The sequence below is a fragment of the Eschscholzia californica genome, unplaced genomic scaffold (assembly GCF_041429995.1).
Source record: "Eschscholzia californica isolate CP2 unplaced genomic scaffold, dmEscCali1.0.p SCAF_5, whole genome shotgun sequence".
Taxonomy (NCBI): domain Eukaryota; kingdom Viridiplantae; phylum Streptophyta; class Magnoliopsida; order Ranunculales; family Papaveraceae; genus Eschscholzia; species Eschscholzia californica.
Window position 1 is genome coordinate 7,444,505 of NW_028238472.1, and position 288,358 is coordinate 7,732,862.

The 288,358-nt window shown below is 36.9% G+C and overlaps 17 protein-coding genes, 5 long non-coding RNA genes, 2 other non-coding genes and 2 pseudogenes across 56 annotated transcripts; 9 read left to right on the forward strand and 17 right to left on the reverse strand.

Moving 5' to 3' along the window:
- Positions 1-9,547: 9,547 nt before the first annotated feature.
- Positions 9,548-23,606, reverse strand: LOC147536708 (uncharacterized). The gene is made up of 13 exons (XM_086642693.1): positions 23,272-23,606; positions 21,766-21,906; positions 21,388-21,660; positions 21,027-21,157; positions 20,801-20,944; positions 19,573-20,202; positions 18,598-18,608; positions 14,758-14,984; positions 13,162-13,302; positions 12,782-13,054; positions 11,701-11,831; positions 11,352-11,495; positions 9,548-10,120 (listed from the first exon to the last, which is right to left on the reverse strand). The coding sequence occupies exons 1-13, from the start codon at positions 23,549-23,551 to the stop codon at positions 9,548-9,550; spliced, it is 3,099 nt and encodes a 1,032-aa protein (XP_086498819.1). The 5' UTR covers positions 23,552-23,606.
- A 13,669-nt stretch (positions 23,607-37,275) lies between these two features.
- On the reverse strand, positions 37,276-39,905 carry LOC147536709 (uncharacterized). The gene is made up of 3 exons (XM_086644464.1): positions 39,197-39,905; positions 37,819-38,735; positions 37,276-37,719 (listed from the first exon to the last, which is right to left on the reverse strand). Exons 1-3 carry the CDS (start codon positions 39,705-39,707, stop codon positions 37,564-37,566), a joined length of 1,584 nt encoding a protein of 527 aa, XP_086500590.1. The 5' UTR covers positions 39,708-39,905; the 3' UTR covers positions 37,276-37,563.
- A 2,937-nt stretch (positions 39,906-42,842) lies between these two features.
- LOC147536710 (uncharacterized) lies at positions 42,843-44,377 on the forward strand. The gene is made up of 4 exons (XR_015226118.1): positions 42,843-43,153; positions 43,595-43,733; positions 43,890-43,972; positions 44,191-44,377. It is a non-coding gene; the product is annotated as an uncharacterized LOC147536710 (long non-coding RNA).
- A 10,285-nt stretch (positions 44,378-54,662) lies between these two features.
- On the reverse strand, positions 54,663-56,246 carry LOC147536711 (E3 ubiquitin-protein ligase PUB23-like). Its single transcript, XM_086642069.1, has one exon. It carries the CDS (start codon positions 56,183-56,185, stop codon positions 54,911-54,913), a length of 1,275 nt encoding a protein of 424 aa, XP_086498195.1. The 5' UTR covers positions 56,186-56,246; the 3' UTR covers positions 54,663-54,910.
- Positions 56,247-58,535: 2,289 nt separating this feature from the next.
- LOC147536712 (uncharacterized) lies at positions 58,536-60,235 on the forward strand. The gene is made up of 2 exons (XM_086644437.1): positions 58,536-58,671; positions 59,699-60,235. Exons 1-2 carry the CDS (start codon positions 58,594-58,596, stop codon positions 60,053-60,055), a joined length of 435 nt encoding a protein of 144 aa, XP_086500563.1. The 5' UTR covers positions 58,536-58,593; the 3' UTR covers positions 60,056-60,235.
- Positions 60,236-63,923: 3,688 nt separating this feature from the next.
- Positions 63,924-65,870, reverse strand: LOC147536713 (uncharacterized). Its single transcript, XR_015225714.1, has 2 exons — positions 64,689-65,870; positions 63,924-64,139 (listed from the first exon to the last, which is right to left on the reverse strand). It is a non-coding gene; the product is annotated as an uncharacterized LOC147536713 (long non-coding RNA).
- A 6,184-nt stretch (positions 65,871-72,054) lies between these two features.
- Positions 72,055-73,007, forward strand: ATLEA4-1 (Late embryogenesis abundant protein, group 1 protein). The gene is made up of 2 exons (XM_086643414.1): positions 72,055-72,165; positions 72,480-73,007. Exons 1-2 carry the CDS (start codon positions 72,079-72,081, stop codon positions 72,849-72,851), a joined length of 459 nt encoding a protein of 152 aa, XP_086499540.1. The 5' UTR covers positions 72,055-72,078; the 3' UTR covers positions 72,852-73,007.
- Positions 73,008-86,516: 13,509 nt separating this feature from the next.
- Positions 86,517-90,409, forward strand: LOC147536715 (protein neprosin-like). 2 transcript variants are annotated; one of them, XM_086644519.1, is made up of 7 exons: positions 86,517-86,814; positions 86,901-86,987; positions 88,755-88,955; positions 89,045-89,212; positions 89,335-89,388; positions 89,470-89,616; positions 89,844-90,409. In XM_086644519.1, the coding sequence occupies exons 1-7, from the start codon at positions 86,536-86,538 to the stop codon at positions 90,240-90,242; spliced, it is 1,335 nt and encodes a 444-aa protein (XP_086500645.1). In that variant the 5' UTR covers positions 86,517-86,535; the 3' UTR covers positions 90,243-90,409. The 2 variants fall into 2 exon arrangements, with proteins under 2 accessions (XP_086500645.1, XP_086500647.1); XM_086644521.1 differs by having other exon boundaries at positions 86,555-86,814; positions 89,054-89,212.
- Positions 90,410-92,923: 2,514 nt separating this feature from the next.
- Positions 92,924-102,689, reverse strand: LOC147536716 (ASI1-immunoprecipitated protein 2-like). Of its 21 annotated transcripts, none has more exons than XM_086644386.1 (12): positions 101,868-102,689; positions 101,335-101,412; positions 99,427-100,333; positions 99,158-99,282; positions 98,084-98,169; positions 97,497-97,996; positions 96,867-97,355; positions 96,131-96,740; positions 95,792-96,016; positions 95,574-95,698; positions 94,916-95,397; positions 92,924-94,144 (listed from the first exon to the last, which is right to left on the reverse strand). In XM_086644386.1, the coding sequence occupies exons 1-12, from the start codon at positions 101,934-101,936 to the stop codon at positions 93,239-93,241; spliced, it is 4,602 nt and encodes a 1,533-aa protein (XP_086500512.1). In that variant the 5' UTR covers positions 101,937-102,689; the 3' UTR covers positions 92,924-93,238. The 21 variants fall into 21 exon arrangements, with proteins under 21 accessions (XP_086500512.1, XP_086500507.1, XP_086500520.1 ...); XM_086644381.1 differs by having other exon boundaries at positions 92,924-94,246; positions 101,868-102,493; XM_086644394.1 differs by having other exon boundaries at positions 101,335-101,402; positions 101,868-102,419.
- A 6,338-nt stretch (positions 102,690-109,027) lies between these two features.
- LOC147536717 (uncharacterized) lies at positions 109,028-113,130 on the forward strand. The gene is made up of 9 exons (XM_086639514.1): positions 109,028-110,293; positions 110,840-110,991; positions 111,364-111,459; positions 111,535-111,597; positions 111,762-111,830; positions 111,915-112,017; positions 112,115-112,186; positions 112,557-112,645; positions 112,739-113,130. The coding sequence occupies exons 1-9, from the start codon at positions 109,957-109,959 to the stop codon at positions 112,889-112,891; spliced, it is 1,134 nt and encodes a 377-aa protein (XP_086495640.1). The 5' UTR covers positions 109,028-109,956; the 3' UTR covers positions 112,892-113,130.
- A 716-nt stretch (positions 113,131-113,846) lies between these two features.
- LOC147536718 (Peptidase M20/M25/M40 family protein) lies at positions 113,847-118,001 on the reverse strand. The gene is made up of 10 exons (XM_086639515.1): positions 117,585-118,001; positions 116,432-116,676; positions 116,217-116,325; positions 115,859-115,997; positions 115,672-115,729; positions 115,566-115,583; positions 115,228-115,350; positions 114,845-115,001; positions 114,708-114,741; positions 113,847-114,244 (listed from the first exon to the last, which is right to left on the reverse strand). Exons 1-10 carry the CDS (start codon positions 117,906-117,908, stop codon positions 114,135-114,137), a joined length of 1,317 nt encoding a protein of 438 aa, XP_086495641.1. The 5' UTR covers positions 117,909-118,001; the 3' UTR covers positions 113,847-114,134.
- A 7,956-nt stretch (positions 118,002-125,957) lies between these two features.
- LOC147536719 (DNA-directed RNA polymerases IV and V subunit 2-like) lies at positions 125,958-130,847 on the reverse strand (annotated as a pseudogene). The gene is made up of 7 exons (XR_015225299.1): positions 130,500-130,847; positions 129,883-130,095; positions 128,580-129,475; positions 128,229-128,512; positions 127,199-128,142; positions 126,842-127,113; positions 125,958-126,620 (listed from the first exon to the last, which is right to left on the reverse strand). The product of XR_015225299.1 is annotated as a DNA-directed RNA polymerases IV and V subunit 2-like (transcript).
- A 2,684-nt stretch (positions 130,848-133,531) lies between these two features.
- Positions 133,532-137,702, reverse strand: LOC147536720 (uncharacterized). Of its 11 annotated transcripts, XM_086640750.1 has the most exons (5): positions 137,487-137,666; positions 136,911-137,239; positions 135,545-136,842; positions 135,134-135,463; positions 133,532-133,936 (listed from the first exon to the last, which is right to left on the reverse strand). In XM_086640750.1, exons 2-4 carry the CDS (start codon positions 136,916-136,918, stop codon positions 135,198-135,200), a joined length of 1,572 nt encoding a protein of 523 aa, XP_086496876.1. In that variant the 5' UTR covers positions 136,919-137,239; positions 137,487-137,666; the 3' UTR covers positions 133,532-133,936; positions 135,134-135,197. The 11 variants fall into 11 exon arrangements, with proteins under 11 accessions (XP_086496876.1, XP_086496871.1, XP_086496874.1 ...); XM_086640745.1 differs by having other exon boundaries at positions 135,545-137,239; positions 137,501-137,692; XM_086640748.1 differs by having other exon boundaries at positions 135,134-136,842; positions 137,487-137,685.
- Positions 137,703-143,786: 6,084 nt separating this feature from the next.
- CSLD1 (cellulose synthase-like D1) lies at positions 143,787-149,273 on the forward strand. Its single transcript, XM_086641923.1, has 4 exons — positions 143,787-144,832; positions 145,561-146,371; positions 146,837-147,612; positions 148,142-149,273. The coding sequence occupies exons 1-4, from the start codon at positions 144,189-144,191 to the stop codon at positions 149,091-149,093; spliced, it is 3,183 nt and encodes a 1,060-aa protein (XP_086498049.1). The 5' UTR covers positions 143,787-144,188; the 3' UTR covers positions 149,094-149,273.
- Positions 149,274-160,074: 10,801 nt separating this feature from the next.
- Positions 160,075-163,756, forward strand: LOC147536722 (putative ADP-ribosylation factor GTPase-activating protein AGD8). Its single transcript, XM_086641149.1, has 7 exons — positions 160,075-160,314; positions 160,449-160,567; positions 161,027-161,465; positions 161,591-161,857; positions 162,776-162,898; positions 163,178-163,279; positions 163,421-163,756. The coding sequence occupies exons 1-7, from the start codon at positions 160,246-160,248 to the stop codon at positions 163,526-163,528; spliced, it is 1,227 nt and encodes a 408-aa protein (XP_086497275.1). The 5' UTR covers positions 160,075-160,245; the 3' UTR covers positions 163,529-163,756.
- Positions 163,757-164,187: 431 nt separating this feature from the next.
- Positions 164,188-168,832, reverse strand: LOC147536723 (ent-kaurenoic acid oxidase 1-like). The gene is made up of 8 exons (XM_086641148.1): positions 168,503-168,832; positions 166,601-167,078; positions 166,122-166,382; positions 165,658-165,747; positions 165,447-165,525; positions 165,250-165,356; positions 164,923-165,044; positions 164,188-164,429 (listed from the first exon to the last, which is right to left on the reverse strand). Exons 1-8 carry the CDS (start codon positions 168,736-168,738, stop codon positions 164,324-164,326), a joined length of 1,479 nt encoding a protein of 492 aa, XP_086497274.1. The 5' UTR covers positions 168,739-168,832; the 3' UTR covers positions 164,188-164,323.
- An 814-nt stretch (positions 168,833-169,646) lies between these two features.
- On the reverse strand, positions 169,647-174,740 carry LOC147536724 (ent-kaurenoic acid oxidase 2-like). Its single transcript, XM_086644099.1, has 8 exons — positions 174,505-174,740; positions 172,004-172,463; positions 171,667-171,927; positions 171,472-171,561; positions 171,308-171,386; positions 171,112-171,218; positions 170,112-170,233; positions 169,647-169,752 (listed from the first exon to the last, which is right to left on the reverse strand). Exons 1-8 carry the CDS (start codon positions 174,738-174,740, stop codon positions 169,647-169,649), a joined length of 1,461 nt encoding a protein of 486 aa, XP_086500225.1.
- Positions 174,741-185,869: 11,129 nt separating this feature from the next.
- On the reverse strand, positions 185,870-187,789 carry LOC147536725 (putative histone acetyltransferase HAC-like 1). Its single transcript, XM_086642695.1, has 5 exons — positions 187,706-187,789; positions 186,992-187,600; positions 186,527-186,878; positions 186,266-186,326; positions 185,870-186,095 (listed from the first exon to the last, which is right to left on the reverse strand). Exons 1-5 carry the CDS (start codon positions 187,787-187,789, stop codon positions 185,870-185,872), a joined length of 1,332 nt encoding a protein of 443 aa, XP_086498821.1.
- A 1,596-nt stretch (positions 187,790-189,385) lies between these two features.
- On the reverse strand, positions 189,386-191,305 carry LOC147536726 (uncharacterized). Its single transcript, XR_015225816.1, has 4 exons — positions 191,215-191,305; positions 190,902-190,946; positions 190,779-190,823; positions 189,386-189,975 (listed from the first exon to the last, which is right to left on the reverse strand). It is a non-coding gene; the product is annotated as an uncharacterized LOC147536726 (long non-coding RNA).
- A 3,266-nt stretch (positions 191,306-194,571) lies between these two features.
- LOC147536727 (uncharacterized) lies at positions 194,572-197,075 on the reverse strand. The gene is made up of 4 exons (XR_015225766.1): positions 196,891-197,075; positions 196,741-196,805; positions 195,226-195,286; positions 194,572-195,081 (listed from the first exon to the last, which is right to left on the reverse strand). It is a non-coding gene; the product is annotated as an uncharacterized LOC147536727 (long non-coding RNA).
- Positions 197,076-201,527: 4,452 nt separating this feature from the next.
- Positions 201,528-206,342, reverse strand: LOC147536728 (BRI1 kinase inhibitor 1-like; annotated as a pseudogene).
- A 35,969-nt stretch (positions 206,343-242,311) lies between these two features.
- LOC147536729 (uncharacterized) lies at positions 242,312-279,083 on the forward strand. The gene is made up of 3 exons (XM_086640775.1): positions 242,312-242,508; positions 248,892-250,232; positions 276,106-279,083. The coding sequence occupies exon 3, from the start codon at positions 276,427-276,429 to the stop codon at positions 277,975-277,977; it is 1,551 nt and encodes a 516-aa protein (XP_086496901.1). The 5' UTR covers positions 242,312-242,508; positions 248,892-250,232; positions 276,106-276,426; the 3' UTR covers positions 277,978-279,083.
- Positions 242,738-279,083, forward strand: LOC147536730 (uncharacterized). Its single transcript, XM_086640774.1, has 2 exons — positions 242,738-246,489; positions 278,369-279,083. The coding sequence occupies exon 1, from the start codon at positions 244,191-244,193 to the stop codon at positions 246,114-246,116; it is 1,926 nt and encodes a 641-aa protein (XP_086496900.1). The 5' UTR covers positions 242,738-244,190; the 3' UTR covers positions 246,117-246,489; positions 278,369-279,083.
- LOC147536731 (small nucleolar RNA R71) lies at positions 244,602-244,708 on the reverse strand. The gene has a single exon (XR_015226811.1). It is a non-coding gene; the product is annotated as a small nucleolar RNA R71 (small nucleolar RNA).
- Positions 251,005-251,111, reverse strand: LOC147536732 (small nucleolar RNA R71). The gene has a single exon (XR_015226812.1). It is a non-coding gene; the product is annotated as a small nucleolar RNA R71 (small nucleolar RNA).
- Positions 257,460-259,517, reverse strand: LOC147536733 (uncharacterized). The gene is made up of 3 exons (XR_015225772.1): positions 259,158-259,517; positions 258,970-259,082; positions 257,460-257,890 (listed from the first exon to the last, which is right to left on the reverse strand). It is a non-coding gene; the product is annotated as an uncharacterized LOC147536733 (long non-coding RNA).
- Positions 279,084-288,358: the final 9,275 nt, after the last annotated feature.

Consider the following 288,358-nt stretch of genomic DNA (forward strand, 5'->3'; position numbering starts at 1 on the left):
TTCAGTGAAGGAAAGAAGGGAAGGACATCTCATCTTTGGGGCAACAAAACAGGGAGCTCTTCTTCTCCTCTCCGGGCTTCAAGTATACATTTTAGAGAGAGAGAGAGAGAGAGAGAGAGAGAGAGAGAGAGAGAGATAGAGAAGCAGATTATTGTAGAGAGAGTGAGGAGAAAATAGAGAGGAGTTTAGAAAGAATTTTATATATGTTCTCTGATTTTGTTTTTTTTCTTCTTCATCTTCCATTGGATTTCAAAGATTGATTTTGGGATTTTGAGAGAAATTATTGTTTAAGGAGAAATAGAGTTTTGCTTCTGTTATTCAAATTTCATGTTCTTATTATTATATAAAGAGATAAAAAGATTGTTGAGAGAAAAAAGAAGAAGAGATTTACTAGAAAACTTTTAGTGACAGAAAGTTTGATAGAGTGTTTTTTTTTCTTCTTCTATTTTTCTAGTCAAAAGAAATTATTGTAGAGAGAGAGAGAGAAGGACAGGATCTATTAATCTTTTTGTGAGAGAGAGATTAAAGAGAATGCTCATGTGTTGAATTTTCTTTGTCTTTGTGAGAGGGACCTTGATAAAAATTCATCACATTCCTCCATGGTCATCTGTCATCACCATCAACCAGGAGTCTAATATTTGGTGACCTCTTATCTCTTGATCTTAATTTTTGTAATGAAATCCTCTTTAAAATCCTCACTGAACATGTGACTAAGTCTTTGATGAAGTTCATTTACTTTCTAGCAGTGATTCAATGCGAGTCAATTAGTCCTTTGGTCGTTCATGTCTAACTTGCGTTATTCTTGTTATTAATTAGTTCTTTCATTATTCATCTTTCTTAAGTTGATATTCCATGCTTAGAATAGAATGCTTTGATGGGTTATACTTCTTAGTTGATGCATAATAATGGAGTAATTAGTATTTAGGGAATGATACATGTATCTTTAATTTTTATCGTTTTAATGAGGATATCTTCCGGACTTTAGAAATTTCATGTTTTGAGGTCCGAGTAATAAAAGGAATTGGTTGACTATTGAGTAAGATCATCTTTAGAATTGTTCCATGTATCTTTAATTTTTATCGTTTTAATGAGGATATCTTCCGGACTTTAGAAATTTCATGTTTTGAGGTCCGAGTAATAAAAGGAATTGGTTGACTATTGAGTAAGATCATCTTTAGAATTGTTCCATGGATGGATTCTAAAATCCCAGATCATCTCCCCCCATTTGAGTTCACCTTTTTAATCGTTTTAATATTTTATTTATTTTATTTTAAAACCAAAACCAATTTCAAACCCGAGTTACTTCCAAGTCTTAGAATAGGTTTCACTTAGTCTCTGAGGAACGAACCGGTCTTACCGGAATTATTACTTGACGCCCGTATACTTGCGGGTGGTGACCTATTTAGGAAACTTTCTAGGCCCATCAAGTTTTTGGCGCCGCTGCCGGGGACTATGTTTTAAATTTATTCTAATTTTGGAAAGTTTTTATTTTTGGTAAGTTTTGAATTTTGGATACTTTGACTTGCTTCTCTGTTTTTGGTGTGCAGAACACTAAGGAGCTGAAGAGGAGGCGCAACAAGGAGGAGGACCTCAAAAGAAGAAATTTACTGTTTTTATTTTTTTTTTGTATTTATTTTGGTGAGGAGAGACTTAGACTTTTTAGTACTTTCTTTTGTTTTGACCCTAAATTGGAGGGCTTTTATAAATTGTAACCGAAAATCCAACGAAGCCTCGGGTTCGAACACTCGCGGGGAGAGTGGCCCGAGTCGTCTGCAAAGGTCGTCGCCCGTCTCGAACGGGAGGTAACTTTCTCTAATCACCCACGAATCCCCTGTTAGTGGGTACTTTTTATAAGATCTTAGTAGTGCTTCCTCGGTTTTCGTGTTAAAAAAAAAAAAAAGGACCAATAAAAAGGAATCGAGTGTAGTTTTTGCAAGTGTCAATTCCCATCTTGTGATCGTGCCTGATCATCATGGCGCATTTTTCTAATGGTTGGACGTACCCTGTTGATGATGATGACCTTGATATAACCTTAAGAGAATACCAACAGTTGCGTAAAGACTGGCTTAACCAACGTGGTACAACTCTAAGAGATTGTCAACGACTTAACGAGGGGAATAGGCTAGTTGAGCCTAACCGAACTGGTATGACCCTAGGAGAGTACCAACAGATGTGTAGAGACGAGCCCAACCGACCGGGTATGACATTTCAAGATTATAAACGAATGTCTAGAAACAGTCCGATTAGTGAGTGGAGTAGACCATATGAGCCTGATCAATCTCATATGACATTAGGAGATTATCAACAAATGTGTAGAGATGGTCCGATTAGCGATGGATATGGTCCGACGCCAAATATATATGAGAGACCTTATTGTCCACACTATTCTGAGACCAATGACTTTAGAGACAGGTATGATCCTAATATGTACGGAGGAAGTTATTATCAAGAGTCTACGTTTAATTACACTAGCGAACCTTATTACAAGGAGACTCTTGAAGATAGATCTCGATCAGAGTCCGAGAGTCGTCTTATTGAGATTATGTCACAATTTACGACTCAAATGCAGCAGGATACTGAGGCCTTGGCTCAACAGATGAAAATGTTTAAGTCACAGTTATTCGCCGACGAGGAAGGGGGTTCACCACCCCAAACTCAGGAAGGTACTAGGTACGATGACGAGGTTAATACGTCTAACCCTAGTACTAAGTTAAATGTCGATGAATTTACTGATAATAACCTAGAGCCTGAAGGGTCTGATGACCTTGTTGTCTTGCTTCCTCCACCTATGTCGCCTCACCATGATAGGACTACACTAGACATTGATATTCAAGATGATGGCTCTATGAGCAAGTTTGGGGATGACACTATTCTGAACTTTCCGACATTTGAGATTTGTAAGGAGTCAGCCTTAGATGAAATTCTAGGAAGGCATGATATTATGAATGACTGCGAGACTCCAGATGTCTTTGAGGACGTTGATGACGTTAGAGACATGTTAGATAGTTTGTCAGACTGTTTACTTAAGGAAACCATGGACCTTGACGTGGTCCCCGAGCATATTGCCTTACCCTTAGAGTCTAGTTTGACCTTTCACATGGTCTCAGACTCGGTTGTTGATCCCTTTTGGGACACTTCAGATGTCTCCTCTAGAACGTCTATGGAAATAGTGGATATTCTATCCACTAAGCTTGCAGATGACTTTCTGCCTTCGACGGATATATTGGCCCTTCATTGTTATGTCGATCCTTTTGATGACTTTCTAGTCATTGGTCCGAGTATTTATAGTTACTTAGTGGACTGTGCATCCACTAAGTTTGGGGATTGTCCCTCTTCTTTGATAGTCTCACATGCACTCTCTGCAATTCAAAAAAATGTGAGACTATCGTTCACCGAAAACTTTGTGTTTTGGGTGGACCCACAGATGTATCGATTATTGGTTTACAGTTAATCACATATCTGTAATCCAGTAGGTATAATTCTTCTATTTTTTCGAGTCATCTGTTTCGTCTGGCTGAAGACGTTAAACTTAGCGCTTTCTGGGAGGCAACCCACGCTTAGGACTTCCGAATCAGGTAATATCTCTCCCTTCATCCTGTTATTTTTGCATAGTCTTCAGAACATTGAGGATAATGTTCGGTTTAAGTTTGGGGATAGGGGATTGAAATTTTTGCTAAGTCCTTATTTCAAAAATTCAAAAGGGTTCAAAATTTTTTCAAAATTTTTGGATTAAAAATGTGAGTCTAGTTGTTTTTGCTTGTTAATGGTCATAGAGTCTAGTTGGTTGTACTACACTTTTGCTAAAGGTTTTTCCACGAATATCGAGTCTTGAGGTTGTTTGTGCACTAGCCATGTGAGTGTTAGATAGGTGAAGAGTAGACTTTTCTGAGAGAACTTAATCGATCATTAGTGGAGACTTAACCTATGTGAGATTCTGAGCCTTTCTTGTTGTTTTGAGTGATCTCTTCTGAGCTAATTCCGAGTAGAGTGAAGAGCTACTCAACCTCGCAATATTGAAAGAAGAACTCATTTGATCTCTTGAGTTCAAATTTTACAACCACTAGGGATGTCATCAGGAAGCAAACCTTTCTCTTGTAGTCTGAGAAACTTGAAAACAGTGTTAACTAGAGGAAGATAGGAACCTCACCCATCATTTAGAACCCTGAGAATAAGGCATGAAGCAAAATGAAGAGAATATTACCAAGGAAAGAATAATGTGAAGAAAGTAGTATTTGTATTATGAGTTGTATAAAAAAAAAAAAAAAAAAAAAAAAAAAAAAAAAAAAAAAAAGAAAAGAAATAGAAAAATCAAAGAAAAAAATGTTTGTTTAGTTTAAGTGTTTATCCTTCGAATAAATTCTTGAAGATTTGAAGACGTCAAGTTCTCAGGAGTTCTGGTTCACATTATCACTAGTTTCTATTGACCTTTAGGAAACACTGTTAGATAGTAGATCAGGTGAGAAGAGTAGGTTAGCTTCCCCATTCCATATTAGTGGTTGTTTCCTTTCTATGAGATCAGTCGTTTACGAAAAATTTAGTCCGTCTGTTGTAATGTGTCGAGTTTTCTTTCATACTCATACTCGCACATTGAGTGAGCCATTTCTGAGTGACTTTAATTTTTGAGTGTATGACTGTGAGGCAGTAGTCGAGGCGAAATGTATCGAGATGGTAATCGAGGTCTTGTCTTTTCAGAACCGAAATGATACTCATATTGGCTGGTCACGTGCACTTCGAGTCTTGATTACTAGTGAAGAGATTTTTAGCTTTTGTATGGTTTGATTGACTTGGATTTAATTTCTATTAACTTTCGAAAATTTACCGGATAAACATTTTTAGTCCATATCATATTTAGACCCTTCTGCATTTTTGAGATTTTTGAATTTTGTGGGTATATTCACTGCAAACCCTCACGAGACAAAACTCGTCCTCTATGGTAACCTAGAGGTTTAACGGCTTGTTGCACGTGCTAAGTGCAATCGTGATTCCCTACGAAAGTGGTGAACCGGGCTTAGTTTTATTTTTCTGTTTTGCTCGAGGACTAGCAAAATCTAAGTTTGGGGATGTTTGATGAGACATGAAAAAGTCCCATCTGAATCTCTTAACTCGGGTTAGTTAGTCCATTTTGAGCAGTTACTCTCATGAATTATTTGTTTCTCTTGACCAGGTATCTTCTATGGAATTGAGCGCGAAAAACGGTTAAAATCGGGAGGTTGACACAGTAGGGGCATTTCGGTAATTTGGTGCTAATGGTGCTCTGGTAGTTTGGTCTATTTTGACATTCCGATGAAATGTAGAGTCCAAGACGAACCCAACGACGAAAATGGAAGTAAAATCGGAGTCCGAATGAGGAAGTTAGACAAAGTTAAAGTTGGGTCAAAATCATCGTATCAAAGTCAATGAGGTTGACCAAATCGACCAGGGACAAGTGGTGCACGTTCGGGACCTCCCAAGGGCCAAAGATTCGGTGGATCACATGACTGATCCTCAGTGTACCCGCGGAAATATAACGGACAGAGATTACAGCATGCACAGATCGGACGATTGAGCAGCCTCCACGTATATTCTTGATATACAGTCATTATAGCAAAGTGGTTCCCCTCTCCAGTAACCACACGGGATTGGGTGGTTTCCCAAAATCATGGGATAACCCATTCCTAATTAGCTGCTTTCTCTCATATCTCACGGCTACTACTTTCCTTCTTTTTCTTATTTGATGACTTCTAAACCAAGAAGGAAGAACGACTAAGAGAGAGAGAAAGGTGATCTTATTGAATCAAAGAAAGGAAATGAAGCCATTGATGGAAGATTTAAAGAGGGATGATTTCTTCAAGTACAGAGAAGGAAACTATAGAGAGAGAAAGATGAGAGATTTCTTTCTCTTTTAGAAATGAGAGAGAATTGAGGGAAGATTTTGAAGATCTTCACAACATTCAAACAGAGAAGGAGAGATTCTTCATGATTTCTCTTCTCTCTTAAAACTAGAAACACTATAGAAACCGAGAGGGATGGAGATTCGATTAAGATTGGCAAGAGAGGTTGAAGGGATGATTTTTGTGATATTTTCAGAGATAGAATGTTGGAAATATTGAGAAAGAATTCGAAGATGATGTCACAATTTGCGACTCAAACAAAGCAGGATTGGGATGGCTGAAGTTATCTTGTTACTGGTTATAGAAAAGATTGAAATATAGAGGATGATTGATGGAGATTCGGCTGAAGTTAGAAAGAGTATTTGAAGGAATAATTTTCTAGAGAGAGAGTACATAAAATAACAGAGAAGAAGGAAAGAATTGAGAGAAGTGAGCTGTAACAGGGGATTCGACTAGTTTTGATTTTTCTTCTCCTCTTATAAATTCAGTGAAGGAAAGAAGGGAAGGACATCTCATCTTTGGGGCAACAAAACAGGGAGCTCTTCTTCTCCTCTCCGGGCTTCAAGTATACATTTTAGAGAGAGAGAGAGAGAGAGAGAGAGAGAGAGAGAGAGAGAGATAGAGAAGCAGATTATTGTAGAGAGAGTGAGGAGAAAATAGAGAGGAGTTTAGAAAGAATTTTATATATGTTCTCTGATTTTGTTTTTTTTCTTCTTCATCTTCCATTGGATTTCAAAGATTGATTTTGGGATTTTGAGAGAAATTATTGTTTAAGGAGAAATAGAGTTTTGCTTCTGTTATTCAAATTTCATGTTCTTATTATTATATAAAGAGATAAAAAGATTGTTGAGAGAAAAAAGAAGAAGAGATTTACTAGAAAACTTTTAGTGACAGAAAGTTTGATAGAGTGTTTTTTTTTCTTCTTCTATTTTTCTAGTCAAAAGAAATTATTGTAGAGAGAGAGAGAGAAGGACAGGATCTATTAATCTTTTTGTGAGAGAGAGATTAAAGAGAATGCTCATGTGTTGAATTTTCTTTGTCTTTGTGAGAGGGACCTTGATAAAAATTCATCACATTCCTCCATGGTCATCTGTCATCACCATCAACCAGGAGTCTAATATTTGGTGACCTCTTATCTCTTGATCTTAATTTTTGTAATGAAATCCTCTTTAAAATCCTCACTGAACATGTGACTAAGTCTTTGATGAAGTTCATTTACTTTCTAGCAGTGATTCAATGCGAGTCAATTAGTCCTTTGGTCGTTCATGTCTAACTTGCGTTATTCTTGTTATTAATTAGTTCTTTCATTATTCATCTTTCTTAAGTTGATATTCCATGCTTAGAATAGAATGCTTTGATGGGTTATACTTCTTAGTTGATGCATAATAATGGAGTAATTAGTATTTAGGGAATGATACATGTATCTTTAATTTTTATCGTTTTAATGAGGATATCTTCCGGACTTTAGAAATTTCATGTTTTGAGGTCCGAGTAATAAAAGGAATTGGTTGACTATTGAGTAAGATCATCTTTAGAATTGTTCCATGTATCTTTAATTTTTATCGTTTTAATGAGGATATCTTCCGGACTTTAGAAATTTCATGTTTTGAGGTCCGAGTAATAAAAGGAATTGGTTGACTATTGAGTAAGATCATCTTTAGAATTGTTCCATGGATGGATTCTAAAATCCCAGATCATCTCCCCCCATTTGAGTTCACCTTTTTAATCGTTTTAATATTTTATTTATTTTATTTTAAAACCAAAACCAATTTCAAACCCGAGTTACTTCCAAGTCTTAGAATAGGTTTCACTTAGTCTCTGAGGAACGAACCGGTCTTACCGGAATTATTACTTGACGCCCGTATACTTGCGGGTGGTGACCTATTTAGGAAACTTTCTAGGCCCATCAAGTTAGGAGAGATACTGTAAAGAGAGAGAGAGAGATTTCTTATTAATAAAAATCAATTTTTACATCTCTTTATCTTCTTCTCCCTTTGCTTGTTCGATTATAGAGAGAAAGAGAGAGTTTATTATTGTTAAAGAAAGAGAAAGAGAAAGTATAGGGGAAGAAAGAAGGAGAAAACAGTAGAGAGAGAGAAAAACCAGGTGAGGAAAATAATTTTCTCACCAGGAAATCGTTTCCAGGAAGACGAGAAAATTATTTTCCTTAAGGGTCTGTTTGGCAGAATTCAACTAAACCAGAAGGAAAATCCCTTCCCTAAGGGTCTGTTTGGCTGCGCAGAGGGAAAATTGCGAGAAAAAGGTTGTTTCTTTGCCGATTCCTTATCTCTCCTTTATTTTATTAATTTTTTATCTCTCCCATCATGATTATGATAAGTAGCTAAACACCTAGTTTAGGGTTTTGATGACATTTTTGTGTTATGCATGATTATTATGATTATTTCGACAACTTAGGTGCTTAGATATATTTCAATTTCTTTTTAAGTCTTTCATTATTTATACTTCGTTAGTCTTGATCCATTATATTTAGATTAGGTTCTTTAATATTGGATACTTGATAGTTGATAAATAATAGTTAGAATCCTTAAGAATTGATTATTAGTTTAGTCACCAAAAAGGTAATAGATTTAAATCGATGTTTATGCATGATTAAAATAGATTCAAAACCCTAGACTTTTCTCCATTCATCCGTTCTCCGTTATTACTTATTTACGTTATTTTAATACTTTGCTATTTAATCGTAAAAAAATCAAAAATCGAATTTTTAAATCTCTATAGTTTTAAGGTTAGAATTTAGTTTAACTTAGTCTCTGAGGAACGAACCGGTCTTACCGGAAACTACAACTTGACACCCGTGCACTTGCGGGTGTAGACCTATTTAGGTAACTTTCTAGGCCCATCAGTGGTAGGGTGGTGGAAGAAGAAGGCTAGAAAAGAGTTTAAATAAATTATTTCAAGGTCGTTGGCAACGGGCCGACCAACGACCTTCAAGTTAAAGAAGGACAAGAAGGTGAGGTGGAGGAGAGAAAGAGAGAGATGAAATGGACGAATGAGTTGCTGAAGTGGGTGAGAAAAAAATATGCAAGGAAGACAAATAAAAAAATTAAAATTATAAAAATGCCACAAGAATAGATATGGAAAGTTTGACAAAAATTTGAGCCAAAATTAAATTGCCGAACACAAGTTGAGGTCAAATCAAGTAGTCAGACACTTATAGGACCAAAAAAAACTAGTTGGTCACAAACTGAGGGCCAAAACAAAAGTAAACATACCCAACTTTACTTTATCCTCAATTTGAAATTAAGGCAACATTTATAAATTTGAAGTGTTTATTTAAGTTGGGTGAGAGAAAGAATGGGATAGTGCAACTCCAAATCGAGAAATGGTCCAAATTTTTTGGGAAGAACAAGAAAGGTCAAGCGTTTCTGGCACTCGAAGGAAGCAATGATCGTGGATTGTAGTTAATTTTCTGTTTTTTTTTCTCTTTTTCCTTTCCTTGTTTTTTCGTTTTTAGTCAACAAAAAAAAAAACTCCAATCTCTATCTAGTAGAGGTCATATGTTAAATAATGGCTTAATCAGCTGATATAGAATATAATAGAATCATATTATTCATTGGTACAAAATTTGGGGTGCCTTATACTGCACTAATTTCTTGAAAAATTTAACAAACCACCAGCCTCCGGAAGGGTATACAAATTAAACCCAAATTGATACATTATTCTGCTTCATTAGAACCCATATTTGTATGCAAGTCTGTATTACTCACTTTTCTTTTACCTTCATTTCTCACTACAATTTCAACCTCACCATTATATTCCTTGAACTTTGCAGATCCACCCAATTCTTCAACTTGTTCTATAACCATATCAAGCCTCGCCACCATCTCTACTAACAAAGAAGCAAATGCTGCAAAAGGAAGGGCTTCTGAAAATTCAAGACTAGTAATATCCAACTTACTTAAGGTTCGTCTTAGAACTTTTGGGTCTGATAAGGCAAGGTGTGAGTTACTTTTTTCGAACTTTGATTGGTTTCCGGTGGCGGTGGCAGTGGCAGCAGCAAGGGCACGAAGATTAGCATGGTTATGATTTGAACTAAGAAAGAGCGTAGGTTGAGATTTTATTGTATGGTTCAAGTCTTGTAAGGCTTCTTGAAGATGATCCGTGAGTAATATGGGAGCACAATGTCGCCGATTCCGAACACTATCGGCTAGTTCTCTTAATATGTTTGTAATTTCTCCAGAGACTCGAAGACATGGGTCTCTAAATAGAGATCGAACTGATTTTGGTGTCTGAAAAAAATTGTAATAAGTTTAAGATTTATAATGAAGTTTAACAATTGAAAAGAGATTAATTTGTTTTATCGGATTAGCCATGTTTAGTTTGATTGAAAAGATACTACCATGGCAAATGGCCCGTTTAGTTTCATGGTGCACCCTACCATATGCAAGACAGAGCTTATATAATTATACTGGTAGCACAGGTTTTACTAAACCAAGGCACTATTGAACGTGATCTTTTTCTAATATGAGCTAAAGAGTCATTACATCATTACACGACATAAATACATCATGAACATATTACATTATGACTTGGATAAACTCAATTATTACCAACTCAAAGACAACTTGGATTATAAGGCAAATATAAAGACTCTTTCAGCCATCTTATGAGACATGAGAGCCCATTTATTCCTACTTCTATCTTACTTATACTCAAGTTTAATAACTAGCGGAGTTCCACTTCCACAAGAATCGAACTTGGGACCTCCGGTATGCGGAGTGGATATCAGACACGAATTCTAACCCAACATACTAGCTACTAGTACACATATGATTTTATGTGAACGACCAACCAACAAGCTCTCTCTCCTCTCCCTCGATCTATGTTTCTCTCTTTCTTTCATTTCATCTCACCCTCGACATCAACTTGGCCGAACCAATCCTCCTCCAGTTTCCAGGACAGGCAAGGCCAAGTAGTGAATTAAATAGGTTGATCCATCTAGGACCGAGATCAAGCCTATTTGATGACGAGCCAGGTTGAGCCGGGTTGTCATTTTTTTACAACCGTCTACTATGTGTCACAAAACGATGTATGGATCGCGGTCAATTGTGGTCGACGTAACATCTCTAACAAGGTCAAATATGGTAAAAAAAAATGTATTTAAAAGGCAATTTAAATGGTCAACTATGGTCTAAAAATGTTTTAAATGATTAAATCAATGTTTCAAATGGTGTACTTTCTTAATGTATATTCTCTTAATTTGCCCAATTTTGAGCAAATTAAATTTGACCCATTGTCTTAAGGGTCATGTCTAGGATAGCAGAGGGTTCCTCCATCTTGGAAGGTCATGGTCCATTATAAATGTGTCATGCCAAAGAGTGTTGCCATTTAAACAGGACCTTTTGTGAACCAGGGTACAAGGATCGATGTGAAAAAAGAAAACATGAAGTTGGAGTAGGCATTTAGAAAGTACACCAATGAACAACAAGCTGAAATACCCATTTTAAGTTAACTAATTACCTGGATTTCAGACTGAAGACATCCGTGAAGAGCAACAGTTGTGTAACCAAAATGGCGAAGAACACCTCCCAATTTCACATATTGTTGCCATGGATATCTATAGCAATATCTTGAAAACCTTGGCTCCCATCTTGCATATAAAGCCTGTTCATTATATATCGATCGAATTGGTTATTCATTAAGATATATTAATTCATGTAAATTAACTACTTAGTTTTATGAAAATATGTGAATCATTTGTCCACGATTGATACTGATCACAAGTATGCTAACGAAAAAGTTGTTAATTTTTACTAGTTTGCATGTTTCTATGAGTAATTAAGAATTGATCAATAAGAGTTATAATTACAAGTGTCTCGTCGATAGATTTGGAGTCTAAGACTCTCTTGTATCCTTCGTAGATAGGATCTTCATCCGAAGTCGGTTTAGTTTTCATATCATTTACTTCTGTTGAATCTTTGAAATATTCACTAACACAAGCTGCATAAAGTTTAAAGAAATTAGTGAGGAGTTAAGCTATCGTTCCGATTAGGTTCTACCAACCTAAATTCATAGAAATATATATAGTACCTATAGTGATAACAAATATTTATACTTATCTAATATTGTGTTTCACATGTCTAAATTTTATGAGATTAGCTACTCAATTTACAAAAATGAAAACTTAGTTTTAATTACAGTATATATCAACAACAATAGACAGTAAAGACAAAATCTTGAATAGATCAAACTTGGGATATGCCCTAGATTATCCTAGTAAGTAGAAATAGTTCATCTTATTTAGAAGGGCCTAATGGGAAAATAATTCCAAATCCACATACTTAGTCCTAAACTAACTATATTATGTGGAAATATTTATGTTGTCCTAAACAAACAAGACCACCTTAACCTAGCTAGCTAGTACAAGCAAGTAAGCAACTATGTTGCTTAATGTATTGATATATACAATATATATTGCGAGAATAATCTACATAGCGAAAGGTGGTCTAACAACTAAGAATATAATGTATAAGTCATCTATACTTACTGTCTATTGGTTTTAAGTTGGATGACCAGAAATTTAACATGATATCGGAGATGGGTTCATAAGTGATAGATTTAATGTTACATGTGCATCACATCACCTGAAACACATATATGCGTCAATCTCCAAGAACCCTGCTCGTGAAGAGCATGGGAGAATAGTCCCACATAGTAGAAGGGTGATCTAGTAACAAAAATAATAATGTCTAGGTCCTCTACACGTGCTCCACATCACCCAAAAAAAGTGTCAGTCTCAAATTACCTCACATGTGAGGGGACGTGTGAGATGAGTCTGCACATGAGATAAGGTGATCTAATAACCACGAATATAATGTCTACTTCCTCACAATTGATTTTGAGTTGGAACCACAAATTTAACATATATGATCACCTGAAGAAAAACATACCTTCAATTGATTCAGCTAAGCCTTCCATCTTAGAAACGGTAGAATTGTGAAGTTCTTCACCCGACCAATTTGGGAAAATCAATAAACTCATAAGAAGGCAAACGCCACAACCAATTGCAATCGTGTATACTCGTTCATGAGCGATTTTAAACACATCATCAACTCGATAACTCGATACTGTTATCAAATTAAATGTTAATAAGAAGATAACAACACTATAATCGAAATTCTTCTTTATGTATGGGAAAAACCTCATATATGTAGCTGCTGATCCTGTAATTAATGATCCAGTATATAATTAGCATAATAATAATGTAAGTAAAATGAACTAAAAATTATTCAAGATTTCAGTTGATGAGTTTAATGAAGATTAGTAATACCTATAAAGAAAATAGCAGCACCAATAAAAACTGCTCTAAAAGTTTTCCCTGATTTATCGGCTACATATTCAATAAGAAATACTAGTGATCCAGCGACAACGGTTCCTAATCCTCTATTCAATCCTTTGCGTAGAGTTGCACCTATATATAAAAAAACATTTCTTGTAAACAACAATAAATAAATTATGATCCCCATATACCTCGAATTAGGGCAAAAAGGTATCGCTGAGGCATATGTCAATCTATGACATATATACATCTAATGAGTAAGAAAAACATAGTCGTAATTACCATAAACAACATGTAGTTTTTTTTTTGTTGAAACATAAACAACATGTAGTTATTCATAGAAAAAAAAGACATGTAGTTGGGACTTTATTTATCTATTGGGACCTACTAAGTAGTACCTACTTTTTTTTGGTGAATAGAAGTACTACCTACTTATAAAAGTACTCTTGCAACAAAAAAAAAACTACTTAAACATATACACACACACACGAGGGTATAGTCCTTGCTCGTGGAGTACAGACAGTTCTATCAAATACGTCATCTCAATCTTGGTGATAAGTTTGAGAAATGCAATCTTAGTCATTGAAGCAGTTTTCAAGATGAGTTTGTATGAGAGTATAACCTCAATCCTTCAGAAATCAGAATAGTTAGGGAGGTGTAATCTTAGCCATTAAAAAGGTTTGAAGATAAGTTTGAAAAATGTAAGCTCAACCCTGACAGATAATTTCAGAAGGTGCAATCTCAGCCACTGAAAAAAACATATATTCTAAAAGTGTTACGAATATACTCATTCGTAACAATGGAACCTGAAACCCTCCCTGAAAACTGAAAAGAGTGAAGGGAAATTTTAAAAGGCCCCCCGTTTTTGTTAAAAGGCCTCCCCGCTAAAAGCGCCCCTCATTATAACCCATTTGGTTATAGGGCCCCCTCTACAAAAGAGCACCTCCTTCATCAATATTTGACCTAACGGCAAAGTTAACGCCGTTAGGTCAAACTTAACCCAAGACCAGAGATGTTGACCACGCCACATCATCATCTTCTCCGGTAGGTCGCCGGCCGGCCAAACTTCCGGCCGGCGACCTTCAAATTTTTTTTTTTTTTTTATTCTCTCTCTTCTCTCTCTCTCCAAAAAAATTTTTTTTTTTAACTCTCTCTCTCTCTAGAGATCTAGAGAGAGAGAGAGATCATGGATCTGTTCGCAGACCCCATTAGAGGTAATAATCTGAAATAGCTAACTAGTACTAAAAACATTTTTCCTTAACAAAAAAAACTAAAAACATTTGGATGGACAAGGGTAATAATATATTTCATTTGGTACACTCCCTCTGTAAGACGAGATATTTTCATCTTTTTCACGGTGTAAAAAGACTAAATTACCCTTTGCCTTATTAGCCAACTAAACAAGGGAGTGTACGAGGGAGTACAGAACGGAGTCATATATCATTACATTGACCCGTTCCGAAATTTGACTGTGAGGATGACAGACACAAGTAAATGTGGTGTAAACATTTATAACTCTTGTCGCGTATATATAATAAGTACTTCTAGTACTAGTTAGCTATTTCAGATTATTTTCAAACATTTTACCTGCAGTAAATTCAAGAACAACGACCACAGTCATGACAGCCCAAATTGCAGATTGTCCAATTCCTTCAAATAATGGCTCCACCAAGTACAACAAAGAAACTAAGGTTAAAGATAGTCCAACTTTCAAAGCATGAATTACCCTTCTTGGATCATCTCTACCAACCTTCCATATATTCTTACACGTCTTCGCAACCCATTGATTCATTTTCTTCACCAATATTTTCTTCCTGATAAGTACCATTAAGAAAAACATAATGTCATGTTCACAAATAAAAATATAATGCAATGGGTTCTTACATATCTTCATCTAAAGTTAAGAGAGAGAGAGAGGTGACCTTGTCAGAAAGTTTTGTTGAGTAAAGATGGTTAGAAGGGAAGATCAATGTGGTGGTAATTTGACTTTGGTCTTTCTTCACTTGTCTTTCCTTTATTCCACTCAAATAAGCTTTGATGGGTTCTTCCATTTTAAGGAGATGGAATTGGATGCACTAGCCATTGACAGCCACTAATTTATTTTTTTTCAAAAAATGATAGGGAGACCGACATCTTACCCAGCTGGAAAGGGTTTGAATAGTAAAGTTTCTGACTTTAGTCCTTGTGTTTGGATAGCTTCGGCTTTGCCCCCTCCTTACGAATTAATTTGGGAGCGATTGTAAAGCCTAGCTAATTCTTTGTCGCTTTCTTTTGTCTTCCTTTCGACTTCGACAAACAGTTCTTCCTTTGAGCTTCGACGAGTATTTTCTTTGTTGTTCCGAAAATCTAGGTTTCATTTCTTCTCTATAACTAAAAAGAAATCTAAAGAGAGCAGTCGAAGTTTTCATCTAAACTCAAGATTGATTATCAAAACAAGTCTTAGTGAGCAACCGAGGTAACCACACCACTTTAGGATTTATTTCAATTTGTGTTTTAAAGTTAAAAATTCTTTGATGGTAATGTTTTAGAGTTCAAAATTATATTTAGAGGTAACCAAAATCGGGCAATCGAGGCATTTAGCTTCACGTTAGGGTTTATTTCAATTTGTGATATAGATTTCTCTTTGATTACATGTTTCATATACACCTTATGGTTTTCTCTTTTATGTTAAGTAAGGACTAAATAATTTCCAATCAGGCTAAAGAGGTTCTATTACTGAAATTTGAATCAATTGGCATTTTGATGGATTAATTTGTTTGTTGGAGTTGGATCTCATTGTTGTTTTTGTTAGTTGATAGTTGCTTTTTTTCAGTAGAAGGATTTGTTGGAAATTAAAAGTACTAATCTCCAAATAATAAAGGAAATAGAATGCACAAACAAAGAAGTACGAAGAAGAAAAAAATTAATTGAATTATTTCACTTGACTTGTTGAAATAAACTACAAAGACAGGTCTATTTATAAACCAAAATTTTAGCCATTAATTATAATCACGCTTGTGCAGGCCCCATCAATTCTTTTGAGTTTCATTCTCCCGAACGTATTCCCAGGCGGGATAGTTAACGCGTTAGCTACAACACTGCACGAGCCGTTACTCTACTAACATGATCCTCACTAACTTACCCATTTAATCCATCAAATTATCACTAAATTGACTCACTCATTACTTATTATTAAAAGGGTTCATTTCCTTTTGGCCACTAATTTGTGACTAACTGGGTGATTTGTCCTTAGAAGTGTCCGAACTTTTTGTTGGGCTCCCAAATGTGTCCGGGAGTTTGATTTGGCTCCCACAATTTGTCTAGTCCATTTTTACTTTTATGACATTTCTGTAATTAACTTTTTTTTAGTTATCTAACTCATACTAATTTTCTCTCCACGAACCCATCTATAAAGCCTCGACACTTGCTAAACTCGAGCGTTTACCTATAACCCAAACACCAGACACTCTTGTGAGCGATGTGGCGATATGACATATCCTCTATGTCTCTTCTCTCACTTCCGTCCGAGGGGAGAACCCTCTTCATCAACACAAAAAAGGTTGGAGAGAGGTAGAGAGATAGAGATGGAGGAAAGAGAGAAAATAGGTGTTAGTGGTGAAGGTGGTGATGGTGGAAACGAAGGAGGGAAAAGAATTATTTAAAGATCGTTGGCAATGGGTTGGACAACGACCTTCTTAGGTTGAAGAAGGAAAATGTGAGGTGGAGGAGAGGGTAGGTTGAAGATGGAAAATGTGAGGTGAAGGAGGATAGATGAAGGAGAGGAGTGATAAAGTGAAATTGGGAGAGAAAAAGATATAATGTGGACAAATAAATAAAGTTATAATTATAAAAGTGCTATAAAAGTAGAAATGAAAAGTTTGAAAAAAGTTGGTGGCCAAATCGAACGGTTGTAAACAATTAGAGATGAAATCGAACATTCAGACACTTATAGGGGCCAAAAAATTAGTTTGTCATAAATTAAGGGCCAAAATGAAATCAACTTCCTCTCTCATGCTGGATGCACAGTTATCTCTACTTTAGTAGCGACCATTTCCGATACCAGATGCAATGCTTTGGCATCCCCAAAGACATATTCACATTGCGACTTTACAAAAGTCCTTCTGGTGTGGAAAATCTAAAAGTATATGTACCAAAGCTTGGTTATATATTTTCCTCCTTCACAGGCAACTGGGTGGTCTTGACATTCATACCCTTTACTTAGACACCCGGGCTTTCCTCTGCAACCTCGCTTGGCGACTTAAAGCGGGACACAATGCGATATGGGTGAAATTTCTTAAAGCTAAATATTAAAACCACTCTACAAACCTAGTCTTGACAAAGAGAAGCCATTCCTGGATATGGAAGGTTGTTCGTAAGCGTTATGATCTTATCGACCTCTTGACTATTTGGCAAATGCAAAATGGTTCTCAAATTAACATCTGGAATGATCATTGGATCCCAAACTCCCTCCCCCCTTATAAATACTCAGAATTCCACTTTCACCAAGGTGTCTCAGCTTATCGATAATAATAGGTGGAACGATCAAACTCTTCAACATACTTTTGACAACCACACCTGTAACCTTATCAAATCCATAGATATTAAGGTAGACGGGCAAGACACAATTAGGTGGACCCTCACCCAATCCGGAAAATTTATGCTAGGCTCGATGTATCATCATTTAATTTCGAGTAATCACTCTCAACCTCAACATGATAATAATTGGATATTTATTTGGTTAATTAACATTATGCCTCGTATTCCGCTCTTTCTTTGGAAATGTTGCTCGAGATCTCACAGTACGCCAAAGAATTGGTAAATGTATAGGTGATCGCTTTGACTGCCCTAATTGCGCCTTTACTGAAACCCCTAACCATGCTTTACTTCACTGTCAATTTGTCAAGGATATATGGTTCTATTTTAATATCATACCTACAAATATTAACTCAGTTACTGATTGGATTTTCTTTTGAAAGGACCTTTACAAAGCTCGATGTGACCAATATTTTGACAATATCATTAGTAAACACTCTCAAGTTATTAATCAGATTCTATCCTTTCCTAGAGTACTTGGTACTATAAAAAACTACTAAACAAGTTCGATCTCATAATTGGATTCCACCGGCTTATCCTTACTATAAAATTAACACTGATGCTTCATTTAAATAATACTAACAACTGTATTGGTATTAGTTTTATTGTTCACGATTCTCAGACCAAATTCATTGAAGCAAAAGTAGAAACTCTCAGAGCTCACACTAGTGAGGAAAGCAAAGGCAAGAATATTGTCTCAGGCATACTTCGGGCGATCGATCATCAATATATGCACGTCATAATAGAAAGCGACAACCAAAGTCTAATCCATCATCTCTAGGACCCACAAAAATGATTTAGTAATCAGTAAATCACATCCAGGAGGTTAAAGATCTCATACCGTTCCTCACCAACACTTCATTCTCCTACATCACCAAAACTCAGAACAAACCAGTTGATAAACTTGCGAAATGGGCTCGGACATCTCAAAGCAATAAATTTTGAAAATATATTCTCAGATTTATTTCTAATATATAACGTAACCGTACTCTTATTTATTAATTCTATCAGTAGACTTTCAACAAAAATAAAATAAAATAAAATAAATAAACAAATAAATATCTGCCCATATTTATATTTCATTTACCCGCCAAGTGTTTATTTAAGGTGTGTGTGAGTGAGAGGAAGAAGAAGGTAATTTATTAACTAATAGCCTAATTAGCTCGGGGCCGTGGCTGACAATTTTGGGGCCCAGTGCAAGATTTCAATCGGGCCCTTTTATACAAATTCGAAGTAATTACAAAAATGAGAAGCAAAGTAGTAATAAACGAAAATTTGAAATAATTACGTATCAAACGTTATAACAAGTCATTGATAAACCCTAATGCATGGTGTTTCTCCATCATTCTCCTAACCAAATAAAAGTCCCCTAATTAGTATCAGCTTTTACAAAAATTAGAGTTTCGCTTTTTTTTCACATAATTTGAAATTAAGGTTTGAAAGAGAAAAATGTTGAGAAAGAGAAAAAATGTTGAGAACGAAAGTTTATATAGATATTTGAAAGTGGGAGAAGTCTAGAGAGTGAGTGAGGCAGTTGGTATTACAATTAAAATTTTTTTTTTTATAAAAATGCTCTTGTTATAAAGACGTTAGCTACATAGTATACAGAACAAATGGGCCCTAGTGGTTGGGGGGCCCAGTGCGAGCGCCCTGCCCGCACTGGCCCATCCACGGCCCTGAATTAGCTGATATAGACTATAATAGAATCATATTATTCATTGATACAAGATTTGGGGTTTGTTATTTTGCACTAATTTCTGGAAAAATTTAATAAACCACCAGCCTCTAAAAGGGAATACAAATTAAACCCAAACTAATACATTAATCTACATCAATAGAACCCATGTTTGTATGCAAGTCTGTATTACTCATATTTCTTTTACCTTCATTTCTCACTACAATTTCAACCTCACCATTATATTCCTTGAACTTTGCAGATCCACCCAATTCTTCAACTTGTTCTATAACCATATCAAGCCTTGCCACCATCTCTACTAACAAAGAAGCAAATGCTGCAAAAGGAAGGGCTTCTGAAAATTCAAGACTAGTAATATCCAACTTACTTAAGGTTGGTCTTAGGACTTTTCGGTCTGCTTCCTTGTCGGCTGCTCGTTTTTTTCTCCATTCAAACAATGCTGAACTATCAGTTTTCACAGATGATAACGCAACCGATGAGTTATTTTTTTCGAACTTTGATTGGTTTACGGTAGCGGTGGCAGTGGCAGCAGCAAGGGCAAGAAGGTTAGCATGGCTATGGTTTGAACTAAGAAAGAGTCTAGGTTGAGATTTTATGGCATGGTTTAAGTCTTGTAAGGCTTCTTGAAGATGATCTGAGAGTAATATGGGAGCACAATGTCGCCTATTCCGAATGCTATCTGCTAGTTCTCTTAATATAATTGTAATTTCTCCAGAGACTCGAAGACATGGGTCTCTAAATAGAGATCGAACTGATTTTGGTGTCTGAAAAAAATTGTAATAAGTTTAAGGTTTAATGAAAAAAAACATTGTCCAATTTTAGTTTGATCAAACAGATCCTACCCTGTTAAATGGTGCCTATATTCCATGGTCCACCCGACCATAGGCATGATAGAGCTTATATTGGCACTGTGACGGTCCAAATATTGTCTCCGCATTTGACATCTCAGGCCCAAGTCCGTGGTTACGTGGTTTTGTTCTCTGTGAAGGCTCCACGAGCCCACCGAAAAGGCCTTGACATTTACTAAGCTTGAACGTTCACCCATAACTCAGGTCTGGATACTCTTGCGAGCAATGTGGGACTATTACAGGGACCACAGGTTTAACTGAACCAACGCTCCCGCCAAAGGCTAACCACATAAAATCAAAGAATCCTAACCAACACACTACTGGTACACATAACAATTTGCCGAAAAGAAAAATGACGAAGGGGGACGACCAGCCAGCCAACCGAACAAAAACATGAAGGGGCTAGAGGAGCACTTTGAGTAGGCATGTGGAAAGTACAACAATGAACACCAAGCTGAAAACCCCATTTTAACTAAGTTAACTAAGTGAGATGATTAATTGGATTAATATATACCTGAATTTCAGACTGAAGACATCCATGAAGAGCAACAGCAGTGTAACCAAAATGGCGAAGAACACCTCCCAATTTGACATATTGTTGCCATGGATATCTATAACAATATCTTGAAAACCTTGGCTCCCAACTCGCATGTAAAGCCTGATCATTATCCCCCGAATTAGTTATTCATCAATAATAATGTAACAATGAATTCATACGAGTTATAATTATATGTGCTTACAAGTGTCTCGTCGATAGATTTGGAGTCTAAGACTCTCTTATATCCTTTATAGATAGGATCTTCATCCGAAGTCGGTTTAACTTTTATATCGTGTACTTCTGTTGAATCTTTGAAGTATTCACTAACACAAGCTGCATAAATGTTAAAGAAATTAATAAGGAGTTTACTATCATTCCGAATAGGTTCTCCTAGTCTAAATTCATATAAATATATATAGTATGTAAATATTGTGATGACAAATATTTATACTTGTGTACTAATGTGATCACATGTTATATCAACATGAACCGACAGTACAGCCCAAATCATAAATAGATCAACTAACGATCGATATATCCTAGATTATCCAAGTTCAGATTACCTTCAATTGATTCAGCTAAGCCTTCAAGTTTTGAAACAGTAGAATTATGAAGTTCTTCACCAGACCAATTTGGAAAAAACAATAAACTCATAAGAAGGCAAACACCACAACCGATTGCAATCGTGTATAGTCGTTCATGAGCGATTTTAAACACATTATGAACTCGATAACTCGATACTGTTATCAAATTAAATGTTAATAAAAAGATAACAACACCGTAATCGAAATTCTTCTTTATGTATGGAAAAAATCTCATATATGTAGCTGCTGATCCTGTTATTAATAACATATAAAATAATTAGCACAATAGTAATAATGTAAGTGAAATACTAATTAAGATTTAATGTAAAGGAGTTTAAAAAAAATTAGTAGTAATACCAATTAAAAAAACAGCAGCACCAATAAAAACAGCTCTAAAAGTTCTCCCTGATTCATCAGCTACATATTCAATGAGAAATACAAGTGATCCAGCAATTAATGTTCCTAATCCTCTATTCAATCCTTTGCATAGAGTTGCACCTACAAAAAAGAACAAACATTTGTTGTCATTTTGTGTTCCCCATTAATTTAATATATGACATATAAATTGGCTTCAAAGAGACGAAGAAACATCAAACCATTTGCTTTTGCATTGCTCTTTTGCCTCTGAAGTTTGGAAAGGATGACTTTCACAATAACGGAATGGTTTAAGTCAATTGAATATCATCCAACTAATCAAAGAATGGAAACAAAGAAAAACAAAGAAAGGAACAGATAGAAAAAGTTTCTTCAGGTTATGCATTCCATCTCCAATTATATGGAATATATCGCTTGAAAGAAATAAGAGGATGATGGATGATTCGTATATCACAGAAGCTACCGTGAAGAAAACAATTGTCCAAGCAAAAGCTTCCTTTTTCTACTAGAACAACAACCAACCGAGGAGAAAACACTTGAATTTCTTGAACCTAATTACAAATTGGGATGCTTCAATTAGCCTTTGAGCCATTTGTAGTCCTTCCTAATCATTTTGTCGTTTTGTTTTATGAAGTTAGTCTTCTCATCTAACCTCTGTAAACATTTTTAATCTATGAAACTATTATATTTCTTCCAAAAAAAAAATATGACATATACACATCAATTAATGAGTACTACAAACATAGACTAAATTTTAAATTATCATAAATTTTAAATTACAATAAATTTGGAGTGTCACATAGGATTTTCTAAAGTTCTCTTAAAAAATCATCTCTAATACAGAACTCAACTAAAATCTCACAGAAGATGTGTCGAGGATGGAATAGAGATATCTCAAGAGGACACTATTGCTAGAGTGTCCTTTAGAGATATCTCTAATTGTCTAATTCATCAATATTTAAATTTCAACCAATAGAAATCAAATGTTAACCATGCCACATAAGTAAAATAAAAAAAGTTAGAATTTTGCATTGAAGACATACAAGAATTGAGAATCTCTATTTTCGTCACATAGGAGTGAGAATCTCATTAGCACTCGACAAATAGGACGAATAGAGATTTTTTTGAGTTTTGCATTAGAGATGCTGTGACTACTTATATATATATATATATAATATAAATACTCTTTCCTCGAAGAAAATATTTTAATTCCTAACAATGGGACCTAAAACCCACCCTAAAAAGTGAATCCTAAAGCAACTTAAAACACTTCGATGATAATTGATAAGTGTAACGTTTGCAGTTAATGATTAAATAAGACATTATACATAAAATTGTGGAAGTAGAGTCGAGATCCAATAGTGAGGGGCAACTAATTACATTAACCAATTAAAAGAAATTTATGAACTGACTTTTTCTGAAGATGATATATATAATAAGTGCTTCTAGTACTAGTTAGCTATTTCAGCTTATTTTGAAACATTTTACCTGCAGTAAATTCAAGAACAACAACCACAGTCATGACAGCCCAAATTGCAGACTGTCCAATTCCTTCAAACAATGGCTCCAGCAAATACAATAAAGAAACTAGGGTTAAAGATAGTCCAACTTTCAGAGCATGAATTACCCTTCTTGGGTCATCTCTACCCACCTTCCATATCTTATCACACGTCTTCGGCACCCATTGTTTCATCTTTTTCACCAATGTTTTCTTCTTTTCTCTGTCAACAAGGTCGGTACTTTCGCCGGAAACTCGGTTCCCGGCCATCTCCACTCGTGTGTGTGTATATATAGAACTCTACAAGAAGACACTAATGATTAAATGTCTAGTGTAGGAAGGTTTTATAACATAATATTGAAGAAGGTGGTGGGGAGGTGAGCTTGGCTTTATTAGATGTATTTTTTTCTTCCTAAACGGTTACCCGCGGGTGTCTACTTTTACATCTAGTGAAAGTGACCAATATTGCTCTTCACATGTTCACATTTAATTTAAAGTTAATGTTTTGATTTTTAAATGATGTTGATTCCCTTGTATTATTAGTCCAAGGGCATGATTGATTGCAACTACAGTTTTTTTTTTGTTGAACTGATTGCAACTACGGTTGCAAATACATATATGTATATAGATTATATATATATATATATGAATATGATTGCAACTTGGGTATACATGTATATCTACATATATATGTATAAAAATATATAACGGTCTTAAAATTTATTCTGCGTCACAAAATGAGTTATTAGTCTTGGCTAAGCCAAAATAGGTGGTTATTTCAAATTTTTTGAAAGACGGCTGATTTGGAGAAACAAGAATATTATCCAGGGTGAAAATTTTGAAAGAGAAAATGTGAAATTTATAAGATTACGGAGAAACAAATTTGAAGGGGAAACAAGATATTTCTTCTTCTTCAACTCCGACCTCCTCCTCCGACCGCCACCACCAATACCATTTTTTCTTCCTTCTCTTTCTATCTCTCTCTCTCTCGATAGACCAACCCATCACCAGTATACTCACAAAAGAAAGAACCAGTCGTAATTAAATCCAAAGGCCCAACTCCTCAACCCGTTTCTCTAGACCCGAATACTTCTAACCGGGGCTTCAACCCATATTGGCTTACACGATTACGATAAGTTGGAGGGCAACTACGAGGTGTACCACATTCAAATATCAATTACTTCCCTCTCAAGAGGAATCTAGTTTGATCGTAAGCGATTTCCCCTCCATTTTTATAAAGTTTTTGCACCCCGGATAATTTTTTTTATTTCCCCAAATCAACATCATTCGTAAACCAATAGTAGATTTAGGCAAAATGACAGGAATTTTAATTTTATAAATTGTCGGCAGGTCCAAAACTGTTTTTCTTTTTCTGACCAAAGTACCATTGTGTTATGAAATCCTTGTGAACTCCATAATACATTATGATTGTTCATCATATTTTATGAACGATCTTAATGCAGTATGACAAAGTCCTATTTTGTTTTTCAACTAAAACACAAAATCGTTTTTCGATCATAAACCGATTTTTACTTTTCGTCATAATGAGTTATAAACATAAATGATACGTTATGAAGAGACACACCAATATATAGTTGTTCACAATATGCTATGAGCAAGAAATAGGACTAGTGTATCAAAATAAGTTTTTGTTCTTCTATTTCTGTTTGACAAGCTTTCAAAGCTTCACTTATCTATTAAAGGTAAGATTTATCATTGGTTCATCAATAGAGCCCTTTCCACCAACGAATCGAGAAAAAATTGAGCAAACTAGCCCTCATAAGATTAAGCTCCAGGAGTAGTTTATCGTCTCATAAGCTTCATTTGTAGTTTCTTTCTATAACAATGCTTGTTATAGCTATATATTTCGTATGATGACGGAGTTCAATATGAAAAAGAAACTTTAATTGTGAAGAAGGTGATGTCACTTTAGCTATATATTTTGTTATAGCTACATATTTCTATAACAATACTTGTTATAGCTATATTTTTTTTTTTTTTGCCAACAACCACTGATTAGAGTGGTCAGAGGTAAACTCTTCCAGCTTAGAGGTAAAGGGTTCGAGGCACATGAACCAATTCAAAAAAATGTCACTATTTTGTGAGGTTTGAAAACAAAAGATGCAAAAATGTTCATTTATATTTTTAGCAAATGATTTTATAGTCCGTCTTATTCCTCCTTGTGAGCTTAGTCTCCTCACGAGAATCAATACGATTTGAGGGCGGTCATGTCTTTAGGCGTATGAAAAACGAGAATGCCATATGTACAAGTGAGTTAGCAAGTCATAAATCAAGTCAACACTTTTTCTACACATTGTACACATTGGCCTGTCTGTGTGAGCTATAAGCAATCAACATGATAACAAATGGTCCATCTCTAAACTAATTACCACATAATTATGTGCAAGTATGTAGTAGACGATAACCCATGTTTCCATTTAAACTTATGTCTCTTGTTGATAAAGAAAGATTAGGAGTTTATACTTGTAAATTTGTTTTCTTGAATTTTTAATTAAAAGAAGAAGAAAAAACTGATTAGAGAAAGATACAATACTAGCTGTATATAGGTGGTTGAATAGTTACTTGGATCCACAGTCACGAGAGTAGGAAGTCCAAACAGTTTTGACTTGGGAGAAATTCAAGAAAAAGTTAAAGAGAAGCTTCATTTTGGTTCAACTAGCTACTACCAAAGACTTCACATGTATTCAAATGAAAGCTCACACTTAACAACAACAACAATAAAGTCCTCAAATGCCAACTAGGAGGAATCATATGCTATAATATCAATGTACCTGAATTTTAAGACTTGGGTTTGCCAAGTGGCATATTTTGCAAGTGACACATGGAAGGTTTTGTGATAGTATGTCAGTAGTCCTGAGCAGGTCGGTACGTATGTTCCAACTGATATTCACCACAAATTAAACGGAGAAGAACAAAAAATATTATGAGTTAATTCTTATTTGACCCCCTACTTTGTGACCAGCTTCCTTTATAACCCTCTGTTTATTGTTTTTTTTTTATTTCAAAAAAATTCAAATATGACCCTCTTTTTTAATGTGAATGTCAGAATTACCTTTCTTATAAATATTTTTACATGATAAAATTAAATAAAAAAACATGAATTTCCACCTCACCTCTCTCTCCACCTCACATCTCTCTCTACCTCACCCCTCTCTCTCTCTCCACCTTACATCTCTCTACAACTCACCCTCTCTCTCTCCAAGTCACATATATCTTCTCCGACGAAGGTCGCCGGCCGAATTTTCCGGTCAGCGACATCAAACAAAAAATAAAATATAAAAAAATCTCTCATCTTTCTATCTAAACACTCCGGTGAGGGGGCTTCCCTTCGTCGGAGGTAGGTCAGTTGAAGAACATACCGATCTGGTCTGTCTTCAGAACAGACCAGATCGACTTGTTCCTTAACGAACCTACCTCTGGCGAAGGAAAATCCTTTCGCCGGAGTGTTTAGAGAGAGATGAGAGATTTTTTTATGTTTAAAGGTGCCCTTACGGAAAAAATTTCTGCCGGCGACCTTCGTCGGAGAAGAGATAGGTGACTTGGAGAGAGAGAAAGGTGAGTTGTAGATAGATTTAAGGTAGAGAGAGAGGTGAGGTAGAAATTCATGTTTTTTTATTTAACTTTATTTTGAAAAAATATTTATACGAAGGGTAGTTCTGACATTTACATTAAAAAGAGGGTCATATATGAATTTACAGAAAACAGGAGGCCATAAAGGAAGTTAGTCACAAAGTAGGGGGCCAAATAGGAATTAACTCAAAAATTATTTGGTCTAAAATAGTTTGGTTCACTGAAACAAAAATCCACTATAATATTAATTGGAAAATGGGAGAATGCCCTGCCACAATGCCGACCCAATCCTTGCCGGGGTATGTGGTCGGCTAAGGTATTGTGATAATACAATCTCTTTCTCGTTTTCGGTTTCCTCAACATTCGATTACTCTAGTCTCTCTTCTCGTTTTTTTTAATGCTTGACTCTCTTTTTCCAGACTTGTGTTTGAACTGGGTAATGGCTTCTATTAAGATATATGGATCAAGATATATGAAGACACTAGAAAATATTGAGATATGAGACAGATCGACATGAAGAGATCCGACAATCAAGATGAGCCCAATATATTGGAAGATATGGGCGATATATTTCCCTATGTTTAGGATATCTCTTGTAACTATTTAACAGTAATATTAAGCCGAGATTATATTGTTTCATAGTTTAGTTAGGAGAAACTAGGAAATTAACCTTAAACCCTATAAATAAGAGATGATGTCTATGAGTTTAATCATTCGATTACTATTCAGTTACTGTAACGAATCACCGCAATTGTAGATAATAAAGTATGTAGCCATTCTGGCTTTCTCCGTGGATGTAGGTCGTGATCCTCCAACTGAACCACGTGAACTATTGTGTTCTTTATTTTAGTTTGTATCTTATATTCTACCAACTTACATGAACTTTCACATGGTATCATGACCGGTTCATCAATCTTGTTTCATCGATTTTTAAAGCTTCCGTTATTATTGACGATATTTTTGTTGTGATTAAGTAATCGACAAATCACTTTTTCGATATTTTTTGTCCAAGTTATTCTTGTGATTCTCATGAGTGGGTTTACAATTTTATTTCATCGACCTTTTGCTTTCGCTATTTCCGACGATTTTCTTGCGTCGTGATTCTACATTTCAGTCACTTCGTTGATTTGTTCGACTCTTCTTACTTTTTTTTCGTTGTGATATTCATATTTCACTCTGTTCTTATATCATCATCTATATCGATTGATATTTTTCTTTGTGGTCTCACTTTTACAAGCCACGAGTATGTCTGCATTCTCCTTCTTTTCTAACTCACTTCCCCGCTTTCTTCCCTAGCCGTCTTACCGGTTTGAGGAAGAGTTAAGTGGCGGAGAAGGAGATACCACAGATTGAAAATTCTACTACTCATCTGAGGTTTTCTGCTTCAATACCTTGCTGTTGTTCACCCAACGAATCATGGACATGAAATTTAACGAGCCGGCAGTTTCGATGGAGATCAAAAAGGCTTACTTACTCCCTTTTTTTACTACCTTCATCAAATTCAAACTCTTAATGTTTGGGAGACTAGAAATTCTTGCATTTTTTAAAATACCACTCTGAATGTCTGCAATTCGTCAACTTACTTTTGAGTCTAGGAGACGTTGGTTAGCGACTCTATGCAAAATTAAGTGAGAAAAATTACCATTCTTCGTTATTTTAAAGTGACAGGTCGCCCAAAAAAAGCTTATGAAGTTATACAAGTTGTCTAACACATGCCTCTGGCCAGTTGGATAAAAGTCAATATAGATGGTTCGTCTAGAGGTTTCCGGTTGTGGCGGGGGTTGTTCAGGAATAAAAGAGGCTTTGCATTAGGTTGTTTTGCAATACCTTTGGATATTCAAAATTCGGTCTACTCGGAATTGATGGCAGTAGTACATGGGGTAAATATGGCGTGGACTAGGGGTTGGAAGAAGATCTTGTTCCAATGTAATTTTATGTTAGTTTTGCAAGCATTTCGCAACACCTCCGTTGTTCCTTGGCGTCTGCAGAACCATTGGCGAAACATAATAGTTCAGATTAGAGAGATGGAGTTTCAAATCTCACATATTTATAGAGAAAGAAATGTTGTTGTTGATCGACTGGCAAATGAAGGATGCTCATTGACAAATGCTAATTGGTGGAACGTCGCACCTAACTTTATTTTACATTATGTCCATAAAGATGTAAATGAAATTTCTTCATATAGGTTTAGATGACTTTGATTTTTAGGTTCGTTAAGAAATATGTTGATGTTAGGGTCAGATTTTAAGCCCCCCTTTTTTATTTGTAATTATTTTACATTTGTTGATAATATCAGGAGATGATATCTAATGATAGATGCTTCGTGAGGTGGCAACCTAGTTGAGATGTCATGTAAAGCAAAGTGAAGATATCACATCTTTCATTTAAAAAAAAAACTTATTGAAAGAAATCATCATCTAACACAACTTTCTTTATTAAGTCTAAAAAAAATTAATCTATTATTACTGATAAGTAATGCTATTTATGGATTGAAAGATAGAAAGAGAAACAAGCTCAACAACTAATAACAAACAATTTAACTTGTAACTATTTTGTAACAAATTTCTTAACAAAATTTCCAATCATCGATCTTGGGTTTAGTTAGACTTATGATGACCCCTTTTTACTTACGACACCACCTTTGTTTCTGACATTTAACTCCTAGCATTCTCTCCTATTTATAAAGAAATTAAGGTTTAGAGTTTCCTAGTTTCTACTTTTTTTTTGTTGAAAGCAAATGCATTAAACTTAAGAGTCTATTACAAGATCTAAATTTAAAAAACAAACATAACTGTAAACAAAGTAAAACCACAAAATTACATAATTGAGGAATTGCACAATATCATTGCGATTGGTGGAGCTTCCTTCATTCTGTAGCTTATAAGCCTGCCAACTCTGCAAGATGATGATATGTAATTTGGTCTTGAGAGTCCTTCCAGTTGATTGACAGATGAAACTAGTACCAGACTTCCTGTAACGTTGAAGATGGGTTAAACAGACACCCAAAGTTTCAGAACGAAAGGAGGATGTCTGTAAGGTGGAACCAAATGAAGATTCCGAGTTATCCCGCCAGTATTCTCCATATACAGAGACCATATCCGCTCGAGTTTCACATAGTAGAATCTGATGAGACACCTGGAAAATGGGATCGTCGTTATACCCCGAGTATAAATACCCTGCTAATTCGACAAATGTTCGCAAATGAATTGCGAAAAGGGGTGGAAGTGAACATGTTAAGGAATTTGGATAAGTAGTTAAATCTATTCGTAAACCAAACACAAAAGTAATCGACAGAGATTGAGCTGATAGATGAAAAACAAAAGGTGGGCTATGAAGATGGACATAACTATGTGAATGGTAGTGTCTACCTGGGTCGAAAGGTAAGTTAATACTAATATTAAACCTCTTATAAGACAATCTGTACGAACTCATGAGCCACAAGGTTAATCAATGGATCCAAATAAACATAATTTGATCCCTAGCGATCAAAACATTCTTGGTGCAGTAATGAAAGAAGGTAGATGGAGATCCAAGGTCTGTTGTGTTCAATAGTGATAGAAGAGATGTTTGAACCTATGGTTTGGTCATCGATTAACAGGACAGGGATGAAAAAAACCACCATTTGGCGAGCTCTAAGCTCGATCTATAAAGATGCAAGGCTAATAACCAAGTGAAGTAGTAAAATAACCATGCATGATTGATTACTGACTATCTATGAGAAGAGAAAGAAGTGCTAAAAGATATGAAAGAGAGAGAGTAACAGTAGAGTAATGATAAGAGCTAGGATAAACTTCCCTGAGATGGATTAGGGTGATGTTTATGATAAAAGTGAGCTTCCCAAATCAGATTTAAGAGATTAAGGCCAGATATAGATGATTCATTACAAGCATGGAATTAATAACTGAACCAGGATCATGTAAGCAGTAGATAAAATTAAAAACCAAAAGCCCTAGAATACTACAAGCTAAGGTACAAGAACTTCCTAGGAATCAGTTGAACCTTGTTCATGACAGCTTGTTCATACGCACACATGCAAATAGTTTTGGTAGCTTATTGAATTCGATCCTTCGACTTCTAGTGGAGATTTTCCTTTTTTATTCGAAAGAAACCTGTTCGGCTTAAGAGTAGTCACCACTGCATGATGAAAAACTAGATCTAGGGTTGAGAGGTTGGAAGAGAGAAGAGGGTTTACGATGAAATTTGGGAGTGAGATGATCTGGGAAGAGAGAAGAGGGTTTAAAGGTTACAACCCTCTGCTATATTTCTCGGGATTTCATCTCAGAGACGAAGATCTCAAGCTGCGGATTGGGGAAATTTCAAATCATAATACAAGTAGTAGAAACAGGTTAAGGTGGTGGATTAAGCTAATAGGTAGTTGGATCTGTGAAGGTGTTTGAAGGTATAAAGGAGGAATTCCAAAATCGCCTTTGCTGACGTCACTTTGGAACTCTCTCCTAAAAAAACCTTTTGTTTTGCGTTTCCTAGTTTCTCCTTACTAAAATAGTTTGTATGGTTGTATGTTTTGGGTTCCTGTGTGTGCATGTTTTATCTTTTCATATGTATCAATGTCATGAGTTTTAAACATACATTTTAAATCAACCATGATAATGTGAATTTGAGGACCAGATAAGTGTTTATTCATATAAGAATAATATAAAATAGGGGTATTTTCCTAATAACTTTGTGACCAGCTTCCTACCTCGCCCCTAACTTTATCAAAAATTCTCATATGGTCACTTTTTTCAGTTATCGTTAGAACACCGTTAACTAGTCATCAACTCTCTCTCTGCCACCTCATCTTCTCGTCACCTCATCATCTTCTCCGGCGAATATCGCTGGCGACAAATTTCTCGGCCGACGATCTTCAAACAGGTTCGTGAGAACAGACCAGACCTCCGGCGAAGGTTTTCCTTCGCCGGAGTGTTAGAGAGAGAGAGAGAGGAAGAGTGAAAAAAAAATTTAATGTTTGAAGGTCGCCGGAGAAGACGATGAGGTGGCGAGAGGATGAGGTGGCAGAAAGAGGAAGAAAAGTAGGAGAGAGTTGATGACTGGTTAACGACGTTCTAACGGTAACTGAAAAAATGGGCCATCTGGGAATGTTGATAAAGTTAGGAGCTAGGCAGGAAGCTGATCACAAAGTTAGGAGCTATTAAGAAAATAACCCTATAAAATATGTCTACACGTAATGAAGTAATTTTGGGTGTGTCTATAAGATAAGGCACCTCCCACGCTAGATGAAAGGTTGAAGGAAGAATTCCTTCCTTCAATCATTCATTGGTTCATTTGAAGGGCACCAGAGGTATATATCTATAGCCTATAGGTACCTCCAAGTTTATTTCATTAATATGAGTTTAAAGTAGGGGGATTGGGCTCACAACCCAAAATGGTCGTGAAATATGAGCCCAGTCCTTGGGTGTCAGAAAATTAACGGCAGGTCCAGGACGCTAGAGTGGGAAATAAAATTTCGGAAACAACTTTCAGGTTTTTTAAAATTTACAGCAGATCCACCCCCCGTCAGAATCTTGTACTTTCCACTAATTCACGGAATCGTCATTGCAAAATTTATCGACTTGCCATTTACAAATTTTTTCTCTCTACTTTATTGCTTTCTCTCTTTCTAGATTTTTCTCTTTCCAGATTTATACTTTTCTCATTTTTTGGAGTTTCCCACTGATTTCTCTCTACATTTTTTTTTTCTTTTTAAACATATTTTCTTTCTCCAATCTTAACTACTCATTAAATATATTTTCTCTATCCAATCTTAACATATATTTTTTTCCAGATTTTTCTGTTTTAATTTTTTTTTCTCTTTAGTTAAACTGGGTTACTCATTCCTTATAAATGCATAATGCTTTCCTCTTCCATCTACCCAATAAAAATTAAACAGAGTAAGAAGTTGGAATGTTTCATTGTTCTCAAAGTTGAAATGCTTCATTATTCTCAAAAAATCAAAATCTTTCACTACAACTTGTAAAGAGACAATGAAAGAATAAATCAGTGTAACTTAAACTATTTTGTATTCATCTACATCCGATTAATTGAGAAAAGTGAACTACACATAAAAAGAGAACTTAAATAATCACTTCATAAAATCTTCAACTACGCATAATAAAAGTGGGGATTAATACGACAAGCGAGACAACTGCTTCAACCGAGTACTCTCACATGACAATGAGCCTAAATACATCTGAATAATACAGACTAGAGAAAGTGTTAAAAAGCTGAGGCTAATAGACATCCTGCGACAGACATACACATAACAACCCTTCCAAGTTTCTAACCCTTATCATTTCTTCGTCATCTTGTCCCCCCTTCAAATGGTTGATACGAAGAACCATTAATTACGCGAATACAGTAAAAAAATATGAATAAACGGAAGCAATGATTTTGTATAACACTAACTTCCGAAAAACATCTAAGTCAGACATTGCAGACATCATCATTTTCCAAGTTGTGTTGCCCAGGTGTAGCTAGCCCTAAGCAAACAAAACCCGCTATCACAAAAACATTATTTACTGAAATTAAGGAACTTTATGCGTCCATATGGATCTTCATTGTTGTAATCCTAGTGATGGTCATTTAAAAAAGATAAAAATAATGATCTCAAACTGTTTTATTCAAGGGATAGTTAATACAATAAGCGAAGTAACCACTTTATTTTGGTTGCTCAAGTTATGATACTTTGTATTAAACTTAGAAATGGCGAAGAAGTGAAAGAAATAGTCTGATCTCGCATCAACTATCAAGTTGTAAGATACAGAATGTGGGGTTTAATATGTGACATATGATGTGTTATGTGCTATGTGTTATGTGTTATGTTTTAATTTCATTTTGTCTTTAATTAAACTAGTTTACTCATTCCTTATAAATCCATTATGCTAACCGCTTCCATCTAACCAACAAAAATAAAACGGAGTAAGAAGTTGGAATGCTTCATTGTTCTCAAAGTTGGAATGCTTCTTTGTTCTCAAAAAAATGAAATCTTTCACTACAACTTGATATAAAGAGAGTGAGACAGAGAGAGAACAAATCAGTCTAAATTAACCATTTTGTATTCACCTACACCTGATGAATTGAGAAACCGAAATACACATAAAAATAGAGTTTAACCAATCATTACATAAAGTTTTCTACAAGAGTCATAAAGTAACACACAATAAAAGTGGGGATCAATACGACAAGCGAGACAACTGCTAAAAATTAACGAATTTAATGCGTTTATATGGAATTTCATTGTTGCAATCCTAGTGGTGGCCATTTAAAACTAAAGATTTCAAACTGGTTTATTCAAGTGATAATTAATACAATAAGCGAAGTAACTACTTTATTTTGGTTGCTCAAGTTACGATAAAACTTAAAAATGATGAAGAAGTGAAAGAAATAGTCTGATCTCGCATCTACTATCAAGTTGTAAGATATGGGATGTGGGGTTTAATATGTCACATGTGATGTGTTATGTGTTATGTTTTAATTTCTTTTTGTATTTAGTTAAACTGGTTTACCAATTCCTTATAAATGCATTATGCTTACCTCTTCCATCTAACCAACAAATATTAAACAGAGTAAGAAGCTGGAATGTTTTTTTTTTTCAACTTTATTTACACCCTAATAACCCTAATTCAAATAACCAAAGATTCCACCTTCTATGGGATTCAAACCTGGGACCTCCAGGGATTTCTGGAGTTTATGTCAACACCTTGGAACCACTTGGGTTACCAACTGTTGACTGAAGCTGGAATGTTTCATTGTTCTCAAAGTAGGAATGCTTCATTGTTCTCAAGAAATGAAATCTTTCACTACAACTTGATATAAAGAGAGACAAAGAGATAATAAATCAGTCTAAATTAAACTATTTAATATTCAGCTACATTTTATGAATTGACAAAACTGAATTACACATAAAAAAGAGAATTCATATAAGCACTTCATAAAGTCTTCTACAAGAGTCACAAAGTAATACGCAATAGAAGTGGGGATCAATACGACAAGCGAGAGCACCGCTTCAACCGAGGAATAAACATTCTTACATGACAGTGAGCCTAAATACATTTGAATAATATAAACTAGAGAAAGTGTTGAAAAGTTGAGTTTAGTAGCCATCTCATGGCAGACATACACATAACAACCCTTACAAATTTGTAACCCTTTGAAGGATATAGTCCTTCGGTCTGAAGGAGATGTCCTTCGGTCTGAAGGAGATGTCCTTCCGAAGGAGTGTCCTTTGACCAAGATGGCGATGCGTACAATTTGTCAGTTAGGATAACGATGACTTTATCCGGAAGATCATCTAGTCTGGTTCAATTAGGGGTCGTAATGCTTAGCTAGAAGCCGCTTACGATCATCGGATTACTTCGGTAATCCGCGGCTATCATAGACCAGATCCTACAACAGGTTACACCAAAGAGTGGTAGCTTGATCGGAGAGAGTTGACTCATGGAAGCTTGTCTATAGATGGATATGATCCAATCTTATAGTGCCAAAAAGATAGAAAGAATCGGGCTCGAAAGAGAAGCCCGAAAAGTGGTAAAACCCACTTATAGGGTGTCCTGACCAAGCCCGGTAAGGCAATGGTCAGGACCGACCATATAAGATGGGTGGGCCGACTATGGTAAGCCCATAATGGGCTTAAGTGGCCGGCCACACCATGAAATAAGGGGAAACCTTAATTTCCCTTAAAAGGGTTTTTAGGGAAATTCGAGTGTTTACTTTTTTCTGGGACTCTTATTGAAATCTTATGGGAATAGGATTCCTGTTAGGATTTCTCTATATAAGAGCCATTAGAGAACATAAAAAGTTGTTGGATTTTTCTCAGGAGAAAACTTCATCTCTCTCAAAATATACAGCTAATTGGAGAAAGAGGATTTTAGAGAAAAAGCTCCCAATCTATCTATGGAGTCAAAAGAAGAATAGTTCTTCTCCTCAACCTTCAATGGAGTTTTAGCGGACAACAAAGAAGGGAGATCAAGTTATTAACTCGGGTGTCTCAAGTAGAGGAGCTACATATGAAGCTCTCATCTTCTTCGGGATAAAGTTAATGGAATCTAGTTCGTAGGAAAGCGAATCCAGGTTTCTTCTTTCAGTTTCTAGTTCATTATTAGTTCATGCATATGATCCTGATTAATTAGTGTTAAACATATGATGTTTGAGATTCCGCTTACAACACTAGTTAGATGATTAGTATGTATTAGATACGTACAAAACCCTACAGTGGCATCACGAGTCGTTTGCATATAATGTTTATCTATTATAATTATAAGAGATCCTAAATACATGAAAGTATGAAACTAATATATCTAGATCTTCATATACCTTGGACTCATCTTGATCGTCGGATCTCTTCATCTCAATCCGTCTCTTATCTTCCAATATTTTGGACTCCTCTTGGTTGTCGGATCTTCGCCTACACGATCCATCACGTATATCATATATCCTATTACACAGAGTCCCTGTTTCTCCTTGTTAATCAACATATGACAGAGAAGTACGTGGGCCAAACTTCATTGGGCTTGAAGCCTTAAACAAGCCATTGGATCTAAATTTGCTTGTGAAGATGTTCATGCAAAGTATATTACAAATGGAAGTTCTACTTCTATAGGTACTATTGGATTTGCTAAGGACAACACTAACTCATACTAGCCTCCAAACCAGAAGGTCAAGTGAAGTGATATTTAGGGTTGGACTAAGCAGCAACAATATTTATTAGAACCCCCTTGATGGAAATTAGAAATCGCAATCTCATTCAGTAGTAAATGAAGTATTATAAGTATTTATAGTAGTTAATTAGAAAGAGAAAGAGAAAAGGAAGTAACAAACTTTAACCAACTCTCTAACAACTTTTTGATTTCCGTTATGAATTCTGTAGGCACTCTTTAGCTGATTCTTTACAAAACTATACAGGCACTCATTGCTTTTATGTTTCCTGTTAACACCTGAGTTACACCATCAGCATTATACTCTAACAACCATCAATACACTTTGTAAATTGCCACTGGTAAGTATACTTGTCTTCAGTAATGGTTTGATTTTTTAGATTAATCAAATAAATTAGGAAAGTCTTTATCTTGACTTTTCTAAATTTCCTACTTCTTAATAGATAAGGAATGACATCAAATTAGGATTACAACGAGAATCTTCCATAAGAGTTAAGATAAAGTTCAAACAAGTCAATCAGAACAATTTCATCCATCATTCGGTAATCAAAGCGAATATGACAATTCAATACTAGTTATAATAACACAATCATTATCCACTAAAAAAACCTCATTTAGGAGAATGTGACAGATTTCTTCGTTCATAACGACAGTGATGGTTTCATCTGGTCAAATCGTCTGTCATTTATAAAAATTGTTAAAGAGTTTCGTAAACATATGAAGTATGCAAATATATTCGTGACGTAGAAGAGATTACAAAAATACAAAGATTTTATATAGCATGAACAAGAAATAGTGACCTAATACATAGTTTTCCGAAAGTATGTACAGATAAGAACAAACGAAAATGAACTTGTTAATTCTGGACATACCCACAATGAAGCTGAAAAGATCATTCATATTTTACAAACTTACATAATAAAGGGAATAGTATTTGATGATTTGTAGATGTTACCCGGATACTTTTAGATATTGTCGAAACAAACGGGTGCTTTGACTTTTTCCATGTTGAGTCGATCATGCACTATCAAACTTCTGCTATCAAACTGGAACGGACTCGGTGACTTTGGTTTGGTTTCTTCTTCCAGGCCAAAACCATGAAAGAAACCAAAAGCAGAAGCCTCTTGATTGAGTATCAGGCGCTTCATATTTGACGTCATTCTTTGCTACTAGATCAGTCATATATTGAACTACTGCCTGAAATGATAAATAGAAGAGGTTAGTGAATCGATTTTTGTGTCTGAAAGAGAAACTAGGTTTGATCTAAAAATGGTGAAGAGACAGAAATTAAATTACCTGAGCACCCATTTTAGTAACTTGTCTTGGTGGTATTTCTAATGGCGTTTCATCCGCATAAAGAACCTTCAACTTTGACAAGAACCTGAAAGACTGAGGCAAGATTCTTATTTGGTTGCTACTTATATCCAATTCCTCAAGCATTTCGAGATTTCCAATTGATTTTGGTAGATGAGTTAGATCAGCAAAGTTTCTTCCAACATTCAACTTCACAAGACTAGTAACAAAACAGAGGTTATCTGGTATAGATTCGAGTTCATTGAAACTAACATCCAATTCCTTTAACTTTGAAAGATTACCCATTGTCGATGGCAACTTTTTAATTCTGTTATAATGCAAAGTTAGAATCTCTAACCATTCTAACTTCCCTATTGCCTCAGGTAATGCTTTTAGATTGTTGAAATCTAATCTCACCTCCACAAGTGAAGTACACGAACCGATTGTGTGAGGCAGTTCTTGGAGCTCATTTGTATCTACATTCAACCGCCTCAAATTTTTCAGACTCCCTAATGAATCGGGAAGAACATCGAGCTGATTGGAGCTCAGATTCAGATCGGTGAGATTAGTCAAATTCCCAAAAGCATCTGGCAAACATTTTAATCGGTTCGAATGGAGATCAAGTTCAGTAATATTCACAAGATCACAAAATGAAGCAGGAAGGTTTATCAGTTGGTTAGAGTGGATATCGACCTTCGTTAAGGCTAAGAGACTACCAATGTTGGAAGGAAGAGCGAGAATTCTGTTTTCAGATATATCTAAATCGATCACATCTGATAATTTTTCAATTGATAATGGAAGCCATTCAATCTTGTCCATCAATTTGCCTTTAAGATCAAGAACAACTGCTCCAGTTTTAGCCAAAGTCTCAATTACCCCAGCTACCATCAATAAACTCAATTTGTCTGTATCAGCTTCACCTATAGATAATATACCAAAAACTACGATTACACTTCATACGGGTCTTAAATACTTCAAACCCATATTCATAATCACAAATTATTACAAAATCGTCAAGAACAAACCGTACAAGTTTCAAAAGATTGAGTTTTTCATAATTTGGTCTTCATAGTTCATACCGATATCAAAATAAACAAATACGGAAATACCCCATGGACATCAAACAATACTAATTGATATTAGGCTAGCACATTTAAATCATCATGTAAATCATAAACGTGGAATTCGTCGATTTCGGTGTCCTATAACATATTATGGAATTATAGTTGATAACTAACATCATCAAAACTATACTTGTGTATTTCTTCAACTTTCTTGTGAATTGCTTAAAACTTTTAACCTTATAGAATCATATTAGCAAAGAACAAAAGCAAAACCACTTTCCAATATTAATGAACTCTAAATGAAAATTCAAGGTTACCTGAAAACAGACCAGCTTTTGTAGAAGAACTATTAATCAAAGATTTTGAAACAAATGAAGAAGGTCCAACTTCACCAGTCTCTCTCTTGATTATACTTTCAATTTTAGAATCATGGGTAGTCAAATCAAATAGTTTTTTGTTTTGGGTATCTCCAGAAACTAAATTAGAAGCTCTTTGAATCAATTCATCGAACATGTTAAAGACGTTATCAATCTCAACCAATTGAAGAGCTTCTCTTCTCTGTTCATGATTTTGAAAATATACCATGTTTTTCTTAATCTGTTGTAAAATTGAGAAGAGTTCTTCAGGAACATCTGAGGGTTTTTGTTGATTGGAAATTTCATCAAGTTTCATTTGTTCTTCATTGTTAACAGTTTTGATAATAACCAAAGCTGCTTCAACTTCATCAATGGTGGGTCTTGGTGGTAATGATCTGTAGGTTCTCATAATCTCCTCTATAATTTCTATATAAGGCGGTGGTGGTGGGTTTTGATTGGGTGGCACAGCCATGGTTGTACTTACTGGTGGTGGTGGTTATCGGCCTGTGAAGAGATTGACTTTAAAAGGAAATGAAAATCATTTTAAACAGGATTAGGTTTAAATATCATGCATGAAAAGATTGTAAAAAAAAAACGATAAAAATAATAATTTATTTATTAGAAAGAAAATGAGCCGTAGCCCGTAGCGTTATAGTGACAATATTATATCGGGAAATTTTGACATTGACCCCTACTTTTATACCAATATTAGGACTATACTCCTGTTCTTAAAAGACTTTTGATTTACACCTCCACGTGGACGGAAAACGTTAACTTCTAGTTAAATGTCAGTTGTGCGAATCACACAAGTGAATCGATACAAAAATGCCCTTATGCATGATTTTGACATTGACTCCCTCTTTTATATTGATATTAGGACTACACTCCCGTTTTTTTTAAAACTTTTGATTTATACCCACGTGGTCTGAAAACGTTAGTTTCTAGTTTAGTTTCAGTTATGTGAATCACACATGTGACTCAAGACAAAAATGCCCTTATTTACATTTTAATTTCCTTCTCAATACATTCTTCTTCTTTATTCTATTAATCGACTTCATCAACCACGGACAACCACTCCCTTTCATCGACTCCCACCAATCCACACAACCATCATCAACCTTACGAGTTTTAGTCCGTGACCAAAGTTGTATGCCTTCTTTGGTTGATTAGAGTTAATTGAGTTACAAGTCAGCTGATAGAAGAAATCAAATTCGAGAGTTGATTAAGAATATGATGATGATGATGAGTGGTGGTGGTGACAATAGCCAAAGATCGCCATGATTTCAAAACAAACTCATTCTGGTCCATGTTTTTTAAAAGATCAGATGACTCCATTTTGGAATGTATAAGTTGTTGATACGTCGGTCCGTGTTTTTGAAATGAGATTACTGCATTTTAGGATGTATAAGTTGTTGATACCTCCTTTCACAAAATTTCGCAAAATTACTGTCTGGGTAGTGCTGATAATGATTGACTTGGAGATGATGAAGATTGTAAGATTCATTATCAAGAAAATTAGTTCAAGAAGTTTGTGAAGATTCAGATTATGGCAATGGTTGTGTAGGTCGGATAAGATGATGATGATGATTGTGGCAGTCGATGAACGGAATAGTTGTCTGTGGTTGATGAAGTTGATTAATGGAAGAAAAAAGAAGAAGGTATTGTGGAGGTCGAAATCGCGTGTCAAAAAGTCAATAAGACTGGATCGTTGACCGGAAATCGAGCCTTCACCTGTTAATATTTTTTGCAGACACCGACAACGTCGTTGGGCTTATACCTGTGGCAAGAGACAAAACACACGTGACTGTAAGATCTCTGGGGCAATGGGATGGTGCCGGCCTAAGGGGGCTCCGACGATCAAGTCAGTAAGCTTGCAAAGAAATAATGAATGCGTGGATATTATCCTTGAAATGTTACCGTTGGTTGGATAATAGTCAGAGTTTAGGCACGGCTCCTATAGTGGTCGAAGCTCGATCTCTACAGGTAGACTGACTTGTGTGGAGAAAGATTATGACAATACTCGTGAGGTCTGCCTTGTGGATGAAACAACCCCGGAGAGGTTTGCCTTGTTCAGACGTGAGTGATGTGTAAAACGTCTGACCTTTAGTGAGATAAAGTAAGCGGACCCTTGCTTAATAAAGTGACGAATCCTTCATAAAGTAGGCAAACCCTTGACCGCACGTGATTGTCAGGAGAGAGGAAATAGCTTGCCTCCTCAAGGTCCTGAACTTCATAAGGTAACCCTATACTTGGTAAGGTCTTGTACCTGGTAAGACCCCGTACCTTTGTGAATGGTATAAAGTCCCATATCCCTCAGGCTAGTATCAGGTGTATTAGTTGAAGATAAGATGATTGGGTGTTTTAGTCGGAAGCAGGATGATGGTGTTAAGTCTGTACTCGATGTGTCTGCCAATTACCAGATGATCCATATCATTCTTGGTTCAGTCAAATTATAGTGTCTTGGGTTAATCGTTACCAGTGATGAGATGTCTCTTTAAGGCGGTAACGCATAAGTTGACATCATAAATGTGAAGATCGTAACTCCCGTAACGGGTATACCGGGATATTGTCATCTTAAATGGATGTAACGTCTCCCCAACGGATACATGGTGGCAGGTCCTCTGAGAAGGTGAGGAGTTGAGGACTGACATCTTTATCCAGGGATGGATGCGCTCGCGTGTATCTTCGAGGTACCCGAAGATAAATGGGTCGGACCCACTAGTCATTAATTCATGGGCTTGGTCACCGTGTAAGCCCGTTAATCATGGATTTCTAGGGGCACTCCTGGTGACGTATTTTGGCTCATACAGGTATTGAGATGGAAATTAAAATGTAAATAAGGGCATTTTTATCCTGATTCACATGTGTCATTCACACGGCTGGCATTTACCTAGAAATTAACGTTTTCCTTCTACGTGGGGAATGAATCAAAAGTTTCAAAAAACGGGGGTGTGGTCCTAATATCGATATAAAAATGGGGGTTAATTCAAAATCATTCATAAGGGCATTTTTTTCCTGATTAACATGTGTGATTCGCACAACTGAAATTTAACTAGAAGTTAACGTTTTCCGTCCACGTGGGGGTGTAAATCAAAATTTTGTAAAAAAACGAGGGTGTAGTCCTAATATCGATATAAAAGTGGGGGTGAATGTCAAAATATCCCTATGATATTCATCTTAATTTTTAGAGTAATCGAGAAAACCATTCTACAAAGTTATTATATAGAAAAAAAATGTGGTTTTTCTACTGTAATAGCCACTTCGATATTGTGACAAACACAATGGCCCAATTATAAATGAAATTAAACTCCTATTGTTGTTGTTACTTATTTATTTTTTAAAAAAAATCGATAAACGGTCTAAAATATCAAAACTTACATAACAATAAAAATAGAAATATATATATATATATATATATATATATATATATATATCTATATAACAAAACACAATGTTTTGTGCTGACTGGGACAAATCGAAAGACAAATCCGATCGTTGGTTGCGATTTTGAGAAGATCCACACCCTTTGATCTATTACCCACCCTAAAAATAAGAAATTTAATCACCCACAAAGTGGAACCGTGTAACCATACCCTATCTCACCTCCCCCTTTAATTATTTCTTTAATTCGGTCATTATCAGGTCAACCGTTTCACCTCTCCACCATCGCCATCTTCATTGCTCTTTCTGCTTTCTCATCAATGTAGCCCCTCATTAAATCTGTAAAACCAAAAGATTGAAACCATCACTACCGTTTCTTTTTCTTCCTTCCCACTGTTTCACTTCTCCACCATCGTTATCTTCATTGCTCTCTCTCTTTCTTTCTCATCAATTGGACCCCCTTCAGAGAACCCCAATCGCGTTTTAAGAACCCTAATCGGGGTTTTCATAGAATTATTGACCACTCCCATCTTTCAGGTATGACTTTTTTTATTTCATGGATTTTCATAGACTTTTGGAATTGAAGTTTCTTCTAAATTTTTATTTCATGAGGTCATAGTTTGATCCTAAAGGGGGCGTCCAATTGATTTATCTAATATGATGTGGTTTATGAAACTGAAATTTGTACAGATTTTATGTTTATAATATCATGTGGTTTCTAATGTGATGTGATTTCTCTAATACGATGTGGTTTATAATATGATGTGGTTTCTAATGTGATTTCTCTAATACTATTTTCAGAATTTATTTGTTGATGTTGAGTCTTATTGTGGTAGACTCTATTTTTTTTATTTGTTTGGAGGAAGTAGCCTTTGGTTTTTTAGCTTGCTTGAGTTTTGATAGTTTAAATGCCTTCTTATTTGTAAACAAAATAGTTTTTTTTGGGTTATTTTCTAATTGGGGAGAAAATGTTGGCAGGTCCATTGGAGTTTAGAAGGAAAATCGTAGTCATCTTCACTTGGGTCTTAATCGGAGGGAAGGAGGCCATTGAATATGACCGAGAAGAGAAAAGGATTTGAACTTGAGGGTTGATCATCTTTTCAAAAACTACTCACCTGTAAGTTCTACCAGATCTGCTTCAATTCAATTTTTCTTTTTGTCCCTATGATTGGGTTGCAAAATGGCCGCAGTGAAGAAAACGGTAAGCTACAGACATAAATTTGGGTTTTTAGGGTTTTCATTAATACTTTTCTCCCTCTCTTGATTTTTGCAGAACAAGACCCATGAGAAGACTTTACAAACCCTTCCTCTTCAGTTAGAAACAACCGAAGAAGAATTCTTTCTTCCATTTTCCCGGTACAGATACAGGGTTTTACAATTTCTTTTTCGTATTTTGATCATTTCGATTCATATATTTTCAATTTGATATGTTTTCTTCTAATATGTTTTCTTTTAATTAATTGTATTCTCCATTTACATGATTTCTTTTCTCTGTTTGTTGATTATGTATGAATTATATACTCCATTTACATGAATTTGAAGGTGAGAGATCTAATTTTTTTTCTTTGTTTCAGGTTCCCTGATGTTCGTATAAGACATCAATCTATTTGGTGAGATTATATGAATGAAGCACTCACACCCAAGGATGTCGCTTCTTGGAATGTATGTAATGTTGATTTTACAACTAAACTGCATAAAAAGGGTATAACTTCGTCTCCGACTTTATCCATCATATGGTACATAGGTCTTTTTTTCCCTTTTGGTAGTGGATCTGAACTTCGTTCTGGTTAATTTATCCATCATATTGGTTTGTTTGTGTTGATAAAATTGTCAAGAAGTTAATGACATATTGAGCTGTTTGGTAGTGCTTAATGTATTTTGTGGTAGGGTTCTGTATCCAAATGGGATATTTAGCGTTTGGGTCAAGGATAAGTACCGGCTTTAGTGTTTAGGTCACAAGTTTGTCCGTTATAGGGTCTGGACTAACCATTGACCACGTTGACTAATGACGTAGTTAACTAGCGCCATTAGTCAACGGGTCAATGGTTAGTCCGTGACCCAGACCCTAAAACCGGTACTTATCCTTGACCCAAACACTGAATCGCGTGTTGTGAGCCGTTCCAAAGAGGGAAATAAATTTGAATGCATTAAAATCACAAAAAGGAAAACAACTTTGAACATCAATTCTTCCAGGAACTAAAATTGATGGATCAATTTGGTCTTTGTTGTTCATAGTAATCACCATGATTCTTTCTTCAGCCAAGTAGAGAAAATTTCGTCCATGAAATTCAAAATCCCTGATAAACTTATAGATGTTGATTTCTCATTCAAATATCGATCTAAATCTTTAAAAAAAAAATAACTAATCGATTTGTTGTTTGAACAGAAAGCATTATTAGGTCAGAATCATCAGTAACATTTGACAGATCTATATCGTAGATATTGTAGTTGAGGAATTTAGCCATGGTGGAAACGAATGATGATTTTCCAGTTCCTGGAAGACCGTGAAGAAGATAACTTCGTTTCCAAACACGACCTAATCGATGATAAGATTGTTTTAATTTAATAAAATATTGTAGATCTGATTTTACCTTGTTTTTTAGATCTGAATCCATGGCGATTGTATCGAAAGTTGTTGGATGAGTAAATGAACAGATCTCCACCTTTTATTATGAAAAAGGGAGAAAAGCTAGGATTTTCTGAAGTTGGGGGGGTTTTAGGGTTCTTGAGAGTTAGGGTTTAAGAGAGCTTGAAAAGAGGGAAAGAGAGAGAGATGACCGGCAAAAGCTTGGCCGACCGGCCAATGCTTACGGTGAAACGGGAAGGAGTTGAGCTCGGTTCATGGAAGGTGGCAGTAGCTTGGACGTTCATGGAAGCACCCTCGAGTTTGGAATTTCGAGGGACTAACTCGGTTTTCATGGCAGCAACACAGGGGACTTGGAACAACTCAAATCAACTCGTGTTTAGTGTTTGGGTCAAGGATAAGTACCGGCTATAGGGTCTGGATCACGGACTAACCATTGACCATGTTGACTAATGACGGTAGTTAGCTATCGTCATTAGTCAACAGGTCAACTGTTAGTCCGTGACCCAGACCCTATAACGGACAAACTTGTGACCTAAACACTAAAGCCGGTACTTATCCTTGACCCAAACACTAAATATCCCTATCCAAATTAACATTCTACTTTCAGAAATTATTTGTTGGTGTTGAGACTTATTGTGGTAGACTCTATTTCTTGATTTGTTTGGAGGAAGTAGCTTTGTTTTTTTATCTTGCTTGAGTTTTGATAGTTTAAATGCCTTATTATATGTAAACAAAATAGTTTTTTTGGGTCATCTTCACGGGTCTTAATCGGACGAAGGTTCACACATTACAGTACCAAATACCAACGACATTGGGGCTATAATCAGTAATGGTGATTACAAGTTGGCCTATAATTAAGTTAATGACGGAGGTTGTTAAACATGATTTAATACATAAATAATTTGAGGCAGTTTTTCGTTTACTTAATTTATGTGCTTCCGAAGTTAATATTGACATATGAGTTTCTGACTTGATGCTTATGTTCGAGAACCCCTCTTATATCACAATAATTTATCTTCATGGTTTGGTTCTCGAATACAGTTAATTAAGGTGATGTTCTTGTTTGTCAAAGAAGTAATTTGGTATGACTTAACCATTTTAATGAAGCAACTACCAAAAATTAGAGTCATAATATATTAAGATCTGATTCTTTTTGATGACTTGTGATAATGATTTCTAACATTGAAACTTTGAAGCAGTTTTGTGTTATTCGTACTTGAAGTTTAGTTATTTAACTGTTTTATATTTATATTATTATTTTTGACAGAATGTTGCTTTTTGGATTTTTTTTGTATGGCTGGACAACATTTTATTTTTCGGCAAGTGTCAATTACTTTTTGTTGATTTACTATGTCCAATTAGATAAACGACCTAATGAGATGTATAAATTTCTAAAAAAATTTGTGACTTATAACAAATCCAAACAGCCCGTGCCCTACGGGCACGGGTTATATCTAGTATTATATAAAGCACAATGGTGTTTTTTGGGGATGACCGTAGATTTATCTTTGAGATATTCGTATTCGTTGGATATTCATCAAGTACTTTACGATTTAATGGACCATTATATCACCACGTATACAGTTTTTCATATTTCAGTAATTAAATACTATCCCTAAGGTTATTTATGTCTTTTATAAACAACCTCTTTTTACCTCCAAAACCAACCCCACGTACATTACCACGAATTTCTCTCATCCAGCCAAAACTACCAAATTTTTCTCTCACCTAAAACTACTAAATCTTTTCTCTCACCTAAAACCACGAATAAATCCAGCCTCATTAACTTCTCCCACTAATTAAGTAAGTAACTTTTTGAAATAACTACTCAAAAATCTTATATAAATCTCTCCCTCAATATTTTGAGTTACAAATAACTTCTGCTCCACGGTTGCAATATATTCTTTAGTTATCTTTTTTAGTTTTAAACCTGACATTTTCCATTAATCTCTCTGCTGTTTTTCTTAGTTTTGACAATTGATTTATGATTTTCATTTGCAGGTTTAAATAACATTGCTTCCATTGCTCCACAGGTGTAGGTTTGAATCAATCATTTCATCCATATTTTTAGAGAAAAAGGTGCTCAAAACTATATTTTTTCCTACTGCACCCACTTTCTCTCTTTTGAACTATTATCTTTGGTTGTTTAATCTTCTTACTTAAAACCTATTCAAGTTTTATTAGATTTACTGTTTTACAGGACTAATTTTGTTTCTTACTAATTTCATTAAGATATATCGCTTCAATGTAGTCTTGCTGTCGAAGTATTCGAAGAAATGTATAATTATCAAATTTCATATCTAAACCTCAATAAGAAATGGACAGTGTGGGATACGAATTCTTATTACTCTTTTTTTTTGTATGGTTTCGTAACGGATACTGTAAAGATACCGTTAGAGGAATGTATTTGAAAAGAAACATGTGTTTCCATATTATTTTTGTGTTGTTTACTACTTTTTTACTTCTCTTAACAGAAAACAATTCATGCTATTTATATACACCTCAATGTTTATTTTTGTGTAGTTTATTACTTTTTTACTTCTCTTAAAAGAAAACAATCCATGTTATTTATTTTTGGTTTTGTAATCCTTATCATAACTTCCTATTTATGTTAGTACCCTCATATGTCAAGAATTACGGGTTACAATGACTATTGTATAATTAACTAAAAGGCCATTATAGACATTTACACAGAGTACCCTGAAATATGGGAGAAGATCGTGCTGTTAAGAAATTAATGGGGAGGGGATCTTTTGTAACCTCTTTCATTTTTACGACTATATACGTGATTTACTACTATACATATTTCTTTTTATCCCAACAAAGTTTTGTTATTTTCAAATAATATCATCTTTCTTTTGTTTAATCCTTTCTTTATTCAACTGATTAATATCATCTTCTCTATCTCTTATTCTCTTATATGTAGAAAAGTTTTCTCGAATAATCTTCAATATTTATAATTTTGTTTTAGTTGCCATCTATGTGTTTAGAGAAGCATATTTTGTTTTAGTTTACATTTGGTTATCATCTACTTCTTTTTATATTAAGTAGATTGTATTCTTTTGATTTTTTTTAATTTGGTCCGTAGGGAAGTGTATTTTTGTTTTGGTTCAGTTCAAGGTTATGGACATTTGAATGTGGGAGAAGATTGTGGTGTGACAGAAATTCGTTTTTGTTTTGTCTTGCCTACTAATTATGTAGGTTAAATTGGATCATTTTGAATTGTTCTAATTGTGAAAACACAACATGGATTTTGTCTGATTCCCCCAGATTATCTCCACTCCTCTCTCATGTCTTTATACCATTAAATCAAATTTTTCACTAACCAGTAACTTCGCATGTTTATCTTTCTATTTCGGTTGATTTTTACCAAAATAACTACTCTCTCTTATTCTTTTTTTTTTGCATTGATAAGCTGGGAAGGCTTACTCTCTCTTATTCTCTCTCCATAATTCCTTGAACTTCTTCTAAAAATTTTGTAACTGTGTTTCATGTCAAATACTTGAGCCTGTATTTTATCACTACTACATTAATACTGCTTTAGTTGTGTGAATTGGTGAAGTCTTTTTTTTTTTGTATGTTGCCTTTCTTATTATCTCTCTTTCTCCACATTTTATATCTGCTTTCTCTGATTTTCAACATTTAAAATAGACTTCTCTCTATGTTCTTTGAAATAGACTTATAGTTTTTCTATCAGATCTTTCGGGTTTATAGAAGAGTTTAATTTCTTTATATTTATGTGTTCTACAGGAGAATGACACAATCAGTTGAATACCAAATCAGAAGATAAAGAAGATGAAGAAAGAGAATTGAGAAGATCCATTATCGTTTTCTTTATTTTCGTTTTACAAATTAGTGTTCATGATTTGTTCTTCTGGACTTTCTAATGACTTTATTTCTCCAATACATGTTTGTAATGTCCTTATTTCGTCAATACATGTTTGAACTTCTCTTTATAGGTAAAAGCTTCTTTTCATTATCTCTAACAAATTTTGGACTTCAATTAATATCATTTATTGTGTTATCTTTTATCTTTTCCACATCTAATATTTTGACTAAATTAATATTTGGTAGACTTCTTATGTGGTGATGAGGATATTGTGACTGAATTGATATCTATTAGACAAGTAGTTTGTTGTACTTATTTTGACTAAATTATATATAACATGTGAATAGTGAACTTAGAATATTTTTCTATTATAAAAGATTTACCGATATCTATACTAATTTCTGTAAATTCAACTAAGTGTCCACGACCCTATCTCTTTGTTCAATTATTCATTCGGTTTGCAACATTTTTTGTACTTATTTGATCATGTGTGATCATTTCTCTAAACCACACTCAAATATACTTATTCCAATCTAATAATTTTTATTTCAGTGAATAGTAAACTTAGAATATTTTTTTCAATTAAAAAAGATTTACAGATATTGATACTATTTTTTTAAAATTAAACCGAATGAATGTATGTTTTTATTTCAGTGAATAGTGAACTTAGAATAGTGAACTTAGAATAATTTTTATTTCAGTGAATAGTGAACTTAGAATAATTTTTTCAACAAATCACTATTGAGAAATTATGAAGTTGTTTCATACTATATAGTACTCCGTATGAGTTTTCTCTCTTCAACTAGGTTCCCACCGCGCCCTACGGGCGCGGTAGATCCCTTTTGGCTAATGCCGTCAAGATAGAATGTAGCGAGACAATTTATTTATCGCGGTCGACTACATCTAAGCGGTGCACATATATCGGGTCAATGCATATAACAAGATGTCCATACATCTTAAAATTCATTTTAAGGACATCTATGATTACAAAGAGACCTGTAATTTGCATAGAATATGCGAATTAAAGGTCTCTATAAAATGACAGATGGCGTGAAAATAAATTTTGAGATGTATTGACATCTTGGTATATGCATTGACCCGATATATGTGCACCGCTTAGATGTAGTCGACCGCGATAAATAAATTGTCTCGCTACATTCTATCTTGACGGCATTAGCCAAAAGGGATCTACCGCGCCCTACGGGCGCGGTGGGAACCTATATATATATATATATTAATTATTGTTTTGTTTTCAAAAAACATATCAATTAGTTAGTAGAAAAAAATAAAATAAAGATCACACAGTGGTAACTCTTACCGCAACAATATGCATCATGCATGACAAATAACAACAGTTCTGCAAACGAGGAAAACCCAGAATTACTGGGGTATTCCAGGAAAATCTCCGGAGAATAAAGACCTAATTATTTAACTTAACAACTTACTTTATTGTTTTTGCCCCCTAATACTCCATACTCTACCACCACAACTTCCGACCATTGACCACCTCACTCTATATCTTTCACACATACAGACACACACACACACACACACTCTCTCATTCTAGGTCTCTCTGTCTCATTCTAGAGTAAAGATGACACAAAAGAAGGTACATAATTCCGTTCTTTCCTTTCTCCATTTCTTCTTCCCCATTTCGCTATCGCATCAGCTGGAGCATTGCAATCCCTAGACACATAGGTGAACATGATTCCTTCGAAATTGTTTATAAGGAATTGAATTTGTTGTATCATTTTTAACGATTGCGAGTGTAGACTAATATTAACGACATGCATTAATTCAAAATGTGACTCACATTGTAGATAGATTTTAAATGGCTATGAGGTCTGTACTTTAATTCAAAATCTTATCTGGAAACTAATTGGGTCAACCATACGAACTTGAAAGTCTAATAAAAACACAACAATTAATTAATATAGTGTTTTTCATTCTTTCTTTATTATTTTGGAAAATTCAAAGCAAAGAACAAGAAAGCTATTCTTGGATGTCCACAATCAATTTTAGATGTGACTTTTGTTTGCCTCACTTATTTATAATTGAGGGTAAACGCGTCCACCCCCTTTGGTGTAGTGGTAGGAGATCCCTCTTAAGCCCATTAGATTTTGAGATTGAATCTCGGTGGAAGCAGTTTATCACCAAGATTTATTCTATGTAATTTAGACACAAAATAAAGTAGATGTTGTCGGACTTTAAGCTCTTTGTTGTCGGGCTTTAGACAGTTATCGTGGTTATCACATCTTAATGACGTATCAATGCCTTGTAATGACTAACGTAGATCGTAGTCAATTTCTCAAAAAAAAATTGAGGATATACGTGTAAAAATGTCTGATATGATTTTTTTTTTCCAATTTTGAAAAAGATAACTGAATTTGTTTTACAAATTCAATTTTTGTGTTAGTATGTCATGAGAAAATATAAGGGAAACATCTAAAAGCACTGAACGATACTATTGCAAACACCTTATTTTTGCACATAAGGGGTGCCAACTGCAATAAGACAAAATACCTTTAAGAATTCTCTAATTAACTCTCCCTATTAAAATCGAGCAGACCAACAACTTCTCCTCCTTCTTACATTTAAGGTTAAGTAGGCAACAACAACAACCAAAGATGAGATGAGATTTAGAACCTAGGAAGGAAGGTTCTTCTAGCAGATGTAATGCGCAAACATAAATTCGGTTAGAAAGAATCTAGCTTCTATTTTAATTCACCATGCATGGATATGGCGACTGAGAGAGGAGGAGAAAGAAAAGAGAAAATGTCATAAAGAGATTGGGAGAGATGGAGAGAGAGAGAGAGAGAGAGAGAGAGAGAGAGAGAGAGAGAGAGAGAGAGAGAGAGAAAGAACGCTTGAGTTCTTCCGAGATTGAGAAAATACGAGATCGAGAGAGAATCCGAGAACAATGGGAGTCTAGACTCGAGAGAGTTTTTTTTTTTGTTCAAGTGTGGGGAAGTCGTTTTCCCATGTTTTTAGTGGAAAAATATGTTTGACCTTTTCCTCACCTTGTTTTCCTACAAGAAATCATGGTTCATTTTTAGTTTCTCTTTCCAAAACCTAAAATATGTTTTTCTCATTGTTATTATTGTTGTTTGATTTCCTTACGAATGGTTTGAAAATCCTTTGCAAACAATTGTAACATGTGAGTTTACAATGAATTTGATGTAAGTTTGTAATAGATCATGATATTGCCACTGTAGGAAGTGAAAATGATTTTTTATGTTATCAAATTGCTAGTTACTACAACGATGTGAAACTACTTGCAAAGATTTGAACACTGTTTGCAAAATCTTGCAACTGTTTGCAAATGAGTTTGCAAATAGGTTAGAAAAGCGTGCACATTGTTTGCAAAGGCTTGCAAGAGTTTGCAATGGTTTGTAAAAAGTTTGCAGCAACTTGCAAACAAGTTATAAGAAGTTATGCAATCTATCTGGACAAGGATTTGAAGTATTTGCAAACAAGTTGAAAAAGGTTTGTAAAAGATTGTAAAGAGTTTTAAAGGTTTGCAAATGCTTGCAATAGTTTGCATTTACAGGAGTTTGCAAAGGTTTGCAGCATGTTTCCAATAGCAGCAACTTTCTAATTGATTGAAACTTAAAGCAATCATATATTTTCCTTGCATTGTTAATGGCCAACAAAACTCACCAATAATTTGTGAAGAAATTACATGAAATCCTAAAAAACTCATTTGGCAAAAATCTCAAATTAAGCTTCTCTCTCTAGAATCGTTTAACATTCTTTTTAAGCCTTATAAATCTTGATTTCAATGAGAAACTCAGATAATCAAACATTTTCAACAAATAATTGCTTAACAAATCAATCGAAATTTCAATGTCGTCTTCATCATATCTTGTTTCTCTCCACTACGGTTAGGAGAAATTGTTGGAATAAGATTAGACAAAATTTCTTAATTAAGGCGAGGATAGTCTTGTTTGAATATTCTACCAAATTCAAATTTAGTGAATTTAGTGGTTGAAGTCTATTGTATAAAATTTTGTGGTACCTAAAGAAAAAAAATATCTTATTTTTTGGCTAAGAAAATCAGCAAATTGGGCCATCGACCTAGTTTCCTAATTTAACTTCCATCATTAAGGGGAATCAGATGATGCATGGAGATTTTTAGTAGATATTTCGAAAATCTTACATATCTCAAAATTTAGTATTTTTAATAGTTTAATATTTTAGGTTGTTCACTACCTTTTGGTGCAGTGGTTAGAGACTCCGTCTTAAGCCCATGAGATCTTGGGATCAAGTCTTGGCTGAAGCAGTTTATCATCAAGATTTATCTCATGTAATTTAGGCAATAAATAAAGTAGAGATTGGGAGTAGATGGCCCCCTCCAAATTCATTATGTATTGCATATCATGTTCATGATGTATCAATGTCATCCAAATGTAATGGTTCTTGGAGTCTAATCTCAAAAATAAAATAAAATAACTTTTAGGTTAGTAGAACATTTTTATATTAAAAGTTTCTATTTTTTTAAGAAACTTTCTAGGTTTTAGATCCTAGTATTTTACTGATTCAAAGTTCAAATTAGAGTTTGATTAGAATTAAGAAACTCTAATTAGTGTTATATAAATGGGTTCCGGTAATTGTTTAAGGAATTTAGTATTATCAATAAAATTTCAGTATTTTCTATACTCTTTGTAGTTTCAAATTTTCTAAATTTTGAATATAGATCTAAGCTTTTCAGAACTCTCTCGTTTTTGGAACCAAACTGTTGAATTACCTTGTATATTTGTAAGGTCATTGCCTGCATCTGCCTAAAAACCGTAGCACAAATCACTTTCCTAGCTAGTATTACGGAATTGGTATTTTGTGAATCAGGAAATTCGGCTAAAGGCCCAATTTTTAACCCTTTTAAGTTAAAAAGACAAATTATTTTATTATTAAAAATCCAAATATTATATTTTTTATTAAAAATATATAAATATTTATATTTTTTGGTTAAAAATCTAATATTTTTTGCAAAGCTGTTGCAAAGTATTACAAAATGTTGTAAGATATTGGAAAGTTGTTGCAAAGTATTACAAAATGTTGTAAGATATTGGAAAGTTGTCGCAAGATGTTACAAGTTTATAGACTTATTTGACCAAATTTTTCTTTACGATTGCCTTCACACAAAGTTGTGGGAGAGTTGGAGTCTCCTAAAAATATTCACCTAATCTCTTCCCTGTAGTTGCTAATACCAATTGGCATGGCAAGCTCTTAGTGTTTTACCACTGCTACAGGCCTATGGCTAAGTTCTTGTAGAACAAAAATCAGAAAAATGAAGTACTTTTATAAGGCATGAAAGCCATTTAAGCTATTGGCTGATCGAGTTGGCCAAAGGCAAAGGTTTTCGATCGTGACATGACCGAGACACATCTTACAAATTTTAAATCAACTCGACCGCGAAACAAAATAATTGAGAAAAATATCTGTAATTGAAATCGCATAAATGGTCAGCCATTCTTTTTCGGTGTGTGATCCACAAAATGTCAACTTAAACAAAAGCCTCTCATATTGACTCATAAAATTTTTAAGCCTTCAAACAAGGATTAGGTTATAATTATTAAACCTGTCACAGCCACATGACGATCGGATCCGATTAAATAGGGTTATGACCAGGATTTTGCTGTAATGATCATATTCTTTTACTATAATTGACCAAAATTATTTTAATTTCTTCACACCCAAAAAATCATAAATTAACATACCCAAAATCATACCTATACATATCTTTCACACGACTTGTTATACAAAAAATCAATATAAAATTACACACAAATTGCAGTAAAATATTGCAAAAATTTTTCTTAATTAAAAATATATTAAGGAAATTATACATTAATTAGGATGATAATTTTTCTTAATTAATTCAATTAGAATTATTTACTAATCTCAAATAATCCTTTAGTTCATTAGGAAAACAAGGATATTTCTTCCATGAATTTCCATGCGACTTGATAATTTTCACAGCTTTTTCCTTAGTAGACGATCGACCATCGATATGTAATAACCCTAACAGCTTTTTCACTGATCCAAACATTAACATATCTTCAATAACCTTCTCAGTTGGATGAAAACTACTAATCAACCATAAAATCTTAACCCCAAATTTTGTTGCTACATTTGAAACCCTTAATAATTTTTTAGATAATGCTGCAAACCCTAATTTATGATCAACAAATGCTAATCTTCCTTCTGCAGTTTCACATAGTAATTTGATAATCAATAACATTCTTTCACATCTTGATCGATTTGATTCGGGGAGAAGTTCAATTAGAACACATATAGCTCCCGCTTCTATCGCTTTTAACCTAGTCTTTTTCGATGAACCTAATATCTCAATTAACACATCTAAAGCACAAGAACTTGCTTTAGTACAAATTTCATCTGAAACTAGTTCTAATAAAGATTTAAATAAATCCATTCCTTGATCTTGAACTACCCAATTCCAATTATATTCGATCTTCGACATATTTCTAAAGATAGTTACAGTATGTAACCTAGCTTCCGCATTTCCTCGTTGAAGCATTATTGCCATGGCTTTCATACATTCAGGTTTCGATAGAAACTCCATTGATGAAGCTTCATATGATATAGGCAGTTGATGTAGAACACCTAAAGCTTCTTCACAAGCTCTAAACGTAACGAAATCTGAAGCTTCAACTAAAATCTGAATGATTATTCGACAAAGTATTTCGATCCCACCTAAGTTTACTAGATCTAATCTAATATCGTCTCCTAATTCAATACAAGTTCGAAGTTTCTTTAAAGAACTTACCTTAAATGGTGTCGACTCTATTGCAGTCAATAACGATTTCAACTCTTCGTGCTTTATCGATGGAGAAGGCAATTGATCAGATTGACGATCGGGTAATTTAGACAATTCTTGTGCTTGCCAAGCCACGATGAGACGTTCGAGGGTGTGATTGGGTGTGAGATCAAAGTTTTCTAGGGTTTGCATGGTGGCAGGACATGTACTTTTTTTGTAAGTAGAGAACCAATGTTCAATGTTTTTTCTTTCGTATGTAACACCGGTCGATATGGTTACCGGATTTTTCATTACTTCCATTGAAATAGGACATCGAAAATATAGAGGAATTTCTATAGATGGGTCTGGTTTTTTCTCATTGATATTGATCTCCATTGTTAATTTTGTGAAAATGGAAAACCTAGAGATAGAATAAGAAAGAAGCAATATACATATAAATATAAATTTATATACGTATACAAATGTATATTATATATATATATCTAGATATAGAAACAAGAAGATTGAGTGTAAATGTTAAACAGAGAGAGAGAGAGAGAGAAAGAAATGTATAGAAATGAAAGTCAAAACTGAAAGATGCTTATTGAAGCAGTTTTTAATTGCATAATAAATGAAACCCTAGTAAGCAAAAGCTGTGGGGTTTTTTTTTTTTTTTTTGTGAATTTATATATTTATTTAAAAGTACTTGGTCTTAATTTTCTGCATAATATTTAAATAATACTCCAATATTGTTGACAATTATGAAAATGACAGGTATTTGTTCACAGTTAATAGTCGTTGAATGTCATAAAAGTCAATGTTCTCTTTCCTCGAGTTCAGTGTTTGAAATATCTAATGGTTGAAATTTATGATGAAGTGTGGATGGAGATATTGTTTCAAAATCTATATTTATGTTTTGGAAGAATAGATTGGCTTCGTATTCAAACATACATTAACACTAGCGTGAGTTTCCACGATATAAGAGTTTGTATAGTTGAACGGCCAAGTTGACTTTGTGTTTCTTGAAAAATACTAATGGGAATTTTAGCAGCCCGGTGACCTAGGAAAAGTGTTCTCAGTGGGCGGGAGGTTGGTTTGAATGGGGGGTTTGTTTGATCTAGGTCAATGAATATGGACACTAACACTATGGAGACAAATAGCTTTTGACCTCCTATATAACCCTCACATAAGCAGGGCCGGTCCTGAGATTTTGGAGGCCAAAGTAAGATTAAAAATTGTTCCCCCACGTATCTCGAAAAAAAAAAAACGTATGTCGCCTTCTAGATTAGTTGCGCGCCTATTGTGGGGTTTAACCTAAGGGCGAGAAGATATTAACCTACCTGGTTGAACCAAGATCGGATTGATTAACCCAACCGAAACAAACCACACTTCATTGATTTCGTTTGACTTCAGCTTCAACGAACTGAAACTACTGATTACATGTCACAAACAATTATAAAAGATGATATTTTGACTAGTTTGTGACGCTTTTATGTTCTGAAATATTTGAATTTCGGCGTCGTGAGATCTGTTGAACTTTTTTTGTCGTTATCAATTGAGTCTTTTGGTATTCTAGTTCTTGATGTTTGTTTTATTGTTCCAACTTGAACTATCAAACAGTCTGTTCAGAGAGAAAAAAATTGAACGGAGTCAGGTCCTTTAGGTGTTAAGGAGTTTTTAAGTCGGGTGCTTACAGATTAGTTGGTGCCTATAGAGAAAGTAGTTGTTGCGCTGCCTGTTTATAGAGCCGCCCGCTTACAGTCATTTAGCCCGGTGCCTTTAGAAGCACCCATATGCCTTTATCCACGTATAGGCCAAGCAAAAATCTGGTGGGCTATTTAAGACTTGGCTTTTTTGTGTTTCTTGTTTACGTGAAACTTACCTATTCAAATACATCAAATGTAGGGTGCAATCCAGTCGAACATATAACGATCTGTTCGAGTCTAGCTTGACTATTGTTTGTGCTTGACTCGAAGATTGACGAGTACGAGCTTAACACAACCCAAAATCATATTCGTTTATAAAACGAGTCGATCTTGATCATTCTTTAGTGTGTCCGGAACTACTCGTGAACCGCTCGTTTAACACACTATCTATAATTAATAAAGTAGTACATAACTATGTTTACATATTGAAACTTGCACATGGAATATCAACCATCAAAAGATTGTTGGAATATGAATCATCAAGAATACCAACCATTATCAGTAATGAATAGTTTTCTTATCATTGAAGTATTTTGATAATTTGGGAAACGTTTTAATTTGAAGTATTATGATAAACGAGCTTAAAAGGATGTGAGTTCGAACTATTTGAAACATATACGAGTCGAGTTCGAGAAAGTTGACGGTTACTCGACCGAGCTCGAGTTCGAACTTAAACAAACAGTCAAAGACACTAGTAGAGATTAAACATCTTACTACTCGGCTCGGTTTGGCTCGAGTACACCCATAATCAAATGCATAACCAACGAAAATCTTGTTTAGACAGGGATGGGAAGCTGAAAAGATTGAGGTAGACTATTTGTTTTTCTATCCTAGTACAACAAAATTCACACTTCCTCTAGACTCGGACCAAAATAACTCTTAATTTTAGGCCTAAAAAAATTCAACCCCTCACTTAAGGGGTTCATGTCTTATCCTTGACCACAAGTATGAAAACCTAAAATTAGGAAAAACTAAATAATTAAGTCAATATGACCATCTATTGATGTATATATAAATGGACATTCTATCGTATGAAAATCATACTGTAATAAAGTAATCCATTATTTGTTATAGAGAAAGCAAAGAGAGAAAGGGAAAATGCAGGCTGTCAAGGATAAGTTGAGTGACATGTCGGCCATGCGTAAAGCTAAGGCAGAAGCCAAGGCTGAAGAAAAGGTACAAACATCACTTAGTTTTACGTATTAAAAACGTTATGACTTTGAGATCGGGTTGTGCCGACGGTAAAAATCTTTCCAAGTCTCGTAGATAACATTATTGTAGTAATTAGTATATTCGATTGTTGGTAGAACAAAAACTTAGGACAACTCATATGGGATTATAGTGACTGCTCTCTCACATGGAACATGTTATTTCATTTGGAAAGCGATATGGGACGTAATAGCATATGAGCCTTCGCCTAAGAGGATCATATCCTCATCTAAAATTGGACAAGTAGTTAATTTGATTCTTGGAGACGGCCATTTGCCCTCATGAATTATCACTTGTAATTTAGAAAAACTGTTTAGTGGAAGGGAAATATTAAAGGGTTAGTCCGCAGCTCCATAAAAAGATCTTAAGAAGGGGCCGTTTGGCTTCATGATTATGATATTCAATTTTATTAACGGGCCATGAGTTTTTAGTCCAAATAGGAGGGAAGAATAGGGTTACCGCTTCATCAAAAAGTTTTTCATCTAAAAATATTATTAATATACTACAGTTTTAAAGTAATTGTGGCATACCTATTTTTATGTTATTTTCGTTTTTGTCTGACAACAACAGTTGAAATAAATTTAGTACACTTATTTTGGATCGTTGTCTAATTACAACTAAACGCGGTAGAAAAAAGGGTTAATTCCCAATGAAAATTGTCATTGCATTGTAATAAAAATGATTGTGTATTATATGGAAAATAACAACTACAAAATGGTAGAAGATGTGATTTTTACACATTTGCTTGGTTTCGCTACACAAAAGAGAAATATAGAAATTAAATATTTTACATTATGTTGTAACAATAACTACTTATGGAGAAGACGGTTTAATAAAGAACAGAACACTTAAATGAAGTTGTTAATGTTACATATTATAATTGGCCTTAATTAGAGGGTTTGTGAATTTTGTGGATTTTGTAATATTGGCCTTGATTTTGTGTAAAAGGGTTAACTCAAGCAATTCTAATTAAATTTTATGGGATGGGTGGCAGGAGGAGAAGGAAATAGCAAAAACAAGAGTAGAAGTAGCAAAGGAAATAAGGAAAGCAAGAGAAGCTGGAGCAGCAGCAGATCTTCACTTGGCCAAAGCAGGTGAAAGGGTTGACAGAGAGATAGCAAAACACACTGATCATCATGACCTCATCGATCTCACCGACATGGACGACAATCACCACCACCACCACCACTCCAACCAACATATGGATCAGAGTCTGACCTCCACTACTGGTGGAGCTCATGGTGGAGTGGGTGGAGCTCATGGTGGAGTGGGTGGTGCTCCTATAATGGAAGGAGAAATGGGTGAACCAAGACTTACAAGGGAAAATGCAACATGTGACAAGTACCTTTAGCCTTTAGGTTGAGTTCTTTTTATATTTCTTGTTTGAGATTTGATGTCAAGTCTTTAACCAATAAGAGCAGAACTATTACTCCTTTTGTATAGGTAATTACTACTACTTTTCAAGTTTGCAATCTCAAAACAGCAAATTTGATTTCTTTTAACCACAATGAATATTTAATAAGGGTTATGATCAAGTACTGAATGGTCACCATACTAGTAGCCCAGTTGGTTAGTGCATTACTCTACAACGCGGAAGTCTCCTGTTTGATCCACTGGAAGTCTAAATCCAGGAATATCGAACTTGGATTATTAAAATTATAAACAATGTAATTAATTTGTCGGGTTTTATAGGCCTTTTTCATCTTATTGGGCTTTTGACCTCTTTCATTTCTAGGTTTAATTTAGGCGGTTATCGTGCTTATCACATCTTCGTGTATCAATGCTTGTAACGACTAATGTAGAACGTAGTCGATTTCTTTTGAAAAAAAGAAGAAGAAGTACTGAATGGATGTTTTAGCCTTAAAAATCAAGATAAGAATCTAAGTAAAATTTTGTGAGAGATATCTTGTTTTCGGTTTGCCCATTAGAGGATCAATACTTTCTTTATAAATTGGCAAACAAAAACTAAGGGTGTGTTTGATATCTCTTATTTCCATGAAAATAAAAGAATTTTCATGAAATTAGGTCTTTCCATCATTTGATACGACATATAATTCAATGCCTAGGGAATCTATTTCCATGAAATAGTCCACTTTTAATTCCTTGCTCCACTCTAGGAATAAGTTCCGTAGAAAGTCAAAAATCGAAATAAAAATATTTTATTCGGATACTTGAACCCTAATATTTATTTTCATATATGTTCTAAATGACATTTTCACCCATAAAAATTTAGCAAAATAAACTCTTACTTATACATTGGGCAAATGACATTTTTGCCCTTCTCACTTAATGACATGTTTACAAAGTTGTGAAAATGACATTTTGGCTTTATATAGCCAAAATTACATTTTGGCTTTATATAGCCAAAATTACATTTTTACCCATTTATATCAAATTGACATTTTACTCTTACGTTTACCCTCATATAATATCGGACTGACATTTTTACCCTTATGTGGTCTGAATGACATTCTTACCTTTATCTTGTACAAAAGGCATGTCTACACTTTTATATTGAAATGACAGTTTTACGCTTTTATATTAGTAAAATATCTTTTTTATCCATATGTTGTCAAATTTACATTTTTATCTTTTATTTACAACTTGATATTTTTACTCTTAAATTAGCAAAGTAACACAAAGTTAAATAATTTTACAACATAGAGGTAAAAATATAGTTTTGAAAACATAAGGGTAAAAATGTAATTTAGACAACATAAAAATGAAAATGTAATTTTGGTAACATAAAAGTAAAAATATCATTTTGACTACATAGTAAATAAAAACTCTTAATTGAATATTATCTTCGTAGAAGTTAGGGAGATTTGTTGTTTGGACCCCCTTTCGCATAATTGACTTGCTGTTTGGACTCCCTTTTTCCAGAGTTGCATTTTGGACTCCTTTTCTAAAAAAAAAGGTTAAATATAACAGTTTAAGAGGAGAAAAGACTATATTTCTTTTTTTGGACTCTACTTAACTTAACCCACCCTTAGTAGTCTTAAGCCCACAAGTAACCCACGAGCCAACCCGTCATTTCATTTCTTTTTTTTGGAAATTTTCATTTAACTTTGTTGAAAACAAAATAGAGAGAATGAAATAGAAGGTAGAGAGAGAAAGTAAAAAACAACTAATAGATCACAGAGTAAGAGAAAAATAAAAGGTCAGATGGATCAACTATTATTGTGATCGATGATCAAGAAGACGGCGACGATGATGATGAAATTATGATGGTGGAGAAAAAGGAAAAGAAGATTAATATAGGGTTGATTTGAGAATTCAGGGAGTTCATTTAGGGTTTAATTTAGAAGATGATGATAAATTTAGAGTTTGGGTTTGTGTAATTTAGGTTCAGATTTACTTGTGAAATCAAAAAGTTTTGAATTATAAAGTGAAATTCTGATTTCAAAAATCCTTCCTTGCTTATCTTTCATTACCATGTTTCAATTACATTACCAGGTTAAGAGGAGTTTTTGTTGGTTCTAATATTAGGATTATCTTTCATTACTTGTCATTCTAATGGTTATTGTTTCAATTACAAAAAGCTAGTGCCACAGACACCCTCAATTCGCCTGAAATTGCCACTGTTTCGTTCTTCTTCTACTACTACTACTTTTTTTTCAAATGGTTTGTATTGTTATTAGGGTTTTTGTTGGTTCTGATAGTAGTGTTCTCTTTCATTACTTCTTATTCTGATGATGCAATTAGTTTGTGATGGAGGAAGAAGATGAATTTAGGTTATTGTTTCTATGGTGTGTATTGTTAATAAAAGAACAAGATGAATTTGAGTTTCTATAATGCAATTTGGTTGTGATGGAGGAAGAAGATGAATTTAGGTTAGTATGGATGAATTTGGGTAATTGTTTCCATGGTGTGTACTGTTAACTGGAAGAAGAAGATGTGAGTCAATAGAAGGAGAAGATGGGTCCAAACTAGATTGGGTTAAATAAATTAGGGGGTTTAAACGGCAATATTGATTATATAAGGGTAAAGTGAGAATTTTTATAATTATAACTTTAGAGACCCTAGAAGTTAGTTGTCAACTAAATAACAGAGCTCGTAATTCCACAGAATAATAAATGACTACCAAACGAAAGAACTCTTATTTCCAAAGAATAAATTATGCGGAAGGCTTTCCATTGAAATCTTTTGTTTCCACGGAATTATTTTCCTGATATCAAACACAACCTAAGGAAAAGAGTATCTCCATATCTTTTTTATTTCTAACTACACAACACATCTTTGCAACAAGAAAAAACTATACGTACTACATCTATTTCTAGAATAGATCGATGCATAGTTCATCTGAACCAGAAGGGTCCGAAGGGAGTAGTTCTCTTCTTGGTCGGAAGTTTCTTGACGAATGGGACGAGACATGAGACGGGGGAAAGAGAGTATGCAGCAAGGAAAGGGAAAGAAGTAGAGAAATGATTTTAGCATTTGATTTCTCATAAAAAAAAGAAGTAATATTTTTTCCGGCGACTTTGTGGAGATGTTGAAAAGTAAGATATTTATGGTTTAGTTTTTTATTTTCAAAATTACCTTTTGTTCCCAGTATAATTTATCTTTAGGTCTACATATTATCTCCAAGAGGTAATTTCTAGAAAGGTTAAAATAATATTGAGAATGAGTAGAAAAGCACAAAACATTTGAAAATTATTATTCAGGTCAAAAAGTGTGCAACTACTAAAATACCCCTTTTTGTCATTTTGTGCAACTAAATTCTTTTATTTTTCTTTAAACTTTAAATCGATATAACTTTTGTTCGAGATGTCGGACTTTTATAAAAAATATATATTTAGAAATGATTTTTCATTAGCTTTCTAACAAGATCCACTTTCAATACTTTTTTTCAAAAAAAACCCAGAAAAAAACGACGTTTTTTTCCTTTACGTTTTTCTGCAAACGTGTTTGCAACAACCTGTTACGCAAACTTGTTTGCAACAATATGTTCTGCAAACGTGTTTGCAACAATCTGTTCTGCAAACGTGTTTGCAAAAATCTGTTCTGCAAACGTGTTTGCAAAAATCTGTTCTGCAAACGTGTTTGCAACAATCTGATCTGCAAACATGTGTTTGCATAATTCAAAGTGCAAACATGTGTTTGCATAATGTAAAGTGCAAATTGTGTTTGCAAACATAATTTGCAAGCATTGCATATGAGATTTCGGGTTGGAGATCTTGCAAACTCGATTTCGTGAAGAAAATTCAAACTCCAAGCTATCAAAAATTTTCTTTTGCATGGCATCAAACACATAACAAACATCTAAACTTAAATTCATACAACAACAACCCTACATCGAAATCTTTCTTTTTTATCAGCAACCTCTTTTTCTTCACAATAAACAGTGGATGACTGCAGTGGCCATAGTGAGTATAAAGTCGTAGTTCTTTGAAACGGATATCTCGAATGACTCCAACTTCAGTATTCACATCAACCTATAACAAAGTTTTATTTTAGTTCTCAAAAAATAAACTAAGAAGAAATTAGGGAAAAGACATTAAATAGACACACATTAAACTGTTCTGAAAACTCATTTACGTATCGAATCAAGTTGTTTTCATAAAAAAGTAATTACATCTGTAACTAGTAAGCAATATATCTAGTGCGTGATTTTTCAATGTATTGCAATGAATACAACACACTGTGCCTTGGGATAAGGGTGCACTACGCATGGAATAAACATCTAGGTGTTGTAGTGTGTTGGGGGTAATACGAGGAGATGTAGAGACTAAATTGCACATACTATTAAGCCATGTTGTCATTCTTAAGCATACAATAAAAGGCAATCTAGTGGTGACACAATAGGAACAAACTAGAGTACGTCTCAAAATATTGAGAGCAACTTATAAACTTAAACATCTTCACTAAGTAAAAGTTGCTAGTATGTCAAAAATCAAAATGAAGAGGAATACTAATTATTGGAAGTAAGGATTTAAATATGAGAATAAAAATACATTGAAGATAAAGATGAAAGAGATGAATACCTGTCTCCTGAGTTGTCTCAGAGTCTTCACTAAAAGTTCATGATTACTATGAATGGCAACCCAACAACCATTTACAAAAATGCTGAGTTTTAAAAAACAACTTAAAGATCACCCCATTAATAATCAGATATCAGAAGCCATAGTGATATAATCAACAATTTGTTACAATGGGTCTATTGGGTCCATAATCAATGCACAATTGTAGTTCTACACCATTACAATCATCTCCAGCACCATACCCACTAACCCCACCTGAAACTAAAAAAAATAGACAGACTAAGGTAATGCTCCATATCCAGACAACAATTTTATTCTTTCTTCCTCAATCAGAGTAGTGGTACTCCACCACCACCATTGCCACCACCTCCACTGAATGAGTTTGATCCTTCAAACTTACTATTTTCACGATTCGATACAAAATAAAACTGGTACAGAATAAATATGTTTTCATTTTAATTTTCTAAAACAAGAAATCCTATTAAGGAGTTTTGTCGAACACCTTGTGGTAATTCATTCTCTCTCCTAAATAATATTTTGTGTTCAAGCTGAAACATCTTTCTGGAGAACAATTGCTTTTGGTGGAGAAATAGAGCAATCGTCCAACAAATTAAGAAGAACTAAAACTTGAAATTTGAGCTGATGATGTTTTTTAGACGAGTTTTGTGAGATATAGAGAAACTACAGGAGGGAAGTGAAGTTATTGAATCATGAATCAACATTGAAAGCTTCATAATTGCTTTATGAACCAATTCCCTCAACTTTGAATCACTATTAATTCTTCCTGAAAACTCCATCACCACATGACTTAAAATTCCAATTGCTAGTCTACAAAACAAACTCGAATCAGGAGCAGGACAAAGAGAAGATCACCTTAACCTAATACCATACCACATCTTTATATCCAGGTGGAAAAATCGTCTGAGCTTTAGCACAATTCAGATATTTTTGAAACGAAATCAAATGAGGAATCCATAAGCTGTTCAATGCTTCTATACATCATGAAGGAAGTTAGGGTTTAGAGGTCGTTCATTGATGTTGACTAGGAATTTCAATAAAGCACATTAGACATGGATAAGTTTTAATGGCAGAAGAACAAACTCAATTGTCTGGAAGAGGAAGAGAACTCATACGGAATGGTAGATCGATAGTGTGTACTCAAGAACTTTTAGGTTATTGACTATTGATTTAGTATTGAGGGTGATTTGGGAACTAAAATATAAGAAAACGACCTGAATAATAATTAGACATATTATTTTGAACTTCATCTATTACTTGGATATGTTGAGGAAAAAGGGCTGAGAGTGCCTCTGTATTCCATGTGTTATTTGGAAGAATGAGCTGGGAAACCTTATCAAAACCATGCGTCTGAGATGGGAGGCCCAGAGAGTGTATACCTGGGATCCATTGATCTGTCCAAATGTTGACCTGTGAACCATCACCAATATCCCAAGCCATGAGATCATCTGTTTTTTGCTGATTTCTTTTAATGTTATTCCAGAGCCATGAAGACTTAGAGGACTTCTGTCTTGGATTATTCAAATATTTAGCTTCTATGATTTGAACCCAGGGAGTGTTCTTTTTGGTTTTCAGGGTCCAATTTAGTTTGCTTCTAAGAGCCAAGTTGTCCATATTGATATTTCTGAAACCAAGTCCACCTTGAGTTTTTGGTTTACATATTGAATTCCAATTTTTGAAATATATTTTCTTCTTGTTAGGAGTTTTTCCCCACCAAAAGTCCCTCTGAAGGGAAGTAATGGTATTCTTGATCTTACAAGGTAAATCAAAAATAGCCATTTGGTATCTAGGGGCAGCAGATAAAGATGACCTGATGAGTTCACCTCTTCCTGCCTGAGAGAGAAGGTTTCTTTTCCAATTACTAAGCTTCTGTTGGAGTTTATCTAGGATGGGAAGGAAAGGTTTTACTTTTGATTTGGAAATGAAGATATTTGTTCCCAGATATGGGTCTTCCTTGTTGATAGCTCTAACTTTGAGAATTCGAGAAACAATCCTACAATGCTTTGGGTGTGCATTTGCACTGAAGAAGATACCACTTTTCTGAAAGTTTATAACTTGGCCTGAAGCTTCACCAAACTTCTTTAATAATTGAAGGAGGTTATGAACAGAGGGAATATCCATTTTAGTGAAGAGAAGGCAGTCATCTGCAAATAGGAGGTGAGTGATAATTGGTGCACTGTTTGAGAACTTAAAGCCTTGGATTTGACCCTCATTTTGAGCTTTCCCTAACAACCTGCTCAAAGCTTCCATACATATGATAAATAAGTAGGGAGAAAGAGGATCTCCCTGTCTTAATCCTCTAGAAAGGGTGAAGGCATCTCCAGGAACTCCATTGAGCAGGACAGATGATGAAGTGGTAGAAATACATTGAGTTATAAGGGTGCAGAAGGAATCTGAAAATCCAAGCTGTAACATGATGTCTAATAAGAATCTTCATTCTATTCTATCAAAAGCTTTCGACATATCTAGTTTTAAGCCCAGGTATTTCTGATTTCCTTTCTGAATTCTCATCGAGTGGGTGATTTCAGAAGCTATAATAATGTTATCAGTCCCTTGTCTACCAGGAACAAAAGCTGTTTGATGAGGACTGATGATATCTTCCAGAAGTGGTTTGATCCTATTAGCCAGGATTTTAGAAATGATTTTGTATGTGGCGTTGCATAGGCTTATAGGTCTGAAATCAGTGGGAGATGAAGGGGATTTTGTTTTTGGTATGAGAGCTATGTGGGTTTGGTTTAATGGAGATGGAAGGTGGTGAGTTCTGAAGAAAGCTTGAACCATATTGATTGTGTCCTCTGCTACTAGATCCCAGTTTTGTTGGAGGAATGATGGGGAGAACCCATCAGGTCCTGGAGATTTGTCTGCTGTAAAATGGTGGACCACTTGAGATATTTCATCAACTGAAGGAATAGTAGTGAGAAGATTGTTTGCTTCCTTAGAAATAACAGGTTGAAAAATATCTTGAATGAAATCAGCATGTGGAGGAAGAGTTGTAGAGAGGAGTTGAAGAAAGTGTGAGTTGAGAAGGTTGCTAATAGCTGGTGGATCTACTTCCCATTTGCCATCAGGGTTTTGGAGACCTATGATTTGTTGTTTCTTTTCCTAGCTGAAGCCAGAGCATGAAAGAATCTAGTATTTCTGTCACCTAGAGTGATAATGTTGTCTCTTGATTGAAGTTTCCAAAATTTTTCTTGTTCATCCAGAAGGTTATTAAGAGAGTTTTGTAAACATTGACTTTGGTGTTCATCCGTGCAATGTTGAAGTTTCATTGTCACCCTATTGATGTTGTCAAGAAGCTGATTGAAGTGATTATGGTGCCAGTCTGCTAACAGTGGTTGAAGTGATATGAGTTTATTGTGAGTAAGGATTTCAGGAGGATCTGACCTGGGAATCACCCAATGATTTTCTATAATATCCAAACATTTTTTGTCTTTTGACCAAGTTGGGTTAAATCTGAAAGGTCTCGAGCCTTGTATATGGGAATGGTGTGTGCTAAGGAGAATTGGGTTATGATCTGAACCTAATTTTTGTAGGTGACTAACTTTAGTGTTGGGAAAACTTTCAAACCATGAATTCGAGACTAATGCCCTGTCAAGTAGTTGTTGAACCAGAAGGGGTCCTTTTTGCTTATTCGACCAGGTATAGGAGGAGCCTTGGTGTGGGACTTCAAGCAGAGCTAAAAGGTTAAAAATATATTTCCAATGTTGGATATGAGTTTGGTTTGGTGGTAAACCTCCCATTTTTTCGTTCTCATTAAGTATAATGTTTAAGTCTCCTATAATCAAGTATGGGTGTTCTTTATCTATAAGGTTTACACTATCAAGGTAGAACTTATTCCAGAACTCAAGTCTTTTTGCTCTGTCAGGTTCTCCATAAATGAGGATGAGAGTTAATTGGATCGTATTTTGGAGAGAAGAGACAGTAATGTGGATCCAAGACTGATTTTGGTTAATAATCTCAATTTGAAGATGATTCTTGGAAGCTAATACCAATCCCCCACTTAAACCCAAAGGAGGTTGGATAATGATTTGTTCGAACCCAATTTGGTTGATCACATTGGAAACCACTTCATTTGGTTGCTTTGTTTCAGATAAAAAACATATATCTGGTTTATGCTTGTTGATAAGTTGTCTGAGGTGGTGTTTGGTGGTTTTTGATCCAAGACCTTGGCAATTCCAACTTAAAATAGATATGGGATAATTGAGAATCATATTTGGTGAGTGAGGAAAGATGAAAAGAGTACTAGGAGAGATGAATATATAATTATATGAGTAACTAAAGAGAATATGTACCTTATGATTGGCAGAAGGTGGGTTGCTAGCTTGTTCATTGGTGGTCGGATTCTGCTGGATTACAGTCTGAGTAAGTATTTGATTTCCCGAACCTTCAATTTGATGACTTGTTGTTTCTATTCCTTGCTGAACTTGTTGGGAGGAGTTTTGACTGCTCTGATTTGTAGACCTTTTTTCTCGAGTTGGCTGCTTTGTTTTATAATTCCTGAGTTTCCTTGGTTGTTTATTGTTATCCCCTGCTTCATTTGTATTGCTCATCGTACCAAATATCTGGTCGAAATTTATGTCTTCTGTAAAAGTTGTTGGGATGTCCGGCAGTGAGTCTACATCAGTGATTTTGTTTGAACCAAAATTCTGAAACCCTCTTTTGTTCCAGGAAGGAGTATCTTGATCTATGTTTTTGTCTTCTTTATATCTTTTCCAAAAGTGCTCCAAACCTTCCACAAAAGAATCTGTGTCATCAAAGATAGTGGCTCTAACAAGTCCCTCATCCAGAATATGCTTTCGTTTATCCTTTTGACCACTCAAAGAAGTTTCTGAAGTCTGGGGATTTTGTTTGGTGATCTGCATGTTGATCAAGGGAGAAGTTGTTGGTTCTGGGGTGGTAATAGAATGAATAGAAACTCATAGGAAGAATCTGCAGCCATCATTTTATCCCCCTATACAAAGTTCAGAACCAGTTAAAAAGGAAATGGGAAGTTTCATTTCCTTACATTGTTGAGCCAATACCAGACAGGCAAAACTATTTTATATTTGAGTTTCAGGTTGAAGAAGATAGAAATCGTGTCTTGATGAACAAACCATATGTCATTCTTGACTTTCTCCTTATCCTGCATGCTATAGATGTTGATACTGATCCTCAAAGAATATCCCTCAATCATGACATCTTCACCATTGTTATGTCTTCTATACCTCCATGTCTCCATTTTGAGTCTGATCTTCGAATCATAGCTAGCCCCTTAGGACATGTCCTTAGATTCAACCCTTCTCAGTGGACTACTCTTCCAGACAACAAAGTAAAAGTGGATGTTGTTTGGAATGTTACTAAGCCTTGTCCTACCGGAACCACAGTTCAGATGGAAGGAGATTCTGTGCGTATTGAATATCGTTTCTTCCCATTTCCTAAATCAACATGCTTGCATTGCAGAATTATAGATCACTCTCCATATCCCTGCCAAATTTCAGGTAACAACAGAAATATCCCTAACCCTCTCATGCAAGTTACAAAACCTACACCATTACCCATCACCCTTGAGTCTATTCTAAGTACCTCTTAACTCTGAATCAGATCACCTCAAATGGATTTTATCAAACTCAGGCGATTATTCTGTATCCTCCTATTACAAACATCTCATACATAGCCAAAACCAATCTATAAACTCTTTTAATCAATGGAAAGAACTATGGAAACTCAGAGTCCACCCTAGAATCCACCTCTTCTTATGGAAATGCTCACAATATTCTCCCTTTAAACAAAAAACTATCAGCTTTACAAGAAACCATCTCTCCTATGTGTACTCTGTGTGGAATAGAAGAAGAATCTCCAATGCATTTCATCCAGCATTGCACAATAGTCAAAACAATCTTAGCAGACCTTAACCAAAACTATTCAGAGTCTAACCACACGAGCTTTGCAGAATGGTTCAATCATTTTCACAGAATAGATGAAGATAGTAACTTAGAAGCAACTCTCAGCCAACTCGAAACATTGGCTACAGCTCTCTGGTTGATTTGGAAATGCAGATGTGACATAGTTTTCAGGAATATAACTATGAATATCCCTCTTCTAACCAGGAGTATTCAAAGTTATATCCAATCTCATACCAACATATTAAGAGCTTATCCTCTTCTGAGACAGTCAAACACAAATCAGTGGAACAGGCCCCCTCAAGGAGTTCTAAAGATAAATTATGATGTCTCTTTTATCAAAAACACTTTAACCTCAGCTTTAGCTTTTGTTGTCCATGATTGCACAGGAAACCAAATCGCAGGAGAATCCTTCCTCACCAAAGCAAGGTCAGTAGACGAGGGTGAAGGGAAGGCAGCACTTTTTGGAGTCCATTGGGCTGTTAACAATGGAGTCAAGAAGATAATTTTGGAAGGAGACTCCATAAATATAAATAACTTTTTGAATGGAGTTTCAAGTAACATGCACTGGACAGCAAAGCATGTTCTTCGACAAGTTAAGGAGGCTAGAAGTAATTTTGAACAGATTTCTTTTGTTTATGTTAATAGGAAGTTTAACTCAAAAGCTAACTTACTTGCTATTAACACTAGGAAGGAGGCTTCTTCTACCTCCAATACTATTCCTACTTGCAACTTTTCTCATCATAACTCTAATGTAACTGTTTCGTTTGATCAATAGAAGTTATGCTTGATAAAAAAAAAAACTTCATCTATTATAACCCATACTATTTAAACAACTTTTAGTTAATTTAAAAAGTTGTTTGTGTTTTTAGTTATTATATATAATTTTTAGACCTAAACAGTCATTTTATACCAAATTATCTTTCGAAGAGAAAAACTGAAAAGCAAATTTTGGGAACTCTCTAAAGGTCTCATTTACTCTTTGTAAATATTAAATGCATAAAATTTTGTGTACCCTTTTTTTTTTTTTTTTTAATTTAACTAAAATTTTTATTGATAGGTAGGAATTTGGTCCAACATACTTTAATGGTTTTGAGCCTCCTTAAAGGATGGAAACAGTACAATAACAAAATAACAAAAGATTACAAAATTATACTAATATGCAAGTAAATGTGTGCATGAGTGTGTGCATGAGTGTGTGCATATACAAGTGTGTGTGGGCCTCTGGGGTCAATACAACCAGAACCACTGCCGTAAGCCAAATCAAATCACCAAGTTTTATAAATCCTTAGCCCCATCCCCCAAATGACAAGGTGGCGACAAAGAAACTAACACGTCATTATATGGTAAGTCGTGTCGATCCTACACATTTATTTAGCTTGCATGAATGACAAGTGGCTCATTATGTGACTTTTAATACAAAGACTTGCTTACCTCTTTGATATCTCAAACTTGATTGTCTTGTAAAATTGTGTCACAAAGTTCATCTAGAGAAAATGCAAGGTGCAAAAGAGAAGTTGAGCGACATAGCTAGTGTTGCTAAAGAGAAAGCTAAAAGCTACAAAGCCAAGGTCGATGAAAAGGTAAATATATAAATATATCTATTATATAAAATACATATATCTCTGAGATATTGGCGTCCGTCTAATTATTATGGGGAGATTTTATAGGCCCCCTCATTTTTGTTAAAAGGTCTCCCTTCAGTGATAATTTAGCAAGTAAAATGGTTCATGGGAGGCTTTTTAACAAAATTGGGGAGGCCTTATAAAACTTCCCATTATTATGTGGGTATGTATATATATATAAATGTATAATTTCTCTCTTTACTCCTCCTAGATCTCTTTCTAGCTAGTTTTCTGCAGATTTCTAATGTTTGACTTGACAAAAAAATGTTTAGATGGAGAAGACAACAGCAATGACACCTGAGGAGAAAGAAATAGCACATGAGAGAAGGAAAGCTAAAGAAGCTGAAGCTAAGATGGAACTACATGCTGCCAAGGCTGAACATAGAGCTGAAACCCTAGATGCTAAATACAACCATCACCATAATAATAATCCCATCATCGGCACCCACCATACCCCAGTGGTTGGAGATACTTATGGCCACCACCACCACGAACCGTCGCTGATCCATGGTGATCACCACCACTTGACCAACGCAACCGGATCCGTTCCTACTACTACTACTACTACTAATGCTACTAATACTACACCTGCTTTTCCGGTAGTGGGTCATCACCAGCGCCCTGATGCTGGTAAATATCTCTAGAGCTAGGGCTTGCTTCAAGTGATAGTTGAGTAGTTTAATTAGGTAGGTAGTTTTATTTATGGGGTTTAAGGGTGGGCTCTTTAGAGGTTTTCTTTGGGAGTAGTACTATATCTACTTTTGATGTTTACTTTAAATAAGATATCATTGATTATGTAAGTTTTAATTAGCTAGAGCCTAGAGAGTAAATGGATTATAGTTTGTGTTTCTATTAAGAAGTACATGTTTTATTTATCTCGAGACCACATTTCTTGTTTGTTTTTCCTGAGAGAACAGGAAACAAATAGAAATATCATTTCATTTTTTTTTTTTTTAACAAAATAACATCTATTGATTGAAGTTTAAGAACAAGTTTGAGATGTTACATTGTGATGTCCTACATGAAGGAAAACAAACAGAAGTACAAGTTTTAGTTTTCCTAGAGTTCACCGCAAGGTCATGAGCTTTGCCGTTGAACTTTCTATTTACATAAGTAAAAGTGAGTTTATCAAAATAAGAACTCAGTTGTCTAGTGGATAGAAGAGTGTGCTTTGCCGTCCAGTGTAAAGAGTTCTTTCTTCCATTCAAAAAGTTGCACACATTAACTGAGTCCCCCTCCAAAATGATGCTTCTGAAACCATGATCTCTGGCCCATTTAATCCCTTGCAAGCAGGCCTTTCCCTCCCCTTCATCTACTGATCTGCTGCTGCTGGATCTTGATTGCTCTGCAATTTTAGAACCTGTTGAGTCAGTTATAACAATAGCAGTATAAGAAGAGAGAGATTCTTTATCCCAAGCCACATCATAATTGATTTTCAAAGTTCCAGAGGGTGGTGAAGTCCAGTTGTTGTTCTCTGAGTTTAGAGAAATGTGATAGGAAGGCAGTATAGTTGTTTGGGTGTTGATCGAGATAGTAGTCAAAGCTATAATATTGTTTAAATTTAACTGTTTACCCTGGAAAACAATCTCACACCTTTGCTTCCATAATTCCCAAATGAGTATTGACACTTTTTCTATGAGAGAGAGTGTGTTAGAAAGCTCCTGATGTTGATCAATAAGTTTTAAGCTAAAAAACCAATCTTCAAAGGTAGAGGGTGAAAGTGTCTGCTGTGAGTGTGGAAAGAGAAGATTTATCAGCTCTTTGGTTACCTTGCATTCATGTATCAAATGGATGACAGATTCACCTGTTTCATGACACAAAGGGCAAACATTTTGAATGTTGGTTATGTATCTTTGAAGCAAGTTATTGAGGGGGAGAACATTTTGAGCCATCTTCCATAAAAAAAAGAAGAATTCTTGGATGAACTCTTAATTTCCAAATTGCTTTCCAAATATCATTTCATTTGAGATCAGATTAGATAAATGTTATATACACTTACTATTTCTACCCACCACACTCATATAAGTACTTTAAATGTGAGTGTATATAACAAAAATGGTGAGTGCATTTAAAATTTCCCATCAGATTATTTTTGGATAAGCTGTTTGAGTCCCTCTCTTAACCCAGAGAGAGAAGATTCTAAGACTCGGACAGGGGCTCTCGGCTTATCCTATGCTCCTTCTAAGGCCGTGCACTGGGCTTACCATTGGATGGGGCTTCGGATTTCCCTCGGCCGGGTTAAGGACAGGTCCAACCCATGGAGTCGAAGTCTAACGTCCAACCCATTATATCTGGCCATTTGGGCAGTCCAACAACGAATTTAAGCACTGCCGAAGAGAAGCTAACGAGGCGGCCCACTCGAAAGCCCTTATGTATGATTGATTTTCGGCACTTCTGGTTGGATCGTAATCTTTGTTTTTTAACTTCTTGAGTATGTAATTCACCTGTTGTCTCATCAGCCTCATCAATGAAGTTAATTTTCCAAAAAAAAAAAAAAAAACACTCCAAACATATGATGATTAGATCTGGCCGTTTGACCAAAGTTGGATTTCAAACAAAGATTTCTTTTTTTAGATTATGAACAATAAAGAATTAAAATTTCAAAACAAAAATATTTGTATTCCCAAAAAAAAGTTAAAAAACAGCTTACGCGTTTCGCACATAATCATAAGTTCTTTACACACTCATAAAAAATCCATACACATCCTCAACAATTTTTATGCCTAAGCTCTTTCGAAGTTGGGAGTTGATTTTGGAGGTTTTTAGAAGTTGAGTTCCTCAATGTAACTATAATAAATGACATAAATTGGATGTTTAAATGGTCTATTAAAACGATCCCATTATTTCTATATTTATTTGAAATGTTGATCCAGAATTTTCCTAGTGTGCAAAGGATTGGTAAATATGTTGGCCATCAATCTGACCACCCATACTGTGGCACTATTGAAACCCTTGACTTCCCTATCCTTCATTGTCAATTTGTTAACTGTGGCATTATAGAAACCCTTGAGTTCCCTCTCCTTCATTGTCAATTTGTTGAGAATGCCAGGTTCTAGTTCAATATTATACAGTATCTATTAATGTTAACTCTGTTTCCAATTGTATTCTCTCATGGCACGATTGGGACAATATCTCATACAAATCACATTCATTTCTCTACTATCATATGGTACATTTGAAAAGAGAGATGTGATCAATATCTTGAAAATGTCATAAATATACCTCAAGTTATTAATTAGATTTTATTCTTCCATAGTGTATCTGGTATAGTTAAAGCTATAAACAAGCGTGCTCACAACATTGGATTTCGCCAGTTTACTTTGCTATAAAATCAATATTGTTGTCTCATTCACGAATATTAACAACTGTATTGGTATTCAGCTTATTGTTCATGATTTCGAGGACAAATTCATTAAAGCAAAAGTAGACTCTTAGAGCTCGCTGACTGTACGAATGAGGAAAGCGAAGCCAAAACTATTTTATCAGGAATTCGATGGGTGATCGATCATAACTACATGCACATCATAATTGAAAGCGACAACCAAAGTCTAGTCCATTGTCTGCACGATCTCAGGAAAACAACACATTGACAATCTGTAACCCACGTATAACAAGTAAATATTCTCATTCCGAAGTTCAACAGCATCAAATTCTCCTACATTACCAGAACACACATAACCCAGCTGACAAAGTAGCTATAGGTTAGAAAAACGCAAGACAATAGATTCTGGAAATACATTCCAAAACTTATTTCCAGTATATACTAACAACAATTTTTGACATAAAATGAGAAAAGAATTAGGCTAAGGGGGATTGGGTGAAGGGTCCAAAAGGAGGCCCTTAATAGGATTCCCATCCTAGGTAGGCAAAAAATAAAAAGCAGGTCCAAAGTGTCAGGTTGGGAAAAAAATGACGAAATGACCCTTGGAAAACAAAGTATTTACGGTTCATGCCATCGAAAATTACAAAATTGCCATCGAAAAGTTACAAAATTGCAATCGAAATTTCTCGGGAAACGATTTTTTTCTGAAAAAGAATCTGACAACCCGTCCATCAGAATCTGTACTGTTCAAATATTTACGGAACTGCCACCGAAAAATTCCCGGGAAACGAATTTTTTTTCGGGAAATTATTTTATTTACTAGAAATTTTTTTCTATACTAGACACTTTTGCTGGGCAGGAATTTGAAAATTCGTAAAAAAATTTGAAAATTTGGGCGGGAATTTGAAATTTCGTTTGAAAATTTCAAAATTTCGAAAAAAAAAATTTTGTGACCGGGAAATTATTTTATTTACTAGAAATTTGGGCGGGAATTTGAAATTTCGTCCAAAAAAATTTGAAATTTTAGACGGAAAATTGAAATTTCAAAAAAATTTGAAATTTTTGTGTACGGGAAATTATTTTATTTACCGGGAAGAGATGGTTTGCTGGGCGGGAATTTGAATTTTTCGTGTACTGGTAAATTATTTTATTTACCAGTCAGTTTTTTTTTTCAGGAAAACGTCAGCATGTCCCGTCCAAGGTAGGGGTGGGAAAAAGATCCGGAAGACCGCTATCCGACCCGTTCGACCGAGATAAAAGTGTCCATGAACACCCGATGGTCATAACGGTCAGTGTCCGACCGGCCCGAAAGAATTGGCGGACGGTCACGGTCAAAATTCTATGTCGAATGACCGACCGCTGACCGACCGGTACGAGTGACCGAATAGGTTGACCGACTAAACTGTCCTCATTTTTAGAAGTTGACCGTTGAATTTTATAGACATATGAATATATGATGATCGTTGGCTATAGTCATATAGTCCTCTGGAAGACCAAACACTAGTGCATGGCTTAATTATATCTTGTCAAATGATGATCAACTGTGTTTTTTCTTTTTTATATTTACTTTTGATTTCTTGGGCTAAACATCTTCATTTGTAAGTAATTTTGTTTGTGGTAATAAAAATAAAGTTCTGAATTAAGTAAATTTGTTGGAAAGTCCGGACCGAGACCGTCCGGTGTCCGAAAATAAACGGTCTTGGACGTTCAATGGACAAAGAATTCTTGAGAGTGACCGTCCGAGTCCGCCCGAGTAAATAGGTGGTCGCCAACAGTTTATGTCCGAGTCGACCGGTTCGATGAAGTTAGAGTCCGATACCGACCGGTCCGAACCGATTCCCACCCCTAGTCCAAGGGCAAGAAGGGAATAAAAATAAAAAAACTGACATTTGGACCTGCAACTAATTTTTGGACAAGAGTGGATTTTTTTTGGGTTTACTCACCAGATTTTGGACCTCTGACTCAAAAATCCTTAGGCTAAACTAATTGAAGTGGGCGAGAGAGGATTGAGACGGTGAGTCGGTGAAAAAGGTGTTCAGGCCCGGCAATTTGTGATGATGATCTTACGACTACGTACAGTCTAATTGAACAAATAGATACTAATCTAAGCTTGAATTATCAATTTGATGTTTCTAAGCGCTAAGAATATCCGAAAATCATACATAGTCAAACAAACATTCTAAACCAATAACGCCGAGTTCTAAAGTGATGCCTAGTCATCTAACTATGTGAAGTGCGGGACAAAAAACAGTAAGGTGGATCTTGACTACAAATCGAAATCAATACATGAAAAGGGGTTGAAATGATTATTGTAATAACATGGGCAATCGGTTTTATATCAATTCACTCAAACATACCTAATTGTAACATCATCAAGATAGTCATCCTTTAACCTCAGCACTGTAGTGGTCAAAAATCGTGTTGGGCCCACTTCGTCTAAAGGTCGCCTAGACCGAGCCTACTTCGAACAAATATCACTTGGGCCCGACCCACTTGCCTACTAGTTGGACACTCTCCAACGTGGAATTCGGCCAACTAAAGGTCCAAACGGCTCTAAGCCCTTGTGAACGTCCATCTAGACGAACAATAACCTATTAAAAGCAACAATACTCCAAGCACCCCTTGGTCGCCCTCAACCGAGTCTGCCGGTTACCGAGTCAACCTCAACTCCAGAGACCTCGCCACGTATTCATTTGACGAAGTCCCTCTAAAACCCCACGTCGCCTTAAGTACCGTTAGGCGATCTCAGACTACGAAGAGCCTAAAGTCGAGGCGGCGTAATCGTACGATCGAGTTACTCCAGGTGACAGATCGACGGCCAAGAACGAGTCTCCCTTAGGGTTTGGGGTCACCCTCGACCCCAATTATCTCGGATCTAACGGACTCCACGAGTCCATCAGTCGCCTATAAATAGAAGGAGACTCAGACTCCAAAGGCATCGAATACCAGCTAGAAAACGACTGAACACTCTTCTCTCTCGTTCTCTCACATTTAGTATCTTCTGATCAGTGTTCTAGACGACGATAATCGACCTTCGAATTCTAGAAGACTTGAAGGGTAATCTTCTAGGGGATCACTCTAGACGACGATATTACATCTTCAAGCTCCATCACCCTCGAAGTCCTACTGAAGTCCTTTCGAGACGACCTCTCGACCTGCTCCAGGAGATCAATCCGACCAACTATCCCGTAGAGTCGAAGCTCCGGCCACTCTACGAGTCTAGCCACCCTCCGACGATACAACACGGTGACACCCTCGGCATTCAATCGTTTAAATACTTATTTTTATAGTTTGCTGACTTGACCGTCGGAGTGCCCTTGGCAAGACACCATCCCGGTGTCCCCAAGACTTCACGGTTTTACTTGTTTTTGTCTGTCTACAGGTCCAACCGGAACTTCGTCCATCTCGAGGTCTAAAGCCCAAGTTGTCGGTGGCCCATCAATCGACGATCTACTAATTGTGTGATTTTCTACCGTCCACATTTTGGCGCCCACCGTGGGGCCCCTTCAACTAACACCTCAGACGACCTCATCAATGGAAGAAGGAATGGTAGCCTCACCAAACGATGTCTCGACCCAGATCGCCGAACTCACTGCTCAGATGAAAGAAAACGCCCAAAAATTTAAGGCCTTGGAGGAGGAGAATGCTCTGGTTCGAGCAGAAAATCAACTACTTCAAGAAAAAGTTACTGAACTCGCCATGGTGTATCCAACAGGACCCAGGTTTCGAACTCCAGTCAACCCGATGCAATCCTTGGTGACCCCTGAAGCAGGAAACTCCTCCAGTCAACCAACCGTCCAGTCTGGCACCATTGGCGTCTCGATTTCGAATCCAGTGACTAATACTACGACTCCGACAACGACGTTATTACCATCTTTCCAAAGCTCAGCTCAAATCAATCAACAATCGCAGTCGATGACTGCCCCCCTTTTCTCATCCTCCCTTACTCTTCCTACTTTAGTACCTACTAATGTACCCTTTAGTCTGTTGACTAACGGTCTGAACTCTGGCTTTGCAGGAACCCCCTTGGAGCAGGCAATGGCTAAAAAATTGGCAGAGATGGAGGCTCTGATCACTCGCATTCCAGGAGTCCCAACCCCCCTTAGAAAGAGTCTACCACAGAGTTATGCAGACTCCCCTTTCGTCGACGCCATCGCCTTAGTGGAGATGCCGAAGAAATTTTCATTCCCAAGTATGAGAATGTATGATGGCACCTCAGATCCAGACGACCATATTGCATCCTACAAGCAAAGGATGTTCACTGCAGCCATACCCAGGGACCTTAGAGAGGCTTGCATGTGCAAAAGCTTCGGGTCGAGCCTCATTGGTCCAGCTCTCCAGTGGTACACCAACCTGCCGAACAACTCCATCGCCTCATTTGCCCAGCTGACAGACACGTTCGTTGAACAGTTCGCTAGTAGTAAGAAGTTAGAGAAGCTCTCTGGAGACCTTTACCGACTTAGCCAGAGGCGAGGTGAACCACTTAGAGATTATGTAGGGAGGTTCAACAGAGAGAAAGTTTCGATCCCCTATTGCAACCAAGAGACGGCAGTGGATGCGTTTCGAAAAGGGTTACTTCCAGACAGTGAACTCTACAAAGAACTCACCAAGTTCAACTGCACAACCATGGAGGATGTCTTAGCTCGAGTTTGGGTAGCAATCCGTTGGGAAGAAGACAAGTACCATCAAAATAGACACTACCCTAGCGACGAGCGGTCTCGAGAACGTCGTTTGAGACGAACAGATCGTAGGTCAGATGGCAGACACTTAGAGCCCTACACTACCTCAAGGCGACCTCAAGCCCGAGACGACAGAAAACCACTTGATCCACTAGGTCTAACTGCCGAACTGACCAGTTCGCATCAGAGTTCCAGACTACAACATGAACATCGAACCATCTGAGTAGTAGGGCAAGGTGGACAAACTACAAGTCGAAGATGGACTCAACATTAATAAGAGTTGGAATGCAGCACATCTAAAGTTGTACCATTTCTAAACTCTAAACTGTTTTTATTACATTTCATCTTGAATAAACTTACTGACTTAAGCATCGGAGAGTCGGTGGCTACGCCACCGACCAACCCTCTAGCTCGATTTTTTGCAGGTTAGAGCATCTTACCCAGACAACAAACGTCTCGCCAGAGGTGTATCTCTAACCTTCTAAATTCTACCTCAAAAGTCTACACTGTCTTAAAAACTCTACTGAGTAACTTTTGTACTGGAGGGTCGATGGTTCCACCATCAACCTCCCCTCTTACCCAATCGCAGAGCGACTAAACACGACCGGGGGACAAACATGGCTGGAAAACAACACCTCCATCATCCACCAACTTTAGTCGACTCTAGAGACAACAGTCTGGAAAAGTTGATTCAACTTCTAGGCTAAAGGGCACGAAACATTCTACACCTACAATCTGGGGCAAAAAACATCAAATAACCCCTTGGGAGCACGACCTAGCTGGAACCAGACCTGAATCTTGCACTATCCTGGACTCCACACAAGGTTAATCGATATTCATCTCGACTCCCATACTGATAACAGGAAGTATTGAATGTCTTCACCCATTATTTCTATCATTCTTTGTTGATAGAAATTACTAATTTGTGCGCCGGAGGGCTGGTGGTGTTGCCGTCGACCTTCGCTTTTGTGTGTGCAGCTCGGTCAAAGCTCGTGGACAAACAGGAGAAACATAACCTTCACCCATCCACCGAAGCTAGCCAGCAAATAATCAACCTAAGTCCAGAAAATAATGTTCTGCACTTAAGCTGGGGGGACAAATGGTGCCTAAAATGCGAGCTCGAATTCCCTCAAAGCTAAATGGAGACTAGAGCTATCAACCTTAAAACTTCAGACGAAGAACATAAGACTTCAACGAAAAACAAAAATTTCTAGAAGCTTACTGTCGCTTCGACGAAGCAGCAAGGTTCACGCTCGAGCTCCAACTGGCCGAATAATACCATGAAATGCAAGCTTAAACTTCCAACATAGCCACACAGAAGACTAGAGCTATCGACCTCATACTTCAGATGAAGAACATAAGACTTCGACGAAAAAACAAAAATTCTAAGAAGCTTACAGTCGCTTCAAACGAAGCAACGAGGTTCACGCTCGAACTTCAACCGGCTTTAAAGGGAGCACTACAATATTACATACCTTTTTGTACCCCCCACATGATCCACACAAGGCGCGATTAATCTCCCTTCCTCTAATTCTCTTTCTACACATTGTAGCGGGTCGAGACGTCTCCGAGACTCCACCCGGCCTAAGGAAGGTTCGAGATAGATACATCCTGGGGAATATAAATACCTCGGGTGTTACCGAAAGAGAAGGAAAGCTCGAGACCTCAAAGTCATCAAAATAACACAACGGCTTCGAGATCTCACTCTCTTCTTGAAAGAATTCACCCTCGAGCTCTACATGGCAGAATGACGCCTTAAGGCTCTCGACTCTAACTCCAACTACAAAGTCTCAAAAGTCTACCATTCTAGATGAACGCATTCAAAAATGCTAGCCCCTGGGCCAACTCAGTAGATGATAGAACAACCCCGAAGGTCAAGCTCGAGAAGAGCACTGGAGAAATTCTCGCCACTAAGCTCGAGATGACAAACCTCGAGTCTGAATTACTTTGTAATACTTCTTACTCAACTCATTCTTACTTGTTTGCAATGTTCCTTATACGTACTTTTTTTTATTGTGTAACTTAACTCATGAAATTCACTGAAGAAATCATCGCCCTTGCAAATATTCTGATGTTCAATACTACAGTCCCGCTAAAGGGATTGAGCCAACACTTAGTCCAGCTAGACTATATTTGGTCTCTCTATGGCAACTAAAGTCCCGCTAAATGGATTGAGCCAACACTTAATCCAGCTAGACTATATTTGGTCTCTCTAGGGAACTAAAGTCCCGCTAAATGGATTGAGCCAACACTTAGTCCAGCTAGACTATATTTGGTCTCTCTAGGGCAACTAAAGTCCCGCTAAATGGATTGAGCCAACACTTAGTCCAACTGGACTATATTTGGTCTCTCTAGGATAACTAAAGTCCCGCTAAACTTGAAATGTCTAGGCATCTAATACTATCATAACACCTAAGGAACGAGCCGACACTTAGTCCATCTAGACTACTTCAAGCAAATTCAAGGCCAATATTCCATAAATAGCAAAACACGGATTTCGACAAGTGTACTACCCAGAAAAAATGTATGTTTTTCACACATTGGTCGAGACCTTTGAAAATAAATGTGTCATATAGTTGTTGAGACCCCCCACAAAAATCATTTGTTGTCTATTTAATTATATGTCACTTGAGCACATTTGTTTACACACATGTATATAAATGTTCACACACACTTGTATGTAAATGTTTACACACACACGTATATATATATACACACACACACATATATATACACAAATTTTTCAAAAAATAATCAATTTTGATTTAAAAGGAAAAAAAAAAAGTTAATACCGACCTCCAGACTGCTTAACGACAGTCTGGAGGAATGCCTCCAAGCTACCCACGGTAGTTCGGAGGAAAAACCTCCAAACTGCCGAAAGGCAGCCTGGAGGAATTCCTCCAAACTACCGAAAGGTAGCCTGGAGGAAGCCTCCAAACTACCTCACGGTAGCTTGGAGGGAATCTTCCCCCAAACTACTGTTAGGTAGTTTGGAGGAATTAATTCCCCCAAACTACCACCAGGTAGTTTGGAGGGAATTCCTCCAAACTAACTTATGATAGTTTGGGGAAACCTCCAAACCACCTTGTGGTAGTTTGGAGGAAACCCTCCCCAAACTACCTAGGGGTGGCTGTGGGCAATTTGGAGGTCCTCCCGAACTGCTTTTCGGTTGTGTGGACCGCATCTGTCCGACCAATTTTGCTATATATTCGTGGTGACAACCCGATGTTTTTTTTTTTTTTTTTTAGATCCGTAAATATTTGCGTATTTTTAAAATCATTATAAGATCGAAGACCAATTTCGACATTAAGTCGTATCTCACTCGAAGTGGTCAGACAATCAATATGTTCGACGAGAGAACATATTTCGGACACGTCATACAATTTTCAAGAATACCGGAACTTCCCCGATCAAATGCTAAACACACCGACACCTCCTCGGAAATACGAAATCTACTCTCTAAGCGAGCAAATCACTAACTTAGAGAGTGGGGGACAAACTGTAGTGGTCAAAAATCGTGTTGGGCCCACTTCGTCTAAAGGTCGCCTAGACCGAGCCTACTTCGAACAAATATCACTTGGGCCCGACCCACTTGCCTACTAGTTGGACACTCTCCAACGTGGAATTCGGCCAACTAAAGGTCCAAACGGCTCTAAGCCCTTGTGAACGTCCATCTAGACGAACAATAACCTATTAAAAGCAACAATACTCCAAGCACCCCTTGGTCGCCCTCAACCGAGTCTGCCGGTTACCGAGTCAACCTCAACTCCGGAGACCTCGCCACGTATTCATTTGACGAAGTCCCTCTAAAACCCCACGTCGCCTTAAGTACCGTTAGGCGATCTCAGACTACGAAGAGCCTAAAGTCGAGGCGGCGTAATCGTACGATCGAGTTACTCCAGGTGACAGATCGACGGCCAAGAACGAGTCTCCCTTAGGGTTTGGGGTCACCCTCGACCCCAATTATCTCGGATCTAACGGACTCCACGAGTCCATCAGTCGCCTATAAATAGAAGGAGACTCAGACTCCAAAGGCATCGAATACCAGCTAGAAAACGACTGAACACTCTTCTCTCTCTCATCTTTAGTATCTTCAGTGCTCTAGACGACGTTAATCGACCTTCGAATTCCAGAAGACTTGAAGGATAATCTTCTAGAGGATCACTCTAGACGGCGATATTACATCTTCAAGCTCCATCACTCTCGAAGTCCTTCTCAAGTCCCTGTTACATCCCACTTCTTCCTTATCCAGAATCTCCGATCGAGACGACCTCTCGACCTGCTCCAGGAGATCAATCCGACCAACTATCCCGTAGAGTCGAAGCTCCGGCCACTCTACGAGTCTAGCCACCCTCCGACGATACAACACGGTGACACCCTCGGCATTCAATCGTTTAAATACTTATTTTTATAGTTTGCTGACTTGACCGTCGGAGTGCCCTTGGCAAGACACCATCCCGGTGTCCCCAAGACTTCACGGTTTTACTTGTTTTTGTCTGTCTACAGGTCCAACCGGAACTTCGTCCATCTCGAGGTCTAAAGCCCAAGTTGTCGGTGGCCCATCAATCGACGATCTACTAATTGTGTGATTTTCTACCGTCCACAAGCACTAAGCAATTTAAACATCATGACATACAATAAATGAAGAAGAAAAATTACTTAAGAAAGTTGACAAACCCCCTTTTGATTCATAACACTACAGTGAGCTTCTTTAGTGGGTTGGCTACATTGGGCTCAGCTGACACCCATAATTGAATTACTCGGGAGCCAAACTAAAGCAAGCAGCAGTTGGAGTCGATCGAAATTTGAATCAAACGAAGGGCCTTACCAACTGAGCCAGAACAATAAGTAGTTTGTCATATAGAAATAATTCAGTGTGAGTATATTAGTGATGCATCTTGATCATTGTCGCCTGTGGAAGGGGAAACTATAGAAATAAGTAGTTTGTGATATATTCCCCAATGGAAATCTCTATCGGGCTGCATAAGTATTGCACTCGATTCTTCATCAAAAAAAAAAAAAAAGTATTGTACTCGATGAGCTCACGTTAAAAACTTTGGGCGAGCTCACCTTTGAAGCAGAATTCCATGCCACCAGCTAATCGCGGACACTATTGACACATTATGCTACTGGTATTAATGTCTAAGATACTAATTGAGCAGTTAAATTGTGAAGTAGAAAAAATTACAAATGCTCAAGTGCTAAGTGAGTAAACAAATTGAGTGGCATATCAAAACAACCCCCTGTGAAGTACAAAACAACAAAATGACAGATTAATAAAGTCAGTTAAAGTCTCCAAACTAAAAACAGAGATGGTTATAGTTGCGTAGTCTATCTCATTCAGTCATGAGAGATGGTAGAATCACGAAAGATTTTGACAAAAAAAAGTTCTCAGCTAATGTGGCGATTGTGATTTTCATATCTCAACGGTCTAGATTTGGTCAAAGTTTGAAACCACACCCGCCACATCAGCTGGGAACCTTTTTTTGTCAAATCTTTTGTAACTTTATCATTTCCCTTCAGTCATTCTCTACATTCTCACGGTATGAGCGTGTCTCCATCTGAAAGGGTCACATTCATAAACAAATTTCATAACCCCCTCAAGTTTTACCATCTAGCTAGCTCGTAATAAATGCAATGATTTAGAACAAGTCCAGTGTATAGGGGTTGGGGTTCCAAATTTGCGGGTGGAGCTCCCAAATAGGAGCCAGGGCTGGGGGCTACCAGCCCCAACAGATTGGGGACTCCTAATGGTAGTATTCGGGTGGATCCACCCCAATACTCCTGCCATCTCTCTACCTCAACCTCTCTTTCTCAATATTTTCAATCTCTCTTTTTTCTCAATATTTTTCAATCCCTCACTTTCTATCAATTATCTCTCTATTTTTTTCTATTTCTCTCTTCAATGGATAGTCCAAACTCCGAATTTAATAATGTTGGAAGCTATGTAGACATGTTATATAATTATGATGATGTTCGTTTATTGAGTGATGGGGTCGAAGAAACTTTTGATTGTAATGAAACATCGAACTCGTCGGTTTCCGCTAAGCTTTATTGATCAAAGAGCGGGTACTCATTAACATAAAATTGCCGAACATTTCAACGAGCGTACAAATTAAACCTTTTTCAAAAATGAACCACGGCAATCAATGAGAAAAACTAAACCTTTTTCAAAAGTGAAAAAGATTTATGATCTGAAGCACAGTGTAAAAGGATCCCTTTCCAGAGGTCAAACCCCCTCAAATTTTTACGATATGGCTGGTAACTCGTAATAAATGCAAGATTTATTAGAATCAAAATGTGGTCTCAAGGATTTTCCTAACATACATGTGCTTCTTTGAGACATTAATCTTTTCTAATTTTCAAAAAGGCATTCAACCCAAGAATCTCTCTCCCACTATAGACTTGTTTCTGGTTTCAGCTGGTAGCCTGGTACTGGGGGATATGGGTTTTAAGGGAATATGTATGACATTTTTGCTGGTTTTACTTGTGTTTATTTTGACCAACTCTAAAGCCAAAGGAGAGAAAAGTATATCAAAAGAAGAAGATATGGAATTAGAAAGACAACTAAAAATTCTCAACAAGCCTCCTATCAAGACTATTCAGGTTAGTAAGATTACTAGTTTTAGATAGATAACTCATATTTTTTTTTTAATGTCAAGATTTTCACCGGATGTTCCTTTTGTTCGAAGACTGAATGGGGAGATATCATCGACTGTATCGACATCTACAAGCAACCTGCATTTGATCATCCCCTGCTCAAAAATCATAAAATTCAGGTTTATTTACCTTACTCTATCATCACTTATGTTTTGGTATGGTATACTAGTTCAAAACTCTATTTCAAATTTATGTACTAATGTTGTTAAGTTTGTGGCCATCCAACTCAAAACCAATTGGCAATGAGTGGAGAGGACCTAATCTTTATATTTTTGGTTGCTAGTTACCCATTCTCCCATGTGGGACTATTCTCACACGCCCCCTCACGTGTGGCGTTCTTTGAGCCTAACACGTGTGTTTTTTTCTTTACGGGTGACGTGGAGCACGTGTGACTTTTAAGCCTATCACGTGTGGGCCTAGCTCTGATGGAGGCATCATTGTGAGGTTGCTATGTTGTTGTTTGTTGTTGATTTTGCTTTTCTTCACTTGAAGAAAAGTTGGCACCATTGCCAGGTTTTGTTGATGTTGATATTGTTGTTGATTTTGCTTTTCTCCACTTGAAGAAAAGTTGGCACCATTGCCAGGTTTTGATGTTGATGTTGTTGATTTTGCTTTTCTCCATATGAAGAAAAGTTGGCACCATTGCCAGGTATTGACAATTACTAACCATTGTCCGGTTGACAATTACTAACCATTGCCCGGTTGACAATTACTAACCATTGTCCGGTTTTGGAGATCTTCCTACCTTGGTTTTTAATAGCCCTCACACATGATTATTACTCCAACATCATCAATGCAATTCAAGTTTTTGATCTACTTGATTTTATGTGTTGTTGAACATAAACACTAGCAATCATTCGATCTTGACCTTCCCACTTCTATTCTTCATTTATACTCTTTCTCATGTCACCTCTTCTTTTGATCTTATAAGAAAATATAATGGAGCCAAGTAGCATACTAAAGTAACAAACATTTGAGAGTTCTCATCTTGGATATAAGAAGTATGAGCAAATCAATTGAAGAGAATTAACTCTTTTGCCATAAAGGAACCCACAAACATGTTTTCAAAAACATCAAAAGAAAACCATCTTTGAGAATAAGCATAATTTCTTTGATACATTCTATCAAACACTTCATGTGCATCATATTGTAAATCAAGATTTTGGAGAATTATAAGTATAGTTTCAAGATAAACATGGGGTATATAACCATTCTAACAAAGAAATCCATGAATTCTTTTCCCCCTCTCTAATAATTTTCCAATTTCTCTCAAAATATAACTTCATGGACCATGGATACACATAGATTTGATGTTGGGGAGGACTTGACATTTGAAATGCTTGAGATCATTGAAGAGTATATCATGTGATTTCTTCAACAAATCACTCTTCTTTGGATCTTTCATCTTCTTGTTAATCTTCATCATCTTCAAATACTATTGAGAAAAGTATTGAAGAATGATTAGATCTCAACACTAGAAGAGAACTACTCTTATTTGAAAGAAACAAAGGAAAAAAAAAACACTAAACTTGAACTAAAAACCGATAAAAGTCCGGCGGACGGTAGTCATTAATGGGACTACCGCCGCCGGCAAGCGGAAGACTCTATTGACTAACCCAAGAAAAAAACCTAGAAGCTCTTATACCATGTTAAGTTTGTGGCCATCCAACTCAAAACCAATTAGCAATGAGTGGAGAGGACCTAATCTTTATATTTTTGGTTGCTAGTTACCCATTCTCCCATGTGGGACTATTCTCACAAATGTGCAATTCTTTTTTTTTTTTGTATTTTATTATTCGAATAAGTCAAATTTAGATGAGTCAGATTACAGACCTTGAAGTAAATATCTATGTACTAATATTAAAGAAAAAATTCTTTCTTTACAGATGAGACCTAGTTCTTTACCAAAAGGACTGGAAAGATCAAGAACTCCATCAACTAATGAACCTAAAATGTCAAACATTATGCTAAAAAGTGTTGAATGTCCAAAAGGAACAGTACCCATCAAAAGAACTCAAAAGAAAGACCTAATAAGAGCCAAATCATTTCTAAAGCAAGCAAATTCTACTAATTACAATGATGAGCATGTAAGTAATTACCTCGTAGCGTTAAGAATTACTTCTCTATTTACTAGCTTCAACTATTTGTCGATTTAATAAGTTTTTATTGTGTGAAGATTTATCAGGCAGTGTATGTGAAGCTGTATAATCAGTATCAGATATTCTATGGAGCCAGGGCTGACATCAGTGTATATCATCCATATGTATACGAAGACGAGTATAGTACAGCACAAATCTGGGTTTTAGATGGCACAGTTGATACCGTCATTGAAGCTGGATGGACGGTAATCGACAATCTCTCTAATTCATCAATTACCCTTTTCTCTTGCAATACCACCAAAAATATACATCATTTTCTAACCTAGTTAAACTAAATGTATTACTCTTACAACACTAAACATTTCAGGTATCGCCACCGTTATACAATGATTATCAGACCCGCTTGTTTACAGCTTGGACTGTAAGTTCGAATCACAAATGATGAGATTTTGCTGCTCTTAACATATATATACACACATAAATTACTTAGTTTTTTTTACAGCGTGACGGTTACAAGAAAACAGGTTGCTATAATACTGCTTGTCCGGGTTTTGTTCAAGTTGATAGATCGCTATACCCAAGTTCCCCAATAACAAATACTTCTACTTACGACGGGAATCAATATACAATTCCAGTCATAATTTATATGGTAAGGAACTCTGATTATTTCGTAATGTCTTCTCTTTTTCTAAAAATATGAGTTAATCATATTAAATTTGGAGACATTAAACTCAACAACAATTGGCAGTGCTAGTTAAGAGATCCTAGATGTTATTAACTTAGTCATGAGAGTTTTTTGTCCGTGTAGGACTATTCTTAGTCACCCCATTAAGCGTGGAGTTCTTTATACCTAACACATGTAATATATAAATGTAGGATCGGCAAACGGATCACTGGTGGTTAATGGTGTCAGGGACAAGAATTGGTTACTGGCCAAATTCCATACTTGGTCTTTTAGGAGGAGAAGGTGCAGACTCAGTTTATTGGGGAGGGGTGACAAAGGCTGGACGAGGTAGAATTAGTCCACCATTGGGTAGTTCAACTATCCCCGATGGTAACTATAAGCATTCGAGCTTCTTCAAGCGTATTCAGTTCATAAATGAACTCAAGATGTTAGAAGATCCCAAGGATATGAAGATGGAGATTCATGTTGATTGTCCCTTTTATAATATCACAAACGAAGGGTATAAAGACGATACATGGGGGAATATGTTATTTTTCGGAGGACCTGGTGGACCTACTAGCCGATGTTCAAAGCCTTCCTTCTTCAGATAACCTACCGTATCCCGTAATCTATATGATCCAAGCTACTAGTAGTATATGGTTTAGATAATTATGTGATGTTTATATATACTCCTTAGTATTCGATTTATCTGATTATCTAGACTTCAATGAATCTAATATTATCAATACAGTAATGCTTGCTTAAAGTAGTTTTACAATTATGCATTTGTGTATGTATATTACAAGTAGTAAAAGTTACCCGTACCGGAACACATTATGAAATGCAATGACCATGTGTGTCAGTAAGCGTCTGAGAAATTAGATGGTTTGACCAAGAAATATGTAAGTTCTTTATTTATTTCGTATTGTTTCCACAGATGGTGTGCAATTTTAGAATCTACTTGTTTTATTCTATTTTTTAGCGTCTATGTACTTAGGTCATTTGGTACCCGTACTGGCCATTACTTTCAGATGATAATGTTGTACCACCTGAGCACTCGTTCCACAATGGATGCATCATAGTGAACAAGATTGTCGAGGCATATAACTTATATAGTGCATATTGGCAGCTTGGGCTGATTTCAAATCATTCCTAATGAGACATTTATGTCAAAGGCGGTGTTTGAATGGTGATGTGAAGAACTTTGGCGCATCTGCTTGTTATTAGAGAAGGTGGGAGGATCACCTTGTCCATGTAAAGGATCGGTCAAACCGAAATGAAAATGACTTGGTGGGAAGCTATATCAAAATACATGGAGTGGTTCAAAAGAGTCTGTCACTCACTAGTATAAAATCGAGACTGATATAAAGCGAACCGATCAGACCAATACTTGGGTTCAATAGCTTACTGCAGATGGAGGAAACCCCCAGACTGTCTAGTTAGAGACGATTGAAGATGGTTTTGTGGCCTTCTTTACCCCCGGTGTTCTCTTCTTTACCCCAGGCATATCTAAAACTACATTTGCATATAGATATATAACGACGACACAATGGTAGGCCTTCTTTACCCTCGGTATTCTCTTCTGATTTGAAGATGCAGTTGAGATCGCCCATAACAGTCGAGGGAATTGTGTGACTTAGGTTTTTCAAATTGCTTCCAAGGACGGAGCTGGTGCCTGTTGTAGAGACAACCATAGAACCCAGTGAACATTATCTGTTGATTATTGTTTTTTGAAAGTACAACTAGCATGAATCATGTTAGTGTCCGGGTATAATATATCAATCTTAAAGTGACGGGACCAGTATATAGCCAGACCACCCGCTTTGTTGATGGGGTCAACAGAATGTAAAGAGTAGTCTTTATTCAAGGTCAGAAGATTTGATGCTCTTAGTTTCATAAAGAAAGATTAGGTCTGGTTTTGGCCCAAAAAAGAAAAACAGGAGGAACTGGAAGGGTTATTTTATTCGGGAGTGCTACATGTACACGATCCTTGACAAAATTTTTGACTTAATGACTCTTTTTCACTAAAAGACAAAAATTGATAAAAGCTTTTCAAAAATTAACTTTGATCGGGACCGTTCAAATGACATTTTGTCAAGAATCTTGTCAAAGATTCTTTGTACATTTAGCATTTCCCTATTTTATGAGCCACTGAAAAGGAATCAGTCCTTGAATGTGACACTGAAGTAATGGGACAAGCTCCTAAAGAAAAGAGGAACTGCAAACCAGAAGAACAAAGAACGAGCAAAATGTATGGGCTCTATTATAACATTGATGCTAAGGAACTGTGGTTCACGTAATCAGATAGAAACTATTGACCATGCTCTACTCCATCGCTCCTTCACGCAAAATGTATGGTTCTATTGTAACATTAATACTCTTGTATCGACTCAATGATATTGTCTTAGCAACACACATCGTCTCCTACTGACAAAGAACTAGAATATGCAACCATCCTTTAGCTTATTTGGAAAGCTCAATGTCATCGTTCTAGTATACCATTGACCGTCCTCGACAGAGTATCAATCAGATACAGGCACTTCCTAAACATACAAATCAAATAACAGCTTAGTCGTCTAACGAAACAACAACCGTACCAGAGAGGTTCCTGCTTATCCTTGCGTAAAATAAATATTGGTAGTTCTTTTGAGACTGACTAAAGAAATAGGCATTAGGCTATTTTAAATGATTAATCTAACTTCTAAAAACGATTTCTTCAAGAGTTCTTTCAAGTGAAGAAAGTAAAACTAAAGCTATTCTGAAAAGAGTGCCACTATTAATCAATATATCCAGTTTCTAATCATCGAAGGAGACAATCAAAAGCTCGTGCTCCACCTGAAAGCTCACAAGAAAATGATTCCATATCCCCTTTCCCATATGATGTTTGTAGTCTCACCTTATGATTTGCTTATTTTTCATTTCAACAAAAAAAGACCTAAAAGTAGTTGACCCCTTGAGAGCACCAATTTTGATTTGAAATTTTGAATGTTACTGACTATACGGAGTTGGATTGATCATTTGCCAATACAGGACCATCAATTCTGATTCGAATGTTACTGATTTATTAGGTTTATTTAGAAAGCTAGACCTAATAAAAAAAACTAGCAAGAATTCATGGTACAGACTCTTTCAGCTTTGAAACTTATGGTTGAACAATCTAATCAGTTGAAAAATTAAACCTCAGATAGCAAAATCAATCTGGGTGTAAGTACTCTAGGTAAAAACAGATTTGAACAGTTTGTGTGCCACTGCCCGGCCACAGCGCCAATCCTCCACGGGTGGTGAAGAGACAGAAAACAAAAAAACGCTAGGAATTATCTGCAAACTAAATGTATCTCTCTGTTGGGAGTCATACAAAGAGTTCATAAGCTCTGCTGTTTACGGTTCTCTTTATATACATATAAACAACCGTTTAACTATGCAAACTGAAACATAAAAAAGAGAAGAAAGAAAATTATGAGGTGTTCATTCTCTATGGTTATGGACAGATGGGGTAGATGGATCCTCTGATAACAAACTACTATAGAAGATCGCCGTCCTAGATGATACCTGGTGTAAAACTACGATGAGGCATAACTTACAGCATACCTGTGTTTACAGCCCCAGATCAAGTACCAGAGTAGCCACCAAAGAGGAAGAGTGAAGTATCAACCTTCGGGTGGTTCTCAGATAAGAGTTTCTCTGCTTCTGAAACTGAGGGTTTTATGGTTCTTTCGCCGTCAGACAAGGGGAAGGCTAGAGAGAGGGACAAAGATGCCAAGGCCTCGTCATCTTTGTTATCTGATTTGACGTCACTGGGGAGCTTACTTTGCTCTTTTTTCTTCTCTGGTCCAACAAGGAAAGGGAGCAGTCCTTGTCTAGATGATTTCTTGTCAGCCCCCAAAGCAAGATCGAGATTCGGGACGTTAGATTTCGGTTGATCGTCATCGCATGAAATGATATTCAACGGCTTAAGATCCCCTCCTGTTGTCCAGTTCTTCGAATGATCTAAACCGCCAGGGAAGAAGAAGCTTTCATCTGTTCTCAATTCTTCAGAGACCAATCCAGCAGAACCCCTCGCAAGATTTTGTTCCGTGATGCGAAATCTCTCACTCGTAGAACTCTCACCTGTAAAACTACTACTCCCGCCGATAATTTTTGTTTTCTTCTGTTCTCTTCCCTCGTCCACTGGTAAAAGATCTACCTTCCCCACATTCCATGGCATGGTTTGGCTAGAGCTAGTCAAAGTATCTGAATGTAGGCGTTTTCCGCTGGACCTCCACTCCAAGATATCATCTCTCTTCAATATGTTACCTGCCAAAGCAATTCTTGCTACTACCTCCTCATCCTTAATATCCCCGCTACTTCTGTTCTGAACTTTCTCTTCAACTCTTTCGCCAATAGAAGCTGACAGTAGAGAAGGACGAGACAAACCAAGTGGGAGTACCTTAAATGGATCAATCGACATTTCCAACCTATCAGATGAAGCTGATGGAAGACTTGTTTGATCGCAGATTAGATTGTCCTCGTTTACCTGCAATGCATTACCATTAATAGGGCCACCATTGATCATTCTAGTTACACGAGAGCATGAATCAAACTCCACTCCTCTTTTCTCTAAATATTTATTTTCTTCCTGCAGCAATATAAGCATCATGCATGACCATAAAAAAAATGCAGTAATGAACTTGGAGAATAGATGTGTCGTCCTAATCGCTGAACCAAGTGATAAATACTTTAAAATATTGCCGTCGCTATCTTGCAACAAACATACTAGAAACAATTGAACTCATAACCAGCTCAAGTGCCAATACCAGTTTAAAAAAATGAGTTACGGATTTTCATAGTTTATAATCCAAGTGGAGTGTGAAAAGGCCAAGATGGAGCACAGCACCAGTCAACGCAAAAAAAACAGGAACACAAGATATTTCATGCAGGGAAAACAGTTCATGTCACACAGATCAAGTGGAGAAAAGACCAAAAAAATGTAGGAGCAACCAAGGAAATATGTCATGTTCCATCTCCTAAACTATATGCTTGCACAGAGATAAAGTAATACCACTGGGTTGTCATTCAGTTTCATTGGGCTGTCATTCAGTTTCATTGGGTTGTCATTCAAGTGCGAAAAGGCCAAGATGGGGCACTGAACCAGTCAACGCAAAAAAGAACAAAAGATATTTCATGCAGGGAAAACAGTTGACTTAACACAGATCAAGTGGAGTAAAGACCCAAAAAATGTAGGAGCAACCAAGGAAATATGTCATGTTCCATCTCCTATACTATATGCACAGAGATAAAGTAATACCATTGGGTTGTCATTCAGATTCATTTCTTCGTGCACAAGTTTCCCGCTCTCCAAAATTCCAGCCAAGTTGGTGCCAGGTTCACCCCCGACAGGGTTAATAGGGTTCATATCTACACCCTCATGATCAAGAGATGCTTCTTCTTCATAAGAGTTCAAATCTATTAACATTCGAGATGGCATGGACTTCTTTGGGAGATCCATTGAGCAACTAGACATAGCTTCTTCTTGTGAATCCAGAGGTCCACTACATGCTGATATATCTTTCACATTTGTTGGAATAGAAGGCAACTCTGCATTTGTTGTGGTCGAAGGAATAGGCAACTCCCTGTTGTTTGTAAAAGAAGGAAAAGCCGACTCTCTATCCAACTGTTCTGTTTCCACATTGGATCCACCTAACTTTTCCTGAGAACCAGATATGGTTTCACAACAATAGGCCCTCCTTCCTTTAAATACACCCCATAAATAAAATAAAGTGTTCCATCCTGCCAATAACAAATCATATAGTTCAGCGACGATCTGAAATTTTGATGAGAATTAAATACGCATGCCACTTTAGGAAAAATCATATTTCAAATCATACACTATAAGATAACAAAATATGTAAATTAGTTGATATGAATGAAATTTTGATGAGAATTAAATTTTGATAAGATCTTACGCTGCATATCCTCAGGTAGCTGGTTTGAAGGGAATATCAGAAGTTCTATCCCATCAAAGTTAGCTTTCAGAGCTAAATCATTCTCAATCATGTTTTCCAACAAGCTTTTGTAGTTAGTTATATAGCTGTTTCATGCGAAAACCAAGCAAATTTCATGCAAATGAGTTGATATGAATGAGAAAAGATAACTCAAGTGAATTTAATACGCAAACCCTTACCTCACGGTATCTTTTGCGAAGAAATAGAGAGCAATGTTCGCTTCTGTGGCATGATTCTGAAACTGCGAAGGCCATGTGGTCAATCGAGGTACTTCCTCCAATAGAATTTTTTGAGGGAATTTGTTCACCATATTAGGAACTTTGGGTGATGCACAAGTCGATAAATGAGCTTGGATTCCATCAACAAGGTCTAGATTTTCACCTCTTTGCACATCAAAACCACCTCTGCTTGTAAGCAGCAAATTAATATATTAAAACTATGAAAAATGTCAAACTAAAGTAAGAAATGCACAAATTCTATATGAAATATAAAATCTGAGAGAGGAGATCAGATCGTACTGCCATATATAGTCAATTTGCGGTACAACAAATGAAGATGTGACACTGTCTTGTCCATCATGAACCACTTCCATGGAAGTCAAACTCCTCAAGAAACTTGTAGTTGACGGTTGATTGAGAGACGCTACTTCAGAACTTGTATCATTATACGACATGGGTGATAACCCATTAGATTGATCAGGAACCTTACTTATTTTTTGCATTCCTAACCCAAAACTGGCAGTTCCAACTGATGCTTTCGGTTCACCAGTTTTATGCGTCAACTCCTTTGAACTTGTTGAAGCAGAAACTTCAGCAACAGAAACGCGAGGACAAACAATCGAGCAAAATTGAGAAGTATGACCAATTTCTTTACATATTTGACAACGAGCAATACTATCTCCAGCTGCTATAGTTTGCCTTGCATGAGTGACTGGTTGCTGGGATTGAAGAACTGCATCAGGGTTGGCACGAGTTTTATCAGCGGTGCGAGAGTTGCTTGTTGACAGTTCCTCCTTGGGACTAATTTGACTAAGCTTTCGTCCAGGAGATTTTAATATTCCATTTGAAGATGGAGACACAATGCCACGAGATAAAGATGAGGACTGCCTCTTCAGATCACCATATCCAGCTAAATATCATAAATTAATAAATTCTGTGAGAAATGAACAGTAAAAACAAATAGATAGATGATTGAATGTTAAAAAAAATATAGATGCTGAAAATTTACTAGATCCAAACAGAACGACGGATGTACCAAGAGATTTAGGACTGTGCAATCCTCTGTTGGATAAGATCTGGACAGGTTTTGACGATTTGCCATCCACTTGACCACCCTTGTGATTACGGTTATTGGTTGCTTGGCCAGATAAAATACTTTCACCACGAGAAACAATTTTCTCAGCTTTTGGAGTAGCTAAACAAGAACCAGCTTTTGGGGAAGTAGTCATAAAATGGCCTGTTTTGAAAGAATTTTTCCTCTCAAAGAAACCTCGTTCTTTTGATAGTTTCGATCCCTGCTCGTCTTTATTGCCGAAGAGATTTGGAGTGTCAATTTTCAGCTTCGATAAAGTAGAAGATTTGAATGAATGAGATTTTCCAACTGTTTTGACATTTCTCTCCTTTTTTCTCTCCCCAACAGCAATGTCCCTAGTCAACCTGGATTTATGACGAAAATCTTCTGGTACTAGTTTAACTTTCGGTTTTAAATTTGAGGCAGTGAAAGAATTCGACTTCAGAAGGGTTCCTGCATCCAAGTACATATTTTTAGGGGACAAGAAAGAAACATTTCAACATCAGTGACAAGTCACACTACTGGCATTCAGATAAGCGACACAAACTTCTGCATGCATAATTATAACAAAGAAAAGAGATTATGCAGTGTTACCCCGCGAAAACTGTCGTGGTTGGACTCCCGATGCATTCAGGCTTGAAGTAGGAGAATGCAAATTCTCTCGAGAACTACTAGATAAGAGACCTAAGCTCTTTACTTTCCCCTTATCCGAGCTCTTAAAGGAAGTATCTCGTGCCAGTGAAGCTTTTTTGCTGGGACTGATTGGCTTTGGTGATCCTGAACTTGTTTCAAGAGCCTGTCGTTTGGATGCAGAAACTTCAACATTCTCCAAAGGTCTCTTTGAAGAGATTTGAACATTTGAACCAACCCTGGGAGATACTTTTGACTCGTAACCTGACACTTTTATATCCGACTTAGTAAAAGGTTTAGAATCTGTGGCACTTCCAGAGTTAAGATTTTTTTCATCCACAGATGAAACTTTTGAAGTTTCTAATTCAGACTTCTTTTGGCTTTCGGTGTCCTCCTTGAACTTGCATTCTTCACAAAGCCAGTCACCTTCTGGAACTTTATCCACCATTATTCGCATGCAATAACTGACAAAACCAAAGAATGAGGAATACTTTATGAGATAAGAAAATAAATACACTTGACTACTGACTAAACCACACTACAGTGCTTACGTGTGCTCTGCCCCATCGCCACATCTACTACAAATAGCAAGCAATTCCTCCCGACCCGCATCTCCACAGATATCACAAACTTTAACCTGTTTTCAGATGAAAGCAAAAATCAGCACGCGGAGAGAGCCTTGTTTAATTGAAACCAAATCATACACGAGACAGAAAATTAGCTAAGGATACATTCACTAGGAAATGTTTGCCTACTGCAACTCAAGTCTAAAATGCTGCATTCTTTCCTTTCTAGAGATGCAGCAAGAAAGGCTATTTTTCATCACATTCTACCTGTATCAAGAAAGAAAGTCACAGAACAGAGCTCAATGTGCTTTTTGTGATCAAAGAAATTCAGGCTGTTATCTTTTTTGTTCGTCTACCCAATTTTAGTTTCTGAAATCCAGGTTTATGAAAAATTAGACTCTTCGTTACAAATGAACTTACTTTCTCCCAGAAACACATATGGGAGCAGAGTTCAGATTCTCAAATGTGTACATGTATCATCTAACTAAACATATCGTGAAACTTAACAATTATACTAGGACTTAGTTAAATTGCATGAACATTAAAAGAAATGAATAGAGTTTCTCTTGAACTGTCTTCTTCCTACCATTTGATATATTTGTTAGAAAACATTCAAGACAATTTTTAGAGCTTTGACATCATCAAATTACAGTAATAAAAATTGGAACAACTAAACTGCAAGTATCAAGATAGCATGAGGAAGTCAGAAAACTACAAAGAATAGTCAATGCAGGTTAAATCTCTTCCCCCAGTTCAAATGCCTTCAGTCTAGGGGGGCATAAGTTATGTCTCTTGTTACCAGACTTTAGTACGTGCACCTACATACTCAGCAACTATCCTCTATAAATAGAGATTGGTACTCGAGAAGAATGAAACATGGCCTTTCTAATTATGCAAAATAAACGGACCAAAGAGAAACTTTCAGCCAGGTACCAATAATATGAACTAATGAAGTACAAAAAGATATGCATCTCATGACCTATGAATCAGAGGAGAACATGTAAAACCAGATCTTACACATTGTTGACACATTAGCAAAAAAAAAGAAAGAATACTCACATCCACGACAATATCCTCTGAGTTATCACTTTCACCAACATGCTTAGACTGTGGTTGCAAAGGAAGTTCCTGCACAGCTGGTGCTTTGGACAATGCAATGGGCTTCTTGACTTCCTCTTTGAGGTCTACACATTTCACGGATTCAGATGGTGAGGCCTTGGAGTCGTTATAAATCCTTGTTTCCTCGGATGGACACATTTTTACTGAACCCCCAGATGAACTGTTTCCTGTGTGACTATCTTTATTGAATTGAGATTTCAGAATTGTACCTTCTCTTTGTTCAGTTGGAGTATAGGATGTTGAAAATTTAGGTGATGTTGATTCCACCTTCGCATTCGAACATTTAGAAAGCTCCGGAATCTGTGCTTCTACTAAACTATCATCCCCAGCATATAAATCTTTTGAGGCAGGAGCCTCTTGTTGGACTGAAGCGGTGAGACAGCCAACTACGGAGGCCTCCTTGTTGGACATATTTGGCCTTCTAATCTTGTTGGAACTTTCTTCTACTTCACATTTAATTTCAGCTGGACAACCAGGATCTGCTTTTTCAACTCTTTCCTGATTTAGACTACTAACAGAAGCTGAACTAGATGATACATTCTTCCTTCCCACACCCACATTGGGGACTGCAACTGGCAATTTTGCATCATTAGCGCCACTGACACATGAAATGTTATCACCATGACATTCTAAGCCTCTCTGCTCCTCAAACCGATTTGAGAAAGCTCTTTGCTCTGATACTACATGATTACTTACTCTCCGTTGTCGCATAGAAGGACAACGATCTTCAGATGTATCAGATGCATCAGAAGCATCGGCGGTCCTCAAAGTTACCTTGCTTTCAGCGTTTTCAGAGAATGAATCGTGACTTGAGCTGACACTGCGTAAGTTACTTGTTTCACCACCCACACACTGCCGATCTGGCAATGCTTTATTCTTCACACGAGGCATCACATCAGCAACATTGAACGAACAAACACTAGCTGTTATTCCTATTGAGGTTTCATCTGAAAACTCATCCTCACTATTTATGTCCTCGCGTGATAAAGCACGATTAAGATGCATGCAAGATGAGCAAGGTGCAGCACAGACGTTGCATGTCCCAGATTCTGCTCTATTACAAATGTTTTCGTTCACTGAGTGTGTAACGTATCTTTTTTCACCTCGATGAGATCCCTATAGATTAAAAAGTGCAAAGGTGAGACTAAAATTGAATGAAGAATAGGGAACCTGACCAATATAACCAGAGAAAGACCAATCTATTTGCTATATTTAAACGGATGTAGATGTGTCATAAGGCAAGTGAGGACTTCCACTTAAAGTGAAAAATATACCAGAACTAAGCCCATCCTTCTGTGATATGCCAACCTGTACGGAGTAGTATGTCCCATTTTATGAAAAGCAAATCAAGATGGACGCCTAATATTTAAGGTAACACAACATTATTCATACTCGATCTTTGCTAAGTCAGTAAGCCTACACCCAGTTTATTCTAAATCACATTTTCTAGGTCTATCGGAATAGTTTTATATGGTAGTTGAAATGACAATATATATCTTAGATGTATCAGTTTTTGTCACACAGTCTAATCAACAAATAAAATTTCAAACATTTAGATTATTTTTAAACTAACTTCAAACATTTAGATTCCTCTTGGAAACTCCTAAATGGTTGTGATATTCGTAGTTCAAGTTGCTGTTTGGTGTTTTACTTTTAAGTGCAAACATATAAACTAGTTTGCAGTCAGTCGACTTAGGTTTGGCAAACTTCTCTGTGAATATTTATAGCCTTGTTTAGGAACTACATTCACACATTGTTGTGCACACCTCATGTAGGCAAACAATAAATTGGTTCATTTGACAATAGTGAACACCACGAAGGCATAAATGGGGACATGAATAACTGCAAAGTTTAAGGAATACCAAGCAGGGACTTAGTGCTATTTACTTATACATATCTAACTTCAAGGAAACCCACTAGTACAACGTTTAAACTTTCTAAACACTCAAATTGTACGAATCGAAAATTGAGGTCTAAAACTCTTCCAGTATACCATATATTTAACTAGCATGTTCAGTTCAAAACTCTCTTTCAATGTAATAACAAAACCTTAAAGGAAATTAATCCATAAAGTATAGATGCAGCTAAAACATAAATTTACCCCGCTAGTGTCTCACCATATTCTTGTCAGTATCATGATCTGATTCATCGACAGGTCCTTGAATGCGACAACTCCCTCTTAAGACTGGTGTGATCTAAAATGCATAATTTCATAAATTAGTAACATCAATATTATAGCAAATTAGAAACATAATCCCCAATAGAATAAGAAGATTAAAAGACTTTAAGTAGGGATATTATCAAAGCCAATGCCTAAAGAGGGTAGAAGACCTCAAATGTTCGATCAAAATAACCCTAATTGGCCCAATTGTAGCTTAAAGGAGTAAACTTTATGCACCATAGAAAAACCCTAATCTGAAAATCAAATTAAAACTTGCCAAGTAATAACAAGAAAACAATATCAAAATCACAACCCAAACCCTAACCATTACATCTGATATCTTTCAAAATAGATGTAAAAACCTAAGCATACAGTAAAAACAATAACTTTCAACAAAGAAAACAAACAAGATAAAGAATTAATCAAAACCCATATATAATTTCAGTAATCCCAATTGAATTCCGATCAGAATGTAATATAATTACATGCCTGCGGTTCCATGATCTTCTCTGTTACAGCATACAAGTCTGTGAGGAGTCGTACCTTTCGCTTCCTCATACCCCAATATACTAACAACGACACAAGAATACCTTACGAACACGATCAAGCTAGGGTTTTTTTACTGTTATCTGTGTATAATCCAAATTTAGAGCCATATGTATAGATGGAGAAAGAAACAGATTAGAAAAATAGGGCAGAAAGGGACGAAAACGACGATTGATTGATGAAAAATGTTATCGAATTGGTGGGGCAATTAGGGTTAAAAGAAGTGAGACTAGTAATTGAGAAATTGAGAAAATTTTGCAGATTTAATTAAAATGGATCTGATTGAAATCCTTTTAGGTTTTTTGAGAAGAAGAAGAAGAATACAAGGCCAAAAGAGATCACTATAAACCAAGCGTGTTCTTTGCTCTCTCTCTATTCTTTCTCTCTCTATATATATAAATTTCAGAGAAAATGAATTTGCTATTTCAGTCCGATTTAGTAATTTTTGGAGAACCGATTCCGATTTTTGTTTCTTAGGAAGAGAGGTTTTAACTTGTGGAGAGACAGAAGAGAGAAGGACTTTATACTGTCAGATGAGCTGCCCCATTTTTATCTGACGTGTCAAGGTTAAATATTTTTGTCAGATGACTCAGATGTAAATTCTTTCTCTTAATTCGTACCAATAGACCGACATCCAACGGAAAGTGAAAATTCTGTGGATTAAGAGGATTTCCAATGTATCAGAAAAAGAAATCATTCAAGTCAAAGGAAATCTCTAAGATCACCAAGATTTGGTAGTGGTTAATCTTAAAGATCTCAAAAAAATATTTTGTTTTTCTTAATGAATATATTTGGCCTTATTTATTGAGCTGTTGGTTACAATATAATGTATCTCACAAAGTAACGTATTTGAAAAAGGGGAACAAATTTTCATTTTCCTTTCAATGACATTGGAACTCTTAAACTTCGAGCATCAAATAAAAATGTGATAGCGGACTTGATGACTGATAAATCTAAGGCAAAATGTAACATAAGTTCGAAAAAGACACTCTAACTATGAAGAGTATTCACAAGTTTTCATAAGATTGGTCCAAAAGTTAGGACTACCAGCAAAAAGTCATGTGTTGGGAGATTAAATTTAGGTTTGGATGGCGAAAAACAAATTCTCAGGCCAAACCTAAAAAAGGAAGAAAAACATCAGCTGATGTTTGTGTGATGTCAAATGAACTTTAGAAATGTAATATACAAATTGCACTTTAGTCTCTATACAAATGACAATTGCATACCTACGAGGATTCACTAATTGTGTTATACAAAATGTAATATACAATGCAATTTGTACAAAATAGAGAAGGATGTGTCAACCAAAAGTTACACCGATGAGGCGATGACGTAGCTTTAGTTTTTGCCGTCTCTCATTTGAATTTTAGACGTACCACTCATTTTTTCGTTTGCAGAGGCTATTAGTATACAGTATTATTTTATTTTTGTTAAAAGTATATAGTATTATTTACTATTATGAATATAAATTCTTTTCATACACATAGACCCAGAGTCATTACAATTAATATGGTATAAATAAATAAATACATGAATTGAGTGGGTCTGATAACTATCACAATTAAAGACATATGGATTCTAAAAGCCACATGAAAGACCCTTAAGACCATCGTAGAGGCATGAAAGTTTATTTCTACTTCTGCTTTATTTATATCTTTTAGCAGAATAAATACTGTACTCTATCTTTGTCGTGAATCTAACTGTAACTTTTGAATTTTTTTAGCAGATGCACAACCAACTGGTGAGGATAAATGCGGTTACATTGGCGATTGGGGTCCGAGATTAATAGGGTTGTACATTGGTTTGGTATCCGACTTTTGGACCCTACCCACAAACCTAACCAAAGGGTTTGATTTTTGGGGAAACTCAATGCAAGTCAATCCATCATGGTTTGGTTTGGTTGTCGGACCAAACTATACCTGAATGGTTAGGTTCGGCTGGGAAACCGAACCAGATGGTTAAACTTCAACAAGAACAAAATTTCGACTTCACCTGTTATAATTATACTTAAAACATGTTGAAAATTAATTTTTTGAAAGGGGGAGGAAAAAATTGGAAAAAGATTAGATGAAGTACCAGGAGCTATTGATTTGCTGACTTAGAGATGAAACATTATTCGGTCGTGACTCATGGGAGACTGGAGAAGAAAGAGAGGGAGAGACGAACTGATGTTGGAAAAGAAGATTAGAAGAACATTATATGAAGAAGAGGGTCAACCATGAGGAAGAAGAACGATTGAGAGGGGGAGTGAAAAAATGAGGGTTTATTTAAATCTCCACAGTCCATCATACCCATCATATACTTTTTCATGTTATCCATCAAACTAATTCATGCACCAAACCAAACCTCTCGGTGATGACTGATGACCTTAGTATTCAAACCAATTCAGGTAACCTTCGGTTTGGTTCCCGACCACCCAAATCCGTTTGGGTTAAGTTGATTTAGTTAGTTGATTGTGAATGTGCACCCCTCTGTAGTAGCATTACCTTGTACTTGCGAAATATCCTTGGGAACATAGTTGAGTTTCAGTTTTACTAATACACTATCAAAATTATAAATGGACAAAATATAATAATAAAATAAGGCCAGCGCTTTGGGGAAAGCATAATAGTTTCCGGGGTGTGAAGACTTGGTAAAAAATTGGTCAATTTTGTTTGACAATTTTATTTAGGGGGAAAGCAAAATAGCTTCTCCACCTCAGCTCTCTCTCTCTCCACCTCAGCTCTCTCTCTCTCCACCTCACTTCTCTCTCTCCACCTCATCTTCTCTCTCCCCACCACTCTCTCTCTTCTCCGACAAGGTCGCCGGCCGAAAAAAATTTCGGTCGGCGACCATTAAAAAAAAAAGGCCAGCGCTTTGGGGAAAGCTAAATAGTTTCCGGGGTGTGAAGACTTGGTCAAAAATTGGTCAATATTGTTTGACAATTTTATTTAGGGGAAAGCAAAATACTTCTCCACCTCACCTCTCTCTCTCTCCACCTCACCTCACTCTCTCCACCTCACCTCACCTCTATCTTCTCCGACTAGGTCGCCGGCCGGCGACCATAAAAAAAAAATTTATATTTTCACTCTCTCTCTCTCTCTAGAAACTCCGGCGAAGGGGTTTCCCTTCGCCGGAGTTTCTAGAGAGAGAGAGTGAAATATTTTTTTTTTTTTAATGGTCGCCGGCCGGAAAATTTTTCCGGCCGGCGACCTAATCGGAGAAGATAAAGAGGTGAGGTGGAGTGTTTTTTTTATTTCTCCTTAAAATTTATTTTCCCGAAAAATTTCTAAATTTCTACATATTCCCTTTAAAATTTCACACCCCGGAAACTATTTAGCTTTCCCCAAAGCGCTCGCCAAAAAAAATCACACTCTCTCCCTCCTCTCTCTCTCTAAAAAACGTTTTTTTTTTTCTTCTCTCTCTAGAACAAATCTAGAGAGAGAGAAGCTGTTGAAGGTCCCGAAAAACCTTGATTACCTTGTCTAGATATATCTCGGAAAACCTCTTTTTTGCGGCCTCAGTATTAAATCCCTTCATTCCTTTTAAACCAGCAACTCCTCCTAGAAAGTTAGCTTCCCCTGATAACCCATTTGATCAAAAAACAAATTAAAAACATTTAACCTAAAACACATATATAGATAGAGAGAGAAGTGTATGCAGGGGCGTGGGTGAGGGGGTGCGAGCGGTGCGATCGCACCGGGCCCCCCTCCCCTTAGGACCCCTTTTTCTGAATTTGTTTTATATAAAAGTATATATACAGTGAGAAAGTGTATATAGAGTGAGAAAGCAACTTCAAAACAACAATCAAGTTAGGCTGGCTGGTTTGGTCCTTGACTACTTACATGAAGGTCGCGGGTTCGATTCCCCTGTAGGACGTTCAGTTTCGTTTTTTGGTTTATGGGGCCATAAAGACTGACTTGGGCTCTATTGTTTAAAGACTCAAATATATTATTTTGTAGCCCCCACAAATGACTTCTAAGTATTTACTAGGTCAGTTATTTCACTTCTTTAACTTTGGATCACTTGTTTTTCTTATCTCATAAATACCACTTAAGAGGTTTATCTAGACGTGTTAGATGCCAATACGAACCCAAACGAAAATATCAAAACTAAATATTTGATGTTTCAATTTTTCTTTTTCTCTATAGGGTTTAGGTATTTTTCTCTATCAAATTGAAAAAAAAAATCATTTTATTTTTGTATTGATATTTAAGCAAAAATAGTGAACTTAGTTTGTTGTATGAATACTATTATTTTCCGATCATTACAACAATTTTAATGAAATTGTAAGCTCTTGAGATTTAATACTTAAAAAAATTTCCAACAAATTTATTTTGAATACTTACAATAATTACAACAAATTTAGTTTCGATAATTATTTAGGGTGTATGATTTTATTTTATTTTCATATCGCGATATAAAGGGCCCCGATCACAATTTCGCACCGGGCCCCCGAAATCTCAGCCACGCCACTGAGTGTATGTACCAGTTCCAGTGAAGGGTGCAAATTCATCAGTTGTAACTTGGACACCCATTTCAGCAAACAAGTGGACGGCAGCCATTCTAGAGGGCTCTTCATTGTTGCAAAGAACACCGTCCATGTCGAATAGAACAGCTGAGACCTTAATACCCCACTGATTGCCAAATGCATTTTTCTCTTCTGAATTCAAGCAAGATACCACCGTCGTCATTATTCCTCTTCTATGCCGGTGAGAAATTACTTGATGATTTGGTCTTCGGAACGATGAAGATGGAGGAAATCGGTAAAACTGTTGTGAGATCTTTGGAAAGCTTTGAGAAATTACTTGATGATTTCGTGTTGAACGGAGATGCTACTAAGAATGCCATCTCTTTTTTTTTCATGGTCGCCGGCCGGCGACCTAATCGGAGAAGACAAAGATGTGAGGTGGAGAGAGAGTGAGGTGAGGTGGAAAGAGAGTGAGGTGAGGTGGAGTGTTTTTTTTATTTCCCCTTAAAATTTATTTCTCCGGAAAATTTCTAAAATTCTACATATTCCCTTTAAAATTTCACACCCCGAAAACTATTTAGCTTTCCCCAAAGCGCTGGCCTAAAATAAATATAACGTCACCACGTGTATTAACGGACCAGCCTAACATGTTTTTTTGTGCAAAAAGAAAAGTTAATTTTTTTTTTTTTGTCTTTGAAAGAAATTATTTACTCACCATGCTGTATAGATTCACAGAGAGTGAAGACACAGACCGTTTAAAAGGTGGTAGAAAACCTTATTTATTTAATTAAATAATTATTATAATAAAATTAATTTAATGTTAATGCCAACTAAGTCCATTTCGTCAACTAAGTCAATTTATGCAAGTCTCCCTAACTTAATAACAAAACCTAACCTAGAAGACATGAACAGGTGTTAAGGAGTATCAAAAATCCATTATAGTTGTAGTTGTACAATGTCACAAGGACTTACTTTAGTATTAAGACTCTGCTTGATTCATGTGAAATATATTTGAACACAAAATGAATTTCTTTGATGAGAAAGAAAATCAATTTTTTTACATGTGAAATTGTGTTTAAATTGTTTGACAACGAGTAAGAAATATGAGTGCCTTTAGAAAGTAATGTACAAATTGGAGTCTTGAGGGGTGGTGGCTTCAGAATTTCGTCGTGCTATCTTCTTCTCCTTTCTTCTCTTCACCAAATCTCATCTTTCCGATCCCGAAATCAAATTCGGGGTTGGTGTTTTAGGGTGATGAGAAAGAAAAACAAACTCCCTATCCTGAAATCAAATTCGGGATTAGTGTTTTAAGGTGATGAGAAAGAAAAACAAACTTTTCACATGTGAAATTATGTTTGGAGTGTTTGACAACGAGTAGGAAATAAGGAGTGCCTTTAGAAGTAATGTATAAATTGGACTTTTGAGGGGTGGCTTCAGAATGTCGTCTTGCTATCGTCTTCTCTTCGCCAAATCTCATCTTCTCCGTCCCAAAATCAAATTTGGAGTTGGTGTTTAAAATGATGGAGGTTTGTGAGCAAGAAGGAGATACACAAACTTAGAGAAAATCATGGGGAAAGTTTAGGGTTTCATTAGGGAAGATAGACATGTGCTAGATGAGAGAGAAAATGATGAGATTCATTAATAAAGTCATGGAAAAGGCATATGCAATATCTGGCATGGTTGTTTTCCATCCCTTCACTTCTATATATCCTCTCTTGCCACCTCTTAGCTTCTTTTAACTTTCCCTCTAAACTTGATTTCATGTTGGTTATTTCTTAACAAAATTTGATTATCTAGATATGGGAAAGACGTTGGTCATTAGGCCATAGCAAAAGAGGAGCGTCGGAAATCATGTCATATCATTTTGGAATTTTTTTTGTTGAAAATATCATTTTGGAATGATTTTCTGAAATTTAACATTTGTAAGGCACTCTATTATTTTGGTATGACTTCGTTCTGATAGGACCAAATTCTTTAACGTATTTCGGTACGGGACCAGATTAAAGTTGTGTTCGTGTTCAAAAATTTTATTCATCAAAAAAATCAACTATTAGCTTTCATGCATTTACTAATTTGTTAGGTGTTGTTTATTGTTTATATGTTTCGTTAGGAACCGAATCAAACAGAATTCGGTTTGGTAGGCCCCTTTACTGTTTCTCCAATATTTTTAGAAATTTCTTCATTCACGGTGCATGGTTTGTTAAATAAAAAGACACCTCTTGAACTTATAAATGGAATACGTCAACACAATAAGGCGGATAAAAAACCTCAGTAGTACTAGGTTGTCGGCGTCAGTGTGAAGGAGATTCCAGTGAGGTGTTGTGTGCTTGGAGGTGAGTTTTTAGATGATCTAAGATTTGGACGAACGAGGATAAAAATAAGTGAGATTTTGACATTTTTTTTTTGAAACCATTGAAACCATATTTCATTCACAAGTGATTAAATCACTAATTACATGGATAATTCTTATTTCTCTCGGTTCAGCAACATGAGAGTTACATAAGTAAATTCTTACAATTTCGAATGCAAAGTGCCTCATGAAGTGAGATTTTGACATTGACCCCCGAGATTAATATCTTAATTATCCAAATTATCTCTACCATCTTGTTATCCACAAGATTCAAATTTTCATAATCTTGTTTCCAAATGGCAGGCACTGATTGGCTAACAGGATATTCAAAGATTTGTTCCTCAGACATCATAAAAGGGATAGTGAAATTTGTACTTTCTACCTCTTTCATTTTCTTGGCTATAGTACTCTGAGGAATCAAATTATGCCACATATATCCCTCAAAACAGAATTTTCTTGGGTATCAAATTTGTCCAACAAAACAACTTAACAATCAAACTTTGTTTTGATTATGAGTTTATAACTATTTACACCTCTTACACACCATTAACACAAAGTTTAAACCACATACCCAAACCACATACCAAAACCACAATTTTGTTTACGATTACATTATTTTTAAATTTATTGGTTTCTCAATCCATCTCATTTATTTTGAAGGTGTTAAATAAGAAGTATTACATAATATAATACATCATTATATAACTAGTTTACAGATATGTTGAAAGTTACAGTTGTGCTAATTAATATTCATTGGTACAAGTAAACTTTCTCTAATTAAATTTGCGTTGGTAATTTGATATTCGAGTCCGGTGGTCTGTATGCTTACGAAAACATCGCCAAGAGAAACAAGTTATTATGTAGTAGGTTTCTATTAAAATGTACAAATTTACGTTGATAACTTGTTTTTCGAGTATGATGGTATGTATGCTCACGAAAACATCACCAAGAGAAACAAGTTATTATGTCATCGGTTTCTAGTAAAATGTACGTTTTGTATTAGTCTATTTCTCTGTCTGTCTATCTGACTGTCTGTCTCTTTCAACTTGGGCGGAAATATACAATCTTGAGGGTGTATATAAAGTTTTAAGAGATTTCACATTCTCAAATATAATATAGTAGAAAACAGAGTCGCTGCACTTAAGAGAGAGAAAAAAGAGATAACCATAGTTGATAATTAACAACTCAAACACTTTTCTTTATTGATTTTTTCAATTGAATTTCAGATTCAGATGGAGTTTTCATTAATCTCTCGAATTCGAAACCCATCTCTTCTTGAACTTCCATCATCATCTACTACTACTTCTTCATCTTCTTCTTCTTCTACTAGTTTTCTTGTTCAAAGCTTATCTGATTTAAATAAACAAAGAAGGACTCTTAGCTTAAATGGGATTAGGGTTTCAGTTCCATGTATTAGAGTTACATCAAAAGAAAGTAGTAATGAAGTAGGAGCTGGAGGATTTTCAAGTTCAAAAATGGAAGTTACAACTTTTAATGATAGTTTTAGTGATTCAGATTTTCCTGGTTGGGAAAAATTAGGAGCTGTTGTTCGACTCAGCTATGGAATCGGTAAGTTTCAACCCATTTGATCTAAAAAAAACTCTGTTTTTTTATTTTTATTTTAGCAATATTTTTTTTTTATTTGATGGAAAATGAGATATTGTTAATTAAGATTAACAATTAAGATAAGTTAATCTTTGATTAACTCCGAAAGAACAATGAACTTGTTCAAAGGATGGTTGATTTTGGTGTGGTTAGTTTTAATGTTACAAAATTAGTAATTAAGTGCACTCAAAGAATTAATTCATATTAGGAAACTAGATAAAGAAAAACAAAAGAAAGATGATTTAGGTAGGAAACTTTGAAAGAGCAAATTTATGTGATAGGTTAACAAAATTTGTAAAATGTGGTTCTAATGTCATTGTCAATCGAAAATTTTAAATGACAACGACAACTGCAATAGCTAGAAAAAGCCCATCGCCCTTTGGTGTGAGCAGAGACGAAACCAGGATTTCATTTCACGCTAATTAGCTAAACTAGAAAAAAAATATTTAAGCTATTATAACTTTGAAGCATGTTAATTGTTATATGGGTTTCTTTTGTCATGGAAATTAGGGATATATGGAGCAATGGCTCTAGCTGGGAGGTTCATATGCTCAATTTCAGGAATTGATTCCATGGGAGGATTTGATCCATCATTAGATGCTATTTTAGAAGGACTTGGATATGCAACTCCTCCTATTATGGCTCTTCTCTTCATACTAGATGTATGTATAATTTCATCTCTCCCGTCGACTTATATTGTTAGTTATTTATTTTTTACTTTTGTTCAATGTTCAATGTTTTCCTAGCTATAATTTGGACAGAGGCTAAATCAGGAATTTCCATAGAAAGAAGCTCGTTTACGTAGGCTGATTGAACAACCATTTGGTCATGTAACTGCACGCCACATTTAAGGGTCGTACCTCGCGGTCTGTGGTGTGGCTGACCCACCACACCACAGTAACGAGCCACACCTCCACAATTCGACTAGTTTTGAACCACTAAGAGTAGGCTAGCCTACGAGTGGCTTCACTCGTGTTTGGGTGTCATGAAGTTCCACCTGAATTCCGAATCATGTTTGCTTGGAACGGTTACAGGATGAAGTTGTGAAGTTATCACCTTATGCCCGTGCTATTAGAGATGTCGAAGACGAGGAGCTCCGGAGCTTCTTCTATGGAATGTCACCATGGCAGGTAATTATCTCAAAATTTGAGATTTTGTTAGTAAAGCAACAAAAATTAAGTTTTTGACACGACGCTCTGTTGCAGTTCATACTCGTCGTTCTTGCTAGCTCCATAGGAGAAGAGCTTTTCTATCGAGCTGCTGTTCAGGTAAGTTCTTGGGAAGTTATGTTTTTGGTTACTACTAGCAGTGACAGAATTTGAGCCTCATTTCCACAATTTTTCCCCTTACTTCACAATTGGAAAACGAACGAAACTTTGTTTTTCGATCATGAAAACCAAAAAACCTGACTAATATGATTTCAACTTATTAGGGAGCGCTGGCTGATATATTCCTAAGCAGCACCGAATTGATGAAGGACACCCGAGGAATCGCATCTCTGGTAATACTCAACTCCTATAGTGCTTTCGTTCAGCGGTGGAACCGCAAGTGGCTAACCATTGTTATTATTTTCGAAATTGCGAAGACCGGATTGCTACCTCCGTTTGTTCCGTTTGCTCAAGCATTTGCAGCAGTAATTACAGCTGCTCTAACAGGATCACTGTATTATGTAGCTGCTTCACCCAAAGGTGATTATTTTTGTTACAACAATCTGTTTAGAATAGAATTTTGCTTGGACTTTGTCCTTTTATTCTAACAGGAGATGTTTCTTGGTTTTTGTTTCAGATCCTATCTATGTTGTAGCACCTATCTTACCATCTCGCTCTAGCCGAAACGATCTCAAAAAGCTATTTGCAGGTAGGTTGCAATTCTGAAACACGTAGACTCAAAATCTGCTCGAGAACTCTAAGAGACTCAAGCCCAACTGCTTGCATAGACTGATACAAAACTCATCTCAATACCTTCCAACCTTCCATATTGTCCTTACTTTATGCACGCCACCTAATCCTACTCGCCTAGTTCTACATGATATAAAGCTTTACCGTGACATGGTCCTGCCCTAAATCATTCGATGTTCTCCGCACAATCCATCTACAAGGTTTAAGTCCTCCAAACCAATGCGGGACTAAATGTCTCTTACATGGAACTTCTGTTTCACACGAACAGTCTCACAATTTTTGTACATTGGTATAATAACCAAAAAATTCTTTGCTTTTTCTGCTTACAGCTTGGTATGAGAGAAGGCAAATGAAAAAGATTTATTCACCTCTACTGGAAGGAATTTTAGCTCTTTACCTTGGTTTTGAGTGGATTCAAGTAAATATAGCTTCACTCACAATATTATTCTATATCAACCGGATCTAAGAAAATGAGGGTTCATTATCTTATTTCTTCTTCATCTTGTTGCAGACAAATAACATCCTAAGCCCTATAATAACGCACGGGATATACTCGACAGTTATATTAGGACATGGTCTCTATAAGATTCATGATCACAAACGAAGATTACGTCAACGAATACAACAACTTAAGTCAGAAGGAAAATTTTCAAATAAGTTCTAATGAAGAAACCTGAGAGGTGCTAAAATTACAAGTCAGAGAAAACCCTTTAAGATGGTCTGACGAAGAAGCTAGAACAAGCTTGTCACGACGGAATTCTATGTTACTCAGAGCCTGATTATTCACTACCCATGAAATTAATATAAGTTTAGTAATATTAAAAATGTATATTGTATACCAAAATAATACCCTTTTTGTATATGAATATCTTGATCTTTAACAAGTATAATGTTGAGTAACAATTTAGGTCAGAATTTAGCCTAGTGAATGCACTTTTTGTTGCAAGAGGACATCAATGGTAAACTACAGGAGACTCCGGCCAGCGAGAAGTCTTCCTTTAAAATACTAAAAGCGTACCGAGGAAGCAAGATCAACAAAGTTTAACGATATCAAAGTATATATTTAGACCTGGATAACTAAATGAGGTTTTCGCAAAAACCAGCATACGCCAGTTCGAACCATAGTTATATTGAAGCCCCCATATTGTTAAAAGCGCCCCTCTCCCGGCCCTCCCAGAAGTTTCAATCCCAGGTTTAGGATAAAGATTATATAAACTGGTGGTGTCGGCCTGTGTTATTTGGCAGCCAGCCCTGGAACAGTTCGTTTTGAAATAGGTTGTGCCAATCTGCCACGGGCTCTTACTTTCACGGGTCCGTGCCACAGAATTGGACACCGAAGTCCCAACTGTCCCAAATTGGGACTGATTGGTAAGAGCTCCAAATCCTCATCAAAGAATTTTAAGAAAAAAATGGCAGGTCAATAAGGCCCACGAGGCTACACGCATGTCACGGAAGCAGGCTAACACGCCAGGGAAGCAGGCTGCGCTGCCAGAACACAACCCACTGGTAACATCTGATTCAGGACAAGAAATCTTACATTTAACCAGCCAGATTTAAAATATTGAACATGACTAAAACATAAAAGTATCAAGAAGCCATTGTCATCCATAAGAAAGTAGTAGAGAAACTAGTAATAATTATTCTTCGTACTTCTATTAAGTTATTCCAAGGGGTAATTCATAAAACAGTCTGATGGGGCATATGTGTGATACACCCAATAGAGCTAACAATCGAAAATAAAAAAGAAAGAAACTGAGAGTACTCCTATTAAAGAAAATGTCTAGAACGAAAATATATCTGCTTATCCAAACTTATAAACCGATGTTTCAGTGGTATGTAGGCCGTCCTCGATTTTGGTAAAAGAAATGGGTCACGAGAGTCACTATTCGGAATTAGATGAGCCCACTTTACTTGTCCTCTTCTAATTGAGAGATAATGCTCACGAAAACTTCATAACCTTGACACATATCGGGGAGAAGACAGTATTCGTTCTTAGCATGGTATGTGGCCATTAAACCTACAAATGGGAAGCAGAAGATACATAAATGAAGCAGGAACTACAGAAGAATCAAAATTCAGTTGATTGCCTAGAGATTCATGGAATGCATCTAACCATAATTTCTTAACGATTTTTGTGTCGGTAATTACAGGCTATATGCTTATTTACCGATGTAAAGCTCCTCATACGCTACTAGTTTCCATCAATGACACAAGTATTTACTTCAACTATGCATGTTATATCCATATAGAGTTCATCTTTCCTTTCAATTAGGGTATTTGTCTATCACAAAACCCACCATCCTCAGGTTTATTCTTCCCCTATTTTTCAAGGGATGCAATTTTTATTTTAGAAGGTTAACCTAAGATTGAAATACACGTTCCGAGGAATTAGATTCGAATGTCGTTGTTCAAACACAAACTTACGGAGTTAATAACATTTGGTTATTATAAAACAAGAGAAAATAGTAAGATTCTCATACCATATCCTGAAGTTTGAACATCAAAGCCTTCATCCTACACCATAGTTAACAACAACAACAACAACGTGTAAAGAACAATTTGACGGACGAGAATCTAAAACTTTATCAACACAGGAATGAAGAGATAGGAATAGAACCTGCAATTCTCGAATCAATGGCAAACTCCCGGTGATTGAGTAGGGTTTTACAAATCCAACCACATCTTCAGTTGCTTTGCATAACACATGAAAGCCACGAGAATTAAGATCACAAGCAATTCCAGTCATCGGAGCCTCGTCAAAACTGAGTTCCAATCTAGAAAGAACAAAACACGTTTTTCATTCAGAATCAACCGAATACATAATATATTAATAGGCAAAGAACACGCCTTTCCGTATCATGTAATACCATTTGATCTTTACGGTGGATACCCACCATAAACCATCCCTAGTAGATACCTATTTCATTGATACAATTAATTCATATTTAAAATATATATATATATATAGAGAGAGAGAGAGAGAGAGAGAAGACAACCCACCTTCCTCTAAGATTCTCATCGGGTAGAACATATTTCGAAACAGGTCCTCGTGTATCTAACTTCTCTACGTTCGCATTGATATCGTCAATGTACTCCTGTAACTTCTTTACGACGTCTGATATCCTGAAAAAATTTGATAGGTAAAACTAATCAAAGCTTGTTTTCATTGAATATGGGTTGACCCTCAAGAAAGAAATTTCAGGTACAAAAAAGAAAACGATCTTCGAAGAAATTAAACCATATTAGGCTTCCCTCAACCTGAAGAGGGTATTTCTTTATACACTGATTCATTTGTCGAGTAACAAACTGTTTATAAGAACGGGTAACTGAGCACTTACTCGTAGAATGGAGTTAACCTGCAATATAAATGCATTGTCAGGCTTCATGTTTCGCCAACTATAAATTAATGTAATTTTCATTGCAAAAAGAAAGAGAAATGCATACCTGACATCTCCACAAACTGTACAGTCAGCTGGAATTTGGTTGACACCCCCTCCTGGATCTACAATTTCCAAATTATTATAAATACAAACAAGATTATACAAGTATATATGTATAAAGATAATGGTGATTATTTATTTCGTCCAAACTGATATTCAACCGTTTCATGATGATTAGATAAAAGACGTACAAAACCACTGAGTTGGTTTCATGGTTGAAGGTGTTGCAAACCCATAAACTTGTTCCTTAGGATGGGGAGGGAAGTCCTTATAGAACCGTAGTTGAATCTCTTTAAGTGCTTCCATCAACAATTCAAGAGGATTTATTGCCTGTAAATACACAAAGACATCTCATTAGTTGTTATTCCTAAATTGTTATGAAATACTTTCTTTTCTTTTTACCCCATCTCCAAATACAAAAAAGTCACGTTTTCCGGAAAGTGAATCCAAGTACCCAACTTCCTCCTGAACCCGATCCAAACTTCCCATAAGTTTTGACCAAAAAAAGTACGAATAAAGGATATAAGACAAGGAGGAGTGGTTTGTTACCTTGTGAGCAAGACCACTATGGAAAAGCTTCCCTATAGCTTTAAGCTTCCACGACACCATACCACCGGTACCTATACATGGTTGCTTGTCTGCAGTATCAATCCAATACCTAAAGAGAGAGCAACCTTCAACTTTTGTAATGGAAAAGTTTATTTGTCTACTTAATGCAAATTGTAAGAACTCAATTCTTCGTGAAATAGCATAAAGGTACTTACAAAGGACCTCCTTTGAGCTTATTGAGCAATCCATCCTTCACAAGAGCATCCACACCTACGCCCAAAACCGAAGAATTTTCTTCGTTTGCTATAAAAACAGCAACCACAGTTGATTTCAGGTTTGGTTTTCTTTCTCCTAGGGTTCTCATAAGTTCAGCTACAAGAGCAACGTGCCCCAAACAATCTGTTGTTCCACGACCTCGAAGTTTATCTCCGTCAATAGTCAAAGAGAAAGGATCAAAATCCTGCAAATGGTATTATTTAGTGCCATTTTTAAAATTCAGTAGATGTATACACCTCGAGGCGTGGCTCAAGGTGATTCGTCTTTTTCGCCTCGAGGGGTACACATCTAAACACAAAAAAAAATCGTACAATAGCTAACTTATGCAACATAAGAAGTAACAACGTGGATATTTAGTGTTTGTGGAAACACTTACAACTAATTATTATTGTAGAAAAGTGAAAGGACTACGCTATGTTATCTTTCTATATAAATACGGTACCATTTACTTTTCTAAAGGAACTATTGTACGCCTTATACGGACCGAAACTTGCACCTTAAGGCGACACCAAAACGTCTTGAGGCAGAAAAACGTTTTTTTAAGATTGAATCTATTTGGTGTCCTACAATCAAGGAAACTATTAGCCAGCTTTCTTTTCTTCTAAGAAAGAAGAACCATGAAAAAATCAGCTTTCTTTCTCCATAAAAAATCGTTATGTCATAGTTATACTTTTTTACTTTTACTGCAAATTTCAATAGAACTTCCTCATAGGTACAACAAATGAGATTGTTCTTCAACTTAGGATCAATATTTAACCTATAATCCAAAAAACCCCAAAACTGAAAACATAAAGAGAAAATAAGTCAAACCCAAAATTTCTTTTGCTTCTTACCACAAAAGTCCACAAAGAAATTGAAATGGGTAACCTCAAAATTGACATTTTAAATCAATCAGCATATCAGAAACATCTAACAACAAAGAACAGAGTCAATTGCTTTGTACACAAAAATGTCAATCTCAGAATGTCATAGAGAATAAGAAAATTTTGGGGCAAGTATGAAGTACATCAAAATCAAACAAAAAACCCACAAAGAAAATCAACCGATAAGAATGAATAAGAAGAAATGGAAAGAGAGTTAAGAATGATATACCCAATCATCAGAGTTAGCAGTGACAACATCCATATGACAACCAACGAAAGAGACAATTTTTCCAGGAACAGTTCCTGGGTATTCGACGATTACGTTTCCTCTTCCTTTAACGTAAGTAACATGATTGATGATCAAAGGACCGCCGCCAGTGGTGGTGCTGAAAGGGAGGAGAGTGTCGATTACATGTTTGACTACTCTGTCCTCTTGTGGGATAAGTTCAGGTGGATTGTTCTGAACGTATTTTGATTCTCCGATTAACAGAGAGAGTAAGGATACGAAATTGTCTTTGTTAAGGGTACCTATGAGTTCTTTCGGAGAAGCCATCGGAGTTGCAGGAAAATTGTAGAGAGAGAGAGAGAGAGAGAGAGAGAGAGAGAATGGTAGCGTCTTTGATGGATGAACTAGTGAAGATCTTGTAGGCCGAGAGCTTGTGGGAATGGGTTTTTGTGGACCTTTACGGCCCGACTCAATTACCCTCCATTAGGGGTGGGAAACGGACCGGACGGGTAGTCCACGGATGCTTACTCTTTCGGACTGCGGAACAGACAAATTTTCTATTTGTCTTTCGGACATCCGGACAAATCGGGTAGGCACTTGACAAAGTTTGATTCTCTGTCGCCCGTCTGTACGGTCGTGCCTGCCTGAATTGTCGGACAATTCTGGTGCTGGACCGATCGGACTCGAGCACAATGTTTATTTTTTTTGTTTGAGTGTCCATAAAAGATACTCATTAAGATTTCACTCAAGCAAAGCCCATAAAACGTAGTCCCCACATCATAAACTCTTTGAGATGAAAGAGATACAAACTTTACAAATAAAGAAACATAGTCTTTCCATACATATAGTGTAAGTGTGTAGTCTAAATGCCAACGATATTAATTGATAATAACTATCTATGCACGCTATTTCATCAAAAAAAAAAAACTATCTAAGCACGATTAAAATGTCTAAGTAAGTCGAAAATATCAATCGGTCGGACTCAGGCTGATTGTCGGTTAGAGCATTTTGTCTGTGCCCGTACGACTAAATTTAGAGGTCCGGACGGCTAGTGCCGATCTCGGACACCGAGCGCCCACGATCACATCAGGCTCGGACGGTTCATGGGCGAATCTAGGCTCGCAGGCCTTTTCCCACCCCTACCCTCCGTAGCGAAAGAGAGGCAAGCTAATGAGTTTCCCTCACAAAATTTGCCTAGGGGAGGCGCCTTTAATATTTTTTGGGGCTCTTTAACACTTCCCACAAACTACTTTAAAAGTTTTAATCAAGAGTACCCTCTTTTTTTAGCAATATATCTCCCATCTCACCAGAATGAAGTAAAACATGTGAGACTTTTTACAGGGAGACTTATTGTGGAACAAGTTTCATTGGTGGATTGTGAAAAAAATGGAGAAGTTATCTTATCCCTTCCCATAAGTGCTAAAGGCGGATCCTAGAGGTGCTAAAAGCGCATCGCTCTTTGACAAGAGACCCCTATAGAAAGTCTTGCGCCACTTTCTCTGGTTGCATTTGGCCTTTTGGGCGAGAAGAGAGTTGTGTATGTTTAAGGATGTGGAAGAGAATGACGATCATACTGAAAATTTCTTGAAGGAAAAGATGGATATTGAATTAACTCTAGCTTCTGACGGTCTTCAAAACCGGGTATTGTCTAATGACGAAGTTTATATTGTTAAAAAAACAATTGTCGTTGGTTTACTTTTAAACGAGTTAAATATTGAGGAAGTTAAGGAGGAAATGACAACCATGGATGGTCTCATTTGGAACATGTGACGTAGAAAGCAATTTCAACTTACGTAATATTAAGGATCTCAAGAAACTTACTTAATCGACTTGAGCGTTATTCAAAAAAGTTTTTAGAACAACTCTCCACCATTCACTTTCAATTCCTACAACGACCCATAAAGAGGGACATGTTACATTGTTATGTGACTCCAAATTCAAAGTCGACACCATTTTTATCATTGTCTAAGTGTAGAATGTCACATTGTTCTTATGCATAAGACTAGGGCAACTTAGCTTCAAAGCACATCTGTCCCATGTTGGAAGTCCCCCTCAAAGGATCTGAAGTTTTTCTCTCCAACATACTGTCCAATCTCAAAGTGGGGGCAGATGATAGCTAGCCACCTCACCCTCACGCCTTGGCTTCATTTTATTCTAAAGTCGCCCTCTCATATCTATTATATAAAACAGAAGGGAAAATGATGACTGGGACAAACATCACTTTTAATAAAGGATATTGTCTAGAAGCCTTTCTTCAAAATTTAAAATATAGTCCTTCTTAAAAATAAAATAACCTATTTGAAGAAGAAAATATATGTTTCTTTAGACAAAAATAATTAATTTAAGACAAAGGAAACAAAAGATATTTCAAGGATTAAAAAAAGAAATTGAAATCTCTCTCGATAAAATAATAACTAATTTAAGAAAGGAAACAAAAGAAAATAATACCAAAAAATTAAAGTACCTGGAATATAGCAATATTAAATATGGAAAGTCGGGAGAAATTAGAATTAAAATTTCGTCACATTTTTGTCCGTGCCCTGGGGCACGGGATATACCCTAGTTTTAGTAAGAACATCTTGCAATCTAGGTACCATTTTTTTCTAAGAGAACTTTATAATTTCATTATGAAGGTATTAAGTCCGATCATCTAACATGATTTTGATTACATCATGATGCAACATAAAATTACAACATATTAAGGGAGCATAGACATTGCCATCAGATATTTACTTGAACCATTAAAGATCGCAACTAGACCCTAAATGACAGTAGAAGACCCTTAAAATCCATAACATGACCCTTCAAAGTCTACAATAATTTGTCTTTCTTAAAAGTATTATTGATTTAAAAAACACAAATGGAGGTATCGAATCCTTGTATATACTTGGAAATAAAAGCACCCAGAATCACATGTTCTTTTGAGTTGAAACAATTTGATACACGTGATTTAGGTTGATGTTCATGGTGTGTCTTCAAGCATCGTTGTTTCGGTCATCCTCTATATAATTATCATCAGTAAGAAGATTTTTTTTATCAGAACGTGCATAATAAACTGAATATTCAATTAGAGAAAGAAAACAAAAAACTTAACTACAAAATTACCAAGTCGAGTCTATAGAAGTTTGTATAAATTTATCGACTATATCACAATGAATCATATAAAGAAGAAGAAATCAATTCATCAAACTTAAACCGAATTTAATTTTAACATAAAAAAAAAATATTGAATTTTAACAAATATTAAGACGTAAGCAAAACACCACATAATCTTGATGTTTCTTCTTGTAATAAACTATTTACAAATATTCAAGATCAAAATACGACATATTGAATGAAAGAATCCACATCGCCTACGAATATTTATACACAAATTTCTGCATAGTTGCTATGTCGAAACTTTGATCTCCACATACAGTAAATCAACACATCCATAATCATCAATAACCTCCACAAATGAGAAAAACCATTTCAAGATTTGATTTGAATTAAAAACTCAAATTTACAACTTAATTTAATCAAGTATTTCAAATGAATAAAGATGTGAAAAGTAAATTTTAAAATTAGGTTTTAAAACGTAATAGTAATTCACCTCGTTTGATGGAAAGAGTATTTTCATATTTTAACCACCTAATATGGCATTATGAGTGATTAGATAGTGGTTAATATTTCAAAATATGAAAATACTCTTTCCATCGGATGATTAAATAGGTGGTTAATCTAATAGAGCATTATTAAGGAGTGACTTCTTAAAAGTTGTTGAGAAAGAAGCTAAAAGAATAAGAAGGGTTAGGGCTTGAGTGACTAAATAGAAAGAGTATTTTCTTTACCACCTATTAAAAAAAAGGAATTTGAAAGGAAGTTATAGGTTAACATCATAGTATAATCACAACTCAAGGTTTTTTTTAGTTTTTCCGTTTTAGCATGCTACCTTCATTATTTAAAACAACTTGGGATGCTTTTCAACAAAAAAAAAAGGATGTAGCTTATGAGACATTGGTACACTAATGTGTCTACTTATTTGGTGTTTTTGCTCATTTGGTTTTTTTTTCCGTATTGGACAGCTATTTCTGTTTTATAGAATCCCCGTTGAAGAAAAAAAAACAACAAAAAGAAAAAGGATGCTAGCTTAATCTTAACACACTCAACTATTAATGATGTAGCTTATGAGGCATTGGTACACTAATGTGTTATGTGTTTAATACATTCAACTATTAATGAATTGCTAGTTCTGTATGTTATTGTATAGATAAGGAAAACGTGTTGAAAATTTCATCCTTCTCTTCCCCATTTTTGGTCACTGCTGCAAATAAAAAGCCACTCAGGTTTCAGTTTTCAAACAAATGGAGTTTTCCCCACTTTTATGATTTATCTCTTTTCTTTTCCTTCTTCTTCTTGAATTGACTCTCATCGTCCATCCATAGTGAACTTCTTCTTCTTCTTCTTGGCTCCCAAATTAAGGTACTCTTTCTGATTCTCTCCTTCTTACTCAGTTTTATATTGTTTGTGTGTTTTATTTTTGTTATTCTGTTATCAAAGTTATAATTTTTTTTTATATTTTTCATGTTCTAGAAGAAGAGATAAAGAGATCTATTATTATAGAGTTGAGACAAAGTCAATGTTTCAAAGATCTATTTATTATAGTGATTTGCCTATATTGATTGAACTTAATCTGCTATTTTTTTTAATGTTTCAGAAAATATTATACCTATTTTTTTGTAGCTATACATATCATGACTATTGCTAATACTAGAGCAATACTTGTTGATACTAGAGCATATACATATGTTATAGCAACATATTTCATGCTTATTATTTATTAAATATGTTTATTAAATATGTTTATAAACATATTTATAGACAACAATAAACATATTTATGTTTAATATGTTTAATTTAAACAATAAATATATTAAATATGTTTAATAAATATGTTTATAAATATTAAATATGTTTATTTCATGTTAATAAACAACAATAAATATGACATATTAAATATGTTTAATAAATATGTCTATAAATATGTTTATTTAATAAACATATATAAACTAAACATATATTTAATAAACATAAACTAAACATATATTTAATAAACATATATATGTTTATATACATTTTTTGGCTGTAGCAGTTTTTATTGGGTTAGGGATAGCTACACTCGGCCAACACAATTTGGAAAACGACGATATCTGTAATGTCGGCCCAGATGTCCTTAGGAAGTTAGTCGTATACGAATTCACCGCTTTTTCTTTATTTATATTTTCTACAATGATCACTCAATCGATGTTTGTACGTATAAATCGTGTGAAGGCGGTAGAAGAGGTCCAAGTTGGAGAAAAGTTTAAGGTTTACAAATACATTAGGGTTGGTATGGTTATGTCAGCGGTGGGGTGGTTAGTAGGATCGATCCTTTTAGGACTTTCTCTAGTTTGCATGATACAGATCTATCTAGGTTCAGTGTCATGTGTGAGGGCTTCTTCCTCAGTTGCAGCAGTCCTCTCACTTGCCATAGTGTTTCCAATTCTTGTTATTTTTTACTTTGGGACTCTCATCCAAGATTTTATTAAGTGATTGGTTAAGTTATATTTCCTATATGTAATTCAGTATGTGTTATGTTCAGTAAACAAAATACATATATTTTACATTCTGTTATAAAAACATCGTACAGAAGATGTTTGCGTTTTGTATGTGTTATGTTCAGTAAACATTATGTAATGTCGTGTAAATTATATATTGTTTACATTCTGTTACAACCAAATCGTACTAGATCTTCTCTGGATAAAAAATGATATGTAATTTATTGTAAACGATCCGTAATTTATTTTAAATTATATATCGTTTGCATTTAGTTATAACAAATCGTTCGATATTATCACTGCATCAAAAATTGTACGGAAACCTTGATGAAGATTTGAAAAAATGATCTAAAAATCAAAATCTGTAACCTAAAACAACTAAAAAGTAACAAAATACATAGAGACAAACACTTTTTAATCGAATAAAATGAATTGTAAAGACGGATTTAACATTAACATCATAAAATCGGTTATGAATCTTAGAGAGAGAAAATACTAAATAATGATAAAGATTTGATTAGATGATACAGAGAGAAATTTGATTATAATGAAATTCATGAACAAAGTTAAAGATGAAGACGACAAACATTAAACATAAAAGAAGAAACTAAAACCTTTAACATTACCTGAAAAGCAATATTAAATCTGATTCGGAATCTGTTTCAATGGAATGAAAAATGACTTTTGTAATGTGTTTTACCTGATAAACGATGAAGAAGATGATTTCAGTTGGTTTAATGAAGAAGAAAAAAGATTTCTGAGATTAATGGATGATTATCAAATGGTTACTTTGTTTAGAGAGAGAGAAAATAAGCAAGTTTCGGTTACTAAAGATAATGAAGATCACGGTTACTTTGTTTAAAAACGTGATTGGAGAGAGAAAGGTGGGAGATAAAAATGAAAAAAGATATTTTGGATTTTAGAATGTAAATCAGATTTTATATATAAAGAAGGTTAGTATAGGTATTATAAATTAATATGTATTATAGGGATTTGTGTTTTCTCTCTAGATGACACCAAATGGACTAGATATCCATTTTAATTATTTTTTTGGTTTTGAAACCCTTTATAGGATTAGAGAGGACTAAATGTCTTATTAGGGCCCATTTTTTGGGCTATAAACCCAAAAATTCTATAATAAATTGACGTGGTTTTCCTTGCAAGTTTAGGTGTTCTTATTTGCGATACAACTAAGTGATGCCTTAATATCCCCAGTAAATTTTTTCGAGCTCAAATACATTTCCTTGCACTCGCCAGAGGCACAGGTTGTGCCTAGCATTTAAGACGTGATACTCGGAAACACAGCAAAATGCAGTGGAATGCAAGATATGATACTCGGAATCAAGGAGACAAAATAGTGAAGAAATGACTAACCCTTAGCATCCATGTGGCATTCTCGACGTCCTGTGGATTCGCTTTGACATATCGATGATTGAATGTGCATCCATCATGCATATCCACCTTATGATCATTTTTCAAGTGATTTACTAGTATAGGAATGTCGCCAGTGACGAGCCATTCGGAACCTGCATATGGGCAGTTATAGGGCCTGAATATGCACGATTGTTCATGCTTCAATTTGTCGTAATATGGAAAAACACCTTGGCACCCATAGTCCTGATACCAGCAAGTAAGTTCAAGGGATTCGACAACTTTCTCCAAAGCTAGGCATCTTATGTTTCCCAGCTCGTATCGACAGGTAGGACAGTGATTTTGTACTCTTGCCTTGCAATTTGAGCAGAGTGTGTGGCCATTTGGACAACTGCATGCCGCAAAAGTTAGAGATAAACGATTAAGATAGTAACAGAAAACTACTTCAGGGACGAACAGCATGTTGGATGAAAACAACTTGGTGGTGTTATCTGAAATATGTCGTCAGATAAAAACATGGAAACAAACTGAAAACGAAAGACAGAAAGAAAAAAAATAACAAAAGAAAAAGTACAAGGAAAACAATAATGCTTTAGTTGTAGTAGTAAAATTCGATCAGATGTAGAATGTTCAAAAGTTTCTTTGAGTATATAGCAGATATTTGGATTGTAAGAGGCAATAAGAAGTCTCTTCTATAAAACCATTAGGTTGGGGAAATGAAGTACATAGTTACACGATTCTGTGTGAAAAATTCAAACAACAGCGTAAAAAATTATACTCTAGAAAAATCTAAAATCTGCCCCAAAGGAAGTGGGGAAATGTCAATCAAACTGGACTCGAGATTTAGTTTCAAGAATACGGTGATCCTAGTTAGAAAACCCTTAAAGGACGTCAATAGATCAAACTCAATCCTGTCTATGTAGTCATATAACTGATTTAGGATCAACAACTCAGCATCTTGGCTACAAGAACTAAAAGCACAATACAAGTTTATGTAATTGGGTTCCTATTAAAAATCTTCCTTAACTATTTTCAGAACATTATAAACTTAACTAAGCAGAGCAAGGAACAACCAATTATACGATTACGCTCATTGAATTAGACGGGCAGATGATCGAGTTTATGTTTGGGTCATTTCGAGCTCGGCCAGGACCTCAGAATCTCAGCTAACCTCTAATACCCATGTCCATTGTCTCCATTCACTAAAATCTAGTGGTCCAGGCGGGCGTTTACTATCATTGCCATAGGAGACACGCCCACGTGATATGATATTGATGGTGTCAATAACAGTTTTTTTAGTGAATAGTGGTAATCTCTAAATGTCTACTTGTTATTTACCTAAAATCAAACTTTGAGGTTTCTGGCCTCTTATCCTTTGCCCCTCATTAGTTAAACACAAACTTAATCATAACATAATTGTTCTTTTATTAATAGAAACTTCCCAAAAATATAATAGTTGACCCCTCTTAAATCATTGCAAATTGAGTTTTAGTTAAACACAAACTTAATCATTACATGAAGAGTTTTGGTTACAGTACCATGATAACATATCGAATCCCACGACATAAGTGAAAAGCTGCCCCCCCTGGTTCAATATTTCTCAGTCTCAAACTGAACACATATACCCATGCTGAAAAGCTCCATAGTCAGTAACTTGACCCCATGAGGCACATTCAACTTAACAATGTCTTTACTAGACTCACAAAACATACAGTAAGGACCCCGAATCTGACCAACTCTTGAAACCAATCCCCTCATCGTGTTAGAGACAACATTGCATTTTTGAAATACATTCATCTGAGACAAATCGCTCAGGACAAAAAGACTTTCGTGCAAATTTGCTGTAGCACCATGAACCAGAAGACAATCTCTTTCCATCTCGCCAAACTTAACCCCCCCGAAATGTTTCCTATCTGCAACTGGTTGTCTAGTGAGTGAATTTACAGGTCCGATGTTCCTTAATTTTACTTTATCTTCAGCCATGTGAATAAGTCTCTGGTAAAATGTAGGACCCATGAATATTAGTGTTTTCATCATTTTACCATTATAACCATGATAAACCCTTTCACTTCCCCACCTTGAATATCCAGCCCTGCAAATGCAACTCAGATGAATATAACCTCAGATACTTGCATGAACTTTAATCATATAATGTGTATCTACATCGTGTGTACTTTCACAAAAATTGTAATGGGTATATGAAATGATGCTCTAGCTTGATGTTATTTGTGTATCAGTTAACTCTAGTTGATCCGAAAGTTCTTACAGACGTAGTACCTTAATATAGAGGGAGCGGATGAACCACATTCATACCTGTGTAACTGATCTGTTATGGCCTCAATAGAAGGAGTGGAGAAAGGAGTAGCGTATCTGATTGAACCCCCACAAGCAATGCCTTTCCCTAAAGCAGCCTCAAGTAGCTGGCCAATTGTTTGCCGTGTTGGAAACGCGTGTGGGTTTATTACAATATCAGGAACCAAACCAGACTGAGTGAACGGGAAGTTCTCTTGTGACTCCAGAAAGCCAATTACACCCTTTTGCCCATGCATACTTGCAAACTTGTCCCCAATAATGGGTGATCTTACCTGCACAAAATAACTCAATTTGAAACAGACTAAGAATCACAAAACTATTGACATGTTTCTACAAGGAGAAAGGAAGAAACTAAACCTGACGAAGAGACACAACTGCGAAGTTCTTTCCTTCATCATTTGAGGTCAAGACAACTTTTTGCACATTGCCTTCTTCCGTATGCTTTAGTTTGATACTATGATCTCTGCCGGAGTCATCCACACGGCCTATAATAATATCTCCGCTCTTCAAGCTATCTCCAATGAATGGAAATCCGTCATCGCCAAATTTGTCACTAATATGGTGGATAGATTTACCAAAATTCAATCTGTTCTTTTGCTTGAGATTTTTCGATTCGGAGAGCTCCATATTATCAACTTCCGCTTTATAGCTCCTAATGTGCTCTGTTCTAAACATTCCACGCTCAAGTGAAGCACGATTCAAGACCAAGGAATCTTCTTGGTTGTAGTCAAAGTGCACATTCACAGCAACAATAGCATTCTGTCCATTAAACAATTCTGGTTTTGGGACAACCCCGTTATGACATCGGGCATAAGCTGGTTTACCTAGACAATCAGATATCATTGTCCTAAAGAGTGGTCTCTGGGGATAATAAAATCCATGTGATAGAGTATCTAGCCTAATTTTGGGATTTAAGGTAGAGAACCCTATTGCCTGTTGAGAATGTTTATCGGATTCATAGAGCACTCGCTTAGCGTGGTTATGGTTAGCGAATGGGATAATTCCACAGCTTAAGCCTAACAAGAATGAAGGGTCGAGTTCACAGTGTGAATACGTTATCCGAGGCTGGCCATTGTTTTCTGAAAGAGGTATTTTATACCAACTGCAGTTAGGTAGTCCTCCCCTTCTTCAACTCCAACGAGTTCTACAACTCCTTCATCTAAAAGAGAGTTGAAATTATAAACACCCTCTATTGTTTTGATCTTCTTTAAATTCTCAACAACAACAAGTGGTCGTAGAATCCGCCCAGAGTCTGAAAATATACGAACTTCTCCTTGCCGCCTGTCATGTTTAATTTCCACCTGAAGGAATAGACAGTGCATAAGGAAAAAGGAAAGGAAACAATAAGCTTGATATAATAAGATAAACATAGCTCAGAGATGAGTACCTGGGGAGGGATCTCTCTATTTCGCCGTTTACTTCTTACATCAACCACAAATCGGAGAGAATCGTTGCAAACTCCAACCCAATCTCCATTAACAAAAACTTTAGTTTTTCCGCTCCACGAGGATTCACCTTCTAATTTCTGCAGTCCAGATGCCAACAATATGTCCATCAAAGGCTGCCTCAAGTTGGTGGAGACAAGCCCAGTGACTGCCATATTTTTTACAAGTCCACAGTTTTCCCCATCCGAGGTAGAAAGAAAGCACAAGATACCCCTATGAGAAGGATGTCTGCAATGATAAAACGAATTGTTAAGGATAGAGGTCATTCAGCATGTCGATTATAACAAAATTGTTAAGGAATGGAACATCTCCAACCCTTCCCACAAAAGAAACCTGCTGACGTGTTTTTCGCAGATCAGACATCATTTGTAGAGGATTCGTCTGTTTAAGTGTTGCTACCACACCACAAATTCTTACTGTCTTGAAAGGGTGGGACCACGGTCCTGTCGAAAAGGCTTTACGTAAGCCATTTGTGATAATTGAAGCATCAAGATATCGTTCAATTGGCTGTACGTTACGGTCTTTGTTTAGATCTCTCTGTATAGCTCTAACCATCACCCTCTGAGCATGCTTGATATGGATTAGAAGCTCTCGTTCCAGCAACTCACCCGCCAAATCCAACCTTTTGTTTCGAAAATCATCCTTGATTTCGCATTTTCTTTTCCCCGTGTATGAAAGTAAAAGACACTTCACCATATAACCAAGAAATGCAGCTTTTTGTTTCAGTCCGCAAAGATTGGGAAATAAATATATTTTAATGATGTCCTTAATACTCTCAGTCTCAGATGGTGGAAATTTCGAACTTTTGATCGATTCATCCATATGTTGGAGAGCTTCTTGTCCTTTACGAAAAGCTCTACACGTTCTGTCAGCATTATGAATAGTTGCAAAAAATATATCTACAACCCTAGCATCGGTAGTATCAGCATCGATCATTTCAATGATATCTCTATCGGATGAGACTCCAAGGGCGAAAAATAAAACCCAGATTGGAATTTCAGAAGACATGAAGTCCGCAGTAAGAAACAGACCTCCATGAACATATTGATCTTCGCCAATCGGTGCTTTGAAAAGTTTGATATGAACTCTTCTGTTTTTTTTTTACCCCAGATCGATATGAGACAGCCCAATTTGGTCTATCCGAAACCCAGAGTCTCTTCAAGCATGTCTGCTCTTGTGCAATAAAGATCTGATATAACAGTGATAAACCGATAAACTAAAGTGAAACACATACAAAATTTTAAAACTACTCTTGACTTGAACCATCTATCATATATATGTGGAAATAGCTTCCAAGATGTGCCAAGGGCCAAATTGTTGAGATGTTAGGCAACAATAGAAGTTATAAATGGACAACCGTTAAACTAAACATGTCATATAGTACTCTTTTAGCAATCATGGTGATGTTATATAATCTTCTTAGACATTTTTTTTTCAAAACTAAACATGATTAAGAGAACTCGAGACAACACAGTTCAAAGTTCACAACTCCACATCCCAAATTAGAGATAAAAAACAGAAGCATTCCCTGATATTTTTTCGTGATCCTACAATCTATGTATGAAGATAACAGAGGATTGAAGAACAAAAACTGACCTTCTCTGTACCCTTGATCAGGAAATAACCCCCGTGATCAAAATCACAGTCAATTTTTTCCTGATCACTCATCCAACAAAGTTGCGATTTCACCATCACAGGCATCTGCCCTATAACAATGTCCCTTTTATCTTCACTTATAACTTCTTTTTCGAAAGCATTTTCTTCCCCGCAGTAGAACCCATAACTCTCTATTATCTTCTTAATGTAAACCTAGTAAATAAAGAGTACAGAAAAATCAAATTATCAATTATAGCCTAGAGTTTTTCTTAGGGTGAGCTCTCACGAGCTCAACCAAAAGGACTCGCACACCCCTAGATGCAACTACAGTAGCTATAGCCAAGGGTCTGAGCACTCGCCTAAGCGACGTGGGACTTAGTGTTGTCTCCCAAAGATGCTATGCCCATGTGTGCTACCTATCTGAAGCATCCTTCTCGATTGGTTCAAATTAGCTTATGAGATATTGAACAGAAGAACTAAGAGCTATACGAAAAATCATATTTGAGGTGAAGCAATACCATATATCTTATAGATGAAATGGTTTGATAAAGTCAAAATGGGTTTTAATCTTATATCGAAAAGTACCTAGAGTTGATTAAAAAATGTATTTATGGTACCTGCACATTAACCTCAACTTTCATCCGAGCGGAGTAAGTCATATGTTGAAGCCGAGCATGTCTAGGCAACATTTTCAAATACTCATTTTCCTCATTAGCATCTATCTCACCAGTCCAAAACATCGGTCGTTCTAATCTCACTTTTCCAAATGATATCGAAATGTTTTTCTGATCTTCTTCTTTCTTAAATGGGTCATAACTTGGTTCTACATTAACTTTATTGAAGGAATCGAAAACTTTCTGTATACCATTTTCAATGAAATCATTGTATGAATTTATCTGATGACTAATCAAACCAAACTCATTAAAGAATGATATTGAAATTTCTTTACAAACCCTTTTTAGAATCTCTTCTCTTGAACAGATTTCTCCTGTTTCAGTTGTTAAACTACTGGTTTGATCTCCATTATCTATGTTCTTCGACGAAGAAGACTTACAAGAAAATACTGGGTTTAGTTTTTCAGGTAAATCTATCAGATTCTTGAGATTTACTTCTACTTCTTCTTCTTCTTTTTTTAGCTCATCACCATTACCACTTGAACTCATCCCTTTAAGTTCATTCATTTCCTTTGTGCTTAAGCTCAAACCTGAATCTTGATCATCCTTTCCAACCATCATCTTCTCCCTCACTGTTTTTTCTTATTCAAAAAACAGGGCAGAATGAACTCAAGAGTGTAGCTTGCAATGGAAGAAAGAGATAAATGTGGAAATAGGGAATCTGAAACCCTAATAAGGTTTGTAGTTGGTGAAGGGTTTTAAGGAAAAAAAAGATAAACAAAATTGAAGTCTTTGAGTACACTGAAGTCTGATGATACTCTGTTTTGGGAGAGAGAGAGAATCAGAGAAAGTAGAAAGAAATGAGAAGAATGTCTACAGTTGAATATGGAAATGACTATTTTACCCTTCAAACAGTTAAGTTAGTTTCCACTTTAGGGATGGTAAGAGGGGTAATGAAGAGAAAACTATCCATGTATGGTTGGCCCACCCAGCCAACAACTGGTAGCCCAGTTGGTTAGTGCAGTACTCTGCAATACAGAGGTCCCAAGTTCGATATATTGGTTAGTGCATTACTCTGAAATGCAGAGGTCCCAGGTTCGATCCACTGGAAGTGCAAATCCGGTAAATATTGAACTTGGGTTATTATTAGTATGATGATGATGTAATAAATTTATCGAACTTTAGGCCTCTTTCATCTTGTTGGACTTTAGACCTCTTTTATGGTTTAACTTAGGCAGTTATCATGCTTATCACATCTTCTGATGTATCAATGTCTTGTAACGACTAACGTAAAAGGCAGTCGCTTTCTCAAAAAAAAAAATATTAAGAGTACAATTTTTTTGCACGGAAAAATTGGAGTCGGTCGACGACTCTGTATAGGCGACATTAGAAGAAGGATGTGGTTGGGGAAATTTTTGATTTCCTTACCCTTTGAAATGTTCCACTCCGGATTTTTTTCTTATTTCTTCAAAACATCGACCATACAGCAATAAAAGCAATACACAATGTACGGAAGGTATGCATAGGACACCACAGGTTTGTGGAGCCCAATACGTGAGATTTAGGGGGGGTAGTGGAGCGGGACTTTCATAGACTTTCATAGACAAAATATCCCGTAGACATTTCAAGACATTTCGGATGAGTTATTATAGACAACATGTGTTCATAGACATTTTCAAGACATTGAGAGTTTGTAGACAAAATGTCTTTATAGACATTTCAAGACATTTGATCCATAGACAAAATGTCCTGGGGACATTTTAAGATCTTGAGTCCATTGACAAAATGTGTAATGCATATTATATTTGTGCTAATCAAAAATATATTTTTCGACTTTTGTAGACATCTGTGAATATTTGTGGACATTGATGGACATTTGATAGACATTTATTATTTTAATATTATTATTATTATTTAATCACATGAAATAATATATTAATACTAACATTTCAAAAATATATTTTTCGACTTTCGTAAACATCTGTGAATATTTGTGGACATTGATGGACATTTGGTAGATATTTATTATTTTAATATTATTATTATTTTTTAATTACATGAAATAATATATTTATACTAACATTTCAAAAATATATTTTTCGACTTTCGTAGACATCTGTAAATATTGTGGACATTGATGGACATTTGGTAGACATTTACTATTTTAATATTATTATTATTGTTTAATCACATGAAATAATATGCTTATACTAACATTTCAAAAATATATTTTTCGACTTTCGTAGACATCTGTGAATATTTGTGGACATTGATGGACATTTGGTAGACATTTATTATTTTAATATTATTATTATTGTTTAATCACATGAAATAATATATTTATACTAACATTTCAAAAATATATTTTTCGACTTTCGTAAACATCTGTGAATATTTGTGGACATTGATGGACATTTGGTAGACTTTTATTATTTTAATATTATTATTGTTTTTTGATCACATGATGGACTTCAAATGTCTCTTGTTTTTTGAAAGATATTTTGGCTTCCAAATTTGTCCCAAATCCTTCACAAATTCATCAAACTATGAAGTCCACCAAAGTCTGGGACATATTTTGTCTACAATCGAATGCCTCGGACTTTCATAGACTCTCAAATGTCTGGATTTGAATGCCTCAGACTTTCGTGGACTCTCAAATGTCTGGATTTGAATGCCTCAGACTTTCATGGACTCTCAAATGTCTGGATTTGAATGCCTCAGACTTTCGCGGACTCTCAAGAGTCCGCGAAAGTCTTGCTCCACTACCCCCCCACCCACCCACCCCCCCCCCCCCCCCCCCCTTAGTTATCTGATTACGTTATCAAGTGATTTGATCTAATTAAGTGCATTAGGAAGTGATACATTGCAAACATACATCGAGTCAGATATGATGGTTTTCGTAAAAATACACCTCGTGTACCAGCCACTCTGACAGGGACGAAGGTAGATCTCGCTTTAATTAATATATATATATATATGTATATATATAGTACAATTTTTTCATAGTTTGACAGATATCTAGAGCCTAATTCTCATAAAGAAGGAAATTTCAAGTGTTATAGACATTTAAGTTTTTCTAAATAACATATAGTTAGGTACAAATACAATCAGATTTTTTTCCAACAACAAGGATTTTTGGGAATCAAATAGAAAGAGAACGAAAAAGAATCCATAATCAGAATGACCACTTTTCTGCCTAACACCAAGATAAAATTCCTGTTATGTATAAGCAGGTTTGTTCATTCACAAGTTTTTTTCAATCCCTTTGAGAGGGGGACAGAGGAGCATTTGTTCACCACTAGAGACAACTGACAAGTTGCTGCAGAAAAACTAGTTGTGTCATCAAATCGAGAAACAGAGGTTTCTAGCTTATACCATAAGAAGATAAAATGAAATACCATCACCAGAGCCCAAGTCGAAGCCCTTTAGCGCTCGCCCACCTGTAGTATTCATGTCAATTCCACAAATTTAGTCTACTATCCAACAATCCAACAAAATAAATACAAATACGAACGCTCAGGTTGCCACCTCTAGTACTTTATTTACTTGGTAGAACTTGATTAGAAATTTTCAAATTTAGAATACATGAAATATTGTTCATGCTGATGATATTTAACATAAGAACCATCAGAAAACAGGTCTCCGAGAATGACTACCTGTTAAGAAAGCACATATTTCCTCGAAAAACTACCTCCCTCGAAGCGGGGTAGTCTTATTTTTTTTATGAATCACAAATACTTATTCAGGACTTGAAGTATGGAACTTTCAAGGAATAAAAATAAACAGAGTCGAAGTGGTCTCACCAAGTGCGAAAATGATTTTCTTAGCTCACTTAGACATAGTTTTAGTAAGTTGAAGTAACCACGACCTATATTAGCAAGACCAAACATGAAGTATTTAAGAGGAACAACACTGGGTGGAATCTTGTATTTTGGGTTGCATACACAGTCTCATGTTATGTTATGTTGGGTTGCATACATTTGTTTTTTGTTGCAATGGGGTTGCTTACATTTTGGGTCTTAATATTTTGGACTATTTTCCTAGACCATGAATATGTTCTACGTTGCACATCGAATAATATACTACTCCTAAACTTTCCATATTATAAAACTGAAAATCCTAACTAGATAACTAATATTATTGGGGTTAATTCTCTAGATTATACACAAAAGTTGGGTCATAGTTCGAAGATTTGGGTATGCCAACTTTATAGTATTGGGTAGCCAAAGGACCCAAACACAGTAAGCGGAATCTGGTACTTGTATGCAATGGGAGTAGCCCATCTGGTAAAATTTTCTCTCCGGAAAAAAAATTAGTATGTGGTAAGGTTGTAACGAACAGATGGTAATTATAAGATAAAGAAAAAACTAGATAGCAATCACTTGGACGTGAAATCAAAAGTCCCAGACTGCATTAGACAAGAGGATCGAATTTTCTTGTGTGTACCATTATTATAGAATCCTAGTCAATGACAGCACAATGTAAATCACATAACCAACTCATGCTTACAACCTCAGAACCGATGTCAATGATGGCATAGATCTAATTCAATATAAATATATTGAAAAACGGCATATATCTAATTCAATATAAATATATTGAAAATTTCAACTAAATTTGAAGATACTAAACTTTACCTTGAGAAGCAGACAGTTCTTAGGGATTTCAACAAAGGCATCCAACATGTACTACTAACTGCTCTCATGGGACGCAAGCTCTGTTGTCAAAAGCTTCTCTTGTATCAAGTAGCTCGGGACAATAACGTTTTGCAAGTACATCGACTTGTTCTGCAAATGACAGATTTCTATTCCCTCCAATGTGATTCACCATTTGTTTCCAACGTTTTAGGCAAATATATCCAGATCTATGCACGAGAAGATTATCCCAGTCCACGTCTTCCAAACAGCAAGCATCCAACTTAAGAAGCTCATCCAACAATCGATAATCATCTGCATCTGCCCATTCATCTGCTTTAACCATTGATGATGTTAATTGCGTATACCATTTGTTGCAGCAACTCATATTTGTCCGAGTGGTCATCTTCTCACCTATCAATGACCAAGTGATGTTGTCCCGTAACATTCCATGCTTGGATTTCTTTTCCTCCAATACCTTCGCTCGTAAATCCATATTTACTGAATCAAATAAAGATTGATATTCCTCCTGAGACCAACGGCCCTTTTTAAGGTCCGGAGGCTTTATCCGACGCCATGTATCCTTTAAATGATATCGATTTTTGCCTAGGTATCTAGCCAGATCCTTCCAATTTGATCCATGTTTTTTGTGGAATTCTTTAATAAGTGTTTTCTCTTCTTCTGTCCAACCACGTTTTTCCGCTCTTTCAAACAGACTATGTGCTCGAAAATATACTGCAATGTAAGGCCTCCATGGTAAGAAAGCTCCTATTTGCTTCCAGCAATGTCGTAAACTTGGAAATTTTTTGCTCTGCATAACCATATCCAAGCCTTTCTCCCCCAAACCATGTGTCTCTATATAGTTAAGAACAGCATGTTTGACTATTTCATCTTCTTCCTTCGAAAATCTCTTACCTCGAACCAGAATATCTTCTCGATTGACCTCCTCGTTAACTGTGTCATCAGATAAAGTAACAACCTCTACATGATCAGAAAAAGTTACTCTCTTAGATGGTTTCTTAGACTCAGAGTTTTTAGAATGGTCGGTTATGTTTTCTCCTCTATTTTCTGTTTCACTCTTATCAACCCCTTCCATGGTTTTCTTTTTCTTCTTCTTCTTCTCCTTCTTTCCCATCTCTACATTGAATACTTCCTCCTCTCTGCCCCTTTTCTTGTTTGAGCTTGAACCAGAATGACTGTCACTGCATGCGACCTCTTTATGACCAGTTGATGTTTGTTCTTCAACATTTGACTTCATAGAGCGAGTATCTTTAGAAACACTTCCTTTATCATACTTCTCTTTCTTCCTATTGTTCCTACCTTCATTTATGTACTCTACATTTTTTTCAATGCCGACAGCAACATAACCATTCTCTTTCCTCGGCTCTTGAGAACTAATAGTTCTTGATTTTCCCTTAGAGGCCACTTGATCAGAACAGTCCATATCCGAATCTTTGATATTACTTCGCTCCGTCACCCTTTTCTCGTTCTTTTTCTTCTTTTCTTTGACATTTACTATCTGACATTTTGTATCAAATATAACATCTTCTTCTTCGCCATGTTTCATCAAGCTGTCAGTTTCATAATTCTTCCCGACCTCTTTATCTTCGAACCTTTTATCTTTCTTTCTCTTTTTCTTCTTCCGTTCTGATTTTTCTCCCACTTCTTTAATATCAGATAAACCTTCTCCAATGAAGTGTTCCAATTCCATACTTTCATTATTCTTGTTTCTCTTCTTCTTTTTCTCTGGTTTGTGTTTGTCATTCAACAGTTCCGTGACATTTTCATTTAGAGCCTCTTCTACTTCAACATTATCGAGAAAACATCCAACATACTCGTACTTCTTTTTCTCTTTTCTTTCGATCTTCCACTTCTTTTCGTTCTTTGAAACACCCATTTACGTTACCAGTCTTATCGTTACCAAAACTAATGAAACTCAAGAAGCAAACCACATGGAAATATCAAAAACATAATAGAAATCAAACCCTCAATCTTAGTTTCTTCAATTCATGCTCAATAAGAGGAATACCCCTAGTCTGTTATGGGTTTGTTCAAATAACCCAAGAACTTCCACTAAATTACACTGAAGAATCTACATATCCCAGAAAGCTGAAAAGAAAGAGAAAATTGATTCAACAACCTAAAGATAAAAGATCATGTATTCAATAGTTAAATGTTGTACTTTAGAAGAAACAGAAAATAAGGGGGGGGCATTCTTTCTATTCCAATCCATAAAAAAGTGTTTCAAACAAATCGAACAAGTAAAGCTTTTATACTAATAGATTCAAGATAAGGAAAATGAATTTGAATTAGAAACAAAACATTTGTAAAAGAAAGTTCTATTGTTCCTACCTACCTATAAGGAATAACTTTAGAATCCGATGATTTTGAAGATACAGAGAAAGACAGTGAGAGATAGATTTGGTCGAATTCCCCCACCCGATTGAAAACCCTAGAGCACCCAAAGAATCAGACAGTGGAGATTGGAGGAGTAGTGAGAGCTGCGTTCCGTTTCACTGAGAGACCAAAAAACGTATCGTAGACCTCTGAACTCCAAAAGAACTACTACTAGTACTAGACAAAAGCAGCTTTTCTTTCAGATATTCTATAGGCGCTCCTATTTTTGTAACGGGTGCACAAGGGTGCCATTCAATTTTTTTGTAAAGCGGGTGCCATTCAATTAGGTCAATTGTTTGATCCCAGAAAAAAAAAAAAGAAAAAAAGAAAAACGTGTCTGCCTAAAGAAAATTCAAAACCAAAACAAGTTGTCCAAGTGGCAAAACGATATGATAAACTGGCAATCCAACTCTCTAATGCAGTGTTTCGCCCTTCTTAAAGGAATAAGTAATCGCATTGAGACCCTTAAAGGTCCTTCTGGTGGGGAAAATCTAAAACCATTCACGTCATTAACTGGTCCTCAATTTACCTCCCTCGCAAATCGGAGGGTTGAGATTCCGCCTTCCTCATCTTGACAACTAAGCTTTTCTCAGCAAACTGGTCTGGCGCATGCTAAAAAATCCTCGAGCCCTCTAGGCGAAAAATATTCGGCATTCGATCTACATTCGTATAAGGAATTTAGAAAAATATCCGAAATTTTGGATATCGGATATTCCTTATCGGATACAAATACACTAATACTCGATCCGATAAATATCTGTATCTGATAAGTAATACAAAAAAATAATTAAAGAAATTAAAGAAAAAAATTTAAAACTTCGCTAAAATTTCAAATATTATCCGATATACGTTAATATTATCGGATCCGGATATTGATTTGTAATATCCGTCGGATAATTATCGGATAGCTTATGAGAGTCGGATACGGATATGTCTGTACCGATCCGATAAACCACCGGTTACAGGCCTATCTTCTAGGCGACAACTTGATTGGATTACAAGTGTCATGGTCAGAGGAGGACCCACGTTGGGTCACGTGCCCCCACCCACCCGAGTCAAACGTGTGATTAGTCTGAATTTTCCTCTGTTTGTTCTTGTTAAAGTAGAAGTAACTATAATAAAATATCACCAAATTAAACTCGGTTGGATGGAAAGTGGGATGGTACTTGGTAGTACGCATAGCAGGTTGCACCTTCCACCCCCGGCCCGTGGCCATCATGTATTTTTATTTCGTTTTCTTTTGGGTAATTTGTTCTTCGCCCAATTTTTTGGTAGTCATCTTTTTTACTCCTCAAAAATTCTTATTAACTCCTATATTTCTGTTTTGATTTTTCTTTGCCCTTGTTTTTTGTAAATTCGAGTTTTTGATTTTCTTTGCTCCTATTTTTTGTAAATTCGAGTTTGTCCCTTCCTTCTGCTAGATTTGTTTATACTCCCATATTACTCATATGCCTTCTTCATCCTTTATTTCTAAGTATATTTTTGACGATGTTCTTTTCCAAACCACTCTTATTTCTCTTCCTTTGACTTCTATACAAAACATGAATTATAGAAAAAGAAATCAAAATAAAAGGCCATCTTATTCTTTTAGCATATAATTCACATATTTATTTTTTTTTGTTAAGGGTATTCACATATTTATTTGTATATTAGATTTTTGTCAAAGCAACTCATGTACCCTAGTTGGCTGAGAGTGTTGCTATAACATGGAGATATCATTGTTTTTTTTTTTGTTGAACTTGGAGATATCAGTGTTTGATTGACAAATGAGTTATTTCTGCAGTTCACTTATACCACAATATTTTTTACTAATTTCAATATATGTTCGTATGACACTCGACAATTCGTCATTGGTGATGATAATCAATTTTGACTATTTAATGTAATAAAATGTGCCTCCACAAACAAAATTTTTTAGTCCGCCACTGGTCATGGTGATATCTCTAAGAACACTTCTAAGCCAAACTATGGTATTATTTCTAAAATATAAGCATTACAAGTGTAAGTAATAATTCTTCATAAAAAAAAAAAAAGTGTAAGTAATAAGCATACCTTGTCACCTGGACCATTAGTTATTACAATTTGTTCCCTTCCCTCCCTGGTGTGATACCATATGTTACACCTAAGTGGGCCATTAGTCCATTACTAAGACCTATACTAAGATTATCCACAAGCTCAGTCATATTTAAATCCAACTATAGACATTTCTTTTCAACAAAAAAAGAAAAACTATAGACATTTCTACACTTATCGAACCCAACTGCTCAAAGTCTCAAATGATAACACAATGAAAGATGTCAAGAAGACAACAACAGTAACTCAGTTGGTCAGTGCATCTATTCCGCAGTGTCGAGGTCTCATGTTGATGCGATGAAAACGCAGATAAAAGTAATTTCGCACTTTGTCTATATTCTCTAAAAGTAAAACATAAAAATAAAATAACACAATGATAGGTAAATGTTAAAGGACGATACATAATTCCTCAGTTTTTACTAGCCAACACTATATGTTTTTTGTTAAATTACTAAGCAACACTAGTTTTAATTTTGTTGGTGTGATTTAGTGTATTTTATATTAAGGTTGTGTTTGATATGCGTTTTTCCTAAAAAAAAAAAAGTGGAAAATTTTTTTCAAAATTTTCCATTTTCCAGGTGTTTGGTAGCCAAGGAGGGGAAAAGAAAAAAAGATTGTCAAATGACTTATTTTTTCCAATTTTTCCTAAAACAGGCGGAATTTGTTACCCTCATAAAATGGGAGTAAAACTTTTCTCTTCCTTGAAAAAGAAAATTCTCTCTCTACCTTTACTGTTTCTCTCTGTGTTTCTCACTCTCTCGCTGTACTCCTTTTGATTCTCTCTCTCTAACCATATGGGTAGGTCAAGGGTAGAGAGAGAAATAGTGAAAATCTTTTATCTTCCTTCTTCAAAGTGTGGAGTTCAAACTTCATTGTCATGATTTTATCTCTGTTTCTCTCTCATATCTACTAGCTCTACTTATTCAACTTGGTTGAGATTTCGAACTTGAGTTAGTGAGGGAAAGATCAGTTAAAAACAGTTCAGACTTTTATAAGTACTGATTTCTGAGTTATGGCTAATCATGTATGACAAAAAGTGTATGATTTTGTTAAAGGAATTGATAAATTAATCACAATTAAATGGAAGTTGTTGGATTGTAGAGGCAGTAGATATGAGAACTAGGACAACCAAGAAAATAAAAGAATATGATCTTTTTGATTTTTGATGAAAGGAATCAAGATAGAGAAAGAAGACTAGGTGAGGGATGACATTGTTGGGTTTTCCTCCTAGTGGGGAAACCTAGTTGGGTTTGGATTAGGAAACCAAACCCGGACATGAGTCGAGTTTCTTTGGGCCGGTTACTTATGACGGTGGAATTAGGATTAAGGGGAGTCTATAAATACTACCTTAACCTAATTTAGATGTGTGTGAGGAGCACCAAAGGGGGCAACACAATTAGAAACGCACAAGAGAAGAGGGGAGAGAAGGAGGTTGCCGAGAAGAGCGGGGCAGAACTTTTTCAACACGCGCAGTCTTCGTTGTTCGGAAAATCCGACGGTGAGTTCTTCTCCGATTGAGCTGAAATTTGGCAGAACTGTTCTTGACATAATCCACTGGTATTTGTACGGAGGGACCGTTATTTGGTCGCCGGAATCCTAGTGAATTTAGGGTCGTTTTGGACTGCAAATTTCTGGGTTGTTTTGTTCTTTCTTGTGAGGGTTTCTCCGTGTTTCTTCGTGTTTGAGATTGATTCTTTTGGAAGTGTCTGAGTCTCGGGTGGACGTAGTCTGTAACTACTTTGCTTATTATAGTTGATTTGGTTGGACTACGAGTCCCGTGGTTTTTACTTCTCACATTGAGGAGGTTTTCCACGTTAAAAATTGTTGTCTTATTTACTTTCCGTTCTTTGTTTATTGCTCCCACATATTCTTCTGTATTATCCTCGTAACTAACACAAAGGGGAAAAATTCTTATATTTCCGCTGCGCCTAAGTGCCCGTTTTTCCCAACAGACATAAGTTACAGATTATTATAGCGGAAATGCGTAATAATACTGTGATGAATCCATTGACTGGTTAACAACTGCACCTGGTGCATGTCCTCTATCCAGCAAGTTGGTCTTAAAATTGGACGTTTGTCCTCTTCACAAAGATAATTCGTCACTACCAATTTTAGTATGAGAAAGTATAACCCCATATTCACCAGGCAAGGGCAATTCTATAACTTCATTAGTTGGAGATAAGCATCCGAAGTGTAATGTTAGAAATACCAACAAGTATATGCTAATTTGGCCACAATATACCCCTACCATATAGTTTGCATTAGGTTATATTGTCAATGGTTCAAGCAGTGTCACCAATCTTAAGTCTCCCCCTACCATATAGTTTGCATTAGGTTATATTGTCAATGGTTCAAGCAGTGTCACCAATCTTAAAGACTTAGGCTCGAATGCTTCCGACTATAGTTTAAGATATGAAAACTAGTTATTCTCGTATATACAAATTGAAATTAAAAGTGTTTAAAATATAACCAAACAACGAAAAAAGAAAAAGATGGAAAAATATTTTTCCTTAACAAAACAAACATTTGGAAAATATGAAAATATTTATGGAGTAAATATTTCTCAGGGTAGATATTACTCAGAGTAAATATTTCTCTATCTTTTTTCTCCTTTCTCCAAGTTGCTATCAAACACAACCTAAAATTTAAAAAAAATTATTTATGATAATTAAAGAGAAAAAAAAAAAGAGTTTTTTTAAGAAAGATTTAAACCATCCACTTTTTTCTATAAAACCAATTAGATTTAACAGACAACTAAATCACTAATTTTATTGATGTTGATTTATAGGAAGAGTCATTAGATTATAGAGAAATTATAGAGATAAAAATCGGAAACAAATTTCTTCTTTTTGGTTTCGTCCTTCTTCTCCTTTGTTTTGCATCGTGAGAGAGAAGTAAAGACAAAAATTATCTAGAGTTAAATGTTGAAGAAAGAAATGTGAATAAAGTGATTAATTAATAGAGAGATTGAAAAAAGAGTTAATTCCTATATGGCCCCCTACTTTGTGACCAGCTTCCTTTATGGCCCCCTTTTTTTCATAAATTCAAATATGGCCCCCTATTTTCATGGAAATGTCCTAACTACCCTTCCTTTAACTTTTTTTTAAAAATAAAATAAAAAAAACAAACATAATTCCACCTCACTTCCCTCTCCACCACTTATCTCTCTCCACCTCACCTCTCTTCCCAAATCATCTTTCTCTCTCTACAACTCACCTTTTTCTCTCTCCACCTCACCTCTCTCTCTCTCCACCTCACTCTATCTTCTCCGATGAAGGTCGCCGGCCGGAAAATTTTCCGGCCGACGACCTTCAACCTAAAAAAAAAAAAAAAAATTTTTTTTTTTAACTCTCATCTCTCTCTCTCTCTAAAAACTCCGGCGAAGGGGGTTCCCTTCGCCGGAGTACGGGTCTGTTGAAGAACAGACCAGATCTGGTCTGTTCTTCAACAGACCCGTACTCCGGCGAAGGGAACCCCCTTCGCCGGAGTTTTTAGAGAGAGAGGGAGATTAGAGTAAAAAAAATTTTTTTTTTTTTTTTTTTTAGGTTGAAGGTCGCCGGCCGGAAAATTTTCCGGCCGGCGACCTTCATCGGAGAAGATAGAGTGAGGTGGAGAGAGAGAGAGGTGAGTTGGAGAGAGAGAGAGGTGAGTTGTAGAGAGAGAAAGATGATTTGGGAAGAGAGGTGAGGTGGAGAGAGGTGAGTGGTGGAGAGGGAAGTGAGGTGGAATTATGTTTGTTTTTTTTATTTTATTTTGAAAAAAGATTTAAAGGAAGGGTAGTTAGGACATTTCCATGAAAATAGGGGGCCATATTTGAATTTACGAAAAAAAGGGAGCCATAAAGGAAGCTGGTCACAAAGTAGGGGGCCATATAGGAATTAACTCTTGAAAAAATGTGGGAGCGAAAATTTGAAACCCACAATTTAATTAACAGAGAGGTGATTAAGGAGTGATTAATTAGTCTCATAAGCTTAGTTGCTGGGTAGCAATTTAATACAGGAATATGTAGTTGTATTTAGGGAAATGTGAAGTGTACAAAGAATCTTTGACAAAATTCTTGACACGGTAAGTCACACAGGTAAAAGAACGGTTGAGATCAAAGTCAAATTTTCGAAAACTTTGAAAATCTTTTATCTTTCAGTGAAAATGAATTGTATTTTTAGTTACTTTGGCCAATGGTTTTTCTGAGTAAAACTATCCCAATAAAAAAACATATACACCGTATTTTTCTCTCCCCCATTTTCTCAAAGCTACCGGCTCAAAATAATTCCGACCGTTTCTTTCCGACTTTCCTCAACCAACCATCTTTCTCTACCTCTGTCCTTGAATTCTCACTCTAATTCTCTTTCTCTCTCTTCTCTAATTCTCTCTCTCTCTCTCCTCCTCTTCTCTATCTCAGGTAACAAAATTCAAAACCAGAGGCCTCATTTTTTTCCCCAAATCCTACTCCCTTTTACTCCAACTCAAAATGAATATCATAATTTCCCCAATTTCAATCCAAAATCCAATTCATTCAACCACATTTTAACATCTTCAAATTCAAAAAAAAAACTCAATTATTTGATTTTGATTTTTAATTTAAGTAATAATGGCATCACCGACGAGTCCGACGAAGAAATTATCTTCGTCGACATCCGCCGCCGCACGTCCACCATCCGCGGTGAAATTTGCTCGTCGGACGTCAAGTGGTCGTGTCGTCAGCCTATCAAGAGACGACGAATTGGATCTCTCTTCCGATTATGGAAGTCAAGATTTCTCAAATTACACTGTACTTATGCCGCCGACACCAGACAACCAACCAATGGCCGGAACAGCCGGCGTCGCATCCTCATCAAACCACCATGACCAGTCAAAACCCGACGGACCGAGTCCATACGGTAAAAACTCGTTATTTGGGGGGACTGAGTCAAAACGAGTTGGAATAAGTAGGCGTGGCCCTGGAGAAGATGACGATGGTGATAATAATAAGAGTGCCAAAATGGATAGAAGGGTTTCAGTTATGAAATCGAATAAGTCTATGTTGTTACGCAGCCAGACGGGTGATTTTGATCACAACCGTTGGTTGTTTGAATCAAAAGGAACGTACGGTATAGGGAATGCGTTTTGGCCGAAAGAGGAAGACGTGTATGGACCAGATGGTATTGAAATGAGTATGGCTGATTTTATGGATAAACCTTGGAAGCCACTTACTAGAAAAATCAGTATTCCTGCTGCAATTTTAAGTCCTTATAGGTTTGTATTTCTTGAGTTGTTTCGAACTAGCTATGGTCTATGGGTATGTCAATTTCAACAAAAAAAAAATTACGAATGTGTCACGAAAATATGTAAGAAAAAGAGAGAGTGTGGCCTGGGGGAGGGAAAGACGCATGTACTTGAGGAACTTATGACCTTTAACTTAGTCAGTCGACTGCTCGATAATCTATTGACCCATAAGGTCTGAAGATTTTGGAGACGACCAGTCTATGTATTCGTCATTGTATATCAACAATCTAGTGTCATGTGCTTTTTAGAACATTGACCAACCCATTATAAATATCTCTATTATACCGCATAATAAAAAGAACGTGCTATGTAAAACAACACTAATAAGTGTAACACTATTGGCTATTTAGAAATAGTCGATAAAAACTTGACTTTCACGTGTTTGATTTACGGGCATACAGTTGTGCAGTATAGGGTACGTAGATTAAAATTTGTACTTGTAAGATCTTCATGGAGATCTATGTCAATAGAATACACATATAATTGTACCACAAGAAAAGCGACCATATCTCCCGAAAATTATTCCAACAATATAGTACTTCATATAGAAAAAACCAAAATCTTAACCCCACATCTACTAGATTAAGGTTCATGTTGTATATTTATTCTGTATTGGTTCGGCAGGTATGTTTTGGGCGTCAAAATCTTATGTGATTATTTCAAAACTCTGACCTTTTCCCATTTCATATATGAATCAGGTTATTGGTGGCACTACGTTTGGTTGCATTAAGTTTATTTCTAACATGGAGAGTTCGAAATCCAAACAAAGATGCAATGTGGTTATGGGGTTTATCAGTGGTTTGTGAAATATGGTTTGCATTTTCATGGATTCTTGACCAACTTCCTAAACTTAGCCCAATTAACCGAGCCACCGATTTAGCCGCTCTTCGTGACAAGTTCGACTCACCTTCACCAACTAACCCACTCGGTCGATCCGACCTACCAGGTATTGATGTATTTGTCAGCACGGCCGACCCAGATAAAGAACCTCCACTTGTGACTGCAAATACAATGCTTTCGATCATGGCCGTTGAATATCCTGTTGAAAAACTCTCTTGTTATATATCTGACGATGGAGGTGCAGTTCTAACATTTGAAGCAATGGCAGAAGCTGTGAATTTTGGTGAAGTTTGGGTCCCATTTTGTAGGAAACATAATATTGAACCAAGAAATCCTGATAGTTATTTTTCAATAAAGGGAGATCCAACAAAGAATAAAAAAAGACCAGATTTTGTTAAGGATAGACGTTGGATTAAAAGAGAGTATGATGAATTTAAGGTCAGGATTAATGGATTACCTGATGTGATTAAAAAAAGATGTGAAGCTTATAATAAAAGAGAAGAAGCAAAAGCTAAGAAATTAGCTAAAGAAAAAAATGGTGGGGTATTACCAAGTGAACCTATTAAAGTTGAAAAAGCTACTTGGATGGCTGATGGGACCCATTGGCCTGGGACCTGGTTCACCCCAGCTCCTGATCATTCCAAAAGTGACCATGCTGGAATTATCCAGGTCAGACATATATTCATTTGTTTAGTTTCTTTCCCTTAAATTAAAATTCAATGCTGACCATTTTACGTCGTTGTGCGTGTTTCTGATAAGTTTATAGCACAGTCGTAGGCAAAGAAAACCTCGGTTTTTGAGTCTATCTAGGATAAGTATAAATAATATCTTCGTATATCTTGGACGGTTGATACGGATATCTACGGATCTCGATTCATCTCGATCTTTATACTCTAACATGTCTCAACGTTGTTGAAGATAGATACGTAGACATCTAGAATAGCTCGAGAATCATGTAATTTAAGATTCTGTAGCTCGTTCCAACTCAAAACTAATTGAAACTAGCGCACTAGTAAGATAAAAGACCTTGAGGTGTAAAGAAAGTGTAAGAATAAGTTGAAAAAACTTGGTGGGAAATTGTTTATGTAATATATTGTTTAAGTATTTATCTGGAAATATGTTGATATATGACAGGTAATGAGCAAAGTACCTGAGAATGAACCAGTTTATGGAAATGCTGAGGACAAATTCTTAGATTTTACGGGCATAGATATTCGTCTACCTATGTTCGGTTATGTATCTCGTGAAAAACGTAAAGGTTATGATCATAATAAGAAAGCAGGAGCCATGAATGCTATGGTTAGAGCTTCAGCTATCCTCTCTAATGGTCCATTTATTCTTAACCTTGACTGTGATCACTACTTCTATAATTCTCTTGCTTTACGTGAAGGAATGTGTTTTATGATGGATAGAGGTGGCGATCGTCTTTGTTACATTCAATTTCCACAAAGATTCGAAGGTGTTGATCCTTCTGATCGTTATGCTAATCATAACACTGTGTTTTTCGATGGAAATATGCGTGCTTTAGATGGTATTCAAGGTCCAGTTTATGTCGGAACGGGTTGTTTGTTTCGTAGGTTTGCATTATATGGTTTTCATCCTCCTAGAGCTAATGAGTACTCGGGTATGTTCGGGCAGATTAAGACTCCTGCTCCTCATTTTAGGGTTCAATCTGAGGAAGAAGAAGCAGATACTCAACCTCTTACTGGACATCCAGACTTAAATTTGCCACAGAAATTTGGAAATTCAACTATGTTTACTGATTCTATTGCTGTTGCTGAGTTTCAAGGAAGACCACTTGGTGATCATCAGTCTGTTAAGAATGGTCGTCCTCCTGGTGCTTTACTCGCTCCTCGTCCGCCCCTTGATGCTCCTACTGTTGCTGAAGCTGTTGCCGTTATTTCATGTTGGTATGTTTGTTTCTTCTTCATTTCGATTCTTGTTCCCTTTTTTGTTGTAGTTTGGATTGTTTTACTATCAGCTGATGAGCTCCATTAGTATCCTTCTGAGGCAACGGCCCAACCCTTAGCCGTTAACAGACATTTTCCTCGGTACTTTTGACGCCTAGGCCCAAGCTCGTCATATACCCAGTTTTGTTCATGGTGGAGGCTATATGAGCCTACCTAAAAGGTCTCAACACTTACTAAACTCACACTTTCTCTTGATATTGGAATAGAGACTAAATTTGAAGTTTGTGGGCCAGTTTTGGTGTTATTACCATACAAACTCTAGGATTATACTCAAATTTCCAATCTCCAAGTTCTTCTTGCTTTTGCATATTTTAGTACTTGAACTGAAACCGAGCTTTAGTGTAGGAGTCATTAGGGCTTTCTACATTTATATAAGTCGAAAAGAACTCATGCCATCCATGTGTGTTAAGTTCATTTGTATGGTGCAAATCAATACTCCATTAAACAAGTACTTATGTTCAAAATGCAGGTATGAAGATAAGACAGAATGGGGAGATAGAATCGGTTGGATTTATGGATCAGTCACAGAAGACGTTGTTACAGGCTATCGAATGCACAACCGCGGATGGAGATCAGTCTATTGCATTACCAAACGTGATGCTTTTCGTGGAACTGCACCTATAAATCTAACAGACAGACTTCATCAAGTACTTCGATGGGCTACTGGTTCGGTCGAAATCTTCTTCTCAAGAAATAACGCTCTTTTAGCTAGCCCACGTCTTAAATTTCTACAACGAGTTGCTTATCTCAACGTCGGTATTTACCCATTTACTTCAATATTTCTTGTTACCTATTGTTTCTTACCTGCACTCTCACTTTTCTCGGGTCATTTCATTGTCGAAACTCTAGACGTAACGTTCCTATTCTACCTCCTTACAATAACAGTATGTCTAGCACTTCTATCACTTCTTGAAGTAAAATGGTCAGGTGTTGCCCTAGAAGAATGGTGGAGAAATGAACAGTTTTGGGTAATTGGTGGATCAAGTGCTCATTTAGCTGCAGTTTTACAAGGATTATTAAAAGTAATGGCTGGTATTGAGATTTCATTTACTTTAACAGCAAAATCAACAGCAGAAGATGAAGATGATATATATGCAGATTTATATGTAGTAAAATGGACAAGTTTGTTCTTAGTCCCATTAACAATTATAGTTGTGAATCTTGTGGCTTTGGTGATTGGGGTTTCAAGAACAATATATAGTGTGATACCACAATGGAATAAGCTATTGGGTGGATCTTTTTTTAGTTTTTGGGTTTTAGCTCATATGTACCCATTTGCTAAAGGTTTGATGGGTAGGAGAGGAAGGATGCCTACTATAATTTATGTTTGGGCTGGTCTTATTGCTATTACTGTCTCGTTACTCTGGATTTCTGTTAGTCCTCCGGATGAAGGTCGTGGTACTGGTGGTGGACTTGGATGAATCGAGAAATAGACGAGAGATAGAGATGAAATTACAGGTTATTGATTTTCCTTTTTTGTTCTTGTTCTATTGGGAGATGAGATAATAATTCACTAATGTAATCTTGACCTTATTTATTTTTAAATGTAATTACTAAATGATGTTCTTTTTGTACACTAAAACCATTTAACATTCTTTTTATATGTAGTTGTCATTGTTATTGTTATTTTTAGCCGCCCACAGGGGACCTAATATAAGGGACTTGGATCAGCAAAAGTTGAGCAAAACTATTTGGGGAATTTTAAAGGGCCACCTGTAAATGTTAACGGCGCCCTTTCAATAAGAAAGAATTTGTGAAGGAGGCCCAAGTAACACTAAAGGGAGACTCTAAACTACACTTTTCGTCTATTCACTTTAACATATTAGTCCTAATTGCAATAAACAGATTAATATTCTTACCCCCTCTCGCGTGGCTATTGTGTCTTGGGAAGAAAGAAGGGGAGTCTTAAAGGTGCCCCTATTAGGTTTAAAGGCACCTTTCCCAAGACAAATTTGAGGGAGAGGTTGGATGGAACAAAGAGTCGCAGAAATTATCTATCACAGGCTGAGATGATATAGCCACCAAAGGATTTCAAGACAAGATGCAATTTTGATTGCCATCTCCTTGTGACCACGTATGGTGTCGATCGCGGATTTCTTCTACGTTACCTAGTAGGGTACATCTCTGGAATCCAAGAGGCCATGGATTCGATTCTTCAGGATTGATGTACACCATCATGTAAAAAATCAATGTAATTAAGGTATGGTATAAATAAAGGCCACGGCTTTGGGGAATAAAGAAACTTCTCCGGAGAATAAAGACTTTTCTTAAAACTAGTCAAATAAGATTGACTTTTATGTTTCTTTTTTATTGCTAAGGGGCTTCTAATTTTAGAAGATGCTATAAAAAAAAGGCTCTTTCATCTCATCACCTCTCTCTACCACCTCATCTTCTCGCCACCTCATCATCTTCTCCGGCGAAGGTCGCCGGCCGGTCAATTTTCCGGTCGGCGACCTTCAAACATAAATTTTTTTTTCTCTCTTCCTCTCTCTCTCTAACGCTCCGGCGAAGGGAGACCTTCGCCGGAGGTCTGGTCTGTCCATGAACAGACCAGATCCGGTCTGTCTCTGTCCATGAACAGACCAGATCCGGTCTGTCTCTGCCTTCGCCGGAGGTCTGGTCTGTCCATGAACAGACCTTCAAGGTCTGTCCATGAACATACCAGATCCGGTCTGTCCACGAACAGACCTTCAAGTTCTGTCCACGAACAGACCAGACCTTCAAGGTCTATCCACGAACAGACCTTCAAGTTCTGTCCACGAACAAACTAGACCTTCAAGGTCTGTCCACGAACAGACCAGACCTTCAAGGTCTGTCCACGAACAGACCAGACCTTCAAGGTCTGTCCACGAACAGACCAGACCTCCGACGAAGGTCTTCCTTCGCCGGAGTGTTAGGGAGAGAGAAAAAAAAATATATATATATATTTTTATGTTTGAAGGTCGCCGGCCGGAAAATTGGCCGGCCGGCGACCCTCGCCGGAGAAGATGATGAGGTGGCGAGAAGATGAAGTGCCAGAGAGAACAGATGAGATGGAGGAGAACTTTCAAAAAAAATGTATTCTGTATTCCCCATAAAAAATTATTCCCCGGAGAATTTTCAAAAAAATCTGGATTCCCTCGAGAATTTATTCCCCGGAGAATTTTCTTTATTCCCCAAAGTCGCGGCCTTAAGAAAAATATAAGATTTCTTAAGAAGAAGATTTTGGATGACCAAATAGATGACATAAGTTTGATTAGCTTATAAGATTAAGAATTTCATATATGTTTTTCATGTTATATATTTCTTTGCATTCCGTCTTGCCATCATGAATTTGTTTCTATTGTAGTATGAATATCTACTGCGGTACCGGTATTGGTTATTGATCGAAATAAAATGGGTGGAAAATGTCATTGGGGAAAAGTGCTTCACATAATTTGACCCTGGGAAGATTTCTTAATTGGTCCACTTCATTGTTTTCTCTGTTTATATGATAATCATGAATCTTTATCATATAATGGTGGAGAAGCTCATGCTCATTGATGTCGAATCTGAAACTAAAATTGATAGTCTTATGTTAGAATTAGCTGGAACCTGGAATATGGACATGAAAACCTTTTTTTGTCAAGTACTCCTTAATAATAGAATTACTTTAATAACATTATCTAATGGCACAGACCATCAATGAATGATCGATTTTCAAGGGCAAAATGAGTTCATAACTCACTATAAGCCAATGAGTCCTATTGACACGTAATTTTTTAAAATTTAGATGAAAAATCAAACCAAATTAATTATAATAATATTATTCGTGCCGGAGGCACGGGTTATACCCTAGTTAATGAATTAAAACATTATTGCAATACATATTTAATAACAGATACGGTACATTGTTCCAAGTCTTAATTCTATTCTTCCTTCAAGTCCATTTTGCTAACTTGTCTGCCTGCGAATTCAAATGTCTCCTTGTATCACTGAATTGGACTCTATCCAGTCGGTTTTTGATTGGTCAAATTTTTCTGATATGAGCCTGAGATTGTCAGTGAATGGAGTGCTTCTTGTTCTGAATATGCTTTATGATGTTAATATTATCACTCTCTATGATTACGTTCCTGTGGTTGTGTTCCTCTGCCCATACAAGTCTATTCAGAATAACTATGACTTCACTTTCTTCACTGTTTCTTGCTCTGGTGGTAGTTTGCTGCTATAAATTTTGATTCTGCATTATGAACAATCGACCCGTTCCAGCGTTTTTGTTAATATTCGTGAAATATGCATCTACATTAATTTTGAGATAGGAATCCGTCTGTGGTTGCCATTTTTCAGTCATTTTCGGAGAATTTTCCAATTTCTTTATATTTTGTTACGGGAATGCCATAATTATATTGATAGCTGTTCTAACAGTAGTTATGGTATTTTGGTCACACCTTGTTTTCCATATGTTCCATAAGATAGTAACATAATGAATGTTATTAGAGGTATAGCAATGTTGGGCACTGTCTTGCCAAAAGAAAATCCATTCAGCCAACTATGTTATATTTTCTGATATAAGAGAGCATGTTCTATAGATTTCACGTTGTGGCAGTTTGGGCAGTTGAGATTATTGTCAATGTACTTACCTATTCTTTCTCTCACCGGGAGAGCCTTAGTGCACATTTTCCATATAATAGTTGAATTCTGGGAACTGTTGGAATGGTCCAGATGAAGTTCCAATTATATGTAGTTAGGTGGGGGGGGGGGGGGGGGGGGAGTAGCTGTTGATGCTAAGATGCTGATACATGGATTTGACCGAAAGTTTCCGGTATCCGTTAGGGTCCATTTTCTTTGATCTTTCCCTTCATTGGTAAGAGGAATAGCCATGATAAGATTAGTTACGAAGTTGTTGAGACTAAAGTGATGTAATGCTGGTGTAAAAGGGCAAACTAGAAGTTAGTGATAGTGCCTATAAGAAAACTTAAATGAGAGTTTGTTAAAAGAGAAAAATTAGTTACGAAGTTGTTGAAACTAAAGTGTTGTTTGTTTTTTTGTTAACTCTAAATTTGAAATCTAAAATAAATAGTGTGTAGTTACTTATATATAATTTGAGTATTTTTCATGTGTTTACTTCTCTAATCAATCCAGACTTTAAAACAAAATCTTCTTTTCAAATTCAGACTTATGTTAAAAGTTTAAAACATATGCATTGAAAATGAACACTTGTTTTAAGATCTTAATATTAAACAATGCAAAGCAACCAAAATTGCATACCTAATCATTTCAGTTTTCAGATTCAGATTTATAAAAAAAAACAAACGACACCTTAATAACATTTCTAATTTCTCTCTCTCTCAAAATTTGTTTCTATAAATAGCTAAACTGATGTAATATTTGTTAATGAGAACTATTCATTTTTGATTTATGACACCACCACTACATCATTACTTCATGACTCTCTGCAACACCCCTTTCAACAAAGAAAAAATATCTCTTCAACAGCCACATTAAAAACCAATTCATGACTTTTACAAAACAACTAAACACTACATTTTCTACCATTACCACCAATAACATAATTGTTTGATATTTTTGTGGAAAAATGGTTGAATGTCTCGTTACTTGTTTGACCTCCCAAATCATCAAAGACTTCCATTTCACTACTTCAACACTTAGTTTGGTATAATTTTTTTTTTTTTTTTTAAACTTACTTTCGTAGACATGTATGTTTTTTTAATAGTGTCATGATATAATTAAAGTATGATATGGATCTGAAACCTATATAGTATGTATTATATAATCGTTTGTAATACGTTATATGTGGTACATTTTTGTTATATGTGGTACATGTGTTCAAACGGAATGAACCTACTTTTAAGATCTTAATATAAAAGCATGCAAAGCAACTAAAATTGCATACCTAATCATTTCAGTTTTCAGATTCAGATTTATAAAAACAACAAACGACACCTTAGTAACATTTCTAGTTTCTCTCTCTCTCTCTCTCTCAAAATTTGTTTTTATAAATAGCAAAACTGATGTAATATTTGTTAATGAGAACTATTCATTTTTGATTTATGACATAGTAAGTCAAGTTCTACTATAACTTTTATTTGAAATGGCTCTCTTCTAGTTGTAGGAATTTTTTTTGTTACAATGGGCTTCTGATCTAATTTTCGATTGCTCGCGTAAAGAATCAAAAAGTTTGTATAATCATAGGTGTGGAAAGTGAAAGTGTTCAACCCATGAGAGAGAGGGCAACGACCCATCTCCATCTCACGGGGCAAGGTTGCAATGCTCCTGATCTCTCTCTATTGGTTTGGCCCCCCTGAACGGGCTGCAAGTTCCATTAAGAATTATTTATAGCACAGTAGGTTGTGAATGTTAATCTCACTTGTTAATGTTAAATGCTAATTGGTTACTGTTGTATGCTAATGTTATATGCTAATGTTATATGCTTATTGGTTATGGTTATATGCTAATTGGTTATTGTTGTTTGTTTTGTTGAAGCTCTTTAAGAGATATCATACCCTTTACCAGTAATTCTTTAAGTTTTCAGATTTCAATGTCTTCCCCAACAAATTTTACATCACCCCCCAGGAATATTGAGCCTTTCCGACCCAAAAAAAATTTAACAACAATTCCTAGCAATTTTATGCCTTTCACCAGAGTCGGAGCTACAACTCCTTGTTGGATTTAGACGGTGTTAGTTGGATGTATTTTCTTAGGGATTGCTTTTGTAGTTGTTTTTTACCGTTTTGTGAGCAAGAAAGAGAATATTCCTGCACCTGCTCCTGGGGCGGAGATGGTTGTCATCTCTCAAGCTAGCGAGGAGTCAACTGAATTACGTGCTCAAGATCAAACTGTTGTAACTTAGTTCATCTTCCTCCCTTAAGTTGTGTCTGTTAGTGAATGAAGGCCATGATGTAATGCTGGTGTAAAAGGGCAAACTAGAAGTTAGTGATAGTGCCTATAAGAAAACTTAACTGAGAGTTTGTTAAAAGAGAAAAATTAGTTACGAAGTTGTTGAGACTAAAGTGTTGTTTGTTTTTTTGTTAACTCTAAATTTGAAATCTAAAATAAATAGTGTGTAGTTACTTATATATAATTTGAGTATTTCCATGTGTTTACTTCTCTAATCAATCCAGACTTTAAAACAAAATCTTCTTTTCAAATTCAGACTAGTTTAAAAATTTAAAACATATGCATTGAAAATGAACACTTGATTTAAGATGTTAATATAAAAGCATGCAAAGCAACTAAAATTGCATACCTAATCATTTCAGTTTTCAGATTCAGATTTATAAGAAAACAAACGACACCTTAGTAACATTTCTAATTTCTCTCTCTCTTAAAATTTGTTTCTATAAATAGCTAAACTGTTGTAATATTTGTTAATGAGAACTATTCATTTCTGATTTTTGACACCACCACTACATCATTACTTCATGACTCTCTGCAACACCCCTTTCAACAAAGAAAAAAAAATCTCTTCAACAGCCACATTAAGAACCAATTCATGACTTTTACAAAACAACTGGACACTACATTTTCTACCGTTACCACCAATTACATAATTGTTTGATATTTTTGTGGAAAAACTGTTGAATGTCTCGTTACTTGTTTGACCTGCCTCATCAAAGACTTTAATTTCACTACTTCAACACTTAGTTTGGTATAATTTTTTTTTTTTTTTTAAACTTACTTTCGTAGAGGTGTATGTTTTTTTAATAGTGTCATGATATGGATCAGAAACCTATATAGTATGTATTATATGATCGTTTGTAATACGTTATATGTGGTACATGTTTGTTATATGTGGTACATGTGTTCAAACGGAATGAACCTACTTTTAAGATCTTAATATAAAAGCATGCAAAGCAACTAAAATTGCATACCTAATCATTTCAGTTTTCAGATTCAGATTAAAACAAACGACACCTTAGTAGCATTTCTAGTCTCTCTTTCTCTCTCTCTCTCAAAATTTGTTTCTATAAATAGCTAAACTGATGTAATATTTGTTAATGAGAACTATTCATTTCTTATTTATGACATGGTATCAGAGCGAAGTTAGATTCTTTTTTTATTAAATTTTACAGTCTTTGGTAAAGGGACATGATTAATAATAATGGGACATTGGGAGTTTGTTCCCACTATTGTTAGTCATAGATATTGCAATGGTACCCTTTGGTCTACTCTACTTTTGATTGCAACAAAACAAAATTGGACTTTCAACAACAAAAAAAAAAATTGGGAAAGGAACATAAAATATGAAACAATTGCTTTTTGAGAAGGTCCCAATTAGTGATGTTGTAAAGGCCGGATCGGCCCGGGATTGGCCCGTTCTGTACAGGCCCGACCCGTACGGAGAACGGGGCAGACCAACCCGTGTTTTATTTCGGGCCGGGCCTATGGTTTGGGCATGGTCCGACCCATCAAAAGCCTGTCAAAGTTCGTTTTTTTCCTTGTTTTTCAAAATTCAATAGACATGTTGAAAAAAATTCTTTTCCAAAAGATCCGTCCTACAAAACATTCCTAAAAGATTCATTTCCATAAAATCTTTCTTAAACTGGTTAACCTATCTATGTCAATCATCCTCTATTAATTAGTTTTAAAAAGTAACTTGTAAAATCACTTCCCAAAAATCTTTTAAAATTCTTTCCTAAACTTATTATTTTATTTATGTAAATCACCCTCTATTAATTATTTTCACAAATTGGTTTCTAAAATCAATTTAAAAAAATCTTTTCTAAACTTATTTATGTAAATCATATCTTATTATTCCCAAAATCTTTCCAAAATCAATTTTAAATCATGTCATATTTATTTTTGTCATAATACCATTTAACCACGTCCCTTTACCAATTTGGTAAAGGGACATTGCTTTTAAGGATTAAAATAAACAAATAAACATTTATAGGAATTCAAAACCAAATTAAAATATAACAATAAAAAATTTATCAAAATTTTTTGTCTCCTTGTTAATCTTTCTTAAATCCAACAAACTCCTCCATAAACCCTACTTTTACCTTTTCTAACACAACCAATCACCACTAATAACCACTATAACCTTGTTTAATATGTCTCAACAGTCAACATATAGATGATGCTTTATTAATGAAATATGATGTTTCATGGATGAAAGATAATGTTTTGTAATGGATCATGATGTCTCATTAATACAAGATGGTTTTTCTCAATCTAGCAAATTAATACAATCATTTAGTGACAATGTTGGCGGACACTTGTCGTAAGAGGTAAGAAAAATACTTATTTCAACAACCAAAAAAACTTATTTGATATTTAATTGAAGAAAATTGAGTTTTTAGGTTATCTCTTTGTTGACAGAATTTCGATGATATTTAATTGACAGAATTTATAGCAAAATTGGGTATACATGCTTTCTTTGAATACCCGAGAAGAACGATCTGCAAATGGAAGGCTCCAAAACCAAATTATGTTATGATTAATACTGATGGCTCACTTTGTATAGACAGAAGCGGTTATGGCGCTATCATTCGAGATGAACAAGGAAATATTATAGGTGCAGCAGTAGGGACAACAACTCCTTCAACTATTACATACCATGAGCTCCAAGGCATTAAGGCAGGACTTAAATTGGCTAACTGTTTTCATTTAATTCAGGTGCAACTCAATACTGATTGGATGACAGTCAAATCTTTCTTTACCACAAATGGACCTAAACCACCATGGCATTGTTGGAACATTTGGAGAAGGATTTTGCGCCTCACTACGGGATTACAAGAACTGGAGGTCGAACACATATACCGAGAGTCGAATAGAGCTGCAGATATGCTCGCTAATTGGAACACGACATACCCATATGAAGAACTCCATCAGACGAGTTTCACCGAGGAGTTACACGATATCCTTTGTGAGGATAAAGAAGGAGTTTACCATCACTATAGTCTTAGTTTCAAGCTTTTAATGATGCCTCAAGATCTCATGGATGAGGAACCGCCATTAATGAAGAAGGAGGCACCCTACATCAAGAAAGAAGAGTCTTTTTACTTAAACGAAGACATCGACTTAAATGAAAACATCGACTTAAACGAGGACATCGACTTAAACAAAACATATATAATGAAGATAATATGTCTCAGATAAAGGAAAATCATTTTCTTGTCTTCCTCTATGGTTGAACAAACGTTTTAGGGTTTTAGGTCATTTTTGTTTTGTAAAAGATTTTCGGTTAAGTCGACTGAAAAAAGACAACAAATTTCGGTCGGGCCGGCTGAGAAAGACAACAAATTTCGGCCGAGTCCGTTGAAAAAAACAATAAATTTCGTCCGAGCTAGCTGAAATTGTTATGTTTTTTCATCCGCTCTGGACGAAATTTGTTTAAATTTTCAATTGTTCTGGACGAAATTATAACCAAAACAAATCAATCAGTTCAGAAGATGAGGAAGAACTCTTTCCCTCCTTTGTATTCTTCATTGCAATATTGATACTTGAAATCTTCAAAAGTTACTTTAATCAGTGTTAAAACCCTAAAAAAGTATGGAGAAAACAAGCAATAACAAGAATTACAAACCCCTCCATGGAGATGAGTGTTGTGTTAGTCATCTAGGGTTTAGGTTTCCATCTCTATCTCTCTCTCTCTTTGATCGAAACGAACGGGTTTAGGGGGTTTTCATTCTTTTGGTTGAACAAGTTTTAAGGGCGTTTGTCTCTCTTCTCTATCTTTGATCGATGAACAAGTTTTTGGTCGAACATGATTTTTCTCTCTTCTCTATCTTTTGTTCGAAAATAGTTTGTGGGGACGGACCAAATTTTAAAATTGAGATATTTTAGAATATAGTGTTTATCTCTCTCTATTCTGAAAAGAATGTTCTCCCTATCTAATGCACTGCCTTTGCTAAATATTGCTCTTCCTATACCAAAGTCCTTAAAAATCCTTTGAAAGTTCCAAAGAAATCAAAATTCTATAACTTTGAAATTTCAGTAAAAAAAGTTCATAATTAATAATACTCTTGAACTTATAAAATCTTTTAAAAGTTCCACGAATCCTATAGTTTTGAAACTTTGAAGGTCTAGTAAAAAGTTCTTAACCAATAACGGACCGATCTTTCAGGCGGGCCGCGGGTGGACCCTTGGTCCACCGAAGCGACGAGCCCCGACTAGTGGTATCTACCGGCACCACCCCTTCTTTTTGGTAGAGAAGCGAGGGTAGTTTCGTCGTAGTCAAGTGCTAAAAAAAGTAAATAACGACTTAATTCTTTCTATTCCCCTAGTAGATAACTCCCATCTATCTAAAGTTTCGCAGCTGATAGAGGAATCCAAGTGGAATGAAGCTCTACTGAATAGTACTTTTGATAGTAATACTACTAACTTAATTCTTTCTATTCCCCTAGTAGATAACGAAGAAGACCAAAGAAAATGGACCCTAACAAAATCAGGTAAATTTTCGGTTAAATCTTTATATCATAATCTTTGTACTAGTATAAACTCTCCTTTACCCATCTCTCCAAACTGGAACTTCATATGGGCTATTCCGGTCATCCCCAGAATTAAACTTTTCATGTGGAAGATTTGCACTAATGCCCTCCCGATGAGGGCAAGAATAGGTAAATACATTGACAATAATCTGTCTTGTCCTAATTGTTCAGAAACTGAAACTATCGAACATGCACTTCTTCATTGTCCCTTAGCCAGAAATATCTGGTTTTACTTCAATATTCAGTCAATCCAAATACCATCAGTAGCAGATTGGATTTTTACCTGGGAACAGGAATCTCAAATTAGTACCACGACTGATAACACCCACTTTGCCATTATATTATGGATAATCTGGAAAATTCGGTGCGACCATTGCTTTCAACATGAGATAAACAACCTGGATAAAATTATGAACATGATCTCCACTTTCCCTAAATACACAGAAGTTAATCCGACAAATACCAACATAGAAACAGGAAAATTGAACCCCCCAGACAGTTCCTCGCTAAAAATCAATGTAGACGCTTCCTTCCTAGACATTCATAATGTCATAGGAACGAGCCTGGTTGTTCATAACAATGAATCCAAATTTATTGCAGCTAGTGCTACAACCTCTAGGAGCAGAAACGCAGAAGAGAGCGAAGCTATTGCTATTTTAAATGGCATGATTTGGGCTGAATCCCACAAATATAAAAATATTATCATTGAAAGTGATAATAAAAATATCATACAACATTTAAAGAATCAAAGTAATGAAATTCAATGGCAATCCAAAATTCATATAAAGAAAATTCAGGACATCAAGCGACGGCTGGATAAAGTTAAATTCTCCTACACAAACAGGAAGTTCAATCAAGTTGCAGACAAGTTGGCGAAGTGGGCGAGAAAGAGGAACATGAACCAATCTTGGAATAATGTACCGTTTATGATTTCTAAATTGTATTGTAATAAGACTCTTTTGTGTTAGTTAATATATTCTACCCTTTCAACAAAAAAAAAAAAAAAAAAAAAAAAGACAAATCGCGGTTCGTAACTTCTTTTTCCAGTAGGAAGCATTCTGGTTCAGAAAACCCTTTCTTCTCTTACAACACCTTCTCTCTCTCTCTCTCTACCAAACCCTAGAATTGAACGAGCTCTGTTTCTTCAATCTTTCTTTATCTAATGACGTCAGAAAGTTTTACTGATAAAACGGCTATCTTCAGAAAGCTGAAAGCCAAGTCGGAGAACAAGGTTTAACTTTGTTGTATTTGTTTTCTTGAGATCTGATTCAATACTACTTGATCTGAAATGAATTTACTTAGATCTTGAATTTCAATGTTTTCATTTCGTTTCTGATTCCTTTGATTTGATTTGATTTGGTTCAGATGTGTTTTGATTGTAATGCCAAGAATCCGACATGGGCTTCCGTTACATATGGGATCTTTCTCTGCATCGATTGTTCTGCTGTTCATCGTAGTCTTGGGGTTCATATCAGCTTTGTTAGGTAAAGTTCTGTTTGGATCTCCTCTATTTTACCCTAAAAATTTGTCATTTTGGGAATTTGTCATTACTTGAAAAAAATTTAGAGCCCTTTCATTACTAGTATAGTATTTATATGTTGAATTTATGGGTTTCAGTAGTGAATTAGTTGTAAGTAATTTGATTTCATAGTGATTTGGTTTCCCTATTGTAGTCATGAAGTTGGAATTCTCTAAGAGAATCCAGTTCGAACACATTTTCTGTACACATTAACTTTTGTCCTTTTGCTGTTTAGGGAAGACTAATATCTGATTTGCAATCGATTATATGTTTTATATCCAACAATACGCAGGAAATTATTCTCGAACTTGCTTTCTGAAATTTGTTTGAGGCAGAAATGTTAAGATATATGTTTTTGATTTGGTAGTTGCAATTTGTTTTGAATTACATACTTGGGATTTGAGAGTAGCTTTATTTGACTCAGGTCGACAAATCTAGACTCGTGGACTCCGGAGCAGTTAAAGATGATGGCTTTTGGAGGAAATAATCGTGCACAAGTTTTTTTCAAGCAGCATGGATGGGCTGATGGGGGTAAAATTGATGCCAAGTACTCATCAAGAGCTGCAGATTTGTATAAACAAATACTTGCAAAAGAAGTTGCGAAAAGCACAGCTGAAGAGGTTGGTTTACCTTCATCGCCTGTTGCTTCTCAGTCAGCCAAAGCAGAAAATAAAATCCCGGATGTTAAGGTTGCGGAAACTTCAAAAGCAACCTCAACTGAAAAGAATGAAACCCCTGAAATATCTGCCCCATCGAAGGCTCCTACTCACACTGTAGCTACAAGCTCTATTAAAAAGCCATTAGGTGCAAGAAGGACTGGGAATAAGTCTGCTGGTCTTGGTGTACGTAAACTTACGACAAAGGTATATTATACTTTTTATTAATATCCAGAAAGATATGAATGTAATCTCAATAAAGGGAATTCTAATGCAAGTAATTGCTTTATATGCGTTATGCTTATTGACGAAGAATTCATTTTACAATGCAGCCAAGTGAAAGCCTTTATGATCAGAAACCAGAAGAACCTGCTCCTCCAGTTGTTACTTCTGTAAGTACAACCACATCGTCTGGGTCTGGCTCATATTTTCCTTCTCGCTTTGAGTATGTGGAGAATGTGCAATCTGCTGAGATCAGTTCCGGAAGCAGAAATACGGGTGGCCATGTTTCCCCACCAAAATCATCTGGCTTCTTTGCCGAGTTTGGTATGGATAGTGGATTTCAAAAGAAAACTTCCTCCAGTTTCTCAAAGCCACAGGTAGATCATATTATTTTTCTTTGAATGTTTTTCTTATTGAATCCAGAAAAGCACTTCCAAAAAGAGGATAACTAATGTTTTATCTAATTTGCCCCCTCTGGCCCTAGTGATACAAAACTAGTATGAATCAAAATTGGTGCATTTATCTTATTTGGCAGTTCAGCTGCAGTTTATATTAACCTGTATACTTATCGCAAAAAAAAAAGAGATGCACATTTTCCAAGTTATATAGAATTTAGTTATTAAAGTATGTTGATTGTTGAGGTACTAATGGTCCAATCAGAAGTATATTAAAAACATGCTTTTGGGCGATATTTGTAACACTTTATGTTGAAATTTTCCACTATCTATGATCTATCTTTTATATTATATTAAAGCAGCATCGCTGCCATGTGGTTTCATATTTGTTATCCTTGCCCATCAATTTCTAATGGAAAAAACAATGTGAAAAACGTTTATATGAGTATCCTTTTGTTGATATTTTGAAGTTCTTAAGTTAAAGTCTTTGTCATTTTTGCCGCTATACCTGTTTTATAACTTGTGAGGTTATTTTGTACTGTGTAGGTTTCTTTAACTTAGAGAATAAATTTAGACGCTTTATATGGTCATTTCTTAAGAGAATTTAAAGTAGCAGTGAAAAGTTTACTTCCACATTACTAGTTATGTGGTTAGGCATGTGGCTTTACTTTGAAATAGTCATTTCTGAAAATGTTTTCATTCACACTTGGGGCAAAATTGTTCTTAATATGGTAATGGATATACTTGTTGCAACTGTATTAGCTTTATTTTAGATTTTTAGGTATCTCATACGAGGGAGATGTGGTCAGGATGCCAATCTCTTTTCCTATTTTTGTTCTGGTTTACTATCGTGACGTGTCTGTCTAGATGTTTTTGTTTCTCACGTATTGTCATGGGTAGGTTCAAGAAACGGATGAAGCAAGGAAGAAATTTTCAAATGCGAAGTCCATTTCATCTGCTCAGTTTTTCGGGGATCAGCAGAAAGCTGAAGCAGAAGCACAAGTCTCCTTGCAGAAATTTTCGGTGAGTACATGCATGATCAATTAGAAATGATTAGTAATGCAGCAACTTAAAAATCTTCATTAGATCCAAAATATTCAAGAACTTGTTACATCTCTTATTTAAGAGTTTCGAGAGAAGTCCACGTTAGGAATTTCAAGGAACTTGTATCTCGATTTCAGCCTCAAATGAACTAGTTTCAATCCTAAAACTGAGTGCTAAAGAAGAATCTTCTTTTCAATTCCTTTTTTGCCATCTTGAATTTCTGACTGTTCAGCTTTCTTTTCATTTCATTTGCTACAGAGTTCTTCAGCGATATCCAGTGCTGATCTCTTTGGTCAAGACATGGATGATTCACGACTTGACTTGACTGCAACTGAACTCATTAACCGGCTCTCATTCCAGGTAACCATATGGATTGAATCCCTTTTAACATGTTCTCTTACCTTTTCTTAAAAATTTGCTCATTCTTTTAACATGTTCAAAAGCTTGAATTGATTTGCTTATTTCTTCAAATTTGTTTCCTTTTATTTTTTAATCGAGCAGGCATCACAAGATATTTCATCCCTGAAGAACATGGCAGGAGAAACAGGGAAGAAGATAAGTTCTTTGGCATCAACATTCATGAATGATCTCCAAGACAGAATCCTCTGATGGAAGTGAGATCTCTGTCACATTCTTATTGTCTTCAGTTTTACCGATGTTGTTCTTCTTGGTACTAGATAAAAGTGCTTTTGTTGTGTCGTATATTCTTTTATGAAGGCGAAAAATAAGATTTATAATTTGTCAAGCTCATTCACTTGTTTCTTAGGATTTATTTTAGTTGTGCTTGATTTGATGAAGTATAATATGTTCAAATGAAGTTCCTTTTTTAACAGACCATATAACTCTGGAAACATTAGATAGTTGTAGTTGAGATTTTGTATTAATCTTTCGAGGGTATGAAGCAAAGTTAGAGGTGTAAATAGGTCTACACCGGGTGTCCACGGGCACCTATTTTCTCGAAAAGTTTCCCTGTTGGTGGCCTGGGCCTTCTTTAGTCCTTCGGGATATTGTTGGTGTAGCATTGTCTGCACACGTCGTATGCCTGACAGTAAGGAGCTTCTTCAGCTAGCACACTGCAGAATGTGACTAGGTAAACACTACCACGCCACTTCTATAACAACCCCACTGAATGTGATAAAGGGCTATAAGAAAGACCTGAAAGCAAAGCCGCAAAGGGCTCTATTGAAAGACTTCTTACTAATAAAAAGTTTGAATATTGGAGCAAGAGATTTGTAATTCGAGACGGAATGGGAATGGGAATGTTCACATTTTTCAACAATAATAACTTCTCAGTCGATATCAACTTGCGATAATTATGACATTAGTATTTCTTGACAAAAGCTATCTAATACTAATAATCTCAAGAACTTTATGGTTGGAACCATAAATCACATTAGCATCTTTTCATGAAGGTGTAGAAGAAATCTTTCTTATACTTGCCAAGCAGCGGTCTTTAGGACTTGGATGAGGTAGGTACCTTATAGGGCAATCTGGATTTAGCAGTTCCACCCTGCATTCATAGTTAATCAAAAGATAATAATTATCATTTTTTTAGAGAAGTAATACAATATCCGTGTCTTGAACCTGATTCTTCATAAACTAACCTGGTAATCACTCTAACGAAGGGTTGTTGAAAGATAGTTTGTTAATCTTTATGTTTTTTCTTCATGTGCTTTATTTTTTGGGTTTATCTCTGTGGTGGGTTCTGGATTGTTAGCCAACGTCTTGGTGGGTTGGTCTCTCTCATCCCTAAAGCTAGCTAATGGTGAGACTTTTCGTCACACCACTACGATCATGAATATATCGTCCACATCCACAAGGATCTAAGATTTTGGTAAACCTAGACCATGATATCATTGTAGGTATGATCTCTTGGGCCTTCCTTGCCCAAAAGTAGGCCTGTCCACATCCACAAGGACCTAAGATTTTGGTAAGCCTAGACCATAAATGGAAGTTGTAGATTTTAAGAAAGCTAATTAGGAAAGAATATTAGAAGATCTTACTCATAGTTAAGAAGAAAGTGATGTAGAAATATAGAGACTTCTAGCTTGGTAAGGTCAATTCCCGGGCACATTCGGCTACCAGCACCAAACGGAATGTAACTTCTGGGTTTTGGTGTATATCCCTGGAAAATTCGACAGCAAAAACATATAAAGGTTTTATGATTATGTATAAGACATCGACATAGATAGAATCTAACCTTCGCTATAGAAACTAACTCTTCAAGCATATCTCTATAGTCTATATATCATGTAGGTCGTTTTCAAAGCTTCGTGCTACCGATTCTAGCTAACTAAATGTGAAAAAAAGAGTTCCAGAACGTAGCTTACTTCCCATCTAGATGGATTGAACTCCTTCGGGTTAGGGTAAGCTTCAGGATCCAAATTAACATTCCTGAGCCAGACCTGAACTTTCCAACCTTTTGGTATAGTGTAACCTATTTATGAAAATATTAAGGCTTTTAGGTTAAGAGATAGTAAACTAAATAACTGTTAGTAAACTTAGAACTTATTCGAGAAAAGCTTACCATTAAGATTGACATCAGTTAAGGCCTCTCGATAAACAAATGAAGAGATATTAACCACTCGTAATGTCTCGTCGATGACCTTTTAGAATCAAACCTAGCATATTTAGTTCTTTGCACTTCCAAGTAAAAAATTCGTCTCGGATTGATCTTACATGGATAAGGAGAAGCTTCATGACCTAGTATTACGATATTGTAGTTAAAGTGTGCATACCTTAGAAAGATAATGCATCCGTCGAGTTTCCACAAGCGTTAACCCATTATGCACAGACCGTCTGTTCCTTATAATGTCCACTTGTTCCACCTAAAAATTTGTCAAACTTTCGAATTTACAGATAATAAATGTAACGGAAAATGTTGTATAGAATTTCAGCGTACAAAAATAATACTTGTTTCCGAAAAGCTGGCCAACCTCCGGTCGGCCAAGACGTGTCAAGTATCTAAGAGAAAGAAGATACTTGGCCCATCCTGTTGCCGACCAAGTCAGTCGTAGTTGGCCAGCTTTTCGAGCCAGGTTTCAAGATTGTTTTTGTCATATATTTTCCTAAACTGTCCGAAGAAGAAACAAAAATCAGAAACCCGCCAGTCCTTCGTTTAATTGTGTCAATCAACTTCGGATGCCTTAGATAAGCGAAGTCGAAAATTAGATATAAAGATGTTTGGGTTAGTAGTAATTACCCTGGCTTTTTTGAAGATTTCAGGGTTTGCTTGTAGGAAGATAATGACCCACATTATCAAATGACCTGATGTTTCATGGCCAGCATATAAGTACAAAATTAGTACATCAATAATTTCTTCATCATCCAATCTTCTACCCTTGTCATCTTCAACCTCAATTAAAGCATCCATCATATCCTTGGCAGAAGCATCTATTCTTGTTCTCATCTCCCTCCTTTCATCCAAAACACCTTGGAGAATTTCAACTAGCTTTTTTCGAGCCTAAATGGAAATAATTTTTATAATAACAAGAACAAAAATATTATGTTAGTCACTTACGAGCAAATGTTTAATGTGCTGAGTGTGGTCTTGGGATCTCTGTCACCCCAAAAGCTAGCTAAAGAGGCGAAGTTTTTCTCTCACTTACGAACGAACTACTTTCACTCTCAACATCTGATGTGGGATTATCCTAATAAAATATAAACTCGAAAAGTTCTCACCTTTAGTGCATTGTAGTAAGAGAAACCCGGGATATTGATAGCCATGACTTTGAGTCCATTGTTCAAAGTTGTGTATTCTTTTTCAAGAGCTTCCATTAGAGGATTCCCATTTGAGCTAAGGAAAATGTGGGTGATTATCTTAAATGTAAGCTTCTTTGATTGGGTTAACAACTCAATTTGGCCCATGTTAGCCCATTCATCCAACATTGATATGACCACATCCTCAATGTACTTAGTGTACATCGATAATGCTTCGACACCGTTGATTGTAGAGGATGTAAGTCGACGGAGTCGCTTGTGTTCTTCATAAGATATGTTCAAAAATGATTTTTTCCCCATGAGCTCTACAATTGACTTAGGCCAACTTGACTTAAAATGCTCATTATCCATTAAAACTTGTCTACATGTAATAGGGGTAGTAACCATAATTGTTGGCATTCCATACATGAAAACCTTGTATATTCCGGTCCCGTTAAACCTACAAAACAATTAGATTGGAATGTTAGGATAAACTTGATCAGAACTGATAAGGGCACCCACAAAAAATTATCACAAACTCCTCTCGCGATGAAAGGAAATCCAATTTTCCCAAAATTGAGATTTCCATCTCCCACACATTAAAAGAAAACGAACAAGAAGAAGATGATGATGAAGATTAACAAAGGAAGTGTTAGGGGCAACACAATTTTTACAATTGGCACAATCCAAATCATTTGACTTGGTCAATTGACCAAAACCTAAGTTTTCCCCATGGATTCCACCACTAACCCAACCATCAACTCTACGGATAACTCCCACCTCAAGCTTCTTAGTCAAGTGTCTTTGAAATTCCACATTATATTCTTCCAATTTGTTAGTCGTTGAAGTTTAGCATTAGTATTTTAATGTTGAAAACCATAGGATTTAGTTCGAAATCTTCTTTTCGACCAACCAAAACAACAATGAGGGAAGAGTCGCATATTAAAGAGACACAAGATCATCCCGTGAATTTTTTTATTCAAGTTCTTAGCATTGAAAATCGCATTTTTTGTCACGAGCCAAAACCATGTGATTAAACTCCTACAAACTGACAAGTCTAATAGATATGGAACCTACAGATTCTAAGGTACATATTGTCCGTAGCATCCTGGTAGAGTGGAACCTAGTCGGTCTTATGAGTCTCTTATCTCTTTGATTATGTTGGTAGCGGTAGGGTCATTACAGAGTTGGAAGGGTTCTCCCAATATGTCAAGGAAATGACAGTAAGTTGCTACCGTTCATGTAAACAAGTCATTACAGACTTGCTCTCGTTTCGATCAACATCTCTCCAACTCTTTGAGGGCTTCTATAGGTAGCGATGCACCGATGTAACATAACCAAACAACTTGGAACACCCAAAAATACATGGCAGGTGTGGTGGATTTAGATCTTTTTTAAAGGCACCTCTTTTCCAGAGTGCAACCAGAAGCACGGAACCAATCACATAGATTCGTTTTCAATCTCACCTATGCAACTCTCCGTGTAAAATACGATAATGTGACTTTTTTTTTTGTTGAAAACAAACAACAGATATAATTTTAGGAGCGTAGGAAGACATAAGATAGCAACTTTAAAGTCTAAACCCTTTTAAAGGCTCTTAAGAAAGAAAGTTTTGATGATCTAAGAGTGTGTCAAAAGTTTTTGTATCCAACTCGCATTGTCTTTGGAAGCACTAAATAATGTATTAGTTAACCGCTTCGCCTCTATAAAATAAACTAATTAAAATAACATTTAGAAGATTTCTCCACAACCCAAAACAGCCTAGCTACTAATTAACCTAATGTAACCGGAAAAGTAAATCATAAAAAATAAAATAACACCTCCCCATTGGAACAAAATATAACAATTCTAAAAGATAGTAGAAAAAATGAGAAGAGAAAAGACCTTTTAGCAAAATTGGAAGTGAAGGTATCAGGATTAGAAGACTTGAAAGCTCTTAGAAATGACATCATATTCCCAATTACTGGCCAACCTAAATCACCAGGAGGAAGAGAAAACCTCTTTTCTCCCAACCTTGTTTCATAATACCACTCATTTGCCCTTCTAAGCATACCATATAATGCAAGAAAACCACCAAGAGAAAGAGTAATCAAAACCACCCAATAGCTTTCAAACTCCATTAGAAGAAGCTTAATAATGGAGAAGGAAGAATAGGGCTTTCTATGGAATATAACTTAACTTTGCATTATATAATAAAGTTTATAAGAACTTCTTCCCATTTAACTAATAATCTTTTACAGGTGAATTTAAACATTTCTAGATCTAGCAATAATTTCAAATGTGGTATATTAAAAGAATTTTGTTAAAACAGGAACTATTAATTGTTTTTAATTTTTTTTACGGATACGTAAATAAGTTTCCACAATAAGTTGAGAAGAAAAAATGAATTGAATGCACAAAATGACTAAAATTGTTTTAAGCAAAACTTGAAGTAAATGTTAGTATACATATTCGTAGGTGTTATCGTAGTTGTTACTTAGGTAGAGAGGAAAAAAAAGGGGATTTTTTCAGTCTTAGAGCGATTCCGTACTATTTGAGAGAGGGTGCTTCTATAGGCACCAGGCCAAACGGCTATAGACGGTCGACCACCTCATTGACTCGGGTCAATGGCTAGTGACCCGAGATCTCTATAAGCACCCGGTTATTCTTCAACACATGTTAAGTTTTCAAAATCTCAATGCTAAGTGCACGTTTTCTTATAGAAAAATACACATGTTGGAATCAAAGAAGGCTAGCCAGTAAGATATACAAAATGGAGAATTGGAGTGTAACACGAATCATCAAAAAGATAATATTTAGCGTCTCTTTCATCGCAAAATTGTTTTTGAATTTGATGCCTGTATCAACTTAAGCTCATAGAATCAACAACCTTAATATAAATATATATGTCTTTTCCAACCATAGTTTATAGATTTTGAGTGGTTAAACAACCCGTGTATACATTTTCCAAAAAGAGAATAAAATGTACTATTAATTTTAAGCATAAAGTCTGTAGTGGTAACATTAAGAACTACAGATCACACAAATTTCACACAGATGTAGTTGAAATCCTTTTAATTCTTGCTAAGCAATTGTCTTCGGGCCTTGGATGAGGCAAATATTTTACGGCACTATCTGGATTCAACCTTTCAAGTCTGCACATATTTAAGAAAAAAAAATGTACTTAGATGATGTTTTTCACAAATTCAAATTTAACCCGTCTAGGCTTTTTATTTTCTGAACTTTGACTTGGCGTCTTATTTTGGCGCCTTATTTTGGAACTTTGACTAAAACTGGGACGCTGGGCCGTCAACAGATAAACGACCCATATTCAATTCTCTTTGACGGCTAGGGTCTACCTTGATCGAAAAAATTTCGGCTCAAGTAATTAAGTTTAGATGAGTTAGATTCAGTCCATAGGGAAAACAAACATCACCTAATTTTTGTTTTTTCAAGTTTGTAGTTGAGTTATTGCATCTTATAGGAGGGAGAGAGAGAGGCAAAAGAAACTTACTCATAATTAAGAAGAAAGTGATGAAAGAAAATGGAGCTTTCTAGCTTGGCAAGATCAGTTCCTGTGCACATACGGTTACCTGTTCCAAAAGGAATAAAACTTCCAATTTTTGGTGGGTTTCCCTGCAAATATTAGTCAAACATCAAAACAAATAAAATGATGGGTAATTTTAAAGGCGTCCCCTATAAGTGTTATAGGCACCTCCCTCTGGACAAATTTGAGAGGGAGTTTGTGAAGAAAGGAGAATGATTTAGGTTGCGGAAACAAGAAAATTCTCATAGGTACAAAATTTTGGGTGAAGGTCTTTTGGTCTTTTTTTTCCCTCAACTCCCACCACCACCCTTCTCCACTCCAATAATGGTCGTAGGGCCATTCCGACAACGTTAAAGAAAAAATTCAAAATCTTTCTCCTCCGACCACCACCAACAAATTTGCTTGGTAGCCCTCATCTCCATCTTCACTCTATCTAACAACGATTTTAACAAAGATTTTGTAGAGGTTTGATTTTTTGAAGATTTTTGCAAAGAAAATCAAGTTCAATTTTTGCAACAAATGTTTGTAAGTTTTGCAAACACAATATTTCGTAGAACTTGAAAAATGATGATTTTTAAGAGTTAAATTTTGCAAGCATATGTTTGCAATATTTGCAAATACTGGTTACCAATTTTTTTTATTTGCAAACAGTTGTTTGCAAGAGTTTGATTTCGGAAACATGTGTTTACAATACTTGTAAATTGTGGTTTTGCAAACAGTTGTTTGCAAGAATTGGATTCGAAAAATAGATGCTTTTGAGTTTGCAATAGTTTGCCGAATTTGCGACCCTGAGTTTGCTAAACAACTGTTTCAAGAATATTTAAAGAAAAAAAAAAAACGAAAAAAAAAAAATAGTTTTTGGATTTCCTTTTACGGTTTTGGCCTATTTTCGTTATGGCTCTTTTATAACAAATGAAGATAACTTCCTGGGTGGTTCTTCCTTTTGTTTAAAGTGGATCTTACTTACATCCCATCTAGATGGATTGAACTCCTTTGGATTAGGGTAAACTTCAGGATCCAAGTGAACATTGCTGAGCACCACCATAACTCTCCAACCCTTAGGTATGGTGTAACCTGTCCATTTAAATAGAATAAGTTCCTTAAGTTGAAGTACATAAAGAAAAAAAAAATCATGTAGAAACTTAGGGTTTTGAAAAACTTACCATTAAGATTGACGTCGCATACTGCCTCACGAAAAACAGATGTCGCTAAATTAATTATACGTAATGTCTCGTTGATAACCTTTCAAAACAAAAGTAGCATCTTACTCTAATGCTCTACGAAGTTAGGTCATGCTCATTTTGGTTTATGGCTGAGAGTAAAATACCTTAGATAGGTACTCCATCTGTCGAATTTCCTTAAACGTCAATCCTTTCTGAGTGGATGGCCTGTTCCTTAATATTTCTTCTTGTTCGGCCTAAAAAACACGTAGAATTTCACTTTACCAAATAATGTATACAAATTCGTAAGTACGAAAACATGTTCTAATTTAGAAAAACATGTTGGGGATAGTACTAATCACCTTAGCTTTTTTTAAGCATTCGGGATTGGATTGTAGAAAAATAGTAACCCACATCATTAAGTGACCAGGTGATTCATAGCCCGCATTTACTAACATCATAAGAACATCGATAATTTCTTCATCATCCAATTTTCTACCCGTTTCGTCTTTGAACTCCATTAAAACATCTACCATGTACTTCATAGGAGATGATGTTATTGCCCTTTTTTCCTTTATTTCATCTAGAATAGCTTGTAAGGTTACTCCTATCGTTTTCTTGGCCTTGAACAAAAATAACATAGGGTATTAGTCACGTAAAAATACACATGAAATGTACGTAAAAACGACAATATCTCACCTTTATTGCATTATAGAAACCGAAACCTCTGATATTAATAGGCAATGATGTAAATCCACGGTTCAAAGTCTTATACTCCTGATCAAGAGCTTCCACTAGATGATTTTGTTGGGAGCCAAGGAAAATATGAGAAATTATCTTAAATGTAAGCTTCCTCAATTGGGTTGAGAACTCAATTGGGCCCATATTGACCCATTCCTCCAACTCCGATATGATTGTATCTTCGATATACTTGAGGTACAGTTCCAGAGATTCATGACCGTTTATCATAGCAGCTGTAATTCGACGAAGTTGATATTGGCCGTAAGATGGACTGCCAATTAGTGCCAAAATATGTTTAGGCCAACCAGGAGCAAATTTGACATTATCCGATAAAACTTGCCTACATGTTTCAGGTATTGTGACCAGGATACATGGTCTACCAAACATAAAGGCCTTGTATATTCCGGTTCGAGTATACCTGCAAACTAACGATTAGATGATGTACGAAGCTGCTTTAATTTGGGCATAGCCCTTCGCCTAAAAATCCTTGCTTTAATTTGGGCATGGCCTAAAAATCCATTTGTTTTAAAGAGGATGTGAATAATCAAAATTGAAGAGATGAAAATGAGAAAAGTAATTCGATTTTGAATTCAAATGATGTAATCATGTCATGTAAGATGTTCTTAAAATGAATTGTCTTTTCGGAGAAAAAACTGAAGTATACATGAGAAGATGGTGCCTTTAGCTTCATTTGTGAATAGAGGGGTATGTCCCTTAGACCAAGGCATAACCCAGTCGGGATCTACACAAACTTGGTCAAGTTGGTTATCTGACTCGTGATTTTGACTTTTTCTTTGAGAAATCGACCACGATCTACATTAGCTTTTGACCTTTAAGTACATAAGCTAACTAATAAATATTGGGAGATTTTATAGGCAATACCTTTCTTTATTTAAAGTAATCTCGCTAAATTGTAGGTTAGAGGCAATGTAGTCAATAGGAAGCAATGCCCATCTTCCTTTTTTTCGGCCAAAGGTCACCGCAACCTCAGCCGACGACCTTCAGTTTACAAATATATAAATATATTTTTCTTTTTCTTCTCCTCCTCTAAGTCCTCATCATGGATCAAGGTTGGTTTGGAATCAAGGTTCTTTCCGTTATGATTTTACTCTATTTCTCTCTCTCTAAAACAATGTTCTTTCTCTCCCAAACTCCTCATTGCAGATCGATGAATGATTTTGGAAACAAGATTGTTTCCATGACGACGTGATGATGATGACACGTAAAAGAAAACCGCGAAGAAAGAGATGAAGAAGAAGAAACGAAGAAGATAACATATAAAAAAATTAGGGCAAGGGGTGGTAGGTGGCTCCCAAGAAGGCACCAAGTCCGTCGCTAATAGGCATCTTTCGCAAATAACAATTATGTCGGGTGCCTTTAGCAACTCCTAAGGAAATTCTTTGGCAGAACTTCGGTGGTAATACCGTACCGGCAAAACGATACGAGACAACGGAAAGGGGGACATAAACAACAATAAAGTCGGTTATTTTCATTTTTTAAGTGTAAAAAATTAGATACCCCTGATTTTCAATGAGCAATTTAACGATACCGCTTCACTACTAATGTCCAGTTAGCAATACCTTATTTTTTAATTGGGTATTAGTGAAACCTCTTTTTTTGCACTTAAAAGTCTGAAAATATCCTTATCCTCATTGTTTTATCTATCTTTTTTCTTCGATCTCTTATACATCTTCGATGTTATGCTTTGTTGACATATCTTCATTTCTCATACCTATTTTTTTCTCTCTTATCCATCTATTCTCTACTTTACCAACAACATTTATCGAAAACTTAAAATTAGTAAATTACAACAATTTGAAATAAAAATCGCAAATTCTAAGAATTTTTTTAACTTCTCATTTGTTTCACGTTAAAATTGATGTTTCCAAGTGTAACCAATTTGAAAAAGACCAATTGATACCTGTTGTTCTTTTTATTAAATATAATTCGTGTATATTCAAAAAATACAAATACAAATTGAAATTATGAATTGAACGAAAAATTACAAAATTAGGAGAGAAATTATTAATTGAACTTGTAATTAGATAGAAAAATTCATGAAAAGACCGAAATTTCTAGTGTAATGTCAGCCGTGAACTTACAAATTAGATTGAAAAGTTCATAGAAAGACCGAAGTTAAAGTATTATTCGCCCGTACTGATATTTTTTTTTGTTAAAAGACGGCCGTAGTGATATGAAAGGGAAAAAAAGTATAATAACTATAGAGTTACTTTCGTACTTTTCAACGCAAAGAGAGAAGTTTCACTAATGTCTAACTAAAAAAAATGATATTGCTAATTGGACATTAGTGGTAGAGGATATTGCATAATTCCCCATTTGCAATTAAAAGATATAGTTTCCCTTGTTGTACTTCATTGAACAGGAGACATCCCCAAATTATCCTCTTATAATCAAATCATTCCCAATAACTAAAATAATAGAGGGAGAGAGAGAGGGACCTGTCAACATAGCTTGAGATAAAAGACTCAGGATTTGAAGACTTGGAAGCTTTGAGAAATGGTATCATGTTCCCAACTAATGGCCAACCTAAATCACCAGGAGGAAGAGAATACCACTTTTCACCTAACCTGGTTGCATAGTACCACTCATTTGCTCTTCTAAGCATACCATATAATGCAAGTAAAGCACCTAGAAAAAGAGTAATGAAGACCACCCAATAGCTCTCAAACTCCATTGAAACAGAGAAAGAAAAGGGTATTTGTGCAGCTATAGTGAGAAGTTTACCAGACTGAGTTTTAAGAAGAATTTATAGAGTAAATTTGACGCGCATCAAAAAAATTGAAACCTTCCAGATAAAGAGATTTGAATATTGAAACCTTTACTTGTTAAAAGCTTGAACTTTTGCACGCTAGACAGTAGTAATTAGAACAAACGTTATTTTGTAATTATCATAAGAGATTATATCCTTATGTGGAGGATCTTTTTTTTTATCATTTACTCTTAATAGAACAAATAGTCAAACAAAATGAGATTAAATTGTGAGATATAAAACAAATAAAATGAAAATATGTAGATAATGAGCTGGAATATCCCCCATGTGCATCAAGATGAGTTCTTATTTTCCATGTCATGTAAAAAAAAGGAAAATATTTTGCAATATTTATAAGAGATATCTCTACTTAATAGTAATTTACTTATTAACAAGGACATAACATAGAAATAATTACTGCTATACTCAAGTTCGAACTTTACTTATAATAGTGACAGAATCAAAAGATGTTAATATTTGAGGGAAAAGATAAGACTTTGCTTACTGAACTTTTGGACCCGATAAAAATGTCCTTTCGTCTACTGTAGTCGTAATTTCGTAAATATGTAGAACATAAAAGCAACAAATAAAGTCCATAATGTTTGTCAACATCCGCCCTTTGTGTATTTGTTGAACCTCGGTGAAGTTATCTCACTATTATTACTAATATTTTGCGAAGATATACGACTCTCCTAAATTTTGAGAGCGGTACAATGACAACAAACATCCCGTTAGGGTTTAGAGTTGAATTGATTTTTTTCTTAAACCACAAGTCATTCTCTAACAGAACTTACTCACCATGATATTTCAAATGAGATAAGCAAGTGCCCCAAGTAAAAGTTTCTTAAATGAAATATTTCATACAAAATAATTTTGTAATCAATATTAAAATCTAGCTTTCAAATGGGAGTATTATTATCTCATCGAAAAAAATGGGAGTATTATTAAATTTCTGTAATCAATTAAACCAAATGTTGAGCAAACCAATTTTGGAACCTATGAAGCAAGGCCCTGAGTATGAACAAAGAAGCCCTGGAAGAACTAATGCACAGGGCCCACTTTGACTCAAAACTAACAAAGTCCAGCCTTGGGCTACCTATTTTTGGGCCTCCTTATTATACTAGTTTCTTTTAAAGAACTCTTTTTACATATCACATATTTTAAAGGCCTCCAAAACTACTCTTAAGTACAGGCCTCAAATTCTGGATTTTCGAGCACCAACTTCTATTATATTTTTTTTGAGAGATCGACTACGTTCTACGTTAGTCGTAACAAGCCATTGATACATCACGAACATGTGATAAGCTCGATAACTGCCTAAGTTAAACCAAGAAACGAAAGAGGCCTAAAGCCCGATAAATTTATTACATAATATATAGGAGTACTTATAAATACCCGAGTTCAATATTCTTGGATTTACACTTCCAAGAAATCGAACCTGAGATCTCTGAGTTGCAGAGAAATGCACTAACCAACTGAGCTACCAGTTGTTGGCCAACTTGTATTATATTAGGAAAACTCCAAATTGCCCGTAAGGTCCTAAAACTAATTTGATGAATTAAATCCCAAATCTTTTAATCCCCTGTACCAAACTCAACCTCTTCAACACTCATGCCATTCTGTGTGTCGGTCTCCCGTTCCAAGACTATTAGGATCCACCGGCCCAACACCACTCAGCCAAACCGAGTGGACCTGGTCTATAGGATTTTTGTTGTATTACTTAGATAACTTTAGTTTAGATATTGTATACCTTAGATAAACCTAACCCTGATTCTCATATGTATCCCATTCCCTATATGTGGAAACCGATGTAATTTACAAAAGATATAACAGAGAGAATTTAATTATTATCTGTCTCTATCTCTCTGATTCACGACTTCTCTCTCTCTCTCCCTCTCTCTGTCTCGATCTCGGTCTCACTCAATCTCGTTCTCTCTATTATGTCAAGAGGTTCATCCCTCTTCACAAAGACTCGTGCGACAAAACTCTTTTGACAGGGCCGGCCCTAGTATATCGGGGGCCCCAAGCGAAACCAAAAATTGGGGCCCCCATACAATGGATACTAGAAAAAAATTAAGTAAAATTTAAACAATGCAAATGGTAGGAATCAAACCCTTCACCTTTCATTTAAGATCTAAACCCTTTACCACCAAGCTACGACTTAAATTGTGTTTGAAATTGATTTAAAATATAATTAGTTTTTCGAAAGTTACATACGAAATATGAAACATGAGGCCCTTGATTACTTGGGGCTCAAAGCGACCGCTTTGGTGACTTTGGTCACGGGCCGCGCCTGCCTTTTGGATGACTCTATCAGAGTCTCGCTTGCGCTTATTCAAGGTTCTGGTATGTGTTGTCAAAATCAACTGACTATCTTATGGACTGGTCAAGGGTAAAGTGATATTTGACTCAGCAAAATACCACCTGGGGATAAAACTACCCAAAAATATTCAAATTCCATTAGGAGGACATGAGAGAAGAGGGGAAATCAAATTGAATTGAAAGAGAAATCTCTAGTCAAACTAGTATAAAATATTGGGAAAGTGCTACGATATGTCTCACAAGAAATGCCACATCAATTTGTGAGTAAGACGGCAGAGAATCTTCCATAATATTTGTGTCAAAAATGCAAGAAATTTCTTGATTAGTTGTTTTAGGAACCAAAATGTCAGTATTAATTACTTTGGATAATCTTACAAGAATGGTAGTAAATGTGCTTAGAGCAACTCTAATCCCAGTCTGTTTTAGGCCGAAAAGATCACTTTTTCACCCTAAATTTTTGACCTCAGCTCAGCCTCAATAATTCAGCTCCAACCCCAGCCTCTCTTGAGATCGAAAATTTGTTTATGTGCGAGAAACGTGTGTGATTTTGTGTATATACAAAACACGTTTTTGAACTATTTCCGAAATAATATTTTTATTCCCAGATTGAAAAATTATTCGGGAACCGACACTTTCGTTCAATGTATTTTAATATTTTAATGCAAAAGTCGGTTTGTATTAATATATTTTTATTATTAATGTTGATTTTGATTTTTAAGTTATTTCTAATTTTTTAGTTATTTTTAATTTTGTATTTAATTTTTTACTATTTTTTATTTTACAAAAAAAAAAGTTATGTGCCAGTTGGATAATCCAACGGCCAAGATCAGCCCCCAATGTGACTGTTGGGTCCCCCAACGGTCACATTGGGGACAACTTCAGTCGCCCCTAATGTTAGGGGCGGCTGAAGCGTCGTTTGGGGCCTCCGCCCAGCCGACTCGCGCTGGAGGGTCGGGCGCAGGCCATAATTTTGAAATTATGGCCTGTGCCCGGCCCGCACTGGAGATGCTCTTATATCTTACATTCTTAAGGCAAGTCCAATGTGGGGCTCGGGCTCCCAATTTTGGGAGCCACTGAATTTTGGGAGCCCCGGAACTTTGTCTAAATTCCAACGTCAGGCTCCCAACAGAGGCTCCCAAATCCAAATAATGTACGTGCGCGAAGTACGTGTGCGAAATTTTGATTTTAGATTTCAACTATGAATTATTAGATTTCGACTATAAATTAAAATGTGATATTGTCCGAGATAGATAATTTCAAAAAGAACCAAGCCATAATCGAAAAATGCCCCAAAATACGGTGTTTTTCTTTTTATTCTACTTTAATTTAATTCATTTATTGAGAAAAATAGGAAACACAAAAAAAAAAGATATAAAAATAGTTCAAAACATTTTAAGAAGATCAAAGAAAATCAGTTCAAAATAAAATAAAAAGAAGTTAGGGGATCCACCCCAAATATGGCTGTTGGGGACTCCCAACGGCCATATTTTGGGGCTGGGAGCCCGGAAGCATGGGGCTCACAACCCCACCGGGAACCCGCGAACATTGGATTTGCTCTAAAATCATATTTTAGAAAGGGAAGTTCTATAGGCTCCACCTCTCCACATTAGTCATTTGGGCATCTAAATGTACCCATACAGTATGAGTGGTGGCGCCTGTAGACTCTAGTTGTGACTTGTGAACAAAGTTAGATATGCTCGAGTCTCATACTGATGCAGGGGCACCCGGCGTGGAGACTTTTTCCATGACCGAACCCGGTCATGGGCCAACCGGCCATAGAGAGTAGATTTAGGAAGTCCCAATTTTAGTATGATTATTAGAGAATTTAGGTTTAGGAAATTATGTTATTTTAGTATTTCCAATAATTGGAAAGGTCCAGATTTGAGTCTAGTTATTTAGGCAGTTGCAGTATTTTAATTATTTAGGAAAGTCTAATTCAAGTCTATCTAGGAAGGTCCAGAATCCTATAAAAGGATATCTAGTTTGTCCATTATTTTTAGATTGAGAGAAAAACCCCTTTGAAGTTTTAATAAATTTGATTATTTAGAGTTATTTAATCTTTATTTTTATCGTTCTTATTTAGTTTATTCATCTCTTTTAATTCCGCTGCGTTTCTACATCAAGTGGCATTCAGAGCCATAATTTTTTTTCTTTCTTCATCTTCACTTTTATCACCATGGTTAATACTACTATCACCGTTACACCAACTAAGGAGAAAACACCAACCTTTTCATCCGAATGAGACAACATTAAAGAAGGCCTTTCTGCAGGTAAAAAGTTGGAGGAAGGTTTTAATGAGTACAAGAAGGAAACAACAGAAAAATTCGATAAAATCGATCAACGATTCGATCAACTCAACGACTCCATTAACATCATCTCCAAACAACTCGAAGGTATGTGTAAAACCAAACTCCAACCCCCACCACTATCACACCTCAACAACCCTCACAACTACCGACTACCACCAACACCACCCGATTTCCACCCCTCGGTTTTCCTCCCGAGCCCACGACACCACTCTTCGGTCACACCGTTAGCAACCCCCCTCCGGTTATCACACCACCCTTTATCACATCTTATTCACAAAACACACCTTTTCAAACACCTACGTACCCCTCCTATACCCACACGTCAACACCACCATCGTTCTCCTTCCCCGAGCCAACTACAGCACCACATCGACCACCACACGAAACCCACTTCTCAACCGACCACCATCACCTCACCAACTCCCAAACCAACAACAGAAACATAACCAACCAACCCCAACCAATCACCCCTTTAAGAACCATTACAACCTACCAAGACCCCCGTCTTCTTTACCCGTATACCCGATACACTCCAAACCCTATCAACCAAACCGAAACCCACTCACAATATCAACCTCATCACACCCACCACAACCGCCAAACCGAACCACGATACACCCCCACGGTTCATGATCCAGTTACACCATCTATACACCACCGCCGTCCACATGAAACCGAGACGACCATCACCCTTCCTCTACAACCCGACCACACCCACGTCACCGAGAACAACTCCATCCATTAAACCGATACCGAGAACCCAACTTCACCCATACCCAAACCCGAGAACCTACCACACCTATCAACCGCCCGATCAACCTACTCCAACGACCACCCTTGGTCGTCCAACCCACTCAAACCGAACGTGAACACCACACTCCACCAACCGAAACCGAATGTCCAAACCCTAGCTCATCGTACCGTATTCGAATGGAAGTACCATCATATGATGGTTCGATAAATATTGAAGATTTCTTGGATTACGTCTCACGACTAGAGATTTTTTTTGATGTTATGCAAGTGGAAGGTCCTGAACAGGTACGTTGTGTTACTGGTTATATGTCTAAAACTGCTCTTACTTGGTGGAAACAGGAATCCGAAATCGTCGTTTATTACACCTACCTCCTATTTCTTCTTGGTTAGAATTGAAACCATTAATGTTCTCGCGTTTCCTCCTCCGGATTATGAGAACCAATTGTGTGTTGATTATTTACGTTGCCGTCAAGGAAGACGTTCAGTTGAGGAATATGCTTCGGAATTCCAACGACTAATTACAAGACTTAATCTCCCAGATTCAGAGTCAAAAAATTTGAAAAATTCAAAGACGAACTTCGGAATGATATTAAAGATTTGGTTAATTTAAGGTCTTTTAATTCGGTCTCTGAATGTATCAGTGTAGCTCGGTCTTTTGAATCAGATTCACGTTCCATCTTCCAGGGACACAGTACGAGAAGTCAAGCAGTTCGAACTCTACCGGATGAATTAGATCAATCAAAACAATCGGAGGAGGGTACTAAATCAATAGCCGATAATCCTTATAAAAAACCTCCACCGGTTAAGTGTTATCGTTGTTTTGAAACAGGACACTATTCTAATGCTTGCCCCTCTCGCGGTAAAGCAAATATTGTGGAAAAGAAATCAGATTCAGATGAAGATCAATTGGAACGTATTAACACTATTCCAGACAACGGTGATCGGGTTATGTTACTCACTCGGAGAGTTCTTTTTACACCTTTCGAGAGGAATTTATCTCAACGAAAGAATTTGTTCGTTACACGGGGAACAGTACTGAATAAAGTGTGTACTATTGTGATTGACAATGGTTGTGTAGAGAATTTAATTTCTACAAAGCTTGTCAACTTCTTGGGTATTACTACAATGATTAAATCAAACCCGTATAACCGTTTGGATTCAGTCGGGTACTACTACACGGGTTGATCACATGTGTACTATTAATCTTTCTATTGGTTCTTCTTATTTGTCTACAGTTAATTGTGATGTCACGGATATGGATTTATGCCACATCATATTGGGACGACCATGGCAATCTGATGTTGATGCCACTTACCGTGGTCGTTTGAATGTTTATGAATTTCCGTGGAAGAAGAAGATCGTGACGTTATTACCAATTGAAGATGGATCGGAGGAACTACATTCTCTTCAAAAACGGTTCGGGACGAACCTCTTGGGAGAAGGGGATACTGATGCAGGGGCACCCGGCGTGGAGACTTTTTCCATGACCGAACCCGGTCATGGGCCAACCGGCCATAGAGAGTAGATTTAGGAAGTCCCAATTTTAGTATGATTATTAGAGAATTTAGGTTTAGGAAATTATGTTATTTTAGTATTTCCAATAATTGGAAAGGTCCAGATTTGAGTCTAGTTATTTAGGCAGTTGCAGTATTTTAATTATTTAGGAAAGTCTAATTCAAGTCTATCTAGGAAGGTCCAGAATCCTATAAAAGGATATCTAGTTTGTCCATTATTCTTAGATTGAGAGAAAAACCGCTTTGAAGTTGTAATAAATTCGAGTATTTAGAGTTATTTAATCTTTATTTTTATCGTTCTTATTTAGTTTATTCATCTCTTTTAATTCCGCTGCGTTTCTACATCACATACCTTCGTCTTGAATTTGTGCAATATGGTCCCCGACTTTTTTTGATGCTTGGTAGTTGGTAGATTGTGTTTCGGCGAACTTTGATGATGGTGTCATGATGTAAGTATCACTCTCTACTTTACTCCTTGTCTCATGACTTCAGGACTTCTTCGTTGCCGAAATTATTGGATGTCTGCGAAGCTATTGGATGTCTGGAAAGCTATTGGATGTCTGCGAAGCTATTGTGATGCAGGGGCACCCGGCATGGAGACTAATTCCATGACCGGACCCGGTCATGGTCCAATTGGCCAAAGAGAGAAGACTTAGAAAGTTCTTATTTTAGTATATTTATTAATTAATTTGGTTTAGGAATTATGCTATTTTAATATTTCCAATAATTGGAAAGGTCCAGAGTTAGTCCAGTTATTTAGGTAAGTTGCAGTATTTAATTATTTAGGAATTCTTATTCAAGTCTATCTAGGAAAGTCCAAACCCTATAAGAGGGATAACTAGTTTGTCTATTATCTTCAGATTTGAGAGAAAAACCCCATTGAAGTTTTAATAAAGTTTATTATTTAGAGTTATTTGATCTTTAATTTTATCGTTCTTAGTTAGTTATTTTATATCTTTAATTCCGCTGCGTTTCTACATCAAGTGGTATCTAGAGCCATATTTTTTTTAATCAATCTTCTCATCATGGTTAATACTACTATCTCTACTACACCAACTAAGGAGAAATCACCAACTTTCTCTTCTGAATGGGACAACATCAAAGAAGGGTTATCTGCAGGAAGAAAATTGGAAGAAGGGTTCAATGAGTATAAGAAGGAAACAACAGAAAAATTCAACAACATCGATAAAAGATTCGATCAACTCAATGAATCAATCACCATCATCTCCAAGCAACTTGAAGGTATGTGTAAAAACCAATCTCCACCTCCCACCACTATCACACATCACACTCCCACACATCTATCGGGCACCACCACCACCACCACACGTGTTCCCTCTCTAGGTTTCCCACCCGAGCCAACAACACCACTATTCGGCCACACCATTAGCCACCCTCCACCAATTATCACACCACCGTTCATCAACCCCTATTCCCCACACTCGACTTTTCCAACAACCCCATACCACCATTACACACACACGTCAACCCCACCATCATTCTCTTTCACCGAACCAACAACGACTCAAAACCGACCACCACCCGAGAGCCTCTACTCGGCCGAACACCACCTCCAACCCAACCACCAAACCAGCAACCGAAACATACCCGGACCAACCCAACCGGTTACACCTCTCGGCAAAATCACAACTTATCAAGAAACAAGTAACCCATACCCATATACCCGATTCCCTCCTTCCACTACTAACCAAACCGAACACCCAATTTACCAACAACATCACAACCACTCAAATCCCCATTCCGAGATACGAACAACCACATCAGTTATGGACCCGGTTCTACAACCTTCACTTCACCGCCGCCCACTAGAAACCGAGTTTCCCATCCACCATGACCAACCCGACAACACTACACACCTTCGTAACCGAGACCAATCCCTTTCCCTCAACCGAAACCGAGAACATAACCTAACCCATTCCCAGTCCCAAACCCGCGACTCTACTCCTCCTTCAAACCGTCCTACAAACACACCTCAACGACATCCTTTGGTAGGCCATTACACTCAAACCGATCGTGAGAATTACACTCCTCTTTCCGACACCGAACGTTCAAACACTAATTCTTCATACCGTATTCGAATGGAAGTGCCTTCGTATGATGGTTCGATTAATATTGAAGACTTCTTGGATTATGTGTCTAGACTTGAGATTTTTTTTGACGTTATGCAAGTTGAAGGCCCTGAACAGGTACGTTGTGTAACTGGTTATTTATCTAAAACTGCTCTTACTTGGTGGAAACAGGAATCTGAGAATCGACGTTTATTACACCTCCCTCCTATTTCTTCATGGTTAGAATTGAAACCATTAATGTTCTCCCGTTTCCTCCCTCCGGATTATGAGAACCAACTTTGTGTTGATTATTTACGTTGTCGCCAAGGAAGACGTTCCGTTGAGGAATATGCTTCGGAATTCCAACGACTTATTACTAGACTCAATCTCCCAGATTCTGAGTCAATGAAAGTAGAAAAATTCAAGGATGGACTTCGTAATGATATTAAAGATTTGGTTAATTTGAGAGCTTTTAATTCGGTTTCTGAATGTATTAGTGTAGCTCGGTCTTTTGAATCTGATTCCCGTTCAATTTTCCGAGGGCATAGTACAAGAAATCAAACTGTCAGAACTCTACCAGATGACTTAGATCAATCAAAGCAGGCGGAAGACGGTACTAAATCACTACCAGAAAATCCATATAAAAAGCCCCCACCAGTTAAGTGTTATCGTTGTTTTGAAACAGGCCACTATTCTAATGCTTGCCCCTCTCGCGGTAAGGCTACTTTGGTAGAAAAGAAAGCTGATTCGGATACAGATGAGGATCAATTTGAACGAGTTGACACTAGTCCCGACAATGGTGATAGGGTTATGTTATTAACTCGACGAGTTCTTTTCACACCTTTCAAGAGGAATTTATCTCAACGAAAGAATTTGTTCGTTACACGGGGAACAGTACTGAATAAAGTTTGTACTATTGTGATTGACAATGGTTGTGTAGATAAATTTAATTTCTACTAAACTAGTCAATTTCTTGGGTATTCCTACAGTGATTAAATCTTCACCATACAAAACTGCTTGGATTCAGTCCGGTACTACTACAAAAGTTGATCATATGTGTACCATTAACCTTTCTATTGGTTCTTCTTATGTGTCTGCAGTTAATTGTGATGTTACAGATATGGATTTATGCCACATCATCTTAGGACGTCCATGGCAATCTGATGTTGATGCCACTTACCGTGGTCGTTTGAATGTTTATGAATTTCCTTGGAAGAAGAAAATTGTGACATTGTTACCAATTGAAGATGGATCGGAGGAACTACATGCTCTTCACAAACGGTTCGGGACGAACCTCTTGGGGGAAGAGGATGCTGATGCAGGGGCACCCGGCATGGAGACTAATTCCATGACCGGACCCGGTCATGGTCCAATTGGCCAAAGAGAGAAGACTTAGAAAGTTCTTATTTTAGTATATTTATTAATTAATTTGGTTTAGGAATTATGCTATTTTAATATTTCCAATAATTGGAAAGGTCCAGAGTTAGTCCAGTTATTTAGGTAAGTTGCAGTATTTAATTATTTAGGAATTCTTATTCAAGTCTATCTAGGAAAGTCCAAACCCTATAAGAGGGATAACTAGTTTGTCTATTATCTTCAGATTTGAGAGAAAAACCCCATTGAAGTTTTAATAAAGTTTATTATTTAGAGTTATTTGATCTTTAATTTTATCGTTCTTAGTTAGTTATTTTATATCTTTAATTCCGCTGCGTTTCTACATCATATTGGATGTCTGTGAAGCTAGGCTTACTCTTGAACGTGCCTAAGAAGCAGGGCTTACCACGCCGCCTAACTCGCAAAGCTTACCACGTTGATTTTTATTTTGAATGTCTGTGGAGCAAAGCTTATTTCTGGATGTGCCTGGCTAGCAAGGCTTATTTTTTCTTTTGTTGTGGGTCTGTCTACACAGGATTTGTGGTGTCTGAACAGTTGATAACACTTTGCGTATGCGACTCGTTCCCCCACAATAGGAGTGGTGAAAGGAGTAGCATATCGAACCCCCACAAGCAATGTCTTTCCCTAAAGCAGCCTCAAGTTGCTAGCCAATAGGTTGCCATGTTGGAAACGCGTATGGGTTTATAAAAATATCAGGAACCAAACCAGAATGAGTGAACAAGAAGTTCTCTTTGTGAGTCCAGGAGTAGCATATCGAACCCTTTTGCCCATGCGTACTTGCAAATTTGTCGCACAAATTTGTCGAGGAGACACGACAACAAAGTTCTTTCCTTCATAATTGCAGTCAAGCCAACTTTTAGCACATTTCCTTCTTCCGTATGCTTTAGTTTGATGCAATGATCTCCGCTAGTAGCATACCTACATAATTAGAAGCCTACATAACCAGAAGATGCAGCAAGAAAGGGTGCATTTTCTTGTTCTTTAAAGTTCTTTTCGTGGGTAGAATACTAGAAAGGTCTCTCAGGTGTCGAAAATTTTGCTTTTGATAGTGTCATTGTCATCTTCATCTTGGGTATCCAAATGCATACTTTCTGACTTCAAATTCACTACAACAAAGTTTTCCTTCTTCTTGACTAAAGATTTCCCAAGCTGTAAAACAAAAAACATAGTCGAACAAGTAGATTAGTCGATCGTATATAGCAGAAGAATCAAACAATCATAAGAAATCGGTATACATGAATAAACAAAAAAAGAATACTGATTTGATGTACTTCTTTCACTAGGAGAGCATCAGTGAGGGAAATCTTCTTAGACTCTGTTTTGAGCAGAATTCAAATATATTATATTACTTCGTTTTCCACGTGGTTTCGTTCTGTTTTTTGCTGCTATATCTTTTAGCACGTCCCCAGCCATACGCGGACAATAATCACCGTCGAAGTATGGTAAATTAGCTGCTGTTACTTCAACTTTACCAAGAGGTACGAAGACGAGATCATACAAGTTGGTGACACCATCACCAATCTTTTCATTTGCTGCTTTTCTTAACATTTCTTTATACCATTCGAGTAATTGACTAGCCTTGGGGTTTTTCTGTGTCTCCGGATGACAGTAGAAAAGATAGTTCTGTTTTCTTGAAGGTGGGCACGACCATATATAACATCTTCGAAAACCACGACTCTTGCAGTAGTCAAGATATCCAACCTAATGACATAAACAGAGTAAAATGATTTAACATAAGTAACCCATTCTTAAGATTTTATCGAATTTCATAACGATGAAGGTCTAAAACAAAATAAGCGGACAAAGTCACTTACCATTATCTCATGGCAAACGAAGGAACGAAGAGCTTTTCCTGTAGAAGTTTTCACTTCTGGCCTGAAGTATTTGACGGAATCCAGGTACGAGATATAAACAGAACGACGATTTGGAGAAGCACATTTCGACCCATATTCTTGAACAAACATTCCGAACAAACACACTTCAGCTCCGTCGATCTTTTGAAACAACAAAATGACCTTTGAGCGGTAGGGAAATTCTTTCGGGTACTTTTCGTCTACAAAGACATTGAGGAAGTTTTGTTTCACTTGTAATGTCTTGTCTACAGATGAAACCACTCTGAGAACAAGACCACCTGCTCCTGGTACCTCGTCAAACGTCTTTCCCAACGCCTGTGCTCTCTCTTCTCTTTCGCGATTGAGACGTTTGGAGAGCCTTTTCTCTAAGAAGTCACTAAGCTTCGTTCTTGGAAGATCCTTCGCCCCAGGAATTGTACTCTCTTTCAAGGGCGTATGTACTCCGTATTTTATCTCTTCGGTAACACATTTCGGGCCATTGTACTCAGCTTCTTCTCCAATGTTCTTTTTGTTATTGAATAGAGTACATATCTGGTGTTGGCAACTAGAACATTTATCACAATAGACCCACTGAAAGCAATCAAAGAAGACACTTACACACCCACAAACATAAAAACGAGTTCATTTCATGGATTTATTTTTGTAAAACGAAACGTGTAAGGAATAGTTGCTTACTTCTTCATTATCCATATGAAACTCCGGCTTGACAAGCCATCCGAAGTCCATCAACTCCGACAACTTCACCTTCTGTTTTCTCATAACATGTGGTACAAAAAACGTACGTTGCATCTCCCTCGAATGAAGTGAAATACTTAGACCTCTGCTTGAAACACACCACACAAAGAGGAATATGGTGCCTCGAAATAAAGCTTCTCGACATTACACAACGGGCACACATCCTTATTTCTCGAATACGCCGTTGCAGCATTGCTTGTTTCTTCTCTGCCTTTGATTTACTCCTGAAAATAATAAACATATCTGAAAGGTAAATCCAATGTTCGATTCAAGATAGATTTTATCGTGTCTTCTTGTCATACCATGTAATTTTTAACAGTAATTGATTTGTATAAAAATTCGTGAAGGAACTAATCCAGTACTTCACTAAATACATAATCTAATCATTTTCCAAGTGTTTTTCTTAGCAAACATTGTGAATGCTGACAAGTTAAGAACTTATAATTAGGATCGCTTCTCGGTTTTTCGTATTGCAGGTTGAGAATGTTTAGGTAGTTGAGAAGAAATAAGATCACGACATGAGCTCAACTTATCTAAGAAATTCGAAAAGAGATCTACTTATCAAAGTTTTCATCCAAGTAACTTAGTTTATTGGTTGAGATTGTCGGGCGTCTATATGGTTGAATTGTCTTATCAAGTTTGTGATTTGTTTTTGCAGGCAAATCTAGTAGATCTCATTGGATCCTATATTTGGTACCTCTTGGTGGATGAAAGGACATCACCATTAAAATGTCGCGCGTGGAAAATCATATACTCATCATCATAGTCAGTAGAAAATCTTTATCGTCCCCATATCGAAACTGATATATGAGTAGTGAAAACATACTCATTTGTTACTTGTTTTCTCCAAATCAAAAGAACTATCTATGATGATATTTTTGAATAAAATGTACTTTATAAATGAGTACTGTCTTTTCACACATTTGTTTTGTTAGGGATCTCCTTTTATAAGAAACAAAACAATGCACAAACAAGCAAGTACATTATATACATATGAAACTTTTTCTTAGTTGGAATTCCACTTTCTTTGTCTTCTTATTTACATGTTGATGTACACTCTTAATCTTGTGGGCTCTTTACATACTTTGTACTTTTTTCATCCTTGTTATAGGAATTGTTGTTTCTTTTATAATAATGATGATTTCTAAAGTGTAATTAAGTCAGACCACAGGGAGTTTTTTTCTATTACTTTAGTTACCCACTAGGCTTGTGTGTTTATGCTTAAGAATCATCTCCTCTAGGGTTTCCATACATGTGAGCCTCATAAATTTAATTATTCAAGAACCTATAGAGAAAGAAAGAAAACCCACTAAAATGTATGGAAGACTTCAATTTGCAGAGATAAAAACTGTTTTAGATTGACCATAGAGAGATAGCATCCAAAAACACTTAGGATGCATTTATTTGGGTTTTGGTGCTTTTATTCCAATTCAAATCATCTACCTACTATTTATAGGTTTGTTTGTTATATAGTTACTATTTGTGGTTTTTGTCTTTAAGCTTCATTGGATTAAATTTCATTTGTTGTGAAAATAAAAGCAAGAAAAAGATAGAGAACATAAAAGCTTTCTCTCTTTAGAAAATATGCATGTCAAAATTAATGTTGAGGGGAGGCTAAAGTAAAAGGAAGACAAGAGAAAATAAATTCATCTAATTAAAATTACACATAATAATATTAGATAATCAAGACATAATTTCACCTAGAAGTTGGATACAATAAAACAGAATAGCAGGGGGGAAAAATATAACAAGAGATAATACTGCCACCAAAGAGGTAGTAGCACTCTTACATGACACTGACCCTAATTTAAGTTGAATAGTACAGTATAGTGTTAGTATAACAAAAACTGATCCTAGTAGTAACCCCGCCAGAGACAGACACATAGTGATCCTTACATATTTGTAACCGTTGCCATTTTCGCGAACTCGGTCCTCTCCCCAACTAAGACGACTGTGAATCCGAGAAACCATCGTCTGAGCAAGTAGGGTCGAAGATACAAATGAGCCGAATGCCATAATTTGGTATAAAATCAATTTCCGCACCATGTCTAGCCCAACGTTGCAGATGTCATCATCTTGGAGATTGTGTGGGGCGGGATCAGTCAGTGCTAAACCGACGAAGATGGCGGTGCAGAAAAGGTTACTTACGGTAGTCATAGTGGTAAGTACCTGGATGTGCCTCTGGAGTGTTTTAACGTCCATTTTAGTTTCTGTTGAAATTCATATAAGAAAACATAAATTAGGTCCAATGATCAAATAAATGCCCACAAGAACTGAAATTCATATAAAAAAAACATAAATTAGTTTCTGTTGTTTTTCTTTAGCAGGAGAATAAGTGAGTTTTGACTTTTGATGGACTAGTAGTCTCAAATTGTTTCACTTTGATGAATAATCAAAAGATCATGAAACCCAAGCTAAAAAGTACAAACACAAGCTAAAAAGTCTGAGGCAGCAAGTTCAAACCAGAAGAAAGTGGACTTCTAAAGAAAAAGAGAATAATAATCCAGGACATCTATAATGGAGGAGGAAGTCATGATCCAATTGAAACACACAAACTAAAATTCAAACCAGACTCTCTATCTATCTTTAGATTGAAGGGGGTTGAACCCAAAATGAAAATCTCTTCAATTATTATACAACCTTAAAATCAATTGCTTTTCTAAATCAATTGTAGGAAGACAATAATAGAGAGAGAGAGAGAGAAAGAGTGTGAGATCCCATAGAATGAAGAAAGAAAATCTAAAATCACAAGTAAAGGTTTGAGATCAAGAAGAATAGAATTTCAGAAAACTTGTAAATTGGTGATTCATTTGAAGAGAATCAGATAAAAACAGGGATTGATTTTGCTAAACTTTTAAACTGAAAGAAAAACCATGGATTAGTAATTCTTAACAAAATGAAGGGAAGAGATCAACTAATACACTTAAACCAATCAACATATATATATATATATATATATAGAGAGAGAGAGAGAGAGAGAGAGAGAGAGAAGGCTCTGTAGTCGTCCAATTACCTTAAAGCTTTAGAGTTGGTTGATTGGATCTTCAAATAGCCCAAACTGCAAAGAAAAGGGGGAAAAGAGTGAGAAAAATAAGTTCAATTTTCAGAAGAAAAGGCTCTGCAGTCGTCCAATTACCTTAAAGCTTTAGAGTTGGTTGATTGGATCTTCAAATAGCCCAAACTGCAAAGAAAAGGGGGAAAAGAGTGAGAAAAATTTGATCAGCTAATTTCAATTTAGAAATGACTAACAATCAGAGTTAAACTCTAATTGTTAAGAAGAAGTTCTTAACAATTAGAAATGACTACAGAAGAAGAAATGATTTCAAACCTAGATTGACAGTTTATATAAAAAAGGAAAAATTAAAGAATAAAGAAAGAAGAAGTAGAAGAAGAATGAGATTAAGAAACCCTAGAATAATGAGAAAGAAATCTGAAAGAAGAATACTTGCCTAGATAGATCTCAAAGGAGAGAGAAAACGAGGAAGAAATGTTTTAGAGTGAGAAAGAAAGACTGAAGCAACGGATGATGATATATAGAGCTTTTTCAGATAGAAGAAGAGTACTTACTCCCCTGATTAAACACAAAAACGGAAATAGCCGTTATAACTATGACCAACGGCTAAGTTTGATTTTGGTAAAGGTGATTCCTAACGGTCAACTCAATTAAAAGAGCTTCTGTTATTTCACTTATTTTATACCCACCCACATTTTCATTTTATACCCATCCATTTAAATGCAGAGTTTTACACAAATGCTTCACGTACCAGGTCAGAGTGGGCTCAATCCAGGTGTGGATATCAACCATGAAAGAGGTTCTATAGGCGCCCTACTTTTATTCTACAGACACCTTTTACTCCTAAACCCTTCCAGCATAAAATAAAGTTGCATGAAGCGCCAATAGCAATAACATTTTCTTTTTTGAATTGGTAAGCGTGTGCCTCGAACCCTTGACCTCTAAGTTGGAAGACTTACCTCACAATAGCAATAACATTGAACGTCTATAGAACTCCCCTTATTTTTCATAAGGAATTTTGAATAAGACGGAACATGCGTTTAATCTATAACCGATTGCATCAAGATAAATCTAAATATACTACGAAATATCGAAAATCTTATTTGTCTACCTTTTAGAAAGAAAATTATATTAAAATAGCATTGTTAAAATATTAGAGATTAAGGAAATTGTTGATTTGAACAATTCAAATTTTTATTTCATACCAAATGAGCTCAAATTTTATGATAAGTATGCTAATGGTTCTCAATTGGATCTTACTTTGTTTTGTTACAAGGTGAACAACATTATGGCTTCAATTGCAGATTCCAAGTCGCTCCTACTATGGGCATTAGTAGTTTTAGTTTTGAGTACTAATCTTGTAATAGTTGTAGTTTTTGGAAATAGTTTATTATCTGAACAAGATGATGAACAAAAAGAATTTGATCGGCAAAATGTCAGAACAATTCGGGTAATCTTCATTCTCTCCCTCTCTAAAACACTCCATATTGTGTGTATATATATATATATATATATATAATCAAACTAATAAAAGTGATCCAATCAGAACAAGATCTTTATCACCCTTAACTAAGGACGATTTAAAGGTTTGGGGAAGTATATTTGGCAATATATTTGGGATTAAACCATGTTCATATAGAAAGTGATAATCTAGCAATAATTCAGTTCATTATTGGCCAAAGCAATGGACTTCATTGGCAATCTCAGAAGATATTGAAACAAGTGGTCGCTCTTAGGGACAAGTTCGAAGAAATTATATTCACATTTACTCCGAGGGAAAGCAACATCCAGGAAGATGCGCTAGCTAAATGGGGCAGAAGATTTAAGAAAAAAAAAATATGGAATGTTGTACCTTCTTTTGTTCCTAAACTACTATAAACACTTTGTATATTTGGAGTTTTAATGCTATTTTCTTTCATAAAAAAAGAAAAACAAAGTTATGAGAGAGAAAACAAGGAAAAATATTAAATCTCTACTTTTTAGTATTTTAAAAAACTATAAACCCAAACCAACATTTTTATATATATTGATAATCCATTAAAAAAAGAAAATGCACAAAGTTTAATCCAAACAATGATTTCCATTTTGCTTCAAGGTAATCAGAACAATGAAAAAGAGTGATGGGCGAACAACAAAAAGAAATCTCATTGGTGGTGAGTACATAACAAGAAAAACAACAAATACTAGGGGAAAACAACCACGAAATAGTTTCGGATCTAGTTTTGAAATCATAACCAAAAACAAAACCTAAACTTGAAAACCCAACCAAGAAGATGAATGAAGAAGATGAAACTAACGAACAAGATGAATGAAGAAAAGAGGGAAAAATCGTATGAAACATGCCTTATGAGAAAGGCGAACGAAGAAACCATTTTGGTAATGAGTCTGACTTTTAATGAAAAGAAACCTAAGTTTGTAAAGGGGTTGGGTTGGGTATATATAGAAGATTAGAATGGTCATTTTAGAAAAAATCCTCGAGATTGACGTTTCTACGTATAAATGTTTTTGGACCTGATCTAGACCGAGTTCAGGTTGATGAAACCAGATTCCTGTCTAGTTTTCTGGTTGTTTAAACCAGATTCGGTCTGGTTTCTCCGGCGAAAGGGAACCCCCTTCGCCGGAATATTAAGAGAGAGAGAGAGGAGGGAGAAATTTTTTTTTAGAGAGACAAAGAAGAGAGTTTAAAAAAAAAAAATTTATGTTTAAAAGTCACTGCCCAGCGACCTTCGCCGGTGAATATGATGAGGTGGCAGAGAGTGGCGATGAGTTGGATGTGAGAGAGGTGATGACTAGTTAACGGTGTTAAAACGGAATCTGAAAAAGGGGGCCATCCAGGTATTTTTGACAAAGTAGGGGGATAGGAAGGAAATCGGTCACAAATTTGGGGGCTATTAAGGAAATAACCCAAAAAATTATTTACTTTTAGGAATGGATCTCGATTACTATTCGGGCACACCTTTTTTTTACCTAGAATCCAAATATTGATATGAGGTTTTTTTCGTTCTCTCTATTTACGTTTAACCTGAAAGTCCGATCAAAATACATTTGTTCTTTTGCTTTCATACGTCAGTACAAAAGGCCTATTTAAAATTTTGCTTGAGGCCTCGGAATCTTCAACCACATAATTGTTTAATATGAGACTAAAACTCGCTAAAAGAGTGTTTGTTGAGAAAACCATAGTATTATCGGATTAAATTCTTCCCTATAAGTTGCTTCTAAATGTGCTATGATTTATATGTTTCGAGTCTGAGTGGTATTCAACCGATTTATATTATGTGATTCAGATTGTATAAAGGAAGTCATGAGACAAGGTGTACAGTAGAGAGTGATACTCACACCATGACACCATCATAGAAGTTTGCCGAAGCACAATCAACAAAGCATCGGTGACTTTATTGCACAAATTCAAGATGAAGGTATGAGACTCGAGCATATCTAACTTTGTTCACAAGTCACAACTAGAGTCTACAGGTGCCACCACTTCATACTGTATGGGCACATTTACAGGCTCAAATGACTAATGTGGAAAGGTGGAGCCTATAAAATTCCCCAGCATCAAAGCATCCTGGAGTACAAAATCCAAATTGTTTTTAAGACACAACAACAATCATAATTAACCATGGAGTCATAACTAATGAACACATAAATCCTAGATTAAGATCAGTTCTTCCTTACCCAAATCCTAAGAAAAATATTATATAGAATCAAATGTTAGATCTCAGGGAACAAATTCATAACGAATGGAAAAGAGACAAAAGTAAAAAAAAAATGATACAAATTTAGCCGTGTGAAAAATCCTCAAAAAGTTATTTCTTATAAAAGTTTACGTTTTACATATCAATACTAAAAATTGAAGCGAGAACTTCTAGATTTTCAATTTTCTTGACTCTCTTTCTCATCTAACATATCAAATGATCAATTAGATTCACAAGACAGTAGTACATTTTGCCACTAAATGCTAATTACCTATACAAATTGATTATTTTTTTACAAAAAAAATCTGTAACCATAAATCCCTATCCAAGTTCCTTTCTTTACTTGCTATTTGAGTAATTTTATATTCATGCTAGTATTAGACTCACTCTCTCTCCCTCTCAGCCCACTGCAAAGTGTCGTAACACAACCCATTTGGTTGAAGAATTGAACAACCTTCAAACTCTACAAATCTCTGCAACTTTTCCATATCACCATACTCAATTGCTATGTAAACATAACTGCGAAGGCATTAATCCTTAGTAACATTTGTCATGATTGCCATTTCAAAATCTTCAGATTTTAAAGTCTGCTTCAACAATCTCAATCTCTGGTGATATTTGTTATGGAGAAATAATGAAATTAAAATGATTTTCGGTTCAGCTGTCCATATCAAATATCTATCAAACATAAATACTCCTAAATATATTTTCTTCGTGCTATATACAGATAATGGTATCCGAGAAGTGGTTACCTGTTTATGGTTTTCGTGCATCATACTGCATTGCATTTCAGCATATCAGAATAATATCATTCTGTAAGGGAAATGAAAAGGTTAGAAACCAAATTTAGTGATACATAACTACCGTCAAAATTCGCATGTTTTTGGTTAGAAATCAACAATCTTCCATTACATAATCGAAGGCTAAAAAAAAGGTGATCTCGAAATTTACTTTTTTGTGGTTCAAAAACTTCTACTTTAAGTTCAATATCTAAGTCAACGATCTCATCACTTTCATATTCTTGATCTTCACCAGGTTTAGTTTCTTCATCTTCTATATCATATTTCCCATGACTACTTTACTCTTCTGATATCATATTTCCCAACAACTCGAAATTAAGTAAGAAATTTGTTCAAGCACCCAAAATCAGAATTAGGGTTCAAGAAAGAGAGATAAAGAAAATGATTATGGATTCATGAGTGTGAGGAGTATTGCCGGACTTGTAAGCCGGAGCAGGAAGGAGTGTGAGTGATTTATCTTTCTAAGTCATCACTGAAGTAGACAGAGAAGTGTATAGATTCTCAATGCCCCGAACATTTGGCTTTAACATTTGCTTTAACTAACCAAATCAACTTTAGAATGAAAAAATTATAGAAATGAAGAAACTAAGAATGAAACCAAGAAGTACACGTATTAAAAGTTATGAAACTAATAACCATCAAACGTCTTAACCGATATACATAATTCTTTTGCTTTTGCACTGAAATTTCAGTACGTAAAAGGATAGCAACCAAAATCAACCATGCATCACTATGAATCGTAACCATAGTTTTGTGCCTTATACCAGATACTGCCATACTGGCTCCTTTAATTTCCATGTTTTATCTAGGAAGTCATACCAATATATCATTTAGAAGAAAACAACCCTCATATTAGAACCTAACACTAAATTAACAGTGACGTATGAGTTTTTGGCTCCTTTTTTTTGCTGTCATGACCGGAACTTATAAACCACAACGACGATCCATTAAACATCAACAAACTAAGAAATTCATGTTGTTTATTTATTAACATCTAGAAATTTATTCCTGTATTGTTGTAAAACAAAGCCCTATAACCTAAATTCATTAAACTAAGAAATTCATTTCAAACCTAAGTTCATGTTGAAGAACAAAACCTTAAGTTCTCTAATTCAGAATTATCAACAAACCCTAAATTTCTTGAGTTAAACAAATTCATAAGCACAAAGAGTTCACAAACAAACAAACTGGAGAAAATGAAATTGAACCCTTTCACAACATAATTTGATGGAGATGATAACACATGGTCAAATTCATGCTAATAACGAAAACAAACAAAATATTAACATCATAATGAAAAGATTGGACAAAAGAGAAACTGTTAAAAGGATTCTCAATAATCCATCAGGAGTTAGAATTTCTTGGTAATTTAACAACATACAAAAACACCTATAACTAAATCGATATCCTAACTATGAATAAAAATTAAAATATTATATAAGAAGATTAGTGAGAAAAAAAACTTACCCTAGATAAGAAGAGAGATAAAATTAACCCTAAGATTTCAGATGAGAAAAAAGTGTGTGAATTCCCTGCAAAGAAGTTAAAGAAGAAGCTGAGAGAGCACTGACTCTAAAAAGATGATAGATCAAATAAAATCCTACGACAGAGAGTTACCTGCAATACGAAGATTCGTAGAGAGAGAAGGCAGTGTCAATGGAAAGAAGAATTTTGAACGCCTAGAGAGAGAGAGTCGGAAGTGGAAAAGATAAACACAATTAGGCAGGAGTAGATTTAACGAGGTAATTAACCAAAATCGTTGCCTAAAGGGAGAAGGGAGATTTTAAAGGCAGTGTCTAAAGTTCTTTTTTTTTTTGGTTAAAAGCAATGTATGTTAAAGAGGCAATGTGTAGAATCTGTAGATCGGAGTTTGACCAAACGACGTCAACTCACCGGCCCACAACCTAGTCCGAAATTTTTATTTTTTCTTTCTTCTTCTTCCTCGAGTTTCAAACCCGGCTTCTTCTTCCTCAGAAACACTAGATGAAAACCTCTCGAACTCGCCATCCTCCTTGCACAAATTATCTACAAGTTGACATTCATCATCATCGTCCTCAATAGGATTATAAAATCCCTGAATCTCTTGACTTCGAGCATTCAATTTCTCAAAAATCTACCCAGATCTCGTAGATTGCTATTGACGAAAACCCTAGGTTCTGTTTAACCCTGTTAGCACTTTCTTTATTGATTTTGACGAAATATGTTCCCTTTTACTGAAACCCTATTGAGAAACTCTAGGAATTGAACCAACTCTCTAGTAATGGACATTTCTCATCTCGAATCACCACCCTGTACCACAAAACCCTAAAGAGATGTGAAACGATAAATACCTTTGTGTGTATAACTCGAATTGAGTCGAGTTATGGAGGAGATGATCGGGTGAAAACCGAGAGGGATGAGGTAACTTAGATAGCTCTCGGTTGAACCCGAGGAAGATGATGATAAGTGACTCTCGGCTATAACCGAGCTTGGCAGCTTGAGACTCTCGGGTATGACCGAGAGTTGATGATAGCACTTCTCGGTTATAACCGAGTGTAGTGGTGGAGATACTCGGGTAAATCGAGAGAACAAGATGATGGTGAAGAGTTGGTCGTGAGAGAGAGAGAGATAGGTAAATACCTTGTTTATTCACACTTACAACTTGTATATTACATTGTGTATGGATCTCTTTATATAGGTTTACATGATAGAGTTTGAAAATAACAAAACTAATCTAAACTAATCCTAATATCTAAGGAATCCTAGTTGTAGTAGGATTCCTATTTGGACCAAGTCCACTCGGTTTGGCCGAGTGGAGTGGACCTTCCAACACTCCCCCTCAAGTTAGAGCGGGAAGGGAAGTAACGCCTAACTTGCCAATTATGTTCTTGAACGGTTCTGCCCCAAGTGGCTTTGTGAAGATATCCGTTAACTGATTTTCTGTACTGGTGAAGCGTGTGGCAATGACGTTGTCTTTAATCTTTTCACGAACGATGTGGCAATCTATCTCAATGTGTTTTGTACGTTCGTGGAAGACGGGATTATCAGCAATGTGAAGAGCGGCCCGATTGTCACAGTAAACTGTCATCGGGTCAGAGTGGTCGATTCCAAAATCAAGTAGTAAATACTTGAGCCATTGTAATTCGCATGTGAGGATGGCTAAAGCTCGATATTCTGCTTCTGCCGAAGATTTGGCAACTGTGGGTTGCTTTTTTGATTTCCAGGATTGAGGGCTGGATCCCAACATTGTGAAGTATCCAGTAGTGGATCTACGGGTGGAAGGGCAGCCAGCCCAATCTGAATCACAGTATCCTGTAATATGGAGAGAGCTGTCTGCGGATAAGAAAACTCCTTTATCAAGAGTACCCTTCAAGTATCGTAGAAAGCGGTGAGCTGCGTCTAAGTGTACTTGGCTAGGTGTTTGCATGAATTGACTAAGGTTGTTTACAGCGAAGGTGATGTCCGGCCGTGTAACCGTTAGGTAAAGTAATCTTCCTATGAGACGACGGTAAACTGACGGATCTGGTAAAGGTGTACCGTCGGTGGGACTGAGACGGAGTTTTTGTTCCATGGGAAACTCAGAAGGACGTGCAGCGGTGAGTCCAGAATCTTTCAAAATATCAAGAGCATATTTCCTTTGACATAGAAAAATGCCTTGTGATGAGCGAGATACTTCGATACCAAGGAAGTACTGTAGACGACCCAGATCTTTTAGTGAAAAAGCTTTATTTAGAAATATTTTTAACTGGGAGATAGCATGATCATTATTTCCCGTGATAATTATATCGTCGACATAGACAAGGACATAAATTTGATTGGAGTGAGATCTAAAGGTGAAAAGAGAATAGTCACTTTTAGACTGAGAAAAGCCACGTTCGATGAGAACGGAGGAAAATTTTGAAAACCATTGTCGGGAGGCCTGTTTGAGACCATAAAGAGATTTATGGAGACGACATACTTTAGACTCCCCCTGAGATGAAAAACCGGGGGGTAATTTCATGTAAACTTCTTCATCAAGATCGCCTTGGAGAAAGGCGTTATTGACATCCAATTGATGGAGAGTCCAACCTTTAATGGCGGCAAGTGAGAGAAGAACACGAACGGTTACTAATTTAGCAACTTGAGCAAAAGTATCATTATAATCTAACCCTTCGATTTGGGTGTAGCCTTTTGCTACCAAGCGGGCTTTATACCGTTCTATGGATCCATCGGATTTGAATTTAATTTTATACACCCATTTGCAACCGATGGGCTTTTTGCCGGGTGGCAAACCAGTGATTGTCCAGGTTTTATTTTCTTCCAAGGCTGAGATTTCCTTGGCCATGGCTTCTTTCCAATGAGGGGACTTCATTGCTTGAGTGAAAGAGGTTGGTTCGGTTGTTGTCAAAACCGAAGAGAGGAATTGTTGATGGGAAGTGGAAAACGAGTTAATAGAGAAATAATTTTCAAGTGGATACTTGATTATACTCGTATTGGAAGATATGTAGTCCGCAAGGTGGGCTGGTGGCCGGCGAGCCCTCTTGGGTCGGCCGGAGTTCTCGTCGTCGGAATCCGAAGTGGGAGCGACAGTTGGTGATGGGGACGACGAGGAGGCGTCGGTGGGTAAGGAAGTGACCGATGTTGAGGGCGCTCCTGGAGCGGGGAGCTCATCAGTGGAATCTGCAGGCACCCCCGAAGGGGAGGTGGTCTGTAGAGAACCCGAAGCAGGTCCAACAGGGGTGTCTGTAGGCACCCCTGTTTCGGTAACCTGTCCAGAACCGACAGGGACAACAGCTTCGTCTGAGCTGCTGTTCGTCGTCTGGACAGTGTGCTTAGGGACGTTTGCCGGAAAGTCAAACGTACCATTGTCATCAATGGACAGATGTGGCGTCGGACAAGGAGAGGACGTTGCTGCCGGAGGAGAAGATGACATTGGAAACCGAGTCTCGACAAACGTTACATCTCTTGAAATAAATACCTTTGTGTGTATAACTCGAATTGAGTCGAGTTATGGAGGAGATGATCGGGTGAAAACCGAGAGGGATGAGGTAACTTAGATAGCTCTCGGTTGAACCCGAGGAAGATGATGATAAGTGACTCTCGGCTATAACCGAGCTTGGCAGCTTGAGACTCTCGGGTATGACCGAGAGTTGATGATAGCACTTCTCGGTTATAACCGAGTGTAGTGGTGGAGATACTCGGGTAAACCGAGAGAACAAGATGATGGTGAAGAGTTGGTCGTGAGAGAGAGAGAGATAGGTAAATACCTTGTTTATTCACACTTACAACTTGTATATTACATTGTGTATGGATTTCTTTATATAGGTTTACATGATAGAGTTTGAAAATAACAAAACTAATCTAAACTAATCCTAATATCTAAGGAATCCTAGTTGTAGTAGGATTCCTATTTGGACCAAGTCCACTCGGTTTGGCCGAGTGGAGTGGAACTTCCAACAAGAGATGACTTCCATCAAGATGAGGATTAATATCATTTGTGATAGATGATTTAAGGGTATTGAAGCTGGATTTGATGAAGGTTAGGTCTTTGAGGTGACTGAGTGTGCCTGATATTTTCACCAGGAAAGCATGGAAATGGGTATGAATTATGCACGGCAAAGTCTTTTAGAGAGAGAGAGAGAGATTGAAATGGTAGTGGTGGAGGGAGAAGAAGAAGGGAGGTGTAGAGAGATGATTCAAGGGAGAAGGATGAACTGATTTTTAGTTAAGATGGTTCTTTTAGTTAAGATGGTCGGCACGGAATTGTCCCCAAGTTTTGCCGGAGAAGATAGAAGATAGCATTGCCTATAACCATTACGGGTCAACTTGTTTTGACCCTGTCTTAGGAACAAAATACATTGCCCCTAACAAAAAAACACATTGCCCTTTAAAATTTCCCAAGGGAGAATTGTTGAAACCCCACACTTTTGATAATGCGTTTACTGAAACCACCACTTTTATTAGTAATTACTGAAACCCCCCACTTTCGTTAGATTTAACTTTGATATTTTCAATATTACTTTCTTGCCCTCTTACGTTTTACCCCACCTTTTGAAAATGCGTTTACTGAAATCCCCACATTTTATTAGTAATTATTGAAATCCCCACCTTTTCTAACAAACTTGTCCCCTTACTAAAACCTCCATCAAAACCATTAGACCCACACCCATGCAAATCCCCAAGGCAAATTCTTTTCGATAACCCTACCTCTAAATGTCCCATAGCCATAAAATTCAGTCCTTATTGCCTTTTGGTAATGCGTTCATTTCTTCTTATTTCTTATATATATTATAATTTTAGCATTGAATGTTCTCTTCCTTAATTGAAATGGAGTTTTTACAGTGAGCAATGGCAGCTCGGATTGCACTTTGTAATTCTTCCATTGAACTTTCACTTGTAGAAGAATGAATTCCTGTTGGAGTTGTTAGTAATAGGCCACTATTCGTCGGAGACGTCCACATCGATGCCGGTGTTGAAAATTCACCTCTTCTCTCCCTCTTGATAAATCTTTTTTATTTCTTTTCAAACTAAATAAATTCCTCTTGGTTTTCCACCTTTATAGAATTAGAGAGGTCTAACCATTTTCAAATACCTCTTCAAAATTTGACTCATATTGAAACTTATCTTCTTCTTATTTTCTTCTTCCTCTTCCTTCTCTATTTCTACATTTTCATTACCTTTTCTCTTTTTCGAAAACCCGAAAAAAGAGAAAGGCTTGGGTTTGGTTCTTCCTTTGTTATTCTCATCTTCAGTGATACTACCAAGGGTATTGATGTTGGTTGTGGTGGGGGTAGTAGTTTTTGTGGTTGTGGTGGTGGGTTTTTGATGACCATCATCAAATAATTCTTTGATAGGAAGAGTGACACTATCTAATGAATTCGTCTAAGAACGAGGAGATATGGGAAGGTGAGAGAGAAGATGGAGTGATAAGAGATGTCCATGGATGAAGATATCATCAGCAGGGGATAAGTCAATTGCAGATGAAGGTGGGATTGAAGTTTTAGTTTTGGTCCTTTCAGTTGGTGTGAAACCAGCTGAAGAGGAAGAATGGAGTGAAATTGTGAAAGAAAATTCATGAGAAAGAGAAGTAGTAGATGAAGGTGGCGATGAAGGAAATTGTTGCTTGTTTATTGTTGATGATGGTAGACTATGTTTTTCTTCTTAGTTTGATGATTTTTCTGCCTCATTTAACAATCATCCTTCTTCTTCTTTTCTCTCTGTTTCCTTTATTTGATGGGTTTCTATGTTCTTTTTTGAAATGGGGTTTGTGTGTTGTTGTTCATAGCTTTGAAGAATACTATGAGAAGATGAATTTTATGTGTGCAATGAGCTACTTCTTTATGGGGTTTCTCTCTATGAATGTTGTGTGTTGAGAGATAAGGGAGGAGTGAGGGTGTGGATATGAGAGAGAGAGAGAGAGGGAGAGTTGTATTACCTAGTAATTCGAATCGTTAGAGAGAGGGAGAGCATTGAGCCTTGATCGTTCTTCTTCCCTTACTGGTTTGATCGGGAATTTGGGTAAGGGAGAAGGGGGCTTGTGATAAAAGCTCCTCTCATTTCAAAGGAAGGCGCCCCATTTTCCAAAAAACAAAAAAACGTTGGGAATTAACACATGGGCAATTAAGTAAATACACAAGCACTAAGGGCAGTTGAGTGAATAAACAAGCACTAACCCAGATTTTTCGTTAAATCTAACGAAAGTGGGGGGTTTCAGTAATTACTAATAAAAGTGGGGGGTTTCAGTAAACGCATTATCAAAAGTGGGAGGTTTCAGTCATCGTTTTCCCTTCTGTTTTATTATATAGATTTACTACCATTCTTGTAAGATTATTCAAAGTATGGAGATTTTATAGGCCCCCCGTTCTTGTTAGAAGGGCCCCTCGGTTAAAAGCGGCCCCCATATTTAGTGTTTTGGTTATAGGGGCCCTTTTACAAAAGAGCAGCCCCTCTTATATATTTGATCTAACGGCAAAGTTAACGTCGTTAGGTCAAAATTAATAGACCAGAAGCCATAAACCACCACCACTGCAAAGAGCTCCTAAAACCTCCCTTCATCTTCTCAAGTCAGGTAAAATCGGAAGTCCCTCTCTCTATATCTCTCTCTCTATATCCCGCTCATCACCGAACAAAGATCACTCTCTCTCTACCTGTCATTCTTTCTATCTCTGTTTCACCCAAAATTTGAGGGTTTAGCCTAGGTCTTTAAGCAATTGTCTAAATATTAGTTCATTTGATGTATTTCAACAGAATCAAACAAGTTCGATACCGCTTTTGAAGTGAACTACGTCTGGTAGAGGGTGAAAATCAAGAGAGGAAGAAAACCCCTAATTATTTCAGGTAAACCCTAGAATCTTACCCTTTTATGGTTTAATTTTGTTGATTTTGATTTTGTGTTTCATGGATTTGCATGATTGTTATTCAATTATTGTTTGAATTACATCAAACAAACCCCAAATTCAGTTTTGATTGTTCGAAGAACACCTTGCATTCGCATCAGGCCGCAAGGGTTCAAATGACACTCTACGGTGCGATCGTGCCGTAAAGAGTGCAACTTACGGCTCGTTCCAACCAAATTTGTGCACAGTAGTACTGTGCAAGAATTCGGCTAGGTCGAGCCGACAAATGTGAAACCAATGGTCTAGCCCACCGTATTTATGCACAGTACCTACTGTGTAATAATTCGGTGGCTTCGAGCTATTTTTTGCTCTTTTTTCGCCCCTAACCCACCGTATGGCACCAGTAGCTTCCCCATGTCAATTTTTCATGTTGTTTGCCTTTATTTATATATCCTATTATTTCAGGTACCTTTAGTCATTGTCTGAACGTGTCGCACAAACTGTAAGTGAGAGAAAGAGGAAGGAGGAAGTTAGGAAGAAGCAAAGATTCGACGACTCGACCACTCAAGCAGGTTCATCCCAACAGGTGACAATTGGTCTGAATGATCTTTTTCCAATTCCAGATGGGCCGACGGACCGGAGCGTTCTCAAGAACTATGAGAACCATGTTGCATATATGATTTGGAACGGCGATGTACGTGTATGTTTTTCCTTTTTTCGCCTTGTCAATGTTTAATATAATGATATATTTTTAACTTTCATTAAACGTAACTTTTACGTTTATGTAGGATCGTCCCGTTTTGAAACTACATAATCACGCAACTGGTGTGCTAGTGGGGGCCCTTCAAAATAAAACTATACGAGAAACAAAGAAGGAACATGTTTGGGACCTAGAACTCGAGTGTAAAGTAGTTCGTGAGAAGGTGCAAGCATCAGGACTTCTGCAAATCGCTAAGTACTCTTACCAGAAACTTGACCGGATTCTTATCACGGCTCTCAGCGAGAGGTGGCATGAGGATACTAACACCTTTTGTAGGTTTATGGTGGTGTCTGCTAATGTCGTATAAGAGGAATCTCAGACATCTCATGTCTTGACATTAGTACGTCCCATTAAACTATGCAATTAGCCTTTAATTAACTTGTTTTCACATAAGAGCACGAGTTATATCTCGGGGAGGGTTTCCAGAGATGTTATCCACAAACATCAAGGACCATCTTAGTCGGCTTAACGATCATAAAGCAAGAGACGGAATATTTGGTGGTCAACCCAAAGAAAACTATATACACATGGTAATCATCTCACAACTATGTACAAACTATAACGTGCAAGTGAGACGAAAGCGAAAAGAAGCCATCCCCAAACTTAGTGGATGCACGGTCCACTAAGTTAGCATAAATGCTAGGGGCGACGACTATAAAGTCATCAAAAGGGTCGACATATAAGTGAAGGGAGAGGAGGTCAGTCGAAGGCAAAAAGTTAGCCTCAAGCTTAGTGGATAGAATATCCATTAAGTCCATAGACATGCTAGGGAAGACGTCTGAAGTGTCCCAAAAGGGGTCAACAACCGAGTCTGAGATCATGTGGAAGGTCGAATTAGACTCTAAGGGTAATGCAATAGGCTCGGGGACCAAGTCAATGTCCGTAATTTTCTTAGGTAAATGGTCCGATAAACTATCCATTATGTCTCTAATTACTATGTCATTGACGTCCTTAAAGGCATCGGGAGTCTCAAAGTTAGGCATAACACCTTCCATTCTACATAACCCATCCAAATAATCACAAGTGCTAAAGATTGGAAAGTTCAACATTGTTTGATTCCCAAGTTCGCTCGTAGAGCTATCATTCTGAACATCAAAATCTAATGTAGTCGATGCACGGTGAGATGACAAATGGTCGAGGGAGTGAGCAATAAGGGTCATCGTTCAGTTCAGGCTCAAAGGGTCTATCAGGAGCCTCTTCGACATTTAACTTAAGACTAGAGTTAGGTGTATTACCCTCACCATCATTCATAGTCTCCTCTTGAGTTTGGGGTGCGCAAACCCCTTCCTCGTCGATGATAAGCTCCGACTCAATTTTATCAAAAATTTTGAGAATCCGTTTCGTAATCTCTGTTACATCTCGATTAAATCTAATTTGGTACCCTAAAAATGCTTGGAGAATATCTTCAGAAGTCTCCACGTAATAAGGCACATTAGTATAACTAGACGAAGACTCTCGCGGGACATGGATCATGGGACAATACGCGGTCAAATGATTTAAGCAAATAGCACAATCCGGGTTAATGGTCTCCATGGTCCTTTCTTCACTACCTTCATGTATATACATAGACTCAACTCTTTGAGTGGAATCATCGAGTAGGAAATTGCCATCACTAAATGAACCGTCTATATATGCTTGTCGATAGTCACGAAGACTTCGACGTGGTTGATCAATACTAATAGAACTACGGTTATCATCAAATGATGAATCCATAAATGAAGGTGTGGTCATCCCAAATTCTTGTCGATAGTCTAGAAGACTCTTACGAGGTTGGTTATCTCATGCTCATAATCCCTAAGACCATATCCATCACGAGTCTGACCGACTCCATACATCCGTCGGTATTCACCCATGGTCATCCGAGGTCGGTCAGGTTCAACTCGCCTATTCCTATCATTAGTCGGACTGTTCATATATAAGTTTGAGTAGTCCTGATGACTTCTAGATGGTCGACTAGTGTTGGAAATCGTTGGAATAATGTCATCTTCATCATCATCAAATGACAAACCTGCCATGGTCTCACAATATTCAAGGATGCAAACACAAAATCACAAAATGGGAACTAACACTTATAAACTAAACAATCACACCACAAGTAAAAAAGGAAGAGATAGAACGCGATACTATCGAGTGCTCCTCTCGTTTCGTTAGTCTTTCTGCTTAGCTCCTCGATTCCTTCCTTTTCCTTCGCGTTTATGTCTCTTTTTGGCTCTTTCCGAAAAACAAAAGTACCTAAAAAATAAGATAAGTAAGAAACTACGAAAATAAAAGAAAGTAAAACGTCTAAGTAAACAAACAACACTAAACTAATGAACAAACACAAACAAACGATGTCCAAACTACTAAACCTATCCCCGGCAGCGGCGCCAAAAACTTGATGCACCCGAAAAGGTTGCACATCCAAGCGAAGGTATCAAGTAATAACCCGGCAAAGCCGGGGTCGATCCAAGGATATGAATGTAATTTGGATATCGAAGGATTTTATCCGCCGGTCTAGATATCACTAGCTAACTTAGACTAAAAAGGAAAGAAACAAGATAAATGTGGGGGGGGGGGGTTTGATGTGGGATAAGTAACATAGAAGAAAGCAAACACAACTAATTAAACGATAAAAGTAAACGGGCAAGAGAGATTCGAGAGAGGCGTCGGAGGAACAAGAGTCGAGATGGGTAAGAATCAATTCGGGCAAAAGTTGATTGAGACGGATACTTTGATCCACAAGATCAAAAGTGACAAATACTAAGTATCTATTCGCATGAAAGTGTAATTAACTTAACCCACATTGACAATCCTAAGCATCATGTGTCCAACTAAGCATAATTGATCAAACGTCACTAAGCATCGACTATCAAACTTACACACACTATCTAATGAATTGAAAATGAACAAGTATGACATTAATAGGTATAATACGTCAAACTAAGTATAATCGATCAAAGGTTAGTAAGCATCGACTATCAAACTAAGTACGCAATATCAAACTTTGTCTCAATATACGATTAAGATCAAAGCTTCTAATTTATAAAACTAGATGAAATCAATTAAATCACATGTAAACAAATCATAAGTCATTCATCACATTCAAATCATGCTTCTAAAATATCCGAAAACGAGAGCTAATGTGTTGAAGTCCGGGAATCCATAATGATAAATCTACAACTATGTGTGGTCTGATTTAACGTGTCGAGGTACAATCCATATTCGACTCCTAAGGTGATGTCTACAAGCACTATGTATATCCGGAGATCATACTTAGTCAAACAAACGTCATAATCGGTTTTATCCCGAGTCAACGAAAGTATTGTCTAGTCGCCTAACTATGTGAAGTGCATGACAAGACACATGAAATTATGATCGAATACTTCGTTTCGTCTATTAACTATGCGAAGTACTTGACAAGACACATAAGAATACGATCAAAACGATAACCGAAATAAATGAACATCAATTTATAATCAAAACATCAAATCATATTAAACATAATCACGAATTCATCACATTTGATCTCATATAATCGACACACTAAAGTTAGCTAGACATGGTGATTGAATAAAAAATGGAAAGAAAATGATGAGAGAATCCCCCCTTTTTCGATGTGGCTCGAGGCTAAGATCGTCGGGAAATATGAGTCTTTAAGGTGTAGCCGATCTCCCCTTAGAAAATTCTGGGTTCCCCATAGCGACCATCATCATCTTCTTCATTTAGAACTCAACCTCCATTAAAGCTAAACCCTAGTTTTCTCTCTCTAGCAATCTTCAATCAAAATCAAATCAAACCACATGGGAAGCTAGCCAAGAATGAGGGGAACAAAAGCCCTAAGGTTTCCGGCCAAGAAGGTGGCCGGAAACCATAAGAAAATCCGACCCAAGAGACAAGAACTTGATAGGCCTAAAATAGGTCTATTCCCGCAAGTATACGGGGTCAAGTTATAGTATTTTAGTAAATTCGTGAATCGTCCCAAGGGATAGGTAGGCACTTCGGATATTGACGGCGAGTTTAGCCTAATAATCAAAATGTCAATAACTAACTTAGAAAAAACACACACACACCCCACTTCATTGATTTGATAATTGATTTGCAAAAAATAAGAAAATAAATAAAACTAAACTATCTAAGAGAGGTGAGAAGATATCTAAGATTATGAAATCCACCGCACAATTTCACTTTATAAAACAAACACTTAATTACTTAAATCTCTTTTGTATTTACTCGGGATCCAATATAATGAACTATTTGGATTCCGGATGATGTTCTAGATCAAACAATTTTACAATTACTAATTCTAATTGTCTACCTTATAGAGATTCGGATTGCTAAACTATTATTCATCATCTAAAAAGCATACTCCATCTAACAACTAAACGAAAGTATGAAATATCTAATTATGAGGCATGAGTAATGGAAAGAAAATCCAATCCATATAGATAAACAATCAATAGACATTAAAGCACATCAAAGGATTTAATTAATCAAGAACAAGTATTATAAAGATCCAAAATGGGTTTCATTCACAACCTTAGATTGCTAAGTTAACTATACATGGAATTTAGAGTAACATTCATTGACATTGTAAAATAAATGAAAATACTAAGAAATTAATGGAAAGAAATCACCAAGAATGTTCAAATTCCATATCCCCATGTATCTCCAATTTGTCCAAGATTTGCTCCATTTGTGCTCAAGAATTTTACTCCAAGAAATCCAAGTAATAGCTATTTTATTGCCACCCAAATAAGAAAAAAAGAAAGAGAAGGAAGATATTAGATGTAGAAAGAAGTTAGAAACAAGAGATGAAAGGGGATAAAGATGATAGAAGAATATGGAAGAAAGGAGGAGATGACTATTAATGGAATAATAGTGGTAGAGAGGAAGTAGTAGAGAAAGATGGAAGAAGAATGGAAATGATGGATTTAATAGTAGAGAAGAAAGAAAGAAATAGGTAAGAGGAGGAAAAGTAGAGAAAGAGAAGGTATGGGAATAGAGCAGAGGGATTGAGAGGGTTTGCAAGTCTAGAATGGAGGAGCAAGAGATTTATTTATAGAGTAGGGTTAGGGTTTTTGTTGGGTTAAATGGTAGTAGGTGAAAAAGAGAGGGTCACTTTTGGAATTATAGGGGTTAATTTGTGCAAAACCCTAAAAGAGATGAAGTGACCCGGCGGCTAGGGGTTGCAATTGATAAATTGAGGGACACTTGTCGCGTGATAAGGAGGTGAAGAATCTGGCCGGTTAGGGTTTGAAAATGCACGAGATCCAGTGCTTCGCGGCTTAGGAAGGGACGTGCGACAGCAAGCAGCAGTCATCGGATGCGTAGCGCACGGATCTGGACGAGCGGAAAGTTGACACGCGTCCGGGAGCACAGAGTTTAAGCTGCTTCGGGTGCACGGAATAAACAATAAAGGACGGGATGCACGGGAGCCGTCGGATCTTGAAAACGCGAAAGCGTATGGATAGGATTACAACGTGGGATCTGGGTGCACGGAGTTAAGCTGCGTCCGAAACACGAGATCACACACTAAGGGTCCATTTTGCTGCTGAACAGAAACACGGGAATTAGATGCGACGACCTTCGGCAAGCGACACGTGTTCTGCAAGCATACCGCGGCCAGAAACTTGCCCGACATTGTACCGAATGCTGACCAAATGTTGACCAAATGTTGACCTGATTTTGACTTTGCATTTTTCACTCGTCCGGACTCCGAATTGACTTCCGTTTTCTCCTACAGACTCGTCTCGACCTCTACTTTTCAACCACGCACTGACCTTGGCCAAATTACCAGAATGTCCTTGACTCCAAATGACCAAAATACCCTTCATGCGTCTTTTCCTCGCTTTTAACCGTTTTTCACACCTAACTCTGCAAAAGACACCTAATCAGGAAAACCAACCATTTTATTATAATAAAGACTCGAAACCGACTAACTTGGCTAAATTAAACGACTTAGATGGGACATTTTCATGACCCATAAGAAATCCGGCCAAGAACATGGAGGTTCCGGCCATAGATGCTGCTGCACGCGTCCCTTGCTGCCTTCCCGAGCTGTGCACTATCCGTGGACGCGTCCCGAGACTGCAGCCGCATCCCGTGAAGGCGTCCCGAGCTCGAAGCAGCTTCTCGTGTCGGTTCTGTTGCCTCTGGTCCTGAGCACGCAGCTGCTCTCGCTACCTTGTGCGCGGCTAAAGCTAGGCCGGTCGGCCTATGCTTTGGCCGACCCTCCTCCTTCCTTCTCTCTTTTTCTCTCTCACAAAAACTCAAAAAGAACTTCAAGAAACCCTAAATTTTTTTAGCCCCCTTTTCTCTCCCCTTGTTTGGTGAAGAAGATGATGATTAGTAGATAAGATCCCTTAACCCCTTTCTCTAACTTGTGTATACACAAACCCTAGACCATTTTGACTTGGACCAAAGAGGCGCCTCTAAAATCTCTATTCCTTTCTTTCTTCTTCTTTTTCTTTGTGGGATTTTGGTTTGTATCTGGGCTTGACTTTGATTTCTAATTAGAAACAAAGGAGAGTGCCTTCATGAAAAAACCTTGGCTTCTTTCTTTCATATCTTCCCCGTCCGAACTCCAAATTGACTTCCGTTTTCACCGTCGGACTCGTAATTGCCTCCACTTGTAATTTAATTTGATTTGTTTTGGGCACAGAAAATGATAGTCACAATTCGTTCTCTTTATTCCGATTTACATGTTTATCTCCAAATATGATAACTAACAAGAAAAATACATAAAATATTATTTATAATACTCGAAATGGACTAACTAAGCTAAGTTAGGCGCTCCAAATGTGACATGTTCATGTCAGATCAGCCTATACAAAGAGGGTCTAGAAGTTGTTTCGGTCATTCATTCAATCAATAAAAATTCAGTATTTTAGTATTACTTCTTTTAGTTTCGGTTCTATAGTCTTTAGACGAAGATCTAAGGATTTTATTAGTCTTCTGCTGCGTCAGTTGGTATCAGAGCAAGGTTTCTCCTGGCCTAATGGCAGAAGACGAAGCAAGAAACATCAACCTCGACGAAGAACGAGGTATCAATACTGTTTGGGTAGCAATTGACTGTTTGAATCATCGACTAGACCAAGGGGTGGAGATTATTAACAACCTGAATGTCAATGCAAACCCTAGGCAACCTATTAACGGAGAACGTGTTGAGGGATTTACCCGCAACCAAGCTGTTAATAGACACCAAGGCAGAGCACCACCAATTCATCAATATGCTAATAATCAAGGAGACGAAGGTAACAATTATCAAAGCCACATATACCCACGTAGAGATTATGATGAATATAAAATCAAGGCAGAAATACCAATCTTTAATGGCTATTTGCCGATTGATGAGTTCCTTGATTGGTTACATGAGAATGAACGACAAGTGGATATGTCTTCTACTGAACAGATGGTAAAGATTATTGCTTGTAGACTCAAGGGTAGTGTTGTTATTTGGTGGGATCAGTTACAACGTCAAAGAGTGGCACAAGGAAGAGCTCCCGTCCAGGACTGGTCGTCCATGAAAGAGAACCTTAGGGAGAGGTTCTTACCCCCTGATTACCAACAACACTTGTTCCGGACCTACCAGAATTGTAGACAAGGGTTGCGTTAGGTGGGTGAGTACTACGAAGAATTTTCAACATTAGCCCAGAGAAATAGTATGGAGAACGTGACAGAATCAAATAATGTTCTTGTGGATCGTTTTCTGAAAGACTAAAATTTAGTCTGAGAGAAAAGATTGGAATAGTTACTGTTTGGACTATTCAGGACGCATACGACTTAGCACTAAAGGCTGAAGCTTGGGAGAAAGATCGTCGGACTTCAGGTTTTCGTAGAGATGAACCACCCCGACTGACTACTGAAAGAGGTAAAGGAACTCTCAGGGAAAACACTGAAGTCCCACGAAGCGCACCAAAGGGCAATTCTAGTAATACTATTCAGAGACCCTCAACGAACACAGGAGCCAATCCAAATCCGTATACAAAATTCCGTGGAACTAAGTGTTACTCCTGTCAAGAAATTGGTCATACATCAAGCAATTGCCCTCAAGGACGGAATAGGAGGTCAGTGAATGTCATAGGCGAGAATGGAGAAGAAAAGGTAGCTGAAGAAGACGGAGAGAGTGGTGAAGAATATGATGGTTATGACTGTGCCGAAGAAGAAGGTGAACGAGTAGCTTGCATGATTCATCCTGTTTTACTCACGCCAATGAAGGAGGATCGTAGTCAACGGAAAAAGATCTTCCGATTTGAATGTACTATCAAGGGGAAGGTGTGTCCGTTCATTATTGACTCCGCAAGTTTCGAGAATTTTATTTTGAGAAAACTTGTTGAGTATCCACAGTTACCCGTGGAAGACAATCCGTCACCATATAACATTGGTTGGATAAAGCCGGGACATGTTAAGAAAATAGTCAAATCGTGTCGAGTTCCTATCTCTATCAGAAAGTTCTACAAACAGGAAGTCGTATGTGATGTGACAGATATGGATGCTAGTCATATCCTCCTCGAACGACCTTGGCAATGGGATACCGATTGTACCTTCAGAGGCCGAGCCGACACTTATACATTCGACTGAAAGGGACAAAAAATTCTCATGGTGCCACACGGAAGTAAGGTTAAAAGTATTTCAACTACCCCCCCATCTAAAGAAACTTTTCTTACTTTGAGCAGGTCAGAGGACGAAGTCTTTGCCGATGTAAAGGAGGCGCAAGGAGTCGATGCCATAGTCGTTAAAGCAGAAGTAGAAGAAGGAACCCCTAAGCCGCCAATCCAAATTCCAGAACCGGCAAAGAAAATATTAGGAGACTTTCAGGAAATCATTGTTGAAGATTTACCTGAAAAGTTACCACCTCTTAGAAACGTGCAACATCATATCGATTTCTTCCCGGGAGCAAGCTTACCTAACATGCCCATTCGTATGAGTCCGAAGGAAGACGAGATTTTGAAGAAGAAGATTGAAGAATTACTCAGCAAAGGGTTCATCCGTACGAGCATGAGTCCTTGTGTTGTACCTGCTTTGTTGATTCCAAAAAAGGATTGAAGTTGGAGAAAGTGTGTGGACAGTCGAGCTATCAACAATAATTGTCAAGTACCGTTTTCCAATCCCGCGACTAGATGATATGTTGGATAAATTAGAGGGATCCCAAATCTTTTCTAAAATTGATTTGAGGAGTGGATATCATCAAATCAGAATCCGACCAGGAGATGAATGGAAGACGACGTTCAAAAGTAAAGATGGGCTATATGAATGGTTGGTCATGCCCTTCAGTCTTCGTAATGCTCCCAGCACCTTTATGCGTGTAATGAATCAGGTACTAGAACCTTGTATTACTAGAAAATTTGTTATCGTTTATTTCGATGATATCCTTATTTTCAGTAAAACTGAGGCGGAACACCTAGTGCACCTCCAAAAGGTATTGATAGTTCTGTAGGAGAATGAATTACACCTGAATCTGAAGAAGTGTGCTTTCCTCACACATACTCTCATATTTCTTGGCTTTGTAATAAGTCCAGAAGGAATTCATGTAGATAACGAGAAGGTACAAGCTATATAAGAGTGGCCGACTCCTAAGACAGTCACGAAAGTTCGTAGTTTTCATGGCTTAGCCACCTTTTATCGACGATGTATTCGGGATTTCAGCACTATCATGGCACCTATCGCGGAGTGCATGAAGAAAGGAAAGTTTGACTGGGGAATTGAAGCTGACAAAGCCTTTTCCATTATTAAGGATAAATTATGCAATGCACCAATCTTAGCTTTACCCAACTTTGATAAACCATTCGAAGTTAAGTGTGATACTAATGTTATGGGAATTGGAGCAGTTTTGTCACAAAAGAGGCGACCTGTAGCCTTCTTTAGTGAGAAATTGAATGAAGCCCGACAAAAGTGGAGTACTTATGATCAAGAGTTTTATGCAGTAGTTCGAGTTTTACAACGTCGGGAGGTATATCTCTACCAGAACGAGTTTGTCTTGTACTCAGACCATCAGGCCCTAAAGTTTATCAACAGTCAGAAGCAAGTAGACAAAAATCCGGCACAAATCCGGCACATCAGGTGGGCCACTTTTATTCAGAAATTCAACTTTCTTATTCGACACAAATCTGGAACAACGAATAGAGTCGATGATGCCCTTAGTAGGCTTGCCACACTGCTGGTGACGTTAACACAAGAAGTTGTGGGCTTTGAATTAAAGGAATTGTACGAATAGATAACTTCAAAGAAATATGGGAAAAGTGTAAGGTAGGGCAACCAGTGTCAGATTATCTTATTTCGGAGGGCTATCTATTTAAGGGCAGCAGCTTATGCATTCCCAAAACATCCTTACGGGAAAGTTTGATCCGCGAGTTACACGCTAGTAGATTAGACGCACATCTCGAAAGAGATAAAACAGTCCTTAGCTTATCCAGTCGATATTTTTGTCCAAATTTGAAGAGAGATGTGGGGAATTACGTTCAGAAGTGCTATGTTTGTCAAGTTTCAAAGGGACAAGCGCGAAATACGGGTCTTTATATGCCCTTCCCCATTCCAGCAACTATTTGGGAGGATCTGTTCATGGACTTTGTGTTAGGACTTCCTAGAACACAAAGGGGAGTAGACTTAGTTTTTGTGGTAGTTGACAGGTTTTCGAAGATGGTTCACTTTATTCCGTGTACGAAGACTTCGGATGCTACACATATAGCAAAATTTTTTTTTCGCGAAGTTGTCAAACTACATGGAGTACTTACATCGATTACTTCGGACCGGGACTTAAAGTTTCTTAGCCATTTTTGGGTCACCTTATGGAAGATGGTTGGCACTTTTTTAAATAGAAGTACTACAGCTCATCCTCAAACAGATGGACAGACGGAGGTGACAAACCGAACTTTAGGTAACATGATTTGATGTATCTGTGGAGATAAACTCAAGCAATGGGATCATGCAATACCTTCAATGTGGCTGATATCTATACTTTCTATCCAGATGCACCACTTTATCCTTACCATAACTCAGGGTCGAGTTCTTTTCAAGTGGAGGAGACTGATGTAGAGGAATTGGTCGAGAAAACATGGAAGAAATAGAAGCGGCCAAGTATAAAGGTGACAGACTAAAACGACCAAAACCGAAGCTATGGGTGTCGGAATCGAACGAAATTTTGAGGGATGGTGCGAAATAGCGTTCCGGTCATTCATTGTAGTTTGGCCGCAACCCACTTTGAGGGGTAAATTCTGTCGTTTAGGGCCTCAAAACGGACTTTTACTAGTTTTTTCTATTTTTGGGAATTGTTATCAATTTAAGATTTCTACTATTCTAGTGTTTTATTTTATTAGGAGTTGCTAATTGAGTTTGACTAAGATTAGGAAACCCTAGGCCTATATAAAGAGGGTCTAGAAGTTGTTTCAGTCATTCATTCAATCAATAAAAATTCAGTATTTTAGTATTACTTCTTTTAGTTTCGGTTCTATAGTCTTCAGACGAAGATCTAAGGCTTTTATTAGTTTCCCGCTGTGTCAGAAATTGAAACACGAGTTCCGCCTCACCATTCAGTACTACCTATATCTTGTACCAACATGTGCCATTAAAACCTTTTATCGCCTTAATCCAAAATATTCAAGCTTCCTGCTTTCTAATGAAAAGGAAGAAACATGATAAATTAAGCTAATATACTTCACTTCTCAAGATATCAAGAAATCAATGCTTATAGGAACACATTTCCCTCCTAAGAAAATACTTTCAAATTATACATAGTAAGAGGGCTCTCACCTCACTAACCAAGCTCATTTTCCTTCTAGAGGGGTCCTGACCCGGGTTTTTGGTCAGCCCAGATATTGTAGTCAAGTCCACCACTGTGACGCCCCGTGTCCCAAAATAGACACGACCACGCCCCGGCAACTCACAGACGAGACAAAAATCCGACAGAGTCTCCTCTGTAAATCGAACCGGTCGCACCTGTAAACCTGTCATGCAAACCATACATTCGCATATACAAGAATAAACTATTAAGCGGAAGCTAAACAAACTCAACTCAATTTTGGGTCGAAACCCGAACCACAAACATACAAACGCCTCATACAACACCGATACAACTTATAAACAACTCTAAGTTTTACGTATATACATATTAGAGTTTGGTTTCTGCGATAATACATAACTTGAAAATAACGAAAAATCATATAAAACGACATAACTCTGCTAGCCTCGTCAGACAAGATCACCGGCTGGAATACACACTCCGCCTCGAGGCTACAACCAAGAACCTGCACACTAACAACTGGTAGGGGGTCAGAATACTCACCGACACGAGTTATTCTGGTAGAAGACCAATCCAAAAGCCATCACGTTTTCAAAAGTTCATTTAATAAGTTGTAAACATCATGACAAAGCGAGTTATCAAACCAGTTACCGTATATACTATATACAAAACCATTTTCCTTAATCTAGCAAGCAATAGCAGTGATTAGCACCCCACCCATGGTGCGCTCCCAATAAGAGGAGAGTTCCTCAGGAGAACCTAGAGTGCGTTAAATAGTACCAGCCCATTTATGGCACTAGCTAATGCACTACGTCTCCTCGAGAAAGAGACTTACCCCTAGCCGGTAAGCCCCTCTCCCACTAAGGGACTCCGCAATCATTGAAGAGTTTACCTCATGATACATATATACCTTAATTATCTAAATAAGTTTTTGATCACCGAGTTCGAATAAGAGAGCCGTCCCCCAATACCCATGGAAGGACCTGAACCTCATTCTCTTCGGTACCCTGTCATGCATCTAATGCGATCTTTCAAAATTAGTTTCATTCGTATATCAAAACCAATACTCATATTCAATTCATTATCTTATCAAACACGGAAGTGGAACAACCAATAGCCATATCACACACAAAGCAGAGGGATTCCCAATCAATGTCACCTCCCAGACGAGCGGTCAGGAGTACGTCCCTGAGCCTCAAACTGGAGGCACGAGCACCAATGGCCAGCAAGTGAAGCACTCTACTCCCACAGGTCTCATGACTAGTGTCGCCCACCTCACCGGTCTCACACGGATCACAACCGTGTCCACATGTCATCCTACCCTCAATGGCTACGTGCCCATAGGTTGACTAATGTGCAGTCGGGTACATACAAGAAAATCCCAGTAGTTCACAATTATCGTAAAATCAGTTCGAAAACATTTCTCATATCGCATCAAAACATTTCAAGCATATTTCAGTTCATCACATAAATCGAGTTTCATGCTACCTGAACTCTAGTTATAATGACGCATATATAACTATAGAATCTAGCATATTCATTATCTATAAAACCATGTTGGATAAAAGATTCAGAACCCCTACCTCAGTCCTTGCATCACCAAAGACTCCCACCTACCAGACGACCCAATTCCTCCTCATTCGCAAACTCTGGGATAAGGAAGAATAACCAAAACCGAAAAGAAACATTAGGTTCTTATACTAAGAACCTTCGTAAATAAAAAGAATCATTAAAACAAAACCATGAAAACTTAAAAGTAAGTTCGCTAACTTCGGAAGACTTTAAGTATCTGTCGAATCGATCTCTAACTTTGATAACCAAGTCCATTTAATACTTGAAATGCATCGAAACCAACTAACCAATTTCCCAAAAACTCTATTTTTCATTTTAGAGTCCTCATGAGCTGACAAATGATATAATGAACTATATAATATAAATCTATAACCGAAATTGTTCATTTATATGAAATAAGACAAAATTCTGGTAACCATCTCTATTCCAATTCATTCCAAAAACTAGTCCAAATATGAAATTCGAGCCGTAGAATAATTCGGCAGCACCCCGTCTATATATGGTCACCCCAAAATAGTCCATAACATTCTAAACATGATCCTGAACATAAATCATTAGAAGAAATCGAATAATAATCGTCCAAATAGCTAGGACTAAGCATATTGAAGTTGATTATCATTTTGTGAGGGACTTGGTGGCTTCTGGTCGATTTGAGATCAGACATATTCCATCTTTGGAACAACCTGCTGATTTGTTTACAAAAGGTCTTGCTAAAGGATTTGTTTCTCAATCTTAGAGGCAAGCTAATGGTTCTACTCGACCCATCATCTTGAGGGGGCATGACAATGAACACAGTTAAGAGTGTAACCTAAGTGTCAAGATAAGTGAAGAAGAAGGTGTTACTAAAGTGTAAGTGAGAAAAGATATAAGTGTTAGGGGTGCCTTTAGATAAATAACAAACTTGTTAGTTAGTGGTTGTTAGGAATAACAGAATCTGTTATTCCCTTCTCTCTCTATAACTGAAATTGTAATGGCTTATATAAGCTAATTCTCTTTAATAGAACAACTACGATCTTTCAATTGATTAATGAAATTCTATTCTACTTTGATTTCTATCATGGTATAAGAGCCTGTGATTTTTTTTTCTCTGTTTCTTCTTCTTCGAATCACATTCTCTCACTAGAAATCTAAACTCATTCTCATTAATCTCTAATGGCTTCACAATCATCACATTCAGTTTCGTCTCCAAATCTTTCTTCACCAAATACATCCATAGCTAACATTGCAAGTTTTGTCTCTGAGAAACTTGATGGATCAAATTTTCTAATATGGAAGGATCAATTCGAAGCAATTTTAATCAGTACTGATCTTTTTGGCTTTGTTGATGGCTCAATTGTTAGTAGTGTTAAGACTATTATCGACAATAATCATGAAATTCCTAATCCTCTTTATCTTCAATGGAGGAAAACAGATAATTTTGTTAAATCCTGTATGAAAACAACATTTACTCATTCCATCTCTTCTGATGTTCTTGGACTTCAAACTTCTAGAGAGATTTGGAGCTATCTTGAGCAGAATTATATTGAAGAGTATGATGCAAAGATTGCTTCACTTCGTGAACAAATTCAAAATGTCAAGAAAGGCGATTCTTCTACAACCGAGTATCTTCGAAAGATCAAGGTATTATCTGAATCTTTAGTTGTTGTTAATGACAGATTATCTGATAAGGAACTTAGTCGTGTTGTTCTCAAAGGTCTTGGCAAAGATTATCGACCTTTTGTTATAGCCATTCATAATAGAGAAACACCTATATCTTTTCCTGAACTCAGAACTCGTCTTATTCACCATGAACAATGGATGAAAACACAAATTCAAGAGGATGAAAGTTCTGCCTATTTTGTAAAAAATCTTCCATCTAGAGCTGGTTATAAGTTCTTTAATCTAAATAGGTCTTCTCAATCACATCAAAATTACAGGAATTCTTATCAAGTAGATCAAGGTAAGTCATCTTCTACTTTTTATAAAGGTCCTTCTTCTTCAAATCAGATTCAAGGAGAGTCAGCTTCTGAATTTGATTTTAGTATTGTTTCTTGTGGCATTTGCAAAAGATGGGGACATTTTGCTTCCAAATGTCGTTATAGATATGCTCCTGATGATTCTATAAAGAATCCACAAAGTAAAAATGAACATAATCAATCTCAAAAGAGGTTTCCACAGCAATTTAAACCTATCAAAGGAAATTTTGGTGGTATCCATCTTTATGAAGGTACAGAAGAAAGTAAAAATGAGAAAATGGGAGCTTATTCTCCAACTGAGGAAGAATTGTATGAGTCAAATTTTGACTACAATTCAGATGAATTCAATTGTGAAGAGGCAAATATAGTAGTCATATTACCTTCACAAGATAACATCACAGATGAAGTTAATAATACTGTCACTGAGAGAGTTTGGCTGGCTGATACTGGACCCACCAACCATATGACAAATGATCGTACTACCATTATTGATCAACAAGAGTATAAGGGGTCTGATTCTGTCATGATTGGCAATGGTCTTTCTATTCCTATTGCTGCTACAGGTAATGTCCAACTCCATACTCCATCTTATAATTTTGATTTGTTCAATGTGCTATATGTTCCTAAACTCAAAAGGAACTTGCTCTCTATTTCAAAATTTACATATGACAATCAATGTTCTATGAATTTTACACCTTGGGGTTATCAAATAAGAGACTTATGGTCTGATGACATCCTAAATGAAGGATCAGTTAGAAATCACTTATATCCTATTGTTTTTGGTATACAAGAAGATCATACTCATCAAGGCTATGTTGTGTCTCTAGCTGCACCATATTCTATTTGGCATACTAGACTAGGTCACACATCCATGTTCTCTTGCTAAGAGTAAATTGCTTCCATTTTCCATATCTGAGAGCTATACTGGGTCTCCTTTGTATTTGATACACTGTGACATTTGGGGTCCTTCTCCTCATGTGAGTCTTAATGGAGATAAATACTTTATCTTGTTTTTAGATGATTTCAGTAAGTTTTTGTGGATATATCCTCTGAAATACAAATCTGATAGCCTCAAGTATTTCAAACTATTCAAAACCTCTCATGCGAATTTATTCAATACTTCTATAAAGTATTTTCAAAGTGATGGTGCATTAGAGTTGTCTAAAGGATATTTTAAACAATATTTGGATCAATGTGGAATCTTATTTAGAAGTTCCTGTCCCTATACTCCTCAGCAAAATGGTAGAGCTGAGAGGAGAAATAGACAAATCACTGAGATGGGAAATTTTCTTCTTTTTCAATCTCAATCTCCAAAGAGTTATTGGTTTGAAGCTTTCTCAGCTGATGTGTTCACCATTAATAGGCTTCCAACTAGAATTCTTCATAGCAAGTCTCCTTATGAGGTTTTATTTCACAAAACACCAGATTACTCTCTGTTAAAAACTTTTGGGTGCTTATGTTATCCTCACTTAGGAGCTATTAGGCAAGATAAGCTCAGTCCCAAATCCTGTAAGTGTGTATTCATTGGTTATAGCCCTTCTCATAAGGGTTATAAGTGTTTTGATTTAGATACTCAAAAAATTTATATATTTAGGAATGGTGTTTTTGAGGAGACAACTTTTTCCTTTATTGAACTTGTCAAATCTGATTCTTCTTCTGAATCTTCACCTATCACATTGCACCTACCTATAACACCTATAACCCCAATACTTGATAATTCTTCTGTGCCTGAGCACTCTCCTCAAGTTAGCACATCAGTAAATGAATCTAGTGATCCTGAGCCAAGCCATAGAATGGTAACTCGATTAAGAAATGATATCTCCAAACCTAAATGCATTCCAGATTATATCTCTCATTTTACTACTACTCATCCTTTAGCTCAGTCCTATCTTACCTTGTTACTTAAACATAAAGAACCTTCAACTTTCAAAGAAGCTTTTTCTAATCCTAAATGGGTTAATGCTATGAAGGAAGAGTTTCAAGCTTTGCAAAAGAATGAGACTTGGTCCCTAGTTCCACCTGACCCTTCTATGAATCTCTTGGGTTGTAAGTGGGGTTTTAAAGTGAAGTATAAGTCTGATGGCTCTGTGGAGAGATATAAAGCTAGACTTGTGACAAAGGGTTATCATCAAAAAGATGGGTTGGACTACTCTGAGACTTTCAGTCCAGTAGTGAAAGCTGCTACTATCAGGACAATTCTTAATGTAGCTGTATCCAATGAGTGGAAGATTCAACAATTGGATGTCTCCAATGCTTTTCTGCATGGAGTTCTCCAAGAGAAGGTCTTTATGACTCAACCTCAGGGTTTTATTGATTTGGAGTTTCCTTCATATGTTTGCCATCTTCATAAGAGCCTTTGTGGTTTGAAACAAGCTCCAAGAGCTTGGTTTCAGAGGTTTGGTTCTTTTCTTGTCACTTTGGGGTTTAAGAGAAGTGCTCATGATCATTCAATGTTTGTTCAAATTACAGATTCTGCTATGATGGTTTTACTTCTATATGTTGTTGATATCATTTTAACTGGGAGTAATGGTTCTATTATGCATTCTCTTGTTCTTACTCTAAGCAAAGAGTTTGCTGTGAAAGATTTGGGTCCCCTCCATTTCTTCTTAGGAATTGAGGTGTCTCGAGCTAGTTCTTCTGCTCTATTTCTCACCCGAAAGAAATATGCTCTCAGCTTACTTGAAAAAGCTGACTTGCTTGACTCTAAGCCTAGTTGTACCCCAGTTCCTGGTGGAAATAGGCTCTCCAAGTCTGATGGTACTCTTATTTCTGATCCAACCTTCTACAGAAGCATAGTTGGGGGTCTTCAATATCTCACCATGACCAGACCTGATTTGGCTTATGCTGTGAACTATGCAGCTCAGTTTATGCAGGCACCAAAAACTTCTCATATTCAGCTAATGAAGAAGATTCTAAGATATGTCAAAGGGACAATTGACTGTGGGATTACTACCACACCAGGAGACATTTCTAATATAAGAGGTTATTCAGATTCTGATTGGGCTGGATTCCCTGATTCAAGGAGATCAACAAGTGGCATTTGTATTGTTCTTGGCCAATCCTTAGTGTCTTGGTGCTCTAAGAAGCAAGCAACTGTTGCCAAGTCTTCTACAGAGGCCGAATACAAAACCCTTAAGCTTTCTGTCACTTCTGCTGAGTTACTCTGGGTTTCCTTCCTTGTTGTGGAGCTAAATCAAAAGATTACTCTTCCAATGGTTTTGTACTGTGATAATTTAGGAGCCAAGAATATTGCTGCTTATCCTATATGCCATGCTAGGACTAAGCATATTGAAGTTGATTATCATTTTGTGAAGGACTTGGTGGCTTCTGGTCGACTTGAGATCAGACATATTCCATCTTTGGAACAACCTGCTGATTTGTTTACAAAAGGTCTTGCTAAAGGATTTGTTTCTCAATCTTAGAGGCAAGCTAATGGTTCTACTCGACCCATCATCTTGAGGGGGCATGACAATGAACACAGTTAAGAGTGTAACCTAAGTGTCAAGATAAGTGAAGAAGAAGGTGTTACTAAAGTGTAAGTGAGAAAAGATACAAGTGTTAGGGGTGCCTTTAGATAAATAACAAACTTGTTAGTTAGTGGTTGTTAGGAATAACAGAATCTGTTATTCCCTTCTCTCTCTATAACTGAAATAGTAATGGCTTATATAAGCTAATTCTCTTTAATAGAACAACTACGATCTTTCAATTGATTAATGAAATTTTATTCTACTTCGATTTCTATCAAACTCTGCCACAATTCTCTAGTCTTAGATTTTATTACGAGGCTTTAATGCGAACTTCATTCTGCTAAGCCAAATATCGGTCATCTTTGACCAATGAAAAAGTCTAAAGATTAGCCTACGCCGCACATGTTGAATCCTGAAATCACATTCAGTAGTAGGAAGCTTTAAAGGCACTCCCTTATAACTGTTAAGAACGCCTTACTCAAAGCAATTTGAAAAGGATTATCAGAATATCTGAATATGTGAGTGAAGGAGGTGCCTCTAGCACTTATAGTGGGTGGCGTTAACACTCCCCTTGGCATGAATTATGCCAATGCTAAACGTAAAAACAAGTTTGGAGACTCTGAACTCTTTTCTTGTTAGGCATTCAGCCCACTATTGGACAATCTGAGCTGTCCATGTTAGCTCCGCCAATGGCAATTCCAGTAGACTGGTTTCCCACACGAGGTAGTGTTACCAAACAAACAACTTCGTCTGCGTTTAGGTTGCCCATATTCAGACATCATTCGTCTGGTTTTGCATACTAACTCGTGAATTTCGAGAGAGAAAGTAAAGGCAGAGAGACAGATGGAGTGAGAAAAAAAGAAGTTCCAGACGAATTCTTAAACTTAGTGTGAGAGGGTATAGGCAGTTTCTTGGAGGCGGTTTGTGAAAGATGGCTTGAGGCGGTTTTGAATGGTTGTAGGCGGTTTGCAATTTGGTTTCCAAATTCTTTTTTAGAAACCAATTTCCCTATTATAGTCGGTTGTGAGTTTCCAAAAGTGAGTTGGTGAATAAACTATATATAGGGGGGTTAAGTGCCATATCAATCAACACCAACACAAACAACAACTCTTCTTTAGAGAGCTAGAGAGAGAGCAAGAGTGAGAGAAATTTTTCATAGTTCTTGAGCGGTGTTAAATTTCTCGGTCGTCGAAGATTTAGTATAGAGGGTTATTACTATACGGTACCATCTTGGGACGAACTTGCGGATTGTGTTAGTCGTCTTCATCTATCCTTCAATAAAGATTTCTTGTTCGCCCGAGGACGTAGGCTTTAAAGCCGAACCTCGTTAAATTCTGTTCGCATATTTGATTTTGACTTAGCTTTTCGATTAATCTTCATAATCGGATCAATTTCTAGGTAGGTTCGATAGCTTCCGCGACTTTTAGTTATAACACTTAGAGAGAAAGAGGAAGGCAGAGAGAGAGGGAGAAGAGAGAAAGGCAGAGAGACTGATGGAGAGTGACAAAAAGAATTCTCCCGATGTTAGAAGAGGTTGTGTTTGGGGGAAATATTTTATTTCCCCAATTCCATGAAATTTTGTAATCAGAAAGGTTTCAACCGTTGGGAATTCATAATAGTGATGAAATCCAAGTAAACCACTTGTTCATGTGGATATCAATATATCCCTAACTCATCTAAACTTTACCTAGTCCCAGTATATTAGAACTTTGAAGTTACAATTAAATTGGTGAAATTTTGAAATAGACAAAATTGTGATAAAAGAAATACTCTTAAAAATTCATGGGCCAAATTTTGCATTTGGAAGTTCTGGATTTCTTACAACTTTAAACAAATAATCTGAACTTTGAAGTTCTAATAGAAATTATGAACCAGTTCAGAATACAACCTAATGGGTTGGTCATCACATATATGTTGTTAAACCGAGAGGAATCATTTAGACAGAGAGATGAAAGAATGGGTATTCGTTTGCGTGTTTTCAAACGATCTCTAAGAAAGTGCACCATAATGTCCCAATAGGTCATTTCACGGTTAATGTAGCAGAGACCCATTTCAAGAAGAGGTTTGTGATTCCAATATACTTGATGTAGATTGTTGCGGAAGCGTAAAAGTAATGGAATCCACCATTGTTATTAAACTAAACTAATGAAATAAAGCTGATGAAATAACGATAAAAGCGATAAAACGATAAACTTGATTAATAATAAACGATAAACTTGATTAACAATAAACTTGATTCATAATATTCTCTGATCTGGTTAACAAAGACAGACTAGACTTCTCTTATATAGAGATTGTACTTTCCTAGATAGACTCAAATAAGGAAATAAGATAACTACTAATAATACTTTCCTTGATTGCTAACACTCATAATTATGGAAACCCTAAATACTTAATTATAGAAACTACGCTAATGTAGTTTCTTGACCGTGAGGCCCACTATCACCATGGCCGTGAGGCCCAATAGGGAGATGGTCTCCATCATACTCCCCCGCTGCGGAACAACTTGCCCCCAAGTTGGTGTTGTCATAAAGCGGATCGTCCAAGTAATGAGGATATATATCAGCGATGTTGAAGGTAACTTCGGCGACGAGTTTGAAGGCAATCCTTGGTTCTCACTTTTCACGAAAATTGCCGAAAATCCGAAGAAGAAAAATATTGACAATATCACCAATTATAATGTGAAACATATATTACCAAGATACTCGCAAAAGCAATACCAACGTAGATACGTCTAGTAAATTGCGACATCGCCCGTCGTCTTTTAGTTTGACGAAAGTGGTCACATATACAACCTGTCTTGTTCTTGGAAAAACAATGGATGTGTTGGGTTTTACACCCTTCTACTAGTGTTTATAGCGGAATTAAGACATCTAATATCTACACTAGTATTCCCAGGATCACATGCATAAACCTATGATAATCATTAATTAAAACTAGAAAGATAAATACCTTGTTCGCTAGTTTTCCCTCGAACCTTTCCAATTGCTTATGAGAAGACCAAGAGCTTCAAGTGTAGCTCCTCTACTTGGGACACGAGCAAACAAATTTGATCTCCCACCTTGTTGTATAGCTAGCACACCAATGGTGGTTGGAAAAGAAGAACTCCTTTCTTCTTGACTAGATAGATAGTTAATGGGAATTAGCTCACTTTCTCCTCTCTACTTGATGTGGTAGAGTAAGAAAGCTTAGAGAGAAATTCCACACCTTATTCTCTGCCCTAAGAGTGTTTATATAGAACCCTAATAAGAATCCACCTCCTTTTAGGTTTCCTAAAACACCCTTTAGAATAAGATTTAGGGAAATAGTCGAAAATAGCAACTATTGGTATTTTCTCAATTCCCTAAGGAGGAGGTGCCCAAACACCACGAAAATTGGCAGATATAATGTTTATTATATCAGCAACTAACCCTCCAAAATTCAGCCCAATCCGAGTCCTAGAAGTACCCGAACCGGTCTAGGCCCAAAAACCCTGTTTTTGGCCTTTTTGTACTATCTTTGCCTAATTCCTTTTTAGGCCTATGAGATATGTTTATGGGACACTCCCATGATTATATCTCACTCCCACTAGTCATATCCTAGATCAATTTGTCACTCTTATGTGTAACCCGTTGTAGGATCCGATCGAAGTTAGCCGCGAATTACTTCGTAATTCGACGATCGTAGTTGGTCTCTAGCTACAACTCTACGATCCCTAAATCAATCGGACTTGATAATCTTCCACATCAATTGTCCTATCCGACAAATTGTTCGCATTGTCACCTTGGTTGAAGGACATTTCCTTCAACTCCTTCAGACTCCCACTTGGACTTAGAACAAGTACAATGCTCGATTCCCATGTCACTTAGTATCCCATCTGATACGTCACGTCATTCAGACTTTCTTGATCTCGAGTACAACTGTCAAAACAAATGATTAACTTTTAATCCATTTGAGCACGGCCATGCATTTTCAGTTGTTGCTCGTCAAGTGGCCCGAGGACACTGTACCCTAACATGGTTAGGAGGACATAATCCATTCTTGCGCTCCCACTCAACTTCATGTCTATCCTGTCCTTCCCAGTATCCGCCTTTATAACCTCCTTTTACGGCGCGGCGTTTAACGGAACCAAAGTCAGACATTCCTTACATAAGATGAGCTGAGCACTCATGTTTTGAGGAATCTCTTCAATCTTGTCTTTGTGAGAAGTTTGACGATTTCATCATTCTTTGGATGAACTTCTCACGTTGAGGGTTATTCCAGCGTATAATCCCTATTATGCACTCACGTAGTCGAATCGAATACACTATTCCTGTAGCCCATGAAACTGCGCTATCCCATCGACTCCCGTACTAGTCTTCGTGAGTCATTGTTGTCCATGCAATGACCTGGACTAGGGAATTGATAATGAATCACTCTAAGTTCACTTAGTAGGGTTTCATTCATCAGATCACGTATCTGACAAGCCTACTCGGAGCGTTTTCTTTATCGTGTGGACTGTCTCTTGAAATACCAAACCAAATTTTAAGGACAAAATAAAATTTCTTTTATTTTATTTATCGAATGTAAGTAATTAGGCACATAAACTCTATTATGAATCCAAATTACATTTGTTGCCATTCCCCAATGCGCTTTATACCAATGTCCCTCATGTGTGAATCATGTTTGGGCTGAGGTAACGGTTTGGTTAACGGATCTGCAACGTTATCATCCGTATGAACCTTGCAAATTACCACATCTTTTCTTTCTATGATTTCTCTAATCAAGTGGTACTTCCTTTGGATATGTTTGGATTTTTGGTGCGCTCTTGGTGCCTTGGCTTGGGCTATAGCTCCGTTGTTGTCACAATAGAGAGTCACGCCCTCTTCCATGCCAGGTACGACACCAAGTTCTATCAGGAACTTCTTGATTCAAACTCCTTCCTTTGCAGCTTCCGAGGCTGCTAGGTATTCTGCTTCAGTGGTAGAGTCTGCAACTGTGCTCTGCTTGGAACTTTTCCAACATACCGCTCCTCCATTCAGACAGTAGACGAACCCAGATTGTGATTTGAAGTCGTCTCTATCCGTTTGAAAGCTTGCATCCACATGGCCTACAACTTTTAGTGTATCTTCCCCGCCATATACTAGGAAATGATCCTTAGTCCTTTTCAGGTACTTTAGGATATTCTTGGCGGCGTGCCAGTGCGCTTGGCCTGGATTTGATTGGTAACGGCTACACATGCTCAAAGCATATGAGACGTCTGGGCGAGTGCAGATCATGGCGTACATGATTGATCCTATTGCCGAAGCATAGGTACTTTCATCATGTGTGCTAGCTCATGATCAGGACTCTTAGGACACTGATCTTTGCTAAGCACCATACCATGTGACATGGGAAGGAATCCTCTTTTGGAGTTTGTCATCTCGAACCGTTGAAGAATCTTATCTATATAAGTTTCTTGACTAAGTCCGATCATCCTCCTTGATCTATCTCTATAGATCTTGATTCCCAATATGTATTCTGCTTCCCCTAAGTCCTTCATAGAGAAGCATTTCGGAAGCCAGTCTTTAACTGATTCCAACATCGGAATATTGTTTCCTATGATTAATATGTCATCGACATAAAGGACTAAGAAAACTAGGTCGCTCCCACTAACCTTCTAGTAAACACAAGATTCTTCTGCATTCTTGAGAAATCCAAATTCTTTGATTTTCTCGTCGAATCGAAGATTCCAACTCCGGCTTGCTTGCTTGAGTCCATAAATGGATTTCTTAAGCTTGCAAACTTTTTCAGCATTTTTGGAATCTACAAAACCTTCGGGTTGTGTCATGTACACATCCTCTTCCAAGTGTCCGTTCAGGAAGGCGGTTTTGACATCCATTTGCCAAATCTCATAATCATAATGAGCTGCAATTGCTAGAATGATCCGAATGGATTTAAGCATTGCGACAGGTGAAAAGGTTTCATCATAGTCTATGCCATGAATCTGTTTGTATCCTTTTGCCACGAGTCTAGCTTTGAAAACGCTAACGTTTCCATCCTTGTCAGTTTTTACTTTGAAAACCCATTTGCATCCGATTGGTTTTGCTCCATCGGGCAAATCGATCAAGTTCCATACTTGATTTTCTGACATGGAATCCATTTCCGATCTCATGGCTTTTAGCCATTTTTCGGAGTCGGGGCTCGTCATAGCTTGGTTGTAGGTACTCGGCTCATTATCTTCTAACAGTAGGATATCTGTTTTCTGAGATAATTCCTGGAGCCTTTGAGATCTACGAGGGGCCTGAGCAACTTTTGGAGTGTTCTCAAGTAGTTGAGATGTCTCCTGCGAATTTAATTCGACTTGAGCGGGAGGTACTCTCTCGACCTCATTTTCCTCTTCCATACTTTGTGTATAGATAGGAGCCGCTAAACCTCTTGATATTTCTATATCTGTGTTTATTTGTTGCTCATATCGAATTTCATCGATATCTACATTTCTCCCACTTGTTTGTTTGGAAAGGAATTCCTTTTCAAGGAAGACACCATCTCGAGCAACAAACACTTTGTTCTCAGATTCGTGGTAGAAGTAGTAACCCCTTGTCTCTTTTGGATAGACCACAAAGAGACATTTGTCTGATTTAGGTGCGAGTTTGTCTCCTTGTAAGCGTTTTACATAAACTTCGCATCCCCAGACTTTGAGAAAAGACAGCTTTGGAATCTTTCCAAACCATAACTCATATGGCGTCTTTTCTACAGCTTTTGACGGAGCTCGGTTAAGTGTGAAAGCAGCCGTTTCTAGAGCATACCCCCAGAACGTGTTTGGAAGATTTGCTAAACTCATCATAGATCGAACCATGTCTAACAAGGTGCGATTTCTCCTTTCAGAAACACCATTCATCTGGGGTGTTCCTGGCGGAGTGAGTTGAGATATTATACCACAACTCCTAAGATGATCGTCAAATTCTTGACTCAAATATTCACCACCTCGATCAGATCGAATGGCTTTTATTTTCTTGCCAAGTTGATTCTCTACTTCGTTCTGAAATTGTTTGAACATGTCAAACGATTCGGACTTATGCCTCATCAAGTATATGTAACCATAACGAGTGAAGTCATCCGTGAACGTGATGAAGTAGCCATAGTTACCTCTCGCCGGAGTACTCATTGGTCCGCATACATCCGTATGTATGAGTTCCAAGGGTTCTTTGGCTCGGTCTCCTTTTCCTTTAAAAGAAGACCTCGTCATTTTACCCATTAAACATGATTCGCATGTGTCATATGATTCTAAATTATACGAACCTAGAAGTCCATGTTCATGGAGCTTCTTCATGCGTGTCATGTTAATGTGACCCAAACGACAATGCCAAAGGTAACTTGGATTTGAATCATCTGACCGTAGCCTATTGGTTTCTATGTTGAAGACTTCGTTCTCAATATTCGTAATATAGAGACCGTTGTATAGCTTAGCACTGGTATAAAACATTTCACCTTTGTATAAAGAACAACGATGGTTTTTTATTAATAGGTGATATCCCTCTTTGTCTAATTCTGAGACAGAGATAATGTTTCTAGAAATAGAGGGTACATAATAGCAATTATGAAGTTCTAAAACTAGACCAGTTTCTAGAGGTAGACTGAAAGTTCCTACAGCTTTCGCAGCAACCGTTGCTCTATTTGCTACTCGTAGGACAAGCTCCCTTCCAGATAAATACTTGATTCCCTTAAGGCCCTGCACATCATAAATGATATGAGCACCACATCCGGTATCGAATACCCAGGATTGAGAATCTAATGTATTTGCTAAGTTAACTTCGATAACATAGATACCTTGGTCGGAATCGTGAGTTCCTTCCTTTTTCCTTTTGTTCTTCTGAATCAGTTGAAGTTCTTTCTTTGATTCAGACATTCCAATGCCTCTCCGGATTGCCTTAGAAGTTCCGTACTTCCTCAACCGTGATTTGTTTCGGGACATGTCCCTTAATCGACGGATGATTGTATGCGCATCCATTTTCCTGAATCTCTTTTGAAGATTAGGCTCCATGGTTGCCAACATAAGGCAAGTTACTGAAATTGATTTCATCCGGATACTTTTGGCCTGCTTTTGTTCCTCAATCTTTGAGTTCGCAGTTATTTCTGGAATAGGGGTATCCAGTACGCTTTCTTTGTTTGTAGATTTGAGAACACTTCTCAATCTCTTTTCCCAATCAAGGAAGTTATCCATGTTCAATTCGTCCTCATCAAGGATTGTACATAGGTTGAAAAGATTGATTTTTGCCATAGTAAAACTACATGAAACAGAAAAAAAGGATTTTGCTAAGTATTACATTCGATAATTTTTGCAAAAAGTCCTAAGTTTTTGCCACATTATTCAAGATAAAACGTGTCCCTAGATGAATAATGCGATTCCAAGATCCCATCTCTCAAGGATTAAGCGGACTAGGGCCCTGCCCTTAATTCCCATTGATTTAGGTGAGTGAATACTTTCACTGATCATACTATATGATTCTCGGTTGATGGATTACATGTTTAGTGTAAAATCCATCCTTTTGCCTCGAGTATCCAAGACTCTCTTGCTGATCTCGTTGAGTAGAACCATTTAGACATGTAGGCCTCTTCTATAGGCCTACCCGCAATGTCCCAAGGTAGAGGAGGTACTCTGCGAAGGCCGACCCACCTTCCTCGAACAAGGGCGCAAGGAGTGTCTTAATTTGGATAGGCACTGTACTCAAAATTACTTTTACGGACTTTTACGCTAGTCTGGCGTTCGTTTTAGTGAACTAATTAGCCTAACTAACATCCACGACATAAAGCGTAAATAAGTAAGTAAATGCGCGCGAGAAAGTAAATCAAGCACATATGGATCCTAGTATGGCCCCTAACCTAGAAGATCTAATCTCCTTTGGTTTGCTTCTTGTTTCGCCTTTTAGTTCGTCTAGATCTCCGTCTTTAAACCTCCATTGATTTCTCCCACTCGCCTTTGGATTTCTTCCTTGAGTTTCATCAATGGACTCATAAACCCTAAACTCTAATTACAAGACTCAAACGATTCGCAGATCGTGTAAACTTGAAATTAAAATTATTGCAAAACATGCACCCATCCGTGCTCAAAACAAGAATAAGAAATAAATTCTATGGCCATACTAGTTTCCGCATTCACATCACATGCAATCATATAATATATTTCAAGGCTATCAATTATATATGCATGTATATCCGGCAGATACTTTTGTCGACATCCGTATGTCATGTACGCACCTTAAGTCTACATCAAAAGATTAGACTAATGGTGTGTCTTGGTTTGATTTTAAAATTTGATTTTAAAGAGAAATTCCGTTTGGGCCTTGAATGGCCCGGGTTAATTTCAGAAATATTTGGATTGGAATTTTGGGAGAAAATTTGGATAAAACTCCCACTCGAATAGTGGTCCCTTTTCGTGGTCCGAAAAGCCTTGAAAAGACCCGGGACAAGTCCTAGACAAGTCCCGGCCCAAGCCCACAAAGGGGCTTGGACAAGGTCCGGATATGGCACGGCCCATAGGGCCGGCATGTCCGAGCCGAGGCCAATAGGCCTGATCTCGTCCTGGCCGGAGCCAGGACGCTAGTCCAAGCACCAGACGCGTCCTAGACGCATCTGGTGCTGGACCGGACCAGCATTAGGTGTCTCGGACTTAGTCCGAGACACCCAGGACCCCAGACGCGTCTCCAAGACGCGTCTGGTAGTAGCTACCGGACGCGTCTGGAAGACGCGTCCTGGTTAAGCTACTGGTCGCGTCTGGAAGACGCGTCCTCAGACGCATCCAACAGTAATCTGGGACGCGTCTACCAGACGCGTCCTCCAGGCTACTGGTCCGACCAGGAAGCTTCCTGGCCGGACCTATTGAGTTTCTAAAAAACTCAATAGTTTCCCTTTTTTTTTTGTGTTGCAATTTTAAATTGCTTTTTTCAAAATTTGAAACACTTCTAAAATATTTCAAATTCTTTTTAGAACTATTCTAAATTTCCAAATTTTGTTTTTCACAAGTTTCCAAAAAACTTAAAAACAACTCTTTTAATCAAACCAATTTGGATCAAAATTTTAGGTTTTCAAATTCTTTTCAAGAACAAATTTTGAAATCTTTTGACAAATACTTGAATCTTATTCAAAATTAATCAAAATTTTTGTGTTTTAAACACTTTTAAACACAATTATCTATCTAGAAAAGCATGGAATTGGTTCAAAACTTAGATAAGATAGGCTAATTGCAAGAGGCTCTGACGCCACTGTTGGGTTTTACACCCTTCTACTAGTGTTTATAGCGGAATTAAGACATCTAATATCTACACTAGTATTCCCAGGATCACATGCATAAACCTATGATAATCATTAATTAAAACTAGAAAGATAAATACCTTGTTCGCTAGTTTTCCCTCGAACCTTTCCAATTGCTTATGAGAAGACCAAGAGCTTCAAGTGTAGCTACTCTACTTGGGACACGAGCAAACAAATTTGATCTCCCACCTTGTTGTATAGCTAGCACACCAATGGTGGTTGGAAAAGAAGAACTCCTTTCTTCTTGACTAGATAGATAGTTAATGGGAATTAGCTCACTTTCTCCTCTCTACTTGATGTGGTAGAGTAAGAAAGCTTAGAGAGAAATTCCACACCTTATTCTCTGCCCTAAGAGTGTTTATATAGAACCCTAATAAGAATCCACCTCCTTTTAGGTTTCCTAAAACACCCTTTAGAATAAGATTTAGAGAAATAGTCGAAAATAGCAACTATTGGTATTTTCTCAATTCCCTAAGGAGAAGGTGCCCAAACACCACGACAATTGGCAGATATAATGTTTATTATATCAGCAACTAACCCTCCAAAATTCAGCCCAATCCGAGTCCTAGAAGTACCCAAACCGGTCTAGGCCCAAAAACCCTGTTTTTGGCCTTTTTGTACTATCTTTGCCTAATTCCTTTTTAGGCCTATGAGATATGTTTATGGGACACTCCCATGATTATATCTCACTCCCACTAGTCATATCCTAGATCAATTTGTCACTCTTATGTGTAACCCGTTGTAGGATCCGATCGAAGTTAGCCGCGAATTACTTCGTAATTCGACGATCGTAGTTGGTCTCTAGCTACAACTCTACGATCCCTAAATCAATCAGACTTGATGATCTTCCACATCAATTGTCCTATCCGACAAATTGTTCGCATTGTCACCTTGGTCGAAGTGTAGGGATTTATACCCTTCTACTAGTGTTTATAGCGGAAATATGACATCTAATGTCTACACTAGTATTCCCAGGATCACATGCAAAACTAGTAATTAATCTAATGGAGATAGTAGATTACCTTAATCGCTTTTCCCTCGAACTAGTTGAATTGATTGAAGAAGACCAAGAGCTTCAAGTGTAGCTCCTCTACTTGGGACACGAGCAACCAATTTGATCTCCCACCTTGTTGTATAGCTAGCACACCAATGGTGGTTGGATAATAAGAAGACCTTCTTCTGACTAGATTGATAGTAATGGGAATTAGCTCAGTTTCTCCTCTCTACTTGATGTGGTAGAGTAAGAAAGCTTAGAGAGAAATTCCACACCTTATTCTCTGCCCTAAGAGTGTTTATATAGAACCCTAATAAGAATCCACCTCCTTTTAGGTTTCCTAAAACACCCTTTAGAATAAGATTTAGGGAAATAGTCGAAAATAGCAACTATTGGTATTTTCTCAATTCCCTAAGGAGGAGGTGCCCAAACACCACGACAATTGGCAGATATAATGTTTATTATATCAGCAACTAACCCTCCAAAATTCAGCCCAATCCGAGTCCTAGAAGTACCCAAACCGGTCTAGGCCCAAAAACCCTGTTTTTGGCCTTTTTGTACTATCTTTGCCTAATTCCTTTTTAGGCCTATGAGATATGTTTATGGGACACTCCCATGATTATATCTCACTCCCACTAGTCATATCCTAGATCAATTTGTCACTCTTATGTGTAACCCGTTGTAGGATCCGATCGAAGTTAGCCGCGAATTACTTCGTAATTCGACGATCGTAGTTGGTCTCTAGCTACAACTCTACGATCCCTAAATCAATCGGACTTGATGATCTTCCACATCAATTGTCCTATCCGACAAATTGTTCGCATTGTCACCTTGGTCGAAGTGTAGGGATTTATACCCTTCTACTAGTGTTTATAGCGGAAATATGACATCTAATGTCTACACTAGTATTCCCAGGATCACATGCAAAACTAGTAATTAATCTAATGGAGATAGTAGATTACCTTAATCGCTTTTCCCTCGAACTAGTTGAATTGATTGAAGAAGACCAAGAGCTTCAAGTGTAGCTCCTCTACTTGGGACACGAGCAATCAATTTGATCTCCCACCTTGTTGTATAGCTAGCACACCAATGGTGGTTGGATAATAAGAAGACCTTCTTCTGACTAGATTGATAGTAATGGGAATTAGCTCACTTTCTCCTCTCTACTTGATGTGGTAGAGTAAGAAAGCTTAGAGAGAAATTCCACACCTTATTCTCTGCCCTAAGAGTGTTTATATAGAACCCTAATAAGAATCCACCTCCTTTTAGGTTTCCTAAAACACCCTTTAGAATAAGATTTAGGGAAATAGTCGAAAATAGCAACTATTGGTATTTTCTCAATTCCATAAGGAGGAGGTGCCCAAACACCACGAAAATTGGCAGATATAATGTTTATTATATCAGCAACTAACCCTCCAAAATTCAGCCCAATCCGTGTCCTAGAAGTACCCAAACCGGTCTAGGCCCAAAAACCCTGTTTTTGGCCTTTTTGTACTATCTTTGCCTAATTCCTTTTTAGGCCTATGAGATATGTTTATGGGACACTCCCATGATTATATCTCACTCCCACTAGTCATATCCTAGATCAATTTGTCACTCTTATGTGTAACCCGTTGTAGGATCCGATCGAAGTTAGCCGCGAATTACTTCGTAATTCGACGATCGTAGTTGGTCTCTAGCTACAACTCTACGATCCCTAAATCAATCGGACTTGATGATCTTCCACATCAATTGTCCTATCCGACAAATTGTTCGCATTGTCACCTTGGTCGAAGTGTAGGGATTTATACCCTTCTACTAGTGTTTATAGCGGAAATATGACATCTAATGTCTACACTAGTATTCCCAGGATCACATGCAAAACTAGTAATTAATCTAATGGAGATAGTAGATTACCTTAATCGCTTTTCCCTCGAACTAGTTGAATTGATTGAAGAAGACCAAGAGCTTCAAGTGTAGCTCCTCTACTTGGGACACGAGCAATCAATTTGATCTCCCACCTTGTTGTATAGCTAGCACACCAATGGTGGTTGGATAATAAGAAGACCTTCTTCTGACTAGATTGATAGTAATGGGAATTAGCTCACTTTCTCCTCTCTACTTGATGTGGTAGAGTAAGAAAGCTTAGAGAGAAATTCCACACCTTATTCTCTGCCCTAAGAGTGTTTATATAGAACCCTAATAAGAATCCACCTCCTTTTAGGTTTCCTAAAACACCCTTTAGAATAAGATTTAGGGAAATAGTCGAAAATAGCAACTATTGGTATTTTCTCAATTCCCTAAGGAGGAGGTGCCCAAACACCACGAAAATTGGCAGATATAATGTTTATTATATCAGCAACTAACCCTCCAAAATTCAGCCCAATCCGAGTCCTAGAAGTACCCGAACCGGTCTAGGCCCAAAAACCCTGTTTTTGGCCCTTTTGTACTATCTTTGCCTAATTCCTTTTTAGGCCTATGAGATATGTTTATGGGACACTCCCATGATTATATCTCACTCCCACTAGTCATATCCTAGATCAATTTGTCACTCTTATGTGTAACCCGTTGTAGGATCGGATCGAAGTTAGCCGCGAATTACTCCGTAATTCGACGATCGTAGTTGGTCTCTAGCTACAACTCTACGATCCCTAAATCAATCGGACTTGATGATCTTCCACATCAATTATCTTATCCGAAAAATTGTTCGCATTGTCACCTTGGTCGAAGGACATCTCCTTCAACTCCTTCAGACTCCCACTTGGACTTAGAACAAGTGCAATGCCTCGATTCCCGTGTCAATTTAGTATCCCATCTGATACGTCACATCATTCAGACTTTCTTGATATCCGAGTACAACTGTAAAAGACAAACGATTAACTTTAATCCGTTTGAGCGCGGCCACGCATTTTCAGTTGCTACTCATCAAGTGGCCTTGAGACACTTTGTACCTAATGTGATTAGGGTGACACAATCCATTCTTGCGATCCCACTTAACTTCATGTCTATCCTGTCCTTCCCAGTATCCGTCTTTATAACCTCCTTTTACGGCGCGGCGTTTAACGGAACCAAAGTCGGGCATTCCTTACATAAGATGAGTGGAGCACTCATGTTTTGAGGAATCTCTCCAATTGTCTTTATGATAAGTATTGACGTTCATCACGAGTGATGTACTTCTCATTTGAGGGTTATCCAGTGTATAAAACTTTTACACACCCACGTAGTCGAATAGAATATACTATTCATATAGCCCATGAAACTGCGCTATCCCATCGACTCCCGTGCTAGTCTTCGTGAGTCATTGTTGTCCATGCAATGACCTGGACCAGGGATTTTTGATAATAATTATTCCAAGTTCACTTAATAGGGTTTCATTCATCAGATCACGTATCTGACAAACCTATTCGGAACGTTTTATTATCGATGGACTGTCGTTTAAACACTAAACCAAGTTTAGACGACTGGTGAAATAATTCTTATTATTTCTGATAACGAGAGTTGTAAATCTGAGCCTCTTCCGTAAAACTCCTTTTACCCACTCAGTTTTACTTGTCGAGGTTTAAAATTATACCTCATGCCTTAGACTGTGTATGAATCTCATACTATGTCTAAGGTGACAGTTTAGTTTGACTACCGTGGTAGTCGGTTTTAAACTTTGCTTATTATCAATTAATTTGAAGATTACTATCTTCAACCTTGATAATATCTAGTAATCTTTACTAGAGTTAAGGCCTTTAATTCTTTGTGTAGTATTTGCAACAGTTCCCGGCTTAAAACACTTTTAGCCTACTTTCCTTCCATGTCTGGAAGTTTGCTACGATGACATGTTCAACTTTGTACTACTTCATCCTTTAGCCTTCTAGGATGTACTAAGTAGTGTTTCGGTTTTCCAATCCGAATTCGGATGTTTAAATGCTAATCATGTCCAACATGATTGACTTTATGTTTTCGAACATAAATGTCTCTCTCATGCGTGCTAGCTCATCGGTGTCTTTTAGACTCCGAGTTTTGCAACGCCCTCTGTCATGAGTTTTTGGGTCGAAATTCTTTTAGACTTTCCGAGTCTTAGATTTTCTGTTTCGGATCTCAAGCATCTCAGCGTACTGAGTCTCTCTAATCCTATCATCCTTTTGATCTATGCTTATAGATCTTCAGATGCCCAAAATGGCATTTTATCCTTTTGTGTGTGGTCCTTTATTGAGTCAGTTCGTTACTGTTATACAACACCTTATGTCGTACTCAATCTTTTGTATGTACTCTGCATACGGACCCGGAAGGTTTGTTTACTCCCACTTACCTTCTTGAAACTCGTGATTCAAGATTTTCTTCATTCTCCAGGAATCAAATTTCTCTGATTGCCTTTTGAATCGAAGATTCTAACTCTTGCGTGTTTTTAATCCGTCGATAGATTTCTGAAGCATGCTTGTGGACATAACTTGATTGGAAGAATCTTTATTCTTCTTGTCTCGTTTCGGGAAACACGAATGTTTCCATCCTTCTCAGTTTTCTATTTTGGAAAACCAATTTAGGTCTTTTGTTGACTTAAATTATCAAGCTTCATGTCTTGACGAGATATGGATTCCACGATGATTTTGGCTTCTAGACAAAATCTAGAGTCAGTTTCCGTTTTTGCGCAGGTCTTTTATCTCTTCAGAAATAACCTTTATTTTCTGTGTCTTTGAGATTTGACCTTTTAGGGCTTTTGAACAACAATTTGGAATTTTCTCAACTACTTTGAGATATTCCTTTAGAGACACTTTCACTTGTTTTGAGAGTTCTCCGGCGAATGACATTCGCTTTTGTGCGGTGGGTTTATAAGATCATATCTTTAACCTTTCCCTTTCCAAGGAGTCGCAGTTTGTTGCTCTTGGTCGAATTTAATCGACTTGTACAAGTTTCATGATTGTTCTTCATGACCCTCCATGATTTTTCTCTTGATCGAATTAAATCGACTTGTACTTTTCTCCCACTTATTCTTTTAATAATTAGTGTTTTCTCCCAGACTACTAGGTGTGCTAATTATTAGAAGAATACTATCATGAGCAACAAACACTTTGTTCTCTTGATTAGTTATGGAAGAAGCCCAAATTTCTTTTAAAAGAAATTGCGTCAGATATTAGCTAGTTTTGTAATGCTTTTACAAGCTTAGCTGTTAGACGGAATTTTGGTAGTTTTGTGAGAAGCTATGTCTAGACTAAATGGATTTTGGAGGATAGAGTTTGATTCGTGTTCTTCATCTTAATCCTTTTGGACACTCCAAATATGGATAGGTTAGAAGTACGTTTGAAGATCAATCTCTGTTTTTGACTCAAGGCTTTCTTTCTTGTCAGTTTGATTCATGTTTTGGTTATAGTGGACTTGTTGTCCTCATCCCTTTCGATTGGGATGAACCTATCTTATAGGTTTTTGACCAAGTTTAGAATCTTTTGGTATAGTTTGTTAAACTTAGCACTTATTAACATCTCAATTTAGAAATAAAATTCTTTATTGATTCTCCATAATACTTAGTACAGAGATGATGTTAAAAAAAACTAGAAAAACGATTAATCTAGAATAGTGCCTAAAGTAGACTTCGATCCCTTTTAGCATCCTTAGCAGTCGAGGCTTCTGCTCCCTCTTGGATCTTGTCTTCCTTAGCCAAATACTCAGTTCCCAGCTGCGCCTGTTCATTCACAATGAAAGGGCAATTTTAGGTATTACATACCATAATTTGGGAATTTTACAGTATTTGATAAGTTAACTGTTTATACCTGAATTGGAAGCTACTGTTCCATTCTTTTTGTCCTCCAAGAACTTAGGGCAGTTTCTTTTCCAGTGGCCCTTGCCATCACAGTAGAAACATTTGGTGTCAGGAGGAGGACCTTTGTCTTTAGGTTTGGCAATTCGTTTGCTTTTACCTTTTGACGCGGTTTTCTTCTTCTGTTTTCCACCTTTCTTGAACCCTTTGTCCTTTTGTACCATAAGAACGTCCTTCTTAGTCTCCACTATAGCGACGTCCTTTTCGGCTGTTAGAAGCATAGAATGAAGTTCCTCCAACGTTTTATCCCATCCATTCATGTTGTAGTTCATCTTAAACTGATTAAAACCACTATGGAGGGAGTGAAGGATAGTGTCCGTAGCCGTTTGTTGGCTATAAGGGAAACCTAGTTTAGCCAGCTTGCCTATGAGCCTGATCATTTGGCGAACATGAGGCCCAACTGGTTTTCCCTTTTCAAGGCGCATGTCCATAATTGCTTTAGAGGTTTCAAACCTCTCCAATCTCGACTGTTTCTGGAACATTTCCCGAAGTTGTCGCATCATGGAGTAAGCATCCATGTCTATGAACTGCTCTTGCAGAGTCGGTTCCATGGTTGCTAGCATTAAGCAAGTTACGGGCTCTGCCTTTTTCCGCACACTCCTTTCTTCATCTATCTCTTCTTTAGTCGAATTATCATCCAATACAGGAATTGGAGTTTCTAGTACATGTTGCTTTCCTTCCATCCTGAGAACTATTCCTAGGTTCCTTTCCCAGTCAAGGAAGTTGTGCTCATTCAGCTTCTCCTTGTCGAGAAGTGAGCGGAAGTTGAAAATATCTTTTGTCATCTTTGAACTACATAAAAGAAATGGCAAAGTTTTAAAACTCGTTGTCGTTTTTGAAAAACATTAGTTTTCCCACATTATTCAATAAAAATCGTCCCCGATTGAATAAGTGATTCCAAGACCCCAGTTCTTCGAAGTAAAGCGGACGAAGGCCCTACCCTTTGACTCCGTCGTTCCGGGTGAGTGAACTACTTCACTGATCATACCTTATGACTCTTGGTTGATAGATTTCATTAATTAATGACTAATCTATCCTTTTGCCTCGAGTATCCAAGACTCTCTTGCTGATCTCGTTGAGTAGAACCATTTAGACGTGTAGGCCTCTTCTATAGGCCTACCCGCATTGTCCCAAGGTAGAGGAGGTACTCTGCGAAGGCCGACCCACCTTCCTCGAACAAGGGCGCAACGAGTGTCTTAATCTGGATAGGCGATTACTCAAGATTACTTTTGGGGACTTTTACGCTAGTCTGGCGTTTGTTATAGTGAACTATTTACCCTAACTAACATCCACGACATAAAGCGTAAATAAGTAAGTAAATGCGCGCGAGAAAGTAAATCAAGCAGACATGGATCCTAGTATGGCCCCTAACCTAGAAGATCTAATCTCCCTTGGTTTTCTTCTTGTTTCGCCTTTTGGTTCGTCTTGGATCGCCATCTTTGAACCTCCATTGATTTCTCCCACTCGCCTTTGGATTTCATCCTCGAGTTTCTTCAATGGACTCATAGACCCTAAACTCTAATTACAAGACTCTAACGATTCGCAGATCGTATAAACTTGAAATTAAAATTAATTACAAAGCATGCACCCATCCGTGCTTAAAACAAGAATAAGGAAATAAATCTATGGCCATACTAGTTTCTGATGTGGCGTGAAAAAGCCACATTTAGGTCACTTAACTTTGATTAGTTAGTTCTTTTCGAGTTGTATTTCTAATTATTTATGTGTTTTTCATGTTAGGTACCTATTTTGGAGTTAGACATGAAAATCGGAATAAAGAGAACGAATCGTCACTATCATTTCATGTGCCGAAAACGAGAGAAAAAGACTTCAAGCAAATCAAATGACAAGACGAGTTAATGACGAGTCCGACGGTGAAAACGGAATTCAATTCGGAGTTCGGACGGGGAAGATGTGAAAGATAGAAGCTAAGGTCTTTTCTTGAAGGCACCCCCCTTTGGTTCTAGATGTAGAGACAAGATGAAGGCACTCGCTTGGTTTCTAAACCAAGCCCAAAGCCCACACAAGCCCAAAGAAGATGACAAGGAAAAATCTTGGAGGCACCCTCTTTATGGTTCAAAGTAAAGTCTGAGTCAAAGTCAAACATGACTAGGGTTTTGAGTCAAAAAGAAAGGATCACAAGTAGTAAAGGAGAAAAAAAAAGACTATTCATCATCTTCTTGGACCAAGCACCAAGGGAGGAAAAAAAGGTTTTAGGGTTCTTGAGTTTTTGGGAGGTTTGATCTAGTTCTTGAAAGCTTGAGAGGGAGTAAAAGAGAGAAGGAAGAAGGAGGAGGGCCGGCCAAGCATAGGCCGGCCAGCACACTAGGCCGGCCTAGCTTGGCCGGCCGAGCAGCAGCCCGAGCTGCAATACGAGCAGCAGCTCGGGACTGCTGCAACACGGGACGGCAAGATGTAGCACGGCAACAGCAGCAACAGCACGGCAGCAGCAGCAAGTCTGCTCGGGTAGCTGCTGCTCCAGCTCGGGAAAGCAGCCAGATCTGGCCGGACTTTGAAGGAGCAGCTCGGTAGAGCAGCTTTCTTGCTCGGGATGGCATCAAAAGCACGGGACAGGCAGCTTCTTGGTAGGGGACGGCTCGGGACAGTGCACACTTTGGCCGGACTTCCATTTCCTTGGCCGGATTTCATCATCTTTTAGCCGGACTTCCCGAAACCTTTCCGGTCACTTTCTTGGTTGGAAAAGTTAGGGTTTTTACTCCCCATCATCTTGGCTAGCTTTCCATGTGGTTTGATTTGGTTTTGGACTTGAAATCTTTAGAGAGAGAAAGCTTGGTGAAGCTTTAATGGAGTTTGGGTGAAGAATGGAGAAGATGATGATGGTCGCTATAGGGAAATCTGATTTTTGCTACGGGGAGATCGACTACACTTAGAGACTCATTTTTCTCGACGAACCTAGCCTCGAGCCACATCGAAAAAGGGGGATTTCTCATCATCTTCTTTTCATTTATTACTTATTCACCATGTTAGCTAAATCAAGTGTGTCGATTATATGAGATGAAATGTGATGAATTTGTGATTATGTTTAATATGATTTGATGTTTTGATTATGAATTGATGTTCATTTGATTCGATTATCGTTTTGATCGTATTTTCATGTGTCTTGTCAAGCACTTCACATAGTTAATAGACGAAACGAGGTATTCGATATCGATAGTAGTCTAAGTCATAATTTCATGTGTCTTGTCAAGCACTTCACATAGTTATGCGACTAGACGACACTTTCGATGACTCGGGATTAACTCGATTTAGACGTTTGTTTGACTAAGTATGATCTCCGGATATACGTAGTACTTAGAGACATCTACCTTAGGAGTCGAATATCGATTTTACTTTGACACATTAAATCGGACTACACATAGTCGTAGGTTTATCATTATGGATTCCCGGACTTCGACACCTTTCTCACTTATTTGTTGCCCGAATCGAGTCTTACCGTCTCCCGACTCTTGTTCCTTCGACTCTTCTCTCGAATCTCTCTCGCCCGTTTACTTTTATTGTTTAGTTTAGTTTATTTTACTTGTTTGCTTTATTCTCTTATCACCTTATTCGATCAAACCACCATTTATATTTGTTTCCTTTCCTTTTTAGTCTAAGTTAGCTAGTGATACCTAGACCGAGGGACAAGACCCTTCGATATCCAAATCACCTTCCTATCCTTGGATCGATCCCGGCTTTGCCGGATTACTACTTGATACCTCCGCTTGGGTATGCAACCTTTTCGGGTGCATCAAGTTTTTGGCGCCGCTGCCGGGGATAGGTCTAGTAGTTAGGATATTGTTTACGTGTTTTGGTCATTAGTTTAGTGTTATTTGCATACTTGGACGTTTATTTTCTTTGTTTGTTTTGTTTTTTTTTTAGCTTCTTTTTAATTCTTGTTTTCTTTGAGGTACTCATCCAAGGAGCTTTAAAGGACGAAAGCAAACAAGTTTGTGGATAAAAAGGTAGAGACAAGAAAAGGGAAGAGGATCCAATTGTGGTAACAAACGCCACCTCTAGTATCGTTCCCTAACCTTTACCTATTTGAGCGGCTTAAGTGCATTTGCATCTTGTCTATTATTGATAGTTGTAGTCGACTTGAACACTTGTGATTGCTTGCATTTTTTTTAATTGTGCTTCAATGGATGTTAATGGGAATGATAGTTGGAATGATGGGTATGAGGTTCATCGACCGCTTAGAAGTCTTAGGGACTACCTTGAACCTAATATGGCTAGCATACCTTCATGCATCATATTTCCGAGTAATGTGTGTAATTTAGACATAGACCCTGAGATTATTCCATTACTTCCTATATTTCGAGGCTTAGAGAATGAAGATCCATATTTTCATTTGAGAGAGTTCGATGAGATTTGCTCGATACTCCCAATCAATGGAGTACTTGAGGAAGTCGCTAAACTCAAACTATTTCCATTATCATTAAAAGAAAAGTCGAAAATATGGTTTCATTCTCTAAGGCCTAGGACTATAAGCAGTTGGGATGAGATGACTAGGGTGTTTTTGAAAAAGTTCTTCCCTACTCATCGAACCAACACCTTAAGAAGAGAAATTATGGACTTTGAGCAAAACAAAGAGGAGACCTTCTTTGGGTGTTGGGAGAGATTTAAAGGCCTCCTTCTCGCATGTCCACATCATAACTATGAAATATGGAGGGTCATCGGGTTCTTTTACGATGGCTTGACCTCTAAAATGAAACACTTCGTGGAGGTAATGTGCAATGGAGAGTTTATGAGTAAAAGTCCTAATGAGGCTTGGGAGTATCTCGACCTCTTAGCGGAGAAGGCCCAAGATTGGGACACACCCGTTAAGAGTGACGAAGATATAGCCGAAGGAAACCTTTACTCAAAAGGAGGCATATGCTTTTTAAAGGAGAATGAGGAAGTAGAAGATAAAATTGCCTACATGGCTCGAAAAGAATGTATAGATGTACATGATGATGATTTAGTTATTGATATTGTTTGTAGCATTTGTGCAAGTAAAGAACACCTAGCGGGTGAATGTCCCGTGATTTCTCGTTCTCGAGGGGTCTCACTAGGATGCACAAATGTTGTAGACATTCATGAGAAGGTCGTAGGTTCGAGGAGTGGTGCCTTTACAAATGATTATGAGAATCTTCAAGAGCCCTTAGTCGGTTTCACTTATGCGTCTCATCATGAGAGGACTCTTGAAGATGTTTCGAAATCATCTTATGAGGCAGAAACTCAGATTAGCCAAAACACTTTGCACGCCCTTAAAGAGATGGAGGAAAAATTAAACGACATCGAGAAAAGGGTTTCACAACCCCAAACTCCAACAGATCTCAAGGGTATAGGTGAGGGTAATACACCTAGTGCTAATGTTAAGTCCAACTTCATTCTTGGAAGTGATGAAATGATTAGATTGGATACTCCTATGAAGGTAGACATACCCGAGGACCTTACAACTTTTGAGAATGGTAATGGGCGTAACAAGGTTTTAAAATCGAAATCTAAGTCTGAACTGGTTGATAAACCTCATTCCGCTTTCCCTCAACAATTGTTCCCTACCAATGATATGAATATGCTGGCATCGATAGTTAAGAGGGACAATACTAGTAGTGCTCAGGAGAACCATAACGACATGACTAGTTTGTTACCTGAGACCTTTGTAGCTAGTAAAGATGGACTAGAGGTGGATGCCCTCTTGAGCGGAGCTATAGATTTCTCTAAGGACACGTATGATATCGAGACGAGAATAATGTTTAAACGATTGGTTGAACCTTCACTTAAGGAAACTTCTGACTTAGTACCGAGCCTTATGGGCAAATCCTTAAGTTGTAGTTCGACATCTAAACCAATATCTCATACATACGTAGATCTCTTTAGTGAAATGCATGTCCTCCCTGTTATTATGTCAAACTTTGTTGCCTTGTCGTCATCCAAGTTTGGGGATTACCTCTTATTTTTTGCCGTCTCACGTATAAACCCATACCATTACATTGTTGTGAGACGGTTCTTACCAGTTAAAACTTTCGTATGGGTAGACCCCCAAATATTTCGTCTTTTGTTATATGATTGGTTGGTCTATTGAGATGGGTTTGATGTTTGTGGGTATCATCTTTGGAAACCCTCCACGAGACCTAACTCGTGCTCTTGTGAAAGCAAGAGAATCAATGACTAATTGCATGGTTCGATGCAATCGAGTGATCCTGCGTGAGTGGTCATTTTTATGTGGTCATGCTTATGCTTCATTCTTATGTTTTATATTGATGTGTTAGGAGTGTTTCTCACTTGGTATACTTTTGGGACGTGATTCGTTCCAAGTTTGGGGATGGCGATGAGCTTATCATCAACTTGGAACTCGAATAAACAAGTCTTGGTAGTATAAATTTTTATCTCCGTCGGCTATGGTAATATCCTTCCACTCTTCTCTTTAACTTATTGTACCTCTTATCTTTTGGTGAGTATATGCTTAGAACATTGAGGACAATGTTAGTTTTAAGTTTGGGGATGGGGATACGACCATTTAGTCGCATGACATCATGACCTTAGATTTCAAAAGACAAGAGAGTTCAACAAATTCGACCAAATTTGAAATTTTTTGGGTAGATTAGGTATGATTCTAGTGATTTTCTTAAGTATGTTGATGCATGTGTGTCTTTCTCGATAAATCTTATGCATGCTCTTAGTCTTTTCATGAATGTTGAGTCCTTTGGTGTTGGTGTTTTATCATGTGAGTATCATCTTAAGGAAGAAGGAACACTCCTAAGTGACCTAAAATAGTCATTAGTGGAGACTTAAACCCATGTGAGATATCTGAGCCTTTTTATTGCCTTTGAGTGTACTCTTCCGCGCTAACTCCGAGTAGAATGAAGAGCTACTCAACTTCGCAACTTTCAAAAGAGCTTAGACGATCTCATGAGCTCAACTTCCTTAGCCACTAGGAGTGACATCAGGATAGCGAATAAACCTTATTCTTGTAGTCCATGAAACCCGATAATAGTGTCAACTTTAGGGAAACGGATACTCCACCATCCATTCATCATACTACTCTCGAGAATGAAGGCATGAAAAATAAAGAAGAAAGAATGTGAAAGCAAAATGTGAAAGTAAAGGTGATTTGTTGAGAATACTAGTTGTATTTTTATTTAAGTGTTTGGATATGTGTACAAAAAAATAAAAGAAAAAGTGAAAAAGTGAAAAAGAAAGAAAAAAAAGAAAAAGAGGAAAGAAAGAAAAAAAGAAAAAAGGAAGAAAGTTTGTTTATATGTGTTATTTTGTGTTTGTGTAAGTGTTATGAAAATAAAGTATTCAATGCAAGAAGTTAAGTTTAAAGGTTGTTTGAGTGTTCTTTTATCGTTGAAGGCGTCGACATTCTCGGGATTTCATCATCTTCCATTCCATCACTTGTATCCGTTGACCTTTAGGAGACATTATTAGAGGGTAGAGTGGGTGAGAAGAGTGAGTGAGCTTCCCCATTTCGTTAGTGGTTATTTCCATTCCTTAGAGATCATTTCGTTTTATAACTTGTTATCCTCATTTAATTTTGTATGTGTTGAGTTTACTTCATTCCATACTCACACATGAGAGTGAACCATTAGATTCCATTTTGAGTGATTTCATGTTTAAGAGCGTATGACCGTGAGGCCAAAGTCGAGGCGAAATGTGCTATGATAGGAAACAAAGTTTTGTTACTTTAGACTTGGATGATGCTCATGATGATGGGACACTTGCACTTAAGTATGAAACTATTAGTGAGGAGACTCTTAGCATGCTTTTGTGTTTATTGGTTTGATTCATATGTTTGACACACTTAAGTCTCTCACTTGTTGATCATTACCTTATTTGCATCGATAGTTCAACTCTTTTATCTCTTGGAATCTTGAACTTTGTGGGTGTATTCACTGGAAACCCTCACGAGACAAAACTCGTCCTTTAGGGGTAACCTAAGGGTTTAAAGGCTTGTTGGATACGCTAAATGCAACCGGGATGCCTCCGAAAGTGAGTTAGGTTTACTTTATTGTCTTGTTTTGTTTGTTTGCTCGAGGACTAGCAAATTCTAAGTTTGGGGATGTTGATGTGGCGTGAAAAAGCCACATTTAGGTCACTTAACTTTGATTAGTTAGTTCTTTTCGAGTTGTATTTCTAATTATTTATGTGTTTTTCATGTTAGGTACCTATTTTGGAGTTAGACATGAAAATCGGAATAAAGAGAACGAATCGTCACTATCATTTCATGTGCCGAAAACGAGAGAAAAAGACTTCAAGCAAATCAAATGACAAGACGAGTTAATGACGAGTCCGACGGTGAAAACGGAATTCAATTCGGAGTTCGGACGGGGAAGATGTGAAAGATAGAAGCTAAGGTCTTTTCTTGAAGGCACCCCCCTTTGGTTCTAGATGTAGAGACAAGATGAAGGCACTCGCTTGGTTTCTAAACCAAGCCCAAAGCCCACACAAGCCCAAAGAAGATGACAAGGAAAAATCTTGGAGGCACCCTCTTTATGGTTCAAAGTAAAGTCTGAGTCAAAGTCAAACATGACTAGGGTTTTGAGTCAAAAAGAAAGGATCACAAGTAGTAAAGGAGAAAAAAAAAGACTATTCATCATCTTCTTGGACCAAGCACCAAGGGAGGAAAAAAAGGTTTTAGGGTTCTTGAGTTTTTGGGAGGTTTGATCTAGTTCTTGAAAGCTTGAGAGGGAGTAAAAGAGAGAAGGAAGAAGGAGGAGGGTCGGCCAAGCATAGGCCGGCCAGCACACTAGGCCGGCCTAGCTTGGCCGGCCGAGCAGCAGCCCGAGCTGCAATACGAGCAGCAGCTCGGGACTGCTGCAACACGGGACGGCAAGATGTAGCACGGCAACAGCAGCAACAGCACGGCAGCAGCAGCAAGTCTGCTCGGGTAGCTGCTGCTCCAGCTCGGGAAAGCAGCCAGATCTGGCCGGACTTTGAAGGAGCAGCTCGGTAGAGCAGCTATCTTGCTCGGGATGGCATCAAAAGCACGGGACAGGCAGCTTCTTGGTAGGGGACGGCTCGGGACAGTGCACACTTTGGCCGGACTTCCATTTCCTTGGCCGGATTTCATCATCTTTTAGCCGGACTTCCCGAAACCTTTCCGGTCACTTTCTTGGTTGGAAAAGTTAGGGTTTTTACTCCCCATCATCTTGGCTAGCTTTCCATGTGGTTTGATTTGGTTTTGGACTTGAAATCTTTAGAGAGAGAAAGCTTGGTGAAGCTTTAATGGAGTTTGGGTGAAGAATGGAGAAGATGATGATGGTCGCTATAGGGAAATCTGATTTTTGCTACGGGGAGATCGACTACACTTAGAGACTCATTTTTCTCGACGAACCTAGCCTCGAGCCACATCGAAAAAGGGGGATTTCTCATCATCTTCTTTTCATTTATTACTTATTCACCATGTTAGCTAAATCAAGTGTGTCGATTATATGAGATGAAATGTGATGAATTTGTGATTATGTTTAATATGATTTGATGTTTTGATTATGAATTGATGTTCATTTGATTCGATTATCGTTTTGATCGTATTTTCATGTGTCTTGTCAAGCACTTCACATAGTTAATAGACGAAACGAGGTATTCGATATCGATAGTAGTCTAAGTCATAATTTCATGTGTCTTGTCAAGCACTTCACATAGTTATGCGACTAGACGACACTTTCGATGACTCGGGATTAACTCGATTTAGACGTTTGTTTGACTAAGTATGATCTCCGGATATACGTAGTACTTAGAGACATCTACCTTAGGAGTCGAATATCGATTTTACTTTGACACATTAAATCGGACTACACATAGTCGTAGGTTTATCATTATGGATTCCCGGACTTCGACACCTTTCTCACTTATTTGTTGTCCGAATCGAGTCTTACCGTCTCCCGACTCTCCTTCGACTCTTCTCTCGAATCTCTCTCGCCCGTTTACTTTTATTGTTTAGTTTAGTTTATTTTACTTGTTTGCTTTATTCTCTTATCACCTTATTCGATCAAACCACCATTTATATTTGTTTCCTTTCCTTTTTAGTCTAAGTTAGCTAGTGATACCTAGACCGAGGGACAAGACCCTTCGATATCCAATTCACCTTCCTATCCTTGGATCGATCCCGGCTTTGCCGGATTACTACTTGATACCTCCGCTTGGGTATGCAACCTTTTCGGGTGCATCAAGTTTTTGGCGCCGCTGCCGGGGATAGGTCTAGTAGTTAGGATATTGTTTACGTGTTTTGGTCATTAGTTTAGTGTTATTTGCATACTTGGACGTTTATTTTCTTTGTTTGTTTTGTTTTTTTTTTTAGCTTCTTTTTAATTCTTGTTTTCTTTGAGGTACTCATCCAAGGAGCTTTAAAGGACGAAAGCAAACAAGTTTGTGGATAAAAAGGTAGAGACAAGAAAAGGGAAGAGGATCCAATTGTGGTAACAAACGCCACCTCTAGTATCGTTCCCTAACCTTTACCTATTTGAGCGGCTTAAGTGCATTTGCATCTTGTCTATTATTGATAGTTGTAGTCGACTTGAACACTTGTGATTGCTTGCATTTTTTTTAATTGTGCTTCAATGGATGTTAATGGGAATGATAGTTGGAATGATGGGTATGAGGTTCATCGACCGCTTAGAAGTCTTAGGGACTACCTTGAACCTAATATGGCTAGCATACCTTCATGCATCATATTTCCGAGTAATGTGTGTAATTTAGACATAGACCCTGAGATTATTCCATTACTTCCTATATTTCGAGGCTTAGAGAATGAAGATCCATATTTTCATTTGAGAGAGTTCGATGAGATTTGCTCGATACTCCCAATCAATGGAGTACTTGAGGAAGTCGCTAAACTCAAACTATTTCCATTATCATTAAAAGAAAAGTCGAAAATATGGTTTCATTCTCTAAGGCCTAGGACTATAAGCAGTTGGGATGAGATGACTAGGGTGTTTTTGAAAAAGTTCTTCCCTACTCATCGAACCAACACCTTAAGAAGAGAAATTATGGACTTTGAGCAAAACAAAGAGGAGACCTTCTTTGGGTGTTGGGAGAGATTTAAAGGCCTCCTTCTCGCATGTCCACATCATAACTATGAAATATGGAGGGTCATCGGGTTCTTTTACGATGGCTTGACCTCTAAAATGAAACACTTCGTGGAGGTAATGTGCAATGGAGAGTTTATGAGTAAAAGTCCTAATGAGGCTTGGGAGTATCTCGACCTCTTAGCGGAGAAGGCCCAAGATTGGGACACACCCGTCTAAGACGCGTCTGGTCGAGTGCTCTGGATGCGTCCTAGACGCGTCCAAGAAGCTCCTTCGCAGCTGCTGGTCGCGTCTTAGACGCGTCCAAGAAGCTCCTTCGCAGCTGCTGGTCGCGTCTTAGACGCGATCTGGACGCGTCTTCAAGGCGCGTCCTTAGTAGCTGCTCTGGACGCGTCTTCAAGACGCGTTCAGAAGCTTCTGTCGCAGCTGCTGGTCGCGTCTTCAAGACGCGTCTCAGCAGCTGCTCTGGACGCGTCCAGAGGACGCATCCAGGAGCTTCTGGTCCGGCCAGGAAGCTTCCTGGCCGGACACTAGGGTTTTTCAAAACCCTAGTTTCCAAAAAAAAAATTTCTCTTATGCAACTTTAAGTTGCTATTTTCCAATTTTAAAACTTTTCTTAAATTTTTTGAAATTCCTTTTAGAACACTTCTAAAATTTTTCAAAACTTTTAGAAACTTTTTAAATTTTTCCAAATTTGTTTTGAGAGTTTCCCAAACTCAAAACTACTCTTTTTAGAACACTTCTAAAATTCCAAATCTTTGTTTTTCAAAAGTTTCCAAAATTTAAAAAACAACTCTTAATCAAACCAATTTTGGATCAAAATCTAGGTTTTTGAAATTTTTCAAAGAACAATTTTGAAATCAATTTGAAAAATCTTTGAATCCAATTCATAATTAATCAAATTTTATGTTTAAAACCTTTTTAAATATAACTATCAACATAATCAAGCATGGATTAGTTTGAAATTCAATGAAATTGAGTCTTTTAAAACACTTTTAATCATCAATTTGATTCTCAATTTGAAAATTTATTGAATCCCATCAAATTATGAGTTTAAAATACTTTTAAAAACATCTTTTAAAATACTTTTATAAACTCAATTTTCAAACTATTAAGCATATTAATTAGTTCGATTCTTAGCAAAAACTAGTTAATGGCAAGAGGCTCTGACGCCACTGTAGGGATTTATACCCTTCTACTAGTGTTTATAGCGGAAATATGACATCTAATGTCTACACTAGTATTCCCAGGATCACATGCAAAACTAGTAATTAATCTAATGGAGATAGTAGATTACCTTAATCGATTTTCCCTCGAACTAGTTGAATTGATTGAAGAAGACCAAGAGCTTCAAGTGTAGCTCCTCTACTTGGGACACGAGCAATCAATTTGATCTCCCACCTTGTTGTATAGCTAGCACACCAATGGTGGTTGGATAATAAGAAGACCTTCTTCTGACTAGATTGATAGTAATGGGAATTAGCTCACTTTCTCCTCTCTACTTGATGTGGTAGAGTAAGAAAGCTTAGAGAGAAATTCCACACCTTATTCTCTGCCCTAAGAGTGTTTATATAGAACCCTAATAAGAATCCACTTCCTTTTAGGTTTCCTAAAACACCCTTTAGAATAAGATTTAGGTAAATAGTCGAAAATAGCAACTATTGGTATTTTCTCAATTCCCTAAGGAGGAGGTACCCAAACACCACGAAAATTGGCAGATATAATGTTTATTATATCAGCAACTAACCCTCCAAAATTCAGCCCAATCCGAGTCCTAGAAGTACCCGAACCGGTCTAGGCCCAAAAATCCTGTTTTTGGCCCTTTTGTACTATCTTTGCCTAATTCCTTTTTAGGCCTATGAGATATGTTTATGGGACACTCCCATGATTATATCTCACTCCCACTAGTCATATCCTAGATCAATTTGTCACTCTTATGTGTAACCCGTTGTAGGATCCGATCGAAGTTAGCCGCGAATTACTCCGTAATTCGACGATCGTAGTTGGTCTCTAGCTACAACTCTACGATCCCTAAATCAATCGGACTTGATGATCTTCCACATCAATTATCCTATCCGAAAAATTGTTCGCATTGTCACCTTGGTCGAAGGACATCTCCTTCAACTCCTTCACGAAGGACATCTCCTTCAACTCCTTCAGGATGGCCATGAAGATTGGTTTGTATGATTCTTTGAAGTTGAAAGCCATGAAGAAATCAATGGAGGAGAAAGTATTTTATGATTCGACACAACTAATTCGTCTCCCGGAATCATATATGGATCAAACAACTTATTCGAGCTTGTGTTAGTCAGTTAAATTTCTTCTTCTTGATCTGTCTCATCGAAATTTTCTTCCTCCATTATTGAAAAACTAGGATTTTTTTTTTTTATCAAAAACCTCTCCTTCAATAATATTGACCACGGTAGTCGAAGGAATTTCGGATAATAATTTGTTCGATTGGATTTGAGATTCTATAAAAGATAAGTATTCATGTAAAGGGAGAAAAGCATATCGAAAAATACTTTTCACTTTATTCCAATCATCTACGAACGATTTTCCTTCATTAACGAGTCTCCATTGCATCTCGTTGTATTTTTCATACACTCTTGTAGACAAGTGTTGTTCAAGAATAAAAACCTTATCTTCATCATGAACCTCTTGGTTTATAAACCAATCTTCCATCTGTTGAATCCAAAAATCTATATGATATTGATAATCAAACATAGGAATTTTGGAATCGAAATTAATATTGTTTTGATCTTTTCGATCAACATAGAGTTGTTGTGCATCTCTTAAAGGATCCCAACCTAAACGCGGAAGATTATTCCAACATTCAAGATGAGAAGTATTTAAAAAAAAATTATCTGTTCCTAGATTCTTAAAGCTCTGAATACCAGCTGATGTAGATTGTTGCGGAAGCGTAAAAGTAATGGAATCCACCATTGTTATTAAACTAAACTAATGAAATAAAGCTGATGAAATAACGATAAAAGCGATAAAACGATAAACTTGATTAATAATAAACGATAAACTTGATTAACAATAAACTTGATTCATAATATTCTCTGATCTGGTTAACAAAGACAGACTAGACTTCTCTCTTATATAGAGATTGTACTTTCCTAGATAGACTCAAATAAGGAAATAAGATAACTACTAATAATACTTTCCTTGATTGCTAACACTCATAATTATGGAAACCCTAAATACTTAATTATAGAACTACGCTAATGTAGCTTCTTGACCGTGAGGCCCACTATCACCATGGCCGTGAGGCCCAATAGGAAGATGGTCTCCATCAATACTACTTGAATTAACCTTCATTTATTGATATCTAGATCAAGTAGAGAAAGAGTTTGGTTTTGAGTGGTCTCACAACCAAGTCACATCTTTTAATCTTGCTTCTCTTTAAGAAGCTAGTTATCATGGAAGAAGAGTGAAAGAATCAAATTTTCTCGAGTTTTGCTAACAAGAGTACTGAAAAAGTATGAAAAAGTATTCTATCTATATGTTTTACTTAGGCAATAATCGAATAAATGAACGACATGTGTGAAAAACAAAACGAAAGAAGTAACTCGTGCTACATATATATACACAGCGATAGCCCACATCGAGAGTGTCTGGGTCCTGGGCAGGCTGAGCTATTAGTGTATGCTCAAGCTTAGCAAGTATTGAGGGCTTTTAGGTTTGCTCACAGAGCCTTTGGCAATGAACAAAACCCTTTAGCCATGAACTTGGGTCTAAGGACTAAGGCTTAGACAGAAAATTGAAACCTATTTAACCCTAATCACATCTTGATCTATGATATCTATTTTATGTTGTATTACAATCTTCTGAGTCCCTTTCAATTGGTTTATCAGAAGAAAAAAAAGATTATGAATTATACACTAGTTTAGAAGATCATCTTGTTAGTCTATCTATTTGTGCTTTATACAACTCTTCAACAGGTTGCCTTCAAATTCTTGGGTTAGTCTTCATGATAATGATAATTGTCTCATTCACAAACAATTCAACTGAGAAGTTAGATTGACGAAGATGTCTTCGTTACATGGAATCGTGAGACCACCCATTGGATGATCAAATCCGAACTATTCCTCAGCTCGACTTGGTGGGTTCTGAAACAAAGGATGATTCAAGTAGGATACCAAAACTACAAACCTCTTCATCTCGCCCTCTCCAACATATACGGCAATGTGACCTTTTGGGACATCGGATATAGTCGAATCCAATTTATGTTTACCTAACAGAGATGGTACTCTAAGAGATTGCTTTGTTTGAACAATTCTTGTCAAAAGAAAGCCCATTTTTCAGAAGAACAATTGAAGCTGTTAGAGTCTTGAAAAGGTTGATAGAGAAAAGGATGGGGTGACAATGGAATTGAGTTTGGAGTAAAAGTATTGCTTCTATCTCCTTTTATATGCATTTTCATCAAGGTAGGCCCCTGTAACCCTGTTACATGTGAGTTCACATGGTTTTGCTTTCCATTGAGACTATTAAGTTCTACCACAAATGACAAATTTTCGCAGCCTCTCCCTTCACAAATGAGAATTAAATTTTTCCCTACACATTGTTTATTGTGATTATCTCTAAGTTAGATGAAGCAACAGACAAGTATTTATAAATATGAAACTTATCTAACCACCTGTCTGGTCTGAAAATATCATTTTGTTATGAATGTACATTGATTTTAACTATACACATTCTTTCTTAGCTCATTGTTTCATAAGAACTTTCCGAAAATCTAGTACTTCTTTTTGTTCGTGTTTTGTAATTTTTGAAGGATATGGGGTTTCTCTTACCTTCAAAGATTCTTCGACGATCTTTTTCATTGAAAGGGTCGAATGACATCCCTAAAGGTCACTTTACAGTTTATGTTGGTGAGAGTGAATCTAAGAAGAGGTTTTTCGTTCCAATATCATACTTGAATCAACCTTCATTCCGAAACCTCTTAAATCGAGCTGAGGAAGAGTTTGGTTTTGATCATCCAACTGGAGGTGTTACGATTCCATACAACGAAGAAACATTCATTGATCTTACTTTTCTTTTAAATTCCTTGTGACTTGGTAGTTATGCAAGAGAAAGAACCCTCTCCAATCTTGTAATTTCAAGTGTCCGTAATCTAGTGTAAATATATACCATTTTTTGTAAGAAAGCATACAATTAAAGTTAATGAAAACAGAAACAATATGTATGGACACCTATCAATACAATATTGATTACTCTATTTGCATCTTATTGCCCCAAACTATTTGTTATCTTTCACTTTTCAATTTCTTTCAACAATATCCCAACTTCCGAAAATGAAAAGAAATCTTGTGTAGGCAAGAAACGAGGTGTCCAATATCCAAGAGAAGTAGCTACACTAGTGTTACAACTATTTGAACTCTTTCAAACTTATGAACCATAATCATATACTCATCATTTATGACTCTTGTTCGGTATGGACGATTTCGATTTGTGAGATGTTGGAAGCTGCAGAACTAGTCCTGGTGAGACGAAATTTTGCTCAAGTATAAGAAACATTGGGTTTTAAAATTCAAATTCTACTTTATGTTGTATTACAATCTTCTGACTTATCTTAATGATTTACCAGCAGAAAAAAGCTAATGAATTACACAGGGGCTTCGATATTTGACTCTATAATCAGGAGAAGAATAAAAAATGTATATGAAAGAAACTCCTAAAAAAGATGCAGATCTTGTCAGTCTATCTACGTATGCCGTACTCAACTCTTCAACAGGTTGCTTTCAAATTTTTAAGTTAGTCTTCTTGATGTGGATTCCTTATTTCACATACATTTCATCAACTGAGAAGTTAGATTGATGAAGATGTCTTCCTTACATGGAATCGTGAGACCACCCATTGGATGATCAAAACGAAACTCTTCCTGAGCTTGATTTAGCAGGTCATGAAACGAAGAATGATTCAAGTAGGACAGCTGAACCACAAACCTCTTCATCTCACTCTCTCCAACGTAGACGGCAATGTGACCTTTTGGGACATCGGATATAGTCGAATGTTTACCAAACAGAGATCATACTCTAAGAGATTGCTTTGTTTGGATGATCTTTGGCAAAAGAAAACCCATTTTATATGCATTTTCATCAATGGTAGGCCCCCTGGTACATGTGAGCTCACATGGTTTTGCTTTCCATGAAACCCTACAAGAAACGACTGATTTATATAACTTATCTGTCTGCTCTAAGAATATCAGTTTGTAGTTATGCAGTACAGTAGATTTCAGCAGATAGAATTCTCAATTCTCTTTCTTTCAGTGAGGGTAGGGAATGTCATGGCGAAAGAAGCGATTATCAATTTTCTTTCTTTCAGTCAGGGTAGGGAATGTCATGTCGAAAGAAGCGAAGTCGTATTTGAATTACAGAAAGCAGAGGGGACTCAGATTTAATGTATATCTTTAATGTATATCGTGTCACATGTACAGATGCACAAGGAATAGTAATGTATATTATCTCACGTACTGATAGTATGCCCGGCCAATATTTGGCCGGTTCAGATCTAGTGAGTGAAAGTGTTAGGCTACATCTAAATGCGTAGAGGATCGGAAGTTGAAGTTGATGCATCAGCAGCTGCTGATCATGCTGCTGGATCTAGAGGTGAAGCGGCAGCAGATGCATAAGGAGTTGCATCTGCTGCTGCTTCTGTTGTTGTTGTCGGAATACGCCTTTTCTCCCGCCACAAACAAAAACATGAAATTATGATCGTCACGATGATGAGGCCTACGAGCAGACCCCATATCCACGAACGGTCTGCCCTCTGGTGAGATTGATAATCCACCTCTGTAACTTCCACCGGCGAAGACATTGGTTACCTGTCAAACAAAATTAAAAAGATCAAAAATCTCACCATCCGATATCTAGAAAAAGTTAGAACATGTAGAAAATAAGAACTATGAAAATATGGGCCACATGATGCGAGTGTGTAATAGCAGTGGTTAGGCAGGTTTCGATATTGATGGACAGAATAAGGCCTTAGGGCATAGAGAGTTTCTTGAATCCCTAGACAGGGATACTAAGTCCTTTTCAACATAAAAGAGCCATAGAGAATAACTCTCCAAATTCGACTAATCTAAAAGTTATGTCTGTTGCAACGAAGATTAGCATCACCTCCAAATCATGATTCATACATTAGAGACCTTCAGTTTTATGACTATCTCCCTAAATGTCATAGTGAAAATGAATCGGACTTAAAACGACCAAAGAAACCCTAGATTCCGATAAAAAAATCTAAATTGTAAATCAATGTGAGAAGAAATCTCACATTATTTCATTATCCAAATAAAAAATGTAACACCAAAAAGCAATCAACAACATATAAAAAAAAAAGAAAAAGTTAAATATAACAATTTCAAGCGCGAAAAATACTATTTTACCCTCTTCTTAACTTAACCCAACTTATTATATATGAGTGATCAATCTGGAGATAGTTTCATTTACGAGCAAATTTAGTTAGAGCAATAGTTGTTTCTCAATCGAACCAACAGACCATCTGTTGCCCAAGCAACTATTGATTAAACTTTGGTTGGACCTTCTTTAAGAACTTTAGGGAAAAATAAAACAAACAGTAGAAAAGAATCATTTGATCTACAATTCAAGAACAGAGAAATCGCATCGAATGTTTTCCTTCTCCAATATTGCACTCAATGTCACTGTTAAGCAAGGAACAAGTGTGAAGAAATGTAAAGAAACTAATTCTTAGAATTACCACTCTTAATCATTAACAACACTTCGAACAACTTTTAGACAAAAAAAAACCCAAATTAAAACTGAAAAAGTGCAGTTATAGAAGATAATAATGATATTAGGAACTTGAAATTCACAAATACTCGTATTAACTAACAAATTTTAAAGTTAAATAACAAGTATTGATGTTAAAGAGAATGAAAATCACCTGAAAGAAGATCTCGAGGATCAAAATTCGTGGAGAAGGATTTGTAGAGAGAGAAAGTAGAAGAGAAAACTGTGACAGTGGTAGTGTATTATCAAGTTGGCACTCACTCCCGGCTGAAACAAAACTTTAGAAATGTTATGCTTTATATGGGGTAGCTGAAACACTAAGAAGAGGCCATGAAACATCACCTATTGAGTTATCAAGTTGAAACTACATTTTCTTGAAAGGGGTAGCTGGAGATTTTCTAGTTTCTCCGTTTTGGATTTAAGTTCTAAACATTCTTGTTTGCTCTAGTAAACGTCTTCCTTCTAAACAGGAACCACCACCAGCACCACCCGAATACCACCACCACCAGGAACCGAGCACCACCACCAGAAAAAAGATCACACCTTCACCAGAGATCACAAATGCACCACCACAAATCAGTGCCCCGCCACAAATCTAAACCACCACTACAAACCAGCAAAAATCTTAGTAGAAGTCGAATCTGACAAAACCCTCGCCGGATCTGGCGAGGGTTTAACTCTCTGATCTTCGAGAGAGAGAGAGAGGGTTTATGTATGATCTTTGGGAGAGATAAAGTGAAGTTTTGATCTTCTTCTTCAAGAGAGAGAGAGAGGGAGCTTTGATCTCCTTCTAGAGAGAGAGAGAGCAGCAACCATTGAAGTGATGAGGAGAAGAGAGCGAGAAAGAGAAAAAGTGAAATAGAATGTAGGTATTCTGGTTGAAATAGAAATGAGGGTTTTTGGTTAGAGAAATACTACTTGTGGCAACATAGTTGTACGGACTCAAAAGCAAACTAGTGGAAACCTGACACGTGGCGCCAGAAAAAGAGAATCACGTCAACTTCAAAGAAAGTTTTTTCGATTTTTACACTTCAGTCCATATTTATCCCGTGCTTACAGTTGACTCCCTCTTCCCAAAAATTCATTTCCAGCAAAAGTAAACCCACTCCTAGGGGTGGGAATCGGTCCGGGAAACGAACACTAACTCAACCGGTCCGGGCGGAACGGACACGAGTCCTAAGTGTCCACTCGGACATCCGGACAAAGCGGGCGGACATTTCGGATTTTTCTCCAACAAAGTGCCCGTCCGTGACCGTTTTGATAGTCGGCCAAACCGGGTATCGGTCGGGCGACCACCGGTCACTAATGAACAAATAAAGAGACTTTTATTCGAAATTAAAAATGTTTAGTCGCTAAATACAACTTTCTAAAACTCTCACTTTACAATTCTAAAAAGTAAATGAATTCAAAATCGCAAGATAAGCATTGAGATTTCTCATGGATTATGATCGGTTTCTATGTTTCTCTTATTGATTACGATCGGTTTATTGTGGATTTTCGAGTTATTGATGAGATACTGAGATTTTGGAGGAGATAAAGACTAGAGAAGTAGAACAACTAAGACAAGATTAAGAAAAGTGATTTCTAGGATTATTTATTTTTACTCTTGAAATCTAATGGTTGTAGCTAACTCTACAAATCTAAAGGCTTAAAATCAATCATATAGGCGGGCAGGTATAACGGGTAGGATAAACGGACGGGTGTGGACGGGTTCGGTCGGGCGGACGATATAAGCGGGCGGACTCGGTCGGACCACCGGGTAAAGACCTATGCCCGCGTCCGTCCGCTAAAGATCTTTCGGTCGGGCGGGTACGGACCGATTCGGGCATCGGACGGTCACGGTCCCTTCGGACTCGGACGGTCGTGGGCGGGTTCCGGGTTTTCGGGCCAAAATCCCACCCCTACCCACTCCTAACTGGTCTCGGCCTCTCTCTCTCTCTCTTCATCCTCCTTGACACTTTTGAGTCTTGTTTGATAAAATAAGTGCAATTTAAAACAACGTTTGTTTCTAATGATATAATCTATCTTTACTTCTATAGTATATGATGTTTAATTTCGAGTATGTTGAAGAGCTTTGGAATTTTTCACAACCTACGTAGTAAACACAGGGCCGGCCCTGACCCAAAGCGAGCAAAGCCTCGCTTTGGGCCACCAATTGTAAGGGGCCTCCCAAGAAGAAATCTAATACTAACGTAATCCGGCTAGGTGCCTAAAGAATAGTTGCTCGCTTTGGGCCACCAATTGTAAGGGGCCTCCCAAGAAGAAATCTAATACGAACGTAATCCAGCTAGGTGCCTAAAGAATAGCTAAGGAGAACTGGTGGCGAGCAATAAAGGGTTGCGCCCCTATGCCATCTATCTACTCATTAACAAGAGGGCCCAATCAAAAGAGAAAAGTGACCCCACTTTTAGTGGTGGGCCCAATCTTAAAAACAAAACTGGACAAGAAGTGGACCCTTTCTTATATAGTTCTCTCAAGCTCTCTCTCTCTCTTTCTCCAATATCTTTCTTATACGTATGAACCCCACACCTATGTCAGTCTCTATAAACTCCAAAGGTCTCTCATACTCTCCCATTTTCTTCACTATATGTATACACCCCCACATCTCTCTCCCTATACATCTCACATATCTCTCATACTCTCTGCGTGTGTACACAGATCTTTTAATTAATATCTCTGTCCATCCTTCTTTAGTCTCTCTCTCCCTCTTTGGTATATATAAACAGATAAACAAGTGTATATGTCTTTCTCTAAGTATTATTATTACTACTGATCGTGACATAAATAACATCTTATTTTTGTTCTTCACATAATTACCATATCTAATAGATAAAATATATTGCCTATTGAGAATGATATCAACCGTCGCTAGTGATTTTACATTTAAAATGTGAGAGGAAAAACATTGCAGTAATATAAATCATAAGGTTAGCTCTTTTTGTCATTTAAATTTGACGAAATTATCTACGTTGATAAAATTTATAGCTCCCACACTCACTAGTTCTATCCATAAAGATGGAATTTAGTTTCAAAATGAATTTGTTCAAATCTCATCACCAATGTCTTCATATTGTATCATAAAATTTCAAACATAATCAAAATGTTAGATAAAGTAAGTGTTTTGTACATCGTTGTAAATTAAGTTAACATAGAGAGTTTGCAAAATTAAAAGTTCTTCTATATTGTTGTATATGTGTATTCCAACGTGTTGTAGTCAGCTATAAATAATGGGGATTTGTTTCACATTACCCTAAAACTCACTTTTATTGGGTATGATTCTTTCGGTTTCATCGACCGTGGTAATAAGCTTGTCATTCGTTATATATTGACATGTATACATATACATATATATGGATAGTTAAGCATACTATGTATAGGGGCCACAACTGACCAACTCGCTTCGGGCCACATAATTGTCAGGGCCGGCCCTGTAAACAAAATGAAATAACATACCATAACACTATAATGTAAAATATGTAATAAACTAATTGATCTGCCGATGAACTAAACAGGATCATTGTTATTGATGCTAAAATTCCAATTGAATTTTATGCTAAGACTCAATCAACATTATGGCCCCTACTTACAAAACGAATGACTTGTGTCACAGTTTTGACCAAACTCATTACGCAAATTATCTCGCTTGTATAGTTTTATAATTATAACTATTATTATTGAGTATTAGTTTAGGAAAAGGTGAAAATTTGCAAATATCAAAATTGTCTAATTTTGTGTGTAATAGTTTACAAACTTAAGAGAAATTATGAAAATTTTATGTTATGATTTTCATATTATCTTTCAAGATGCTGCAAGAAAATCACAAGATTGTGTTAATATTAGATGAACCAAAAATAAGGGAAATTAATTTTTTTGTACCAATGATTTGAAATATGGTTAAATTGATCAAGTTAGGTAAAAGTGTTTTCTATTTTGTTGATACCAAAAAAAATTTATCATGTAACTCCGAGTCTAGCCAAAAGTCGATCTTCTTTAGATTCAACTACTAGTTTAATATCTGAATTATTTAGATATTCAGAGTCGTACGAATTATGTACGCGAAACCGCACAATTTAACTAGAAAATGTTTGATTGGATATTCATTTTTAACATTTTTAATAGGGTCCATGATGTTTTGGTTTGTGTACCCAAATGTTTATGATCCAAGTTAAAGAAATATAAGGGTTGGTTCAAGAATCTAAGTTGATACTGGCCCCAAATTGACAGGGTCGTGGCTTTGGGGAATAAAGAAAATTCTCCGGGGAATAAATACTAAAGGAGCATATTTACATTTTAGACCGAAAATTTACAAAGTTGTATCTTCCCCCCTAATCTTCATCTTCCACTAAGTTTATCTTCTTCTTCTTCTCTCTAAAAACCCTAATCCAAAAAACCTAATAGTAGTACTACAAATCAGAATCCGGAATAAATCAAGAGAAGAAGATTGAGGAATTTAAAGACCAACGGGGTTCTTCTTCCATCAAATTCGTGTTGGAATGGATACTAAATCATTGTCAATCAACTCACCCAATTTTGATATAACATTACTTTGTAGGTTTCAAACTAATTGGATTTTTGAAGGTGTATGAATATTACTTCTAAAACTCAATTAGTAACCCTAATCCCTCAATCTTAATCTCTTGATTTATTAAGAATTTTGATTTGTAGTACTATTATTGAGTTTCTTGGATTAGGGTTTTTAGAGAGAAGAAGAAGATAAACTTAATGAAAGATGAAGATGAAGATTAGGGGGCAAGATACAACTTTGTAAATTTTTGGGTTAAAAGTAAATATGCTCCCTTAGACTTTATTCCCCGGAGAATTTTCTTTATTCCCCAAAGCCGTGGCCATTGACAGATAGTAAGAAAAGGGAGAGAGAGGGAGACCAGCTAGGAGTGGGGGTTTACTTTTGGTACAAATGAAGTTTTTGGGTGGAAGGACTCAACTGTAAACACGGGACAAATATGGACTGAAGTGTAAAACTCGAAACAGCTTTCTTTGAATTTCAGGTGATTTTCTTTTCCTGTCGCCACGTGTCAGGTTCTCATTAGTTCGCTTTTGAGTCGCTACAACTATGTCGCTCCAAATAGCATTTCTCTTTTGGTTAAAACTAACAGAAATGCTGCAGGAAGAGAATTGGTAAAGCGAAGGGAAAAGCGAACTAATAGCACGACGACACCTGGCAAAGCAAATTTGAATCACGTGATTTGAGATAGTACCGAATTTACACTTGAGTCCCCAATTATCCCGCGTTTATCATTAGACCCTTCCTCTCAATTATGATCTGGACCGTTGAGGATACCAACGGTCCAGATCATATGGAAATATAATACCCAGATTTCAGCCCAAATGGAGTTGTACAACACGGCTTCTCTCCATTTTTGGGGATCTATGAAAAGTGCTCCTTCACTCTCTCACTAAAAAATTAGGCATTTCAATCTTCTCACTTAATATTCTACCAATTCTAAGAGGTTTGACATTTGATTCTCCACCTCTAAAGATTTATTTACTTCTGATTTTTGGTATAGAAACTATGAGATAAAACTTAGGATTTTTATTTTATTACTACTCATAAAACATAACTTATAGATAGATTGTCCATCTTTTTTCCAAATAATTAGGCTAATATCTAGTTTTAGTTTGGCAATATCTACTTTTAGTTTGATAATATCTAGGTTTTACCTTAGATTATTCTCCTTTGGTGAAGATATTACGAGGTAAAAATTTAGGGTTTTTTTTACTACTACTCATGAAACCTACATTATAAATAGATTGCTCACTTTTTGTTCAAATAATTAGGTCAATATCTACATTATGGATAAATTGCTCACTTCATAACCTGATTATAAGCTCCCCAGGTTCCCAATGCATACTAGTCAGATGTTAAACAACTCACAACACAATTCACATTCATAGACTTTCTCCAATATTCTAAGTTTAATCTTCACCATGATCGGTAAACACATAACATGAATTAGGATATAGTGTTAACGAAAATGATAAAAAAAGGGGCATTCCGAGAATCGAACTCGGGACCTCTCGCATCCATGTCTGCATTCTAATATAAAATCATCTCCAAGCACAAACTCAGTATGTTGTTACACCAAACCTAGATATGAAGTTTCTTTTTTCCAATGATATGTCTTCAATTTCAATAAAGAAAGCGTTTCAACCTAAAACAATTTAATGTTAATCAAATATCATCAAAACAAATAGGGGCATTCCGAGAGTTGGACTCGGACCTCTCGCCCCCTAAGCGAGAATCATACCACTAGACCAAATGCCCATTCGTTGTTCAAAAACAAAATACTTCACTTTCGTATATAAGTCTGTTGATCCTTTCTTTTATTAAATTACGAGTCGTTTAAAATCTAAAATTCATTTTAAATTTTATCAAGCACAAGCATGTTAAATTTTTTTCGATCTTAAATATGCTTCAAAGGGAGATATGAATATGAAGCAGCATGGAAATTCATTCTATAGCTAATAGACAAATTAGAAGGCATCTCAACAAATGAAAAATGCATCATAGATGTCACTGGTAACTACATAATTGGACTTGGGAATGACTAATCTGCACGGACCCGGGAGTAGTCGGAGCCTAGCTCAGAGATCTCGGTTAACATACAAAGAATGTTACAAATTAGTGCATGAACTTAATAGAACACAAAATATATCCTAAATGCACTAAAAGCTATCAATGAGATGTTCCACTTACAGGTCCAACAACGTCAGAAACATGAGACTGTGGTTCCTGAAGCAGCTCCAAGATAGAGAACCCGTGCTCCAGGTACCTGAGAAACAAAACTTTTGTTAAAAAATGGTAAAAGTGCAGGTGGAAAAAGATGCCATCAGATATTAGAGATGAAATAGTCAAGTTAGTGCAACAGAGCGAAAGAGAGAACAATAAGGGAGACAATGAGAGTGGCAGCACTCACAATCCAGACATTGTCAACACCACCAAGAATAGCAGCAGCAAGCTTTGATCTGAAGGGATTCCAAACCCTGTATTCCTCCTTTGTTCCATCTTCATTCTGATATTAAAATACAATAACTTGTAAGCAATAATAGTTATCACAAAGCGAATAAATCATTAGATAACTAAATTAAAAAGATTAGCCAACTAATCAGAAAAAAAAAACAGTGGGTTTCTTCATATCTAAAACCTAACATTTCCATACAAACAAAAGGAAAACAGAGTAAAAACAGAACATCATAGATCATAAATATATAATTTCAAAAGATTGATGGCATAAAATAGCTCAAATCCAATGATATATGAACAACTGAACTAGTTTGAGTGGTTAAACCCTAAATCTAAAAACAAATAAATACTATTAACAAATGAATACAAAATTTTCAACTTAAAAATTGAACCTTTAAGAAATGGGTAGTCATACCTAATACACATGACACACACACACACACAAGTCCCTTGCCCAACTACTTAGTAGTACCACCATCATATGAGGTGGACGGTTTTGTTAGGCAGAATCAAGTAAAAAATTTGTGGCACAAGATTGAATCAATTAGCATAACAAAACCAGAGGTGGCCCTGAGCCAAAGCGAACAAAGCGTCGTTTCAGGCCACCGACTTTTAGGGGCCACCGAGACATTAATTTTTGTAAGAAATATATAACAAGTCCAATTCTCTAAGAAAATTATAAGGGCCCCATTTAAAAAATATTAAGTAAAAAGGGCCGCCAAATTTGATGATCTTTAAATGAACGATGGGCCCAACAGTTTGTTTGATTTATGGGAAAGTAGAGTAGATAGTGTTGATTCAAAAACTAGTGGAGACAAGTGATGATTACGAGAAGCTTAATCCATTTAAAAAATGTGAAGTAAAAAGGGACACCAAGACATTAGGTTTCAAGCTCCACAATTACGAGAAGCTTTAGAAGAATTGGTGGAGACAAGTGATGATTCAAAAACAGTTTATGGTGCCGAAGATATATTAAAACAAAACTTGAAAAATTTTGAATTCCTTTTGAGCATGGTTATTTGGCATAATATGTTGTTTGAGGTAAACTCTGTTAGCAAAACACTTCAAACTGAAGATGTAGATATTGATGTTGCATTAGAGAAATTGAATGGACTCATTCGTTATCTTGAAGATTATAGAGAAGTGAGATTTGAAGAAGGCATGGTTGAAGCTAAAGAGATTTCCATTAAAATGGGAGTTGAAACAACATTTTGGGAAAAACATATTATTCGAAGAAAGAAACAGTTTGACGAGAACGCGTGTGAAGATCCACTAATGTCACCTGAAGAAGTATTTAGAGTTAATTATTACATATGCATATTAGATCAGACTCTTTCTTCATTTACGAGCAGATTCGAGCAAACTAGAAATACAACGAAATATTTAGTTTTCTGTTTGAGTTAAAAAAGTCAAACTCACAAGATGATGGTGATTTGAGATATTCATGTGTTTGCCTTGAAACCTTTTTCAAGCATAATGAGTCATATGACATAGACGGACTAGACTTATTTTCTGAACTAAAAGTGTTGAAGCGTCTTTTACCAAATGAGATCAAAAGACCAACTGAAGTGCTAGATTTTTTGAAAGATATGAAAGGTTGTTAACTGAACACATGGATTTCTTATAGAATTATGTTAACCATACCAGTTATTGTTTCCTCTGCAGAAAGAAGTTTTTCTAAGTTGAAGTTGATTAAGTCTTATATTCGACCTACTATGTTAGAAGAAAGGTTAAACGAGTTAGCTATATTATTTATTGAGAAGGATGTGGTTGACGTCTTAATTATTCGACGATTATTAGCGACTTTGCATCGAAAAATTTAAGAAGAACAAAATTTCAGTGATTGTAATTATCGAAAAAAATTATTTTGTTATATAAATATGATGAAAATATTTTGCGGTACTTATTGTTTCCATGTAAATACATTTATACGTTTTACAATTTGATAGAAAGGGCCACATTTTCAGACCTCGCTTCGGGTCACCGAAAAGTCAGGGCCGCCCCTGAACAAAACTAATAAAATTAGCCAACCAAAACTAAATTGAATCAATTTAATATCAGATCTCAACATAAGTAATAGAATGATATAGTAATGGAGTGGAAATGGTACTCAACACAAGATTAAAGTAGTCATTTTTCACCATTGAAAAAACCCTAAATTTTTTACCTCCTCAAATCTTCTGAAATTAATGGAGATATTGCAACCCAAAACAACTCCATATTTCGTCGAAGAGAGGGAACATAAAATCGCCTTAAATTCTTGAGTATTCGAATCCATTAAGTATTTTGGGTTCGAGTATTTTTAGAGAGAGAGAGAAAAGGAGATGTCACTGGTTGAGAGATAGGAGAAAAGGCGAGACCTTTGGGCTGAAATCTGGGTATTATATTTCCATATGATCCTCAACGGTCCGGATCATAATTGAGAGGAAGGATCTAATGCTAAACGCGGGATAATTGAGGACCCAAGTGTAAATTAGGTACAAACTCCAGAAAATCACGTGATTCAAATTTGCTTTTCCAGCTGTCGTCGTGCTACTAGTTCGCTTTTCCCTTCGCTTTACCAATTCGCTTCATACAACATTTCTGTAAAACTAACAAACTATTAATAGAGGGCATAAATGTCAAAATTTCATTTCAGATCTAATAATTCAGATTTAGAAATCTAATTAGACCCGATTCAGAGTTTGAAATAATTGTGTAATATCTGACTTGTTTCAATCACTGAGTCGAGCTATTTGAGTCGAGACATGCAATAAGCCAGGGATAATATCCCATTATTAGCTTGAAAATGAATATTGAGCAGCTGACAGAATATCTCAAACCAAGGCGACTCAGATGAGTCAAAATCAACCATCTGAGTGATCCAGATTCAGACAGACAAAATAACAAACACTGCCTTAATATACGTGTGTGAAGTACGTGTGCGAAGTACGTGTGCGATTTTGTCTTTGTTATGCCCGGACTCCCTTAGTTAAAATTAAAATGGACACACCTGCATCTCCTGGTTTATTCATTGGTTACCCTCATGGACAAAAAGGTTACCATATCTTCGTATTTCATCCCGTCGCGTTTATATTTCTCGTGATGTCACCTTCCACAAATAAATCTTTCCAGGGTGCCATCTCTCTTCTCCTACTACATCCCACGTCCCTCATCAACCATTTGTTTCAATTCCGGACAATGGGTCTTTCAAATATTTTCCCACCTCACCTTCCGCCACTCTCACTGGCCCATCGTCCTCATCCGGTTCTACTTCTAATTGTGTGGTGCTTACAACACCTTCATCACCAGGCCCAATCGCGGGCCTTGGTTCTGTTCCTACAAACCTCGCGGTGCCTATAGCGCCAATTCCCTCCACTTCAAACGTTTCTTCGTCCTCTATTCCTGCTGACGTCATGCCTGGACAGGAACAACTACAGTGTGGCGGCAGTCGTCCCCTTCATGACGTTTCACCATCTCTTGCCAATCCGATGTCTCGGCCACTACGATCTCACCATCCTCCCTCCATATCTCAAAGATTATATATTTTCCACTCAATCGTCGATATCGTATCCTCTTGAGAATTACTCTTCCATTAATTCTTTTTTGGCTCCTCACCAAGTTTTCTTATCTTCTGTTCTCTCCACTTCTGAGCCGACATCTTTCTCTCAAGCCATGAAGTTTCCCCACATGTGTGAAGCTATGGCAAAAGAAATCACTGCATTAGAATCTAACAACACATGGTCAGTTGTTTCACTTCCTCCTGGCAAACGTCCCATTGGTTGCAAATTGGTCTAGAAAGTCAAATTCAAGTCAAACGGGTCTATTGAACGTTATAAAGCTAGACTCGTCGCCTAAGGTTATACCCAAATAGAGGGCTTGGATTATCATGACACCTTTGCTCCGGTCGCTAAATCAGTAACCGTCTGAGTCCTACTTTCTATTGCGACCATCAAAATTGGTCTCTGCACCACCTTGATGTCAAGAACGCTTTTTTTACAAGGTAATCTCAATGAGGAGGTTTTCATGAAACTTCCACTGGGATTTTACAATAAGGGGGAGTCTTGTGTTTGTCATTTAAACAAATCACTCTACGGCCTTAAACAAGCTTCACGTTAATGGTTCTCGAAGTTTTCCTCTGTTCTCATTTCCAAAGGTTTCTTACAATCTAAATCCGGTTATTCACTTTTTACTTTCAACTCAGGATCCACTTCCATTTACGTTCTTGTATATGTTGATGACATAATCATCAATGGAAATAATGATTTTGCTATTATGTTTAAGAAATTACTTGACCAAACATTCTCTCTCAAAGATCTTGGTCGTCTTCAATACTTTCTCGATATTGAGATTTCACGATCCTCTAAAGGCATATTATCATGCCAGCGGAAATATGGCCCTAGATATTATCAAGAATTATGGTTTAACTGCATCTAAACCATCCGCCTTTCCAATGGAACAGAAGCTGCATCTCAGTCCTTCCAATGGTAATCTCTTACCTGATCCCACCATTTATCGTCGCCTCACAAGCCGTCTTTTATACCTCACTGTTACAGTCCTGACATCACTTATTCGATCAATAACTCGGTAAATTTATGCAATATCCTAGTCAAGTTCATCTCGATGCTGCCCCTCGCATCCTTCGTTATCTCAAAGGCTCCCTTGATAAGGGTCTTTTTCTCACTACAAGAAAAATTACGTCTAGCGACCAAAATTTTAGCGAGGATATCAATTTCGCCAGTAAAAATGAGATTTGGTAACAAAGTGACCAATTACTGCAAATAATATTTTTAGCAACCATTTCAAACTTTCGTTGCTATGGTTGTCGCTAAAATTAAGATGCATTTATGACCAAGTGGTTCGTCGCAAAAAATATTTTTGGTAACCAAATAAAAATTGCTGCCAATAATATATTCTGCACAAAATTTAATTTTATTCATAAATAATAACAATTGCAGCTATATCATTTGGTTGGTGAAAAAATATTTCCCGTGTATTAGTTTTCTGAAAGCGAAATTATTTTGCCATAAGAGAAAACTAGTAGCAAAATCATGTCTATTAACAATAATAATTTTCATGACTAATTATTTTCTCTTGAAGAATATATTTTGTGACAAAAGATAATTAAAAAAAAGCTTGAGTCTGAAATATACTGTGTTACATTATAACTTTTGTTACATTACCTTCCTAGCACAAAACTAGAGTCTAAAAAAAAGGCCGCGGCTTTGGGGAATAAAGAAAATTCTCCGGGGAATAAAGATTTTTCTTAAAACTAGTCAAATAAGATTGACTTTTTATGTTTCTTTTTATTCCTAAGGGGCTTCTAATTTTAGAAGATGCTATAAAAAAGGCTCCTCCATCTCATCACCTCTCTCTGCCACCTAACCTTCTCGCCACCTCATCATCATCTTCTCCGGGAAGGTCGCCGGCCGGCCAATTTTCCGGCCGGCGACCTTCAAACATAAAAAAAAAAATATATATATTTTTTTTCCCTCTCCTCTTTCTCTCTCTAATTTTTTTTTTTTTTTTTTTTTTTAAACACTCTTCTCTCTCTCTCTCTAGATCTGGTGAACCAGATCTGGTTCACCAGATCTAGATGGTCTGTGAACAGACCTTGTTGAAGGTCTGTTCACAGACCATTATAGGTCTGCAAACAGACCTTCAACAAGGTCTGTTCGCAGACCTTTAATGGCCTGCGAACAGACCTTGTTGAAGGTCTGTTCGCAAGCCATTAGAGGTCTGCGAACAGACCTCAACAAGGTCTGTTCGCAGGCCATTAAAGGTCTGCGAACAGACCTTGTTGAGGTCTGTTCGCAGACCTCTAATGGCCTGCGAACAGACCTTCAACAAGGTCTGTTCGCAGATGGCCTGCGAACAGACCTTGTTGAAGGTCTGTTTGCAGACCTATAATGGTCTGTGAACAGACCTTCAACAAGGTCTGTTCACAGACCATCTAGATCTGGTGAACCAGATCTGGTTCACCAGATCTAGAGAGAGAGAGAGAAGAGTGTTTAAAAAAAAAAAAAAAAAAAAAAAATTAGAGAGAGAAAGAGGAGAGGGAAAAAAAATAATTTTTTTTTTTTTTTTTTTTTATGTTTGAAGGTCGCCGGCCGGCGACCTTCCCGGAGAAGATGATGATGATGAGGTGGCGAGAAGGTTAGGTGGCAGAGAGAGGTGATGAGATGGAGGAAAACTTTCAAAAAAATGTATTTTGTATTCCCGATAAAAATTTATTCCCCGGAGAATTTTTAAAAAAATCTGGATTCCCTTGAGAATTTATTCCCCGGAGAATTTTCTTTATTCCCCAAAGCCGCGGCAAAAAAAAAACTAGAGTTCGAAATTGATTTTGTTTTCTATTTTATAACTTTTGTTACTTTTACCTTCCTAGCACAAAATTATTGTCCTTCTAAACATTTTGGCAATATACTATGTTTTGATAAAAGAACACCCTTTGAATGAAGTTCTAATAAGGAAGACAAAATGCTTTATAATTAAGTTTGAATCATCTTAAGTTTTGAAATTTTGTTACCAAATATATCAAATCTCAAAAGGATTAAAAAAAGAAGACAAATTTCAGTAGTCTCTAAATGAAGGGTTTGGGGCTTTATAAGTATGAAATGTCACTCTTTTGTTGAGTTGATGCGCGAAATGTCATAACAATGTTATATGGGAAAATTCATTTAAAAACATACAAAAGTGAAATTGGTTGACGGGGACCAAAATTATAGACATGAAATTAGGCCTTCGGCTCAATTTTAGGATTTTTTTGGTTAAAAAGACATCTCTCTTTTTAAAGAGCTAGATCCCAAATAACTTTTCAAAATGTTCTTGGAGGACAATCTTGTAGGCACTCACATTTTTTAGGTCAGAAATACCCTTTGTTTAATGAAAAATACAAAAAAAAACAAATTTCTACTAAACTAGGAAGTTGTTTTCTACCAATGAAAAAATCAAACGAGCGTGGTGGATTGGACGATTTTTCTGAGTTGATTCTATAAAGTCGGAAACGATCTCCTGATTTTTTTTATCATCATAATATTTTAGGTTTTTGTAATTGGATCTCTTTAATTATTGTTTGAAGATGATTTTGAAGGTTTTGAGTTAGTTTTTTGTCAAGAATTCTGGAGAGAGAAATTAAGTTGCAATTTTCAAGTTTTCAATCTTTAGGATTGAAGTAATTTTGTTGCTATGTTAGTTATGATGTTTTGATGTTTTCCTCCGTTCTTATAGAACATGGGTTTTCGCAATCAAATAGCGACTACTCTCTTTTTACTTTCCGCTCGCACTCCACTCAAATTTTCGTTCTCGTCTATATAGACAACATAATCATCACAGGAAATAATGATCATGTTATTTCCCCAGTTGAAATTATTCCTTAATAATGCTTTCTCACTGAAAGATCTGGGCCGTCTACAATACTTCCTTGGTATCGAAGTATCTCGCTCATCACAAGGCATATTCCTATGTCAAAGGAAATATGCACTTGATATTCTGAAAGATTCTGGACTCACCGTTGCACGTCCTTCCGAATTCCCATGGAACAGAAACTCCGTCTCAGTCCCGCCGACGGCACACCATTGGCCGACCCGACGATCTACCGTCGTCTCATCGGCCGATTACTCTACTTAACGATCACACGGCCGGACATCACCTTTGCCGTTAATAACCTCAGTCAATTCATGCAAACACCTAGCCAAGTACACTTAGATGCCGCTCATCGCGTACTACGATACTTAAAAGGTACCCTTGATAAAGGAGTTTTCTTATCAGCAAACAGTTCTCTTCACATCACAGGATACTGTGACTCGGATTGGGTTGGTGATGTGACACGAAAATGTCACATTTGGAGAGCCTAACTTAGACTAATTAGTCCCTTTTCAAGTGCTAACAATAATATTTTATGTGTTTTTCATGCTAGGTACCTATTTTGGAGTTAAACATGTAAATTGGAATAAAGGAAACGAATTGTCACTATCATTTCATGTGTCGAAAACGAAAGAAAAAGACTTCAACCAAATCAAATGACAAGAAGAGTCAAAGACGAGTCCAACGGTGAAAACGGAAGTCCATTCCGAGTTCGGACGGGGAAGTTGTGAAAGAAAGAAGTCGAGGTTCGGTCTTAAAACAAAGATTCTATGAAGGCACCCCCCCTTGATTTCCAAGTGTAGATTAAAGCCTAAGTCTAAAACCCAAGAGCCTAGATATGAAGGAATAAAACCCAAGCCAAAAGAAGATGAAAGAAGGAAGAGATTTTGGAGGCACCCAATGGACCCAAGTTTGAGTCAAAGTCAAGGTTGACTAGGTCTAGGGTTTGAGTCAAATACACTATTCATCTTCTTCCTCATTTTCATCATTCAACATCCAAGAGAGGAGAGAGAAAAAGAGCTAGGGTTTGAGGGTTTGGAGTGTTCTTGGTTAGAGAGTTTGAGCTAGAGAGAGAGCAAGAGGAAGAAGGAGTAGCCGGCCTTACTTGGCCGGCCTAGCTTGGCCGGGCAAGCAAGGCCGGCACAACAAGCAGCTCGGGATGGCCATGGAAGCTGCTCTCGGGTTTCTTCACGGGAGCTGCTGTTCGGGCTTTATAGCCACTCGGGTAGCTTCTTCAACGCACGGGACAGCAAGCCTCGAGCATGGGACGCGCGCGCAGCAGCTACCGGCAAGGACGGCCGGACAGCAGCATATTCTCACGGGACTTCACGGGACGGCCGGACAGCAGCACGGGAGGGTGAGTAACCTGCTCGGGATGCTTCCAAGATGGCACGGGACAGCATCTATGGGCCGGATCTAAGCTTCCTTTGGCCGGAAATCTTGATTTTGGCCGGAAACCTAACTTTCTTTGATCGGATTTTCGTGGTGTTCCGGCAACTTTCTTGATTCAAAACCTTAGGGCTTTTACTCCCCATGTCTTGATCTATCTTCCCATGTAGTTTGATTTGATTTTGGGTAAGAAATCTATAGAGAGAGAAAGCTTGATGAAGCTTTAATGGAGTTTGGGTGAAAAATGGAGAAGATGATGGTGGTCGCTATGGGGAAATCTGATTTTTGCTCGGGGACACCCAAAGTTCACTATTAAAGGGAAATCCAGAAAATTGCTACGGGGAGATCGACTACACTTAGAGACTCAATTTTCTCGACGAACCTAGCCTCGAACCACATCGAAAAAGGGGGATTTCTCATCATCTTCTTTTCATTTATTATTCATTCAACATGTTTAGCTAAATCAAGTGTGTCGAATATATGGGATGAAATGTGATGAATTCGTGATTATGTTTAATATGATTTCATGTTTCGATTATGAATTGATGTTCATTTGATTCGATTATCGTTTTGATCGTATTTCATGTGTCTTGTCAAGCACTTCGCATAGTTAGGCGACTAGACGATACTTTCGACGACTCGGGATTAACCGATTTAGGACGTTTGTTTGACTACGTATGACCTCCGGATATACGTAGTCCTTATAGACACCACCTTAGGAGTCGAACATCGATTGTATTTGACACATTAAATCGGACAATACATAGTTGTAGATTATCATTATAGATTCCCGGACTTCGATACATGAACTCTCGTATTCGGATACTCTTGAAGCATGATTTGAATGTGATGATTGGCTTATTATTTGTTACATGTGAGTTTAATTGTCTTCGTCTAGTTTTATAAACTAGAAGCCTTGATCGTAATCGTCTATTGACACGAACTTTGACAATGCGTACTTAGTTTGATAATCGATGCTTAGTGACGTTTGATCGATTATACTTAGTTTGACGTATTATGCTTATTAGTGTCATACTTGTTCATTCTCAATTCATTAGATGGTGTGTGTAAGTTTGATAGTCGATGCTTAGTGACGTTTGATCGGTTATGCTTAGTTAGACACATGATGCTTAGGATTGTCAATGTGGGTGAAGTTAATTACACTTTCATGTGAATAGATACATAGTATTTTGTCATTGTCGATCTTGTGGATCGAAGTATCCGTCTCAATTAACTTTTACCCGAATCGAGTCTTACCGTCTCCCGACTCTTATTCCTCCGACTCTTCTCTCGAATCTCTCTCGCCCATTTACTTTGTTGTTTAGTTTAGTTTTACTTTTTTATTATCTTCTTGTTGCTTACTCAATCATAAACCTCCCACTTTTATCTTGTTCTTTCCTTTTTAGTCTAAGTTAGTGAGTGACTCGTAGACCGGTGGGCTAGACTCTCCCGATAACCGGACTACCAACCTATCCTTGGATCGACTCCGGTTTTACCGGTTACTACTTGATACCTCCGCTTGGGTGTGCAACCTTTTCGGGTGCATCAAGTTTTTGGCGCCGCTGCCGGGGATAGGTTTAGTAGTTAGGATAGCGTTAGTTGTTTTGTTCATTAGTTTAGTGTTAGTTGCTTCTTAGACGTCTTTATTTTATTTTGTACTTTCTTAATTTCATTTTCCTTTAGGTACCATTATAAGAAAAGAGCCAAAAGCGACATAAAGGCGAGGGAAAAGGAAGGAATCGAGCAGTTAAGAAGAAAGGCGAACGAAACGAGAGGAGCATTCGATAGTATCACATTCTATCTCTTCCTTTTTCACTTGTGTGTGATTGTTTAGTTCTTTAAGTGTTAGCTCCCATTTTGTAATTGTGTGTTAGTATCCTTGAACATTGTGAGATCATGGCAAGTTGGTCATTTGATGAGAATGACCTTATGCGAACCCTTTCCAACACTAGTCGACCATCTACAAGTCATCAGGACTACTCAAATTTATATAGGAATGTTACGACTAGTGATAGGAACAGGCGAGTTGAGTCTGACCGACCTAGGATGACCATGGGTGAATATCGACGGATGTATGGAGTCGGTCAGACTCGTCATGAACATGGTTTTAGGGATTATGAGCATGAGGGTAATCAACCCCGTAAGAGTCTTCGAGACTATCGACAAGAATTTGGGATGACCACACCTTCATGTATGAATTCGTCATTTGTTGAGGACCGTAGTGCTATTAGTATTGATCGACCACGTCGAAGTCTTCGTGACTATCGACAAGCATATATGAACGGTTCACTCACTGATGACAATTCTCGACTCGATGATTCCACTCAAAGAGTCGAGGCTAGGTATCTACATGAAGGTAGTGGAGAAAGGACCATGGAGACCATTAGCCCGGTTTGTGCTATTTGTGCGAGCTTAGACCACTTGACCGAGTATTGTCCCATGATCGGTATTTCGCGAGAGTCTTCGTCTAGTTATACTCATGTGCCTTATTACGAGGAGATGTCTGAAGGAACTCTCCAAGCATTGTTAGAGTATCAAACTAGATTCAATCGAGATATAAAAGAGATCACGGAATGGATTCTCAATATTGTTGGTAGAATTGAGTCAGAGCCTATCATCGACGAGGAAGGGGTTCGCGCACCCCAAACTCAAGAGGAGACTATGAATGATGGTGAGGGTAATACACCTAACTCTAGTCTTAAGTTAAATGTCGAAGAAGCTCTTGATAGACCCTTAGAGCATGAACTGACCGATGAACCTTATTGCTCAATCCCTCGACCATTGTCATCTTACCATAATCCGACTACATTAGATTTGAATGTTCAGGATGATAGCTCTACGAGCAAGTTTGGGGATCACACGATGTTGAACTTTCCAACTTTTACCACTTGTGATTATCTGGATGGATTATGTAGAATGGAAGGTGTTATGCCTAACTTTGAGGCTCCCGATGCCTTTAAGGATGTCGATAACATAGTAGTTGAAGAGATAGCGGATAGCTTGTTGGATTACTTACCTAAGGAACTTATGGACCTTGACTTGGTCCCCGAGCCTATTGCCTTACCCTTAGAGTCTAGTTCGACCTTCCACATGATCTCAGACTCGGTTGTTGACCCCTTATGGGACACTTCGGACGTCTTTCCTAGCGTGTCTAGGGACTTAGTGGATGTCTTATCTATTAAGCTTGAGTTTGATTATTTGCCTCGGACTGACCTCCTCCCATTTCCCTTATATGTCGACCCTTTTGACGACTTTTTAGTCGTCGCCCCTAGCATTTATGCGTACTTAGTGGACCGTGCATCCACTAAGTTTGGGGATGGTCTCTTTTCGCTTTTAGTCTCACGTGCACTTATATGCTTCGATATTATTGTGAGATTTTTAGCATTTGTATATAGTTTTCTTTGGGATGATCCCCAAATCTTCCGTTTGTTACTTTATGGTCGTTAGCTGACTAAGGTGGCCTTTGATGTTTGTGGGTAGCATCTCTGGAAACCCTCCGCGAGACATAACTCGTGCTCTTGTGTGAAAACAAGAGAATCAAAGGCTAATTGCATAGCGAAATGCAATCGAGTGATCCCGCGTGAGTGGTCATTTTATATGGTCTTGCTTTTTATGTGCTTCATTCTCATTATATTTTTGGATATTTTAGGAGCATTTCTTACTTGTTTTACTTCTAAGGCGTGGTTTGTTCCAAGTTTGGGGATGGCGTGAGCTAGGCATCAACTTGGAACCTCGTTATACATGAGTCTTGGTAGTATCATCTTTTATCTCCTTCGGTTATGGTAATATCTCTCCACTTTTCTCTTTAAATTGATGTGCCTCTTTATCATTTGGTGAGTGTATGCTTTGAACATTGAGGACAATGTTAGTTTTAAGTTTGGGGATGCGGGATATGACCATAACCAATGCATGACCATGGGTTTCAAAGACAAAAGGGTTCAAATTAGCTAGAATTTGAAAATTTTTGAACATTTTGAGTAGATTTGCATGTGATTATAGTGATAGTTTTAAGAATGTTGATGCATATGTATCGAGTTGATGGGTTTTGTGATTGCTAATGGTCTTTGCATGAAAGTCGAGTCTTTGAGTGTTTGTGTTATACTATGGGAGTAACATCTTAGTGAAGAAGAAACATCTCTAAGAGGCCTAGAGTAGTCATTAGTGGAGACTTAACCCATGTGAGAGCTCAAAGCCTAAATTGCCCTTCGAGTGTACTCTTCCGCGCTAACTCCGAGTAGAATGAAGAGCTACTCAACCTCGTACCTATTAAAAGAGCTCATTTGATCTCGTGTGCTCAACTTCCTTAGCCACTAGGAGTGACATTAGGATAGCGAATAAACCTTGCCCTTGTAGTCCATGAAACCCAATGAGATTGCCAACTAGAGGGAGGCGGATACTCCATTACCATCATCATCTTATATCCCGAGAATGAAGACATGAGAAGAAAGAAAGAAGAATGTCAAAGCAAGTATGAAATGAAAAAAAGTTGATTGCAAGAATATAGTATTGTGTTATGTTTGTTTTATGTGATTTTGTGTTATGAAAAAGAAAAAGTGATATAAAGAAAAAGAAAAACAAAAAAAAAAAAAAAAGTGAAAAAAAGAAGAAGAAAGAAAGACAAAAAGAAAAAAACTTAATGATGAATAAAGTTGTTTATGTTATGTTTGAGCATGTTAGCTCTTTTGTGTGAGTGATGTGATTGTATATATGTGTGTTTGTGTGTATGTTCATGAATAAGTATTCGAAGCAAGAAACGAATGTGGAAGTGCTTAAGAGGTTCTATCATGAAGAGTTCGACATTCTCGGGAATCCTCCATCGTCATCCATCTCTAGTATCCGTTAACCTTTAGAAGGCATTCTTAGAGGGTAGAATGGGTGAGAAGGGCGAGTGAGCTTCCCCACTCTATTTAGTGGCTAATTCCTTTTCGAAGATCATTCGTTCCAAAATGTTGTCCTCACCCCTTTTTATGTGTTGAGTCCATGTTAGTGATCACACTCACACATACGAGCGAACCATTCTTGAGTGATTTCATATTTGGAGTGTATGTCCGTGAGGCCGAAGTCGAGGCGAAATGTACTAACTTAGGAATCAAGGCGTTGTGGCTTCGGAACATAGATGTTGCTCATTATGGTATGACACTTGCATTTTAGGGTAAGATCATTAGTGAAGGGGCCTTTAGCTTTTACAAGAACTTATTTACTTGATTCATTATGTGTTGACATGTTTAAACCCTTTACTATGTGAACTATGCTTATCTACGATTTGGATGTTGGACCCTTGTGTCTCATGAGATTCGATGTTTGTGGGTATCATCTATGGAAACCCTCACGAGACGACACTCGTCCTCTAGGGGCAACCTAGGGGTTTAACGGCTTGTTGCATACGCTAAATGCAACCGGGATGCCTCCGAAAGTGAGTTAGGCTTTTATTTTGTTTTACTTGCTCGAGGACTAGCAATGTTTAAGTTTGGGGATCTTGATGTGACACGAAAATGTCACATTTGGAGAGCCTAACTTAGACTAATTAGTCCCTTTTCAAGTGCTAACAATAATATTTTATGTGTTTTTCATGCTAGGTACCTATTTTGGAGTTAAACATGTAAATTGGAATAAAGGAAACGAATTGTCACTATCATTTCATGTGTCGAAAACGAAAGAAAAAGACTTCAACCAAATCAAATGACAAGAAGAGTCAAAGACGAGTCCAACGGTGAAAACGGAAGTCCATTCCGAGTTCGGACGGGGAAGTTGTGAAAGAAAGAAGTCGAGGTTCGGTCTTAAAACAAAGATTCTATGAAGGCACCCCCCCTTGATTTCCAAGTGTAGATTAAAGCCTAAGTCTAAAACCCAAGAGCCTAGATATGAAGGAATAAAACCCAAGCCAAAAGAAGATGAAAGAAGGAAGAGATTTTGGAGGCACCCAATGGACCCAAGTTTGAGTCAAAGTCAAGGTTGACTAGGTCTAGGGTTTGAGTCAAATACACTATTCATCTTCTTCCTCATTTTCATCATTCAACATCCAAGAGAGGAGAGAGAAAAAGAGCTAGGGTTTGAGGGTTTGGAGTGTTCTTGGTTAGAGAGTTTGAGCTAGAGAGAGAGCAAGAGGAAGAAGGAGTAGCCGGCCTTACTTGGCCGGCCTAGCTTGGCCGGGCAAGCAAGGCCGGCACAACAAGCAGCTCGGGATGGCCATGGAAGCTGCTCTCGGGTTTCTTCACGGGAGCTGCTGTTCGGGCTTTATAGCCACTCGGGTAGCTTCTTCAACGCACGGGACAGCAAGCCTCGAGCATGGGACGCGCGCGCAGCAGCTACCGGCAAGGACGGCCGGACAGCAGCATATTCTCACGGGACTTCACGGGACGGCCGGACAGCAGCACGGGAGGGTGAGTAACCTGCTCGGGATGCTTCCAAGATGGCACGGGACAGCATCTATGGGCCGGATCTAAGCTTCCTTTGGCCGGAAATCTTGATTTTGGCCGGAAACCTAACTTTCTTTGATCGGATTTTCGTGGTGTTCCGGCAACTTTCTTGATTCAAAACCTTAGGGCTTTTACTCCCCATGTCTTGATCTATCTTCCCATGTAGTTTGATTTGATTTTGGGTAAGAAATCTATAGAGAGAGAAAGCTTGATGAAGCTTTAATGGAGTTTGGGTGAAAAATGGAGAAGATGATGGTGGTCGCTATGGGGAAATCTGATTTTTGCTCGGGGACACCCAAAGTTCACTATTAAAGGGAAATCCAGAAAATTGCTACGGGGAGATCGACTACACTTAGAGACTCAATTTTCTCGACGAACCTAGCCTCGAACCACATCGAAAAAGGGGGATTTCTCATCATCTTCTTTTCATTTATTATTCATTCAACATGTTTAGCTAAATCAAGTGTGTCGAATATATGGGATGAAATGTGATGAATTCGTGATTATGTTTAATATGATTTCATGTTTCGATTATGAATTGATGTTCATTTGATTCGATTATCGTTTTGATCGTATTTCATGTGTCTTGTCAAGCACTTCGCATAGTTAGGCGACTAGACGATACTTTCGACGACTCGGGATTAACCGATTTAGGACGTTTGTTTGACTACGTATGACCTCCGGATATACGTAGTCCTTATAGACACCACCTTAGGAGTCGAACATCGATTGTATTTGACACATTAAATCGGACAATACATAGTTGTAGATTATCATTATAGATTCCCGGACTTCGATACATGAACTCTCGTATTCGGATACTCTTGAAGCATGATTTGAATGTGATGATTGGCTTATTATTTGTTACATGTGAGTTTAATTGTCTTCGTCTAGTTTTATAAACTAGAAGCCTTGATCGTAATCGTCTATTGACACGAACTTTGACAATGCGTACTTAGTTTGATAATCGATGCTTAGTGACGTTTGATCGATTATACTTAGTTTGACGTATTATGCTTATTAGTGTCATACTTGTTCATTCTCAATTCATTAGATGGTGTGTGTAAGTTTGATAGTCGATGCTTAGTGACGTTTGATCGGTTATGCTTAGTTAGACACATGATGCTTAGGATTGTCAATGTGGGTGAAGTTAATTACACTTTCATGTGAATAGATACATAGTATTTTGTCATTGTCGATCTTGTGGATCGAAGTATCCGTCTCAATTAACTTTTACCCGAATCGAGTCTTACCGTCTCCCGACTCTTATTCCTCCGACTCTTCTCTCGAATCTCTCTCGCCCATTTACTTTGTTGTTTAGTTTAGTTTTACTTTTTTATTATCTTCTTGTTGCTTACTCAATCATAAACCTCCCACTTTTATCTTGTTCTTTCCTTTTTAGTCTAAGTTAGTGAGTGACTCGTAGACCGGTGGGCTAGACTCTCCCGATAACCGGACTACCAACCTATCCTTGGATCGACTCCGGTTTTACCGGTTACTACTTGATACCTCCGCTTGGGTGTGCAACCTTTTCGGGTGCATCAGTTGGGTTTCCTTCAACCCGTAGATCAACTACAGGATACTTTACAATGATAGGCTTCAGTCCTCTCTCCTGGAAATCAAAGAAGCAACCAACAGTTGCCAAATCCTCTGCCGAAGCAGAATATCGAGCTTTGGCTATCCTCACCTACGAACTACAATAGCTCAAGTTTCTACTACTTGACTTTAGAATCGACCACTTCGACCCGATGACAGTTTACTGTGACAAACGGGCCGCTCTTCACATTGCCGACAATCCCGTCTTCCACGAACGTACAAAACACATTGAGATAGATTGCCACATCGTTCGTGAAAAGATCAAAGACAACGTCATTGCCACGCGTTTCACCAGTACGGATAATCAGTTAGCGGATATCTTCACAAAGCCACTTGCGGCAGAACCGTTCAAGAACATTATTGGCAAGTTCGGCGTTACTTCCATTCCCGCTCTAACTTGAGGGGGACTGTTGGAAGGTCCACTCCACTCGGCCAAACCGAGTGGATTTGGTCCCATAGGAATCCTATTACAACTAGGATTCCTTAAGCATTAGGATTGTATTTTAGATAACCATCATGGAGTTTTAATCTCTCCCTACTCTTACATTGTAAACCTATATATATGTACCCATACACATTGTAAACACACAAGTTGTAGTGAATAACAAAAGGTATTTACCAAGCTCTTCTCTTCCTACACAATCACCATCTCTCTATCTCGGTTTACCCGCAGCCAACCTCTCCCTCTCTCTCTCGGTTCAGCCGAAGCTACCTCTATATCTCACACACTCGGCTTCACCGAGTGTGAACATCACCACTCGGCTTCAACCGAGTAGCTTCATTCGTCTTCTTATCGGCTTCATCCGAGAACGACATTAATCAAGGTTTTACCTCTTCACACAATAGGTTGAAAACAAAAAGGATACACATACCCACTTCGGAAATCCTTCATTGAGCTCTGCTACTTCATTGGGAGATAGCATCTTATTGATAGTTGCCTTATGTTCTCATTCTGTGTTCGAAGGCATAGCCATCGGAGTTGCAGAAACGAAAGATGATGCTTGGAAGGCGTTATGGATAATTAGCTTACACAAAGTGTTTGCTGCAGCAATGGGAATCGCTCTTTTACGTATGATTCCCAGCCGGCCACTTTTATCTTGTGTAGCTTATGCTTTCGCATTTGCCATTTCGACCCCAATCGGAGTTGCAATTGGAATAATTATTGATGCTACAACACAAGGATTCGTGGCAGATTGGATCTATGCCATATCAATGGGTATTCTTCATGTATTCCCCAAATTGGTTTAGGCTTGATATCTCTATAGAAACATGTGCAAACCTTGCCTACCATGTGGGAACTTTAGCTCATGTTGCATACGAAACCATATCCAAAAAATATCCGATTCATCGTTTTTAGCAAAATAAAATTTGGCGTAGAGAGTTTTGGCCTGAAATTTCGCCTATGGAGTTTTCACCATTAACCTCACTCATTTTAGGATTTGGATCATAAACCGAGTCTGCCTCGGCAACTTAGACCATGTCTCGAAGGACCATTATCAATTTGAGGTCTAGATTAATCCCTCGAAGTACTTGTAATTTTATATCTTGCTATTTACTTCACGGGGATTGCTTGTGGGGTCTTCATCTATGTATCAATAAACTATTTGCTCTCCAAGGGGCATACACCACAAGGAATATCTTCATTCAACACACAACATCACAAGTTCTTAGCTGTGGCTCTGGGTATTGGAGTTATTTCTGTAGTAATGATCTGGGACATATGAAGATCAGTGATCCTTGTCTGGTTTTTGATCTTCATCTTCTTCAATGTAAACTACACTACCAATAGAAAGTATATCTTTTTTTCATCTTAGTGTATACTTGTGACTTTGTCAGTACAATTAAGAAGTGCATATTTGAGTACCTAATGAAGTCTTAATCTGTCTTTTTTGAGAATAATTGAGCTACCCAAGATTGGACTTGTTATGAGGAAGATATAGAAAACGAGAAAAAAAATAATGATGAAAATGAACAAAAACACAGAACAAAAGCTATTTTCGTGGTTTGGCCGTAAAACCTACTCCACAATATGTTAAACAAGACAACAAAGAACTCTTAAATGGTTTCTCGATATCCAAAACATATTCAAGGCAGTTTCTTGTGGTTATCTTTGAATATTTGAGTATTTAATGAAAGACTTGTAGTTGAAGATGACATACTTTTGGAGTGTCATATAAGTGATATTTACTTGAGCTAAAATGTCTATACAGAATTGAACTTTAGTTATATCCTGTCTTCTTCCTCTCTTCATTATCATCCCCCTCTTGAGAGATAGAGTCTTCCACTTTCACATATCCTTTCTTCTTAACCCTTTCATGTCGACCCTCTCTTCTGATCAAAAAATTGAGGATCTTACTCAGAAGATGTCTCTTAAGCTTAGTCTCTCCGAAGGTGGTAACCTAACAATCTGTTACCCTAAACCTTCTGAGAATAAAGATCTTCAAGAAATCTCGTCTGGTTTCTTAGCTAGGTTGTGTTGCCAGTTCGACTATGGGATAGGTTTTATTCGGAAGCATCTTTCTGGTCAATCTCGTTTCTTCAGGGAGTCTAGGATTACTCCTTCTGCTACAAGTCTGAATCATTTCCTCATCAAACCTCGCAATCTCACGGTATTAAATGAAATTCACCAAGGTCGTCCTTGGATTATTAGAGGTTATCTGGTGGTAATGCAGGAGGTGGATTTTCCTCTTAGAGATGTGATTACTCCTCTTATTCTAGAACCCATGTGGTATAGCTTCTCGGGTCTCCCTTCGTCAATTCAAAATAGACAGGATTTAGAGATTATTTTCTCTTGCATGGGGTACATAATTCAGATCCAGCCGAAAAACTTTAGCATGGTGACCAACTCCACTATCCGGATTCAGTTTATGTATGATGTCAGGACGCCTCTGTTGGCTACGCTCAATTCTATCTTCACTGATCGAGGTAAGCCAGTGAACTTTAGTTACTACAAGTTTCCTAAGGCCATTTGCCATAAATGTAGAATTGTGGAGCACCCTATCACTCCATGTATCAAGCCCCAACCTCATGTATTTGGTTCTCCTATGGAAACTCAGTCCTCTGTTCCTCACCTTTCTGATAGTTAGGCTCTCTCTGTTGTTCCTGCTGCCTCGGTGATTACTCCACCCATTCCTCCTCATGAGATCTTTCAAGGTCGAGGTAAAAGGAAAGACCTTGATAAGTTAATGTCGGTTAAGATTGAGGAGGAAGTCAGGAGAAAGTCTAATCTTAGCAAGGCTCAAGTAATGGAAAAGCATTATGAGTCTTCTTTAGTGGAGAATCCAGTAGGCTGGTTTTCGGGTACTTCATCGTCGTCGTCCTTCCACTCCTCATCCATTCCTCCTAGATGGTTCACCCCCTCTGGAATCTATAGACAGCCAAGAAGAGAGACGTAGGCACATTTTCTCGGATTCACTGTTGGCGTCTCCTAGTCCATCTTCAGATGCCAGAGAGGAGGGAGATAATGAATAGTTTACTCGGTTGCTCTTATCTTATTACTGTTTAGTGGTTTGATCTTTATTTACTTTTAATTAGTTGGGTTCTGTTTAGTTTAGCTAATCTTCTATTTTGTTGTTAGTAGACTGTTAAGGGAGGTTCTGTTGTAGAATATAAGTGTTTGCTTGTTTTTGTTATCTTCCATAGTGTTGATATTAGATTGTTCAGATACATCTAATATAAGATAGATGTGATTTTGTTATATATAATTTGATCATGGTGGAATATAAATTATCAGTTAGTTATTTGGGTAATTTATATAAGAGTTTATGTTTTGTTATTAGTAGCTTTTATTTGGAGTAAATCAGTGATCTTGTTTATTGTTAGCCTATGTAATCTTATTTCCTTCTATGCTTGGATCGTTTCGGATTATAGGTTGAAATTTTTAGTGATAGATTCTCAGTCCTTAGACTCAATTTTCTTTCTAGTTGTTGGGGTGGGTGCCTTTAGTGTCGGATCCGGGTTGATCCTCCCCCTGGGTAGGATGCTCTTAATATGATCTTCAATATATTAGGGTGCTCTATTTTCCTTAGGGGAGGTGCCTATTTCCCTTTTGCTATGGACAACCCCAACCCTTGCCCTACGGTCCTTAGTTGGAATGTTAGGGGACTTGGTCATTTCCTTACCAAGAAACATCTCTTGAAACTTATTAATAAGTATAACCCAGATATTATCTTCCTAGCAGAAACTAAAAATAAATCTCATATAATTAATAAGAACATAAAAATTCATAAGCATTACAATAGTCATTTCGTTGGACCTCTTAATAAAGCTGGTGGACTAGTTATGTATTGGAAACATTATTTAGATACTAATATTCTCTACTCGGATAATAATGTTATTCACGCTAAAATCTCGGATACGCACAATAACGTTCATAATTTTATAACGGGCTTCTATGGTTGTCCCTACAATAAGAATAAACTTAAATCTTGGAAAACGCTACGTAATCTTAAAGTTGATAATAATATGCCGTGGATAGTCATCGGGGACCTTAATAATATTCTAGATATGCAAGACAAGCAAGGAGGTTCTCGTGCTACTAATTCCCACATTTCTAGTATTCTCTCTATCATTAGTAATCTTGAACTCATGGATATGGGTTATAAGGGTAGGCCTTATACTTGGAGCAATAAGCAATATGGCGAGCACCTTATTCAAGAAAGATTAGATAGAGCGCTAGCTAACATTCATTGGTTGACGCTTTACAAAAACTCTAGTATTTCTCACCTTGAGATGTTGGGCTCTGATCATCTCCCTATTCTTCTTGGGGAAGGTACTAATATTAACCAGAAGTCGAAGCCGTTCAAATTCCTTCGTACTTGGATGACTCACCCGGAATGCCATGATTTCATCGCTAGTAAATGGAACACAAATCAAGATATACAAAAGGAACTCAAAAACTTAAGTAAGCACCTCACCAAATGGAATAAAAGTGTTTTTGGTAACATTGATAGAAACATAAAGATGATTACTGATAGCTTACAGGTTATCAGTAATAAGGAGGAGTTCGCTAGCTTAAATGAACAATTACAAAATCTATACTTATATCAAGAGAGTCTGTGGAAGGAGAAAGCCAGTAATAACTTTATTTCGGTAGGGGATAAGAACACCAAGTACTTTCATTCGCAAGCCATACAACGGAACCGTATCAATAAAATTACGGCTATTAAAGATAATAATGGTGATTGGCATGAAATTACGGCTAAGAACACCAAGTACTTTCATTCGCAAGCCATACAACGGAACCGTATCAATAAAATTACGGCTATTAAAGATAATAATGGTGATTGGCATGAAGGATTGGATAGCATTCAGTCCATTTTTACTAGTCACCTTCTCAGCATCGACACCACGGATAATACTACGACGGCTCCGGACATCCTCAACCTGTTTAACCACTCTATTACCCCTCATCAGAATGAGAAACTTATAGCTATTCCGGATGAAGAGGAAATCAATAATGCCATTAAAGGTCTTAAGAAAGAGGCGGCTCCAGGCCCGGACGGCTATCCCCCCTTCTTCTTCCAATCCAATTGGGACACTGTTAGGCCTGATATTAATCAGCTTGTCCAAAATTTTTTTCTCACTGCTACATTACCTACTGAATCGAATAATACTCACATTTGTCTTATTCCCAAAACAGCTACCCCCCAGTCTCCAGCAGATTATAGACCGATTAGCCTTCTTAACACTACTTACAAAATTATCACGAAGATTTTAGCGGATAGGTTTAAAGAAACCCTTAATGCTATCATTAATCCCTTTCAAGCTGCATATCATGTCAAAACTAGGCTACGCTGAGCACTGGATTCGTATGA

Excerpts from the sequence above, each read along its gene's own strand:
- LOC147536716 (XM_086644378.1), bottom strand. The coding sequence starts at position 101,936 with ATGAGGAAGCGAAAGGTACGACTCCTCACAGACTTGTATGCTGTAACA. Across the intron at positions 101,413-101,867 it reads AGAAGATCATGGAACCGCAG|ATCACACCAGTCTTAAGAGG; the intron begins GCATGTAATTAT and ends TATGCATTTTAG. Across the intron at positions 96,741-96,866 it reads GCACAGTCCTAAATCTCTTG|CTGGATATGGTGATCTGAAG; the intron begins GTACATCCGTCG and ends TATGATATTTAG.
- LOC147536720 (XM_086640739.1), bottom strand. The coding sequence starts at position 137,027 with ATGGGTGTTTCAAAGAACGAAAAGAAGTGGAAGATCGAAAGAAAAGAG.
- LOC147536724 (XM_086644099.1), bottom strand. The coding sequence starts at position 174,740 with ATGGAGTTTGAGAGCTATTGGGTGGTCTTCATTACTCTTTTTCTAGGT. Across the intron at positions 172,464-174,504 it reads ATCTCAAGCTATGTTGACAG|GTATACTCGAACCGGAATAT; the intron begins GTCCCTCTCTCT and ends GTTAGTTTGCAG. Across the intron at positions 171,387-171,471 it reads AGATGGAGTACCTATCTAAG|GTTATCAACGAGACATTACG; the intron begins GTATTTTACTCT and ends TTGTTTTGAAAG.
- LOC147536725 (XM_086642695.1), bottom strand. The coding sequence starts at position 187,789 with ATGAGAAAACAGAAGGTGAAGTTGTCGGAGTTGATGGACTTCGGATGG. Across the intron at positions 186,879-186,991 it reads TCGTTTGCCATGAGATAATG|GTTGGATATCTTGACTACTG; the intron begins GTAAGTGACTTT and ends TTATGTCATTAG. Across the intron at positions 186,096-186,265 it reads AGTGAATTTGAAGTCAGAAA|GTATGCTACTAGCGGAGATC; the intron begins GTATGCATTTGG and ends CTAATTATGTAG.
- LOC147536709 (XM_086644464.1), bottom strand. The coding sequence starts at position 39,707 with ATGGCTGTGCCACCCAATCAAAACCCACCACCACCGCCTTATATAGAA. Across the intron at positions 38,736-39,196 it reads AAAAGCTGGTCTGTTTTCAG|GTGAAGCTGATACAGACAAA; the intron begins GTAACCTTGAAT and ends TATTATCTATAG. Across the intron at positions 37,720-37,818 it reads TTACTAAAATGGGTGCTCAG|GCAGTAGTTCAATATATGAC; the intron begins GTAATTTAATTT and ends TTATCATTTCAG.
- LOC147536717 (XM_086639514.1), top strand. The coding sequence starts at position 109,957 with ATGGAGTTTTCATTAATCTCTCGAATTCGAAACCCATCTCTTCTTGAA. Across the intron at positions 111,831-111,914 it reads CCCGAGGAATCGCATCTCTG|ACCGGATTGCTACCTCCGTT; the intron begins GTAATACTCAAC and ends GAAATTGCGAAG. Across the intron at positions 112,187-112,556 it reads TCTCAAAAAGCTATTTGCAG|CTTGGTATGAGAGAAGGCAA; the intron begins GTAGGTTGCAAT and ends TTCTGCTTACAG.
- LOC147536723 (XM_086641148.1), bottom strand. The coding sequence starts at position 168,738 with ATGGAGTTTGAAAGCTATTGGGTGGTTTTGATTACTCTTTCTCTTGGT. Across the intron at positions 165,526-165,657 it reads GGATGCATTATCTTTCTAAG|GTCATCGACGAGACATTACG; the intron begins GTATGCACACTT and ends TGATTCTAAAAG. Across the intron at positions 165,357-165,446 it reads AACTGATGTCAATCTTAATG|GTTACACTATACCAAAAGGT; the intron begins GTAAGCTTTTCT and ends TTTCATAAATAG.
- LOC147536722 (XM_086641149.1), top strand. The coding sequence starts at position 160,246 with ATGACGTCAGAAAGTTTTACTGATAAAACGGCTATCTTCAGAAAGCTG. Across the intron at positions 160,568-161,026 it reads GTTCATATCAGCTTTGTTAG|GTCGACAAATCTAGACTCGT; the intron begins GTAAAGTTCTGT and ends TATTTGACTCAG. Across the intron at positions 163,280-163,420 it reads TTAACCGGCTCTCATTCCAG|GCATCACAAGATATTTCATC; the intron begins GTAACCATATGG and ends TTAATCGAGCAG.
- LOC147536729 (XM_086640775.1), top strand. The coding sequence starts at position 276,427 with ATGGCAAGTTGGTCATTTGATGAGAATGACCTTATGCGAACCCTTTCC.
- LOC147536712 (XM_086644437.1), top strand. The coding sequence starts at position 58,594 with ATGCAGGCTGTCAAGGATAAGTTGAGTGACATGTCGGCCATGCGTAAA. Across the intron at positions 58,672-59,698 it reads AAGCCAAGGCTGAAGAAAAG|GAGGAGAAGGAAATAGCAAA; the intron begins GTACAAACATCA and ends GATGGGTGGCAG.
- LOC147536718 (XM_086639515.1), bottom strand. The coding sequence starts at position 117,908 with ATGGCTTCTCCGAAAGAACTCATAGGTACCCTTAACAAAGACAATTTC. Across the intron at positions 116,326-116,431 it reads AAGCTCAAAGGAGGTCCTTT|GTATTGGATTGATACTGCAG; the intron begins GTAAGTACCTTT and ends CTCTCTCTTTAG. Across the intron at positions 114,742-114,844 it reads CATTGATTCGAGAATTGCAG|GATGAAGGCTTTGATGTTCA; the intron begins GTTCTATTCCTA and ends ACTATGGTGTAG.
- LOC147536715 (XM_086644519.1), top strand. The coding sequence starts at position 86,536 with ATGTGCTTCTTTGAGACATTAATCTTTTCTAATTTTCAAAAAGGCATT. Across the intron at positions 86,815-86,900 it reads CTCCTATCAAGACTATTCAG|ACTGAATGGGGAGATATCAT; the intron begins GTTAGTAAGATT and ends TTTTGTTCGAAG. Across the intron at positions 86,988-88,754 it reads TCAAAAATCATAAAATTCAG|ATGAGACCTAGTTCTTTACC; the intron begins GTTTATTTACCT and ends CTTTCTTTACAG.
- LOC147536708 (XM_086642693.1), bottom strand. The coding sequence starts at position 23,551 with ATGGCCGGGAACCGAGTTTCCGGCGAAAGTACCGACCTTGTTGACAGA. Across the intron at positions 21,158-21,387 it reads CTTAGCTGAATCAATTGAAG|CTTGTGTTAGTGAATACTTC; the intron begins GTAATCTGAACT and ends ACATTTATGCAG. Across the intron at positions 13,303-14,757 it reads TGTTCTTGAATTTACTGCAG|GTGCAACTCTACGCAAAGGA; the intron begins GTAAAATGTTTG and ends TTTTATATATAG.
- CSLD1 (XM_086641923.1), top strand. The coding sequence starts at position 144,189 with ATGGCATCACCGACGAGTCCGACGAAGAAATTATCTTCGTCGACATCC. Across the intron at positions 144,833-145,560 it reads GCAATTTTAAGTCCTTATAG|GTTATTGGTGGCACTACGTT; the intron begins GTTTGTATTTCT and ends TATATGAATCAG. Across the intron at positions 147,613-148,141 it reads GTTGCCGTTATTTCATGTTG|GTATGAAGATAAGACAGAAT; the intron begins GTATGTTTGTTT and ends TTCAAAATGCAG.
- LOC147536730 (XM_086640774.1), top strand. The coding sequence starts at position 244,191 with ATGGATGTTAATGGGAATGATAGTTGGAATGATGGGTATGAGGTTCAT.
- LOC147536711 (XM_086642069.1), bottom strand. The coding sequence starts at position 56,185 with ATGGAGATCAATATCAATGAGAAAAAACCAGACCCATCTATAGAAATT.
- ATLEA4-1 (XM_086643414.1), top strand. The coding sequence starts at position 72,079 with ATGCAAGGTGCAAAAGAGAAGTTGAGCGACATAGCTAGTGTTGCTAAA. Across the intron at positions 72,166-72,479 it reads AAGCCAAGGTCGATGAAAAG|ATGGAGAAGACAACAGCAAT; the intron begins GTAAATATATAA and ends AAAAATGTTTAG.